This window comes from Crotalus tigris, unplaced genomic scaffold (genome assembly GCF_016545835.1).
Source record: "Crotalus tigris isolate CLP2741 ecotype Arizona unplaced genomic scaffold, ASM1654583v1 scf7180000018504.2861643, whole genome shotgun sequence".
Lineage (NCBI taxonomy): Eukaryota > Metazoa > Chordata > Lepidosauria > Squamata > Viperidae > Crotalus > Crotalus tigris.
In genome coordinates this window covers 2637129-2861643 of record NW_024097043.1, presented here as the reverse complement: position 1 = coordinate 2861643, position 224515 = coordinate 2637129, and the positions used below count along the sequence as shown (strand labels likewise).

Genomic DNA, 224515 nt, shown 5'->3' with positions numbered 1-224515 from the left:
CGTCAGACCAGCAAGCATGGGGAAGTTGAGCTGCATGCATGTGAACACCAGCCTGCCACTTGTCTGAATTGAGCTGCATGCATGTGCATTCACGCCAGCCCGCAACTCACACAGCCGGTTGAGATAAGCTATGGCCCAGTAATGGGCTGCGGCCCAGAGGTTGGGAACCCCTGTTCTAGAACACAAATGTAGATGAACATGGAAAAGTTCAAATTTTCAATTAAAGCTCCATATGGATAGGCTATCAGTTAATTTTCACCCATATTCCTTATTGTAAAAACCAAGTTCCATCCAACTGCTTAATGAAGAAATGTAAACATTTTAGATAAGTTTTTTTATTTCAAAACTGTCATCTATCCCTAACACCCATCTCCTCCCCTTCATGGAAATACTGCTGCCTCTTCTCCTTTCTCTTCTCTGCCAGACTTTCCCCACATAAGGAAAATTGTTTGAGAAGAACAACGGACACCCAAGTCAGGTTAGATCAGATTATTCTTTAAACATTTTCAAAAGAACTTCACAAAAACATTACCACTTCACTATCAACACTGAAAGTGATACTTGTTCTTAGCAAGATTAGCGCTTCACTGCTTTTGACAGTTTGCAGGGAATATAATGTCATTTATGCTCATAACTAGGTGTCCCTGAATATCTCTGCCTTAGCTTTCCTATTTAATATAAAATGCCTACTTAACATAAAAATTAAGTACTAGGCTATTATAGCCTGAATTGCTAAACCACACATGGCATTACTACTCCCTCATAAAATAAATATCATCCTACAATGACCTTTGTTATATCAGTGAATTGCTTTAATTCACAAATTGTATGTCTCCCTAGACTGTGATATTCTCAAGGAGAGCAGTAAGAGGTGTGTTTACAATTCTTCCTGTTCAAAGTGGAATCTGAGGTCAAACCTTTGGAGAAATAATCAGTTTGATTGGCATTTATACTTCTCACAGGCTAAACACTCTGCCTGGCAAAGTGTTTTCTTACTAGACACAGGACATTAAGATTCCCAAGCAACCCTATCAGTGCTTCTTATCAGTTGTACAATAAAATGATACTTGGGCAATGGCCCAATCTCTGTAATAATATACAAAAACTTGGTTGACTAGTCTCTAAGGCTATTAGTTCTTGACACAGGATATCAGTGATTCACTGTAATTTGCTGCTTTTAATAAAATGATTGTTGTACCCTCTCCAACTGTTGGCATGTTCTTAGGTGAGTTTTTCCACCACAGCAGTCAAATTACATAATGGAACTATTTTTCCATTTATGTTTTCTGGCTAATAAAACAAGAGAACAATCTCAAGAGATGATGTAATGCAGCAAGGAATGTTTTCTAAGTTCCTTTTGCTTATCAAAGAAATTATATCTTGAAATGAAAGACAAACAGAAAGTTCTTTTAGTTGCCTGTGTGTCTACTTACAGTTGAAATTTGCATTTCAAATTGTTGGATGTGTTAAAAGCTTTACCAAATGCCTTGCAATGTGACTAAATAGGACTAAAAGTATAATTTCATAGGCACTAGTAATTAGTACTAGTTTTTGAGAGGCCATTTATTAGCTTGACAGAATTGCAGCTTTTTGGCCCCCTTCCCATCACTCTCAAACACTTAGCAGTTTATATAAGATTTGTATATATAAATCAGGCATTGCCAACCTGAATTTCTTAGATTGAATGTGGACCATGTGTAACTATCATAAACAGGGGATGACAGAGAATGAGGTGGCTGGATGGAGTCACTGAAGCAGTAGGAGTGAACTTAAATGGACTCCAGAAGATGGTAGAGGACAGGAAGACCTGGAGGAACGTTGTCTATGGGGTCGCGATGGGTCAGACACGACTTCGCAACTAACAACAACAAACTTTCAACTAAGGTATGAAAGCCAGTTTGGTGTAGTGGTTAAAGCATCCGGCTAGAAATTGGGAGGTCATGAGTTCTAGTCCTGCTTTAGGCACAAACCTAGCTTGGTGGCTCATCAACACTGTCTTGAAGACACCAATAAACAAATAAGATACAATAACTCGTATCTTATTTAACTTGTAAAGAAAAAGTCAATAACTACTTACAAGTGAAAATAATTCATTGTACATATATAAAGAACTAAGAATGGGTGATAGATAGCATATTTATAATTAAACAAAGTTACTTCAAAATGTATTAGACTTTAGATGTGAACTGTACAGTCACCAATATTTATGGATCTATATATTTCTTGTTTTTATACATTATATATATTTTATCCATTTGAAATTAGTGTTGTACTTTCTCCTTTGATTAGATGATACATTTCTGAAAGATCATATTATATCCAACAAATATATATAGATATGTCAACTTCTGGAGACTGTCACTAAGTGCTCCGAGGTGTGAACGTATGAATCACTGTGAGGATGTGGAAGCAAGGATGGTTTGCCAGATTAGAAAGTTATGAAGAGGAATAATAAATGATTTAGTAAAAGTTCCTTTTTATCTCCTTCCATTAATTTCTCCTGCTTATTATTTTTTACTCCTTTTCTGCTTTTTGCATAAAGATGGTTCCCCCAAAATGGAATAGTATGTACGTAAGTATGAATCATGTATTAGTTTCTGCCTACAAGATTTATGTATTTGCTGACATGAAAGTGACTTCAACACACACATTCAGATTTAAAGTAATTTTATTTCATATACTAAATGAAGATTGTGTATGCCAGCACTTTCTGACTTATGAAGCCTCCTGATTTAGCAACACCACCTGGTGGAGTACAGTGTTATAGAAATACCCACCAATTCTTTTGCAGATCAGTAAGAATTGCTCAGAATAGCCTGGGCCATTTGTTAGCACCTTAAAATATTGGGGAGGGGATTTATTACTAGATTGAAAGTCTCTGTTTCTTAGCAATTTTACTGTAATTTGTGCATTAAAAGTACCATACAATAGATGCTATCTGAGCATGGTGGGGTGATTAACTGGAAATGGGGAGTCTTCCAGCCATGGAAGCTCAGTGGGTGTCTATGGGCCACTTTCTCACTCACCAAATCTACTTCACAGATTTTTTACTGGGGGGGGGGCAAGGGGGAAAGGAATGCAGTGTATAATCAGCCCTTCAAGGTAAGCCAGGTAAAGACAGGCATTGCAGGGATTGTTGTTGTTGTTGTTAATTGCGAAGTTGTGTCCGACCCATCGCGACCCCATGGACAACGTTCCTCCAGGTCTTCCTGTCCTCTACCATCTTCTGGAGTCCATTTAAGTTCACACCTACTGCTTCAGTGACTTCATCCAGCCACCTCATTCTCTGTCGTCCCCTTCTTCTATTGCCCTCAATCTTTCCAGCATTAGGCCCTTCTCCAGTGAGTCCTCCCTTCTCATTAGGTGGCCAGGGATTACAGAAATGCTACTTTATTATTGTAGGTTATATTATCAGGATCTTGAGAATCTGTTCATAGCCTTCACTGCCCCCTTTTAAAGAAAACACATTCAAGGCGGGTCTGATCTGAGCCTCCTTCCCTCGCTTTTTACTTTGTCAGGTTAAGAAACCATTTCACCTCTCTCTTCCTCTTCAGGGCTCCAGCTAAATTTCTCTACACCTTAAGTTTCTCCTGGAAAGGCAAGATACAAATTGTACAATCATAAATAGTAACATTTACAGAACATGCAGAATTTGATTGGTGCCGGTATGGCAAAGAGATTACTGTGACCTGTAACAGATCTGGCAACCAGAATTGGCATTATTGGGCAAAGACTGAGGCCCACCCCCCACAGGTTCCTCTGCCTAGCTCCGGACTCCCTGGTTCTGCTCCTTCTCCATACCTGCCCTATCCAGCAAGTAAGAAGAAGTAGATATTCTATCACTTTCTATTGATATGGATCGCTTCCTCATTGGACAGCTGTGTAAAGAGGAAGCTCTGGATAGCTTTGCAAAGATACACGATTAGTACTGGAAATAGTGCCAATGGAGAATTGGTTGCACTGAAGGTTTCTTAAACTCTCCTATTGATTGAGAAATGGTATCCGTAAAAATGGAAGACAGTGCATTGGCATCTCTTTAGTCCAGACATGTCAAACTCAAGGCCTGCGGGACAGATCTGCCCCATGATGTGTTTAGACCTGGCTCGCAGGATTGTCCTGGAGATGGCAAGGCCCCTGCTGCCTTGGCCCTGCCCACCCCAGCCCAGCTGGGTGCTCCCCCTGGGCACATGCACAGGAGGCGGTGGAGCATGCAGGGGCTGGCAGTGCCCAGCAGCAACTGCAGCTTGCTGGCCCTTTGGCCGCTCATTGGCCAGCAGAAACAGCCAGCTTGATGTGAGCCTGGATGTCCAATAAGCTGTGCTTGGCCCTGCACCACCTGCACCACACTTGCCCACCTCAGGGACCCGTAGCCAGGCCACCCCCACCCTACCCCACCCTGCCACCTGTCTCACCTCACTTTGCCTTGCCTCACCCCTGTGGCGGTGGCACCGGCAGCAGCAGCAGCCCCATCCAACAGGAGCCCCACCACCCCTCCGCTCTTTTCTAGCCCGGGAAGCTCACAAGCCCACTGGACGAAGCAGCTACCTCAGAGCGGTGCCCATGAGCTTCAGCCCCCCGCTGCTCTCCCACACCCACCATGAGTAACCTGGTCAAGGAGAGTGAGCACAGCAGCAGCAGCCTCAAGGAGGAGATAAGCATTGCTGGGCATCCCCTCACAGAAGCGGGATTGGGCTATCTGGAGCTACCCAGCCATGCTCACCAAGTCACAGCAACCCAGCCACGCCCATCCAGCCACACCTATCTAGTCACAGTGAACCAACTGTGACCACCTAGCCACGCCTGCCCAGCCACACCCATCTGGCCCTTTGAGGGCAACCATAATGTTGATGGGGCCCTCAATAAAATTGAATTTGACACCTCTGCTTTATTTAGTAACCTGCCAAATTAGAGAGGGATACAGTTGAGTTTCTTGGGTTAAACTCCCTTGAAATCTGTTCCTTGTACCATTCTTTAAAAGGGCACAATTAAAACATCTGTAGGCAAGGAATTCAATACCTCTTGTTAGAGATGCTCAGATGCTAGGTCAGTTTTAACCTCTGACTGCATATGTACCACAGAACCAGTGCTTTCTGGGTTAAACAGATATTTGTGCATTTCTACCTAAATCAAAAATACAGTATCTACCGTGTTAAACCACACACTTAGGTCACATGCTGGCTAGGTTTGCAAAACATACTTTGGCTTAGAGAATCTTGATTAATTTGTGGCACAATACATTGTGGTTGATGTGTAATTTAGTGTCCTGGATTAATTCAATAAAGCACTGTTCAACTAACTGTAGTTTTGGTCACTAAGATGTATCAACTCATCCAAAGGGCATAAGTTTCCACATTTCAAACAGAAGTTTCTTTTTTCTTAATGTTCTAAGTGCAGATTCATTTGTCCTCCCTGTATCTATTATTTGTAAACATTCCAAGATTGCAGGGAATGGAAAAGCAGCCCAGAATTTAGAAAGAAAGACTTACAAGTAAAAACTTACTGTAGTATCACTGTAAATAAGCATGTGCATTCTCTTACTTCCCTAGTGGCAACCTTGTTGTGATTCCGTGCCAGCCTCTGCTCCCAACAGCTGAGTCTGAAGAATCTGAGGAGGAGGTGGAGGAGGTATTTGAAGGGCCATCAGGGGCAGAGGGAGGCTCTGATGAATTACAGGACTCACGGTTTGATGCAGAGCCTGGGCCCTCCAGTTGTGTTCCTGATGAAGCTCAGCTATGTGAGGAGAATGAGTCAGACTCGGAGGACTCACACCTGATGGACTTGCTAATTGATGCTTGCACATTTCATCAATTAGCGAGAGTAAATCAGCAGCAGTCAATACCGTAACTCCAGGGTAAAAGGAGAAGGCAATGAGAGGCAACGCCTTGGGACTGCTGTATAAAAAGAGGAGGTGTGGGCGGTGCTGGTTGCTGAAGGCAACCGTTTGCAAAGTGCTTCTTGGAATACTGGTCTGTTCGTCTTGCTTGTGACTACTCTTCTGTTTGCATTGTGTTTCCTGTGGACTATTTCCTTCCTTTGGACTTGAATTTTGCTGTTTGTGTTTTGGACTATTTGACAGGTTTGTCACCCATATTAAAAGGGGCTTGCTTTATTTTAAAGTCTCCAGCCTATTGTATCAGCAGTGGTTTGGTCCTTGTGCCTTTAACAAGGACGGCAATAGGCTGGGATAGAACAAACCTCTACCCTTAAATTGATAGTGAAACACATATTTGAATGCCAAGCAGAGTAAGTAATCCTTAAGATGTCCACGTGCACACCCACCTACCCACTCACACACTGAGTACAATATTAAAATAATTAAATCATACATCTTATCAATCAGAAATGGCAGTGTTTGGTTTTTGTTAAATGAACTTGGATTCATCTGGCACCATGTATGGATGCAGTCTGTGTTGGTGGCATGAGGCTTGTCAATGCATGCAAAGAGTAGCATTTTTGTGTTACTTCCTACTGATAGCTGTTGCTCTTGGACTCAGCAATTCCAGTTCATCACTGGACTCTGTCCTGGCTTAAATTCGATATGATTTTAATGTCACAGCTAAATTACAACATTTTAGCTACATAATTTTAATAATGTAACTTGAGAATTTAAGTCATGACCTTCATTTTGATGTCTGAGTCGAATACTTCAGCTGGGAAGTACCGTATAATTTTCCTTGTAATGATGAATTGTTGACAACAGTTTTTGTGAATTACTCCATTTCACTCAAAAGATAGAGAATATTTATTGTATACTCTCTTGCTAGCCCTCTTGAAAAGACCTGATCGGTGATGGTGAGAGAAGGTGCCTCAGCTGTAAGGCTCAAAGAAAAGGAGATAATTCAGTTAAATTATCTGTACAGTCTTTAACTCTCTCTATGAACACAACTGCTTTTGTATCAGTTGATTTGGGGGCAACTTAAAATAACACATTATACATTATGACATATATACTATATAGTATATGTATGTGTATAATAATAATAATAATAACAGCTGGAAGGGACCTTGGAGGTCATCTAGTCCAACCCCCTGCTCAGGCAGAAAACCCTATACCATTTCAGACAAATAGCTGTCCAGTGTTGGAGCATTCACAACTTCTGGAGGCAGGTTGTTCCACTGGTTAATTGTTCTGTCAAGAAATTTCTCCTTAATTCTAGGTTGCTTCTCTCTTTATGTATATTGATTGATTATATGTACATACGCATGTACACGCAACACACACACATATACACACACAAAGAGTATTTGCTGTAAAGAGCTTGTTTCTATGGGGGGGGGGTTACTACTGTGATTTTCAGCTTACTGATACACATTCAATAAGATATGAGCTTCAGAAACTTCTTTTCCTCTCTGAACATCCCACACATCTCACATCCCAGTTCACGTTCGCCCGGCTGCTGTGTCTGGCATCAAGGGAAGCGTTTGGGTGGGAAAGGCAGATAGGAATTGCAACCCCCTCTGCAAGTGATTCACCAAAGAGTGGGAGGAGACCATCAGCTCACCCCACCAAGTGCTTCCTGCAAAGCTAAACCCCAGCTGCTTCTTTCTCTCTCTAGCCCCCAGAAATGATCCTATCACAGCATTTTGTTTTTCAACATATTTTTTCCAGGAACCTTTAAAAAAGGCACAAGTTAGGAATGTGTGTGTGAGTGTGCATACGAGATGTAAATATAAATTCAGATGAGCGCTAAGGGGCAAGCACCTTGAGTTTTCTGTATCTCTTTGCTGCTCTGTACAGGGAAACTGGGTTTGCAAACTAGATCTGTAGCACTGGGCATCTTAGCTTAGGAATAAGGAGATGCCTAGGATGAGATGCAGGTTTATAAAATTGTACAAGTTAGACAACTGTTTCTCCCTTCTAGGGACAGTTACTGAAATTGATAAGCAATATAAGTAACAATTAATTCTCTCACCTCTGCCTTTGCCTCTTTGCCCCTTCCTTCCATCATCTCCTATAATAGCCATAGCCCTTAGACTTATATACCGCTTCACAGTGCTTTACAGCCCTCTCTAAGCAGTTTACAGAGTCGGCATATTGACCCCAACAATCTGGGTCCTCATTTTATCAACTTCGAAAGGATGGAAGGCTGAGTCAACCTTAAGGCTGGTGAGACTCAAACTGCCAAACTGCTGGCAGCCAAGAGTCAGCAGAAGTAGCCTGCAGTACTGCATAACACTGAGCCACCAGGGTTTTAATATATATTAAAATATCTTCTTTAATGAGTTGCAAATCTCTGTTGGTTTTCTTCCACATAATTTGAGATGCATGAATACCTCAAAGCATTTGATCCTTTCATTTTTTTTTTCTCCATTGGGGGCATATATCAGACATCCAAAAAGAAAAAAAACAATCCTATACTGTACCATTTCTTCTTTTCCAGATGGGACAAAAGCCTTAGCAGGGTGCCAGGACCTGGTGTTTGGGATACAAACCCAAGGACGCCATGTTCGATTCTAATTTTCTTAAGAGGAACTGATTAGCTGTGCTCTTTTAATACTTGTCTTCAGCTTCTCAAAGAATCTTTATGTGCACAACAGGTTTTTTTTTTTTTTAAATGGAATGCATTACACAAGAAGTAACTATGGTTGCAGCCTAAGATGATTCTTAAACAGGACCAGGCAGATAAATCTTTGAAGGGCTGACCTATCAATTATTTACTGTGACAGTTAAATGAGACTTCTGGTTCAAAGGTGTTATTCCTTTGAAGGAATGTTGCTGGATGTTGCCAGATGACTCATGGAAGAAAAGACCACTGCACACATACAGGTTAGTTGAAGAGAGACAGGCCGCTGGACTGGATGTCCTGACTCCTGAGGAGGCGTCTTGTGTGGTAAGTTTTTATGGTCCATTAGGAAACCTAGAACAATGGAGATGGGGCCCAGGATTAAATGGACAAGTTCCTAGGATGGACCTATTTGGAAAATCAATTCTTCTTTTAAATTGCCTGGTGCAAAGTAATTTATTTATACCCTACCTTTATTATTTTTGCAAATAATTCAGGGCAGCAAACATATCCAACACACGTTCCTCTTCCTATTGTCCTCTCAAACAGCAACCCTCTGAGATGGGTTGGGCTGAGAGAGAATGACTGGCCCAAAGTCACCCAGCTGACTTTCGTGGCTAAGGTAGGACCTGAACGCAAGGTCTCCCGTTTTCTAGCCTGGTGCCTTAACCACTAGACCAAACTGGTTAAAAACATGTCTGGATTTCTAAAATGCTTTATTGATCATGCAAGATTTTTTTCTTTACATATCAACATAACTTCAACCAGCACCTTCTTCAACTGAAATTGCATCCCTTTTGGATGGTGAATTACCAACTTCTTATTGACAGTTTGTATCTGAAAACAAATCTCAAAGCTGAGAAGGTCTATCCTTTAGATCAGGGGTGTCAAACTGCTGGCCCGTGGGCTGGACGCATCACATGGAAGCTGCGCCCATCCCATTGCTGGCAATGGCAAAACTGGCCCGATACGTTGTGCGATGTCACGTGACATTGCGAGTTTGACATGCCTGTTTTAGATGTACTTGGACAACAACTTCTAGAACTTGTAGCACAACTGGAGAAAATTTCAAATGTGTTAGAATAGCTACAATCAGTGATATCACTTCAATGCTCTGAACAGTTAAGTTTTCTAGTCTAGGGCCATACCAAGAATTATGTATGAATATATTATATGCAAGAATATGTAGGACACCAGAAGTCACCAAGGTACAGATCTAATTTAGTAGCCCTGTTTTGACGTTGCCTAGCAACCTGGAGAAGACAGGGGAGTTTGTGTTTGGACTTGAATATCTTAAAAACTTATATTCTTGTTCTCAAGTGTACCCTGGTCGCTTTTGCACATCAATCCCAAGGATGTGGAAAGCTACCCTGTTGCTTTGAATTTGCTTCTTTGTTGAATTGTTGCTCTCTTACATTTCTACAGCTTACTTTGTTTCTAAAAATTCTTTACTTAAGTTATTTATAGTTTACTTGCTTCTAAGTAAAATTTGCCAGACTCTTGGTTTACTAGATTTAATCTGTTTACTCGTAAGCTATTAACAAGATATATTCATCCCGTGGTGAGATGGGCAGCAAATAATTAAATCAAAAATATTTTGATTTAAATTATGTAAATCGGAAAGGCCAACATTAGGAGCTGTGAAACTGTGAGAAAGATCCTATAATATATAAAGTATCTGAAGAAATGTAGGAAATACATAAAATCTTCAAACTTTGTTTGAAAAACTCTTGCATGTTAAATAGCAAGCCTTTGGGCATCAATGTCTCAGCTTTGTCCCTCTGGAACAGCCAAAGAGAACCTGTTGCCAGGTTACGTCTGTTGCTCTCCTTGGGAAATGTCCAGAGACCTGCCTCATCGATTTGGCATTTTCGCCTTTGCTGAATATTTCTTCTGTGCTTTTCCTTGGGGATCTTCTGCTTTCAGAGAGATGTGAAAGAACTGGGGAGCAGGCAAGGTGTAGGTTATATCGCTGATAACTCAGTAGACCAGATTTATTAACATTTTACTCTTCACATCTACAGTATACAGTGTGCAATAATGAAAAATTATTGTTCCATTCCTTAGGCTGAGTTGACCTTTCACATGAAACAGGTAATCCCTGGATAAAGAATGAGTTTTGTTCCCTAATTCTGTCTTTAACCTAAACTGTATTTAATTTGGAAGAGGTTAGTGTACCTGCATGTCCACATATCATGGATGAACAACAACAAAGTTGTTTATAAACTTTTTGTAAAGTTTAAACTTTTAATTTTAGGTTTTATACATTAAAACCAAGTTATAGGGGACATAGACTTTTCAGCAAGGAGAGCCCAATTTAAGGAGAATCCATTGGAATTTAAACCCTCACCATCCTGAAGGCAAAGTGTTCCAACTCTGGATGGCAGATGGCATTCTCCTTCCTTGAGCGTATGAATTACTGAAACCATGCAATGCTTTCATGATTCAACTGTTGAATACAAACAGCATACTCTATTTAAAAATGCGAATGGTACTTTGTGACACTCATGAAAGTATTGCGTTGCTTCAGTGGATTGTCGACTCAAGAAGAATGTTGACCATCATTTTGAGTTGGATCAATCATCATATTAAGTGAGCCAATCACCATATTAAGCACTGTAACAGGTCGGCTGTCCCCCATTTTGTAATAGGCTGCCATGTTTGTATTTAGGGGTTGTCTTTAAGTTGGATGTTCTAAACCCCAGAACTACCTGTAGGCCACCTTATGCTTGAAGCTAACCACTCCAGTTTATTTACTATGAATCATGACTTAATGTTTTCTGTGAAGCAAGTTGTTGTTTGCTTTACAGGTCACAGTTTAAAAAAAATCATGGCATTGTATGATAGGTGAATTTAGTATATCAGTGTTTCTCAATGTCAGTAACTTTAAGATGCTGGCTGGAGAATTCTGGGAGTTGAAGTCCACACATCTTAAAGTTGTCAAGATTGAGAAACACTTCAGTTCATGGAAGCCAATTCCTATGATATAGGCCACAGGTCGGCAACCTGCGGCTCCGGAGCCGCATGTGGCTCTTTGAGCCTTCCCCTGCGGCTCCCAGCCTCCTCTGCCTTTGCAGAGAGAGACAGAGACAGAGAGAGGAATTGCGCTTCCCTGCTTCTCTCTCTCTCTCTCTCTCTCTCTCTCTCTCTCTCTCTCTCTCTGTGTGTGTGTGTGTGTGTGTGTGTGTGTGTGTGTGTGTGTGTGGTTTTGTGTAAAAGAGAGTGCACTCACAGTATTCTCCGAGGAGCTGAAAAGCTTATTGGGCGGAGCTCCTCCCTTTGCTGCGTCTCTGCAGGAAGCAGGAAGGGCAGGAGGGAGCTAGCTAGCCCAGCTAGGCTGACTCAGGAATTCTGGGAGTTGAAGTCCATGAGTCATAAAAGAGACGAGGTTGACTACCCCTGATCTTGTTGGACAACAGCCTGAAGCTTGTCAGGTGAGCAGCAGATAGGAGGGGGGGGAGAGAGAGAGAGAGAGAGAGAAAGAGAGAGAGGGAGAGAGAGAGAGAGAGGAAAGAGAGAGAGAGAAAGAAAGAGAGCGGGGAAGAGGAGTGGCAGACCAAGGGCAGATAGAGAGGGAGAGAGAGAGAGAGACCCTTTTGACATCTAAAATGAAGATAACACTGCATATATCCTTTTTTACCTGTGTGTGTGTGTATGTATATATATATATATATACATACATACATATACATATATATACACACACACACATACACACACACACACAAACACACACACACCTATAATAAAGGTAAAAAAGGATATATGCAGTGTTATCTTCATTTTAGATATCAAAATGGTTTTGCGGCTCCCAGTGTTTTGTTTTTGGTGGGAAATGGGTCCAAGTGGCTCTTTAAGTGTTTTGGGTTGCCTACCCCTGATATAGGCAAAGGCAACTTTGGCCCTCACAGGTGTTGCTGGACTGCAGTTGGCCTTAGTGACTGTGACTGTTGTGAATTATTACCAGCAACTCTAGAGTAGGTCACACAGTGTCCATTGCTGATGTAAGAATAGTTCCCAAGTTGTCCCCTTTCTTAAGGCAACCACTTGCCCTCTTCAGTATGATCTAAAAATAAGTGGTAAGAAATTGCCAACAAACCACCAGGAGTTTGTTGCAAAATCTGTATAGGCTCTGAGTTGTTGATTTTTTTTTTTTCAAATGGACAATATTGCGTACAACCACAAGGCAAGGCACAAGTAGTGCCACAGAAGAGGCTAGTGGAAGAATGCAATTGGTTTGTTACAAGCTAGTCAGACCCACAAGATATAGATTAGAACTTAAAGATATTTGGCTTCAGAGTTTCCTGTGATGGAGAGATCATAATATAAGCAGATTAGAATATTAATAGGCTGAGTAATCTTGCCAGCAAATGCTGATTGATATTTTTCAATACTGCAACTTAGCCCAAGTCAGGTTTTTTTTTTTTTTTACTAATTATAGTCAAGAACGGAACAAATAATCCTTTGACATTTGAAAGAAGCTTGAAAGTTGAACTGGCTTTTGGTTTAAAATGCAGACCACAAAGGACTGTGAAAGAAAGACAATGAACAATGATGACATTTCAGTTTCTTTTTAGAGGACTGTCACACCGCCAACTGATGCTGTGTGTTTGCACATGAGTGAACAGGTATATTGTCACAGAGTGATTGGGTTTACATACTGAACAATGAGAATTACATAAATTTTACAAATAAATACAAAATAAAGTAACCCGTGGTTTTTTTTTAATAATTTGCAATTGGCTGGGTTTTTACATAAGTCATAAACCATTGTTAATAAATCATTATGATTAGCTCCTAAGCCAGAAAAAAAATTGAACTACGTTGTAAGTTAGCAGTACATGAAGCCAGTCAGCCTGTGCATGTGTGTAGTAGAAGGTAACTTGCCTTCCATGCAAGTTTGTTTTGTTTGTTTTTAATCTTTATCTCCAGAGACATAATGGGGTCTTGAATTAGTAGCTGAATGAAGGCAAAATCTGGAGTTATATATACCCATGAATCATTTGGTCTTCTTGCAATGGCTTTGGGGAATGTACTTTTGGGAATTGGTCATGCTGGCCTGAGGAGAGATGGCTGGGCTTACACAATGTCTTTTGTCAGAGTTGAGAAGAACATAAAAAGGAAAAAGATCATCATTAACATTCCTAGCAGCAAATTCTTGTCCTTGAATTTTGAAAAACAAGGTTGTTATTCCCTAAGGAATGTATACATATGGCATAATGGTTGTCAACAACAGCAGGTTTTTTTTTTTTGCACAATCCAACTTTTGTTTCCTCTGAGGCAGAAGGTGATTACAGAAAGATAATAATAATAGTAGTAGTAAAGTTGGAAGGGACCTTGGAGGTCATCTAGTCCAACCCCCTGCTTGGGCAGGAAACCCTACACCATTTCGGACAAATGGCTGTCCAGTCTCTTCTTAAAAACTTCCAGTGTTGGAGCATTTACTGCTTCTGGAGGCAGGCTGTTCCACTGATTAATTGTTCTCACTGTCAGGAAGTTTCTCCTTAGTTCTAGGTTGCTTCTCTCTTGATTAGTTTCCACCCGTTGCTTCTTGTCCTGCCTTCAGGTGCTTTGGAAAATAGCTTAATTCCCTCTTCTTTATGGCAGCCCCTGAGATATTGGAATACTGCTATCATGTCCCCCCTTGTCCTTCTCTTCGTTAAACTAGATTAGATGACAGAAAACAAATAGAAGCTTTTCTGCCACTGTCTCCCTTCAACTTCTTCCTATAGTTGGAGTGTGGCTATAATGCCCTTCCCAAATTGACTGCTACTGAAATTATCGCTGTGATTTCACATCTTCTCAGTTGTGTGAATTGCAGTTGAATTCAGCTAATAGGAATATCATTATTCATAGCTGCCAAAATTTTATTTTTCCTATCATCTTAGCAGAGCAGTTGCTTTCTTTACTTAGGAAAAGTTCTCCTTGTAAAATGCAGTTGCTTCACAAAACATATCTTAGCATCATTCACTGCAAGCCCATAGTACTAGTCTCTGTTTATTTCAGATTGGTATTGTTTAGATTCATTAGAAGTTTAAGTACAGGAATATATTTGCATGAACTGTCAGAGCAGAATAATTGCGGAGAATGTACACATAGAATATAGTTGGATTCTTTTAGGTAATTATGGACTCAATTTAATTTTCTGTTAATTCCCCTCATCTTTTTGTAATGATACCTGATTTATATTATTTCACTTTCTTCAAAATATGATAATCCAATCCTGCTGCAATTGGGATCCCTCCTTCTACTCAGAATAGAATGGAGCTGGAAGGAACTTTGGAGGTCTTCTAGTCTAGTCTTCTACTCAGTGCGCACTTAGATAACTGTCCCAATGACAGCACATACACACATACATCTGGAGGTTTCCAATCTCTGACAAAACGACAGGTTTGGTCTTAAGGCCAAGATGGCCATTTGAGGATGTATCAACACTAAAATGAGTCAATAGCAATCAGGCAGTGTATCAAGGAATTCCCTGCATAGCTTAGCAAAAAGGAAGTCACTTGTAAACTTTCTATATTTAAAGGAGTTAAATAAATCCTAATGTCATAAAAGAGAACTTGAAAACTGTGATATTCAGCCATGTAAACAAAAGCTGCCTTTCACTAGAGATTTTTGAAGTAAAGCAACAAGCTTTTTTAGTTTGTTTGAGAGGTTGACCCATCTCTTCAGACTGTTTTGAACCTTCTCTGCATGAACTTTCAAAATTGCTTCCATAGCTCCCTGAAAAATTACTTTGGGTCCATTACATGTGAGGTCTTATTTATTTGTTTTCTATAGCTGCCCATTTCAACAAGCAACTCTGTGGGCAGCACACATCATAAATTGGTAAAAGCAAATAAAAAACCATTAATACAATTTGTGAGGAGAGCAACAATCAACTTAGTGAAATCATACCTCTTTTTATTTTCTCCCTGAATTATGCACAAGAAATAGAATGGTTCTTCAGCACTCAGTAATATCAGAATACTATGACCTACAGATGAAGTCACCAATTAATACCACCAAGAATGTGGTGATGAATACACTGCAGATGTAACAGAATTCTGGTTGTGACATGACTCATCCAGAATCTTTAAAGATTAGGGATACTAGAATCTCCAATTATGGACTTCCTAGATGGTTTTGCATCCAAGCATTTACCAGGGCCAACCTAGACAGAAGAATCATAGGGAGCCAGACAGCATACAAATTTAATAATAAAATAAACTGTAGAAGAACGCTACATTTGGTATTGCTGTAATAAGGTTGCGTGAAATTATATAGCTCTATAGTTCTTTTCCCATTGAATTAGGAGAAACAAATATTTAAAAAAACACAGAATATCAATCAAGTGTAATTATCTTTAAATATTCCCTATGCCTAGCAGATTAAAATATTTTTTTTACTGACAGCTTTCTCACGTGGAAACAATATCTAAATTCGAATACGCTTTTCAGACACTTGTCTGAGAAAGATAAAATTCCCAAACAGCAGACAGAGATATAATATTATATTGCAGAAACATCCATTTACAAGCATATATTACAAATTGGGAACATAACAACTAATGCTTCCAGACTTTAAAAAATGGAACAGTGTTTCTCTTTATTTTCTGAGACCTGCACTGATGATTCATTTGCTATTCCTCTGAATAAACATCTACAGTATTTCATATTTACATTTTCTTTGATTACTTTGGAAGAAAGGGGAGGAGGGAGCCAGACCTCTAACCCCCATCATTATTACTGAGCTAAAAACTACAGAAGATAAATACTATGTTCACTTTTACTGTTAACCTGGAGCAATAATAATAAAAGGGTTTATTTCTGTTTTATTTTACTCATTCATCCTATAAAAATAAGTGAAATAAGCACGCACATAACAGCCCATTATTAATTATTTGCATATGGGTTCAATTAAAATCAATATGAAAGATTATTAACTAGTTTTTCAGACTGATTTCAATGGGATTTAAGTGCAACTTTATTGTTTTATGACAGGTAGAAGTCACCTATTCCAGATGACTATGGGCAGCTTAGAATTTTAAAAGAAAAAAAAACAAACATGAAACACAGAAAAAGAACCTTGTGTGTATAAAGGGGGAAAAAATCAATATAAAGAAAAACAACCAATAGGCTCAACACCCACCCTTCCCCAAGGCTTGGCAGATTTTCACAGACATTTGAAATACCATCACAATGGAGCCATAGGCACCCTTAGAATAGTGGTGTTCCATAACAGGGGTCTGCAACCTCGACAACTTGAAGACTTGTGTACTTCAGCTCCCAGAATTCCTCAGCCAGCATAGCTGGCTGAGGAATTCTGGGAGCTGAAGTACACAAGTCTTCAAGTTGTCATGGTTGCAGACCCCTGTTCCAGAGGACCACCATTGCAATAGAGAAGGGCCACTTCTCGGATCCAGTCAAATGACACTGTTTAACAAAGGGAGCTTTGTTGAGCTTTTAAATCAAATTACTAATTGACAGCTCCCAGATATGATAACAAAAGCATCAATTCTTTTCCTTATTTATGCCACCAGCAGGATGGGCTTGATAGCATATGAGATTTCCTTATTTCCACTGAAGCAACAAAGGATTAGTGCGAATGGCATGACTGAAATGGAAAATATCTGGATCTGGAAGATTCTTTCACTCAAAGGCTAGAAATAGTTTTTATGGGAACCATTCAAGAATCTCTGAAATGTGCAATTAAACAAAATGCATGTTATGATGCTGTACACATAATTTTTATGCTATTGTGGACAGCAGTCCATGAAATACCTCAGAATGGAGGCAGTGAAATTTTGATCATAATAAAAAGTTGTGCACATTAACTAGATGTTTTTAAGAATCTGGGTCCTAGCATAGCTATACACTCAGTAACCAGAATTCTGGCATCTAACTACTATTTGGATAAGGCTGCTTTACTTAATTTCTCATTTATTGATTTATTACATTTTCATTCTTTTTTCATGATCTCTGTAACATTCCCAAAGTGTGTATGTTAAAATACATATGCTTATTCCTTCTCCATAGATAGAGATTTTAGTTAATAGTAAGTATAATAATTCTACAAAGCAAATTGTAACCGTAAAGCCACACAGTGTCAAAGCAAATGCACACCCAAAACCTCTGTCTCCAACTTGAGAACTAGCTGGTTTAGATAAGAATCAAGAGCCAGAGAAATTAGTACAGACATATTTATTATTTTTAGAAATACAGAGCATCCCTTAGTGTGTATGTAAAATATCTGCATGTTTAAGACACAGATCTTTTTGTTTCTGTGTGCTGCATGGCAAAGAAGCCACACCAACCACTGTAAAGAAGTGAGTAGTAGGTAGTGAGCAGGCGGCTGTTTTCCAATGCAGAGAAGCCACGTAGGAGCCTTAGGGAACAAACTGAATCAACTAATCTGTCATCTCGCCCTCCAAAACAGCAGGTGCCTGGGAGTCTGAGCAATGCATCGGCCTAGTAGATGAAGCTCCCAGAGGGGAAAAAAATAGCTTGAAGAGGGACAGTAGATCTGTGGCAAATTATATATGCTTCAAGCATTTCTCCAGTTATTTTTCTTTAAATAAGGAACATGTTATTTGCCAAAGCTTCTCAAGGAACAGTGAACCTGAGATGTTAAAGAGTTCCCATCTGTCCAACTAGAAACTCATAGGCTAGAAGGACCTTCCCATGAGGCAGCTTCATATTTTCACATTTTCAAGCACAATCTGAAAAGTGGGGAGGCAGATGAACACATTCTTGGCTCCTGTTATCCACAGCACCTAAATTATCTGAATTCAAATTACTCTGGTAAAGAGTACCTGGAATTTCCTGGCAGTAGACTTAATAAGCATTTAAATACTAAGTTGTAGGATCCTGTAAACTTGCCCCGTTCTCTGAATTCACCTCTTCCCTCTGGCCACAAAGACTGATCTCACTATACCTTCTTATGCAAATAAAGCACCCTTTTTACTCAGGCCTATAGATCAAGCCAGCATTTTCAGTGGCCTAAGTATATTTGACTAAATTAAGGGTGGTTTTTACTGCATCCATCCAAAACAAATAATAACAATGGTCTTAATCAGTCTGTAAAAGATGCACATATAATATTCTTGTTGGAAAAAACAGATCAATAGTAAGAACCAGAGAGATAACAGTATATCTAAGACCTTTTCAACCCCTGTTGTAAACCACATAAAAGATAGATCAACATTTAACACGGCTCAGCGATTGTTGAATTCAGCACCTGAATTCCCATTTGCAAAGACATTTAGTTGACTGCTTTTCTTGTTGAAGGGAAAATAAAAAGGGCCCAACCCAATGGTGCTTCACAGTGCTCTTAAATCCAAATTCAAAAGACTCTACATGAGAACACGCCACAACTCACTTACTTTTAGAATTTTCTGCCATTAAGATGGCTACTGGCTTCAATTAGTTTAAAATGGAAGAAACAAATTCATAGGGGAGGATATGTGGAATAGGCCAAGTGAAATATACTGGAAACATTGGCTAAATGGAACCCCTTGGGCCAGAGATTGTAGGCTACTATTATTGACTGTGAATATTAATTGTTAGGAGACAATAACGGGGGGGGAAGAATCATTAATTTTGGGTTGGATTTTCAGAAATATGTTTTGGAAATAAAAATTCAGGTACAGATTGTCCATTGGTATCATCCAGTAAGTTATTCTGTTGCATCACATAGCCTTGTGCTATCAGCTAAGGATCAAACTCAGATACTCCAATTTTGATGGAATTTTTTTTTAAAAAAAAAAAGCTTTCCTAACAACGTGCAGGCCTCTTGCCCTTTGTGCTACGAATTCTGCAACCTCTCCCTTGTTATCTCGAACTGGCTCTGTGTACTTTGAACATCACTGTACAACAGCTTAGACAAATGTTCACTCTGGGATGTAGTCCCTGAATGAATTGAAGCTGAGACTCCTGCCTGCTGAAGTTAAACTTGAATTGGCATGAATTTTAGGAATCTTTTCCATTAATTTAGATGATGCTCGCCTCTTGAAGGACCCTGGGGAAAAGTGCCCTTGCTTCATCAGCTCACCATATAGGGTGTTGAAGACCATCACAGTCTCTTCATAACTGTCCCTGGTAGAGATCTCATAGAAAGGATGCTTCAGAGCCTTGGAGAGATTTTCTCCATCCTCAAAGGTTACCATTCGGTCAAATTGTAGGTCCTTCTTGTTTCCAACAATCACAACCGGCGGTTCTCCACTAGCACTGTTCCGCTTTGGGCTAGAATGGATATGGTTGATGAGAAAGCACAGCCTCATCACCTCATCAAAGCTACACCTGTCAGTGACAGAATAAACTACTGCAAATCCATCTCCCCACTTTATCTTTTCTTCAATTTGGAGAGAGTCTTCCTCCTAGTCCAGAAAGAGAAAATACAGATCAGTATCAAAATGGTGCTTTCTCTGATGGAAGATCAGAATTCATCTACACAACTGGTTGTAACAAATACTAGTTGTACATATGAAGTCAGACAGCTCCCAGAGGGGAAGCTGACAGGGTCAGACATTCAGCGATAATCAAAGTTGGAAAGCAGAAAAGAAGGGTATCCCTGTGAGAGAGTATCCAACCTTTCTCCCACTTATTGTGACTCTCTTGCAAACTGTCTTTCTTCACAGGTTTCTCCCCCAGCCTACATTTTCTGTGTTTGTCTATCGGGGAAAGCAGGATCGGGTACATACACAGTGCAAGAAAGAGAGTATCACCACTTCCCATTCAATGCTTCTCTAAAGCAGAATGTGTGTCCCCCCAAAATATAGTCTTCATTTAATCTACTCCATTTCATTTCCCTCCCCAGTTTGAGGCTTTTAAGAAGAGTTTGGACAACCATTTGTCTGAAATGGTATAAGGTCTTCTGCTTGAGCAGGGGGTTGGACTAGAAGACCTCCAAGGCCCCTTCCAACTCTGTTATTCTATTTTTCCTCCAACACTCAGCTTGGAGGAATTACTGAGCATATTAGATGGGCCATTTGGTAGAGGATTTTTAAAACATTTTTTTCTAAGAAGTTCTTCAGATTTTGCCATTTTTCCTAGCCTAATGATTCCTCATGGTACCATTAGAGGAGACTTTAAGTAAAGTGGATGGGTGGAAATCAACAGGGCAAGTTTGCACATTACCATCTTATCCAGCTCTCCTCCTATTATATTCAAATTATCAAAATGTACCATCACCTTCTTTTTGGTATTTGCACAATGCCATTTGGTTATCTCAAGGCTAATACTTAGAAAGTGACTTTGATTATTAATAAATCGTAGCATTTCCTAAATGCAGTCCATGGATCAAGACCAGTCTTTATTAAATAAACAGAAAAGCCCTTCAATATTTGAAAAATATTCAAATAATTATTTTCTTTATCCTTCACCACGTTGTTGTCAACATCCTAATTAGAGAGGAAACTGACCCTTTAAAAGCTTATTTGCATTTTTTATGCATAAAAAGTAATAAAAATGGGCTTCCAGATAAATAAATTAGAGAAATCCTAGTATATACTGAAGGATTCTGTTAGAATCTAACAACTGCTTAACAGTATCCTGCTACCTGAGATAGACAATAATTGAATGCATATTTAATTCAAATTACATATATTTGACCTGTTACTTTAAGGATTACAGTATTTCTGCTGCCAAAATGGTAGGGCTGGGCTTAATTTAGAATAAGAAAGAACGTTCTCTTGAAATACCATATAGCATTAAAAAATGATCACCTAGGAACTAAAGTTGCATGATTTGATTTGGTTCTTTAGAGCTAATGTCATTATAAACTGTTGTAATTAATAACCTCGGTACCTGTGCCAGAAAGCCTTTGGGGCATCTTAACAAGGAACAACCCATTGATCAAAGTGCAGAGAGGCAACCTGTGTAGCCACAACAAGCTTCACTGATGTTTACAAATTCCTATTATATTTTGCCTCTCTCTATTCCAAATTTGGACACTGCAGTAAGAACTCAATAAGGGAAGTACCCTTCATTTTTCCATTTTCCTTTTTAACTTTCAACAGACAGGCATTCTTTAGCTATTCTGCCCAAAACATCTTGGTGGGAAACCATCAGATTTTAAGCCACATTACTATTGAAATCTTCCCATCTTCTAATATTTGCAAACGTACTGCTTCTTTCTGTCACATGAAGAGTTTTATTTCTAAATCCATTCTAATTTCTTACACTCAGCCTTACACAACATCTTATGTGTTCCCATTTCTTCTTTCCCCTAAAGATGTGAATATTCTGGGATTTGTTTATCACATCTTACCTGTTATTTCTTTTCTACTTACTCCATGGTTTTATCATGGTTAAGTTTATGTCTGTGACCAAAACCATTATCTATAGCAAGGGTGTCAAACTGCAGGCCCACAGGCCAGATGCATCATAGCGAAACCATGCCCACCCCATTGCCAGCAATGGCAAAAAAGTTATGATATGTCACGACACGTCACATGACATTGCACGTTTGACACCCCTGATCTATAGGGAGAAAATTCACCTCACAGGACTGTTGTTATGGAGAAAATAGGAGGAGGAGGATATGTTGGATATGTTCACCACCTTGAGTTATTTGTAAAAAATAAAGGTGGGGGAGATATATATATATATATATATTCTGAGGTTTTCGCGGGTATTTGTATGTAGGTCTTTGGTTATTCGAGTTTTCTCCCACATAAAATTGGAAGTGTCTTGGCGACGTTTCGACGAAGTCTCATTCGTCATCTTCAGGCTGGTGCTTTCGGCTTCGTGCTTCTAGGAGCAAATGCTTCGTGCTTCTAGGAGCAAATTTGCTCCTAGAAGCACGAAGCCAAAAGCACCAGCCTGAAGATGACGAATGAGACTTCGTCGAAACGTCGCTAAGACACTTCCAATTTTACGTGGGAGAAAAACCGAATAACCAAAGACCTACATATACATACATACATACATACATACATACATACATACATACATACATACATAGTGGGATATATATATATATATATATGTTTTCTAAGGTTTTCGCGGGTATTTGTATGTAGGTCTTTGGTTGTTCGGGTTTTCTCCCACGTAAAATTGGAAGTGTCTTGGTGACGTTTCGACGAAGTCCCATTCATCTTCAGGCTGGTGCTGAACGTCGCCAAGACACTTCCAATTTTACGTGGGAGAAAACCCGAACAACCAAAGACCTACATATATATATATATATATATATATATATATATATATATATATATATATTTGTGTGTGTGTGTGTGTGTGTGTGTGTGTGTGTGTGTGTGTGTTTTCTGAAGTTTTCGCGGGTATTTGTATGTAGGTCTTTGGTTGTTCGGGTTTTCTCCCGCGTAAAATTGGAAGTGTCTTGGCAACGTTTCGACGAAGTCTCATTCGTCATCTTCAGGCTGGTGTTTTCAGCTTCGTGCTTTGAGCAGCAATGTGTGGTCTTAGCTGTTTCTTCCTTTTAACTGCCAGTGGGGGTATGAACTGATTGGGTGGGAGCTTGGCTGTGTTCTGATTGGGTGGAGGTGTGTTCTGAATGGTTAGGGGCTTGGCTGTGCTCTGATTGGCTGGGGGAGTGTTCTGTTTGATTGTGCTCAGGTTAGTCTGAGTTGCAGAGGGGTTTAAGATTTTGGGCTGCCTTGCTATTTTTTGGCTTCGCGTTCGTGGTCGTGCCTCCTCTTCATGGAGGGTGTCAGTTTGCTTCATGTATGGATTGGAGGGGTTTAAAGTGGCTAATGATGCAGCTGTGGTCTGGCTTCTGGTTTGTGGTCGTGCCTCGTCATCGGTGTGGCTTTGGGTTTGTTTTTTGCGTGGATGTGTGGTGGTGACATCCTGTGTGGTTTTTGTGAGTGTGGGTCTGGTATCATTTTTTGTGTTAGGGATCGTTTGTCAATAAGGGCGGGTTTCCAAATGGCTGGTAGGCGGGAGGTATCATCTCGCTTGTTCATGCTGTGTGGGCGTTTTTCTATCTCGATGGCTTCTCTGATTATTCTGTTATTAAAATGTTCACTTTTGGCAATGGTTCTGGTATTTTTAAAGTCAATTTCATGTCCTGTGGCTTTAAGGTGTTGGACCAGGGAAGATGTTGGTTCCTCTTTTTTGACTGAGTTCTTATGTTCTTCAATGCGTGCACTTATTCTTCTGTTGGTTTGTCCGATGTATGTGGTGGGACAAGTGGTGCATGGGATTTCGTATACTCCTTGATTTTCTAATTCAATTTTATCTTTGGGGTTTCTAAGGATGGTGGATATTTTTCTGTTTGTGCAGAATGCTGTTTTGATGTTGTGTTTATGGAGGATCTTACTGATTCTGTCTGTGGTGCCTTTTATGTATGGGAGGAGGGCTTTGCCGTTTTCTTGTTCTTTGTCTTGGATTTTAGTTGGGGTTTCTTTTTGGATTAGGTTTGTAATCTTATTTCTATGGAATCCATTGGATGTTAGTACATTGGTGAGAGTGTGTAGTTCGGGTTTTAGGTGTTGTTCGTCAGCTAAGCGTTTTGTTCTGGAGATGAGTGTCTTGGCTACAGAGTTGATCTGTGCTGGGTGGTGGTGTGAGAGAGCATGCAGATAGCGGTTTGTGTGTGTTTTCTTCTGGTAGATGGTGTGTCCTAGGGAGCCATTGGATTTCTTGTAGACTAAGACATCCAGGAAGGGAAGTTGGTTGTTAGCTTCTGTTTCCATGGTGAACTGTATTTTGGGGTGTAGGCTGTTGAGGTGTGTGAGGAAGTTGTCCAGTTTTTCTTTCCCATGTGGCCAGATTATGAAGGTGTCGTCTACGTATCTGAGCCAGAGTTTGGGTTTGTGATCCGATTTTTCTAGAGCTTGGGTTTCAAAGTGTTCCATGTAGAGGTTGGCAATGACAGGTGAGAGGGGTGATCCCATGGGTGCTCCTTCTGTTTGTTTGTATTTTTGTCCATTATAGATGAAGTATGTGTTGGATAGGCAGTGGTTGGTCAGATCTAAGATGTGTTTGGGGGGGTTATATTTGTTTTGAATAGCTGTCAAGGCTTCTTTGATAGGCACTTGGGTGAAGAGGGATATGACATCGAAGCTCACTAGTAGGTCGCTGGGCTGTAAGTTTTGTTTCTTTATGATCTCTATAAACTGGAATGAGTTTTTTTACGTGTGAGGTGATGGATTCTGCATAGGGCTGTAGTTGTTTGGCGAGATATTTGGCTAGGTTTTGTAGAGGTGAGCCTATGGAGCTGACTATAGGTCTGAGTGGGGTTCCTTTTTTGTGTATCTTGGGGAGACCATAGAGTTTGGGGCATCTGGATGATTTCTCTCTGGGAATGATTCTTTGCTGGATCACTTCGCTAATGGGGGAGGTTTTTATTTTGGATCTGGTGGTTTTTTCCAGGTAGGTGGGTGGGATCTGTATTTAGGGGTTTGTATGTGGAGTCTTGGAGTAGGTTGGTTAATTTGGTTTGGTAGTCAGATGTGCACGCATTGAAGAACATAAGAACTCAGTCAAAAAAGAGGAACCAACATCTTCCCTGGTCCAACACCTTAAAGCCACAGGACATGAAATTGACTTTAAAAATACCAGAACCATTCCAAAAGTGAACATTTTAATAACAGAATAATCGGAGAAGCCATCGAGATAGAAAAACGCCCACACAGCATGAACAAGCAAGATGATACCTCCTGCCTACCAGCCATTTGGAAACCCGCCCTTATTGACAAACGACTCCCTAACACAAAAAATGATACCAGACCCACACTCACAAAAACCACACAGGAGGTCACCACCACACATCCACGCAAAAAACAAACCCAAAGCCACACCGATGACGAGGCACGACCACAAACCAGAAGCCAGACCACAGCTGCATCATTAGCCACTTTAAACCCCTCCAATCCATACATGAAGCAAACTGACACCCTCCATGAAGAGGAGACACGACCACGAACGCGAAGCCAAAAAATAGCAAGGCAGCCCAAAATCTTAAACCCCTCTGCAACTCAGACTAACCTGAGCACAACCAAACAGAACACTCCCCCAGCCAATCAGAGCACAGCCAAGCCCCTAACCATTCAGAACACACCTCCACCCAATCAGAACACAGCCAAGCTCCCACCCAATCAGTTCATACCCCCACTGGCAGTTAAAAGGAAGAAACAGCTAAGACCACACATTGCTGCTCAAAGCACGAAGCTGAAAACACCAGCCTGAAGATGACGAATGAGACTTCGTCGAAACGTTGCCAAGACACTTCCAATTTTATGCGGGAGAAAACCCGAACAACCAAAGACCTACATATATATATATATATATGTGTGTGTGTGTGTGTGTGTGTGTGTGTGTGTGTGTGTGTGTGTGTAGGTCTTCGGTTATTCGGGTTTTCTCCCATGTAAAATTGGAAGTGTCTTGGTGACGTTTCGACGAAGTCCCATTCATCATCTTCATGCTGGTGTTTTCGGCTTCGTGCTTCTAGGAGCAATGTGTGATCGTAGCTGTCTCCTCCTTTTAACAGCCAGTGGGGGTATGAACTGATTAGGTGGGAGCTTGGCTGTGTTCTGATTGGGTGGAGGTGTGTTCTGATTGGTTAGGAGCTTGGCTGTGCTCTGATTGGATGGGGGGGTGGCTGTGCTCTGATTGGATGGGGGAGTGTTCTGTTTGGGTGGGGGCTTTGTTGTGCTCGGGTTAGTCTGAGTTGCAGGGGGATTTGAGATAGTGAGCTGCATTGCTGTTGTTTGGCTTCGCGTTCGTGGTCGTGCCTCATCTTCATGGTAGGTGTCAGTTTGCTTCATGTATGGATTGGAGGGGTTTAAAGTGGCTAATGATCCAGCTGTGGTCTGGCTTCTGGTTTGTGGTTGTGCCTCATCATCGGTGTGGGTTTGGGTTTGCTTTTTGCGTGGATGTGTGGTGGTGACATCCTGTGTGGTTTTCGTGAGTGTGGGTCTGGTGTCATTCTTTGTGTTAGTGACTCGTTTGTCAATAAGGGCGGGTTTCCAAATGGCTGGTAGGTGGAGGTATCATCTCGTTTATTCATGCTATGTGGGCATTTTTCTTTCTCGATGACTTCTCTGATTATTCTGTTATTAAAGTGTTCAGTTTTGGTGATAGTTCTGGTCTATCTATATTCCTTTAATTTGTCACATACTGTATTCATTTCTGATTCATTAATGTTCAGAGAAAGAGTGATCCATACCTCCCTCCCACATAGGCCAAAGGTGTAACTTTTCTTACAAGGGAATTGCTCCTGCCCCTTGACATTTTCAGTGCCCATTGCAGTGCTTTTCCATTTCTACAGTACCATTCCCCCCACTTTTTTTTAACAATGAAGCCACTAAAACCATACCTGCCCTGCTGTGTCAAGAATTTCAAAATGAACCATCTCTCCATCTATGACTGCTGTGTGCCTGTAAATCATCTCTGTAGAACAGAAACATTGTGTGAGAAAGCAAACTTAAAAATAACTCTTTTTTTATTCCACAAGAAGTCTTTGACAGTCTGTCTCCAGAAGTGTTGAACAACCTTTCTTTACTCCCAAGTTATCTGAGACATGATAGGCATTGTAGTCAAACACATCTGATGGGCATCAAGTGGGAGAAGGCTAATCCTAAAGATACATTTGGCCTTTAATAAGTCTTAGGATTGCATATTTCTAGACATTTCTAACACTTTGATACAATAATCTTTGGTATATTTATGGTACTATACAAAAATACAAATCATCAGATGATAAAGCTTACTGGACAAAGAAGTGGTCTTTTTTACCACAGGTTTAGCTGTATACTTAAACTAGTGAGACTTAGGAAGAGTTGCACAGACAGAACAATGTCATAATAAAAACTTCTACCTTTATATTTTTTTAAAAAATACCTGACATGGCCTCCAGATGTCCTCTAACTGTTTCCATTAAGTTATTTTAAATACATGACTCAAATCATATTAAATGTATTTAACTCATTTAGAGATTTATTTAATTTAGTATAATTTATGTTTTGTCCTGGCCAGGCTGCTATTATTAATATTAACGTACCATTCAAATGTCAAGTGTAGTCCTCAGCCTAAACGAATTATATAGCCTTATGCTGAATGAGAGAACAACATAGCATGGGAATACCATGGCTTGAGGAGGTGCTGGTGACATTCCTGAGAATTCACCCAAATGTAGGCACAAATAGTACTGGAGAAACACAACCATAGCATCATGTTTATATATTATGGAAATAAGGGTTCAGACATAATTGAAGGAAGCTAAATAGAGGGGGAAAAGAGGAATGGGTAGCCACTGTTCATAAAGGACTAGGTTTAGAGCATGAAAAGTGCAAAACTGAGTAAGGAAACATCTGGGAAATCATTCTGCAAGTGGTTTGATATGAAGACATAAGAGCAATAAAACTGCACATAAATCCCTCTGGTATTCATAAGGAGGAAAAAAAGCAAAAGGAGGCCCCATCTTGTGGATGGAAATGCAGAATATGGAGGCGATAAAGGAGACAGCAAAGTATGTTAGGTGAGGATGGAGCACCAGTTCTCATCCTACCATCACTGGTGCACCATAACAGCAGTGATGATGGGTAGAAATGTGACTGCAAAAATGTAACGAGCTACTGAGTTGTCCTTTTGCTTCAGTGAAGCAATTCTGCATTCAGCATGGAGAATCTGTGAAGGTACCAGAAATGTTTGCCATAGGCTTAAAAAGAAAGCATGTCAATAGTGCTATAAAATGAGGCCCTGTCAGAACTCAATAGGAGAAAGGCAGAAAGTTTACCTGCTTAAGAAAAAAAACATGCCTCAAAGCCATCTTTCTTTCCAATCACTTTGTTCTTTATTGAATTCTCATCTCTGCCTTCTGAATTCCACATGACCAGGCCACTACAAGTCACATTCATTCATCTTGGCCCTAAAGGCATTCTTCTTTTCCTCCAAACAAAGAGGCTGGTACTGTACTGAAGAGTGTGGATAAAGGAGGGGAACTGCCATATTCTGCCTAAGCGTAATATCCACTTTTGGCTTTATTCTTTACCTCCTAATTATTCATTACTACTAAAAAAAATGGGGAGAGATTTCAGATTACATTCCTAGCACCCTCCAAATAATTAAATGTGTGGTATGCTAAAAATATTTGATGAAAGTTTATTTAGAAATATGTCTCTATCACTTTAATATTCAGTGGGGTTCACCACTCAGGAATATGTCCTTTCAAGCTAGAAAAGATAAAAAGAAAAAAAAGTGCTTAGGGTCCCCCCAACCCCAAGGCAGGACAATTTCTTTTTAAAAAAACTAATGGAGACATGTTCAGTAATTATCTGAGAAGGCCATGGGATTTACAGTTCACAAAATGTTGCTCTCTACCTAGAAAAGATATCTATCAAAATCATCTCAAAATGTTGTAATTCCAGCCATGGATTTTGCCTTGCTACTTCCATATAGCAATGTTTCCTTCCATATAGCAATGTTTCCTTTAATTGTTAATTAAAGCACCTCTCTGAAGATGTTCCAGTTTTCACAGCAAGCTTCTTTGCTGCTAAATTTAAAATATCTGAACCCTTACTGTATTCAGCATAGTTATCTAAAGAGCAGCTTTTACTTTTCTGAGGAATGCTTTCATGATTATAACAAAGCAAGGAAGTAAAATTGAGGGAAAAGTAGGGCACAATGAATATTAGTCTAATTTTCTATGAATTACTTTCAAATTCACTGCAAAAAATGAAAAAAAAACATAGATAGGTAGAAGACTGCTAGCCTGAAAGCTAAATGAAAACATGATAATCACAGCCTAATCGTGCAAAAATCAGAGCTAAAATAAGCACCCTACAGCATTCGATTTGTTGCATCACCCTTTATTATAGAAGATGTGGACCTGACTCTACACTAATTTTTCAGGGAAGAAACTGCCAACCACCAAAGAAAGCTGAGAAAATTATAGGACATCTTGCAAGGCAATATTGTAATGAATCATTAGGTCCTGACGATATCCCCCCCAAAATAGTTGTTCTTTTAAGAATTCACATTTGAAATTGTTGACCTCACAGCAACAATACGTAAATGGCCTTTCTAGTTAGGCTTAGTGTCCAAAGGCTGGAAGGTAGCCAGAGTTACACCATTATTATTTTTTTAAAAAAAGGACCAAGTGAAGATCCAATAAATTATAGAATGACTTTTCAATAACGTCTTGACAAAGCTTCTCATCAGAGTTTTCTAACTTAGCTTATCTGTTGTGGAATAAAACAGAACCTATCCTATTATGAATTGCTAGCTGGTTAAAACACAGAAAGCAAAAGATGTGAATACACGACCAGCTTTCTAAGTGGAGGAAAGCAAGAGTGGAGGCCTTCAAAGGTCTGTATTGGGACTGATGTTTTTCAACAGTCCATAAATGATCCCTATTTAGAATAAATAGTGAGCTGGCCATGATTTTAGATGATTCAGAGCAGTGAAACCTACAAGGAACACGAAGAGCTTTAGAAGGGTCTTTTCAGCTGATGGATAATCAACCAAAACAACCAATGAAGGTTTAAATACAGTAAATATTGCACATTGGGGCAAAGAAAGATAATTGCACATATATAATGATGGATTCTAATAGCACTTAGACTTATATATCGCCTCATAGTGCTTTACAGCAAGGCTTTTCAACCAGTGGTATGGGTACCACCTGTGGTACATTGGCACCTGGCAGGTGGAACGCGACCATCCTAGAAAAATGGTAGCGGGGGAGGGGAATGAGCTGAATTGATGGCAGCACCACACAAGCCTGAGTGAGAGATGGCTGGAGCAGGGCTGTCAGGGCTCAGCAGAAGCGCCAGGATCAATGTCAGGCTCCAGCTGGAGCTCATCGTTGATCCTGGTGCTTCTGCTGAGCCCAGAAGAAGTGCCGATCAGCTGGAATGTTGCAGCATCTCCAGGGTCTTGTAATTTACATTCAGATGCTTGGCAACAGATTTATATTTATGACCCAGGGTCATGTGAAGTGACCAAAACCTGCTGCAACCACCCAGCAGACGGGGGGAATAAAAACCAAACAGCCCCTACCCCACCCCCACTGCCAATCCTCAACAGAAATGCTCACAACAATGAAAACCTCGGACAGGAGGAAGAGCGCCACTGGGTGGGCAGGCAGGTGTCTTGCTCAGCACTTTTTTCAGTGCCATTATAACTTTGAACAATCACTAGGCAAACTGTTGTAAGTCGAGAACTACCAGTACTTCATCACTTTTTTCCTTTTATTTTTGGTCATCAAGTTTTTGATACCTTGCTACGCAACTGGTGGTACTCGGGATATTGCCATATCCTAAAAGTGGTACAATGGGAGAAAAGGTTGAAAAGCACTCTCTGGGCAGTTTACAATATTGTCTCCAACAATCTGGGTCCACATTTTACTGATTTTGGAAGGATGGAAGGCTGAGTCAGCTTTGAGCCCTTCAGGATCAAACTCCAGACTATGGGCAGAATTAGCCTGCAATAATGCATTCTAATCACTGCACCACCAGGACTCTTACAGTTTAAACTGTAACTATATAGGAAAAAGAGTAGTTGGGAGTCAGGGAGTCATACATTTATATCATTATGATTAGTCCCACAGTCAGCCAGGTGTTTACACTGGATTTGACATTTTTATCAATTTCTTCCCAAGGACTGGGATAGGGAGATGTTGTTGTTTGATGTTGCAGGATGTACGCTGTTCCAAGTAAAGCTGCCTTTTGCAATTAATTCATGGTGATTTTGTCAGTCTGATGGTGTTCAAGTGGGTTCCAGTTGTTGTTGTTACTATTATAGATGGGGAGTCATAATAGATTATTCAATTAAGATGTTGACTCAGTGTGTGGCAGCTGTGAAGAAGGCACATTCCAGGCTAGGGATCATTAGGAAAAGAACTGAATATAAAACTGCCAACAGTATAATGGTTTTATAAGAGATTTATGAATATGACAATATTTGAAATACTGTGTATAATTCTCATTGTGATATTTGAAAAATATAATAGGGTGGAAAAAATGCAGAAGAGGGCAACCAAAATGATCAGATAGCTCCCTTAAAAGAAATGGCTACAATATTTGGGATTGTACACCATGGGGGAGGGGGGAGACCCACTGAAGAGAGATGTGATTAAAGCATATAAAATTATATAAGCATGCAGAAAATTGAGAAATTCCATAGTACACAATTAAACTATGGAATTCATTACCACAAGATATGGTGATAGGAACTGGGTAAATTCATGGTGGATAAGTCTGTCAAAGATTCTCAGTCTTGAAGATTTAGAATTGTCTTTGGGACACGAGTTTCCAAATACCCAAATACTACTATTAGGGGCACAATGGTAGGAGAAGAAGAATATGTCTCTTTTTGGGAGCACTCTGATTGGCCATTTAGCAAAACCAAAAGGTGAAATAAAGTAAGAGTCTCACCTGATCCAAAGAGACAAGTTTTAAATTACAGGACTGCAATTCACCTGAACTTCAATTAACTGGACCTATAAATATGTACTTTCTATAACAGCTTTCTCCAATTGGCACCTTTCAAATGAGTTGAATTCCTCCTCTCATGATCTAAGGCAAGGGTTTGATAGAGATTTATCTTTTGACCTCTCTGAAAGGCACCAAGTTTGCAGAAAGTTGTTCTAAGTTATGTAAACTTGACCAATGAAGGCAAGATGGCAGCAGAGTCAAGTATCATCACTGACCATTTGATCTGGCTAGTTAGCATTTATTTATTACTTATTTTATTACTTTATTTCTCAAGTGTATATGCCACCCCTCTCACTAGAGCAACCTTATATATGTAGTTTGATTATACTGATAATTCTATGGTGGGGTCATAAATCTGGAATGCTCTCCTAGTGAAATTTGACTGATCCTGTCTCTGCAGCTTTCGTCACCAAACACATCTCTTGCTTCAATTGGATTTCTAAAGTATACCAAGTAATTTTACTGATGATTTTTTTTGATGTTTCTAGTTTTTTTCATTAAGCTATATATCACTTTGGTATTTTTAACAGAGGAGAAATAAATAGTAACAAATAGCATCACATTTGCTATAAGATCTGTCAAATAATCCATTTTATATTATAAAAACCTAATCCTGATTAAACACATGTACTTCATCTTTAAATTAAGAATTTTGTATAATGCGTCTATCGAGCTCAGCATGATTGACAATGATTGGCAGCCAATAGCTCTTTGGGCCTTAGGCAGCAGGCTTTTCTAGATCTATTTAGAGAGGTGAGGGGTGAGATTTTGAACCAGGGCTCTGTTTTCTCACTAAATATTTTTGATCTGAGATCCAATATTAACAGTAACTGCTGTTGATCATCAAAAAGTACAAATTAATCCACTGATTTGACAGAGCAAGTAACTAAACTTACCTAGAGTAGGGTCATAATCACCAATAAATCGCTTGGTGATGAATCTTACTGTCAATGCTTCATTGGAAAAAGAAAAAAATAATAATTAGCAGAGCAAACAAATATAGATATACAATAGCTTAGCTATTAATCAACTACAGATACAGATCCATCTTATACACGAATCCACTTTGTAATAGAAAAATTATGGCAACAGTTTAAGACATTCAAATTGTCATGTACCCCCACCTAAAGATAGCAAAGTTTGAAGACCACAAGAATGACAGTGAAATGAGTGGAGGCTCATTTCTAGAATATAATGATTGTCCAAAATGCCTTTTTTTAAACAAGGTGTGGATGAAATTTGGATTAAAGTTTCCTTGTGTCAGCAATTAGCTTCACTTAATGTTTACCTAAGAATGAGAATCAGGACATACTTCCGAAGGAAACTACTGCATATCAACACTCAAAGCATTGCAACAAATACCAAACTGAAACAAAGAACACCAGGTTGAGGAAGAGGAACAAGCTGGAGCTTTCAAAATGATCGTGAGTAGAACATTTAAAAACAGGAGCCAGGTAGAGCTGGCAGCTCAGGGAAATCACTCAAAGTGCAGATCATCATTCTCTTACTCCCTCTATGAAGTAAGAAGATATCTTTGCTAGAAATATGCCAGAAGTGCTATCCACATTTATGCCTGGGAATCTGTATCTGCTGCAGATATTTTACAAAAAAGAACAACCTAGATATTTTGGGTTGACTCTTATGCTAGTCCCAAAGGGAGTTTCCCTTGCTTCCTGGTAGCAAGTTGGCAAACATAGCTAAAGGCTTTTTTTACTTTCTCTTTGTTTCATTTAAATGAAAAAAGTATGTGAAAGTCAGTCAATGGGATATGTTATCTAAGGATCAAACCTTTCTTCTGTTGAACTTCATCAGGCAAAGGCTTCTGTTGAAATCACAATTTGGACTGATAAAAGATAAGTCTTCTTCAAAGTCTGTGCAATTTTGGGGGCAATAATATGACAGTTATATGCCACTGCCTTTGTCTGGGAAGTTGTTTTTTTTTAAACTTTCCAGTCTAGTCTATAGATTTCTGAAATCCTGATGTTGTTTTTCATCTTTCTTACACAGCAGAAAAATACTGCTTTTTGTCTTTTTCCCCAGCAAACACAATTCATTTTAACCAAATTCAACTTTCACTTCCAAGGCTGACCCAGTAGCAGTTATTCACATGGGAAGGCCACTTAAGTATAACTATAATCTTTTCATAAACACAAATGAACTAGGAAAAAGGAGTTAGAATTGGTGGTCTTGGGAGGCACCAGATATAATCTCCCATTGTATATAGTCAGCATAGCTTGTAGGCCCCATTGGGTTTGAGAAGACTGACCAGGTGGCCAAAATAGCACTATCAGAAGTGTTAACGGGAATTATAAGATCCTTGGTCAATGAGCAGGAAAGCAGAATACTGTTTTCTGAAAATTATTTCCATTTTACAATAAGAGGATGGTTTGAGAATTCATGTGGATGGACTGAATCATTCAGTCTGTAGCGTTTGCACAAAGTGCTGTACTGCATGCGACAGCAAGAGGGAGAAAAGACTGAAAGAAATATAATGCACATTTGTGGGTGGCAGGAATCTGAATGCCTGATGTGAGTTTACAGATAGAATCATCTGGAAAGACACACTGTCATTCCTTGGTTCCAAGGAAGTCCAGAACCCAGGAGAAGATAGATTCTATTATGTAAAGAACCCAGAGAATATCATAATACCAAAATAGTAGCTAAGGAGATGGAAACTATACTTCTAGAATTTAAGGCAGAAAGGCACTTCTGAGCATTTACTGAATTCAACCTAGGAGTTTCTGATCAGAACCCTAACTTTTTCTATCTCACATCCCAATTTAGAGAAGAGATAACAGAGATTTATAATATCTTGCTGATATATGGCAAATTGTCTTGAGCTGAACAATCTTGTGGTTATCTGTGACGGAGAAAACTTTCGGAAAACAGTTGTTTTTAGTCTTGCCACAATTTAAGATAACTTCTGGGCATCAGTATAAATATTCTAGATTTATATCTAACAATGGCCCCCATAAATGCTAAATATTGTACACACTTTACTTTGTGCTCTGCAAAAATAAACATTAAGATTTTTCATGACGTATATTAGAATAAATGACAGAAAAAAATGAAAATTGTAGAGGAGAATGTGGTCCCTTAAGGCTATACAGAGGCAGATAATTTCATTTAATGCCCCTTTCCTCTCAGCTAAGTGGTAATTAAAATAATAGTGATCTTCTAGTTGACCTTGATTCCGGGCAATGACATAGAGGAAGCCGTGCAGTTCTCTTAAGCACAGTAGAGGAAGAGTTTGCCATTGCCTTCTTCTGATTTATTCTACCTTCATGAGATTTCCTGGTGGTCACCTTTCCAGGTTCTACTGAGGCTGACTATTTATCTTTTTGAAATCAGTCATGGCTGGCTAAATGCTGCAGATACGTTCTTCACAGCTGGCATATAGCGATCATAGTTTGTTTTGTTTATAAAAAGGGGATATCATATATGATAGAGTCATATAGGAACTATATTTTTCACATGCACATTTTTATTTGTTTGTTACTTTAATTTAGAAAGACTTCAAATAGATTATTGACAAAGATTAAACATTATAAATATAAAAGGATTATTACAAAATAAAGTAGCTTTAGACCAGTGGTTCTCAACCTGTGGGTCGGGACCCCATTTGGGGTCGAACGACCATTTCACGGGGGTCGCCAAACAAAGCTGTCCGCCATTTTTCCCCCTTTTCTTTGGCCACGCCCCTGGCACCCGGTGATGTATAAGTGGTTGGGGGTCACCACAACATGGGGAACTGTATTATGGGGTCGCGGCATTAGAAAGGTTGAGAATCACTGCTTTAGACCATCAAAAGTATTTGCATATTCTTCTTCTAAATCAGTTTTAACTATGTGTTCTGTGGATGTTTTAAAAATAGGAAGACTAAAGTTAACATAATGTCCTTTACATGGACAACTGTAGCCATCAAGTCCTTTCCCACTCATTATAACTTCTTCTTCTTCTCAACTTCCAGAGAGAACAGAAAGGACTAAGTTATTCAAGCACTGGTCACCCTTTCAAAGACACATATAGAAACATCTGTATAAAACAAACAATTGGCCAAAGCCACAAGGGACAAAAAACAAACAAACACAGGGTTCAGAGATTAAAGAATATAGGTGGTTTCTGCAGAGATTGGAAGAGAGAGATAGATGGGCTCCTTGTTGAGAAACAGAGATGTGGCTAAGAACCAGATTAAGCACAAACTCTGTGAACTCCCATTATTTAGGGAACAGCTTCCTAACAAAAGGAAGGGCTGGGGGAATCACACAGTACTGACTAATGGACACAACTCCTAGAAATTCAATCGTGGAAATATAAACATTTTAAATTCTGGCTCTGTCCTACCCAAAAGACAAAGTTTCCCTGGACAAGTTACTCAGAAATTAAAGTCTAAGCCTGTCTTGCAGAATGGGCCATGTTGATAAATTAAAAATCGTTGTGGGCTGTGAAGAAATATCTGGAGTACTGATCAGCTGTTCTGTGGCTAGCAGAGCAGCAAAATTTGGAAGTACTCAGCAGCAGTGCCTGTAAATTTACTGTTTTGCTTACTGGTTAAAAAAAAAAAAATGTGGTTGGCTGCACAAAACTGCATGTGGCCCGCAAGCCATATGTTGTGTTGGCCTGGTCTAGGTCATGCAGCAAGTTTGCACAATGACAACAGGGAGATCATTTCTTTGGTCATTGCTTCAATGTCTTTCTTTGGAATATCTAAAGTCATTTGGGCAAACAAAACATTCATTCATGGCAATAATAATTTATTAAGCCAGGAACAAGCAGTTTACAGTATCTGTAAAATGTGTTCTCTTTTCCTCTTTGTGACAGCCTTGATACTTTAATCTTACCTATTACTATTCAACATTACGAAGAGCTACTAGTCATATCAAATTGGCTCAAAATCAATAGTGAACCATAATAATTTGTTTCAAATAAAAGAGGCAGCTGGTTTTTAAAAGTCCGTAACTGCAGTGTTAAATCCAGGAGACAAAGAAAATATTTTAAAGGTCTATTCTTTTCCTGTCTTTTATACCATGAAGCCAAAACCACAGTGTCTGAAAAGGACCTATAAATCTGAGGTTATCTCATTTTTCAAATTATTACTTATGTTTTTATTGTTCTGGGTTTTTTAAAAAAACCTTTTTTTGCTTTTTTAAATGCATCCAATAAATAAATAAAACCAGTAACTTGTTCATACTTAAAATCATAGTATCTAAAGTAGCAGTCATACCAGTTAAGATTATTCTGTTTTTATTCTGTCAGATGGCTCGAGAGGTTTTGTAGCACCACAGATGGCCAAGGCAAATAAACAAATTATAACACTGACTAAGTTTTATCCAATGTGTCTAAAGGCACTTCAGAAGAAAAAATGAGAGTGGTTTTTAATAAGCTTGTATGGGCCTTTGAGGAGGTCCTTTGCTCTGACCATTCAAGCAAAGGAACTTCTTGAAGTGGGATTAAAATATGGGTCCCTGTGTGCTTTTAAAAATGAAATAATCATGTTGCTTGCCATACTAAGGACAGGTTTTCAGTGAGCTACTGTCAACATGAGGCAAGACTTTTGTGCATGGGTTGCACATGCACAGAAGTTTCTTCCAGCTTTGGAAAGTGCCAGGCAGGCTGAATAAGGGGGCAAATCACATCCCTTTTCATCTTAAATTGCTGCATCCCTGCAATTATGATATAAAGGCATGGTCATCCTGAGGCAGTAATGAACATAGTTCCCAATCTAGAAGGACCCAGAAACACCCTAAGCCCGTGGTGGCGAACCTATGGCATACGTGCCACAGGCGGCACACGGAGCCATCTCTGGTGGCATGCGAGACATTGCGTGGTTACTTTGGTGGAGGCCCCATACAAGGACTACCTTGTTCTACTTTAAGGAAGCAATCAGTACTGCCGAACATTTGCTATGTTTGATCATGGGCTGGACAAGAGTAAAAAATCTAATGTTAAATCCTGATTAAGATGGAAGTACAGTTGGTCAATAAAGGGACTGAAACTTAAATCTGTTTGGAATATGTTTGCCCTTCCTCAAAGGATTGTGTCTGCAGTCTAGTTCTCCTAGATTCTCCAATCACTGGATTCACAGAGAATGGTTATGGCAAGGAGTGCATTTACATAATTATTATTTGCATCCAGTTGAGAGCACGTATGAGCCTGTCAGATTTGGTAATGGTTAGCCACACTTTGGTTATACTACAACTTGACTACCACAATGAATTTTATGTGGTATTATCCATTAAAAATATCTGGATACTGCAATGGTGCTCTCCAAAATGTAGCAACAAGCTGTAGAGATGACTCTATTGAAAGCTCTGTACACGCTGCTAATTATGCAAAGAAAGCAGCAAAACACCGAATGTATTTTCATGGAAGCGGGCAATTGCAATTCATTCATTCATCATATTTATAGGTAACTCAAGGCAGCACACAATAAAACCATTAAAAATACCAATAAGATAAAAAATTATCAACAGTTTAAAAAAGACAAAGAGAGAATGACATATTAAGAACAGTGGAGCCACTCCCTAGGACCAAAGCTGATGACATAGCCAAATCTTGAGGGTCCTGGGAAAAGTTAACAAGGATGAGCCAGCCTCGCTTTAGGATGGGATGAGGCAATGATCTTCCATAAGGGTCAGTGTTTCTCAACCTTGACAATTTTAAGGCATGTGGACTTCAACTCCCAGAATTCCACAGCCAGTATTGCTGGCTGTGGAATTCTGGGAGTTGAAGTCCACATGCCTTAAAATTGTCAAGGTTGAGAAACACTGCATGATAAGGTAAGCACCACATGGTCCTGCTAAATTTGCTTTGGAGTAGGAAAACAACTGGGTCAATTGGCGCAGAAAAGGATCCAACAACTTTGTGTCCAGTTTTTTGGCCAAGCAGGAAGGTAAACACAGCAATTTTTGTGCCTTCTTGTCTATGCAAGTCTGCTGCCTGTGTTTACAGCATCTTGGCCAAATCCAGCTGTTTTCTTATGAGAGGTTGTGCTGACTGTAGCTCTTGGGGAAAAAATCAGAGGAACCACAGAGACAGGAGTTTTGGAGGACAAGCAGTAAAGGTTTGCCCATAAACTGTTTGGAAGGGAGACATACTGATGAAGGAATGAAGACAGATGTTACATGCAAATTCTGCCAATGGCAACAAGTCTGGGCAGTTGTCTTGTTGACAGAACTCAAAGCAACACAAATATTGTTCTAGTACAAAGCTGGTTTCCTCTGTCTGGCCACTTGTCTCTGGGTGATGACAGATGGATATGAATACCTAGTAATTGGAAGAAGGCTTTCCAGAACAGGAATGTAAATTGAGAATTATGATCCAAGATCACGGTCTGGAGAAGAAGAGTGTCTGGGGTACACCAGCTAGCTTAACAGGGACAGTGTTAGCCTAATGGACATAACATGAGGCAACAAGGTTTGACAGCCTTCTCAAGTGCACATTATTTCAATTCAGCCTAATTGAGTTCTAGCATATTTCTGACATGAATAAAATACAGGCAAGGGTCTTTTGAAAAAAAAATCAGAATGTCATCTATGTCAGGGCTTTTCAACCAGTGGTATGGGTACCACCTGTGGTACATTGGCACATACGCGACCATCTTAGAAAAGTGGTAGCGGGGGAGGGGAATGAGCTGAACCAGTGGTAGCACCGCACAAGCTTGAGCGAGAAATGGCTGGAGCTGCAGGGCTGTCAGGGCTCAGTGGAAGCACCAGGATCAGCACCAGGCTCCAGCTGGAGCTCAGCGCTGATTCTGGCACTTCTGCTGAGCCCTGAAGAAGCACCAATCAGCTGGAATGTTGCCTTATCTCCAGGATCTTGTGATTTACATTCAGATGCGTGGCAACTGATTTATATTTATGATGGTCACAGTGTCCCAGGGTCATGCAAAGTGACCAAAACCTGCTGCAACCACCCATCAGACGGGGGGGGGGAATAAAAACCAAACACCCCCACTGCCAATCCTCAACAGAAATGCTCACAACAATGTAAACCTCAGAGAGGAGGAAGAGCGCCACTAGGTGGGCAGGCAGGTGTCTTGCTCGGCTGTGGCTTGGGGGGCACTTTTTTCAGTGCCATTGTAACTTCAAACAGTCACTAAGCGAACTGTACTACCTGTACTTCATCACTTTTTTTTCCTTTTTTTTTTGTCATCAAGTTTTTGATACCTTGCTAGGCGACTGGCGGTACTCAGATATTGCCGTATCCTAAAAGTGGTACAATGGGTGAAAAGGTTGAAAAGCCCTGCTCTACGTAAGCTATAATCTGGCAAATGAATCTGGCAAAAATTGTGGCACAATTAGAAAGTCCTAAAAGCATTTTGTGTATTCAGACATCACATAATACCAAAGACTGTTAAGTGTTCATGATTCTCTTTCATCCCAATCAAGCTGCAATTTCAATAGAATGAAATGTGTCTTCTTAAAGTAACCTACCAGGTCCAAAATAAGAGGCAGTGGGTTACTAACCCTTAATGGTTCAGAAGTCTATCATGCATAACTCTCAAGGGAGCTTTACAAAAAACGTTGGCAGAGATCCAGGAGACAAAGGATGGAAAATAAATCCTTTTGCTAGAATGTCACCCAGAAATTCCAGTAAACTGCCAATTCTTTCACAGACATGGGATATTGCTGTTCAACTAGGATCTAGACTCCAGGCAGTAAGTTAATTTCACAATCAACACATTTGGTGGCGTGGCAAGGTCATCACTTCCTGCCTGTCCAAAAATCAGCAGAATCTGTATATTTTCCATCCAAGGAAGGAGGTTTGGGCTGCTGTGTGGCAAGAACAGGAGGAAAGTCCAAGGCCTGGAAATGCTGCAGCTTATAGCACTGAGAAGGAAAAGAAATTGCCCAGTGTTCCAAGTAATACCAGGATTGTGCATTTGTAGCTAGTCTATTCCCAAGATAATCAAACCGTGCAAGGAGGCGGGCAAGTATGGTTGGAAGAATTCTTTGTTGTCATTTATTTTCACTTGCATAGGAGTTCTGTGTTGTAGGATGGGACCTGATCAGAAGGGTCTGCCCTAATTCCTCACCACTTGCAGCTGTATGGGCAAGATGAACTGACTCACAATATCTTCATTAATCAAAATAGTAGCCAAACCCAAGTCCAAAAGAGCTGAGAGGCACATCCTGAGTCCCATTGCTTAAGCAGGATCATCTTGTGGAGTCTGGGAAGCGTGCTTGGCCTGCTGCTGTGCCTGCTTTCTGGGATGATATTTTTCCCCCAGAGATCCAGATGGCTCCCACCCTAATGACATTCAGAAAACCGTTAAAGATCTGGCTGTGCTCCCAGGCTCTGGGGCAAAGAGAAAGTTGAGCTCCTATTAGATGTATTTTCTTTAATTTTCTATCGTTTCTAGGGCCATTTATTTTTTTTGAGGGGGGGGGAGGTTGCAATTTCTACTTTACTTTTTATAGATAGTTTTTATTTAAAAAATTTAAACAAGAAGATAAAGGCTAACACAAACTAATAGGAAGAAAAAAAGAAAGAAATCAAAGAATAAGTCAAAGGAAAAAAGGTAAAGAAAAATAGGAGAAAGAGGCTTGTGATACTCTTCGCAGCAATTTTAACCTCTCCCTCTCTCTAAAGTCACATCATATTATTCTTTTTTCTATAATCTATTCTACTTTATTTTTATTTTTAACTGCAAACCACCCAAAATTGTTAGGAATTGGGCAATCTATAAATTATATATAAATGAAATAATAAAAACAGTACAAATATTAATGGGAATAATAAAATGCCTAGTGTTGGGGCTTCCTTATTTGTCTGAAGGCCTCCTTACAGAGGTCTTAGGTGGGGGCGGTGTGTGTGTGTGTGCTACTGCAAAGTTTCCTGGTATCAAGGCTTTGGAACAATTTGAAAACTTACTGACAAGGTGACCAAAATCTCCATATCTTCTAGCTGCCAGGTGGGCAATCCACTAAGCAGGGGTAGGCAACTTTGGCTCTTTTATGACTCATGGACCTCAACTCCCAGAATTCCTGAGCCAGCATAGCTCATAAAAGAGCCAAGGTTGCCTACCCCTGTGGTAGACCTTGAATTATAATGGCATCTGGGACGGGAATTTCTGTCGTTAAATGGCGCAGCTATAAAGCATGATGTCATGTGACCGCATTGCATAGCAACAGCAATCCCTACAATTCCTTTTGCCATCGTTAAGCGGGGAATGCGGGTCATTAAGTGAGCACCTCCTCACAATTAGCTGTTGGCTTCTGAAAAGCAAAGTAAGTGGAGAGACCAGGTAACCTTCCCTGCAAGCTACCTTGCAAGCTTCCTCACTGAGTGCTTGTGCAAAGCCAGCAGGGAAGGTTGCAAATCACGATCATGTGACTGCTGGATGTTGCAACCACCATAAATGCCAGCTGGTTGCCAAGCACCCAGCTCATGCGAGTGACTGCAGGGGTGCTGTGACAGTCGGAGTTTCTTTCTTTTTTTTTTTAAACAACTTTTATTAAATTTTTCAGTTTTTACATCCAGGTAATTAGGAAGCAGCATGGTGACAGGGTAATCAATAGTCCAATAACGAAATCATTCATATATCTGTCAGGTTACATCGTTAAAATTCCCTCTCTATTTCCCTTTATTATTATATCGTATTCAAATTAATACATTTCTAGGTAAAGCTCAATCAATCAATAGAATTGTCAATAACATTTTACTTATACATATCCAAGTCTTGTTTTTAGGTTTTACTTAATTCCATTTACCATGTTCCAATTTAGCCTTTAATAACCATAATATTTAGACTTCGAGTAACCCTAATTTTCCTTATTTCATTACAAAATAATTATCATGTGTAGAATACATATATTATTCCAAAAATTATGTTCTTACTTTCTTTCATAGATATATTCTATTTCTCATCCTGGTAGGTCCTCATTAACTAATAAAATATCTTTCATAGGTCAGTCTGAATTTCAAGGACGGTCGTAACCATCACTCATTCAGTGTTGTTGTAACTTTGAATGGACTTTTCTATCTTTTTTTCTTTTTTCCTTTTCTTATTTACTAATCACTCTTCTTTTACTTTACTTTTACTTTCCTTGTTTATAATTTGTATTGCTTTTATTTTGCAAAAAAAAATAACATTGATTTAAAAGAATGCAGCTTTATCTCTCTTTTTTTTTTTCAAATTTCCAGGAGGGTCTAAAAAAGACATGCCTATTTAGCAAGAAGTCCTTTGCTTCCATATGTTACAAAGCATTTTTTTTTTCAGATCATTTTCAGAGCATATCTAGTGTTAAAATACATCCCTCGGTAGGCAATTCGAGAAATTATAAGGTCATTGCCAAACAAAATCTTCTGCTATATTTGCTTTAATAAATCCTAAGGACTTGCAGATATGGTCTCAGTGGCTAATGCCTGATGAGTCAATAACCATTCAAACAGTTCTTGAAATATCTATTTCAAATACCTTAGGTCTTGACTAGAATCATAGAAGTTATCTGATCTCTGGGATCAAGCAAGGAGACAGAAATGAGGGCTCTAAGGCACTATAACAAGAAAGAAAATAAAGCATAATAAATAATTAAAGCTCCCCTCTCTCACACACACACATACACACACTCCATTTTTGCCAGAGCATTCCTATGAGAAACATTGAAGGACAATATAGACTTTTTCATGGTAAACAGGAAAGGCCAATTACAAACAGCTGCTTCACAAAGTCAACTCAGAAATAAAGAAGGGCATAGATATCTACCTACACACCATGATAGCAACTAAATAAGGAACAGACCCCAAATCACCATCCCACACAATTACATCAGCAGTTTACTATGGAGTTGCTGCTCTATATTAAGTCTTATAGCTTGCTGATTTAGTAGGAAGAATCAATCAAAGGTAATGAAGGTCAAAGTTAATTGAAGAAGTTTCTAGAAATAGATATCAGATGACAACACATGGTACACTGTACCAAATCTAAGTAAAACCAGAGTATTACGAATAAAGTGAAGCAGCCTGTAATTATCTCCATCTTTAAGGACTTATTGGTAAAGGGCAAGACCACAAAACAAATCAGCCTGGTGTTCTGGGAAATGCTAGGCAACCTCCCAAACTTAAAGTGCATGAGTTTCTATTAAGAAGGCAAGCCAATTAAACTTAGAAATGCCAAGAAAAAGCAACATAAGGCACCATTACAAGGAAGGAGTTGAGGCCGAGGCACAGGGTGATGCCAGAACTGAGCACAATCACCCCATTTTTGTTCTTGTTGAACTTGGAAGACCTCGCAGAGAGCAAAACATCAAATCAAACCAAAAGGATTTCCAATTAGCACAGATAAATGATGTGCATGCATCTGTCAATTACAAAATGGTTTTAGACATAGGAACCTGAGGCTCTCCAGATACTGGTCACCTACCAGAATTGCTTAACTTGTAGAATAATCCTAAAGCACTGGTATTGGGTCTGCAGTTGTGTGTGGCCTGCAAAGGCATTTTCGGCAGCCCTCAGTCCTCTTTTCAGAGTTGGATGATGATGAGTTTGGTGCATTCACCACTGGCAACTGCCTACAAAGTCCCTGCAGTTTTCTTGGCAAGATTTCAGAAGTAGTTTTCTATTATATACCTAGAACAAAGGAGAAATTTCCTGATGGAACCATAAACCAGTGGAATGGCTTGCATTCGGAAGCTGTGGGTGCTCTATCACTGGAGGCTTTTAAAAAGAGACTGGACAGCCATTTTTCTGAAATAATATAGGGTCTCTTGCTTGAGCCGGGGGTTGGACTAGACGACCCCCCCCCCAAGGTCCCTTCCAACTCTGTTATTCTGCTATTCTGTTATTTATTGCTCCCTTCCTAGAGCTAAGAGAGAGCAACTGGAACAAGTTCACCCAGATGTTTTGTGCTTAAGGCAGGACAAGAACACATGATCTCTTGGTGCTTTAACTGACACACCAAACTGACTCTCAGCTGATTTTAGTAGGTTAAAGTTAAATTGAATGATTTACAATTGGTTATGGGGGAATATATTGTTCAACTTACTAAAAATAATGGATGTTTTAAAGTACAGCCTTTACTCTAAATATGCCCATTTTCTGCTATAAAGTGATTATTTTCACAATGAAGAACCAATTTTTATTGGGAACAAACATTATTCTAAATTGACCAGCCCAAAACAAGGAGTTTTGCAGAAAGGATCATTATTCTCTATATTTTCAGCAATTCCACTGCTAATGATGTGTCATTTGGACTCTTTTCTATCCAGCTGACACAATTCAGCCAAACTGAAGGACTGGCCTTTTACTGTCCATCTCAAATATTAAACCCACAGGTCTATTTTATATAAAACACTAAAACTTTGATTGTGGCTTAATATGTTGTGCAAATCCTTACTGCAGTTTATTCAATGAATCATTATTGAAATCGTACTTGAGCAATGTGTGAACCAAATTAAAGATTAGGTAGGGTTTACTTCTAGGAATTTTGAATAGGATTAACAGAGTAAAACAAACTGAAAATACATTTTGCCCTTTTCCTCTAATGTAACATTTTAATGATCACAAATATATTTGAATACAGGCAATCCTCGACTTATGCCCACAACTGAGTCCAAAATTTCTGGTGCTAAGGGAGAGATTTGTTAAGTGAGTTTTACCCCATTTTACGACCTTTCTTGCCACAGTTGTTAAGTGACACTGCAGTTAAGTAACACTGCAGATAATAACACAGCTGTTAAGAGAATCTGGCTTCCCCATTGACTTTGCTTCTCAAAAGGTCACAAAACGGGATCACATGAACTCGGGAACATTACAACCGTCATAACTAGGAGTCAGTTGTCAAGCACCTCAATCTTGATCACATGACCACGGGGATGCTGCAAATGGTTGTAAGTGTGAAAAATGGTCATAAGTCCATTGTTCAGTGCCATTGTAACTTTGAACGCTCAGTAAATGAACTGTTTTAAGTCAAGGACTACTTGTAGAGCAAATCAATTTATTGAAAGACAAAAATAACATTAAATCATTATATATCAACATAAATAAGGTATTTTCATGAAGCACCTATAGTTTTAACAAACAAAGTAATGAGGAGTGACATTGTCTTAAATTTTTTCAAATATCTTCAAGTAGTTTTGAATTTGAAAATCCCTGAGATGATATTTAGGGACCTTCAGTGGTCCTTGGGCCACATTTTAAGAAACAGTATCTAGAACAACCTAACCTCACCCTCAGTGCACAATTCAATTCATATTTTCGAACTTAAAACAGCAAAGCCTGAAGGACTGGACTAATATACTTGCAACACCTTCTGTAAGGTACATGGCTGCCTTCTTTCACTTTTATGGAAAGACATATTTCCTCTGAGAGTTTCACAATAGATACAAATAAAGCAAAATATTTCATTTAAGGTAAGCAGTATTGTACTCAAAAAGGAAAAAGTGATGAATTACCACAAGGATTCTATCTGCATTGTTTCATAGCCATTTTCCACTTGTTCTGACATATTTCCAAGTGCTTTCCACTAATAAGGAAAAACTTCCTGATGGTAAGAGCTGTACAATAGGGGATTAAAACACAGATAGAAGCTCTGTGTTCTCCATTTCTGGAGATTTTTTAGAAAGAGACAAGACAACCATACCTCATGGATGATTTAATTGGTCCCTCCCAACTGTATATTTCTGTGATTATATAATTCTATGCCATGTGCAAATGCTAAGAGATTAAATCAGTTTTTTTTAACCTGGCATATTCCAGATAAAACATTTTTTTCCATTTTCTCTGCAAAGTTATAGTCCTGGTATAACTGCAATACATCAGGAGGGAGAAAGCAGACTGAATAAAAAAATCAGAAACGGCAGGGCTGACTACTCCCCCCACTCTTTCTAAGCCAATTGTTTTGTCAGTCAATTCTTATTTCAGCATTGACAATGGCTTAGGATGCTCTATCATACCTGAAGAATTATTTATTTATTTATGGGCTTATATAGCCACCTATCTCACATGACGACTCTAGGAGGCTCACAACAATCCATTAAAAATAGCTAAAAACAAAATTACTCTTACCCCCCCCCCAGGCACCAAGACCAATCATCTTTACGAGAGGGTTTATCATCTGACATTCAGAGGCTGCAAACCTTGGTGTCCCAAGATTTATTTTTTTTAAAGAGCAGATTCCGCAGTCTGAAAAAATTTGGGAAACCTATGTTTAAGGGGATGAAGAAACAGGCTGTGTGGTATACATAGCTCTGTCTTCCAAGAACATAATAGTTGTGTGGGGTAAAGATCATCTTGGGAACTACCATTATGTCCCCACCTCCGGTGACTATTGCCTATTTCTTACCTAATTGTAGGGTTGATTTACAAGCAGAAGCAAAAATATATGACATGATATAGGTAAACCTGCCATAAAGAACTTTTTAATAGTGTTCTTTCTCCAGGAACAAGAAGTGATTGTAGTGTTAGACTCTTCATGAACTTGCATGACTGAACTTTAAACAGACAGAGGCAAAAATGATTCCCCCCCCCCTCAGATTAAGACCATAAAAGTTCTAACGTATACTTAAAGCTGCCCCCCTTTTTTTCTGGAGAAATCAGGGTCTATGCTAGAAAAATGAATTTTTGTAAAAGGGTGGAAAAAGTGGTTAAGTGTCCTTTCAAGATACTTTTTTTTATCCTATTTCACCTCCTCCCCAGCTCTAAGCAGCACATCGGAATGCCTCTGACAGCCACCAGTGGAATACAGAACAAACATGCTTAATTGGGTGTCTTTCCTTGTTACTCACATTTCATCCATGGCAAGTCTGGCAAACTGCAAAGCCCACAATGCTGTGATGGGGGCGTAATGTGTGGGCTGAAACTGTAAAAGTTGCTTTCAGTGCAGGGGTTTTAAAAATGCATGTGCAAGACTTTATTTTGCCTTGGTTAACACGCCTACCAAGGTATGCTGTTGAGTCAAATAGGTACAGCATTGGGACTGGCACCCCTTGATTATCAGCGACCCCCCACTCACTCTTGGAGGCTTGGTCACAATCCAGTCAAAACTAGTATCATTATTATATGTCATGCATGTATATAAGAACTCAGACTGCCTGTTATCTTGCAGAGTACAAGAAGAGAGATCCCAATCCTCAGTAGATTGCAACTTAAAATCGCTCCCTAAGAAACATGCAAGTTAAAATCTGAGATGAGGAAAGAAAAACATTGGAGAGAAAAAGGAGTTGAGGCTGATATATGTAATTTTCAAAGGTATGCGCTTAGGCTGAGTTACAGGAGGACAGGAGGATATGGCGGGGAATATGTTCCCACTCAGGTCTGAGGACCATTCCTGCCAAATCAAGTTTTCTGTTGTATTGTTGAAGATACCTGTTCTTCTGTAGTAATGAAATGTAGCACCTGAGCTTTTAAATAAAATGGAGTGTTGGAGCTATTCTTAAAATAATTTGCTTCCTGAAATGTGATCACGCTGATACCAATAATCATGGTCTTCACAAAAGAATACAATTGCTTCTGAAAGGAATAGTGTTTCCTATATTTATTTAAAGAGTTTTACTGAAATGCAGCTGTAAAATATTATGCAAATCCAACTGCACTAGTAAATCATTGCTTATAGATAAATATGTTATTTGAACCCAGTCAAATATGACTTATTTTAGAAAATGTTGCTTAACTCTGGCTTATTGTATGGTATAACCCTAAAAAATGTGACTTACTCATCCAACTAGGTTGAAAACAAACTATATATTGTGTACACTTGAAAAAAAGAAAAAGAAAAAGCAGAGAGGGGGGCAGCTGTCTAGCTGGACTTACCCAAACCTTGAAGTATAATGGGATAGAAAGTAAGATGTCTACTCTTGTTTTTATAAATCTGTTGCTTATAACTTGTAGCTATGTAAAAATAAAATAGTTTGTTATCGCCGGCATGCATGTGTGGATTTATTAGATTTTAGTATTTGGGGTTTTACTTCCATAGGCTGTCTGGAGTCACTTTGAGTTGGGCAGCCATATGTATATTTTGTTAATAAATAAATAATAAATAAAACTTGTCAATACTTTTTTATTATAAGGAATTAAACAAGGCAAATTCACTTCCCATCACTCTAGGAAATGGGAACACATAAGGGTATTGTTGGCAGTAACACATTATTTCTTTTGATAGATAAGAACTGCTGAATCAAGATGGAGGGAATACTCCAAGCTGAAAGTACAGTAACCTTAAAAGTTGCTCATCAAAACAGAATAGCCATATTTGGTTCAACAGTTACAAGAAATAAAAGCTAGCTTGGAGGCAGCAGTATAAAGATTATACCAAAGTAGAAACTAAGGAGATCCATATGGTAGATGAATTGGCTTTTTTAAAACTGAGATTTATTTTTTCCTTCAGAATTCCATAGGGATGAGAAAAAGATCTAAAATAGGATCTTTCTTTTTCAAATAAAACATCATGTACACCAACGCTGTGTTATGTGTACCACCACTGGTGGTGCTTAGGATTGCCCTAGATAAGATGTAATTCTCTACTCCAAATCTGTGCTCAGGAGAGAGAAGAGAGAAAACAAAGAGCAATGGAGAAAACAATCTCCAAACCAAGCATTCTGAAGCAGTACCAATCAGGAACAATCAGAATGGCATTTCCCAAAATACTTACAGGAAAAGACTCTTGTTATTGACAGGTGTCCATGGGGTGAAGTTTTAAAAGACAAGACAGCAACAATATTGGAGCCCTCTCTTTTTTATGTGCGTCACACTTTTTGATGGTCCCTTTTCTGTGGGGCAGGCACGAGAAAGAGGTTAGGACTTGGGAACAGCTGGTGATCAGAGAGAGAAGTGGTGCCATCTATGAGTTATTGTTCAGATTTGGGTAGCTATCATATTTGAATTGTATGGAGGTTATCATTAGGCTGAGACACAGTTCTTTGCAATATGCAACTCTGTTGTAAACAGATCTTTGATTTTCTTTTAAATTAGAAGCTAGTTGGTGAAATAGAATCACAAACTTTTCCCCCATGAATTAACATCACATCCCTCTTAGTGATGAAATCATTTATTATTCCAAGTTTTAGTTACAGCAGGATTGTTAAATTATCACTGCATTTACAAATTGCAATTCATAAATATAATAACATAATGCTAGTTATCATAAAATATATATTTCTTGGAAAAAGGCAAGCTTTTTATTTCTACCCTGGTGGCATTCTTGACAGCATTATTGATGAGACCTAAGAAACAAAAGGGTCAAGAGCCACTGATGCAAATATCTGTTCTCTCACCAAAGGTGGAATGACTCTGAAACAAAGTGGACTGAGAACCCTCTGCTTTATTCCGAAATCATCGCTAGTGTAAAATATGAAGGAAAGTGGAATTAACCAGGTGGTGGTTGCAATAGAGCAGTACTGTATAATTTATCCCCCCCCCCAGTATCAAAAATCAGTGCAAGAGTAACAAAGGAAGAGAGTGGGACAATGTGTCTATGTTTCAGAAGCTTAAGGCAGGAATGCATATATACCCCAAGAAACAGATTCCATCAAAGGATCACTTTACCAAGACAATCTGAACAGAACTTTCACTGAGCTTCATAGAAATGTGCTTGACTTCTTTTGTTATTTAGTAGAAAATGCAACAGAAGTGTAGTAAATCTATGTGGTTTTCTAGATGAAGAGAAGTTCACCAAAGGAAAATATGTAGGTATAGATAGATAGGATTAAAAGATTTGATCAATTCTATACAGTAAAAGAGCTTGCGTGTCTACAAAGGAAAGAAACTTGCTTCACAAGGTACAAATAGCAAATGTTAATGATAGTGCCTGAGGTGATTTTTTTTTTCCTTCTGGAATGCAACTCCGGTACTATACCTTGAGATTCTTTGTATATTTGCCTTGCTTATGTTAACAAAATGCTATTGATTTAAAAAAACATTATTTTACTTTTTCTAAATTGTGGACTGCCCAAAGTCATGTATATGAATTGGGTAGCCTATGAATTTACTAGATAAATAAATACTCTAAGTGATGGAAGGCTAGGATTTGGATAATTGCAGTTCAAATTTTAATTTGTATTTTGACAGCAACATGAAAGAAAGTGATCCATGCAGCATTTATTTGAATTTCACCATGAGCACACTACTAAAAGAAAATTACCTTCAGTTAAACCAAAAAAAAAAAAGTACATTCCTGCTTTTGATCTTCTTGATTTTTATACGCCTGCTCTATTCCCTGTTATACAATCCTCATACTTTCTTTATATGTCCAAAGGCTGTTGGGGTATATTTTGGATGAAGAGTTGGTTAGATGCAAAGATGTACTATGGACAAGACTGGAGCCAAATGTAGACTTCTCATATTTGAGCCCTCCCCCCAAATAAGTCTTAAAAAATGGTCTTTTTCCTTCTTTTGAAGATACAGATCAACAACGTATGATTTAAATACTGTGGGGAAGAAGTTTCATGGCAAACTATATAGGTGGAGAATGCAACTATGCAACAGGTCTATCTTTTAATTCCCTCCACAGTATCAAAGAAAATTGGGAATAGAAGTCTCAATATGACAAATGTAAAACAAGAATGACCACGAGCAGCTGACACACTCTAATTTCAGCCTGGGAGATCTGGGTTGACGTTTTTTTGCCACACACGTATAGCTAAGATTCATGGGACAGCAGGATTTAAGCCCTATTAATAAAAGCAAATAAAACAGGAATGACAAAGCCACAGCTACTCAGGCAACCCATAAATCACTTGTGAACAAAACCTGTGTTTTGTTCAGGTAACTTCTTTTGATTGTGCTTCTGATCCAGAGTGCTGGAGAAAGCAATCAGTGATCTGATTCCATTGGGAACATCTTGCTTTCCCAACCAAAAGGGAAAGGTATTTTCAGAATAATTCAGCACAGATATATGGTAAACTTTGCACAAAAGCTCAGGCCTTAAATAAAACTGTTAATTTCAAAAGGCTCACAAGAATAGAACAGAATAGAACAGAACAGAATAGGAGCCAGGAGGGACCTTGGAGGTCTTCTAGTCCAGCCCCCTGCTCAAGCAGGAGAACCTAAATTTGGATTCTTTCCAAATTGCAGCACAGACATTGAATTAAAAAGTTTCTATACTAGTCAAGTGGCAATTTATTGAAGGCTTGTGCATTCTGAGAAATTGAGTAAAACTATAAGGAAAGAACAGAACAAATAGAAGTAATGCTCCCCTATCTAATTGAAAAATAGACGTATTTTTTTTTTCTGGAAGGCAGCTCCACCACTATAATTGGGAGATCTGAGTGTTCACTTTGTACAACTGCACACAGTACAGCAATGATGTTGCAGCACTACATGAGTTTCTGAGTTCGATCAAGCATGAAGGGTCCACATATTCCCCGGCTCTCCCTCGGGCAGCCAGTGGGGGTTCAGCGCTTCTCCTCCTTTTCTAACCTCCAAATCGTACCATCACCTGGGACACTAACCGATCCTCGAACGATCACGCGGTGTGGAGTTTTCGGTTTGAAAATCTCCGAATAAATTGGCGATGGGAAATTTGCCACGACAGAGAGGCTTCACTTTTGACAGGACACGCGGCTGCGATTTCTCCGGAGAGCGAGAGGAGAGGAGGCAGAACTGCAGGACTTCGGTAACTGACGCCTCGACCTGGAGGGCAGAGGCGGGTTGCCTGGCTTTTGGGGAAGGAAGTGTCGGGATTCGAATAGGGAAAGAGCACGGCGGCTCAAGACTTCCCCGCCCCCCCCCGCCCCCCGAAGAAAAGGATGGGAAGAAGCCGGTACCTGTTTTGCCCACGGCGCCCTGTCCCAGCACCACCAGCCTGAGAGTCCGTGCGGGGGTCAAGCTGACGGCTCTGCGCAGCGGCCGCGGGAAACTCATGGCCAGGGCGGCGCTCGACGGCTCGCAGGACGCGTGAGGGGATACAGCTGCTCGCTGCCACCGGGAACCCCATCCACCGCCCGGGCTCCGGAGCTCAAGCCACTCGGCACTGGGGCGTCGACGGCTGTGTGAGGAGGGGGCGTGGAGCTCCGCCCAAGAGGGGCTGAGCAGCGCCGTCGGCTCCTCCTGGGATCGCGTAACCCAGTTCTGGGGCCGCCGACCCCGCCCCTCGCACGCGAGAGAGGCTAAGGCGCACAGAAAAGCGAGGGGGGGGAGCGGGGGAGAACCACGGCGGTCGGACGAGCCCCGCTGCAGCGCCCTCAAACTAGCCCTCAAACTCATTCGCCACGGCAAGCAGGAGGGAAGCTGGCACTGGCTGCGCCCTCCTCAGTCGCCGCTTCTGGGCATTAGATTAGTGGGGGCGCGTGACCTCCGCACAAAGTGTGTGTGTGCAGGAGTGGGGGTTACTGCCGCTGTTGCTCCGCGTGGCTCCGAGGCGCTCCCGGAAACGCTCGGTTCGAGCGTCTGTGGAGATTCTCAGTCATCCAAGTCCTAATTGTCTCAACGGTGCCTTTTTTCAAAAGGCAACTGGACTGGGGTTTTTTTTCCCCCTTGAGGAAGACATTTAGCTTCTCATCCAAGAAGCTTCATCGGTTCTGGCCCGATGGATGAGAAGCAAAACATCTTCCTCACAAGGAAAAAAAAAAACAAACCCAGTCCAGTTGCCTTTTGAAAAAGCACCTTTGAAAAAGCTGGATTCGAGCGCATCCAAGAACTGGTCGAAACGCACCCTCTTGCCTTCCAGGGTCCGAGACAACAGGAACTGCAGCCACGGCTACAGAACTTATACTGTAATTGCACTTCTCTGGAGGGTGGCAGGTCAGGCAGGGGAGATGCGTTACTTCATCCTTTCTCCTATTATCCAATTTAAATGAAGGATTGGGAGTACGTACCGTGCTTTTACGGTTGGTTTAGCCATGATTTATTAAATAAACCACGGTTGGGGTGTATAAGATGCTAGCTCATCGTTTAGCGTTATGGTATCTGCTTGCCAGATCGCCCACAGTTGGTTGTTTTTGCTACGGTTACTAATAATTGCAGTTAATGACATACATCTTCTCCAGAAGACTAAATTGTTAACAGAATGTTCAACGAAGGCAACAATCTTGTGGCACCTGAACATATTATGCTGTGAGCATTTATATTGTTTAAGTTTTCATATTGTTTGCCCAGGCAGCTGGGCAAAAATCAAGGGAGCAAGCCAGCACAGTTTTCAATAAATAAGCTGGGAGAGATAAATACAGAATCTTGGAAAGTGTATCTCTTTGAATACTTTGAAAAGCTTCTTCCCAGACTTTACTCCACCTGTACCGACTTGTTGCTTATGAAATAAACTGCGAAGTGATTTGCCCACTCTCCATTTTCAACCATTGTGTTTCCGTCCTTGCTCAGCCTTCCGAAAATTTCTTGTACATATGTGGTAGTTGAATATCAGAGCCTTTGATTTATAAATACGTGTACACATATACTATTGCAACAACTCATACTTAACACTTGATAATTGTATTAGTATGATTTTCTGTGCAATGGTGGATTACCATTTTTTTCTGGGATTTTTACAATTTCCCAGTCCAGCATCCAACTTTGGAATTATTTGAAAATCGGTCATTCAGTTACTAATCAAGTCCAACTCTGCTTAGCCGAATTCAAGATCAGCCAGTAGTTACTAGGATCAGTTAGCTACTGTGACATACAAAACAGTTGCGTATTTATAAGTGAAGGAGCACTGATGTAGAGAGCTTGGGCAGATAAAATCTGGGAAATTACATTTTTCTATGTCTTTAACAGCATATTTATCAGGTGCAACTTCTGGTACACAAATACAGGGATGGATAAGATTCTTTAAAGGTTAAATTTCTATCCATCATTGACCAAAGCTAGAGAAAAAAATAGACAACCTTATCTGGTTTTGTGCTTCAACCGAATTGCCTTTATTGTAATATAAAATATTCATTTGACTAAAATCTCAGATAACTTAAAAGACATTTTGTGTGTTTCAACTAAGTAGTCTGAAACAAAAAAAAAGTTCTGCTTCTTGCTGGATGATGAATTTATCATTGAATGAATACTTTCCTTGTCATTCCAATAGTGCTGGTTCTTGCTTCCAACTATGCAAGAAATCCTTCCTTCCTTTGCATGGGACCCAGATGCTCTAAAAGATGGAAATTCACTGAACAGTAAGCAAATTGCTATGCAGTGGAAAATGTAAACTATGAGAGGAAATGCCAGGCTATTTCCCAAGGGTGTTTAAAGAAATGGCCCATCAAGAAACTCCATATTATTCAGTGGGACCACAAGCATTTTCCAACTGAAGACTGAATAGACAATTGTGGAGGAACTAATAGGACCGATTTGGACTGTTCTCCTTGTCTCAAGATAGGAGAGATTCAAGTTTCTTTCATACCTCTTTAGAAAGAGTACAATGTGATAACTGCTAATTCAAAAGATTGTGCTAGCAAATAACCAATCAGTAGCCCAGTTAATTTCAGGACAGGCTTGAAACTGTACTATTGCCAAGACACTAAGCCAGTGATACAGAGCTAAACATAGCCCACCAACATCTCTTATGTAGTACTTTTGCAAAAAGGATGAGATTGAAATGTTTAGTCTTCTTCTCTTTCTCCTTTTTTGGAGTTGGGGAGAAATGATGGGGGGGATTAAGAGACAAAATACATCTCTTAAATTTGTCTTAAAGCCTTCTTTTGATATTTTTTGAACATTTTCCCATAAAATGGATGATTTCTCCTCTGTTTTGGGAATGCAGTTTTCAGCATGCTGCACAAATCTTGGTTTGACTCACAGATTGATAGAAGGTGTATATTCCTGAGCTAGGCTAGTGAAAATTAATTAGAGTTTCAGAGTATCTCACCAAATTGTTGATGGTTTTTAATTATAAAACTTACAGCAGGTGGCATAACTTAGCTGATCTTGGATGATTTTGAAAAAGCTAGCTAGATTGGACACGTTTAGTAATGATGGGAGAACCACCAGAAAAATAGTGTAGTTAATGGGAAGTTAAGGAAAAAATCCAGAAAAAAGCCATGGAAAATAATTTTTGTACTGTTGCCATCTCTGATTTCTGGTATTCCAGCTTTTATCAGATAACTACTCTGCTTATTCATGGATTTTTGTTTGAGCGGATCCATGCACATGTGGATCACCAATCTGCGGTGACAAATTTTCCCCTTATTATTTCTCTCTGTGCAGAATAGCTGTCTTTCGATCAACTGCACTTCTGCCTTTTGCCTGCAAACCTCTTAAAAGTCACTGGTTGTAAAAAGGCCTTGCAGCTTTCATAACAGGAAGGAAAAGCTTTTATCCCACAAAGCCAGTCCTTTTTTTTTTGTCATAGAACGCACCAGAACAGTGTTCTAGCACCTTTTTTTTTGACGGATTTGCCTTAAATAGAATAAATTAAATTTATATTAAGAACTGAATATAGTTTTTTAAATAAAAAAATAACAAGATGTGAGTTCCGACACCTTTTTTCTTACAAAAATAGCACTGCACAAAGCTAATGGGGCTTCATCCCCTGATAAAAAGCAGGATTCACTGCTAAACAGAAAAATGCCTGGACAAATTTAGGTCCAGGTTTCCTACCTACTAGATCCTGTCATCCAGCTAAAATAACTAGAGACCTAGCTCAGTTTCGTAGACACTTTGGGACAAATTATATGGATTGGGAGTATGCTGCGATGAAGGAATGATCAAGAGACGAACACTATATTATAACAAATATTCTAATTTCACAAACGGAAAACTCAGTTCTTTTTCATATCAAGGCCGGAATTCTCTAACATGTTTTGATTCTGTTTCAGGAGGAAGGCAGAAAGCATATGTTCATTTTTAATTGCATTTTTTCTGCCATTCTTGAATTAATTGAGAGGAATGCCAATCTGTTCTAATAACCTTAATTTATGTGCTGATCATGTATTGGTAATACAGCATTTTTTTAAAAAAAATATTTTCTCTTTCCTTTTTCTGGCAACTTGTTAACAACTCTTCCAAGGGCCCAATGGGCAAAACCAGAAATTAATTTCTAATCAGAAAGATGACAGATGCCATCTTATCCAAAATCTGTGTGAAAAGATAACAGTATGATAAACTAAAAACAGGTTGCATTATGCCTACTGGTGAATTCTGTTTTCACTTACACAGAGGTCACTACTGTTGGGGTCATCAAAATATTTACGTGTTTGGGATTGCGGCTTATGATGTTCCATCAAAATGCATTGTAAATTGGCTGCTTTTAAAAGAAAGTATTACTGACAATCTCATCCACCTTGGGTGAAAATTACTGTAAGGATCCATTTATTTTTATATCACTAGCATATGAATCCAAGCCACATTTCCTAATACTTTTTTCTCCCTCAGATGATCTGCACTGTGAGTGCAACCCAATAGCTGTTATTATGGTTTGTTACACAGTCAGCTAGATGTTCAGACTGGATTTGGCATTTTTATCCACCTTCCTCAGGACCCGAGGTAGGCAGGTGTTGATGTTTTGTGGTGTTAGAGGCATAGTCACAGGATGTAAGCTGTTCCAAGTAAAGTTGCCTTTTGCAATTGACTGATGGTGAATTTGTCAATGCCAATGGTGTTCAAGTGATGTTCCAGTTGTTTTGGGATGGCATCCAAGGCACCTATTACAATTTAACAATGTTTATACTATTAATATTGTTATTATTGCCCTGTTCAATAATATGTTCCTCCTGATCAGGAAATCTCAGAATTAGCAAAACATTTCAGGTACCCTCCTACATCCCAGCAGTTAGAGCAGAATATGATTTCTTGCAGGCAGTTATAAAGGACACTACCAAAAATAGAATAAACACCCTGGGCTTTATGACTTTTATAAATGAAGCAAGAGTTTCATAATTCTACCTCTGAGGCATTTTCCTCTCCTTTTCTTGCAATATGGTCTTTCTCCTGTAGAACCTGACTCTAACTATATAACATAGACTGTTTACACAGCAGCATTTAGTGGCAAGATCAAACTTGCTGTAACAACTATTCTTTCCATGCGTGTAGCCTGCTATTTTTTGCAACTATTCTATAGAGGGTTTAGTCAATAGCAAGTACAAGTTTTGTTGCCCATCCTTATAACAGGCTGAAAAGGCAACTCTCAAAACCCATATGCGGTGCTCTTCATCTTCCATTCAGCTGTGAACATGCCACATTCACACATACAAATGGACCAGTCATCCAAGATTGGAATCAGACTTATTTGTGCTTTAGTCCCATTTCAAACATTAATCATACCTAGGTAAATCATGCCTAACATAAGAAGGTTGACTTCAATAGCTTTCTAATTATGCCTTCAGATTTTCAGGCACAATGGCTGAAAATTAGTGGTAGGTTTTTTCCCAATCATTTTAAAGTAAGAAACAGAGAAAAAATATGGTGTATTCTAAATAGCTTTTTTTTTAAGGGGCACTTCCCTGTTCAAATAATCTGGTAAAAAACCTTTTCAGAAAATCCTGGTCCCATTTATAAATGTAGTTAAGTTGGAAAGGTCATCAATCACCAACCTATTGCAGCCCTCATCTCCCCAATAATTATGAACCCTGAACGCTAAAATTGCTCACCTCTGGATTATGCCATGGCCACAGCATACTTGCTTAAATAAAAAATGAATATATCCTGGGAACCCAAAAGAGGTTGCCTGTCTGCTTTATGTTTCCAGTCCTGCCACCATGCAATGAACTTCTGTTGGCAGATTGGTGAGAACGTTGCTTTGCAGTAAAGGGCACGAAAGGATCACCTGAGTTCCCCAGATGCAGGAATGCAAGAGAATCAGCCATTAGGAGAAACAATGGTTCTCGCCTTGCCTTTTAGATCTTTTCTCAGGAAGCATCAGCAATTCTACCATAATGCAGGGAGGGGGATGCTAGGCTTCTCCCTAGGGCAGGGATAGGGAACTTTGGCTCATTTATGACTTGTGGCCTTCAATACTCAGAATTCCTGAACCAGCCATGCTGACTCAGGAATTCTGGGAGTTGAAGTCCACAAGTCATAAAAGAGCCAATGTTGCCTACCCCTGCCCTAGGGCAAATAGGCAGCTGGTTAGACACACTTGTAGAAAGCTCAGCAAGTTCATTCCCATTTGAAAAAGAGAGCTGCAAGATCTCTCCATCTAAGTACATTGTGTTAACTGTTCAACCTCTTCCCCGTGACCGAACAGAATCTAACCCTCTGAATAGTTGGAACATCAAGACCATATATGATTGCAGTTGCTGCTTATTTGGGGTGATTTAATTTATTCTTGTTCCACATCTTCAACATGTTGTTTATCACGTAACTTTTGCTAAGGACTTTCTTGTGATGCTTTAAGTCAAGCTAAAACAAAACCTGCTATCAATGTTCAGTCTTGTTTTACTGCTAGATAAGCTTTTGTTTTGTTTTGTCAAGCCATTTGATAAACAACTAGCATGGCAATATATTCTTACAGGTGGCATTTCTAACACACCTTCTTTTTAATTGCATCATGTGTTTATCCTGGTTTTCTGCCACTCCTTAAATCAAGTATTAAACTTGAAAAAAAAGCAAATTAGTACTGTAATATTTGATAATGAAAACTCAGTTGAACTAATAGTGCCATGTTTAACTTATGTTACAGAATTCAATGTTAAACAAACCATAATTATTTGGGTTTATACATATTAAACCATAACATCGTAATGGCTGCACTCACACAGTGTAATAAATATATTGAAACAAGCCACAATATGGTTTGGAATATCCTGGATGCTTGGTCACAAAGTAATATTTTAACTGTCCACTGTTCTACCATTTTGTTGTTCATGAAATTTTATATAAAGTATTAATAAACATGCATTTACTTCTTGGCCCATCTTTTCTCCATTTGCAACAGTTTGATGTCCCTGAGCAGAACCCAACATTTTTGGAAAGGACCTTGCTTGTCCCATGAATTTACTAACCCTCCATATTACAGTAATGTATTTTGTTCATTTTCAGTGCTTGAGAAACAAGAGCCAGAATTCCACACCCAGTTTAGCTGTAGGGTTACTGGAGGCAATTAAGGTGTTTTTGTTATTTTTTTTTAATGTTAAGTATTTTTGCTTAAATTCTGCCAGTTCCCTGCCCTTCCAACCCCTGGGCTGTATTTTAAATCATTATTATAAGTAAGGATTACCCCAACAACTACAAAGTCATTTTCAATTCCCTTGTGGTTTATATATTTCTGAGCTGATGGAACTTCTTGCCCTTTTATCATTGGGAATAAATGAAGTAGCTGTTTATCACAGTAGAGCACAATTTACTAGTTTGGATGAGTGCATGTTATATGAAACTTGCACGCAGTTAATAATGTCATTTTAGTTCTCTACTTTGGAAGAAAAAAATATTCAGAACTGCTGACATTTTTCTTCCATGTCCAGATTTATTGTCACTCACTTCATAACCTCAAGACTAGAGGTCACACAAAGCTCCCTCTGATGAATGTTTGGAGTATACTGGCATGTTTCTTGACTATGAATGGATAATCGGAAGTACAACTAGTACTCTGGGTTTGAAACTGATTTTGCCACATACAGTACTGTTGTGCTTTCCACTGCTCTATACCTTAGAGAGAGCATAGGCTTTGTGCACAGAATTGGTCATCTCTAATGCTCATTTGAAATGTTAAGGAAAGAACAGGATGAGCACTGAGATATACCTGGTTAGTACACTGCATAATATAACAACAACAATAACAATAAAGTTGGAAGGGACCTTGGAGGTCATCAAGTCCAATCCCCTGCTCAGGCAGGAAACCCTATACCATTTCAGACAAATGGCTGTCCAGTTTCTTCTTAAAAACTTCCAGTGTTGGAGCATTCACCGCTTCTGGAGGCAGGTTGTTCCACTGATTAATTGTTCTGTCAGGAAGTTTCTCCTTAGTTCTAGGTTGCTTCTCTCTTTGGTTAGTTTCCATCCATTGCTTCTTGTCCTGCCTTCGAGCGCTTTGGAGAATAGCTTGACTCCCTCTTCTTTGTGGCAGCCCCTGAGATATTGGAACACTGCTATCATGTCCCCCCTCGTCCTTCTCTTCATTAAACTAGACATACCAAATTCCAGCAACCGTTCCTTATATGTTTTAGCCTCCAGTCCCCTAATCATCTTTGTTGCTCTTCTCTGTACTCTTTCTAGAGTCTCAACATGTTTTTTACATCATGGTGACCAAAACTGGATGCAGTATTCCAAGTATGGCCTTACCAAGGCATTGTAAAGTGGTATTAATATTTCACGTGATCTTGATTCTATCCCTGTTAATGCAACCCAGCACTGTGTTGGCCTTTTTGGCAGCTGCAGCCACACTGCTAGCTCATATTTAAATGATTGTCCACTAGGACTCTGAGATCCCTCTCAGTTACTACTATTGAGCAAGGTACCTCCTATACTATACCTGTACATTTGGTTTTTCTTGCCTAAATATAGAACCTTATTTTTAAGGCAGCTTCTTACCTTGGAAGGAAAGATCCTATAGTGGTTTAGAGGAGAGACAGTAGTATATTAATAGAGCATTTGCAAAACATTCAGACATAAAAAGCTCCAGGTCCAGGATGGACTTATACAGAAGCTTTATTTTCCCAATAATATTTTGGTTTATCCTAATCAGTTTTAGATTTTTTTTTATATGTTATCTGGCTGAAATTATTGAAAGCTGGTTCAGAATTGTTACAGGAAAAAGTTGTTATGGTGTAAAGTTGGGATAGAATCTGATAGAAAGATGAATGGGGAAAAGTTTGGCAAGAGTGTCCTGGATAACATTGTCCTGGTTCCATAGTTAGGAACTGTTTTGATAACCCTGTACATGACTACATTTTTATTCAATTTAGTAAATTGAATATCAATTAGCATAAGAAACAGAAATGTTTTGTAGAGTTCAGGAAAATAAACAAAAAGGACATCTGTTCCAAAAGACTAAAATCCTGAAGTTGGAAAATGTATTCTGAAACCAGGGAACCAGAACAACTGGCAACAGGCATCTGTACAATTGTTAAAATCGTGTTATCATACTGATGAGGCACCAACCTAACCACTCCAATCTGCTACCCCCCACAATTGTAGGGTACAACACTCTTCATTTCAGCAGATGAAAAGAGAAAGGGCTTTTGAACTTTAAGAGCTGTGCTAGCACAGTGGTTAGAATGCAGTATTGCAGGATAATTCTGCCTACTGCCAGGAGTTCGATCCACACCAGTCAAGGTTGACTCAGCCTTCCATCCTTTCGAGGTTGGTAATATGAGAAGCCAGAATGTTGGGGGCAATATGCGGACATTTGTAAACTACTCAGAGAGTGCTGTGAAGCACTATAGAACTGTGTATATAGGTCTAAGAGCTATTGCTGTTGAGCTAGGAGCTTAGGGCCAATGAGTCACTCCAAAATCTAGTTGATGTCACTGCCTATTTCAGGATGGAAGATTTGATGGGTGCTGTGTTTAAGGAAAGTGAAGTTCTAGGGACAAACTGTCACCACATAATTTAATGATACACAGAAATAATAAATACCTTATTAATGCTATTATCCATTATTGTGGACCTGTACGTTGGCCATAAATCTTATAATTATTCTCAGAAAGCAGTTGTTCCTAATTTGAGCTATGATTATCTTAAGCTCCTGAGCAACCAGATATTTTCTTCACAAAAGCCTGTGTGGCAGAATAACTTTTAATTAACCCTTGCTTGCATTCATATCGATTTTAATTACCTAAAGATTTTAGTGGTGCTTTGGGTCACTGAGAAATTTATGAGATTAAACTATATGTGATTCTTTAAAAAGTGCATATATTCACATACATATAATTTGTACATTTTTACTGTATACAGGGTTTTGATAGCAAAAGCAAAAGAATCTAACACAAAAGAACATTCAATAAAAAGGAATGGAAACTATAATTTATCTAAAAATGTATATTCAAATTTGATCAATAGTTAAATAACAAAAGACAAAATATATCCATCTTGATCCAACTGAGTCAAATATTGATGACTCTTTGGCAAATTCTTAGAAAAATCCAAGGGAGCCCAAGAATTTCATCAGTCTTGCTATCTGCCAGATTTCCTTTTCATTGTCCTTTCCTCAACACATAACTTGAAATTCAGATGCAGAATGGTGTAAATAATATGGAAGATGATTTGTAGCTCTCTCTCTCTCTAGCATCATCTTTCTGCATCCTTTAATACAAATCCAAAGAATATCATAAAGTTTTGTTGCTGAGTAGAAATAAGTACATTTCCAAACACCAGAACAATGAAATAGGCACTTTGTATGCTCAGAAATCTTAACAAAAAAACAGCTGCGTTTACACGATACAATGGCATCCATAGAGAAGAGGGGAAGGGATGTCCTTGCATATATCATTGTATCATTTCTCTCATTGTGGCTTCTTATGGATACCTATGCATGAAAAATTAAGAATTAATTATGATGAAAGGACTCAGCCAACTGAATATAACCCAGGCAACATATGAAATCTTGGCTGACTTGGGGTTTAATAATCCTCCACTTTTAAAATATTATTTCAATAACCTTTGGCTAGTCAATATTTCCTGCTCAGTTTTTTTCGGTTAAATTGTAAACAACACAGAAAAATCCTGGAACGACAGGATTTCCACAAAGGACCATAGGTAAAGATAATTTACAAGAAGTAATGATTGTGTCCTGTGGTTAAATTATATCTTATTTGTTTCCCACATACAACTAGCAGGGGGGGGAGGAGAGGGGGGACAAGAAGCAGCAGAGATTAAATTAAACAGCCGCCTATCTGTGTCTAGAACCAGAAAGCAAGATTAACTTTCAGATTAACCCTTCCATTTAAGTCCAGATAAAATAAGGATTAATGTAAACAAGATCAATCAGAGTAAACCTTTTACTTACTTACCTTTTACAAACCTTGATTCCAACTATAAATAAATTATTCCATGGTAACCATTATTTGGTCTACAGTCCAGGTTCAGATGATGTGGACCTAATGAGAATTTAATTTGGGATGCCATGTGAATATAGTCATCTTGATGCTGTTTTATCCTCATGTGCTCAGTAGTACAATTTACTAAGTTTGTGGAAGTGTAGTAAAGATGGAACATGGAGAAAAAATAAGATGGTAGATAAGAGGGCTAGCACAGAACTATTAAAAGCCTGACTCATGATAGTTCAAGAAGCCCTCCTTCTTTTGTACTAATTTGTGAACTAAATAGCCTTATTACAAGAAATTCACAGAAAAGTCAGTCTTAGTGATTTAAACATAATGTTTCCTAGTAAGTGTGCAAAGCCTTAAAGTAGTCTGAGCCTTCTACTAGTAACATAAGGATACTGATTTATGTGATTATTTTTCTTAGTTAAAATGAATGAAATATTATGTATGAACACTGCATAAATATATCTTTATATAACCCTGAAATCTCTTAATTTGGGATAGATTTGGGGCAACTGGATGGAGGCAAGCATTTACTGGCTGGATGCCCTTCCTGATGCCACGCAGAGTTTGCAGCAGATATTTTGTTCTTTGCACCCTAAGAGAGAAACATCTTCGGCTACCTAAGATTCAACTCTCAACTTTCTGAGTGGGAGGTGAGTGTCTTCACTCCTTGGCTACCATGCTACTCGTATGAACACTGTATCAATATTAATATTCATATCAATTATTACCAATATTATGAGATTAGGAATGGATTGTCCTTTTTTAAAGCTATTATGGTGGCTCTTGTTAAAAGTTAAAAACTTTTTCTGACTTACAACTAAGCATCAATTATTGATCCAGCTAGTATATGATATGATGATAAATTGTTGCAGTATTTTTTTCCATCATTGTTAATCAGGATTCCAACTCTATGTGCAACTCCCCACTTGTAACTCAGTGACTGCTATTTGCAGGCTGTCAGAATCCAGATTATTAAAATGTATTTTTGTTTGCAGTTAGAATGGATCTATAATATCCTACAAAAATAAACTAAAAATAAATCAAGCCATACAAAGATATTCCCCAAAACTATTGTTGGAATAAATAGAGCATATTTATCATTGCGGTGTGAGCATATTTATCATTGCGGTGTCAAGCCTCAAATGTTTGTCTAAGTCAGTGGTTCTCAACTGTGAATGACCATTTCACGGGGGGGCCAAACCATTTCACAGGGGTCGCCAAACAACGCAGTCCGCCATTTTTTCCCCTTTTCCTTAGCTGTGCTACTCTCTTTTATTCTATTGGCTTTTGAAAGCCAATAGAATAGACTCTCTTGAATAGAGTCTAATTCTATTGGCTTTCAAAAGCCAATAGGAATTGTCCAGGCTGTCTCTGCCCTGCTGAGCCCGCCAAAAGTCCCATTCTGCAAACGGTGCTGCACCAGTTGAGTAGTCCTCAACTTACGACCGGTTGAGTAGTCCTCAATTTACGACTAGTTGGGGGTCGCGGCATTAAAAAGGCTGAGAACCACTGGTCTAAGTAGTGTTTGCCACATGGTAATATTTATTTCAGATATTTCCAAAGGCAGAAGGTGCAAATCCAATTCTACTTTTCTCCTGTTGCTCTAGGAGTGAAACAGATTCACATAGATATTTTCCAGAGTTCTGGGGCTATGATTCTCTTTGCATATGTATAACTCTTTATAAGTCTCTGAGGAATATTTATTTATTCAATTTCTATAGCATCTGTTATAGCAATGTTAACATCTAAAAGGCACCAGTGACAGCTGTTTCTGTATCTTTGATTGGCAACATAATGTGCAAACCAACTTCAATGAGAAGGCTGCATAACAAGAGAATATGAACATTTTGCCTGCAATTTAAATTAGCGATGATCCATTGATAAACCAACCATCTCCTGATGCTGCAGTCTTTGAGCAATAGGTATGAATATTTACTATGAACCAGACCTAAAATCTAAGTCAAGAGGTTCACATATTAAAAAAAACCCCATGAATTGCTTTATTAATTATATAAATTCAATGAATATAAACATTTTAAAAGAAAAAAAAAAGGCCATGGACACAGGCTGAACCTTTAAAATATCCATGGCACTTGTTTAAGTGAAAAATTAACAAGCTTTAGCAACATGATTTTCGTAATCTATTCTTTCCCTAATGACAGTGTCCCTATTGATATCACTGAAAAAAATAAACCAAATACACGACTTTGCAACTAACAACAAAAGCTTTTTCTCGGTTTTTCTGTGTAAACTTCATAAGTTCCCAGAGGTATCGGCACCACAATTTGAGCATTTAAATTGTCCCAGATACACTATGGATACAGTAGTGCAGTTTAATGGGAACAAACCAGTTCTAATAAATACTGTAAGAGCTGTAGAATTATTTTATTAAACATGAAAACTACACTTCTGAACATTGTAAAAGCACTTCTGGCAGCCAAATTTTTTTAAATACCCCTCAGTCACATGGCTGCATTTCAAGTGCTTAGCAACTGGTTCACATTTACAACTGGTTGCAGCATTCTGCAGTCATGTGATCATAATTTGCAATTTTTCCCCCCAGTTTCCAGCTAAAAATGTCTGTTTGAGAAAATGGGTTAATACATTTCAGTTAGCAATCAGTGTAAAACCAGTTGTAAAATCGGGTTTGGTCATGTGGGTGCCTTGACTTACAATTGGTGGGCCTTATGATTGAAATCCCAGTCCCAATTATGCTTGTGAGTCAAGGACTACCTGTAGAAAGTCAGTTTAAGGAGAACATAATACATATCTAAATCCAAAATTAATATATATTTAGTATCATTGACTTGCAAAGGAGCTTATAATGATGCTATGATAAATGAACAATGAATTATTATACATATATTCACCCTTTGTTTTTTAGTGTTGCTCAGCTCAATTTACCGATAGGTACCATTGCTGGAATCTTTATCAGAGCTTCCACATTCTAGAGGCATCTATGGGAAGCTTGTCTCCAAGTATATCCAAATACTATTCACATGTACTGTAATGGTGAGTCATCCTGTAGTTTACTTATTCTTTGTTTGAGTGACATATAAACCTGTTCCAAGAAACTCTCCATGATGTTTGGCCAAAACTTTCAATTTGAAATCATAGTTAAATCAGTTTGTGAATCCTGGCACATATTAACCATCACAAAGCTGTATGCAAATCCATAATCTTACCTTATTTTGGGTTTGTTATACTCTGCTCATTTCTCCTGAGTATTGACACAAGAAATGGAGAAAACAAACTAGCAATTGGCCCTGAGTACTTTCCTCCTCTTCTAAACCGTGGTCAGAATATGTCCTGGTTTATGGAATGGGACAACTCACTACAGCCAACTCACAGTAGCCAACTCATCATGGCCAACTCACCATGGCCAATTCTTCACAAGACAATTCAATTCAATTCAAATACAAAAGTTAAATTAATTTCAATGGAACAATGGCCAATAATAATAAAATAAAATCAATCCTGAAATATAAGACTTACAATAAGTCTGACAAAAACATGATCAACAATAATAAAAGTAACTGAATGAAATGATTAATACAGGGTTGAATTGTACTGCGGTGAGTTGTTCCACAGCAAATTGGCCTTGGCGAGTTGTCCTAGACCAGTGATAGCGAACCTTTTAGAGACCGAGTGCCCCCAAACCACCCCTGCTCTGCCTGCTCTGCCCTCGCCCATCCCTTCCCCCACCCCGTCCCTGCCCCCGCCTGCCTGCAGGGCCACCCACTGCCTCCACAGCCCGCCACAGCGCCATGGCAGCCTCGCCCTCCGCCCACACCCCGCATCATCTGCATGCAATGGGGAGCAAGGGCAGAGTCTTCTCCCTGCTGCCCAGCTGCCATTTTCTTGGCTGCGCTGTGTGGACCGTGCCTGGTGGTGACTCTCCTCCGGGGTGCTGCTGGTGCAGAGGGGGCCATGGGTGGACATGGGGCTGGGGCGACAGCAGGTGTACCCACAGAGAGGTCTGAGTGCCACTTCTGGCATGCGTGCCATAGGTTTGCCACCACTGTCCTAGACCCCTTAGTTTATGTGCAAATGCAGCCTTAGTGCAAGATAAGAGAGAACCTTTCTGGCTATGGAACAGCTATTAAAAATTCTCCCTGGAAATTTGGTGCTAGCATTTTCTTATCAGTTTGAAATCTTAAAATGCAAGCATTTTAATTTGGATTATCTTAATTGTACTAATATATTTGATAATCTTGTTTTTATAGCAGATTCATTGTGTTTTTGTTAAATAGTATATAACGCTGATTATACCTACATATTGTCTTGCTTTTTGTTTTTTTAATTTTAATTTTGTTTATAGTATTTTAATTTTTAAAAAAGTACGCAAGCAATGAAGATATTTGGTGATGGCAATGATATAATATTTTAAAAAAAAGTTTACTGAGAATAATCAAATGCAATATGAACATTTTCTATTTTTTTAATGCTCCCAAGATCTTACAACCAATCCATCATGACAGAACAGGGGCAATTTCAATGGAGTTTATCCGGAGAACAGTTTGCGGCTGAACGACAACTGAAAAAAAAAATGAGAAAATTCAATTCAGGACTTTGCTTTTCAAGTGAATTACTTTATAAGTTGCCAAAGAGAGCTAAATGATTCTATGACTGATCACAGAATTTATATCTTCAAGGTTGCTTGTTTGTGGTATTGAGAAATGAACCATCACTTTGGAAGAAACTGCTTTGTTAGAATAACATCAAAGTTTGTTAAAATACATTGTTTCACCATGTTAATATATATAGAATCAACATGCTATTGGAAAGGAACTGTCTTGCTTTAAAAAAATTTAAATGCAGTGAAATCTAAATCAGGTATAATTAAAGGGTACTGTTGCTAAAAATCCAATAATCTAACAGCAACTATGCAACATTGGCTGATTTCTGATATCTAAGTAGGGCTAAACTTAATTTTTGAATATGAGACTACTAGGAAATTATCTGAAGGACCATCTTTCACAGTTACATCTACTCAACTCACAAGAGTGGGGAGGCAGGGTCCCCTCCATTAAGGGCCTTCTCGGTGTTAGCTCCCTCCCAATGGAACATTGTCCCTGCAGAGATAAGATTGGCCCCTACCTTGATACTCTTTTGAAAGGCCATGAAGAGATTGGTTTACCAGCAGGCCCAGGGACCCCGGTGATATAGAGCCCATTGTTGTTGCCAGGGGATGAGGGTTTATTCCAATCTTACTTCTGTAAGCTTTCTGGAGTTATGGTGAATGGGGCAGCCTTATACATTTCCTCAATGAATACAATAAATCAAAATAAATTACAGCCTCAATGGAAAAAAAGCTGAAAGAGGGCAACAATAAGCTATATTTGCACTGTTGCTACAACAACATAGACCCAAATGACATTTTATCTTTTTAAAATGGCAAAAAAAGGAGATACTTATATTATAGTTCTTGAAACTCAAATTCATTTTTCCCCTTTATATGCATAGTTCCTTCAATTATTTGGCATAGTAGGAGTTTAGATTAAAATTTTTATGTATGTTTTTCATCTTACTTTTTCTTGTCTCATAACTCTTTCTTCGACGGAACTTCACATTAACTCTTGGCCAAGATTCAGTCTTTTCTATGACAGTGGCCTCCACGCGGACTAAGTCCTTTCTTTATAACAAATTGAGAGGTTAAAAAGAGGTTAAAAAACCCCCTGCTTACTTCCTAATAAATAGATTTTTCCTTTGAAAAAATTAAGCAATGGCAAAAGAAACATTTCTAAAGCAACTGCAATTTATTTATTTACTGCATACCCATTTTCTCAGAGAACTTTCTCAAGGTAGCTTACAAAACGAACAATAACACAAATCATATACAGAAATAATATCAAAGAAATAATACCAGAAAACAGCAAACTGCAACCCTTTTCAACAACATTTTGAAATAGGCATGTATGGTTTTAGAAGGTTTTAGAATGTAGCGGGGCAGGCTGAAAGGCTTTGCAGGAGCCTGCCTGGGGAGAGAGAAGCTCAGACAGCTGCTGCCAGTTTTGGGCGCAGCGGGCGTGGATCGGGCAGAAGGAAAGAAAAAGAAAAGGGCTGGGGGATGGTGTTGTTACTATTGTCGGAGAGAGACCAGGTGAAGTCCGAAGAGGGATTTTAGGTTTTAGCTGATCCCTTTCTGTGAAGGAGAGAGAGAGAGGGAAGGAGAGAGAGAGAGAGAGAGAGAGAGAGAAGGTGGAATTTTACTGCTTTCTTTCGCAAGGGGGATATCCCAAGTGGAGGTAAGAGAGAGTGAGGAGAGAGAAAGTTGCTGGGGTTGCTAAATTCAGATTTTTAACAATAAAGGAAAGGGGGGAGGGGTTTTGATACCGAGGAGACCTGAGACTGTGAGCGACAACAGAAGAGAAGAAGAGGCTGGTTGTTACTGCTTTGGAGACCAGCCCATCCAAACTTTGATTATTGTTACTTCTGCATGTTATAGACATTGTGGGGAGTTGCCCTTGCGGTGTGAGCTGTTGCTGCAGAATGCTGACCTTTGTTCGTATTCCTATCACTGCCTGGAGCAGGGGGTTTCCCCATCCCACTTGTTTCTAAACGGTCTCTGTGAAATCATTGACTATTGCTGCTATGACTGCCTGGGGCTGTTAAACACTGCCACGCGTTAACTATCGGGGCTAGGGGCTGGTCATCTTTGTTCCTGAAAGCCCCCCTTTGACGACGAGTTTTCGTGTGAACTTCTACTAGAAAAGACATTTCACTAACACCTTGAGAGCGCAGCTGCAGAGCGCGACGGAGGGGAGCGGGGCTGGGAGGGCCTGGGCTTTGTCAGCCTCTGAGGAGGTAACGCTACAAGAAGATTTCTCCAGGAAATTAAAACAAAGTGGACTATTGCTGGTCTATGAAGGAATGTTTCAGAACAAGGAAACATGATGAGTTAGATTGTGTTCAGTATACTAAGGCAACAGACACAGTTTTAATGAGCTTTTTAAAGCAAAATTCTAAAATGAAAATTCCTTTTTTGTTGTTTCCTACCCAGAAAACTGAAATGATGTGCATATATCAGTCCATAATGGATTTTGCTTTAAGTGATTCTTTTAACTCAGAGTTTTAACATCAAGAGTTTGAAAGGAACAGAAAAATAAGAAATGAGATTTAATTCTCCTGGTGAGAAGAATTTGTAGCCTTTTACAGACAGTTTGTTTTGATAAGAACTCCCCAGATCCTTGAATACTACTATTTCAATTTGCTTTTTAAAGGATGGTCTAAATACAATGGAGTTGCTACGGCAATTCCCTTCTTTTCTGCACACATCCTTCCTTAGCTGCTTTTGAGTGCTTGGTAGAATCCTTTCTAAAGCTTTTTGAACTCCTTTTCAGCCCAGTGCACATGACTCTGAAAAGATTCAGCACAACTGAATGACCCCAAAGTATGCCTTACCCCAGGAGAGGCTTTCCCAGCAGTGTGAAGTTATCAGCTCCCACCAACAATACCTGAGACAAAAGTAAATAGTGCACGTTAATCATCATATTACAAAATATGTCATAGCCTTACCAGGGTAATTGTGGAAGAGGCACCCTTAAATCTGCACTTTGGTTTTCTCACCTTGGTAGTTGAATGACCAGGATGAAATTGGGGATTGTCAAATAAATACCATTTGGGACAAAAATTAACACAAAAATTGTACTGTTTTCCCCACGTCTCTGGAACATCCAAGAGAAGACAATGAGTGATAGCAGACTTCACCGTTTTCATGCATGACATGACTTCTTTTAGTGCTGTAATGATAACCACACATTTTGAAAAGAAAGAAGAAAATCACCCTGTTGGATACCTGTTTGATTCTGGGGTTGACAGCTCAGAATCAATCTCAAGAAAATAATATAGAGAGCTTCCTGATGAAACCATGAATATCATGGTCTAGCAGTTAAGGCACAAGGCTAAAAATCAAGAGGCGGTGTCTTCTCGTCCTCCTTTAAATATGAAAGCTGGGTGGGTGGTTTTGGGCCAGTTACTTTCAGCCCATTATGTCAGGCTTGGGAGACAAACTGTTTGATCATTTCCTCCTGTAATTAATGGATCAATACTTGGTTGATTTGAAAAAAACTGGACCCTGCACTTGCAGGAAAATACTAGGAAGAAAAAAAATGTATTTTCCATTCTCCAGATGCACTAAGGCTTGGTGGTTCCAGAATTCCTAGCCATTTGCCATGTTGTCTGAGAATTTTGGGAATTATAATCCCAAAATACTGGAAGAGTGCCAAATTGTGAAATGTTGGTGCAGCCTTTTTGTTCATTTCACTAACAAGCCAGCAAAATTTCATTCTCCCATGTGATAGTTTTTTGCAAGATTTCCTTCTATTTCACACCTGTTATGTTACTGAGTTAAATGGTGCATAAATATCCAGGGATGTCTCTTCAAAATTAAAGGAGCAGATTAGAAGAAAAGTTCTTTCCATTGCTAAATTATTCCAAATTGTAACGTTTCATCAGAATATAAGACAACACAGTTCATCTCAGTGACATATTATTTTATGTGACTCTTCAATTATCCAGGCTGTTCGACTGTTAAGTGGATTAGTCTGAGCATTGAAGCATGCATCAGAATTATGTTTACAAATCAGAGCACATATATATGGCAATGTATAATTAAAACATGTCTGGATAGAAGCAGAATAAATCAGTTTAAAAAAGATTCCATGCTTGGATGTCCTGTCTAAAGATAACAGTGATTAGTTTGAATTAGGCAAATAATAATTGAGATTTTAGCCCCTACAAAACATGGCTGGGGTTGATGTGAGAGATTCTCCAAAGTATACAGAGGGCAATAGGTTCAACACAAATCTAAGTATGTTTTATAGTGCCACAGGGACATATGAGCCGAGGTGGCGCAGCAGTTAGGGTGCAGTACTGCAGGCCACTTTAGCTGACTGTGTTCAGCAGGTCAGCGGTTCAAATCTCACCGGCTTAAGGTTGACTCAGCCTTCCATCCTTCCGGGGTAGGTAAAATGAGGACCCAGATTGTTGGGGGCAATGTAAATATATATATACATTGCTTACTGGTGTACACCGCTTAGAGAGTGCTTGCACTTAAAGCGGTATATAAGTCTCATAAATAAATAAATAAATGGAGACATCAATTGAAATAATGAAATGCCCACATAAACTAACACAGAGAAGTAAGTAATTCAAGGTATGTTTTCCTCCAACCCCAAGAGTTTAATGGAGGAAGTCAGAATTAGTTGTGTGAATGAAGTCAGGTATTCACTTTTTAGAAAGTGCCATAGTGTTGAGAAAGTTCTCAGGCTGAAACAATGCTTTATCTACTAAGATAAAAGCTGTTACATTCTCCTTTGTGTGTTTGTGTGTGTTCAGATTGATCAGAGGAAGATGTTGGAAACTGGATAGCCTGATTTAAATTATTTATATATTAAAATTCTTGTATATCAATATGTGCTGTTCAATTGTCTAATGAGGCTATAATCTGCTTTCAACAAACCTTATTCTGGAATTCTGGAGGAAGCATCTAAAACTGAGGTCTCAACTCACAGGGTCTAAGACCTTGAAAACATCAATGGGGTTGGTGGTAGCATGAAAGGTATGACAAAAGAAGACTACCAGAGGATCTAAATAGGGATCTGTAGCACTAGAAGGAAGGCGTAGGCCAGTATCTGATACCAAAGGGTACGACTGGCTGATTGAGAGTTCAGGCAGCAGCTAAAGGAGTCTCAGGAACTTGCACTAGTAAAAAAAGGACAAAGTAAGAGAAACAAATTGGAACAATAAAGTAAGAGGCACAGAAATTCTAACTTGGGGAAACTGAGGTACTATATGCCTTATTTAACTTAAGAATAAAGAAGTGGAAGCTTAGATAAAAGCCCGGATTAATGGAAACAGGTAAGGACTATTAATGCTTCTCCACTCCTATCTTGCCTTTGAACACCCACAGGTCTATCAGCAACCTTTCTTCCACAGCTCATCACTTATCACTTTATTCTTTTTTTCCTTGCAATGCCATTTGAATCTTAAAAGGGTTCCTACGGGCTTTGTTATTTATGATCATCTTTTTCTGTCTAACCATCAGTAGAAAACCATTTTGATGTTTTCATAAATAGTTCCCAGCATTCTTTAATGTTTTCAGCTCTGTCTCCCTGTTTCTACTACAGTATTTACTCCCGTCACAGGACATGCACTCCTGTGGGATATGCTAACAGGTAGCTAATGACATGGTGAGATGGAGGCAGTGTGTTACACTGATTTAATGATACATTCATGGCAAAGTAATCTTTTGGATTAACATAAGGGAGAAAAAATGACTGCTAACATGAAGCCTACCTTTTCCATTCTGATTCTGTCTCCACATTCAGCAGGTATGTGATTTTCAATTAAAATCAAGTCTTCACTGGTTATTTTCCACTGTCTGCTGGCAAAGTGAACAACTGCAAACAGTCTTCCATATTGCCCAGTGGCAATTAACTCATTCACGTTTTGTACAATCTCTGGAAAAAAATTGGTAAATGAGTTAAATTTAATTACTGACTAATTAAACTTATTTGATTTATATTCCACATTTTGTTCAGGAGCTCAAAATGGTACTTAGATTGTTCCCTGTTTTTTTTTGTTTTTTTTTGCCCCGAAACAAGACTTGAGATAGTTTAGGCTGAGAGGGAATGATTGGTTCCCTTTTGTGGCTGAAGGTGTAGAACCTGTGTCTTCCCACTACTAGTCGGGAACATTTTAAATTACAAACCACCATGGCTCTCTAAACGAAATACATGCATTGAGATGAGTATGGGAGAATAGTTGCCTTAGATGAATATTCCTATTCACAATGCTGCTTTTCTTAGGATTTAAAAGAACTGATTCTAAAGCAACGTTAAGGTAAAGGGGAAATGCACACTGCATTGGGTCTAAAGCCAGGAAGGTTGGCTGCAGTATAGACAGGGCCACAGGGACCTCAACTTGTGAGCATCTCCTTACAAAAGCTGCACTATTTCTTGGGTTGGCATAGTCCTGAAAAATACACAGCACAAAGATGTAGCATGGTACTTTGACCATTGAACTCAAAATCTGTCATCAGTGGGATTGCATGTCAACTGTTCAAGTCTAGCAAAAGACATTGTTTCATTCACATGTTCTCAGACGGGGCACAGTTAGCACCAATCAAAGTGAGGGCTTTCTTTTTGGGATTATGAAACATAAGAGGTAGGGTTGGGTCTTTAAGGAGGCAATGCTGATTACATAACAATCTGCCAATAGTGATTGCATTGACTAAGAGGGCATACCACGTCAATATCTAGAAGACAAATCTAGCCACTCTCTAGTATGAGACTCCTGAAGACAACTTCACTAATACTAATGTTGCTTGTGTTTCTTCTGCTATTCTATGCTAATGATTACATGTCTTTATTAAATCAAAAGCAGAAACAAAAGGGAGGCAGTGACAATATCAAAATGAAACAAACAGAAGGGTAATATTTTATGTTTTTTGAGTGGGTACAGATTATTTACCTCTATGATGTTCTGCCTCTTCTGCCGGATCTGGTAGCTTGATTTCAGGCCATGGCGGTGATGACAAGGATGTTTTTGGAAGTAGCCTGTGAAATAACAAGACTCTGCTATTATAAATATTACGATCAAGGAGTCCAGTTTGTAATAAGGACTTCCATTTTTTTTAAAAAAAAACAAAACAAGCTAGAGCCAAAACTGTGGGTCCCGCTCCTGGGTGCTTGACTCTCAAGTCCCACTTTTTAAAAAATGTGTAATCCCCAAGAAAAGCCAAGAAATTTTAGAATAGAATAAAATAGAATAGAGTTGGAAGGGACCTTGGAGATCTTCTAGCCCAGCCCCCTACTCAACAAGCTTCACATATAGAAGCATGAATCATAAAACATGATGACCAGAGAAGCAGAAACAGAAGAATGAATTACTTAACCAATTCCAGAATGCAATAGGTTTTTGCACTGGCAGGGAAGTCAATCTCCAACTCCTTGATTGCACTGAGGAAGGCTCCCTACTTTGTGTGGGACAACTCACACTTTCCAAGCAGGATGTCTGTGTTTCGATATCTGGAAGCCTCGCTTAAAAGAATGTCAGCGTCTAGAGGGGGGGGGGCTTGGGGAATTGGTGAGGGAAGTTACTATGAGCTGCAGCGGGCTTTCTGCATCCTTCAGGCATAATAAAGCTTGATGGAAAACTAGTTCAAAACAAGCAATGTATTGAGCATACAGCAGTTGGGGAGGTCATTTGGAACATGTATTGACATGCTTATCAGACACCAAGTCTGTTGCTTATACACTGGTTTTTAAAAGCTCTCAATTAAAAAGCAGTATCACAAAGGGGAATTTTGGGTACCTGGCATAAACCTAACTATGAATTATGGTTTATGTTTGAGCAAGTCTATTCACCTAACCACAGTAGATGAAACTATGTTTTTTTGCCCACGGATGATCAACAGGATTTCAATGATTGAGAAAAGCCTTAAGAAAATCTTTATCATATATTTTGATTCCTCTTTCTCTTTTATATTATATAAAATTGGAGGAAGAAAAAAAGAGTGGTTGCCAGATCACAGGCTACAAATATATACCGTATATGCCGGCGTATTAGGCAACCCGGCGTATAAGATGACCCCCATCTTTGGCGCCGAGTCGCATTCCTAGAAACTACCAGTATTTCCGGCATATGACTCGGCGGATAAGATGACCCCCATCTTTGGTGCCAATTTTAATGCTTGCGGAAGTCGCCTTATATGCCGGCATATACGGTACCCCTTGTATTCAAACCCCTGTGTGTTGTGCATGTTGTCCTGTTCACATTTCATCCAACCAAGGGTTCAGCCATCTCAGGATGGTACCATTCTATTGCAGGCAGGGAGATGGTGACGATTGCTCTACCGAGCAAAATCACCACTTGAAATGGCCAGCTTTCCCTTTGACATAGCAATCAGGCTTTCAAAAAGTCCCAACCAGCATAAAGGAGCATCTATGGAGATTGTCAATCATCCAGGTCATGGTTGTTCCAAAGGTGCTTTTCCAAAAGGCAGCAGGATTTTCTTAGTTTATTCCTTGAAAACGTTTTGCTTCTTATCCAAGAATTCTTCAGTTCTGACTGAACGATGGAGAATGGAAGGATTGATAAATCCCTTTGGAACAGCAAAAAGGAAGCGTTTGAAAATTTATTTGCAGCTCAAGGAGCTAATGGCTGAAGATCTTTCTCTATGGCTTGAGGAAGAAGCTGGTAAATTGGATGGGAAACTAGCTGATTCAATTTCTTTCTCTATACCCATTGTAGAAAAACTAATACAGGTAGTCCTCGACTTGCAAGTTCATTTAGTGACCGTTTGAAGTTACAACGGCACTAAAAAAAGTGACTTATGATATTTTACACACTTATGACCGTTGCAGCATCCCCAGGGTCACATGATCAAAATTCAGACACTTGGCAACTGACTCATATTTATGACTGTTGCAGTATCCTGGGGTCATGTGATCACTTTCTGACAAGCAAAGTCAAGATTCACTTAACAACCGTGTCTCTAACTTAACACCTGCAGTGATTCATTTAACAACTGTGGCAAAAAAGGTCATAAAATGGGGCAAAGTTCACTTAACAAATGTCTCACTTGGCAACGTAAATGTTACGCTTAACCACGGTTGTAAGCCAAAGACTACCTGTATTTTGAAGTCACTTCCAGTGAGGAATGGCAAAATGACTGGGAGATATTACAGCTGAAAGGCAGCTAGATACTGGATTCAGATTGCCAAAAATTCTCTCTCCAGGTGGGGAGATCTTTGGATTACCTATGCATACTCCAGACAACTGTTTTTGGTGAGCAGATAACAGAAACTGATGTTTTACTGGTCTCTTGCAAACAGCTGGGAGTCATGGGGTTCCATTGTGCTCTGAACTATTAAGGTAGCCTCTTAGGGGATCTCAAAGTTCAACCAAACTTCATCTTTTTAATAGCTTTGGAGTTTCCCCCCCTTATTGTTTGTTAAAGATTAAAAAAAAACATCAGAACTGCAAGTTTGGCACTTGCTGAGTGTTTCTCTTCAATCCATTTAGAAAGTAAGAAAATGATATGTATACAGTTTGAAAGAGGTTTTTCTTTTTTGCAATACACAGCAAAAGGGTTATTACAGTGTTGATTTTAGAAAGTTTTCTGTAAATGGATTAAGGATTCAGATGAATTTAAATTAAAAAAGATTTTGAAGTTAATTAAAAAGACCATCTCTCATGAGATTCCGCCCCCCCCCCCTTACATTACAAACTGATTAACAAGTCTTTGAAAGTTTGGACATTAGAGGGCACCAGATGGTTACTTTAAATGTAGTGTTTCTCAACCTTGACAATTTTAAGGCATGTGGACTTCAACTCCCAGAATTCCACAGCCAGCAATGCTGGCTGTGGAATTCTGCGAGTTGAAGTCCACATGCCTTAAAATTGTGAAGGTTGAGAAACACTAGTTTAAAGGAAACATTTGATGTTTGAGTCTATTGAACTCTGTAATGCAGAGCTTTTCAACCTTTTTACCAATCGTACCACTTTTAGGATATGGCAATATTCGAGTACCACCTAGCAAGGTGTCAAAAACTTGATGACCAAAAGGAAAAAAAAACCTGTTCAAAGTTGCAATTGCACTGAAATGACTTATGACCATTTTTCACACTTATGACCATTGCAGCATGCCCAGGGTCATGTGATTTATATTTGGATGCTTGGCAACTGATTCATATTTATAATGGTCACAGTGTCCCAGGGTCATGTGATCCCCTTCTGCAACCTTTTGACAAGCAAAGTCAATGGCAGAGCTGCTGGTGGCCAAGTGCTAAGGCGGGACTTCCTTTCCTCCCTCCCTTCCCTGCCTTCCTTTTTCTCATTTCCATCTCCTTCTGAAGGAAGAATTTGAACCCCCCTCCCCCATATTTTCCCTCTTCCATATATTGATCAAACAAGGAAAGGCCTCCAGAGACAGAAAAGACAAGCTGCTGAGTGAACTAGCTTAAAAAGGCACATTCCCCTTTAAGAATTAGCTACTGGCTAGAAAGGAAAGTAAGGAACGCAGCCGGCACTTAAGGAAAAAAAAAAATCTAAGTACTGGCTGTGGGCTAAGGCAACCTCCCCAAATGGCTCCATTCATAAGTAAAGGAATGCTACAGGCAAAATCCATTCAGGAGAAAAATACTTCAAAATCCCTTGCAGCAAAACTTACAGCTAACAACAGCAGAGCAATAGAAGCTAACACGAGACATCAGCCATCAGCCAAATAGAAATTGCCAAGCACTCCTTAAGAACACAAAGCCCTCATTGCACAAATCCCAGAACTTCGAAGTCACAAAAGCACATAAGAATCCTTCCACTCTCCATCTCCTTCCATCCTCCGTGCCTCACCTCCAGCCATTGATGCCTTTTTTCATTCTTCTTGGAGGGCGACCCTTCCCCCATTGCATTTCTTGTCTGTTTTCTGCTGCCAGCACAGGTGGCTGCCACAGCAGTTGTAGATCGGCCTGCTTGATCTCCTCTCCCCCCCTCCCCCTCCTTCTTTCCCTTAGGTGCAGCTGACTCTGCCTCCTCCCAAGGCTGCTGCTTTTTTTTTCTCTGGCTCTCCTGCCCAACTGCCTCCTTTTATAGGCTCTCCTGTCTCCGCCCCCCTCCTCCTTTCTCATGGGGGAGGGTAAGCAAGAAGTGAGCCTGGGGCCTTTGCAGCTCCAGAGGACTCTCTCACTGTAAGTCCTTGCCTGTGCTGGCTCTTTCCCTCCCCCATTACACTTGGCTAGGCAGGGCTGCGTACCACCTGCCACTCATTAATGTACCACAAGTGGTACGCGGGTACCACCAGTTGAAAAGCCCTGCTGTAATGGAATCGAAAGATGTTATTGAAGAGGAACAAGCCTCATTGAATAAAATTGAAACAGAGATTAAGTTGATTTTAAAATTACAATTTACAAGAAAAAAGGGGAAACATTGGATTTACAAATAGAATTGGGTCATGACTTAAACATTTAAAAAGCTGTAGAATAAACCAAAATAGTGATGTAGATTATTCTTTTTATTTTGAATTATAAGGAATTTAATGGAGCTGCTTCACTACTAAGGGATTTTGATGTGACAAGAATTTTGAGAGAAGAGACAAAAAGATATGGAAATTTATTTGTGGGTTTCAAAGATAGTTGGCAGGAAAAAAAATACGGAAATGGTTTATTTGATTAGTTTTAAGAAAACAGTTCTTTTGGACAAAAAGAAGCCAGTTATAGTTCCATTTATGTATGCCTTCTCATCTCCCTTACATTTAAAGGTCTTTTAAAAGTAAATTTTGAACCAAAAATGTAATCCCAAATTTAATTGTTTCATGTACTCCACGTCATAACAACTCTTAGCACAAATCTAGTCAGAAATTTAACAGACATTTCTAAATATTGAAGGGCTGGCTACAGGTGAGTGGATTTCCCACTCAAAGAGATACCATTGTTTAATAATACTTGCACTTTTTTGGGGGTGGGGGGTTGTGCAAGATCACACTTTCCTTTAGAGTAGCACAGATGAGTTTGGTTAATATCTGCGCTCGAGCCCTGTTCACTGTCAGTTTTCTGAATTTTAGAAATCATATTACCTTTTATTTATCTTGTGTGCTTTAGTGAACCAGTTTCCAGTCACTGATCTATTATTATGAGTTACATTACTGTCAGGACATATACAGGGTGGAGGAGACTGAGGTAGTGAATGGTTTCTCGCCCTTGAATCTTGGGTGGCTGAATGGATTACCTGCTGGATCCCAGTGTTCTATACCTAAGAGAATTATTGGCCCAGACCACTAGTAGAAAAGTCTTGCTTCTCAGCAGCTTTGCTAATGAGGCACATACCTTTTATCCCAGTGATGGCAGCAGGTGTTGAAATGCTCACTGCCATTTACTGTAATAAAGCACGGAGAATCCCAAAGATCAACATTGCACTCATGTATGATAAATGCAAACTTTGTCTTTTCTCAAAGGGAGCAAATCTAAATTCTAACCTCCATTAGAAAAACATGTAGCTTTTTTGTTTTTTTGCATTTATCATTTGAAGTGAATAATTTTTAAATAAATCTAGCTCTGGTCCTTAGCAAACCTACAAATAGAATGCAAACTAGTGCCCTTTGACTAACTGCTGACTACCTGTGTTATTCAAAACTTTTTTTCTATAGGCCAGTGATGGCGAACCTTTTAGAGACCGAGTGCCCAAACTGCAACCCCAAACCCACTTATTTATTGCAAAGTGCCAGGGCCGCATCAGCACTGTGGCTCCCTCAGGGAGGGCGGGGGATGTGACCCACTGGGTAGGCGTGGCCAGGATGGTCACAGCAGACTGGATGGGTGTGGCCAGGTAGGTGTGGCCACCTCGATGCTCTAACACCTCTACTTGAGCTTGCTAGCCGGCTGTTTTGCCTGCTTTGTGCTGGGCGGGGCTGCTGCTCCGGGCAGCGGCCCAATGGACCTGTGCAAGCTGCTAGTGGCGGTGCACGTGCCCACAGAGAGGGCTCTGAGTGCTGCCTCTGGCACGCGTGCCATAGGTTCGCCACCACTGCTATAGGCTGTACATGCTCCCCAGCAACATTTTTTTTCTTCATTATGTCTCTGTGATATTGTCTTCAACCCATTTCCAGCTATGAGGTAGAATTAAGCCAACCTTAGCTGAATTGTTATTAAAGTGTTACTTATCCCTTATTCCCAATACTGTCCAAAGTCAACTTCAAGATGGAAACAATGTGTTAGTCTACAATGCTCATTAATCTGCAGGGAAGTCAGGCGAGGGCAGTGATGTGCAAGAGGCAGGTCAAGGATCAGCAATGGGAATGGCAATTTCCATACCAACATTTTTCTGCCAAAGGTGGAAAACCTCAGCCAAGCATTGGAAAAGGGGCTCAAGAGCTTAATAGATTCACAGTTTGAACAAAAGCCCTGCTCAGGCAGGAACCAAATGCATGTAGGGCATATGAAAAATAGGGCTGCTGTTAATGTTAAGACACACACACACACACACCCCGAACCTCCACACGAGGTAGAAATTTGAAGGAAAGCTGTACTGTATTTCTATTTGCATGAATGTGGTTACAGTTCTTTTGTGTAACTTGAGGTTTTGCTTTACTAAAATCCTCAATAAAGCTGTAGCAAAACTCCAATTCACCTCTTCATATTGTTCTCTAAATGAGGTGACAATAGTTCACAGACAATGGGGGCTTAAGATATGTACAATGTGCCTAACCCCATTCTCTGTCACTGCCTCCAAGTCAGCAGTGGTAAACCACTTCCTTATTATTGTTAAGAAAGCTACTGGATGTGTTTGGTTCTTAAAAATGGACAGACTTCACTTCAGACTGTCTGGGTTCATGCAGCAGCTAAGTTAACATGTGGTCATCTATGGCTTCAGGCATGGTATGAGTCCTTCCATAATACTGATTTATACCCCAGTGAGAAGCAATCTCAAGCAAATTGGTTAATGTGGTAAACTAGAATTCCATATACTGTTCATAGCAAGCTTTGAAAAACATGAAATGATTATTTGTAACAGAAGTATCCCCAAATGTATCTTATTTATTATTTATTCAATTTCTATGCTGCCCATCTCACCAATACAATGACTCTGAGCAGCTTACAATATAATAGAAGTTAAAAAGTGCAAAAAACCCCAATTAAAATAGAATAAAAAGTTTAAAAAAATATTAGAAATCAAGATGATGGGCAGTCTGGGGGAAGAAAATCTTCTCTATCCCATCAGCCACCACCAATGTAGCAGCAGCAGAGCCAAATTTTTAGGCTCTTCCAGAAGGTCAGGAGTATGGGGGCCGATCTCATCTCTGACAGGAGAATATTCCAGAGGGTGGGGGCCACAGCAGAAAAAAAATCTTCTCCTGGATCCTTGCCAGCCGAAATTGACAAAATCACAAGTAGCTCTTTTTGCTGGAGCAAATGGGGCAGGGTAAGGCAGTTCCTCAGATACCCTGGGACCTTGCCATAAAGGGCTTTACAGGTAATGACCAATATCTTGTGAATTGGATCCGGAGCAAACTGGCAACCAGTGCAGCTCATGTAACAGCAGTGTCCTTTGTGCCACCCAAGGAGCCTCCAGAAATGTCCGCACCATATTTTTACATATTTATCAGTAGTCAGAACCAGTACTGCACTCTGGAGACCGATGGTCCCCATGTACAGAGAAACAGAAATAAATCTAGCATGTGAAATCCTGCTACATCTTAAGATACTCTTCTTGAAAAGATATACAGGTGCTTCTTGTACTAGCTGAATAAAAAAGTATGCTTGCATCTTCATTGCTATGCTTTATAAGCGTACCATTTATATCAATGGGAACGTGTAGGATTTGGAAAAAAGAGCACGGCTCCCGCCTCAGAAAAAATTGAGCATGTGAGAACCGAACCTTATTTTTTAAGGCTTATGTGGATAATTATAAGATTTTAAGAAGTAAAATACTAGGTTAAATACCATACACACCTGTTCCAGAAACAAGCCACAAAAGGAAAGCTAGAAAAGGTTGTATTGAGATGAATATTTATGTAAAATAGGAATGCCTCAAGTATTTTAAAATAAAAGAAGAAAATCAACATGTCAGGGGACAGACTAAAATTCCTGTTTTAATATATTCTTTGCATGCCTAAGGAGCATGAAGTTATTATATAAGCTCAAACTGCACATCTGATTTTAATGGCAACTGTATCATAAAATAGCTACCTTGACTCTGAATGTATGACTATTAATACTGCTATTAACGCTAAGGCAAGACAAGTGTTTCCTATCAAAAACCTGGGGTAATGATGTGGTTGCATCTCTGTGCTTTAGCAGCCAGAAGACAAGGGTGAATATAAAGAGAAGCTAACAGGCAGGAGAACATTCTTCTTCTTCCCCTGACTTTATGATGGGAGGCGAGGAATATAAAGCTATTGGTAAGGCTAGACAGGGACATTACAGAGCCCCAGGAGTCTCATGCAAACATGAGCATGTTCTCTGCCTCCTGGAGAGAAAGCAGGCATAAAGACATTCATTCAGTTCAACCCTGGGGAGCAGATGGGCACATTGTGGCAATAGCAAAGAAGCATTCTGTCATGGCTTTCTTCCAAATTGACCTTTCAGCTTCCTAATCTAGTTTACAATCCAAATTATCTCCCAGTGATCAGATGTCCCAAATACTAACCACATCTTATCTATAGCTTCTTCAAGAGTATTCACCTGTGCTGCCACCTGCTGGGGCCAAAACAGGTATCTTCCATTTAAGTTCATGCTACTTCTTTACTATTGGAACTATCAAAGAGAAAAAGCTGTTTTGTGGTGCAGAGGTCCCCAACCCCTGGTCCGTGGACCAGTACCAAGCCGCGGCATGCCAGCAATGGGTCCGCACAAACAAGCAAAGCCCCACCCGGGAGATGCAAGCAGCACACAAAACCATGCACTCTCCCATCCACGGAAAAACCTTTCTCCATGGAACTGGTCCCTGGTGCCCCAAAAATTGGGAACCTCTGCTATAATGCATTCAAGATGCTCACATAGTACCTGTCAGGAACTCCTTAACACAGCTGTATCTTTTCCAAAAATCTTTTAGCTACCCTCTGCAGCAACATGAAAACCATCTGGTTTAATTACTGTCATCAGAAATGTTTGCTCTGTATTTTTTTTTTTTTAAAACTGGTTTTAAGGACACAGGTGTCTGGGCTTGTAATGCGAAGGTTCAGAACACATGTTATCCGCATTTTGGTACTGGTATAAGGAAGCAATAATTAAAATTTTAGTTAACAATAAACCTAAGAAACCATTTACTTCTCTGCCAAGGAACCACTCAGAATTTTTCAGCTATGCTTTCCTATGATAAATTTTACAATTCAAGAAAAAAGCCAGTAAGCAATTCTAAGGAAATAGTTAATATCTGGAAAATGATTAAAACATAATAATTATTTTTAATAAACAATCAAAAGAACTTTATTTACATAAATTAAAAACAATTGGCTACAAATACAAATTATGTGTGTGTGTATTATAAAACGTAAATATCTGAAGGTTTAAAGCTTTATTAAGCCAACATTTGTTCTGAAAATAAAGTATCAAAAGTGCACCTTCCTCTCTTAAACACATGTAACATTTATTGTTCAGCTGTATAATTTCAAGCAAGAGAATTCATGAAAAAACAGAGAACTGCAATCATAACTCCATGCTTATATAAAGCTTGTTTAATCTCATTAATTGATTTTACAAAGGTTCTATAATAAGCATGGGTATGGCTTTTCAACTCCAATGTTGATCTTTATTACATATTTTACATGACAGAACATGAAGAAGTTCAGTTAAGTAGTACTTAGCTTACATAGCCAGCAACGAAACAACTGTGGAAAGATCATTAACCAAAAAAAATTACACCTTTTTCATTGAACTTGAAACTCAGACTATGGTTCATGCTGTACTTTGTAAACATGCTACTCCATTTTTACTGATGATTGCATAGGTACCTCATGTTAACAAATAACTGAAGGTTACATATATTTAATAAATCCAATTAGTTCAGAATTACTAAAATTGTTAAATAAATCAGATTACTACAAGCCATCCACCACTTCATTACAAATATTTAACTGATCGCTTTTATGTTCAAAATCTGTTTCTTATATATTCTTATTTCTTACAGACTTGAAATGGTTATTGGCTACTATTTATGGGAAAGAGCAGCTCTTTAGGCAATTTAGTTTGTATAACTGTCCACATTAAGAATATTGCTAATCACAAAATGTTCATATGAGTTCAAATAGAGGATGTACATTCACAGTTCTTATTACCATTAAGATTCTTATGAATTCAATTAAAATGAAAATTTAGGCTACCAAAGAAAATTCATGTATACATAATATTCATGTACATAGTCTGAGATTTGAGTTGTAGATTTTATAAATCCTGCCCATTTGGGAGTTCAGCATTTTTACTTGGGCTCTATTAACACAAAAGAATTTTTCTCACTAAATAACAAGGTTTTTCCATCAAGTGAATGAGTTTTATTACTTTAATTCTAATAAGATGACCCTTGTAACAGTGCCTTACATTCTTTATCAGTTTCTACCCAATTGCATCAATATTTTTATAACTGGCCTACAATTAAGCAAAAAATAAGTTCTCTTTTACTACTATACAGGGGTTTTTTTACATAGTTTTCAGTAGGTGGGAATCTGTGATTCCCAAATAAACTGAGCTATTAATACTCCTTAAAGCAAAATTAAATTTATGTAATATAAACAAAACACAAAGCAGCCAAGTGAGAAAAATCCCTATGAATGATCACATTTAAATAATATATATATTTAACCTACATCTAGTTTAACCCAAGTTTATATGCAAAAGCTCAGGTTAGATTACCAAATGCATCCATATATTCATATATATATAGGATGATATTGTTTGTGATTGAGTTTTTTCCTACAAGCAGGACAAGAGTTAGCCCTTTTAAGAGAATTTTGGAGGCACTGACTACAAAAGATATGGCCACATTTTGTTGACATAATAAGTCGTCCACTGTGGATAATTTCTGCATAGCCATCCAGGCAAATTGGACAACTAACAGTGCCTGAAGATTTTGGACGTCCAAATCTTTCCTTTTCAAATTCTATAGGTAATTTACAGGCAGCCAATTCATCACTTTCACTACATTCATTATCATTACATACTATACAGCTGTTAAACAGCGATCGGCTTAATTCTTGGTTTTGCTGTTCTCTAGTCTCTTCTGCAAGTACAATGGAATCATTATGTGTAAGATCAACCACTGAAGAGTCACCAGTGAGATCTATTACTTCTACACCTTCATCGAGTTTGATTGGCTCTATTTTTGATACTGCTTCTGCAGCTGAAGCTGTCATTCTACTTTGGTTAGGAATTTGCAGGGGAGTCCTCTCTCCATAGTGTTCCTTCTGAACCTCTTTCTGATCCATGTCTCTGCTAACACTCAAGGGGACAACTGCATCCAGAAAACTGGGCCCAGCTTTAGGAGAAGAGCCAATAGCAGCAACTTCTACAGTGGCTATGGGAGAAAAGGATGGCAAGGAGAAGCTCTTGGTTTTAGAAGCAGCTCCTGTAACCACTTTGCCAGGGTCATTAGAAGGTGTTGCTGGGTGGAGGGGACTCTGTTTTTTGCTTTTTCTGCTCTTGGTTCCGTCAAGCTTCACACTGGCTGACTTCATGGTATGCAGCAAGAGGACCGACACAAGTTGCACAGAATATGTTTTCTCCCTTATCTCCAAATGCAGGTTAATGCTTAGCTGCCACTCAGTTCTGCAATGCCGATTATGAATATTCTGGGCTACCTTTGTACAATGGGAGAATTTTTAAGAGTACTACAACCATTAAAGTGATATCGTTAATGCCATGTATTGCAAAGCTGGGAGCAAGTTCAAACTCCTGTGTTGAAATGTTACTCTTTAGAACTGCATCAAAGTAGGGAAAAAAAAAACATGATTAGGCTCAGAAGCCAGCACGTACAATTCATTTTCTATTTTTTTCAGGCAATAATCAGCTAAAACTATTATGAGGTAATGAAGAAATTCAGACAATTTACTACAGTATACTAAGCCAAAGAAAGGCTTCTGGTTGCAGATGTTTTTTATATTTCCCTCTGCTCAAACAACTGAGCAAACCAGTTGTTCAATAATCTGTAGGTATCTATTCTATTTGAATTGAAAAACTAGTTACCAATTTTGAGTGCAATCTAGGAATATTAAACCATTAATTTAAAGTGTTGTAATTTTCTGGCTTATTCCAAAGTTGGCAGTCATATCTTAAGGTTGGACCATCTAAAACTAAGCATTTTGCAGCAAAATGATCATTTTGCTGAGATGATGATCTCAATGACTTCCTTGACTGCTACCCTTATAAAAGAAGTCAGGAAAGAGAAAACCAAAAAATGAATGCAAGAAGTGAATGCTTCTTAGGAATAAGTGGGACATAAGAATTTTGTATAGATGTTTGGAGACATTTAAAATACTACCTGTTGACTTGATTCAAGCATCAGTATGTAAATTCAGTTCTTACAGAACTACCCAGCATTGGGGTTTGTCTTACAATACTGCAAGAAAGGCAACATGGCCTGCATTAGGTAAAAAGGGATATCATTATGGGCTTTCCCACATGCTAGAATTCCTCTTTTCTTCTGTTACAAAAGCTTGTTTTGCCTAGTTGTAGGCTGTTTTGTATAAAGAGACTCTAAAGTGACTAACAATCATAAGTAAATAACTATACCAAGGGTGTCAAACTGCCAGCCTGGATGCGTCACATGGAAGCTGTGCCCACCCCAGCTCCGGCAAGGGGAAAAAAGTTGTGATACATTGCGACACGTCACATGATGTAGCGAGTTTGACACCCCTGAACTATACCATTATTTGCAATAGAGAAACAGCTACTTTTCCAAAGCCCCGACAGCATAAAAGGTGTAAAAAGCTTCCCAAAATCATGAGGAAGAAAAAAAAGAACTAGGCACCCACACAGTGCTCCAAGAGCCTCTGAAGTCCCAATAATGGAGGAAAAAGAGCCTAAAGGAAGGATTCAAGAAACTTATTCATATAATTTCTATTTAGAATAACACAATTTCAAATGAATATGATTTGAATAAATTTAACATTTTTTTCTGCCTGGGTAAAACGTTAATTAACGGTATACTGTCTTTCACACAACACTGAGGCTAAAAGATTAAATCTGTTATTTAAATCTAACCAAAACTAAATCAGAATCCCAAAGCAGAAAAGAAAACATTCTGCAATGTCCTGATCTTACCCTTGAACTTCTGAAGGGTTTTGTGCACTCAGACTTCGAACTGTAGACCTCAACAGAAATGCTGAAAGAGAACCAGGGACAAAAAGTCACTCAAATAGGATTAAGATGTTCCAATTCTAGAATGAGTAAGAATAGCTTTACAATTTTTAAGGAAGAGTAAAAATTCTACTGGAATCATTCTACTCCTCAGACACTTTACAATTCATACAAAAAGATCTTTGCAACCTTTTTAGGGTCAGAGAGGCAAGAGTTTAGCTAAAAGTAAAGAATTTCTCACTTAATTAGGCAGACTTAATCAGTTAAACCTCTGGCTTATGAGAATTATAGAGCTTCAGTTATAAAGGCAGGCCTAATGAGGTACTAGGTAGACAACCAGCATTGTTGTCAATAAGGTGGCATAGTGGAGCATAGCCAAATATTATGAAAATATGCTGCATCAGATCTTAAATCCTAAAATATGTACTCATTCTTCAGTATGAATTAGATTTCTACAAACTTATTGGATAGATTGAGTAGCAATATTCCATATGGTCAAGATTAAGTTTATGCCTTTTTAAATGCAATTTCCCTTTTCTTTCAAAATTGCTTTTATGTACAAAATAAAAAAGAACCAAAGTAAAAAAAAAATGGGAAGGATACTATAAGATGCTATAAACAGGAAACAGAGAATTAAGTGGGTAACCTCCAACATAAACAGGAAGAAGTGGTAATACAGTGAAAGAGAACTTAAAGGTCTCTGACTTTTCAGGTATAGCATACAGTCATTGTGTAAATTTGTGTAACATTAAAGGACAAAACAAACCAAATCCACAAATGTCAGCATGTGGTGTGCACCCAGCTAGTAGGCCTTTAACTGCTTTAGCTGGGAATGCTATTTGAAGCCAGGTAAAAAGACTGTAACAAGACTTTCCTCCTTCTGGCAAAGATCTTTTAAAACTATTTTTGGCTCTTTTAGAAATAATTACATAACACACATAATAGAATCTTGCAATAAAAATTACCTATTTATAAATAAATGAACAATAGCAGTTATCTGCTGGAAAATGTCAACAAAAATTGCTGACTAAAGTCCCCAGGCTTAAGTTTGCTCCAACTGATCCAATACTTTTCTGATAGACAAAACCTACACATATACTAATTGAAACAGCTCTTTCAAAGCATGTAATGACAAATATTTTACTTTCTTGGAATGCTTATTGTATGTATGTGTGTACTGTTCCAATATTAGGGTTTGAAAGAGTAAGAAGGGAATAGTAGGATCTCAATTTTGACTGCCATTGTGGGGTGCTGCTTAATACTATTCACACCTAAGTAAATATAGCCTTGAGTGAATTTATATTAAAGAGTAAAATAAAGTGACAAGTTTGGTAAATTAGTTAACTACCAGATTTTTTTAAAAAGCATGTAACTAGAATCTAGCAGAATATTCAGTTGGAATAGAGATTAAAATTAATTTTATCACACACATCTAAAAAATAAAACAATTTGGCAATGCTAAAAACATCAGTTACTAGTAGTTTAGTTATAAATTACCAAAACACCCAATACAAATGAAAAAAAGTTGAATATTTCAAGTATTTTACACTACCTATTAAATTAATAAAATTAAAACTGAAAACAGTAAAAGACACTATTAGCAATATCAGTCTTATTATTATGTTAGTTTGGTTTGAGTCAGACTTTAATTTTCAAACAATGGATAGCTTCAAAATTTCTGGACTTTTTTGTAATCATAATATGAATAAATGAAACATGGAAACATAATACAGAGGATACTGTACTGAGGATACTCAGGCCACACTGAAATTTAGGGGAAAAAATGCAAGAAACATTTGAACTTTGGTGGTTCAAAACCTGACTAAACATGCTCTGCTTCTTAAAGGCCGAGTTCCCCATAATACAGGGATTACCTGTATTATGAGGAACTCATACATACAACTTCCTAGCAGTGAAGACACAATAAGGCAAAACAAGATAGTCCTCGATGGAGCCCAAAATTTGTTGTTAAACAAGACATTTGTTAAATGAGTTTTGCTTCATTTTACAACCTTGTCACAGTTAAGTGAATCACTGCAGCTCATAAGTTGGTAACCCGGTTGTTAAGTGAATCTGGTATCTCCATTGACTCTGCTTGTCAGGAGATCACAAAATATGATCACAAGACTTTGGGACACAGCAACGGTCATAAACCAGTTGCCAAACATCTTAATTTGGACCACATGATTATGCAAAGTTCATAACTGTGAAAGACTGCCACAAGTCACTTTTTTCAGCGCCATTGTAACTTTGAACGGTCATTAAATAAACGTTTGTAAGTCGAGGTCTACCTGTATATTATCCATGACTTGAAGCACCCTTCCTCACCTAGTACTCACCACATGCTCCGGGTTACAAATCGGAGCATTCTCAATGATTCGACCAGGGGTGAAGTGCAACGTAATTGGGGAAAGTATGGGGTCGGGGGAAAGGGAACGATGTCTGACGAAAAACGCCAGAATAAACAAGGGCTCAATGCAGGAGAAGGGAAGGATTTTCATTTAAAACCAGCAGAGAACACTGACGATAATTATGATGCAGGTAGAAAGTACAGAATAAAACAGCCGAGCCACCTTAACAGAAAAATACCAGAAGGTAACCAACCTGAATGAGAGCTTAACTGAGGAAAATCACCCCCTCACCTGTTCGAGAAAGAAGCCGCCCGTAACCAAAGGCAGACGCCACTATAGCCATTACAAGCCGGCCAGGTTTTCTCCCGCTTGCGCGCCCAACGGAACCGGAAGTTCAGCCCTGGAACAGCTGGCTCGCCGTTTATAGGGGCCGTCGGACAATGAGAGCCAGGTTTTAAAGGGCCGTGGTCGGCACATCGTTGCCTGCTTCTCGAGGCGTCCGCTCAAGCCGGCAGCAATGGCGACGTTGGTGGAAGAGTTTGTGTCCCGGCAAATGGAGTTGCTAAAGGAGGAAAGAGAGGCCGAAATTTCGGAAGCAAGGTATCCTTCGGCTAGGGGCAGCTGGTTTCTCAGCATTCCCCATGGCAAAAATATGAATGTATTAATTTAAACAATGGCTTAAATTATATATTTTGACCTTTGTAAACAAGCTCATTCAAATATCTGCTTCCTAAGTCTAAATTGCTGCTAGCCAGTACTGGTTAACAACCTGGCTTAAAGACATTTATTAGGGCAAGAATAGGTAAGGACAGCAGGTTGACCTAGCTTTGCTAGAGTATCTGCATCACCTGCCTTATAATTGGAGACTTGAAACCGTTAAGCAAATCTGCCATTGGAGAATTGAGTCTATTAGAAATATTTGTGTAAATACACAGTGTTCGTATATTTAATAGTAGTTAACACCATAGTAAATGTAGCTACTTATATGAGGGCTAACTTCTTTAAATCTGTGTGATATTTACTTCACAATAACTATAGGGTATTGCTGATCAGTTGACCAGAATAACAGAGCAGAAATAGTGATAAACTATAAAAAAAATTAGCCATAATGACTGATTTACAAAGTATGGTAATCCAGACAATTGTATGGATTTTTGTGATGTGTGAACCCAGTATCTTTATAGCTCAATAGATAGCAGAGTTGAAAGCACTTATGAATAAACTAATAATTTAAAAGTACTCATTAAGACATAAAATCCAGATACTTGAAGAACTTAAATATAATTTTGGTGTCACATATGGGCTGCTTGGAAGTTGCTGATTAATGTGTTCTCTAAATCATAACAGCTGCAGGTAATTAGAATAACATTAGCTAAGAGGTAAGAGGAAAAGTCCTGTACCTATATTAATGCACTGAAAACAGTGTCACTTTCTTTTGATTGAATGTTTTTTTTTCTAAGAGCCCAAAGAATAAATAAAACAGGCTTCACCTCACTTTTTGATTTCAACTTTTTCTGTTCTTCATCCATCACATTACTGAAATCAGGCAATGTTCAAGGTCACTGATTTCTGTCTTGCAGCAACATTGCTAGGGAGCAATAAAGCAGGTGTTATCAGCATACTAATGAATTCTACTCTGAAGTTCTGAAGGACTTCCAGCATTTTCATGTATGTGTTTAACAGCAGAGGAAAGGTAGAATGCTATGGATTTCTGTAGGTCAACAATTTATGTATCAAATAGTCTCCCAACACTACTTATCTGGAAACATCATCAGAGGAAGGGTCAGGATCACTGCAACGCCTACCCAGGTAGCCAAGAAGGTTATTACAGTCAGGGGTATTAAAAAATAGTGAGAGGTCCAGAAAAACTGGAATAATTGTACTTGCCCCCATCTACCTTCCAGCATAAATCATCCACCAAAATGATCAAAGCAATCTCAACACCTGGACAAAATCCTATTTAAATTGACCCAGGTAATCTTTAAGGGATTGTAATTGAGGCAATACTTAATTTGTTGCTTAGTGTAGGCCCTGAAGTGAACTTTTAGAAAGCAAATGGCTCTGAGATATGATTAAGATTTCTTCCCATCCTCAACATGATAATATCTCAATGTTTATAGCTAGTAATTGAGTATTTTTTTAGTTATACCAGTATATTTGATCCACACTTTATAAAAATCTGTAGTCTGTTTAATTATGAATAAATTACTGCTGTTTGGGTTTGCACAATATGTTAACAAGAATCAATAGATTGTGATAGAATATAACTTCAATAAATAAATGAAATGTTAAGATAACATTGAGTAGAGGGGGTGACTTTGAGCAATTGCCATTGCATTATCAGACAAGGTATAAGAATGCAAGAATATCTAGTAATTGATTTCTGGAAAAATGCAATAAGTACATGTTTTATTATATCCAAATTAAATATATACAGTACATATACATTAAAAACTGTTGAAGACTAAAAATTATCTGTTCCTTAAATTTGTGACCTTTTTTGAACTATTGTTCATTTTCTGATATTAAGAAATATGTAATTTGTTCCTAGTGTGAAATATTCAGCTGAAAAACAAAAATGGGGGAATATGTGACAAAGTGGCAACTCTTTTGACAGGCTGCTTAGATGGGCAGTGGGAATGCATAATGCCAGGTCCTTCAGCCATTCAGGGTCCACAGAAGCCTTGAGTGGAATCTCTGGAGACTTCCATGTATTACCAAATTATAGTTCATAATTTGACAGAAAGGGAAATTAAATTTATGGCTAGAGAGCAATCCTATTAGCTATGTTACTTTACATTAAGAGGAAATGAAAAAAAAAATCCTATCCACATCTATTATTTTGGGGAGGGTAGCTGCAAGCATACCATTCAAAACATATATATGGTTTTCCCCAGTGCTTTTTTTGTAAAAAAAAAAAAAAAAAAAAAAGGTGCCGGAACTCATACACTTCATACAACCCGCCTTTTCTACCCTACAAGGTTCCATCCAAAAAAGGTGCCGGAACTCTGTTCTGGGCGTTCTATGAGAAAAAAAACCCTGGTTTTCCCCACCCCAATTTCAAGCAGTTTTGAAATTGCCAAATGCTAAATGGGTCATCAAAAATGCACAAATATGAATATTGTGGAGATATTGCAAGGTTTTATCTAATCTGATGTCCTTCAAATGGAAATTATGTGTGTTCTAGTTCAACATATTTGGAGATTTGAGAAGGCTTGTTACAATGTTGCAAGTCACCCAGAATTGTTTAAGATGAGTACCTATATACATCTTTAAAATAAATAACATTATTATGTATATGGAGATGTTCTTTGTTGTCCACCAACGTTCTGTCTGGATGGAGGCAAAGAGGGCAACAAATATGATTTAGCTCCTCAGGTGGCATCTAATTAACAAGGGCATGATTTTTCTCTTTGCATGATCTTTTTTCAGAGCATGGCAAGAAGGAATCTCCCTGAAAGAGCTGCAACGTAGAGGAGTTTGCTTACTGAAACTCGAACTACACTGTCAAAAAACTGGGCTATATGGCCATCTGCTTGTAACTTTACAGTCTCAAAAACATGGCTCAGACACAGAGCTACCTTCCAATAGTTTTGGGCCTGGTAAGTAAACAGTGTTAATTTTGAAAGTTTATTGTAAAATGCTTTACAGTAGCTTTAGATATTGGAAGATAGACCTTCATGATGTGATGGGTTATTTCTGAATCTGTAATGATCTCAAAGTCTTCGAATTACAGCTGTCACATCAAACAATGATAAAACCAGACTTTTTTTTATTCACACATGGAGTTATTAGCAGCATAAATTTTGAATTATTTTAAAAATATAATCACCCAAGTAAAGCGGTTTATTATCAAAAATATAATATGTATGTGGACAGAGACAAGGACTTTGAAGTATTCAAGTCAATTTTGACAATTTACAGTAGAAGAATGAGCAATAAATCTTTTTCCTGCAACATTCACATAATTAAAATTAAAATTTGAGGGAGGGAACCTTTACTGCAACTTGCCAACTTTTATCTTGATTATAATGTTTGTTTCATTGTTGTAAACCACCCAGAGCTGTTGTGGATTGAGTGGTAAAGGAGTTTAATAAATCCTTACTATTACAAAAGGTAAAGTAAATGAAAACTCAGTTCTGGGAAAAGAGAAAGCAGGAGAAAGAAATTCAAAATAACCAGGCCTTAATTCTGTATGGTAAAAAAAGAGGAAGAAAGCCACCTCTAGCTAGCTTTCAAGATTCTGCTATTTTGCTATACAACAATAGAGTCCCAATGGTCCTTGTTGTGTTTGCTTCCTGACCTGCCCTTTTCTGGAGTGCTGACAAACCTGATTGTTTCATATTGAACTTGTCAGGTTGTTGTCTTTTGTCATGATGACTTTTGTGAATACAAAGACAGAGTAAATTGGAGAGTCTCTCAAGGTTGTCAATGGCAGTAGTAAAGTTTCTGGTTTCATTTAATCTGAGATATACCGTGTTTTCCTGAAGGTAAGACCTACCCCGAAAATAAGCCCTAGCTTGATTTTTGGAGGTGGGCCTAATATCAGCCCTACCCTGAAAATAAGCCCTAGTTTTGAGGTAAGGTGCATGCCTAAAAATCAAGCTAGGGTGGGTGTAGGGGGGTGGAGCTGCCTCAGGCACCCCACAACTGCTTACCTTACCAGTAGGACCACAACAAGCAGGTGTCCTCCGCCCTGACACATGTTGCGCTGCATGGCTCGTTGTACTGTTGCCACTCCTCACTGCAGGAGGCTGCATGGTGCTTGTCACACTGTTGCCACAGAAGCGCCATGCAGCCTCCTGTAAATGGCCAAAGCACCGCACAGTGCCTTGACCCGATTGGCGGCAATGGCCCAAAGCGCCGTGTGGCATCTTGCCACGACCAGCAGCAACAGTCTGAAGCACCATGCAACCTTCTGCAAACGGCCTGAAGCACTGCGCGGCGTCCTGCCGCGACCAGTAGCACAGGTGTGAAGCACCATGCAGCGTCCTTCCGCAACCGGTGGCACTGGCACAGTGTTCCACATGGCATCTGGCTGCAAGTGCTGGCAAGTGGCCGTTGAAGAAGTCAAGCAGTGGCATGACAAATGTTGGGGCATGCGAGGCCTGGCTGCAGCGGTCCTAAGGTAAGACATCCTCCGAAAATAAGACCTAGTGCCTCTTTCTGAGGTAAGAAAAATATAAGACCTAGTGCCTCTTTCTGAGGTAAAAAAAATATAATTTTGGGGGAAACACAGTTCTCACCCTCCCATTAATGTGGTAGTATTGCCATCTCAAAAGTTAGATGCTCTTCTATGAGGCCAACTAAGATATGTGTCTCAGCCAATAGCTCATGAAAGAATACAGTGTGATTATCCCTGAACATATGTACTTCTGCTCACTCCATATTCACTTTATTTCTTAGAAGGGAATCTTGCAATGAGCAATCAGTTTAAAATCTATTTGCAAATACTACAAATGTAATCTTATAGAGGCCTGGATTTCTCAGCAGGCATTTCAAGCTCAGCTACAAAGACTTTTTAAGTTTTTTTTTATATTGCTATAACTCATAATTCCAAGTGGGAGCATTTAGACAATGTTGGCTGATTTCAGAACCCTCCTGGTTAGTATTTACATAGAAGACTAACAAAACATTCCTAGACAGAAGTACTTCTTTTCTTTAATGAATTCTTTCTATTGTTTTCCATTTTATTTGTAACATTCTGATATTTGGTTTTTTTTAAAGTAAAATCTTCCAAGGTTTTTTAAAAAATTTTTTAAAATGAAAACTATGTTGAGGAAGACCTCCAGAATGCTGGTTAATTTAGATAACTGGGTTTTTTGCTAGGAAACCAAAAAAGTATGATTGTTACAAGTAAATTACAAAAATACAGTAGCAAACAGTCTATGCTGACTATGCTGAGACTTTTTCTTTAGCTTACACTACTGTACTGAGAAAATAAATGAGCTATGGCCTTACCTTCTAATCTAGGTTTTTATTTTGTATGGGCAGCTGTTCTTGTTAGAAACTCAATATTTCATTATGAAACAATGTACAATGTTAATAGAGGCTCATTCCTGGAATCTGATTTTCACATATTTGTAAAGTAATTTTGTCATAGTTCTGCATCCACTCACTTAAGAAAAAGGCTTATAAATTCAATAAGATTAATTTCTGAGTAAATATTTGAATCATACCCTTTCTCTGACTTGTTTTTAAAAAAGAGTCTTTATCCTCCTTCTTGCTTGGCTGGTCTCACATCATCTTAAGACATGGTTTGTATTAACTGCCTAGTTCAAACATAATTTTAATAACATTTTAAGCCAGAAATCATGGTTTACCAACCACAGTGACTGGTTCAGAAGCTAAAACCCAAACATTATAAGTTTTATTGCATTTTATGAATCAAATGACTGTAGCCTAAAAAGTGCCATTCTCCAAGAGCTTTATTAAACGTTTTTTCCATTATGTAGCAGTCACTAAGAATGCTACTTAGTATGTACTCCCTTCTTCTCCCCCTTCTCCCTCTGTCTCTCTCTCACACACACATACACACACACTCCCTTGAGCAGCCTGTAAAACAATGGGTTCTAACCATATTTTTCAATTTAGGTCTGTATTGAATCTCAAGGGTATTTTGTACTTTTTGTTTAAAAAGGAGATTTAAGACCCTCCTGGCATTGTTTTCCCTTGCCACAGACAGTTGGACTATTGATTAATTCTATACTTGAATTAATGCCTCAGCATTGATACACACTGTACTGTGTTTCATAGTAGTAATCATGAGGATAATGTTTGTCTTTTTTAAAAATGCTATTTAGAATAGATATGGGCAGAATTAGACAAAGATATGCTTTGAAAAGAGCTCCAGTGACTTTGAAAACCACATCCGCTCAAGAGAGGCTGTTTCTGAGGGGCAAATTTTCTAAGATGAAAATATATGCTAAGGGCACATATTCTGTTAGATTCAGAATTGCTGGGTGTGTGTGTGTGTGTGAACCTCCAACTTTGGGTTCAATCATGCAGAATTGCATTGTTTTCTTGTCATGAATAAATCAGATACATGTGGAGGGTAATGTTGTGTGAACTTGCAATGGCATTTCTTATGGCTTAAAAGAGAATAGATTCATTGAATCATGACATCGTACTTTAAAATTGTTACGATGAAAGATGCCCCACAGCTTATAGTTAACAATGGAGCTAATCAGTTTCATTGACATTCAGTTACTTTTCAGAACAGAATGCATTCTCACTGGTGAACACAGTAGATACTGGTGGGTTGGGTTTTTTTTTTTAACCTAAATGGGAATGGCATGTAAGAATGTATATGTTTCTTACATTTCGTAGATTTACATATAAGTATAATGTCTGTATCAGTGTCTGAAAATATTTATGATATCTAGCATCATTCCAGGGCTTTCTGGAAAGCTTTCCTTTTTCTGGATGATGTTAGTCAGAGAGCCTAAAGCAGGGGTAGGCAACCTTGGCTCTTTTATGACTCGTGGACTTCAACTCCCAGAATTCCTGAGCCAGCCATGGGAATGGGAATTCTGGGAGTTGAAGTCCACGAGTCATAAAAGAGCCGAGATTGCCTACCCCTGGCCTAAAGTAATTGATTCTGAATGATCTCCTAAAGCTTTGGGTTTCAATTCTGGGGCTGGAGTTTTCCTTCTGCTTTTACTTCTTTGAATTAAAAAAAAAAAAGAGGGGGATTGGAACTTATATCAAGCTTTGTTTATCCAAAGAGTTCTATCATCTGTTCAGGTTTTGACCATAGATAAAGGGCTCCCAATGGCAAAATGTCTTCTGTGGATTTGCCATCCCACTTCTGGAGCTCTTCTGAGCTTTGGGCTGGAATATTAGCGCCCACTGGGATTTAAAACGAGAAACCTTGGAAAGAGTTAAAAGGACTATAAGGTGTCCTAGTTAATTTTAGTGGATTGTCCTGAGACGGATAGCAATATCACTTGGTGTGATTGACAGTTTTGCCTCCTTTGTGTCTTGTGGTGTTTAATAAGTTATTATTGTTTTTACATGTAGTTTATTTTCTTATGAAAGCCTGGATTCTCTTGATGCATAATTGATGAATCCATTGGACCTGACCTACTTTCAGTCTCATCAGTACAGATTGCAATCTGCATGAGGGCTTTTGAAAAATCTTATCTGGGTTTTTTGGGGGGAGTACATTAGAACATTATGAAAGATAGCAAAAGGATGGTCAGGCAAATATAGAGTATGATACTTGCCTATTTTTCTGTACAATTCAGTCATTTTGAAACCTTATCTTAATCACTATTGCATTTTGATTGGCACTGCACCAGTTTAGTATCAAAAGTTTGTAGTCTCTTTACACATTATGATAATTTCCACATGTCCTGTGTGTTGATATCCTTTATAAAACAAATACTGTACAGTCTCTCTGGATCCTGTCAAATGATGGTTCACTATGCCAGGGCTTTTCAACCAATGATACGGGTATCACCTGTGGTACATTGGCACCTGGCAGGTGGAGGATAGCAGGGGAGGGGAATGAGCTGAACCGGTGGCAGCACTGCACAAGCCTGAGTGAGAGATGGCTGGAGCTGCAGGGCTGGCAGGGCTGAGCGGAAGCGCCAGGATCAGTACCACTTTCCAGATGATTGGCGTTTGCATCAAGGACACAGGCACCCTTGATGCAAACGATGTAGAGCTGGCCATGCCACCCAGTAGGACACACCCACTCCATCCACGCCCACCCAGTAGGCTGCACCCACCCTGGCCCCCAAGGGCAACCACAATGCTGATGCGGCCCTCAATGAAATTGAGTTTGACACCCATTTTAGAGAGTTGTTGAGGCCACCTGGAGGTTTATCTGTGTCATCAGGGTCACTTGAGTAGTGCAAATAGAACTGCTGAAAAGACTGTGTTGTAGACTGGAGATAGATGATGTTATATCCTTTACCCTCTGTTGAGAGAGGGCTGTTCAGTTTTGACATAGATGGCCTCTTTGACCTTTCTTTCAAACCAGTGGTCCTCTCTGTCCAAATGTAGACTTTGCTGTCTTCAAAAGAGTGGCCTTTGTCTTTTAAATGCAGATGGACTGCTGACTCTTGTCCCGATGGGTTTGTTCTCCTATGTTGTGCCATTGTTTATGAAGTGATTGTTTTTTTCCCCAATGTACAGATCTGCACATGGCTCACTACATTGTACTGCATATACCACTTTGCTCAATTTGTGTCTAGATGTTTTATTCTCGGAGTGGACAAGCTTCTGTCTTAATGTATTTTTGGGTTTAAAGTGTGCACATACGTTGTGTTGGCTGAAGATCTTCCTCAGCTTTTCCAACATTCCTGCAACGTATGGAATGACAACATTGCTTTGTTTGTTGTTCTTTTTTTGTCTGTTATGGAGGAGCTCCTGCTGGGTCTTTTTAGGGATTTGCTGAAGGTCCACTTGGGTTAGCCACAAGTTCTGAGGGCTTCCTTGATGTGTTTTAGTTCTTTTTCTTTCCCATCTTTGCTTGGTAGGCAGACCTTCTGCTCAGTGGTGTTGGGTTCTGATAACTCCCATTTTTTCTGCTCCAGTGGGTCTTGCCTTGGCTCCCCCCTTCTCCCCCCATCTGTCTATCTATCTATAATTTCATAGATAGAAAGTTAAAATACAAAATTGCAGCAAAAAAGGAAACATAGGGGTTTCATTTCCTGAAAAATAGAAATATTAAAAAAAGGAAATAATTTGAACAATTTAAATAATTAATTTGAAAGGAACCCTTCACTTATTTCTTATTTAGTTGCTTGGAACTGTTTCCTTTTCTGTAGCTTAGCCTGGTGATATTTTGAAATAACATCACATTTCTTTCAAATAAGTTTGTCTCTTGTGCATGCAGTGAGAAATGTTGATACAATGTCTCTCACAGTCTTTGTATCTTCATGAAGTAAACCCTCTATTTGCATAGTCAATATTCTTATCCATAGGTTTTAGATCTGGAAACAATTCATTAAATTTTGTCACCAAGTAATCAATTACAGTATATCAGCATTCTCAGCAGTTTCTCTAAAATCTCTGATCCTTAAGGTTATTTCTTTTGCAAGATCAGTATTCTGATCTTATAATTTTGCCAAATTTATCTTGTTATTTGAAATATCTTTTTGCTTTTTCTAACTTAGATAATATTCTGTATGCTAGAATCATATTATAGGCTACCTACTTAGGCTATATTAGACATTTGCTTTGACATTACCCTAAATTGTGTATTAATTTATTATGCCTGCTAAGTTTTCTCTTATCAGCATTATAGTCTCCTCCCATTTCAGTTTTATGTCTTGCTTGAGTTGTCTGATCAATATTTGACTGAATGAGAATCAATGTATTGTTTACCACAATGACTTAACTCAGATGGTTCACCTCTAGTTGTCTCTATTGTTGATTTATTCCTCTTGGTTGCTGGAGGAATGATGAGCTTCATATAGTTGTGGTTTCTTCAGATATAATTCAGATGTAATTCCTTTGCTTTTATGTGAGGTATCTTTTCTGTATTCTAATTTTATTCTTGTCATCATTTATCTTCTGCAGGTGACATAGTGGGACTTTATGAAGCAGCTGGACAAAATAATCAGATCTGCACAGGAATTGTCACCCGAACGGCCTCCAATTCAATTACAATCGCAGTTGATGAGCCTCAGAGTAACCTTGTAAATTTAGATCAGGAGAATTTGTACTGTCTGTTGAAACTTGCCAATGATGTTACATACAATAGACTCAAAAGGTAAACTACTATAAAAGGATGATTATGGAACTTTTATGTCTTAAGAAATAAAAAAAATCTTTATTTAATAACCAGAATTCTGAAAGGAAGTAAGGAAAACAGTTATGTGAGGTACAGCTGGGAGATATCTTTCCATTTGCTCCATTGTGTTGGGATTTTGGATGATAGCCTCATCTTCCTAGGTTCATGAACGTTTCTCTGTTTTTTTGCTCAGTAGTTTATTGGCTGCTGCGTTTTTGTCATACAGAGCACTTTATAATGCTTATGTTGGCAACATATGTTCATAACCTGGGCCTTTTACTTGTGAAAATGATAAAACAAGAAGGCTCCAGATGGCATGTGCCTATTGGATTAAATTGGCATGTGGTTGGAAGTTTTTTTCAGCCCTGGCTGAAGGAATTAGTGGAAGAGAAGTTAATTTAACTTTACAGACTGATAATACTAAGTTCCTGTGAAGTTTTATTATGGTTTTGAGACTACGATATGTCATTTCAAGCTGATCACACAACATTTGTAATTATTTAAGATATTGCTTGGTATTGTTTCATAAGTTTTGAAGGGGTTGTCTTTAAGATTCAGTTCCTTTATTGTCTTCTCTTTGACAGGGCTTTAAATACACTTAATCACTATGGGTCTGGTCCAGCATCTGATCTTATTGATGTGCTATTTTGTTCTTCTGAACCTAGTGGTGCCAGTGATACAAGTAAGAATTCTTTCTTTTTTTAATGAATGATGAAAAATCCATCAGAAGTTTAGTATATGTCTGATTTAATTCACAACTGGTGTCCCTAAAAAGTCTTCCTCTCTTGCCCTCTGTGTTGCCTTTTGAAGAAAAGATATAAATGAATCTTGTTTTCTTTGTTCAGTCCTTTTTGCACTGACCTGGCATACATTACACAAATATAAATATTTATGTCATAGAGGGCAAGCATTTATATCTGGGCAAGTATTGTTGTGTATTGTCTTTATAGATCTTTACAGCAAAAGTAGAAATGTTTATTCATTTATCAAAATGATAAAATCAGTTGTTGACTAGGTTCTCACATCCTGCAAGGCACAATGTGGGATCCTAAGCACAGTGGTTCTGAATAGATATGCTTTTCCACCTTCAGCAAACATTCTAGCAAGAAACATAAGTTTGTCCATTTGTTTTGCTTTTCACCATTTAGGTGTAACTTTTAATTGTTTCCTGCATTTTCCTAGTTGAACACAATTACCTTAGGCTTTGCTCCTGTTCAGTATTGTATTGTTCCTGAAACATTTCATTTATTTTCATTTGTGCCTTAGTCTCAGTATATACAGTACATTGCTTTTATTGCATTCAGCAGCAAATCTTCAACTCCATATTCACAAAAAGCATTCCATAATTCAAACTTATTTATAATCTACTTACTTTAAATCAAGTGTCTAAACTTGCTTTTTCACATTTATACATTTCTCAATCCGATCTGCTTGTGTGTGCCTCTGCTGCTTTGGTATACAGTCATACCGCATTTTCCAATTTTGCTTATTATCACCTCTCTCATACTCATAATCCAAACCCCAGATTATGACCATCCATCACTCATCCCCTATATTCTCAATTTGTCTTTATAATTATAAAGACAAATTATAAATTATAATAATGTTCAACATTTCATAAACCGACTCTTGATTTTTCTGTTTCCATTTCTACCCAGTTGTGCTGGTAGACACAATTCCTAAAGTTAGAAAACATAATAATATACTTAATTATAATATATTAAGTTACAATGAAATATATGAGCGAAACAACTTATCTGTCCTCAAAAATTATAGATGGCTATAAAAGTCATTTTAAATAAATAATTAAGCAAACCTGTTTGTGAGAAAAAAATCACAGCATATAATGTCTCCTTTCTGGTACATAATAATGGAACACAGTGGTTTGTTTAGTGTTGTGTGAACCTACTAAACTCTGTTAAGCTACAAACCATGGTTATATTGTGTGAGTCAAAGTTCTTTAGCTTATACATCAGTACAAATTAAAATGAATACTATATATATAATATTTAAAGGCCAGTTATATAAAGGCTAGTCAATATATCAGAAAAACAGACAGAGTGATTTGGGACTTGGGTTATTCTATTCTGAATAGAAGAGAGAGAATACTTTTAGAAACTCACCTACATTTAAAAACAAGCACCCAGAAATCTCAAAATAGAGAAACCTAGAATTTGGGAATCATACGTATAAAGACAGTTGGTAACCACCAGAGGTCAGCATTTTCCTTTGAGCAGCATAGCCATATCAGTGCTATTGCCACTTTTCCCAAAATGTTCTGCTTCTGCAGGAAAAAAAAAAACTTAGGCATCCCTGTAAAGTCAGAAAAATTCTGATAATTTTTGTGCTGCTCGTCTCTGTTTTTGTCAGATTCTCTTTTTGTAGTGAGATGTCTTTTTGTCCCACCTATTCAACTCTCAGAGGAGAAGCGAGAGAGTGCTGGCTTTAGGAATCAAGGACAGCAGGTGATTCTAGAAGGCCTCTTTTCTCTCCACCATGTCCTGCAGTCATTTGGTCACACTGAATTCCAACCAACTAGAACATCAGATCAATTTTATATGGGTTTTCCCCTGTGGTAAAGGCTAGTGTAAGCAATCAAATACTTACTGGTGCTCCTGGACTACTTTTAGTGGTTGAGTGGTTTTTCTTCTATGTTTTAAATAGTTCCAGTTAGATTTGGGGAATCGCTCTATCCTGATGTGTTAAAGTTTAAAATGTGATGCTTTTGATTGTGTTTATTGGGAAACAGAAACAAAAGTATGCCGTTGTACTCCTGCCCTGCTTTAGCCTTGCATCAGGTCACCATAATAGGAGCAGATGCTGGACCGAACAGCCCTTTAAGTCCTATATAGCAGTTCTGGCATTCTTAGAAGGGATGGATCCTAAAAGAAACAGCAAATTTTGTGAACTGCTGCCTGAAGACAGTTTCCTGAAGCTTATGCACAAATAAATGTACATACGTGACTTTCTTCAGCATTATGTTTTTTTGATAGCTGTGTGCAGATGCCCTTGGTGTCACTCAGAAGTAACTGAATTTTAGCCCCATAGCTGAAATCGAGTCTACTTTCTTAAATATTAGTAGCATCCAAGTAGTAAAATCCAACAGAAGGTGCGCAGAAAAAGCCCAAACTAATTTACCATAAATCATGATGTACTTTGAGGTTGACAGTAAATACTGCATTTTTGTTTCTGTTTTCCCTAACACTTGCAGTCTTTGCTTGAGAGAACATAAAAGTGGCAGTTTATAAATTGCTTATATACCTTTAGCGAATTGTGAAAAATAAGAAGTCTAAATACTGGGGCAGAATCATTGCTGTGAATGAATGCGGAATTTGCCCCATGAATTAACCTTTCAGTTAATTTAACATGGTAAAAAAGCTTCTGTCTTTATACCAAAACTGGCTCCTATCTCTCATGTGCACCATAGATCCGCTGTCCTGTCCTTGAATCTGTTCTGCAGAAAAATACCAAATGCATTATAATTTTCTCTAGCGATTGGTTTTGCACTCATACATCTTGGCAAATAGGCTTTCCTGACATGCCTTCTCTCATTCTGCATTTGTCAACTGATAAATGAATCTGATCTTGTGAATAACTTAGAATGCAGTATAAAATGGCAAGTGGAGCCAAAAGCTTCTTTTGCATTCATGACATATAGGACTTTTGGCTTTTGAAGGGTAGCTTAGTCATGACTAACAAACCAGAGCTCCTTCATGCTGCCACAAGAGTTGGAATCTTTCATTTGTACTGTTTTGCTAAGGGCTGCAGTATTGCCTTGTTGATCAGCAAGAAGTGGAACATAAGCATGGTAAATGGAAAATGCATTAAAAGTATGCTTTCTTACAAGAAAAGTCCCTATAGCTCATGTTAAAATAAGGGAAATGTTCAAGTGTTCACAACAATTTTTAAAGGTTGATTTTATATATGGAAAGAGGACTTATTTAAACATTCTTATTTTTAGGTATTAAAAGAAATGTTGATTTTGCATCTAACGTTTTTAACCATAAAAAACATTATAAAACAGCAAAAAAAAGTTAAAACAAAATGTTGCTCGGATCAGCAGTCACCAACATTTCCAGCTCCACAGACTGGCAGCGGTGGTGGTGATGGGGAAGGGATAGTTTTGCACGCTTGCCTGCCTCTTGTGCAACCCAGTTCCCAATGGGCCACAGACCGGTCCCGGTCCATGGACTCGGGATTGGGGACCCTTGGCTTGGATAATCTATAAAAATAAGTTGAAATATAGGATGATAACTTTCTAACATATTCTTTACCATTCATTATAAAGCCTGCTGTTACTATGATTTTACAAACATCTGTCATTTGCTTTTTGTGTTTTAAATAAATCTGCTATTTGCATTGGTTTAATAAAATCTGCCTGAGAAACAGTTTTATGGTAAAACTGTAATGCTAGCATCTCTCTACTTCTTGCAGAAGAGCTATTCCAATAGGGCATCTTAGCAGCAGAAAATTTGGAGGGAGAATTCTTTTCTTGCCATTCAGAATGCAAAACCTTTTGGCATCCTGATGCCGCAAAGTGGCATTGTTGCCCCTTTTGATGTGCCAGCTCCAATAGCTAGAGAGGAATTAAATTGTCCACTTGGCGTCTTTTGCCAGTCTGAAATTAAAAATGCCCGTTCCAATAGCATTTGCCAAACTTACGATGACAAGAACTCCTACTTACCAACTGCTCCCCTATATATAAAACTGCTGTTTATATTTTAATTGATGTCTTCTGGATTTTGGTGAATAAATGTTCTTCTGCTTCTTCCTGCAGTACTGGGATCAAATAAGCTAAAAGCTTCTTTTGTAATTGTAATTGAAAAGCTGGTGGGATGTGGAGGAGGACGGGGTGATCAATAATAATAATAGTATAATAATGATAATAGCAGCAATAATATCAACACTAGCATAATATCAATTCCTGAGATCCACCCAAAGCTAAAATGACATATAACATTTTTTAAAAAGTGAAAGTCTTCTGAAAGTTCCCTTTTCCCATTCCAGTTGGGGTTGCATACTAGAAGGAGAAGTGAAATGTTATACATGATGTTAATTAGCAGTTTCACTCCCTCCCCTGCAACTATCATCAAGAAAAAAATGGTGGACCTGAATTAAGAAATAAAGGTATAGATATTTATGTAGTTATTTTAAAGTTTGCACAGAGCACTCAAAACATGAGGTTTGAGGAAAATAAGAAATAAGGTATGATATCCATACCTGTCAGCTCCATTGTTCTAGCTGGGACCCCCCCCCCACACACACACAGTGGAACATTTTCCAACTGACTAAAGAGTACTTTCCTTGCATCCTTCCAGCAGCCAGTATTGTCGGCTGGCCATTTCAAGGTAGCGCTTCTTGCTCTTTTTACTTCTCTGCCTAATGAATTGTTAGCAGTTGTTCTATGAAGCTCTGTTGCTCATCTAATTACACATTGGTGTACAAAGCTATAATTAAGGTTTTGGCTCAGCATATTGTACTTTTAGGAAAGAAAGGTGTCTGTGTTTTTTCAGGGAATTTCCTAGTAAGAATGTATTCTGTATGGTGGAACCGTGAAAGGCAATGGGCTGTTAAAGCACATTAATCTTCTGTTATTCTTTCAAAGACTGAAAATATTTGCAATAAAACAGAAACTTTCTTGAGAGATGCCAGGCCTCAGTGGGGGCTTAGAATTGGTCTTAGTAATTATCAGGATGCTTCCTTTGCTGAGAAATCTGGTCAGTGTCCAAAAACAGCCTCTTCTTATTTGTATTGTACTTGCTTTCTCACAAATGTTCTTGGTGAGACTGAAATCTGAACAAATGCTCCTGCTGCTTCCAGGGCTTTTGAAGTTCTACAATGAATCCCTGGATGCCTCCCAGAAGGAAGCTGTTTGCTTTTCATTGGCACAGAAGGAACTTGCTATCATCCATGGACCACCTGGAACTGGCAAGACAACAACTGTGGTGGAGATAATACTCCAAGCTGTGGAGCAAGGCTTGAAAGTGAGTGAGTGAAAACATTTTCTGAAGAGATGCCTATTTAGGCCGGAAACCTAGGTCCCTGTGGCCATTGTACTATTCTGAGGCAAGAATGGAAGGCGAACCTTGCCATTCAGAATGAGGCGCATTTCAGCTTTGGTTAAAGCATGAGATGGGAAGTAGCTGGCTGAGTAAGGGGTATTGCCTACAGTTCTTAATAGACCTGTAGCCTCTTTCATGCTTATAGCACCTTCTCAGTGTTTTAAGTCCAGTATGGCAGGTGAATTGGGAAGTGTCACAATACATACAGATGCTTTTCTCAGCGTATTAGAAATGCATATGTGTAAAAATTGCAGAGTGGGTGTGAGGGGAGGGGGAGAAATGAAAAGGGCTTTGGGACCATGAACTGCTGGCAAGATGCCTCATATTTGGGTGTAGACAATACTTAATTGCATTGCCCATTACTAATTGCTCTAATGTTTGGGGGAAAACAGTGTTGGAACTGATGAAAAGCTTGCACATAGGTTTGTGTGGAATTGTATGCGAATGTTTGAAAGAATGCTATGTGCAAGAATGATGTATTTGTTACTGTATAAAAATATGGGGATGCTTGATAATTCCATCCTTCATTTTAAAAGGGATGTATGTTAAAGAACAATAGGTTGATAGTCTAATATAATTTAAGTCAAAAGTTAACTGGTCTATTTTTAACAAAATGTCCAAAAGGTTTTGGGATGAGGGGAGAGGGAACGATTAATTTTCAAAGAGAGAAAATAAAAGAAAAGGAATTGAACTTTAAATATAAATATAAACAAATAATAATTGGTAGCCCTTGTGGAAAAATAAACTACAGTATGGTAATATTATTATGCTCAGAGGAAGAGTTTTGTGTTTGTTTAACTACAATTCCCAAAGCTCTCTGTTCATAAAATATTATTGTTAAATAAAGTTTTAATTGTTTATAATAAACTGGATCTCTGGGTAAATAACCTGAATAAAGTAATCCCCTCTCCCATATCTATGATACTAAACTACTAGGAAAAGAAATAGTAGAAGGTAGGATAATAGTATAAAATAAAACCTTAACACAGAAACGAATAATTTTGGGTTGGTAACAGTGATATTTTAAAATCTATACATTTGTCCTCAGAATACATTTAGAAAAACATTAGGTCATGAGTATGGGAATTTTAGTTATAATATAAACCTTAGAAGATTCTAGAGAATGGCCATTTGGCAGTATAAAAAATTGGATATGGGGGGTCATACGAGGTCTATGTTCCATTTTTGGAGATGTAGGTAGTCAAAATCTCAGCAGAAAGATGCATAATTTTATTTCACGAATACACATTTTTAAGAGTCACCATGTTTATCTTACAATTTGGGTTCTTTGCGATGGATAATATTCTTATTTCCACTTAGAAGTAAAGGAAAAACTTTGGAAGCATTACAGATTCATCCAGGTTACCTGTATTTCTAGAAAAATCTTCATTTTCCCTGCTAATCTCTCTATATTAATGTTCTTGGCTGAAGCACAACTGTTTCTGCTCAGAGATGTTCCTGGATCTTCTGAGGTTCAGTGAGATGTAGAAGTAAAGCTTTGGAATTAAAGGGTATCATCAGGCACACAAAGGAAAAAAAGAAAAAGCTGAAAGATCCTTGGCAGGTTAGAACTTAAATTTGGCTGGGACTAGTATCTTCAAAGTAACTTTTGTCCTTGATCTTGGTTTAATCCTTTGAATTTGTACGGTTCTTTTTAGCTCAGAGGTCTAACATATAATAAAGTCCTTCAAACTCCAGGTCAAATCCTGATCCAGCTTTGACTTGAGAATAATCTCTTTTCCTGGCACTTATAAAATAACCTCCTTCCTTTTCCTTTTGCCCTTGATGCTTGTAGTGTTTCTGTAAACTATAGATATGAATCTGTGTAGGACTGTAGCTATTTCAGTGAAGTGAATTAATACTGTTTAAAGAGATATTTTTCTTCCTAGGTTCTCTGTTGTGCTCCCTCTAATATTGCAGTTGATAACTTGGTGGAAAGGATCTCTGTTCATAAGGTGCGAATCCTGCGTCTTGGTCGCCCAGCTCGTCTTCTAGAGTCCATACAGCACCATTCGCTGGATGCTGTCCTATTGCGTGGAGATAATGCCCAGATTGTAGCAGACATCCGGAAGGACATTGATCAAGCTTTTGTAAGTCTTGTATTACATTTTTACAGCAGTTTTCAAAAATAATCTATAGAATAAATCTGTAGCGTTCTTTGTGACATTGTATTCTTGGAATAAGTACAGTGCTATTGCAGAAGTGATTGAATATGTGTCTTATCTTGAAATTGAACCAAAACTCCTCAGATATATAAGCAGTGTTGGGTGGAATGGCTATAACTAAAAATATCTGCAGCTTTGTAACTGACTCTGACATAATGGGATATTCTGTAGAATATTCAGTCAGTCAGTCAGTCTTTAGGGATCCAGTCTTTTCTTTCCATTTTCTTTTTCCCAAGTTTTGTAGCATTGTTAAGAGCAAATTGAGATTCTTCACTCAGTTTTTCTCCGCCCTTCTTTCCTGTGTACTTTCGATTTTGCTTTGTTTTCCCTCCCTGTTATTATTACCTGTATGTGGAAATAACAGAAGGAGCCATACTTGGTCAATCAGTCCAGAATTAAAATACAGTCAGGATTGACAATGCAGTGCTCTCAAACAGCTCTTAGCACACCCATGTGACTTTAAATGTTTATTTAACTTAATTTTAATACATTGGCTGGTGGGAAAGCCACTTTTCAAACTCTTCCCATTTCTGAGGATGCCCTGTGGACTTCATTAGAATATTCTTCAGAAAGAGGAGGAGATGGGCTGTTAGGGGAGAGTTGTCTACTGTCTAATAATTTTAACTTGCTAGTTAACTTTTTTAAAGACAAGAAAGAATGAACAGATACTGTTTAATAAATGTTAAGGATTGTGAAGGGAGCAGCTTCAAGGGCTTGGAAGGAGCAGGAAGGAATTGACATTATAGGTATTTTCTGAACTTTATGGAATTCCTAAGAACCAAGGAGGGAACAGCACACTGGAACTTTGTGTGATCTGTGGCAATACTGCCTTTTCAGTTTGCTTCTACGATTAAGGCCAGGTCAAGGCTGAATCATTTAGCTGGGTTTAGAATAAATCATTTAGAATAATTTAGAATAAATAAGAGGTCTGCTTCACGAAAGGCCCTTTCTCTATTTCTTTGAGACTCTCCAAACAGAGACTGCAATTTTAAATTACATTGATAACATTACAACTGATAACTGATAGGAAAAAAGGCCAGAAAGTAAGATGTCTCTACATTTTCCTCTCTTTCCACCCCGCTTGCCTTGTAAAATTATTGGTGAACAGAATCTTAGGGCTATATCACATCTTCTTTATTTAATTTTCTATTTTACATTTATTTTAAATATGGCATTGTTTGAAGTATATTACAATTCAAATTATTGTCTGTTGTGCCTGACCACCTTGCAGAAATTAGCAATAACTCCATTTTAATCTCTGTGCTAGGAGGTTATCACTACCAGTTACACACATACACACACACACACACACACACACACACACACACACTCAGCAATCTCTGGAGACCACGTTTCCAAAAGGCTAGAGGTTTTGTACACTCTAACGAAAAGGCAGGGCTATAATCCATCACAGATGTACATGCTTGCATATGAAGTCCTGATGGCTTCTTCTGCCTGTTTGTGTAGGCGCCTGGGATATGTGTATTTACTATATGATGGAACGAGGAGGAAAGTAGAGGCCAGCATGTATTTCAGGGGTTTGCCTATTCAACACACACTTTTGATTGACTGAGGTTTCTGATGACTCATTTTTGTGCATATTCAAGATACAGATAGTCCTCAACTTACGGCTTCAGTCAGGACCAGAATTTATGTTGCTAAGCATTAACATTTAAATGAGTTGCACCTGATTTTACAATCTTTATATGCCATAGTTGTTAAGTGAATCACTGTGATTGTTGAACAAATCATCTTGTTAAGCAAATTCAGCTTTCCCCATTGACTTTGGCTGTTGGAAGCCCCCTGGGAAGGTCATAAATGGCGACCCCATGGCCCCAGGACACTGCAGCTATCACAAATACATGCTAGGTGCTAAGAGCCCAAATTTTGATCATATGATTAGAGGAACAGTGTGATTGTCATAAGTGTGATGGACAGTTAATCACTTTTTTTAGTACTGTCGTAACTTCAGATGGTTGTTAAATGTATAACCATAAGTTGAGGACTACCTGCAGAACACACGGAAAAAAAGAGGCATTTATGTGAGGGTTGAAAGAAGAAAATAATAAGTGGCTTGCTTATTTGCTATCTTTTAAATTCTGCTGTGCTCAGCACTGTGACTGTTTTCAGTGGCACTTTTTAATACTGTTCAACTTAAGATTTTTTGTAAATTTAATGTTATTTTTATTGTTTGCTTTGTCCTTTTCAGGGGTAGAAAATTGATTTTAATAAAAGATGAGGTTTGGGGAATTTTGAGAGTAATCTCTTCACCAAGAATAGCTCAGCTGCAAACTTCTGTAGAGACATGCAATATATTATAGCTGTGCTACATCCCTAGAGAACTTGTAAGGATGAAGAATGAAAGGTATAAGTCAAGGATTGATTGGCTCTTGCTAAGTCAGCTGCATTTGCATCACACTCACCATTGCTAGGATCCTTGAAGTCATTTTCAATCATTTTCTTGATTGGGCCAAAAGTAATTATTCAGAGGTTATAAGGGATTTATAATTTATACACAGAGACTATAAAGAGTTCTCTTTGGAGAACAAGTACAAGGGCAGTAATCTCCAGTCCTCCCTTAGTTCTCCTGGTAATGATGATACCTCATAGTGTAGCAAGTTTCATTTGCGCTCTTTTGTAAGAAACCAGAAGATCACTTGAAACTAAAAAGAATTGGAGCAAATGACTAGCACTTTGGCAACTTCTTTTTAAATAACTCCTTTGTATTCTAAAATCTATCCCTTTCATTTTTCACCCTGCCTCTGAGAACCTTATTTTTTTTTTCCTCCAACCCTTTTTGATTTGCCTTATCTTTAAAATGTTCAGAAAAGAAGCTGGTGCAAAGTATAGGATCACCGTGTAGGAAAAAAAAAAATCTGTATTGGTTGCCAGTTGCCTATTGGACATAATTTAAGATGACGTGAAACTTTGAATCCCTCTATATTACCATGGGTTTTTTTTAAATAATTTTTTATTTTTCCAAACTCTCCCCCATACATATACCGTGATATTTATCAGATGTTAACATACATTCTTTTTACAATCATATATAAGATACTTTTAATAAAATGAAATAAATACATACACATGACTTTTGGTGTTGCTCGCCTATTTCCCCTTTCACTGTATCCACACTCCTTCTTCTCTACTTTTCTCCCTTTCTTCTCTTCCCTACTTCCCTCTTCTTCCTCTCCTCTTCTCTTTCCTTCACCACTCTCCTCCCCTTTCTCCCCACTTCTCCTCTTCTCCTCCAACCTTCCTACTTCCTTCTCCCCTCTACTCTTTTCTCCTCTCCTCTCCTACCATGGTTTTGATTACTTGAGAGACGATACCACTATGAACGTGCCCACATGGCAAAAGAGCCTCTTTTGAAGGAGTTCCCATTGCCACAGGCAAGCCAGTTCTGTTTTCAGGAATGGGCCTTTTGTGGGCTCCAGACTATAGAATGTTTATTCCATTGCAGTGCAGGTAGTCCTTGCTTAATGACCAGTTGCTTAACGATAGGTCGAAATGACAAAGGCCTCGAAAAAGTAAAGCATTTCCAGCTACCACAGAATGTCACATCCCTGCCAAGGTGATATGATCCCTCCCTCACGTGATTGTCACTTGCCATCTTCCCTACCAGCTTCACCAGAGAGTCGATGGGGCAGCCAGCAGGAAAGATTGAAAACTGCTGCTGACTCCCTCTCATCTCTGGAGGTTGGATGAAAGAGCTCCTTGGTGATCCGTGCCTGCTTGAACCTTGGCAACTGAAATTCAGTCACACATGGACCCCAAAATACCTCTATCTCAGTGGTTCTCAACCTGTGGGTCGGGACCCCATTTGGGGTCGAACGACCATTTCACGGGGGTCGCCAAACAACGCAGTCCGCCATTTTTTCCCCCTTTTCCTTAGCTGTGCTACTCCCTTTTATTCTATTGGCTTTTGAAAGCCAATAGAATAGACTCTCTTGAATAGAGTCTAATTCTATTGGCTTTCAAAAGCCAATAGGAATTGTCCAGGCTGTCTCTGCCCTGCTGAGCCCGCCAAAAGTCCCATTCTGCAAATGGTGCCGCACCAGTGGAGTAGTCCTCGACTTAGCAGCATTAAAAAGGTTGAGAACCACTGCTCTATCTCAAGAAGAATGGCCAACTATGTGCCTGCTTGAAGTTTGACAGCCAAAATCCAAGCAAGCACGGAGCCCAAAATCCCTTCACAGGTATTGTGAGGAACTCCATTTGCTTCATCTGTAAGATGATTTAATGACTGCGACAGGAGTGCTGGGATCACTGTTATTGAGTGAAGGACCCAGGTGGGTTTCTCCCTTAATGTCCACTTTGCTCAATAACCAAGATTCCAGTCTCAATTGTGGTTGTTAAATGAGTACTACCTGAATGTTTTTAATTCCAGCAACTTTAAAATATGTGGACTTCAATTCACCAGCATGCTGCCTAGAAAAGGCTACACATTTTAAAGCTGCTGTGATTGAAAAGCACCGCTCCAATATTTAGCTCCTGTTCTTCCATTATTTAGGAAAATGGCAAATCCCACTTTCAGTTTTGACTTTTGACTGTTAATTGCTTTAAGCGATACTGATTTTCATTTTGAGTTTTACTATGCAGAATTAATTAAACAGTAGTGTTTTTTTATTACTGTAAGCTGCTTTGAATATTTATATAAGCAGAAAAACAGGTATACATTTAAAAATATCAAGAATTTAATGAATACTATTATCAACCGCTTCCCTGGTCATATGTTCATACTAAACTACAACTCGCATTGTCCCCAGCCAGTTGATAGGGTCAGATTGGAGAAGATCCACCCAAAAAGCATTTGTGGTGTTCTAATGGCATTTTATCAGAGAAATTCTGCTGTTTTACAATTTCCTTGACTACTAAATATGAGCTGTGCTGCGATCACTGTCTCTCTTATGCAGATGAAAACCAGGAAGACCCAAGACAAAGGAGAGAGAAAACATTTTTTAAATGAAATTAAGATACTGAGAAAGGAACTGAAGGAACGAGAAGAAATGGCTATGTCTGAAACCTTGCAAAAAGCTCATGTTATTCTTGCAACGAACACAGGTTAGGAGAATTTTTCTAGATTTTGCCTGTAAGGTTTAATCAAATGATTACCTATTACTGATAGAACTGTTCTATTTTTAACTCTAATCTACTTAAACTGAATCTCCCAAACTGCATAGTATATCTTTGAACTGTTTTTTACTCCAGTATCTATAAAGATAAATAGTAAATAGTGCATTATATTATTCATTTATTTGTATCCCTCTTTATTATTTTTGCCTGTAGCTCAAATACCCAACACATCTTCCTCCTCCTATTTTTTCCACAAGAACCCTGTGAGGTGGGTTGGGCTGAGAGAGCGAGAGAGAGAGGGGGGGGGGAGAGAAAGAGAGAGAGAGAGAGAGAGAGAGAGAGAGAGAGAGAGAGAGAGAGAGAGAGAGAGAGAGAGACACTGACCTAAAGTCACCCAGCTGGTTCACCGTTTCCTGCTTTCTAGCCTAAAGTCTTAAACCACTTAGATCAGTGGTTCTCAACCTTTCTAATGCCACGACCCCATAATACAGTTCCCCATGTTGTGGTGACCCCCAACCACTTATACATCACCGGGTGCCAGGGGCATGGCCAAAGAAAAGGGGGAAAAAATGGCGGACAGCCTTGCTTGGCGACCCCTGTGAAATGGTCGTTCGACCCCAAATGGGGTCCCGACCCACAGGTTGAGAACCACTGACTTAGACCAAATTGGGTCTCCAGTCTTGCTGCCCAATTTACCTTTTTCTTTTGATCATCAAGTTTTATTCTGTGACTGGACGATTTGGTAACTAATCAATACTATGAGAATTTGAACAGGAGACAAATTCTGCTGCTCACATTTTACAAAGCATTGCTTGCAGCTTTCTTGTTCCGTTTAATGAAGGAAAGGAATTTATGCATTATTTATAGGAATAATTAAGCCCTTGAACCAGCAAAGGCGGGAATTTATTTTTGTTTCCGAGTGCATACACAGCCTCTTGGAGAGGACTCTCAACCAGACTGCAATTATTTATGTTTGGGGAACTGCTTCTGATCCCATAAGGATAATTTTCAGGAAACCTTGCAGATAATTTTGTGTAAACAATATACATTAAAATATCTAACGTACAAAGTTGATTTATGAACCTAATATCAATTCCAATTTCTTACTGAAAATTATATTCCCCTTCTGCTCTGAAATTTCTCATATCAGAGAATTCTGGGCAAGCTCTGGATGTTATTTAAAAGAAATACTTTAGTCAACAATCTAATAGAAGGCATAAAATCATACTCACTCCTTTGTTGATTTAATTTACTTCTCCTGGGAAGGTTCCAAGGCCTGAGGATGACGTTGCTCAGTCCTATTCTGTTCATCCTACTTTAAGTGATGTCCTTAAAAAAAGACCATGTTCATTTGCAGAGGGACAGGCTACTTCATACAAAGTGGTGTTCGCTTCTTTAGAGGCAGACACCATCTCTGCAATTAGTGTGGTAAATGTCTACATGTATTGTCCACACCATTACAGCCAGCCCTGGAAATGGAATTATCCACAAGTGGCAGGTCTCCAACCATGTCCAAAATTTTGTGTGGATTTTAATTGCTGTGAATACTCAGTCAAATGACTTGCGAATAATCTTTTCTCCCAACCTCTGTTGAAACTTTAACTTTAAGAAAACACCTGTCTGACCTTGATGAATATAAATTACGGGGACCTGATGGATTACATCCCAGAGTTGTGAAGGAGCTGGCAGATGTTATCTCAGAACAATTGTATCATATCTTTAAAAAATCTTGGAGCACTGGGGAACTACGAGAAGATTGGAAAAGAGCTGATGTGGTTCACATTTTCAAAAAAGGGGAAAAAAACAGACCCAGGAAACTACAGACCAATCAGCCTGACATCAATACCTGGGAAGATACTGGAAAAAATAATCAAAAAACAGATCTGTGAATATCTAGAAACAAAGTTATAACTACTGTAGTAGCCAGCATGGGTTTGTTAGAAACAGATCATGCCAAACCAATCTTATTTTATTCTTTGACAAAGTGACTAAATTAGTAGACCAGTGAAATGCTGTGGATATTTAGACTTCAGCAAGGCATTTGACAAAGTAGACCACAACCTACTTCTTGGTAAGCTAGAAAAATGTGGCATAGACAGCATCACCACCAGATGGATTTGTAACTGGCTGACAAACCGTACTCAATGAGTAGTCCTTAATGGTACTACATCTACATGGAGGGAAGTAAACAGTGGGATACCACAAGGTTCTGTATTAGGCCCAGTACTCTTCAATATCTTCATAAATGACTTAGATGAGGGAATACAAGGGGATCTAATTAAATTTGCAGATGATACTAAGCTGCCAGGAATAGCCAGCACCCCAGAAGACAAGCTCAGAATCCAAAAAGATCTTGATAGACTTGAACACTGGGCCCTATCCAACAAAATGATATTAAATGTGGAGAAAAGCAAGGTTTTACACCTGGGCAGGAAAAACCAAAGTTGCAAGTACAAATTAGGCAAAACCTGGCTCAAAAACAGTAACTGTGAGAGGGACCTTGGAGTCCTAATGGACGATCACTTAAAAATGAGTCAGTAGTGTGCAGCAGCAGCCAAAAAAGCTAATACAATCCTTGATTGTATAAATAGAGGCATAGAATCAAGATCACGTGAAGTATTAATACCATTTTATAAAGCCTTCGTAAGGCCACATCTGGAATACTGCATCTAGTTTTGGTCACCACATTACAAAAAAGATGTTGAGATTTTGGGAAAAAATGTAGAGAAGAGCAACTAAGATGACTAAAGGCCCGGAGACTAAAACATATGAAGAATGGTTGCAGGATTTGGGAATGGCCAGTCTAGAGAAAAGGACTAGGGGGGACATGATAGCAGTATTCCAGTATTTGACAGGCTGCCACAAGGAGGAGAGAAGCAATCTGGAATTAAGGAGAAACTCCCTAACTGAGGATAATTAACCAGTGGGACAGCTTGCCTTCAGACGTTGTGGGTACTTCATCACTTGAGATTTTTAAGAAGAGACTGGACAGCCACTTGTCTGAAATGATATAGGACTCCTGCTTGAGCAGGTGGCTGGACTAGAAGACTTCCAAGGTCCCTTCCAGCTCTATTTTGATTCTAACTTTTTGATAGTTGTCTTGATCTAGATTGTTTTGAGGTGCTTAGTCTAATAACTAGATCCGCCATCCAGGTTTTTAAATAATAGTATGTTTTCCAAAAATGTGGGGCTATTATGACGAGCAAAGGAATCCTTTTCCACTTTAGTTTTTTTCATAGAAACCTGCGGGGGTGGGATTCAAATATGTGAACAACCAGTTCTGTGTGGATGCCGCTTCCGGAAGTCCATTCTGGGCCTGGGCAAAAAAAAAATTAGCTACCAGTTCTGCCAAAGTGGTGCAAAATGGCTGAATCCCACCACTGGAAACCTGGTTTGCACTGGTTGTCAGAAGCAAAATGTCAAACATTGTGGTTTTAGAGGCAAAATGCAAAATTGTTTTATTTGTTAAAAGGCAATTGGGAATAGATGACTCGGCACTTTTCTATTTGCTTATGTATGGATGCTTGTATGTGTGTGTGTGTGTATTTATGCATGGATGTGTATACATAAATATACAATCAGCTTTTTATTCCCTTTATAAGCATAAACTGCGTATGTGTTCAGGCTACATATAGTTATATATTTTCTGCGAATGAATTGGTTTGAAATCAGTGGCATAGACATCGGTCAAGAATGAAGATTTACAGTGTTGAAACATCAATTTCTCTGCAGTAGATTCTTTCTCCACCCCCCCCCCTTTTTTTTCAGAAGCATGTTCCCCTTGGAGCAATTACCCAGTTTTTATAACTGAAGGTAGAAATCATTGTTGCCTTCTCTCTTCTGCAAGGTTATTTGGTGCAACCCAATCTTGTCACTTTATTGCTATGCTCAGCAGGTAAACTTAATTGCTTTTATCCAAGGAACGGCACTGGCTTTTAATTAACTGAGCTCAATACACTAGGATTTTCCCAGAATGGTTAAAGTGGAATAAACCAGGACTTGCGTAATTCTACATGCAACTCAAAGACAGATCAAATAGTATGTGATTGGTAATCATAAGTCCAGCTAACCTGTACAACTGACTATTCTTTAAATATTTTTCTTATGTTTTAAACTGTTGTGTGTGTACAACCCCAGAAGGCTATAAAGAGAATGTTATGACATCTCCAGTACTACTTGTCCTTCGTCCAAAAACTCGGACACATAGACACAAATGCAGACTTGCAACTTTTACTGTTTACCTTCTGAATTAAAAGCTGCACTCATTCACACATCCTTCACACATCCTGCTTAGCTAGTAAGGCTAAGAGAAGAAACAAGAGAGGGCACCTCTGTAACCAAGGCTTGATCAGTCCCAGATCTACCTTGACATTGTTACCTTACTCCTGCCATTTTTCCACTAGATTGCCACTGGCTCATTCATTTGGAAATAATCTACTGTTTTGAGAACTATAATTTTTATTTTATTCAAAGTCTTCATTTTTGTAATTTTCTATGTGCTACATAAGTTGAAATCATTTTGAGCATCCCTTTCTGAGGCTGTATTGTGATTGCCACTCTAGGAGGAAGCAAAAGTCTAAGAATAAAGATGTTATTTCCAATAATTCAGTACTTCATTTTCTCTGCTTGTAAATTATGTTTTGGCTATTACATGGCCATGTGGCCCTATGATGTATGGTAATTTTATTGTTAGGCGACTTATTAATAGCATCCTTGTTGTTTAAATGGGCAGATTCCTTCCATACCATTGCTAAGAAAACTATACAAAAGTAGTGTATTTCTGGAGATTAGTTGGTGGGGAAAAGAACGGGAGGATGCTATTGCATTCAAGTCCTCCTTGTGGGCTTCCCATTGGTATCTATTTTCCTATTGTGGAAATGGAAGATTCAGGTAGATGGACCTGCTGTTGGGTCCAGAGAATGTTCTGCCAAGCTAAACAAAAGGGTAGAGGTTACGGGCACACTGTAGCCCAAAGTCCTTCCATAGATATAAACTCAGCAGCTCTTTCATTATAGGCTTGAAAATCAGTTTCTTTTCATTCCACACACAAATCTGCTAGCTGTTTCTTCTGCCCCTTTTTCTGACAGATGGATTTCTTATAGCAAATAAACAGTTGTGAATAAAAAGGTAGAATTTACAAGGAGGGTACAACTGCTGGTTAGGCATGACCATGTGTATGTTGTTTTCTGAGTATAAAAGAGGTTTGTCACAGCTATCTTCTGGGATTTTTATGACTTCCTAGTCTAAGTCTGCAGCTCTGGGATTTGCTGGTGGTCTTTTATCCAGCTGTTAACTAGACCCAATCCTGCTTAGCTTGCTAAAACCTGTTGATTTCATCCACTCTAATTTAGTTATGTCTATTATTGTTCAGTAGAAGAATGTTTTGATGGAAAGGAAAATTGACGACATCATTGGAAACTTCATTTGTGGCAGCATGTAACTGAAGATCATACAGCCAGAAAAGTGGCAATAACCACACAATCCAATACAGGAGGAATATATCTATCTATCTATTTATCTATCTATTTATCTATCTATCAATCTATTTTATCTATCTATCTCAGGGTTGAATTGTGGAGTCCTTGCTACTCTCCCAGCTTTGCTGATTGTTTACAAATGTTTCATTACCTGTCTAGATAAAGTTACCTAGTCAGGTAATGAAACATCTACAAGCAAGCAGCCACACTCAGAAAGCCCCAAGGGATCAGAAGACACAATCTTTTAAGACAACTAGTCCTTTTCCATTTGTGCAATGCTGAAAGGCTTCAGTGTAGTTTTTAATCTTGTTTTTAATTAGGTGCTTCTTCTGATGGTCCATTGAAGCTTCTTCCTGAGAACCACTTTGATCTTGTGGTGATTGATGAATGTTCTCAAGCTCTTGAAGCAAGCTGTTGGATCCCACTGCTGAAAGTTAGGAAGTGTATCCTGGCTGGTGATCACAAACAGCTGCCTCCCACAATCATCTCTCACAAGTAAGAAAATGTCCCGATTAACAATTAATTATTTTAAAGGTGCTGGGGAAAAGCCTGTCTGGAAAATGGCATGTCAATTAGAATAGCCATCTTTGTATTTAATTGCACAGCAGGTAGAGATAACCTTCCTTGTTTTTTAATGAATTTTGGCTATATATGTCAGCTGCTTATTATAAAGTAGAAAACTTAAAGCAGCTAACTTAAATTAATAGAGAAGCAATTATTATTTGAGCTATAAATTATTAACAGAGCACACTCTTGAACTGAAGAATACACCTTGTGAAAGAATAAGAAATAAGACTTGAATGTATTTTTAGATTAGAAGAAAGCAAATATTTGCCATGGTTAATCTTATATTACAGTCTAATCATTTGAGATGTCCACACTTCAGAGGTCTTCTGTTGAGGGGATGGTTGAACTGAATTTATTTTTCTTTGTGCACAATTTGGGAATTTCTCTTACAACAAGAACAGTGATGAAAAATGAAAAGACATTATGGATATTTTTTTTTTGCTACACCCATACACTTAAGTGGGCCCAGTATAATCTCCATAACTGGTTTGCAGCTGTATGTAAGAGCTTGTAGGCTTCCAGAAACTGAGGAACTATAACTCTGAACATTCCTTTTCATTCAGTACTGTATGCTGGATAGCACTGCAGCAGACACTTTTGAAATGCTACAGATCTCCTAGCCTTGACCTATTTAAAGAAGCCCATTATTCATATTGTCTGTTATAGCAAAGTAGTTGCTACCTTGCTCCCTAGCGATAGATTTTTGACTTTTTCCATTCTTAAACTATATACTGTGCTTCAATTAATTACTTCCACTTTCAATGAAACTATAGCTTTCAATTATATCCCAAGCCAGTTAATTATATTTTATTGGATATGGATTAATCCTGGTTTTGAAGGATCTCTGTGTGTTATGTATTATTGGTTAACATGTAACAAAGATTTCTGCCAAAAGTGAAACAATTTATTAAAGAGAACCACCCCACAGAGTTCATTTGTTATCAAACAATATATGTTAACCAAGTCTAAATTTGACTTTAAAATATATTGTAACAGTCAAATTGAAATGATTGATTTAATTATAGAACTGCTGTAGAAGAAAGGGCCAAGCCCATGAAGCAATGAGGAGGATAAATTTGACAGTACAAGAGAATTTGGCTCAAGTGCTAGAAATAAAAAAGCATCACTCATAGAAGGAATAAAGGGAAATTATCACAATGGAACAAACTCCTATGCAAAGAGCTTTGCAATTCTATACAATTAACTGCAGAATTTTTCTTGTATAATAAATCATGTAAGGAATCATGTAACCATTTGCATGGTTCAGTCAATTAAAAAAAATACTTTGAGAGAGAATATCTGAACTGGACAATCAACTGTTGGAAAGGGTAGTTGCAGTAGTTAAAAATTCATTATGATGTACTCAGAAGAATTCATTCTGTACTTTATCACAGAACATATGATCTAGATGCACTGTTGCTGAAATACAACCTGCCTAAAACCTGCGTACATTAACTCATACTAATAACAGTAGGTGAAAAGAAATCAGTATGGAAATGGCAATAGCAGTCTACCCTTTCAAAAGTTTTTATTGGAAGCTACTTGCAACCCGTGGTGTTGCAATATCTTGACCAAGAGTCCAAATGAAACTTGGACTTCAAATCCTAGATCTTCAAACGTCCACGTTCTGTGAAACTTTTGTTAAACTTTTCCTGTCAACATAGACTTATTGAGATCCTATTCATATTTTAATTGTTAATGATTTATATTTTGTAAATTTTCCCATGGGTGTGTGTGTGTACGCACATGTGTAGATAGCTTGAATTTTTCTGTTTGCTGTGCTAGAATAAATTGCATGCAATTTATTAAACTGCACCCTGGAAGATGCTAAACCAGAAGCAGGAATGTAATTCTCTACTTTCCCAGCAGAAAATTAGCAGGCAAGAAACTATAAATCGTGCATTGTTGTATATGCTGCTCTTGCTATGAAACTCTTCGGTTATTATTGTTTATGCACGTATGTTTTATGGATTTCTCATATATTTTAAGCATGAGAGAGATCCATAAAACATACGTGCATAAACTTGCCAGGAATAAGTTTAGTTCAGGAAACCTGCACATAATTGCTAATGTAAAGCATTCTTTGTGCTGTTGGCAGATAAAATAGCAAATAGAAGTTTCAACTGAAAATTGCATTGCTTCCTTGAAGACCAGCCACCCCAAAATAGCTCTCTAGTACAAATTTATGCTCTGACAGATTATATACAGTATTGTTGCTTTATAGATAAGATAATCCCAGTGCCAATAAACTTATACTAAAGGCACAGACCGGTAAAATAGTTTCTGCCAGGACATAACCTTAAGTCCTTTTTAAAGTTTCCCCATAATACTTCTACCTTTATGCCATTGTAGATACAATTTTGGATTAATAATAGATGTAATATTGACCAAGATAGTCTTTTCAAATGTAAAGAAATGTTTAGAGAGATGAATAGTAGTAGTGATAGGGCAGTTTAACTTATTATAACCACAAAATCATGTTTAAGAAGGCAGATTGTGAACTGCAAGAAAATAATTATATATGGAGCAAAAGCCAACTTGTCAGTTGTGGAAATGGTGGGTTCTTGCTATACAAATTATCACTATCATTGCAGTCCAGCTCTGAGGCTTTTATAGGAGGACAATAATAATGCAGCATCAGTTGATGATTTTCTTCTTTCCTCAGCACTCCCAGAATTGCCGGGGTTATCTCCAGATGATTGCTTCCTTGTCCTGTTTCTCATCTTTTTAGCAATGCTTAATTTGTTCTATGAAGATGTATTCAAAGGAGAATATACCAGCACAAGATATAATAACATAGTTTATAGGCAGTAGGCTGATCATGATAGCAAGAAATGTTCAACTAAGAGAACACAAAGTTGGAAGGGGCCACTTAGGCATTTATATTTAACTCCCTGCTAAGTACAAAAATCAAAATTCTTGCTTGTGTCAACAGTGGTCTGATTCCTTTAACCAAACATTTAAACTATCCAAGATCTTTCTCCTTAATTAAATATTAGTGAGAACGGTTTAAAGAGGAAAATGCTGACGTTTGAGGCTGATGTGCAGCATCTGGTATTTCAGCTTTGTACTAGAAATCTGGAGACCAGGCATTCTAGTCCCATCTTAGGCACAGCTGGCTGATGCTAGGCCAGTCACTTTTTTGAGCCCTAGGAAGCAGGCAACGGCAAACCACTTCTGAAAAATGTTGGCAACTTCAGGGATTTGTCCTGGGAGTCCCCAAGAATCAGGACTGATTCAAAGGAACCAAAAAAGAGAAATATCTTTAGCTCTTTGGTATGGCAAGGAATGATATGCCCTTAATTGAATGAGATCTGTTATTTTAGGATCAATATAAGGCATCAACATTTCTTTGAAATAGGCACTGCTGGGTATTTTGCTGCTGCTGCTTGAATCTTGACTTATTTGCTCTAATTGTGATTTTTCTGGCAGCAACTGGTTGTGATTGTGAATTGTTGAATTAAGAGAACCTTTGATCATATCTACCAGGGTTAAAATCCTCTTCTCTTTCTCTTCTAATTAGAGAATTCTTAATTACAGTTAGGATTAGTATCACATAGAAATTGTTAACAGCAGGTTTTGCTTCCAGAGCAACTATCACATGTTTGCAAAGAAGAAACTTATAAATGAAATTGCTCCCAAGACTACTACTAAACATAGCTGTAACATATTGGTAGAATATATTGGATTTTACAGACTTTCCTTACCTATAATGCTTATCCATGTGTTTTTCTTATCTCTGCCTTTCTTTGCCCCTTTTAAACTGAGTGTTCTGATAGAACCGAGTTCAGAATCTTAAGGAGACCACTCCCCTTTTTTCACCCCTTAAAGTTCACCATTTACATAGGGGGCACAGACAGTGATGGGATTCAGATATGTGAACAACTGGTTATCTGTGTGGATGCCACTTCCAGAAGTCCATTCTGGGCCTGGACAACAAAAAATTACCTACCAGTTCTGCCGAAGTGGTGTGAACCGGCTGAATCCCACCACTGGGCACAGAATTTAAACAGAGATTCCCAGAAAGTTTCTTCTGGGATGAAAAAATATATATAAGTCCTCTTCTATAGCAAATACTGCTTCTTCTCAAATCACAAAAAGCAATTGCTGCATAGAAGTAAGACTCAACTTTGCTCAATTTAGAGACCTTTAACATGCCAACTACTTTTTCATAATGTCATCCTAGCACACTGAATCTTAATGCCATACGCAACTCCATGGTTATTATTCTAGAAAGAATATTGCTACAAAATCCTAGTTCAGTCTTCCACTGCAGATCTTTTTTTTTTTAAATGCTCTCCGCATCCTAAGAGACCTGTGAGTTCCAGTACACTTTTAAAATAGAACTAGGCTTCTCTTAGAACTAGGGAAAATCTACTTTTGGTTTGTCTTTATGTTACGGTATAAACTGCTGAGTTGGAGAATTATTATGCCGCGCTATTCCCAATATCTAACTTTGTGGTTGCTAGGAGTTAAAAATGACTTTGATGGCACATAATCACTATTTGTGACTTCTCTCAAATTTGTCTAACAATCTACCTGTTGAAGTCTTGTGAAAAACTGGCATTGTACTGGGTTTTAAGAAAAAAATATAGTATTGGATGTCCTGTAAGTTTTATACTATGGATTCAAATTTTATTTATAAATATTTGAATGGGCAAACATTTGCCTGTTTATTACACTTAGCTTGATTGCTCAGAAGAACATTTTAGGGTAAAGTAGACTGGTCTTGTTGGTCCAGACTTGTCCAATGAATCTTTAATTCATTGTTCAAATGCACAAAGTACATACTCGTAACCTATCGTTAAGAATACTTCCCTGGAAAAGGTGAGATGTTGGAGTTTTTGTGAAATTATCCTGGTCTGTACTGATTCATAACCATGCTTAATAAGAAAAGAAGTCTCATTGTGGGGGAAAAAAGAACAGTAACTTCAACCAGTATGCTGTGATATAGGTCCATGCACCCATTTTGACCTTCAAGTTCAAAATGAGAGAGGTCATGCTCACTATTTCAAATTCAGAAAGGTTTTCAATTATCGAATGTACTCCTACACCTGTCCAATACTGAGTTTGCAATAGGTATTGGCCACTCTGTTATCAGAACAGTTGTTAGGTATATGCAAACTTAGAGTGGATGTTTCTGTGTAAAGGGATGGGTAACAAAGCAGGAGTGTGTCTATGTACATCTGCACATAAGAAATCATGGAGTTTCTATTACACTCTTGAATTTCTTGAGGGCTATCTTCTTTTTCCAAGTGATCCTCAAAGGAATATTTTATGATAATAAAATATTACATGATAATTCCTTCAGGTAAATCCAAGTGTTAAGGACTCTTTTCCCAAGCTATCCAGTCAGCTTCATGATTGAGCCAAACTTTCAATTTTTCAAATCCAACATGGCATTCAGGAGCCTGTTGAATCCTAATTTACTTCTGATGTTGATCTTGAGTTGACCCACACCTGTATCAGTTTGAATACAGATGTAAATGCAGAATGTATATTGCATGCAAATGCAAATATATAATTACCTACAGTGTCATTTTTCATCTAGGCGCTTGGAGATCTATATGAAAATAAAGCTATAGGCATAATAAATTATAAAAACAAATTGCCCAAAAGGCAATACGCTTCACATTTTTCTGTATTGTTCTTGGTACCTTATTAAAATTACAAATTGTATTAAAAGTACAAATAAGAAAGAATAACATTAATTTGGATCTTTATAAATATATAGATGGAGTACATTGGCTAGATTTTGATGATAATACAGCAGTGGGAGATAAAAGATATTTAAGAAGTATGCTTGTTGGTAAATTAAGTCTGTTCTTTAAACGAAGATGATTTATCAAAGGAGAAAATTTATTTGATGTACAAGAAAGGAGCCCAGCTTCTAAGAAGGAAAATTCATTATCTATAATCTCATTTAAAGTTATGGCAACAAAAATAAAAGCAGTTATTAAAAGCTTGGTGGAAAACCTCAGTAATAGAAATGACAATATTAGACACAGTTAAATTTTGTAACAAATTTATGAACTTAAGATAAACAAAGTCATTAGTAAAAAGAAAGTTACCTTTTGTTCAGTTACTGAATGATGGTGTATGATAAAGATTAACTAAGCAAGATAGCAGAAGAAAAATTGGAATACAAATTAAAAATAGAACAGAAGTACAGCAATGAGATTAAAGTCTTGAACATAGATTTTTTCTCAGTATGCTCTTTGTTGAGCCAGTATGGTATAGTGGTTAAAGCATCAGGCTCGAAATTAGGAGACTGTGAGTTCTAGTCCCACCTTCACATACAAGGCCAGCTGGATTACCTTGGGCCCTTCTCCCTTTTAGCCCTATTAATCTTGCCAAGAAAACTGCAGGAACGTGTCCAAGGAGTTGCCAGGAGTCAATACTGGCTCAAATTGTCATATTTTGAGTGCATTATAGAAAGACCTAGTTCTCTTGAAAAGTCCGTAGTGCTGGGAAAAATAGAAGGAAAGAGAAAAAGAAGATGACCAGCAACAAGGTGGATGACTTAAGATACACCAACAATTAGTACCCTGTTGGAAGACCTGAAGGACCAACTTGGAGACAGATTGTCCTGGAAAAAAATCTATGTGGTTGCCAAAAGTCTACCCGAACTTGACAGCATTTATTCAGTTCATAGAGAAATCTCAGGGAGTATCTTAAAATTATAATAACAATTAAGCTATGTATTGCTATAAAGCACAAGTTCAAGTTCCAATATGATGCTCAGATACAATCTTTAAAAATATCTAATTGATACCATCCCTATAATCTAGATTTTGAGAAATGTCTTGCAGAAAAACAACTTTTCTTAAATATTCTTTGCTTGGAAGTTGGTATAAATAAAACTGAAAGTGATGTAATTTAATACACTGAACTATTGACTGAAAAGTCTTCTATCTCAGAAGATTGGATAGAAGAGATCTATTCTGCTTAAGTTGAACTAGTATAGTTAATTGGAGAATGATACACTAGCCTTAGGGCCCTGCCCATGGCAAAGTCAAACTAAAGCAAAAAATAATATAAAAACATACGAAACTCAAACTTTTATGTCCCTCTAGAGCAGTGGTTCTCAACCTGTGGGTCGGGACCCCATTTGGGGTCGAACGACCATTTCATGGGGGTCGCCAAACCATGTTGTCCGCCATTTTTTTCCCTTTTCCCTAGCTGACCTACTCCCTCTTGGTGGCCACACCCACTTGGGGGTCACCACAACACGGGGAACTGTATTATGGGGTCACGGCATTAGAAAGGTTGAGAACCACTGCTCTAGAGGTCTAGTTAGGTGCTCAGCTCTTCAGTTTTAGTCAGCCAAATATTGAAGACAGCTTGAAATGTATAAATATAGATTGCTATGATGCTATGATTGCTATGATTTAGTGTTTTACCAATTGCTGTCTTGAAAGACAAGTGTAGGATATTTTTTTATAATGAACAGTTTTTGCCTGCATAGAACAGGAAATATATAAACCAGGGTTCATTTTTTTCTGTACACCCCATTTATAGGGATGTTAGGGGCTTATCCTGTAGGTACTTCAACTCCAAGATTGCTGCATTAGCCTTACAAGACCAAACTATCAAAATTTCTATTTGGGTGACAGGACTATAAGACCCTTTCAGCTGAACTGGACTCATTTCATTGCAGCAACAATGGAGACAAGATGTTTTTGGTGGGGACAATATTTCTGTTTGTTGTGGTATATTGTATCAGGTTTTGCAGTGACTTGAAATGCTGATTCACAGTGTGTTCCTAATGTGTTAAAATTGTTAACTTGTGTTAGATTTTCTTCACCAAAAGCACTTTAACACCCATAAAATGTGCTTATCAAATAATTTGAAGCATATAATGTTATTTTAATATGATTTTTTTTTTTGCAATCTGTACTTCAATTGTAATGGTAATTGTGTACTGTATTTATCTAAAAAAAAGATGCCCTGAATTTAAGAGAATTTTCTCCCAAGGGAAGATGGTCAGGAAAAAACCTGATAGCAGCAAAATCTATATGAGAACCAACTTCCTTATCTTATTCATTTTGACAGCTCTAGCTGAAAACAGCTCTGGGGATTCCTCTTAATATCCTTCTGATTCTGTGCATATCACAGACTGGTATGTGTGTGCAGGTTTACATATACTTACTAGAAAAAAAATAGAAATACATTAATTGAATTCATAATGAACAACTAAAATGAATTGCCTATAAAATAAGATACCTTGTTTGTAAAATGATCTTGAGCTTCACATATCCGTATTCTGGTGTTAGAAATCTGACAACAAGGGAAAGGGGATCAATCTATTCTCCAAAACACCTGGAGGCAGGACAAGAAGCAATGGATAGAAACTAATCAAGGAGAGAACCAAACTAGAACTGAGGAGAAATTTAATCAGTGGAACGACTTGCCTTCAGAGCTTGCGGGTGCTCCAACACTGGAGATTTTTAAGAAGAGATTGGACAACCATTGGGTCTAAAATGTTATAGGGTTCCTGCTTAAGCAGGGGGTTGGACCAGAAAACTTCCAAGGTCCCTTCCAACTCTGTTATTCTATTATTCTGGGAATAAAGAATGAGGCAGTTGTTGACTCAGAGATGAAGTTTCTAGAGCAGAACATTCTGAGTCAGTTGTTGGAAGCGGCTACACCAAATCCTTTATATAGAAAAACCTTGCCTTTGTTACTTGAAAGTACACCAAATTACGCCCATCCTCTAGGAATTCCAAGAAAGTACATTTAGCTGGATTTCCTTGAGGGAACACTCTGGAATTAGGCACCCTGCTGTGTTGTGGTTTCCACATACATTGTGCACCATACTCCCTTCCAGGAGAAAAAGCCAACCCTCCCCCCCCCAAGAAAAATCCACAATGAAGATGGATTGAGAGGTGAACCTCACTGGGAAGGAAAAAAAAGAGACAAACCCCATTTTGGCAGAACAAGGATGAAGTTTTCCAGAGGTCTAATTTTTAAGCTAACTGCAGAGATTGCTGCTATCTTCCTATCTCTCGCCTATTCTGGTGTAAGTCCAATCCCCCTTCTTACTTCCAAGTAAGTATAGTTGTTTAATGGAGTTGACACTTGTATGAAACCTTTTGCAAGTATAAAATTGGAAAGGAATATTTTGGATAAACTGGGAAGTTATTTCAGTGAGATAGAAGGAAGCATTGATGCAAAATATACTAATAATGAAGTATGTTTGTAATTAGTTACGTTACATCATATGCTAACAAGTAATATTCTGAAATGCTTATTGTCACCAATTACTCTGGTACACTATAAACATTGGGACCCTTCCCCTCCCCCTTCCCCCATCTAATTGTGATGATTTGAAATTAGTAGTAATTAGCAAGGGCTCTTTAGTATCTTTGGGTTGATAATAGTTTCTGAATCCAGTGGGGTTTATTACCCAATTAATTAATTGAGCAACAAATTATAAGGTTAGAGGACATAAATATATGTTTATTTGCATGACAGAGTGACACTATACAAAATAAACTTGCATAGTGTGATCAGCCTAATGCTTATCCAGCATCAATCTTCCAGTATGATCCCAGCACAAAGGATGTCTTACATCCTTTTATCTTTTAAAAACCTCTAAATGATCAAGACTGATTCTTTAGCTAGGAAAAGCGAGGAAGAAGTATGAAATGCCCTATTTTTACCTTATTCTTTAGTTTTCTGGGGACTTCAGGGCAGAGGAGAAGGCAGGCCAAGGAATTTCCTTTCTGAACATCTGTGCACTTGTAAAGTTAGGACTCAGGGCTCAGGGGAGAGAAGATATAATGTTGTGAGTCAGGCTACTGACTGTATTTGGCAGAAGAAAAGAAATGGCTGATTTATATATCATGCAGTGAAAATTATTCAGAGCGTTTCATTATAGCCAATTAGAAATATGCTAGGATGTGTAAGCTTTTGCAATAAAACACATGTTGTTTCAAAGAGGGAAGATGTGTGGAATTCCAAGCCTGCTGATAGGAAAGCTAAATTTGGGAAGGGTTATATAAGCCTCCCCTTCCCCAAGCTTTGCATCAAATGTTTCTGTTTCATCAGTCCCAACTTTTCCATTTTGAGTGAGAAAACCTGAGGGAAGTTTCTCTTGTTTTCATCTGAACATCACATGCTCCCCCTCTCTCAAAGCAACCAATCTGTTTTTTTTTCTGCATATGTTCCTAGCTGAACTCAGGAGTTCTGGGAGTTGAAGTTCACAGGTCATAATGGGGTCATAATTGCCCACCACTGGTATATGGTATATCAACTCCACCTCCCTACAGCGCCTTATCACTATAAATCAAAAGAAAGAGCAAGGTTTTTAATTCAATGCTATGTATCCATAAGTTTCTTTCTTATCCATTTTCTCTCATGCTTTTTTGTCTCGTTTAGCTGATCTAACCCCAATCTATTAAGTCTAGTTCAAGGGGAAAAGTGATCCTTCACAGTTAATTCCATGCTCTTTATGTGTGAAATGTTAATATGAACATATTATGATCATCAGCAACAATGTTATGATCATGAAGTTTTCAAGCAAGCTGCAAAATAATATTTGGAGGGGGGGGGCAGATTAGCAAAGCTCTGATGGGGTAGAAGTTTAGTATTCGAATCATGACATACCAGCGAGGAAGTTTTCTCATCATAATGCCATTGAAATGGTGCCTCTTCTGGGCTTTTGTTCTTAGCTGCAGCATTACAGTACTTGGAAGCCAAGAGACACTTTTGTTTCCAAAGCATTTGTACATCCATTGCTTCAGTGGTGCTGAAAATTGGGAATTGATTTTACCCATTGGACTTGCTAATTAATATTGAAGGACATCTGTCTTACCCTTTTATTCCTCTTCCGTGCCCCAATTCCTTACATGTGGTTTCAGCATTAATAACACTTAGTGCTAATGCTTATCAATAATTCAAAACCAGCTCTACAGAAACGTCAAAGTAACTTCAATTATTCCTCTCTTTCCTCCCTCTACTTTTGTGGTACTTTTGGCAGTATTTTTTTTTTTTTTGTTGTTGTTGTTGTTCCAATCTTATTATTTTCAAAAGCTGCGGGCACTTTTGAATTAAAGGATAGTAGAGAAATATGCGAAAAGTAGAATATCAAGTATTGTACATAACAAAATCCAAGAGAGTTTTTAGATGCTACTCCTGGGACAATAGTTATCAGTAAGATTGTACAATGCTCCATGTTCTCATAAAAGACTTCAAATTTCTGTTACCTGTTAGTGAGATTGAGAATATCTCGATCTGTTTAGTTACCTTCTGTTTAGAGTATCTGAAAGTAATTATTGATTGGACTGAAGGAAAAAAAAAACTTGAGGCTTAAAGGTTAAATCCTAACCTAACCTAAATAACACATTTTAGGTTAAACCATCAATGCCTACTATTATAATTTAATTTTGGCCCAGTGTGTCATGCAAACTCTGTCATTGTAATCCATGTTTTTTTTAATTTATTTGTCTATTTATTTTTCATTATTTATTTATAAAATTTATCGGCAGCTCATCTTACCTCAAGGTAATTCTTTTAAAGCTTAGTGCTTAACTCTGTGCCTTCTGTTTCGTTAAGTTTGACTCCAGGCTTTTTAAAGCTGATTAAAAATGGACTTATTGGAAAAATACGACTCACAAGGAATGGAGAGGCAATTGCCTGTGTGGCTTGCTCCAGATTTGTTTATTTTTACATGTTTAATCAATAACTAATGCTATCTTTTTATCATCTAAAGGCAGTGGGGCAGTTTAACAGAAAACGTAGCTAACTGCTCGTGAACAGTGCTTTGTATAAAATTTGGAAATAATTTTAAAAAGCTTTGAAAAACTCCCACAAATGAGGTCTACTTGACATCAAACATTCTGAATTCAAAATCCATATTATTACACAACCATCCCTAAGAAATGGATCTCTTTGTACATATATGTGATTCTTCCCATGAGTTCATATTCTTTTAAATGCTGGACATTCCAAGAGAACAAAGAATAAATCAAAGTAATAATTTCTTCTCTCCAGTTTTTTAATATGAACAGGTCTTGACTAGGACCAAGGGTAAATTATTTAAAAGGGGGAAAATCTCTTTGTAATGAATTCACCTTACAAAGTGTTATATGTCCCCACAGTGTATTGCTCAATGCCTTGGGCACAGTTGGACAGTCTTATTGTATATAAAAGTTATATTTCAGACACATGGTGAGCTTTATTGGTTCTTCACTTTTATGAGGTTCCATTAAAATGAATACTTTAGATCATTTATTACCTGGCATTAAAGCAAAAAGGCTTTAACTGTGAGACAGCCCTGGACTTGCTTCGTATTTCATCTAACAGTTTTGTGAGCAGTGTTGAACATACTGGAATGGGACAGGTATCAGCAGTTTTCCTTTCTCTTTCGCATCCTTTCTCCTCTGTATCATTATAGACTCTCGTTTAGCACTTTTTGGACTGAAAACTTAGCGGTGCTGAGAAGGGTTTGCTGTGCTTAAAAAATAACCAGCTCATTTCATGGTGGTTTGATTGTACTTGCAGAGGGCTTGGAGGAAAACATTTTTGAAGATTGTAATGATCACACTTGAGAGAGGCAGAGACAGAGTGGGACAGATGCCCCATTCTGGTCCTTTGTGGTCTCTCGGAAAATTTGTCTGGTCTGATTGCAGAATATGGGAGACATGGTATTACAGTAGTTCTCTATTCTCTGTTGGTCCTAGCCCTTCTTGGACTAGGAAGAATGGTTGCGTCCAATGCTCCTAAGCACCAGTGCCCTTTGGGGTGTCAGTGCTCTATTCCCTCCCCCCCCATTTAATATATACATGAAACTGCTGAATCAAATCATCCATCAGTGTGCTGATAATATTTAATTACGTATCTTAGGCCAGGCCAGCATGAAGCAATGCCATTAAAGTCATGTCCCAGTAGCTCAGTGGTTCTCAACCTTTTTAATGCTGCGACCCCCAACCGGTCGTAAGTCGAGGACTACTCAACCGGTCGTAAGTCGAGGACTACTCAACTGGTGCAGCACCGTTTGCAGAATGGGACTTTTGGCGGGCTCAGCAGGGCAGAGACAGCCTGGACAATTCCTATTGGCTTTTGAAAGCCAATAGAATTAGACTCTATTCAAGAGAGTCTATTCTATTGGCTTTCAAAAGCCAATAGAATAAAAGGGAGTAGCACAGCTAAGGAAAAGGGGAAAAAAATGGCGGACTGCGTTGTTTGGCGACCCCCGTGAAATGGTCGTTCGACCCCAAATGGGGTCCCGACCCACAGGTTGAGAACCACTGCAGTAGCTAAAGGCTATGAAGGTTTGAATAGGGAAGGATAAGCTCAGATTCAACTCTAGGAAGACAGAGTGACTTTGGGTGTTTGAACCTCTTTGGCCACAAAAAGGGTTACACTACTTGGTTTGGATCTAGTGTGCAATCTGGGAGTCCTTTTGGATTTACAGCTGCTGCTGAAACATGAAGAGGCACCTTTGGTAAGGCAGGCTTTGAACAAGTTCATTCTATGCACCAGTTGTGCCCTTTGATGGACTTTGAAATCATTCACATGGTCTCTCGTTCCCTGATCACTTTGCAAATGAACTGTTTCAATACACTGTACATGGAGTTGCCTTTAAAATCCACAAGCTGCTTAGTAGCAAATGCAGTATAGGTAGTCCTTGACTTACAACTGTTCATTTAGTGATTGTTCAAAGTTACAGCAGCATTGAAAAAACTGACACATGATCATTGTTCACACTTATGACTATTGCAGCATCCTCATGGTTGCATAATCAAAATTCATGTGCTTGGCAGCTGGTTCACATTTTTTGAGAGCTGCAATGTCCCAGGGTCTTGTGATCAGAAGGTTGCAAAAGGTGATCACAAGACCCTGGGACATTGCAGCTCTCAATGGGGAAGCCAGATTCATTTAACAGCTGATTCACTTAATAACTGTGGCGAGAAATGGGGCACTTAATAACTGTCTTGCTCAGCAACAGAAATTTTGGGCTCAATTGTGGTCACAGTTTGAGTGTTACCTATAATGTGGTCATCAATAAAGGACTATGCCATGTCTATATAAATACCCAGGCTCTGTAAGCTGGAGTGGTTGCCATTTGGCTTCTAGGCACAATTCAAAGTGCTGATGGTCACTTTTAAAGCCTTTTACATGGCCAATAACCCTAAAAGGTTATTTGGGAATGACCTATGTCTCCTGATTTCTCTTTATCTGGGTAAGAGTCGGCAGAATTGTCTCTCTCGTTGTCCAGCTGTATAATCTAATAGGACTCAGGAGGCAGCCCTTCAATGTCCTAGCACTTGCCCTCTGGAACAACATCACCCCCCCCCCAAAAAATTTGTATGCTCTCTCTCTCCCCCCCCCCCCATACTGCCTTTTAAAAAAAGCAGTAAAACCACGGGTCCTTCTCCAGGTCTTGAGTTAGGTGACTGAGGGACCCTGTTGTCTATTTCCTCTGTGTGGGTATAGGAGAGTTGGTTGTTGTTCCCTCCACATGACACTACTGCTGGGGTTTTATTTTGATTTTTACTGTTTTATATGTGAAGCGATCCAGAATAATTAGAGTTGAGCTGCTTGAAAAATAAGTGAATGAATAAATTCTACACAGCGATGGAATTTTTCTTTAGGGGGCAGTCTGACATCTCTAGCTAACCAGAAGTCCACCTAGGAATTCCAGAGCCTCTTGGCTTTGACTGAAACATTGAAATATCCTTGCAGAAGAAAATGACAGCAAACTATTTCCATAATATGGATGGATGCATTCATCAGGAGTCAAGCTCTGCTTCTCATTGAACCTGCTACAAGCCCATGGAATTTGGGCTTATATCATGAAGCCATTGTATGTGAGCACTATAATCTGTTGTTCTTTTATCACTAACAGTTGGCTGACATTTTCTACATCCAGGTGCCATTTGGGGCAGGACTGCTGTAAAAATGAAACTTTTCTTGACACTTTCCAATCATTTATCAGGTTTTCTGTTCCAAGGTTTATACGTTGCCAAGAATGCAGTTGCTGTGTGATACAGTCTCTATCTGGAAGTCTGTGATATTAAGTAACATTTGAGGCATTTCGCTTCCATTGCCATAGCCTTTGGTGAATTATGCCGTTGGATCCCTTGTACATTATGGAAGGAGAAAAATGCAAGTGAATATTCAGACATTCTCTACGTGTAGATCAGGATGTGAATCAGATATTCAGTTACACGTTGCAATCATTCCTTTTTTTTAAAAAAAACCCCTCTAAATATGACAGGCAGAGATGGAAGTAAAGCAACCAGTGTGGCCTTTGTTGCAGTCTTTGAATGCCTTTTTCTTTTCACTTTGTTTTAATTGCTCCCTTGGTGCAGGGCTGCCGCACAAGGCCTTTCTCTTAGCTTAATGGAACGGCTGACTCAGAAATACGGGGACCGTGTTGTGAAGATGCTCACTGTGCAGTATCGAATGCACCAAGCCATAATGCAATGGGCTTCCACTGAGATGTACGATGGTCGCCTCTCAGCTCACTGTTCTGTCGCACAACATTTACTGAAGTAAGTGACCTATAGCTTGTTTACTTGCTTTTTTTCTGCCCAAATGTTATATCGATGCTGCCTTTTAATATTTAAAGCTAATGCAGACTTCTCCTGACTGCACTAAATCTTTTCCTCTAGCACTGTTCTAGCAAGCAGCCTTTTGCCCCATTTTCAGCTGGCAAAGAGCTGATTTCTGCACTGAAGGTTACAACATGCAAGTTTTGTTCAGCAGCTGAAGGCATGTTGTAGGCTTGAAATCGTTGTCACTGTTGGCCCACCAGCTGTCATGCTGTTAGACTTGCTGACAACCTTCCCAGCAAATTCCAATTTTTATTGAAACTTAGAAGAGAATGTTAGCTCCCTGTTTCTCTTCTCTTCCTTCTTTCCTTCTCTGGGGATCCATGTGGGATATCCTAAAATAAACAAAACTTCTACCTAGAAAGGGAAGGGAGTGACATATCACCCTGTTTAAAAGAGAAGTAGTTTTAACTCTGACACTGTCTGGCTGTTGGTTGACAGGGGAGTTTGCCTGTTCATTACAGTAATATTCCTGACTCATTCCTTTATTCATTTGAGTCAAATCATCGCTTAAAGTACAACAAGAAAAACAACAGAGATGCCAGGGTTCATGTCTATACGGGGTTTGGGCCCTAGGCATGCCTTGAAGGAGAGGTCCCCACTTTGGGACCTCACTTAACTTCTAAAATTTAAGCATTCGAAGTTTATTTATAGTCCAAGAGCAAACACAAGAAAAAAACAACATATTATAAAAGAATTTTAAAAATTGCAAGAAAATCCTGAGACAATACCCAGTAATTAATAACATGATGGAGGAACCAGATGGTTTCTAAGAGTTATAGCTTTCGAAAGAAATTTTGAAACTTTCTTATAGATTTCTGAAGAGGGGTCACCAAAAGAAGGTTCATGGTCTCCTGATCACAGTGGCAAAGCAACCAGGAAATATTAAGTTCTATCATCATTGGGGATACAGCCGACATTTTACTAGAAAATGTGAAACAGATTCTACCCCCATGTCTGAAAATAATTATGGCTTTCATGTGGAAAACGTATATATCTGCCAGGTTTTGGTCTAATAAATAATGCCCAGGCTGTTGTAATAGTCTCCTATGAGGGACATATATAATATTGAAGAAATATCTAGGGCAGTGATGGCGAACCTTTTAGAGACCGAGTGCCCAAAAACTGGCCCCGTCCCCACTCCATTTCCCTGCTCCGCCCCCACTCTGCCCTGCTCACAGGACCACTCACCACCTCTAGGGCCCGTCGCAGATCGCCAAGGGAGCCCAGCAGCGCTATGGCAGCCACACCCTCTGCCCGTGTCCTGCAGCATCAACTGCATGATGGGGTCCTATTTGAGTCTTGTCTACGCTGCCTGGCTGCATGTCTTTGGCTGCACTGCTCCATGTGGGCTACGCTTGAGGGTGACTTTTCTTCAGGGGGGCTGCTGGAGAGGAAGGGGTCACGAGGGGAGGCAAGGCTGGGGCAATGGCACGTGTACCCACCCGTGCCATAGGTTCGCCACCACTGATCTAGGGTTAGTCCAGAGAAGAGAAACAATTGTGTTATCACTAATATGCCTTTTTAGGGTAGCAGAGAACCTATCTAGCATGGTGAGATGGACAAAGCAATTTCCTTCCTAGGATTCCTTCAGCCAGATCCTAGGACAACAAAATTGAGCCCCAAGAGAAATGCAGCTAACGTTCCAGTCAGATTGTAGCATAAGAAATTGAACAAGGGACTTGTAATAAGATTTTTTAAAAATTTTGACTTAAATTGCTTTTAAGCTAGAGGACTCCTTATAGATACTGAGCACCATATAACATCATGCCCAGAACTTTAATTTAAAATAGTTTAATAGCTTCGGAAAGATCATTATTTCCAGATCTGCAAATTTAGTGATCGCAAGAGATGCTTCTTGGATTCTTGCTAGTAGCTTTCTTGCGTGAATAGACTTGCAAGTAGACGATTGAAAATAGATATCTAGATACTTAAAGGATTTAACCTGCTTGTTAAGTTTGCTGCTAATCATCCAATTAGAGCTTTAAAGTGTTTCCCGGAGGATACCAATACCTTTGTTTTAGAATAATTTATTTTGAGGCATTTTCTGGAGCAGTAAAGCAATAGAGCTTTAAGATGTCTTTGAGAGTCTGGTTTAGAGAGTAGGACTTCATCTTCACCATAAAGAAGAATAGAGATGGGGTAGTGGGCAAGACAGGGTGGATGTAATTCTAACTTAGCAAACTCTTAGCACTATTGTTAATGTAAAAATTGAACAGTAGTGAGGAAGAATATTGTCTTGTTTAACACTTTGCAAGTAGAGACACATTTAATTAAGTCATCAGCAATATTGCCCTTAACTTGAATAGTAATACCATGACGCAATAGCATTATTAGTTTAAAAGAGGATGTTGTGGTATCTAATTTCTTCAGAGTTTTTATCATGGTATAGAACAGTGATGGTGAACCTTTTAGAGACCGAGTGCCCAAAAACTGGCCTCGCCCCCACCCTGCCCCCGCTCTGCCCCACCCCGCTTGCCTGCAGGGCCACTCACTGCCTGCAGGGCCCGCCGCAGATCGCCCAGGCAGCCCAGTAGTGCCATAGCGGCCATCCTCTCCCCACGCCTTGCAGCATCAACTGTGCGCGATGGGGTGTGAGGGCAGAGTCTTCACTACGCTGCCTGGCTGCCATGTCCTTGGCTTTGCTGCTCCACATGGGCCACGCTTGGGGGCGACTCTCCTCCAGGGGGGCTGCTGGTGAGGAGGGGTTACGGGGGGAGGCAAGGCTGGGGCAACGGCACATATGCCCACAGAGAGGGCTCCAAGTGCCGCCTCTGGCACCCATACCATAGGTTCGCCACCACTGGTATAGAGTCAAAGGCTTCCCTCTAACCTATGAGGGCTACATAGAGGGCATCCTTAGATTGATTACAGTATTTCTCAGCTAAATGAAGTAAAATGATACATTGGTTCATGGATGTGTGATCAAAGATTTTCAGAGGACATCCAATCCTAGAGTTTTTAAAATTTAAAAATGGAAACTGAATAAGAGAATAGAAGAGCTAGGAAACAAAAATAAACTGTGAAGCTATATTTGCATTTTTTTTTAGTGACGAATTTAGCTATAATCCAAAGCTTGTGTATGTGTCTATTTGTTAAGAAAATAATAAATTACACCAATATTTAGAAAGACCAAGATTGAAGAAGTTTTGGAATATGGCACTTCATTGTATGTTGTAACAATCCATTTCCTCATTTGTTAGAAAAAGTGATTTTTTTCTGCCATGAACCAATGTATCATTTACAGTTGTATTAATAGGGATCGGCATATGTATTTCACTTTATAGCTCCTAAAATATAAAACTAGGTCACACAAGGAAAGGTTTGGTTTTTTAAAACAAAAATAGATACAATTCAGGGAACATTTTCATCCAGATAGTGTGGAAAGGAAATTACCGTATTTTCCAGCGTATAAGGCGACCCGGCATATAAGATGACCCCCGACTTCGGCGCCGATTTCCATGCCTAGAAAGTCATCTTATGTGCCAGAAACTACTATAATTTCCAGTGTATAAGACGACTCAGCATATAAGACGACCCCCGACTTCAGTGCCGATTTCCACGCTTTAGAAAGTCGTCTTATACGCCGGAAAATACGATATATCAGGGATTTAAATCACTAAGAAAATAATTTCAGGACATAATATTGATGGCCAATGAAGTGAAATATTTTTTAAAGTCTGTGAAAAAAATTGTCAACTATAAAAATGAGTTGCTGCTTTGAGAGAAGGAAGATGTTTGTGTCACAAGTAGGGGCCATAAATTTTTGCTGCCTTTGCTAAGCTCTATGAAAGTCTCTTGGCCTGAAATTTTCTGATCCCCTCTTTCTAATCACCAGGTTATAAGAAAATACAAGATGGGAGATAAAAAGACTTTGGCAAAACTACTCAAATTTTACAAGCTGTACAGAGGGGGTTACACGCAGTGTTATTAAATCACACTCTGCCCCCCCCCCCAACAATGTGCTTGGTTTTTACCTTACTGTGTTCAAAGAAGCATGCACAATTGCAGTTTTAACAGCCATTTCAGTATTAAGGAAAAGTATAAATCAGTGGTGGCGAACCTATGGCACAGGTGCCAGAGGCAGCACTCAGAGCCCTCTCTGTGGGCACGCGTGCCATTGCCCCAGTCCTAGGCTTTCAGCTGGGTTTTATAAAACCTTTTTGCTTTAGGCCAGTGTACAAAAAAAAAAAGGTTCAATCAGTCAATTTCAACTTCTTGCGGGGGGAAAAAAAAGATCTTGCAAAGTTGGAATTGATTGATTTAACTTTTTAGTCCCACCCAGTCTGCTATTACCACCGCAGCCACGCCCATCCAATGGGCCACACCCACCCAATGGGCTACACCCACCCAGCACTCGATGATGCATAAGTGGGTTTTGTGTTGCAGTTTGGGCACTCGGTCTCTAAAAGATTCGCCATCACTGGTATAAATAATTCCAACTGGACTCGGCAGAATGTTAGGTACATTATTCTGAAATGTGTACCATCATATTCCATAAGCGTTTTCTCAGCAGAATTTTGCAGAACACGTAACACTGGCTCAATTGCATCTTTGTTTTCAGCTTTTCAAACACATGGGGAAGTCCATTATTTGCTTTTCTTAATCATTTTAGTCTATTGGTACTCTTGTGAAAAATGAAAGGGTCTAATCTTGTTGCAAAGATTTTTACAATTGTTGCATTCCTTTCATGCTGCTTTTTGTGAGCTGCCATACCTGCTTGTAATAAATCCATTTACACAGCAATAATATTAAAATGCTATCCATTATTAAAAAGGATCTCAGCCATGATAACTGTTGGCTTAATGTCCACATTTAATTTGTATTTTGGGTTGTAAAGAATACATTTTGCGGTGTAAACAGTGCAAAGAAGCCTTAGATAGTGACAGAGAGGCCAATATTTATTTACATTCTCCACAGATTAAATTTGAAAACTTGTCCCTATGAATACTCCAAAAGCCTGCAAGTCACATACTAACCAAATAGATCATGAATGTTGGAATTCTAAATGTTTCCCGCCGAAGCGCTGAATGTCGATTCAGAGCTTTGGTGGATAAATATATTCCAGTTCAAAATCCTGACTCAAAATTAGATTAGTAGATTAAAAACACCCCACAAGATGCCTTTTTTTCTGGAAAGCTGTTTCCTATAACCTCCAGTTTTGTGGTACTATTTTTATTACTTTAAAAAAAATGAAAAGTGGAGCTACTTAGTAGAATACGTATAAATTTAGATCAGATTTTGTGCCTTAGGACAAATCGTGCACCAGTTAATTGCAATAGCTTAACTTGAGGTGCTAACATAAATTCTGATTTATATTTAATCTGCTATTAATACAAAGAAAAAATGTTGTTGTGGAAGGCTAATAAAATGAGCTTCCTTTTCTGGGAAGCTAGTGTGAGTTTCTGAAAGTAATTTGCCATTAGCTAGCCCAGGGTAGGCAACCTTGGCTCTTTGCTGGCTCAGGAATTCTGGGAGTTGAAGTCCACGAGTCATAAAAGAGCCAAGGTTGCCTACCCCTGAGCTAGCCCAACTTTGGAATATTTTAAGGCTTTGTTTGGGTGATTGCTGTCTCTGACCACCAAGACGTGAAAGCTCAGATTACTTTAAAAAGTTCAAGTCTCAGTAAATTGGAGATGTGCTGAGAATTCAGTTTTTGCTACAGACATACAGAAATACCATATATTATTCTTAACATGGACAATTAATGATTCCACACTGTCAGGAACTGCTAGTTTATGTTACTCTGGCGCGAAGGGAACTTGGTTATAAAAAAATATTAAGTTGTTTCTTTGGGAATGTCGAACCCCAGAATCAAGAGAAGGCAAAAAGAAAAACTGCTCTTATTGATGATACATTCATCTTAACTTTTCTCACAACCCAGCACTGTTTTCATAAATAGACAAAACCCTGATCGGGCAATGTGTATCTTTCTTTTTAAATTAGCGTTTTTAACCAATTCTCCTTTGCATTCCTTAATAACTGCTGATGGTAAAGTGAGAATTGGTTTGCTGTCCCAGTAGCTTTAATCTCATAAAGATTGCATCTAAATGTTGAAGGGAGAGTTATTTGATATAAGAATCTTTTGGCATGATTTTCTCTGCAGATGGAATTATTTTAAAAGAACAAAAATGGGGTTGAAAAAAGAGTATAAGTAGAGAAGAACAAAAGCTTCAGTAACCTCGCTGGCATTGTCTCTGTATATTGACCAATGTGTGAGAGACCAGCTCTGTATCTGAGACCTTGCAATAGGATAATGCAGAAATACTTGTTTTTTTGTTGTTGTTTTTTAAAAATCAGTACAGTAATTGCTTACTTCTCCATCCAGAACAAAGAATTGGTCTTTGGAGAAAATGCTATTAGGAACAACTTGCAAATGCAGTTTTGAACAAATTATGTCCATTAAACTTAACATTCTAGTCAGAGATCTTCAACAAGACTGCTTCAGTGCATATTCATGCTGAGAAACCTCCATCCTTTTCGGTGGGTGGGAAGTTTGTTGTCATTTCCACTTTTAGCTTACAACTTTTTCTCTTATTATGTAGACCAGCAGACTGTACTGAATAGTAACTGGAGTTTAAAATATGTTGACTTTAAGCTATGATTTCTGAAACCACTTTGTTTGAACCAATACAATTAATATTCATCACAGTTCCTGGGCAATCCAAAATTGTAACTTGGTTATTTAATACTTAAAAACATAATACTTTTAATACTTAATAACAGGAGCAACAACTTCTTCATTTGGAGAAGGGGTTTGATACAACTCTAGTCCTTCATGTACCTATAGAGAATTTCTTCATAGCTATGACAGGGCAAGCCATATTTGTATTACTCCTGTTTATCTATATACTGGTAAGTATCAATATACTTCCAAGTGTCAGTTGCTTTGACATTATTGTACAAACGAAATATAATGCCAAGGGGCAGAAGGAGCTGGGCTATGTAGCTTGCAGGTTTGATGGGAACTGGGTCCCCTGGAGTCACTGGGAGGTGGGAGGTGAGGTAAACCTCTCTTTTACATCTTTGTATTCTCATTTGCACTCCTCACAATTATATCTGATCATCTAGTATTATGATCTTATATTCTGAGTCCTTTCTTATCAATAGCTTCTGTACATAACCAAATTTTTAAAAAATGAATTACATTCTCATACTTCAAATCATATTCATCCTTGCATCCCTTAAAATTATTTCCATGTGTTTATTCAGAAATTAGGTATACAAGGAACAACTGTAGTTCTGTAACATTGATGATTAATACGGCTCTTTTAAGTACAAACAACATCTTTTTACGGTTATTAGACTCACAGAGTGTATCTTTTTCTAATATCACAGCTGTCACGTTACTGTCTCCAGCAATAAATCAAAGCACACTTCTTTTGCTTCTGAGCAAAGGAAGCAGTTGTATTCTGTGAAAGCTTTCGTCTATAATTTTATTCTTTGCTTTCATTAAAAATAATTTTAACTGCCCTATTCTGTAATTTGCTTGATGTATGCGTTACTAGAAGCAATGCTGCTGTTAAACAGGAACACCATATGTGCTAATTTATGTTCCCATCAGGCTGCATGTATTGTTTGTTTCCACATAATAACTAAGAATAGGTTCCAAGGTCTCATAGTTGCAGAGAGAAAATAAAATGAGCTTACAGCTTCTTGCAAAAATAATTTGTGTAATTCGTTTTAATAACTTGACAGAGACTTGCCAGGAGTGTCCCCCACAGAAGAGACCAGTATCCCATTGCTGCTTATAGATACGGCTGATTGTGGCTTATTTGAACTTGAAGTAGAAGAAGAACAGTCTAGAGGAAACCCAGGTACCATCATTTACTCTGCTTCATGATTTTTGTTTCCTATGTGGCACCTTTTTTTCAAAAACTGCCCCTTCAGTTTATATTACCTGTGTAGTGGTTTTGCAATACCAGCTGATGCTAGGTAAAAAAGTTTCCTTCTACCAGAAAAGTATTATAAAATTTGAGCTATTGACTGAAATACTATATGCACAATCACAGGTACAAGTGGAAATAGTTGAATATATCAGGAAATTTCTTGCATGTCATGCTTGAATTACATATATTAAATCCTTAGGCAGATGAATAACTTATTTAAATTAGCCATGGCTTCCAAGACTGTTTTCAGACTATAGTTTCTGGGTGGGTTGTTTCTTTTTTGGGAGGGGTCCAAATGCAAGTAGTAACTGCAAGAGAAATAGATTCATCAGATTCTTTTCACATACCAAAAATTCCATCCATATTACATTGTACTATAGTATGACTAATGAGTCAATATAAAATATAAAATGGAGCAAGAAAGAGACAGAAGGTAGTACAATTTTGGTTGTGACTAGAAGCAGCAAAATTCTAACTATTACTTAGTTTCATAAATTTGAACTTTGTACCCCCTTAGTTAAAAGTGACAGAATTTTAAATTGGGCTTCATGAGTAGTCTGAAAAAATAGAAACCAATGTTGCAATGAAATGGCTGGGCATGCACATGGGATTGAAGCAGCTTGCAAAGCTGCTATGAGGTTTTTAAAAAGAAGGAGCTGCTTTATCAGATCAGAAGGAGGACTTTCCTGTACATTTCCATGAATTAAGTGAATGAAATCTAGCCTTGGTGGAACAAAAGACTACCAAACTGGTAGAAAACATGCTCATAGGTTTTAGGTAGAAATCAATTGTGGTGGATTATAATTAACTTAGCTTTGAAATTTTATGAGTACAAAGAATGGAGGCCAAAATTGAAGGCAAATAACACACATTTTAGAAGCTGTTCATACTCATGTTTTCTCTGACATGATGCCCACTGTTTTCCCTGGCATCTGTTTTTTAACATATGTCCATAGGGTTGCAGCCCTAAATAGTCTCATGTGAGCATTGATGCATAAGTGAATGTCAAGTAGTCTGCAGTATTATTTCATTCCCACTTTTTAAACAAAAAAAAATATAGTAATCTAGTCCATATCTGTCTCATTAGACACAGTCATTTATATTTTTTATATGCAGGAACATTTGATTCTCTGGACTTGAATAAGGCTGCTTATGTAAATTTGAAATAATGTCAGGTTTTTGAGCAATTCTTTAAAAATAGCTCAATCTGCTAGGAGAATCTTTATAAAGTATTGGTTTCTTGCCTACTTCAACATAAAAGGAATCAGATCTTTTTTAGGAAAATAAGTCTTGATCCCAAACTTTGTGCAAAGGGCAATAGATCATGAATAATAAACATGAAGAATGTAGAAAAGTGTTTATTGTTCTTCTAACTAGAGGAAAAAATAGCTGGTGATGGGGGTGGGATTCCATGATTAGTCTTGTTATAGAAAAGAACTGGGACGTGTGAGGGAGGGGCAGGGATGGAGAATTTTAAATTCTCCAGATACTGTTAAATTCCATTTTGCTTTAACAGGGATCAGAGATGGTGGGAGTTGTAGTCTGTTACCTTCTGAATCACCATAATAACAATTACAATAATAATAACAATAGCAATAAAAACCACCTTCTGGATAAGCACAAATTTCTTACCTGTACCCTAGGCTTAAATACAAAGTTGTGATGGCATTCTAAATAATAGGTAGGAGTAGAGTTCCCATGGCCAAGCTGAAAGCCCAGACCAGGGGTAGGCAACCTTGGCTCTTTTATGACTCGTGGACTTCAACTCCCAGAATTCCTGAGCCAGCCATGCTGAGGGGAAAGGGAGAGGTTTCCAAGCTGAGCCATGCTGGCTCAGGAATTCTGGGAGTTGAAGTCCACGAGTCATAAGAGAGCCAAGATTGCCTACCCCTGGCCCAGACCAATCTACTGGTCTCCAGTAATACAACTTACATCTTGGTAACAGCTGGACAAGTTGTATGGACAGGTACCAGTGATGCTTTTTTTCTGGCACACATCTATTTTACTTGCCTTTATGAAGTTTCCTTACTATAATTTCAATTTGGTTTTCTAGGTAGGAAATACTCATTCGATATTAGTTTGCTAAGGTGCACTTCCCAGAGTCACGTAAACTGGGGCAGTTTGTAAACAGTGCAAATAAATAAAGTAGCTTTTAAAAATGTTTTTTTGTTTACTATGTACAGCATATGACACATGTGAATGAGGACCATTTTATGTTTTGGTATGTACATGTACCCTTGCTAAATTTGCCAAGGAACAGTTGTGGACAGCTCTTTTTTCATGTGATGAGATGTGGACCAGCAAGTGCCTGGTGAATGAATAAATTGAACAAAAGAATGCTACTTGGTTTGCCATATGCCCAACCACAGATCATCATCTAAATCAAGGACATGAATCCTTAGCAAGGGGACCTATGGCATAGCAGTGGGAAACCCATATAATGAGAAAACCTTTATTTTCTTTTGGCTTCCTATAACCTTTGAATTCCTAGCAAATAAACCTGTGCTTATATACTCAGTCAGTGGTGTCAAACTGCCGGCCCGCGGGTTGGACGTGTCATTCGGAAGCCGCGCCCACCCCATTGCCAGCAATGGCAAAACCATCCCGATACGTTGCGCAACGTCACGTGACGTCGTGAGTTTGGCATGTCTGTACTAGGTGATTATACACACGCTGCTGGTTTTTCTATTATTTAGAATGTGGAATGAAGTTTAAAGCTCTATTCGGTTTTCTAATTGAACCTGCGTGCCCGCTTCTTCAACCTTAAAGGTGCTTGTTCCTTGTTCCCAGGTGAGATACAGCTTAGCGGTTTGCATATAGATGCTTTGATAGAAGCTGGTGTGAAAGCCAAAGATATAGCTGTCATTGCTCCTTACAATCTTCAGGTTAGTGCATCCATTGCCATATATTAAGAAACATGTCATATTGAATAAAAATTGAAAGCCCGCAAAACAATAGAAGGAAACATGCTAGCATTGATGATGCTATCTAGTTTGGTAATGAAATGTCTGAAAGAAAATCACCAAGCTAAAAAGAGCACCAGTGACCCCACAATAAGCACAAACGAAAATGAAACTGACTTGGATCTTCAGGGACCAAAATTACTTTCATTAACATTAAATAAATTCAGTGAGGTAGAGGCAGAACTTTATTCTATTTTCTTGATCTCTATGGACTTACATGTTCTGTGAGCTGCTTGGTGTAGACCTAGCAATTGCTTCCAATCATCTACTGGTCTACAGTAAATTAGGACGATCCCCATTCCACGCTCTGGGCTGTAGATCATATAGAAATAATGTGTTAGACAAGAATGAACATCGGATGTAGCTTTTTGTTCCTTTTTGTAGCAGTCTGCCTTCCCATATATTAGATGCTTAAGTTCTAATTGTTTACTTTTGGAAAGAGAGGACTTTTTCAGTAAAACGGCATTCATTTCCTATGCCAATAAGTGCTTTGTTTTTCAGGTGGACATGCTAAGAAAACATCTGTGTCATAAATTTCCAGAGCTGGAGATTAAATCCGTGGATGGCTTCCAAGGAAGAGAAAAGGAGGCAGTTGTCCTTTCTTTTGTAAGATCCAATAGAAAAGGTAAATTGTCATAACCTGGAGCAATGCGAAATGAAAGCAAGGAATTTACAAGAAGCACTGATGCTACTGCATATTGCTGTGGTTGTGACTGATTCATGATTCTGGCTGGGGAATTAAAAAGAACATTATGATTTCCTGTAATTCTTTTTAAAAAGAGATCAGAATGGTGAATAGTAAGAAAATGATAAAATAATTGAGTCAACGGTTTGGTAATTACGGTGACTGTTGTTCAGTTTAAAATTCTATCATGCAGTCATATGAATCATAACTATTCAGGTGACTGTGAATGTAACTCAAAAGATGTTTCTAAAGTTTGTAAATATTTTCTTCTTTCCCATTGTAAGAGGTGGGGCATGATATGGAGAGGGATTTCTTCTCTGCTTCATATGGTTGCTGGAGAGAAAAATTGCCTTCCTGTTTATGGATTAAAATAGATAAGCAAGTTATGGTTCATTGTTGTCTATGTATTATATCTTCTAATATGGTTTTGACACTTGGTAATTACTTCCCAGGTTAGGCTCCTCAAGCACAAATTGGTGACTCACATATTTTAATGTGCCCTTTAATGTTTATTTTTCCATTTGTCTTCTGCCTTGCTCCTTATACAGGATTCAACCCCATCGGTTAAGTAGCTGAGCTGACTCATCTTGGCATTTGCTATATGTTATTATAAAGTCTAAAAAAAACTAGAGATCAGAAATAATTTCTAGAAAAGGCTTTGTCATTTCTAACTACTTATTCAATCTTGGATGCGGCTTTTTTTTAAAGATTATGCTAAATATTTTTCTGACCTTTACCAGTCTAGTTAATAATTAGAAATGAGCAAAATGCATTTGCAATACTTCAAGAAAGCTTCCTCGTGTTAATTATATCTGCTTGTCAGCTATAGCTCCAGTCTCAGAGCAGTTCTGTTGTGGACAAAAACTTTATAAAGCTTATTTAATCAACATGGACAGTCCATATGCTTTTCCTCCCAGTTGTGAAACAAAATGAGCACTTGAACATCTTTCTGAAGTCATATCAAGTGCTAAAAATTCTTATTTTTCTAGTTCCTGGCTGTTTATTGAATTTTGCTTTCCTTATTTAAAAGTAAAATGGATTGAAACTGGATTTCTCAGCAACATATATTGAAATAATATTGCAACCTATCCAAAGCTTTAGTGTTCCTTGGGCCTTCCACACTAGATTATTGACTAAAAATCTGCCTTTCTGAAAATTAATGACTTTATAAGTAAATTTGAAGCAGATTGATAAACTGTGTTCACCTTGAAATGAAAACAAGCCTGAATTTAAGCATTTCTCTTCCCCCTTACTTTTACTTTTCAAAAAAACTAGGGAGGGCCTTCTGAGATCCTTTGAACACCCCTTTTCCTTCTGTGGGCTGAGATACCTGAAGCATGATGGTTGTCTAGACTAGGCTTTTCCTTCTGTCCCTAAGGTCATTTCCAGATATCATTGTTCTACAAGCCAAGTTGTCACTCCGTCAAAATGATGTCCATAAATACTGTCAAATGTATCTGATCTTTATCGTACACTGGACTAGGTATGTTTTTGTATGATTATGAGGCTTGGCTACATATGTTTTGTAGTCTGTCACCATGATCATTCAGTTTGAAATTAGGCCCAGGAAAAATGATATTGCCATCTCAGATCTCATAGTTTTATGATAATGATAACAAAGAAGTTATACAGTATGACTGTTGAAATCTTCATGGGATCTGCTTGTGCAGGTTCTTTTTACTGAAAATGTGTTTGGATTTGTTTGTAAGTAACTTGTGCCTGCACTCTGTTCATGTGTTGAATCCATTTTGGAAACGTCATTCTTGGGTAATAGTTTAGATAATTATAGAAAGAAGTAATCTACTTAACTGAATCCCATGGAGTTCAGTCTAACTTGCTTCTGAGGAAATATGCTTGCAATAAAATGGCCTCTATTATCATTACTTTACGTGGTCTGTCAAAGCTCTGCATCCTGACTTCCTGTTTTTATGATGTGTAGGTGAAGTGGGATTCCTCGCTGAAGACAGGAGAATAAATGTTGCAATTACTCGTGCCCGGCGTCATGTGGCTGTAATCTGTGACTCTCGCACTGTTAGCAACCACAGTTTTCTTAAACGGCTGGTAGAGTATATGAGCACCCACGGTGAAGTGCGCACAGCCTTTGAATACCTGGATGACATTGTACCTGGAAACTACGCTTCCAAAAGTTCTATGGGTCTCCGTGACCAGGAAAAAAGACTTAAATGCAGCACTTCCCCAGTCCCAAAGGCTCTTGGAGAGAAAGCAAAAGGAAGACCTGTCCAAAAACCTAGAGAGAGGCTAACAGAACGTTCTTTGGAAAGCACGAGCAAAGTCACACCATCAGAAACCAAAGAGAATGAAAGCTCATTTAAACATAAAGCAAGAATATTGGAGTTTCTGGATAGCGAGGAAGTCCAACTGGATTTCCCTTCGTCTTTAAATGCTCACGATAGAATGCTTATTCATCAGTTGGCTGAAGAATACGGGCTGCAGCACATGAGCACAGGAGAAGGCAGCACACGATACATAAGCATTTGTAAGAAAGATCCTCCTACAGAATTCTCTGTAGGAGATACTCTGGTTTGTCAGCATGAATTAATTCAGAGCTGTCCAAAAGAAATTGATGCAGGCAATGAGGAAAGGGAAAGCGGTGCTGGCCCAGGGGCCACAGATCTGAAAACGTTGCATGTGGAACGGATGCAAAGGAGGAGAGCCAAGAAAGAAGAGAGAGTGAAACAAAACCGAGAATCGAATGTAAATCTTCAGGAAATAATTGGGAAGAAAGAAAAAAATGGAGGTAAAGAAGCCCCTTTCTTCCATTTGCAGTTTAAAATACACCCCTTGCATTCTTCTTTAATCTGCTGTTTATTCTGTTTTTCTTTGTAATCCCTACATGGATTCTCTCCTGATAAAGGGAGCGTGTCCTTTGAGGAGCTTCGGGGAAATTTTAACCAAAACGCAGCCAAATATCAAGCGTCCTGTTTTTATACTGTGCTTACAGAAGGAGTTGCTAGAAGCAGGCTTACTTCTAAAACACAACTACTTTTGAGAGCAACCAATAATTTCAGATCTAGGAAGCCCATGTTCCACAAATAGTTTTTTTTGGGGGGGGGGGAATGTCAGCCAAATATTTGTCCTGGCTTTTGGAAATATACGGATTTTATCCCCAAATCAGTATCTCTGAAATTATCAGAATAGACGACCTAGGGCACAACATGGGCTTGCTTTTGTGCAGTTGGATTATTGCTTAGAACATTTTGAGGAGACAAAGTGCAGCTCCTTAGATGACCACTAGCTGAGCCAGAGTACATTAATATCTTTTAACATATCCTAGTTCAGTGTTTCTCAACCTTGACAATTTTAAGGCATGTGGACTTCAACTCCCAGAATTCCACAGCCAGCATTGCTGGCTGTGGAATTCTGGGAGTTGAAGTCCACATGCCTTAAAATTGTCAAGGTTGAGAAACACTGCCCTAGTTCTCTTTCTCGGACCTTTATGTTCACATAGAGGCTATACATGAGCTTATCAATACAAATGAAAAAATGGTATCAATAGACAACAAAAACTCCCTTTGCCTTGCTAGGAGAGTGGGTGCATGCAAGCACCTGAATATTTGCCCATACTCTACATGTACCCATTTTCTATGACTGATAATTGGGGGGGGGGGAATGAAACCACTGAATATGTGCATAGATACCTTCTGAAATTCACATCTTCCCAGATTTCTAACGAGGAAGAAAATCCCCTCAGGTGCATTGATAAGACTGCTATAAAATACAGAGGCAATAGGATTTCTTGGGCATGGGAATAAACCTATGTCCAGGCAGTGCCTTTGATTTTGATGTAAAATCAAGAGCGCCACCCCTCATTTTTGAATCAGTAAAATTTTCCGGAGCAGACTTCTCAAACTATGACACCCTCCAGATGTATGGCTTTCTACTCTCAGCAGCCCTAATCCCTCTTCCTCCTCCTTTAAAGTGTTCTCTAAAAGAGTTTCTAATTTAGTTGGGCAGCTTCAAAGATAGTTCAGCTAGTCTCAGGCAGTTTGTCTTCATATACGTAAGCTAATGTCTAAGAACACCAGACATTGCCCAGATCAGATTGAGCTATGAGGATGGTCTGGCCCAGGGCTCTTTTATGACTTGTGGACTTCAACTCCCAGAATTCCTGAGCCAGCATGGCTCAGCTTGGAAACTCTCCCTTTCCCCTCAGCATGGCTTGCTCAGGAATTCTGGGACTTGAAGTCCACAAGTCATAAAAGAGCCAAGGTTGCCTACCCCTGGTTTGGCCCCTGAGGAGCAAAAGGGTATCTTTGTTTTTAACTGTATTTTATGGATTGCTGTGAGCCACAGAGAGACATTGTCTGAAATAGGAGCCATATAAGTCCTATAAACAAACAAATAAATAAATCTCATTATCGCTACTCCATTATCATACTTTGCCTACTCTTATTTGCCCACTTTATCTTACTGTTTCCTTTTGAAGGAGAAGTTAGTGCTATATGTTGGCCATCTGTTTGCCTATTGCCAGTGACCTGCCTGTTTGATACATTGCTGATCCTAAACTCTTGATCAACACAGCTGTGCCTCTTTATGTCTACAATAAAGTTGTTGTGTGCAAACTTTTTGTACCTGCTCTCTTAATTATTTTATGCCCTTATATTTATTTAGGAAAAACATCTAGTAAACCCCAAAAGGAAATTGCAGCCGAGGAAGATTTTGATGCTATGATCTCTGCAGCAATTAAAGCTGACAACACATGTGGTTTCTCCAAATGCAAAGCCAGCGTAACAACTCTGGGACAACTCTGCCAGCATTGCAACAGACGTTACTGTCTCAGCCATCATATCCCAGAGGTATGCTTTGGTCTCCTCTCAGGCAGACAAAGCACATCCATTTTCTCCCTTCTCCACCCCCGGTTTTCAGAGCCAACATAATTTTCAGGAGAAATTGAGATGTTATTTTAAAGTATTCAGTGTAGTTGACTTTTCAAGGAAGCTCATAGTAATAAAGGCTGTTCAGTATTGGCAAATCCAGTGAAGGATAACTTTCCCCCATTTATCTTAGCTTGCCATTTAATATATACATGTGCATGTACACGCAGACAAATATATACTTGCGAAAAAATCTATCTTTAGAAAGGTGGAGATGGGAGTTCTGCCTTATGAAAGTAATGTAGCATAATAAATAGAGAGGGTATAATTCACAAAAGAATTGAAGCTATAGTTGCCTCCAGTTTAATTTCCCAATGACTGGAAATGCATCCCCTGCTGTGCAATAAGGAGGAAAAATGTTGATTTGCAGGGCTGTTTTTGCTCATAGTCTTTAGGTTTTAAAATGTAGTGGGTTTTTTTTTCCTCTTGGTATTTTAATGGAGTTATTTTTTATGGCGATCCGTACTCTTGAAACATCATTTTATCTCTTTTTAATATAAAGGATGGTTTTATTTCCTGTTAAAATACACATTCTTTTTCACTCTCGTTCATTCTTTAAATTTATATATACACACATATACATACTACCCTCTCTCTTGATTCTTCGAAATGAATTGGGTGAGGATAATGTTTATCCTTTAATGGAATGACCATTCTAAACCATTAAAAGGCACTTAACCTTGTGGAGCAAGATATCTGTTTTTAATGCTGAAATAATGGGATGTTTCTATGTTCTTTCCATCAAGCTTGTGAGTCATTCTCTCTTTTACTCAAAGCACTTCTTTATTTTAAACTCCCATTCACATTCATTCCCAATACCCAAGTACTTGAAGGAGTCTTGTGCTCTATAGATGCTTTGCATCTCCTCAAAAGTAGATCTTAATGTTCTTTGTATCCATTCAAGGGGTAGCCATGAGTATTATATAATGTGGAAATCTTTACTTCTCCAACTCTGTCAGGTCTGTGCACATGTTCTATCAATGCAGCATTTTAAATCCTATCTGACAGGAATAATTACATTGATTACTAATAAGGAATGTTTTTAGATATCTTCCATTGGGCCTGATTTATTTGAAATAAATGATCATAGGTTCTCATGGGGAAAATGTTATATTGAGTTAATAGACCATTTTGATCCAAAAGACAAGTATATATAGAAAAAGGTCTGCATATTTTGGGTCCTTACCAAAACTGAAAAGCAAGCTAAAAAGAGTGATTTTTATGTACTAACTATATTTATTATAGAACAACTATGAATCTTAAAGGAAGCATCAGTCAAGAACAAACTGAATTGTGCAATTCATGGATAAAAATATTGGTCTGTGGAGAAACATCCTAAAAGTTTGGATGGGTAGAAATTTGGATTAAAAGATGCACTGTTTATTGAATGCTTTGTTGACAGGCAATTAAATGAAAGACATTGCTATAAGCTAAAATAACAGCAGCAGCAACCCCTGAATAATAGATAGCTCACCCCCTTTCTTCATGTGAATAGTTTCGTTGCTTTCCTTCATCCCCGATAGTCACATCAAGACACAGAATTAGATAAAATAGCTTTCCCTATTTGGTTCCCTCCAGATATGCTGGACCAAGTTCACAGTCATCTCATGTCTTAAATGTTACTGTTTTAGCATGGTGTGTATGTGGGTGGATATTTCAAGATTTTGTTAACTGCCTCACATATTCAACTGATTAGAAAGATGAAATAGAACTCATACTACTCAATCCATTTGGCACCATGGAGATAACAGGCGTAGTATTTCTGTCTCTTCAATGATACTCCCACTGCTATTCTCATAGTTCCAGTGACTAGAAAAAACCCACATTCCTATGCAGGAAAAAGATATAAAATCTTTCTTATTTCAATCAGTGTGGTACCTGCTTTCATTTAAAGAAGTGTGAACGGTCAATAAAATGAGATTCACAATGTTGCTGAATGTTACATAGATCAGACTTTTTAAAAAATCTAACGTTCTGTAAAATTTAATAACAAAAATAATATGTTTTGATTGGCATTTTACCAGTATCAGGCACAAAAAATCAGGAGCCAAAATAGCATTCAAAATCATTACAAGTTTATTTCATGCTACCTATACATAAAAATCTGATCTACTAATGGTCAGCACAAATTGGTGCCAGATAAGACTTCAAAGGGGGTGGAGTTAGATCTTTTTCTGGGGTGTAGAAACTCCAGATTGATGATATGTTTGACACATAAACCCCTCGGGCTCAGCCTGCTCATCTGCAACCAATTTAGTATCAACATTTTCTAGTCTCAGTACAGATCATATTATACTTTCCATATATCTTGTAGTTGACAGAAGACTTAGTATCACTTATGAAACAAATATAATTCTTCCAGATTCTGAAGAATGATGTTTACTATCATATCTCATATGAACTTTATCTTATAGCTAAGCTTACAGCTCAGTGTTACTGACCAGGTCTGACTTGAAGAAGAAAGCTCTTTGAAATATCTAGCCACAAAAGAGTAATTCCTTTTTTTAAATTATAAAATCATTAGTAATTTTAAAAGCATTAGAACAGAACTCTTGATGAAAACTAGTTTTTTTTAAAAAAAAAAACATATTCATATTATTTAGTTCAATAATTTTTGTCACACACCCTGAATTTGAATAGGTTTCGTTTGAAGAAAAAGGGAAGATTTAATCTTTTTAGAATTTAAGTCATGGAAAAATTCATATGGGCCAGCCTAAATGCTTGATCAATTAAGACAGAACTAATAAATGTGAACATTTTAGGTATATGCTTGGGTTTGATCCAGGGCAATCCCCATTTAATTTCTGCATTTGCTTCAAATCTTTCACCAGAGTGTTTTATACTTTCTTGTTGCCTTGGATAAAATCCGGAGGTGATATGCTTATTAAAATAAAGCTTTCTGACATAATATAATTACCTGAGTTGATCCACCTTATAATCTTATATTCCAGAAATTCTGCCTGATTCCATCATCACTTACTAGTAATAAAACAGACTTCTATAAAAGCCATTGTCAGTCTTTATTATAACTTTTATTTTATTAAAGTATTTAACTTTTCCCTCTAGGTATTTTCTGCTCATATTTTCTCATAATTTAAGAATTGCTATGCTCAGTCTGCCCCTGGATATACATTATTATTTCTGGCACTTTGCTTCAAACATACTTTTATTTATTCATTCAATTCATGCAATGTATATTGGCTGCCCAATTCTCGAATTGTGATTCTGGATGGCTAACATAAAATGAAAGGAGACAAACAACAGCAACCAATATTAAAACAGCAAAGAATGTAATGCAACTGAAGCCTCACATAGTTATTATCTTAACCATTATGAGACAACCTCAACCAATACATTAACTAGGTTTTCAAGGCCTTACCAAATTGGGCCGTCTGAATCTCAGGGGGTTGCTGTTCCAGAGGTCAGGCCCTGCTCACTGGGTTTTGCCAATGGTATCTAAAAATATCTGTTGTGTTTATACAGTTGTGTTGCTACTGACTTTCTTCCAATACTCTTCTTTCTATATAATGTTGAAGTTTACAGAATCGTGATAACAATTTTATTTTTTCAGACCAAGAAACAAAGTTGCCCAGAAAATGGAATAGAGATATCCTGTCCACTTGTAGAGTGTAAAAAGAAAATACTTCAGCTGTCTGAAAAGATGATTTAATTTTACTTTAGCTTCTACTGGGGGGGGGGAATTATCACTTTTTTTTTTTTTTTGCTTTTGGAATTAAAAGAACTGTCAATAAACAAGTGAACTACTTGTATAGTTCTGTAAAGTTTAGGGCAGATATAGGAAGTAGTTCTTTTACTAATATTTTTTTCTACTGGGTTATCTTGATCTTCTGTCTTTATTTCCCACAGGTTCACGGATGTGGGGAGAAAGCCAAAGCAAATGCCCGGCAGAGAATCAGCAAGGAAGGGATCCTCTATCCTGGGAGTGGGATGAAGGACAAGTCCTTGGATCCCACCAAGAGGGCTCACCTCCAGAGATGCTTGGACCAGAAACTCAACGAACTGTCCAACCAGCGAAAGAGTAGAAGGAAAGATCGGGAGAAATAAGAGGATTTGTCGCTTTGGAAAGGAATTAAACCTAACAAGCTGTCCTTTAAAGCTTGTTCAAATTTGCAGGGAAAAAAGCTAATAAAAATTTCGAACATTTGGGCTCATTTTTTTCTTTATAACCAGAACATGCCTTTGAATAGTTCTCAGAGGTCATAGTACTGCTTAAAGTTTCACCCTGAAAACCGTACCTGCAGATTTTGTAAAAGCTGTACCTTATGCTATAAAATATGTTTCTACCTCTCACATCAACGTTATAAAACCCTGTTGATTAGGGGAGAAAAGCAGTCTGCTTTGGCTTTCAATAATTACTTTTGCTGGCAGCGTTTTAAAATATACAGTGAACAGTTAAATAGATAGCTACACAATGAAGAGGGATGTTTGTTTAAGAGCATGAGTCAATGATTGAAAGTAACATAGGTATGCAATGTGTTTATGAAAGTGACAGGAAGGTAAAGGATGTGGTAGACCTGGATGAAGGTGACCTGATTGTGGAGTAGAGGTCATGAATATATCTGAGAAAATGAAGATGTAGATTTAATTATGAAAACTAATATATGAGTTGGCATGATCTAGAATATTGGTGTATATGCAAGAGAAATTAATAGTTTGATCATAATTTCTTGATATGCTCCATCAATGCTTATATTGGAAGAGCCAAGGATGAACCTGGGGGAAAACTGTGCGTGGCCCGAATCCATCTGAGAAAGTGCAGAAAAAATTAGCCTGCTAGTCGATGGGAATGGATGGGAAAAAGAGGAAAGACTGCAATAAAAGTTAAATGGGCTACTTGGAGACCCAACAATGAATGGGAACTGTTCAGTGACCATTTACTTAGAGGAACTTGTGCTTTAAGTAGTATGTATTTTAATGTGTATTTTTCTGTAGACATCAAAAAACAGTCCTTTTGGATGATGGTTTTGATTATTTAGGATCAAAGATTGTGAAGCATACAAAGATAATAGAAGCTTCTGACTACGAGAGAGACTATAATAATGTCACAAGTGGTTCTTGGAGGTAAAGGAAAATCCAGTTGGAGAAAAGGAAAATAAATGAGTGGAAGCAGAATGAGTAAGGGAAAAGTACAAATCCTGAATGAAGAATCATTTGTACATTAATTACTCTCTCCAGAGAATTAATAAAAAGTAGACATAAGCAAGGGGATATGGACATTGTTTGGAAAAGAATAACCAGTATAGAGTTATAAATGCTATAGAAATATATGCAGTTACACTAATGAGTATTAAAAAGAATGTTTGAATGATAGTGAATGGGGTGAACAAAAAATTGCATATAAGAGCATGATTGCTGCAAAAATTCAGATGAACAAAGTATATCTTATGATGTGTATAGACTGAAGAATGTAATACCAAAGAATATGAAACAAAAAGATGAATTGAGGTAGAGGGATTTTCACTGAAGTAAAACATTGTTTTAGAAGTAGGTGAAAAACACTAAAGAAGCAGCATCCAGCAGTGAATGAATTAACCAATAGAAGAGAATATATGTAGCTGCAGGTTGAACTGTGGAGTCCTTGGTGCATTCCAAGGTTAGTTGTTTTCTTGCAGACATTTTAGTTATCAAACTGAATGAATTAAAAGTGAAAGTGAGGAACTGAATTGGAATAAACCTAAAGTGAGGAAATATTGAAGTAGGGTTATGGAGATTGTGTGTGTGTGCGTGCACGTGCGTGTGTATGAATGGAATTAAAATGAATGTTAGTGGGAAAGGAAGGGAAAAAGAGAAATGGGCTATAAATGCAGGTGGAATTACTGGAGAGTTTAAAATATGGATGTAGTTTTATTATGGAGTGTCTGTGACTTCTTTAATATGATTCTCTGAAAAGAATGGGACAAAAGTTTTAGTTTGTAAAGTGTAAAGTGTCAGTAAAAAGTATTTGGCAGATTATTGACTGAAAATGTACTGAGGTGATGATGAGCAAAATTAGAGAAGAGTCATGCAGTTTTATGCCATTGAGGTTTAGACCAGATATTTGCTCCTCAGCAATTAACTGATAAATGTATGAATGTGAGGTAGAAAGTTTATTAAATATTAGTTGATTTAGAGAAACCATATGATGATGTGAATAAGCTTGAATTATGAAGTGTTTTGTATAAAATTACGAAGTTGGTTACTGAATGCCATAAAAGCAGTGTATAATGAAACTGAAATACATGTGGAAATAAATGGTTCAATACTGAGCAAGGGAGTAAGACAAGGATTGTGATGTCCACTGTTTATTTAATGTATTTATGGATACATGTATAAGGAAGACCTGTGATACTATTAGAGGCATATTACTGGGGAATTTAAATGTGCATATATATTTTTTTGCCAAAGGCTAAGAACTAGAATGATGTAGGGTTAATATCGGATATATGATGCAGGAAGAAGTATGAAAATCAATGTAATGAAGAATACAGTAGTATTCATTTTTAAAAAGGTATGAACAATTGCAAGTTAAGTATAAATGATAAAAATCCAGATGAATGGATTTGTATGCCCTCATAATTTTCTACAGATAGAAAAATGGCTGCAGAAATGTTAAGATGAGCAAATGTTAATAGGAGAGAAGTGTTGGGAGGAATGAATGTTTTTGAAAGAAATAAAAATGGCTGTGACTAAGAAGCTATTTCTGCCTGCATTGTTATATGGAAGCAGAGTTGTGTATGTCAGGCAAAGCAGAATGCAGTAAGCTGAATGCAGTTGGAATAGGATAGGGGTAGGCAATCTTGGCTCTTTTAGGACTCGTGGACTTAAACTCCCAGAATTCCTGAGCCAGCATGGCTCAGCTTGGAAACCTCTCCCTTTCCCCTCAGCATGGTTGGCTCAGGAATTCTGGGAGTTGAAGTCCATGAGTCATAAAAGAGCCAAGGTTGCCTACCCCTGGAATAGGGTATAGTAAAACCAGAACCAGAACTCAATCCTGAGAGAGGGATAAATGAATGTAGATTGAATGCAAAAGTGAGTGACCAATATGAAATAATTAGATTGAAAGTGATTGGATATGTGAATAAATGAATGAAATTAAATGAGGGATTGAGGATTGAATCACAAATCAAACATATGAAGGAAAATTAATCAGTTAATGTAGAAGGGAGTGACTGAAAATGTGGAATGAAATTAATGAGAACCTGAAAAAACAGGTGAAAATTTTAAAGAACAATAGACACTGCGTTAATTAATGTGTGTGTGTGATAAAAGCAAGGATGGCTTCAAACATTGAAAAGTATAGAGAAGCATTTTTAATAGTTTTGGTGTAAACCCATTTAAAGTTATATATATAAAATTTCTTATATCTTCCCAGCTTGCCTTGAAGAATACTGCAGTTTGCTTTGAAGATATATAAAGAAGACAAATAGCTTTTCTTTCAAACTGCATAGCTCTTTCTTCTCAGCAGTCATTAAATAAAATCTCTGAAGCAACATATTTTAGTTCACTATTAGAACCCAACTATAAAAGTCCAAATGGGCATTGCTTCTTTGAAGTAGGGGGACTTCGGCAAAACATGCCACATGTAGAGAATATTATTGTGCTTCTTTGATCATTAATAAGTTGTAAAACAAAATTGCACATACTGTAAACATCTACACCCCATTATAATAACAGCATGTTCTTTTGAGCTTGATGGAGGGAAGAGTGACTGTTCAACATTCCCACATCTGTTACCATTGCTGTCTGGGTTTGATAAAAGTTGGAATTTAGTAATATCTGAATTCATCACAGTTTGTCTTGAAGTTGTTACCCATTTATTGTATTTGTCAAGGCCACCCAACTCCAGAAAGTTTGGGCAGCGGTCAATGGAATTTGGAGCAGATCCAGACACACAATAGCTTCTCAGTGCACCAGGAAGAGAAATAAATTGGTGCAGTGAAAGGAAGAATTTGGATCCAGAACTCCAAGATCTTTTTAGAAAATTACTGCAGCATTAGGATAGAGGTGTGATTCTAGCATCTTCCACTACATATATATCCAGCTGCCTCCTATTGTCAGATACAGTTGTTTGTTTAGCATAGGAGAGGGCAAATTGCAGGTGATAACCTCTTAGCATCCCAGGATCACACTGCTAAAATTCAGCAGCAAAATGTAGACCTCGTTCTTTTAGGCTCATCCTTGTGGCGCCTGCAACCTGCTGTAAAACCAAATGTTTGAGTTATTCATCTTTGATCTAATATACAGGTATTTTTTTGACTGGCTGCAGTTCTCAAGGTCTCAAGAAGAAAACTATCCTAGCCTTGCAATTTAATTGAAAATTAGTTGGAATTTAACCATTCTTCTGCAGACATGTGCTAGCCCTTAACTTGGGGCTAGAGAATCTATAGACTAGATTTTATTTTTCTCAGAGTCCAGTAACATTTGATGCTTTTTGAGGTGCTTTGAATGAAAATTGTTAATTTACAGAACCAAGTGAGTATGAAAATAGTTGCCTTTATTTCATTCTGCAAAACTAAACATGAATTGGGCAAGAGAAAGCTGTCCGTTTTCAAGAGGGCTTGCAACAATATTGCCTTTGTTTATATATTTGCTCAAATATAAAGGAAGAAACTGCACTACTTACTTACTTACTTATGGAACTGTGATTGTGATTTTTACTTCATTATGTGAAGTAAAATACACTGCCAAAATATACAGAAGGTTATTAACAATTTTTTGTGGCTCTTACATTTCTGTGACACAGATGTTCTTAGTTCTAAAATAGCTGTAGCAGAAATTGCACAGCTTTGGATTTGGCCATCCTTTCTTGCCAGGCAATGTGTCCTTGAGGATCCACAAAACCCTGTGGTTTTTACCATCAGTTGGTATATTAACCTTGAGTCAGTTAACCTTTCTGAACTCAGAGAATTATTGGCTTTTCTTTTTAGTCGTTGCCATGAAATTAAAATGCTGTTGATGTTTTGTCAACCAGATAAACTGGCTTCATAACATTTCTATGATACTAATCACAATGTGGCTTCAACCTTGACTGCACTTTAGTGTATGTGACTTATGAACAATGTGAGACTGAAATAATAAAACTAAATGGATTTCTTTTTTAAAAAATGACCATAATTATGGTTTATGATTTACATAAAATAAATGTACACAGTTTAGAAAATCACGGTATGACACATTTTAGAGCAAATGGAGCATACAAAGTCAAAGGCAAGATTTAAAAGAGATCCAAATTGGCTCTAACGAGGGTAGCTTGATTAACTGTTGAAATAAATTTAACTTTTAGAAGATCCAGAACACAGTATACTTGATATACAGTGGAGGATTTAGAAAGTTTTTGAAGGGCCTATATTTATATTGCATCCTATACCTACTGGATAGTGCTTACAATTTCTTTTTGAGTCGATACAGATGTAGCTAGGTCATGTTACTTGGTTTCAAGTTGTACATCTCACTCTTTCTAGTATATTTGTCAATATGTAGAGAAGAGATTGTGGTTTGTTATTATTAATGATAATATTATTAATGATAATGGTAGCAGTCATAAAGGACCTAAAATTTTCCAAGTGCTAGACTGATATATTCCTATAGGATTATAGGTATAATATGGAAGAAGAAAACAGGAAGAAATCTATTTGGCTGGGTTGATCCCAAAAGGTTGAGCATCATCATTCTAGAGCAGTGGTTCTTAACCTTTTTAATGCTGCGACCCCCAACCGGTCTTAAGTCGAGGACTACTCAACCAGTCATAAGTCAAGGACTACTCAACTGGTGCAGCACCATTTGCAGAATGGGACTTTTGGCGGGCTCAGCAGGGCAGAGACAGCCTGGACAATTCCTATTGGCTTTTGAAAGCCAATAGAATTAGACTCTGTTCAAGAGAGTCTATTCTATTTGCTTTCAAAAGCCAATAGAATAAAAGGGAGTAGCACAGCTAAGGAAAAGGGGAAAAAAAGTGGCGGACTGCGTTGTTTGGCGACCCCCGTGAAATGGTCATTCGACCCCAAATGGGGTCCTGACCCACAGGTTGAGAACCACTAGAGAGGAAAGCCAAAATGGAGATTTGGGCTTTGCTTTCTTTCTTCCCCACTACATGCTGATAGAACTAGGACAACAAACCAATAAAAAATTGGCTAACATTCATTTGTTCATTCGTTCATGCAAAGTAACAGACCAGCAATCTTATTCAGATTCAGGTGCAAGCAGGTACAATCTTTGTCTGGCAACCTACAGAAAAATTTAACCGTTGCATTCTGTGTCACATTAATGTTTTGATGATATAATGACTTTAAACACACACAGAGATACATACACACAGACACATACATACGCACCTAAAGCAAAACATGTCCTTGGTCTGTAGTCTGCCTTGATCTGCCAACAAGATACTGCTGAACAAGTCCCTCATCTATGGAACAATCCGTATTAAGCATCATTATGCTTGTTTTTGTATACATCCGTGGATTTAGCTATCAGCCTATATCCTAAGGCAGTGGTTCTCAACCTTTCTAATGCCACGACCCCATAATACAGTTCCCCATGTTGTGGTGACCCCCAACCACTTGTACATCACCGGGTGCCAGGGGCATGGCCAAAGAAAAGGGGGAAAAAATGGCGGACAGCCTTGTTTGGCGACCCCCGTGAAACGGTCGTTCGACCCCAAATGGGGTCCCGACCCACAGGTTGAGAACCACTGTCCTAAGGCAATTGGAAAATGTTTTAACAAATACAAAAATGCAAAAAGATGAAAATATGTGTTAATAATTTTCCTTACCCTGATACTATCCAAATGAGTTGGTAGGTGAGTTCAATTAACCTCAAGCAACATGGATTTTCTAATGGGAAAAATGCAAGTGAAAAGGAAGGGAAGAAGCATCATTGTTTTTCCTCCAATTATATTTAGGAATATATTTTGTTAGAGTAGATCTTGCCTTATCCTGGCATTCTGCATTGCTGCAATGCTGTCTTTGCTACTTTGGAAACATCTAGTTTGCAATGAATCCTCATTTGAAGTCAGTTGATTAATAGTTAACATTCTAATGTGTTTAAAAGTATTTCAAAGATGAAATATAATGAAATATTAACAATCCCATAGTCACAAAAGTAAGTTATCAGATGTAATGACAATACATTGAAAGAGAACAATAATTCTCTTGATGTTTAGTTTATTTGTGCTAATAAGAATAAAGAAAAACAGTCCTTATCAGATCTGGACAGCAAAATTCAGGGCTGCTATAAGGAGTTAGTTTTTTTGCATCTTTTTGTTGTTTTTAGTGATTTTGGCAAGCTGAATATAGGCCTGTAGCACCCTTGAAGCCATGCCAGATTTTGCTGAACCTGTCCCCCAAATGCACGTTCAGCTTTTATCTGATTAAATTGTCTTGACAACACTTAGCAATCAACATCAGGCAAATCACCAGCTGATATGATGATGTTCAATTACATAAAATCCCAGCTGATTACAATGAATTACTATTCAATTCCATCCCCAGCCCATCCTCCCTCCCTGCTTATATACTGATTTCCAATAGCTACTAAGCCAGTGGTTCTCAACCTGTGGGTCGGGACCCCATTTGGGGTCGAACGACCATTTCACGGGGGTCGCCAAACAACGCAGTCCGCCATTTCACCCCCCCCTTTTCCTTAGCTGTGCTACTCCCTTTTATTCTATTGGCTTTTGAAAGCCAATAGAATAGACTCTCTTGAATAGAGTCTAATTCTATTGGCTTTCAAAGCCAATAGGAATTGTCCAGGCTGTGCACCAGTTGAGTAGTCCTCGACTTACGACCGGTTGGGGGTTGCAGCATTAAAAAAGTTGAGAACCACTGTACCAGCAGTGTTTCTCAACCTTGACAATTTTAAGGCATGTGGACTTCAACTCCCAGAATTCCACAGCCAGCAATGCTGGCTGTGGAATTCTGGGAGTTGAAGTCCACTTGCCTTAAAATTGTCAAGGTTGAGAAACACTGTACTAGGGTTTTGTTTTCTCCATAGTGTATCCAGTTTCATTCTACCTTTATCTTAGATGATACCTGCAGTCAATCCAGAATAAGATGAGTCTTCATTACACAAGGGCATCGTGGACCATATTGAGTTTCTTTTGCTAAGTCCCACAGCAATCCATTCTCACAAAGAATTAGAGAGGCTGAGTTCTCAGTCAGATTTCTATTAAGAGGGCACTGATGGATGTGAACAGACAAGATTGCAGAGAAATTATTCTCTGGCCACTGCTTTGTGATCCTCTTCCAAGCAAGATTGATTTTACTGTTCAGCAAGTCATTCCCACAATTCCCATTAGTCCCGGTCCCATGGTCTAAAATGGTCAGAAGTCATCTCTGTAATATCTGGGCTGCAAAATTCTGCATGGCCATGATGGGGCAGCAAAGAGACGCAGAACTCTGTCTTTGCTGTCTTCTCATGGTCAGCCAGAGTGTTGCAACCCTGGAGATCTGCAGCGGGGAACTTTGGAGTTGTGAGGCAAACTTCAAGTTTGAGAGAGGCTGTTATAGGCATATTTAAACATCTCCTCTGAGCAAAATAAACTGGAACCTGCCATAATTTCCTGAAAGTAGTCATACTCCAGTTGGCAGACCAAGCATTTAAAGATACTCTCACTTGCAGTCTCGCTCCTTGTCTCACTTTTCTTATAGTGTTTTCATCTTTAGCATTGGCTCATTACCCTCCTATTGCACCCTCCGTCTGCTCCATTGTTGGCAGCTGTGTAGTGCAATCAACATCTTAATTTATATTCCAGTGATAAATCTTTCTCTTTTTTCCAGGGTGCAGAGGGAAAAAAAGGTTCAAATGATGCCATGGAATGAAATCCTACCACTATGCCAAGAAAAGGAGGGCTGGGTCTGCAGAAAATGCAAGCTCGGTGTTCCATGTTGATTGAGTGGAAAATAACTAAGCACTTAAAGATAATGACTGTCCATAGAGAAAAAGCAGATTTGCTGAGGATGATTTGCTCACGCTGGAAGTTTTTGCAGTCAGAGCCAGGGAGTGTAGCGGAGGGGAGGCATTCCTCCTTTCCTCTCAAGGAAGCATGGTGAAGGTGGGGTATTTGCAGGGATGCTCCTGTGTTTCTGAACTTATTCACTGTAGGTTTTATTAATACCTGCTTTTGTATCCACTGTATGTAAACAGCCAGGAGTGTTCTCACCCTACCAGGCAATCTACAAATAAATTCATAGATTAAATGAAAGAACTAGCTCAGGTTGGAGTTCTTAAGCAGCTCTGGCTGATCAGGAAAAAAGATAACTAGGGTTAGACCAGGGGTCTTCAAACTTGGCCCTTTTATGACTTGTGGACTTCAACTCCCAGAATTCCTCAGCCAGCGTGCCTGGCTGAGAAATTCTGGGAGTTGAAGTCCACAAGAAAATTAAAACCAATGCCATATAGCAGTGGTGGCGAACCTATGGCACAGGTGCCAGAGGCAGCACTCAGAGCCCTCTCTGTGGGCATGGGCGTCATCACCCCAGTTCTAGGCCTTCAGCTGGGTTTTATAAAACCTTTTCGCTTTAGGCCTCTGCCGCCATGTGCAAAAAAAAAAAGTTCAATTAGTCAATTTCAACTTCTCGCGGGGAAAAAAAAGTTCTTGCAAAGTTGGAATTGATTGATTGAACTTTTTAATCCTACCCAGTCTGCTGTTACCACTGCAGCCATGCCCACCCAATGGGCCACACCCAGCCAATGGGTCACACCCACCCGGCACTCGGCGATGCATAAGTGGGTTTTGGGTTGCAGTTTGGGCACTCAGTCTCTAAAACAGTGATTCTCAACCTTTCTAATGCCGTGACCCCGTAATACAGTTCCCCATGTTGTGGTGACCCCCAAGTGGGTGTGGCCACCAGTAAGAGGGAGTAGGACAGCTAGGGAAAAGGGAAAAAAATGGCGGACAGCATGGTTTGGCGACCCCCGTGAAATGGTCATTTGACCCCAAATGGGGTCCCGACCCACAGGTTAAGAACCACTGCTCTAAAAGGTTCGCCATCACTGCCCTATAGGTTAGGGCTCCTTTTATTGGAATAGCTACAGTAATGGGTTCTTGAAAGTCTGGATGTACTTCTCCCCTCCCTCATTTTTATCTTTGTGGGAATTAAGGAGGAGCCTGTCTAAAAGGTTTTCTCAAGTTAGTTTCTTGAAATGGGCCTAAGTCATTTGATCCTTACCTTGGTAGAGGCTCTCCCTTCTGTTCCCCAAGACCCCTCATTTTGCCCTTTGCAGGTTAGTATAGATAGTCCTCAACTTACAACCATATTGGAGATGAAATTTCTGTCATAAGTCATGATGGTTGTAAGTCAAGGCATCTGTGTGACCCACTTTTTTGCAGTGACTGAAAAGCAAACTCCACAGGTCAATACATTCCTATGGGTGTTTTTTGCCCAGAAACTACTCCAAAAAGACAGTTTCTGGCAAAAAGCAGCATGTAAATTGTTGTGTAGTGGGCTTCAGTAGGCAAGGAGCAGACCAGCATAGTTACAATGTTATTTACTGACTCAAACTAGAACTGGAGAACTACAGGCAATTGCCTGTAATTTATACTCTGAGCCTACAGGGCCTTAACCAATCACAATACTTGAAAAACCCACCCAAATATGAGAGTTCAAAGTTTCCCTCCAAAACAATTGGAGTTAACAGTCAGGGTCATCTTAAGGTTAGTTTCATTTTAGCTTCACAAGCAGCTGGAGTTAGGTTAGTTTCACTTTAGCAGGGATTTTAACACCACTTCATATACATTTATTTTCAATACATAACATAAATAGTGTCACATGACTGTGAAACAGTGCATCTAGCAGTAAATACAAGCCAGTTTCCAAGAACCTAGAAGGTCAAGTGATTGCAGAGGGAGGTGAACTAGGTATTTGGGGGGGTGTCCGTCATAACACTAAGCAACTGGTCATTAAGTGAGGACTATATCTGTATTTGAATGGGAGGCTACCAAGGATTGGCAGAATATCTTGGGGAAAAGATCCCAGAAAAAGATAATAGCAAACCATTTCCACAGTTTTACCTAAAAACATTATATGGCCGCCTAGACGTTGTACACCATGATATTGTACACAAGGACATAAAGAACAGAGTTGGCATTATGATGTCACAATGCACATTTTGTCATTTGCCCCCCCCCTTCAACATCTATATGCTCAAATATGTTCTTGTAATCCAAGACTGAGCACAATTCTTAGATATCTTCATCATACAAAAATTAAATTTGAGTTGAGTCTTAGGATTATTAAAAATATTAAAAACTAACAAATAATAAAAAATAATATTAAAAATAAGATGTGTGGATGTGTTTGTGTGTGTTTGATTCACAAATAAAATTACTGCTGCCTCTGGACAAGAGATACTGTGTGCATGTACACACATGCCTTGGATGCTATCTGTTCTTGTCCAAATACTTGAGAGACGTATGAATATTGTGATTCCACAGAACAGGGGCAATGGGTTGAATATATGAATATTAATAACTTAAAATGTTCCTAGCTCTCTGTAATCCCATTTACCAACTCTTTGAAGTTGCCTGTGACTAATGCTGGCCTAAAAATGCCTGAAGAAACCATCATTACCCACTAATTGTGCCTATCTGGGTTTTTAATTCCTTCCTTCCCATGGCACAATTAGTAAAGCTTCTTATGACATAGAAATTTTTAGTCTAACCTGAGAAGACAGAAATGCTGGCTGGGAATTTAAAGTTGAAATCCTTACATCTCAAAGTTGCCAAAGTTGAGAAATGCTGATCTAGATCGAAAGATAGCCAAGCTTATTCAGACCAGTTCACTTCATTGACAGAAATCGTGTTATAATTGCACTTTTATAGTCCAAGTGTTTTACGAATGCAGGAGTTAGATACAAACTGCTATTAAATAAATGGTTTGGCTATTAAATACTACATAAAGTTGTCCATATCTCACTTTAAGCACATTTTAAAAATGTATTTCCATCTTGAATCTCTAGGACAGTGGTGGCGAACCTATGGCATGGGTGCCAGAAGCAGCACTCGGAGCCCTCTCTGTGGGCCCACATGCCAGTGCCCCAGCCTTGCCTCTCCCATGACCCCCTCCTCACCAGCAGCCCCCCTGGAGGAGAGTCACCCCCGAGCGTGGCCTACACGGAGCAGCGCAGCCAAGGACATGGCAGCCAGGCAACGTAAACAAGACTTTGCCTTCACACCCCATCATGCACAGTTGATGCTGAGGGGTGCAGGCAGAGGGCTTGACTGCCATGGGCTGCCTGGGTGGTCTGCGGCGGGCCCTGGAGGCGGTGAGTGACCCTGCAGGCAGGAGGGATGGGGGTGGAGTGGGGGCGGAGCAGGGGATGGAGCAGGGGCGGGGTCAGTTTTGGGGCACTTGGTCTCTAAAAGATTCGCCATCACTGCTCTGATAAAGAATCAGAATCAGAATAACAGAGTTGGAAGGGATCTTGTAGGTCATCTAGTCTAGTCCAACCCCCCCCCCACCCTACATCAATTCTGACAGATGGCAGTCCAGTCTCTTCTTGAAAGGAGGATCAGATTCACCATTTCTGATTTTCAGGAACATTTTTTATCCCTACCCCAGCTCTGTCAGGCAATGTGAGCTGAGAGAGTGAGCCAAAGTCATTCAATGGGTGTTCATGGTTGAGTGGGATTGAACATGGCCCTCCCTAAGTCCTTAATTACTATCTGTCATTGACTGTGACATCCAGTCACAAACTGATCCTCTGCTAGCTGTTCTGTGGACCTAAAATTGTGCAATGGTTTTTTACTTCTTTCTGCTAGCTCCCTAGCAGAAGATGTGTGCATTTGTATACATAAACCATTGAGATATTCTGATCTGGAAATATTTTTTTCTGTCTTATCCTGCCTCCAATCACTGCATATATGTCATGCAGGATATGATGATGTTGTGAGGAGGAGAAGCAGCTGAAATGAGGTTTTCTGTGTTAGCAAACCCATAGCTCCAATTCATTCTGCTGCTTTTCTGTGGGACTACCCTCTTCCAGTCCCTGATCTCCCTCAGCCCTCTTTCAGTTCTGAGGGAAACCAGATCCTTCTGAGCTCCCCCAATGGGTCTTCCTGTCACTTGGTTGATCTACAGAGTGCAAAGCTTGGTTCTCTGGGCTTAAAGAAAATATAACAGAATAACAGAATTGGAAGGGACTTTGGAGGTCTTCTAGTCCAACTCTGCTCAATCTGGAAACCCTATACCAGGGGTAGGCAACCTTGGCTCTTTTATGACTCGTGGACTTCAACTCCCAGAATTCCCACTCCCATGGCTGGCTCAGGAATTCTGGGAGTTGAAGTCCACGAGTCATAAAAGAGCCAAGGTTGCTTACCCCTGCCCTATACCATTTCAGACAAACGGTTGCCCAATCTCTTGTTAAAAAACTCCAGGTTTGAGGCATCCACAACTTCTGGAGGCAAGTCATTTCACTGATTAATAGTTCTAACTGTCAGGAAATTTCTCCTTAGTTCTAGGTTGCTTTTCTCCTTGATTAGTTTCCATCCATTGCTTCTTGTTCTGCCTTCAGGTGCTTTGGAGAATAAGTTAACCCTCTCTTCTTTGTGGCAGCCCCTCAAAGTAATTAGACATATAACTGAAAAGACTTTGCCCTTGTGCTTTGAAAGCATGCCACACAGGAATTCCCGTCCCAGCAGTTGGGGTTTTCAAGAGCCCTGACTCTTCCTTTCTTCTCATCTAATTTCATAGGATTGTTAAATAACTTTGCAGGCTCCCACAGAGCTCACCTTCTTTTACAAACTTCTCTTCAACAGCGCTTATCCAGCAACTGCAGATATCCAGGCGGCCACTAGATGGCAGCCAGAAAATACAAAACTGTCTTTCTTAACTGCAGCCTAGAAGATAATAGATCAGTGTGGCGAACCTATGGCATGGATGCCAGAGGCGGCACTCAGAGCCCTCTCTGTGGGCACGCATGCCGTCGCCCCAGTCCTAGGCCTTCAGCTGGGTTTTATAAAACCTTTTTGCTTTAGGCCTCTGCCGCAGTGTGCAAAAAAAAAAGAAAGGTTCAGTCAGTCAATTTCAACTTCTTGCAGGGAAAAAAAAGATCTCGCAAAATTGGAATTGATTGATTGAACTTTTTAGTCCCACCCAGTCTGCCATTACTACTGCAGCCACGCCCACCCAATGGGCCATGCCCACCCAATGGGCCACACCCACCCGGCACTGGACAATGCATAAGTGGGTTTTGGGTTGCAGTTTGGGCACTCTGTCTGTAAAAGGTTTGCCATCACTGTAATAGATCAACAGTTGACCAGCCAATCAATAGTTTCAAGAAATAATGAAAAAGTTAAATCAGACAAAGATATGAAAGGAAAGAAAGGGAAAAATGTAATGCATGGGTAAGCAGATGGCTGTGCATGCCGGCTTTTCACTTGGTTAGACAATGCTGGAATTTCATCTGAGGGAATCATTACCTCACCCTAGACTAGAACACGTGATTCTCTGTATGAACAGCCTCTCAGACACATTTTGGGATATGCATTAAGGGTGCACTATGTGCCTAGTAAAATTTAGGGCAGTGTGATTTTTTTGCCAGCTCTGGGGCAGGAGGCCCCATGTGTGCACATGACCTGAATCAATTGTATTTCTCAGTCAGCCTGGATATGCTAAGCTTCAAACTCTACAGGAAAGATAGCAGTCATCATATGAACTCATTGCTCTGCCCAAAGAAGCCCCAGGCACAACACAAAGGTATGTGCAATAAAACCGATGAAAGACATTGAACTGTCTGCTCTAACTAAACAAACATCGCAATACAAAAAATAAGTGCCCCCCCTCTGTTTGCCAATAACTCAGCCTATTTATGAGTTTCATATATCTGTTCTCTCACCATCATGTCATACTTGGTGTGCTTATTTTCAAGTATTCTAATTTGCTATCATACTTGCTAGCAGGCAAGTCCAAATGTAACCAATGGGACTTTTATCCAAGTGAACATATTTAAGTCTGAATTGTAAAGCATGCACGTAGGGAACATTTATGCAAACTAAGCAGTTCAGCATTTACTGAAGCAATTTAATTCCTTCTAGGGCAGAAAAAAATAGATTTGCTTGGTAGAGCAATTTTCTGAGTTTCCTTCATGCAGAATTTTATTCAGGAGCTTCCTTGGTGTTCTAGTTTAGAAACAGATATTTGTGACATTTAATAGTAAGATAAAAATATTGTTTTATGGATCTTGATTGCAAAATAAATCTACTCAACGTACAGAATGAGAAATACAATGCATCTTTCCTCTTCACATTTAGTGTTCAAAGATTCAAATTCTCTTCAAAAATATTCCAATTGAAAAAAGAGTTTTTGGGTGCTTCATAAAATTGGGATAAACTGTGACATAAGATGGCACAATAATGTCTAATTATAAGATCATAATGCTCAGATGACATTGCTTTGGCTCACTCTTTCTTTATAATAATCTGAGTTATAGCCTTCCTTCCTTCCTTCCTCCCTCTCTCCTCCCTCCCTCACTCCTTTCCCAGTACGGGGTGAGATATCATCAGTACGCAGATGATACCCAATTATATATCTCCACCCCGTGTCCTTTCAGTGAAGCAGTCGACGTGATGTGCCGGTGCCTGGGAGATGTGAGGGTCTGGATGGGGGTGAACAGGCTTAGACTCAACCCTGACAAGACCGAGTGGCTCTGGGTCTTGCCTCCCAAAGGTCAACTGGATGGTCCATCATTAGTCCTGGGGGGGGGTAAATTTACCTCCCTCAGTGCAGGCACGCAACTTGGGTGTCCTCCTGGACTCACAGCTAAATTTGGAACAACATCTATCGGCTGTGGCCAGGGGGACCTTTGCCCAGGTTCGCCTGGTGCACCAGTTGCGGCCTTATTTGGACCGGGAGGCTTTACTCATGGTCACTCATGCCCTTGTCACCTCAAGACTGGATTACTGTAACGCGCGCTACATGGGGCTACCCTTGAAGAGCATTCGGAGGCTGCAGTTGGTTCAGAATGCAGCCGCGAGAGCGATTGTGGGCGCGCCAAGGTATGCCCACATGTCACCTATCCTCCGCAGGCTGCACTGGCTTCCTGTGGGTCTCTGGACGCAATTCAAGGTGTTGGTTATCACCTTTAAAGCCCTTCATGGCATAGGACCAGGTTACTTACAGGACCACATACTGCCGCACAGTTCCCAGAGACCGGTGAGGTCCCACAGATTGGGCCTCCTTCAGGTCCTGTCGGCCAGACAATGTCAGCTGGCGGGCCCTTGGGGAAGGGCCTTTTCTGTGGTGGCTCCGACCTGGTGGAATCAACTTCCCCCCGAGGTTCGAACTACTCCCACCCTGCCGGCCTTTAAGAAAGCCATTAAAACTCTCCTGTTCCGGCAGGCCTGGGGCTGATGTCCCCGAGGGGGGGGGCGGGATATGATCGGACACGCTGTATGAATGTATTTATTTTATTGTTTTATTGTCATATTATTGTTTTAATTTTGTATGCCGCCCTGAGTCCCTTGGGATTGGGCGGCATATAAATTTTAGAAATAAATAAATAAATGCCTCCCTAATTTTATCTTCACAACTCCATGGACAGTTAGAGATGTGTTTTGATACAACAATCAATACATAAACACTAATTGAGCTGGAGAGAATTTGACCTATGAGAACCTTTCCATGCCTGTTTTTTCCAGGTTTCCAAATTGTTAGAAAACTCCTAGCTAGCACTTGCACCTTGGCAACTGGAAGAGGCCTGTGAGTTGGATGCAGTTCCCTTCTACATATAAATAGACATATTTGACTCAACAGAGGCATTTGTATTTCATATTTTTCTGTAAGAATGAGAGGGAGTCCCATGACTGATAACCGGCAACATCTCTCAGGAAACTCACTTATTATTCATGACCATCTGTTCAGATGCAAGAAGAGAAAATGTCCTTGTATTTTTGGAAAGAGGGGGATGGACTGGCTACTGATACCATTGCAGTTGAGCATCAGGCACAGGTGGGAGATTCATGGCAGGGGGTTATCCAAATGGTTATACAGGCAGATGGGTGGCACATAAAGACAACATACTGACAGCACGTATCTACCATCACTGAGGGGGCAAGCAGACGTTAGCACCTGGGATTTAGTATAATTTTAGTATAATTCTGAGGAGCACCAACCAGAACCAGATCAACATAGCAGCTTATGTGTAGTGTAGTGTAGACACTAAGCACATGCTCAACTTAGAAACTTGTCATAAGAAATCCAGGACTTAAACTAACAAGTTCTTTCACAGAAAAATCTATTCCCTGTTTTATCTTTGGTATTTTTATTCAGCACTTAATTTAGGAGCAAAAAAAGTATTTTTATAGTCATTGCTGTTGTTAGATATCTGGGAGTCAGATATGTGACCACTTGCTGATATGTTGAAGGTTTATTAAGGTCATCCAGTAGATGCTGATCTACCCTAAATAAGCAATGAAGCAAAAGGAGTTTGTGGGTTAACTACATATATCCAGAGTTGATACTAATAAATAAAGAGATTTATGGGAAGTATTAGCAGATGCAATCAGTAGGTTACAAGCAGAAGCGACTTCAGTATTACGAATTGTCATCCAAAATCGTATAATTCTGGATTTCCTTTTCGCTAGCCAAGGAGATGTTTATGTTCTCATTAATTCTAGCAGTTGCACTTTTATTGATCAACAGGATAAGGTTCTTGCTGATGTCTAGGTAATCTTAAACCAGTCTGCCAATTTTCATACTATTGCACAAACTGATGCTTGCTTACCATCCTTTTTCAATATCTGGCACTCTCTCCCCAATTGGCTACCCAGTTTTGGGTGGTTAAAATTGCTAATTGTTATGATCATATTTTTTGGGAGTGATTGGACTCACGGTGTGGTGCTATATGCAGTGTTTTCCTTAGTGCTCCTCTGTTCTTAAAGGATTTGTTTCCCAAAAGGGATGATGCATTGCACACTCATGGTTCTAAACTTCTACACTCCAATTATTACTAATGCTTCCAACACCCCAAAAAAGCGACACATCAAACCTTCACTATGGGTTGGTACAGAGCAGAAGTCTTCAAACTTGGCCCTTTTATGACTTGTGAACTTCAACTCCCAGAATTCCTCAGCCAGGCATGTTGGCTGAGGAATTCTGAGAGTTGAAGTTCACAAGTCATAAAAGGGCCACGATTGAAGACCCCTGGTACAGAGTGTTAAAGGGGGAAATGATGGGAGTAGCTTAAAGCCATTTGGGAAAGTTTATTCTTCTATTAGGCAGACAGTTAAAATTGCAAGTAGTTGCCTCGGGCTATGGGGGTCATGAAAGTTCATCATCAGTATAGTCAAAATCATGCCCAGAGGCAGGCAGCTTAGATAATGAAGCACGCTCCCCAATGAAAATATAATTGCCTAGTGATGTTATGCAGGGAGTTGTTTATTTGCATTGACTGATAATAATTAAAGCTGTATAACTTCCCTGCCTGAAACTGTCTAAATATGCTTAAAATTGCAAACTTGTGCAACTGATTAGTGGCATCTGCCCCAAGTTTATCTCTTTGGAATAAAAGGGCTTCTGGCTTCCACTATTTGTGTGTGTTTCATTGGCTAATCACACCAGGTGAACAAAGCAAGTGTTGTTTGGGCCAACAAAGAGAATGGAAATCCTACTTTTCTTTTAGAAATAGACCACCAAAAGTGGTGGGTAAACTTAATCCATTTCTTTTTTTTCCTCCAAAGCTGACAAGTATTTTTTCTTTATTAAATTTAAAGTCCTATCCTGGATGCAGATTTTATATCATAGACCTACATCAGGGATAGGCAACCTTGGCTCTTTTATGACTCATGGACTTCAACACCCAGAATTCCTGAGCCAGCATGGCTCAGCTTGGAAACCTGTCCATTTCTCCTCAGCATGGCTGGCTCAGGAATTCTGGGAGTTGAAGTCCACGCGTCATAAAAGAGCCAAGGTTGCCTACCCTTGACCTACATCATCATCTCTGCTATTTTACTATTGTTATATGAATGAGTCCAAAACTCAAACCATTCCAAGAACTCTACTGATTGTGTCATCAAGTTTTTGTATTTCTGCCTTTGTACTACAAAAAGAAAGAGGTGCACTAAATTGGGTAGGCTGTAGTACAGTGGGAACAGAGGGAGATAATCCTTCAACCTTTGATAGAGGACTTCTTCCTGAGAGGAGCACCATTCAAGGAAGGTCTCTCTGCCAACTGACTGATTATGTTGACCTTGAGCAACCACATAGATTTTCTCCATGAAAATTTTCTTCATCAAGATTATCCCAGTTGGCTTATTTCATTGTAGGGCATTTGGAAGGAAGATGAGTGCCTATGAAAAGCTACTAACCCTATATTAATGTTCTCACTGTGAGAATGTAGCATACAACATCTATGCACTCATTGATTTATTACAAGCTCAGGAGAAGCACGTGTTAGCTATTACCCCCACCCTCCACAGCACATGAGTGCTTCAGAGCACAGGCCTTAGCAACATATCAGTAAAAGCTTTGACATGTCAAATAAAGTTCCCTCATGCCCATAAACAATACTAGAATCAGCGAGGGAAGAGGTCATTTAGGCCATCAAATCAGACTTCCTATTAAGTGCAGGAATCCAAATGGAAACCTCTCAGACAGTCTGATTATTAACAATAAAACAAACAGAAGGGTAGGATTTTGCTCACACAGACCTCCTTGTTCTCTAAGCCCCAAGAATGAATGGATGGATTACAAAACAGGACACAGCCTCCCTTTTCAGGGCTTAATACTTAGAATGAGAGTTCTGTGGGATTTGTATCCCAGACATCTGAAATAGAAGAACTTGTTTTTTTTAAAGCATCTGTTCCTAGTTTTAACAGGTTCTATTTCCTATCTAGCTTTATTTCAGAAAATGTTTTCCTGCTACATGAAATCCATTTCCTAAGAAGATCCATTGTCTGTATAATCTAATCCTTGAAAAGATCTTTAAGCTGTCAGCGGCTTCTTCTCTGTGCTAAAACAGTCTGTTCCCTAGACACTATTCACAGGAGATGTTTAAATTACCTTTATTGAATGCCATGTTTTTTCTTAGTGGCATAGCTTCTGCTTTGGTAAAGGGCTAGACTGGGCTGCAAGAGAGCGCAACTTTTCTAGAATTTACACCTTGTGGGGATCCTCACCATTATTTGGTAGCATGGGAAGAGATGTATTTTCTGGAGAAATCAGATACAGGTCTGTGTGTGCTATAAAAACACATGGCATATCCACCCAAAAGCAAGCTATTTGTCACATGCAAGAATTAAAAGTTTGCCCTTAGGGAAATCTTGCTTTCAAAATGTTGATCAGTAAGTATTAAGAGCTGGAGGAAGCTTAAATATATATTTAAGCTGTAGGTAATGCATTCTGCCACACCACCATTCGTTGCATTTTTCAAACCATTCCCAATGCCTTTCCAATCCCTCATGGGATTCCCCCATTTCGTCCTCTCCATTCCTGAATTCTGAACATATTTTGCAAGGCTTTGCTCTGGAGTTCACAGGGATATCCTTAGCAAATACCAGGCAGATACGGCAGTCCATGCTCTGCCTCCACAACATGCCAATTGTGAAGTTATCCCACCCTGGACTGAGCTTCCAGAGGTCCATGAATTAAAAAAAGACCTTCTGTTCCATCACAAGGAGACAAAGTTTGAATTCATCCGGAGCAAGTGTAGGAAGCTTCATGTGGTATCCCAGCAAATCCTGATTCAAAGCTGGCTATTTCTTGAGCTGGACTAAATGAAATAGAGGTAGGAAGGCAGACAGTCCAGTCTTGTCCAGTCAAAGTGAATTACCACACAGACAGGCTGACCTCAGTGAAACTCATGTTTTCTAATGCAAGGGAAGAAGGAAAAATGGTTTTTCCAAGGGTGTCAAGGAAACAGTCTTGGGGATTTTGCAGTGTGTTGCCGCTGGCGTGCTCTTGATATCTTGGTATGATGGATGGGGGTGCAAACATGTGATATTGATATAGATATAGGAATATTACTTTCTGTCTTGCATGTGCCACTGCTGAGATTTTAAATCGATTGCAAATTAGAAAGTCAGCCAACTAATCAGACGTTCACAAAATTACTACATGAGGATCAAAAAGACGACAGATTGCCTAGAAATCATATCAGAACAGTGCTTAGTTATTTGTGAGGTTAAGATTTTTTTTATCCTGTTGGTGTTCCTACATTCTTTTTACAAATTTTAAAATTAATAACAGAAAAATATATTTTTATTTACTTTTATTTACTTATCAAATTTATATAGCAACCAAAAGTGACTTATTGGGTGCAAATACATCACCCACAATGTTTTCAGTAACCATGAAATATTTTGCCATATAATTTCCCTTTGTTTTGCTCAATTTCATTTTTATTTTTCAAGCTGCCATTCTTTATTTCTCAAAATACAAATATTTAGTGTCTTATGACTGATGTAACCTTGAATTACAAATCACCCAGTCAAATTTACTATTCTAAGGATGGATCTGTCATGCATGATACATCTGTATCCACTCCATCTCCTCTCTTCTTCTGCCCCTGTATGAGGTCAACTGCTTCTTGAGGTCAAGCACACACAGACTGAATAAATAAAGCATTCACACTTTATAAACAGGCTGGTCTCCATTTGCTGATAAATGGTGAAAAGGGGAAGGAAAAGTCCATTGGCTATTGAATTCTATACCATATATATAAAATAAGGCCCAGTGAATTTACATCTCAGTAGATAAGCACAATATTGCATCCTCTGTGATGATAATGTTCCTATTGGACTTTGAAATTAAACAGGACCACACCAGAGCCCAGGTAGCTATTGCATGAGCAGAGGTCATCTCTGTGATGGTGCTGTGCTCTATGTGAGATTACATTTTTACCATAAATTCAAAGAGAGGAGGAAGATTAATGAATCTTCAAAGCAAATTGGTTGAGCATTTACAGCAAACAGTAGTCCACATATCTAATGATGCACATCTTTGTTTGTAAAAGTTCACTCTGTCAAATATTTATTCACATATGAGCCTTTTAGTTTTCTTCTCCAAAACAGGCAAACAGGGCAACAGTACTTGAATCTCAACCATAAGATACCCGTGACAATGATTGCAAAAAATGTGACTTAAGCAACTTTAGTTGGAAGTAATTTTGCCCAAATTTATCCAAAGTAATCAAGACTTGATTCCCAACAAACGAGAGAAGGAATGAAGTAAAAAAAATGTGATTCAAATATATATTTATATCAAAGCAGGACCCATTCGCTCCCAAGAATTTGACTTCCAAGTCAACATGTCTGAAACATAGGTGAAGCATAAAATATTATAAGCTTTCCTTTTCAGCCTTCAATAGAGGAAAATAATGTGGAACCACAAGACTCAGTGTAAAAGAACTTCAAAAATAACTGGCTCTCCAAGTTGGTGATTTAGAATGTTGGAATCAAAAGACTATTTGTCCACCAGCTAATAGGAAGCCATCTGTATTTATATATCTTCTTCTCTCACTGTTTTAGGTATGATTCTTTTCCAAGGCTTGGGTAGTCTCATTTGGCAATCCATCATCACATAATCATCTGTCACTGCTATTATGGTTTGTGAGGAATATTTAGATTTTTTAAAACTCTTATAGTCTCACAAATTCATTGTTCCAACAGCATTGGCCTCCTGGAGTTATTTAAGCACCGTGTTGGATTATTTTCAATGAAGTGGAGGTATGCCCTTAGCTTTGTCGAAGTGGGTGCCACATGGATATAGGTTTCCTCAAAGTAGCCAACATTTGATTCCAGTGAGTGATGCCCATGCCTCCTGCAGCTGGGCCTATGACAACATGGCCAATATTTTCAGCCCTCCCATCTTCACAGCATTCTGCGACCGTCACCCGAAGAGAGAGTTCCTGTAAAGTCATAAATTAGGGTTAGAATCTTTGATGGCATACAGTGCATTGGAAATGTGCTACCTTCAATCGACAAACTACACCTAGTTATGCATTTTAGTTTAAATAAAGCAATGCAATTAGAAGGTTGAAAGTTGGGGAATTTGCCCAGAGTCACAAAGCTTGCCCATCTTACCTTTTTCAACAGCTCTGCAATGCTGCCGGGTGTCCTCATTCCTGTGCTCCATCATCTCTTTGAGCCTTCAATGGGATTTCATTCTGGTGCTCCGTTATTTCATTGGTACAAAAACTGGCAGCCAACAGACACCCCACATTTGTGATGAGAGAGAAAAAAGCTAAAAATCCCCAGATGGCCACTGTGCTGGGAGAGTGGCAAGGCCATACCACAGAGCAACAGGAGAGGGTGGAGAAGGGCACTGCAAGATACCACTGTGTTCTGGTAGCAGATGGTAGGGAGTTGGTGCTGAAATTATCCACCAGTGTGACTTGAACTGGTCCACAGCTCTAAAGGAAATGCTGCAAAACCATATTTGCAGTGTTTCTTTTGGAACAAATCATCACTTCAGCTTCTCAAGAGCCGTGAAAAGCCCCACAACATCATGGGAAAATGTGTTTCTGTGTACATCAGTATAATCTTCCATTTTGTCCTAAGCTACTCTGAAAAGCCAGCAAACATGCAATGGAACATGAACCATGAGACTATGATCTTGTACCTATAGAGCTCCATCAAGACCAAAGTATCTTCTCAGAAGCCACTTCTGTAGTACTGGCTTATATTTTTTAAAAAGTAATCAGACTAACTGGTTTTAGTTTAATTAAAATATTTAATGTAGTTTAATATTTTTTTGGGGCTTTATATTATGAATCTGATCACTCCATTCCAAAACCAACATCAGTTTTTATCTCTCCAGAAGATAGGTCACCTGTGATTTAAATAAGCCACTCAATCTACATTCCTGATTTCTGGGGTTTGGAGATAGTTAAAGACATAGCAGGAACAAGAAGGATGGAAAGGAAAGGAAAGGAAAGGAAAGGAAAGGAAAGAAAAGGAAGTGGAAAAAGTCATTTAAAACTTTTCAAGCGAGGCTTGAAAAACTGCATGAGAGAAGTAAAAGAAATTCATCCAAGATGAAGCTTTTAAAATTTGACTTGTTCAGTTGTCTGAACAAGTCAAATTTTAAAAGCCTCATCTTGGATGAATTTCTTAAACCACTCCAAAATGTGTCTTCAAATGCAAATTCTATTATTTAGGAACAGTTTTTGCTGCTCTAATGTAGACTGAAGTGTATGACTTCAACCTTTCAACAGCAATTAGCAACTGGATCTTTATTCTAAGTTAATCGTTGCTCTGTTTGCAAATGAAACATTAATAAGTCTTCAGGCAATCTGCAGATTTATGTATAATATTTTTTTATCATAGTTCCTATTCTGCTTATTTTTGTGAACGCTTGTTCCAGAAGCTTTGTCCTATCTCTTCTGATCATCTCATCTTCAAGAAAAAGAGGGAAAAACAAGAAAAGTAAGCCTTTCCTTGGTTATTGTAATATCCCATCCTTTTACTTGTCTCCATGCTGCTGCCGAATAAAGCTTCCTGATACATATGAGGAAGTACATACATACTTCTCATTTGAAGATTATTCTTTTAGATAGGGTTCATTAGATTTCAGCACAAGAGCTTTTGAATGACTGGAAAGCAAAAGGAGTTATATATTCAGCCTACCGAGTGACATGGTGGTTCAGTTTGCATCTTCCATGTCAGCTTTCCCCCCCCCCCCCGCAGAATTTAATTTGAAAGCCTCTGCTTTTATGCCAAATCCCTGTGGACAGAATCTATTTTCCATCAAGAAAAGCTTGTGAAATCACCAAGACTAAGACAGGCAGAATGGAATGTTATAAGCCTATTCTGTTTCAGTTTATTGACTTTTCCTGGTCTGAATTTATCAGAGTGCCCTAATCTGGGGCACCCTGCAACAGGCTGCCTTTAATTTCAATCTGTGATGCACGTAAAACCTTTAGTACACACGATCACTGATATAAACAGTTTAGCGTAAGGTACAGCATAAACCGCCCTGTATTTATATCTGCCATAATCCCTAAAAGGTCTATGTTTGTTGACAAAACTACTTCTCAATTATTTACAGACTGTCAAAAGTAAGGTTTTTTTTTAAAAAAAAAAAATCAGTATATGGCCGCCCACCTCACCCACAGTGACTCTGGGCAGCATACAGCAATAAAAAAACCACAATTTAACACACACCCTCATTCACCAAAGTAGTTTTTTTAACATTTCTGCTTCATTTTGTAGTTGAGCATTTTGTTCCAATGATCTGGCTTTAATTGCTATGAAAGCACAGAGATGTACCATAAACCCTGCAGATGGAACAGACCTATTTAATTCTACTCTTGTCCCTCAAACTCTGAAGGACACACAGGGGGAGTCACTATTCCAAGTTCAGAGGCCAATGACAATGGTTCTGTTTAAGCAGTCGATGACTGATGTAAGTCTAGCAGGATATGCTTACATGTAAAATAGTTATATATCGACATGCCAGAAGTTAACTTATGATCATACACCATTCTCCTGACTCAGCATAAGCTGAAATGAGAAAATGCACAGCTGCCTAGCTGAGCACATTAGAGTGTGTACAAGATCCCAGATTCAATCCCTGGCATCTCTAGCTGAAAGCATCTCAAGCAGTAGGGTTGTGGAAAAAATAACTACTTGAGTCATTGCTGACAATCCTGACTGGAATGATTCAGGACCAGCTCATCTGTAGTATCACATGCAAATGTGAACCACTAAATATTAATCCAACTAGACTCTAGTAAAGTTATAGATCAGGCCCTGAACAGAATATGTGTCCTTCAACACCACTTGCACAATAGCACCTAATGTCTCAGGAATGCTTGGGCTAGGGATGGATGCCAAAACCACTAGCATGTTGCTGCAGTGTACATGTTTTAATGCCCGTGCCCATAGCAGGGGGTGGTGGGGGTTCACATCATTTGAATCAGAGAGCTCTTACCTGCAGGACAATTGCTGGCACTGAAAAAATCATGGCCTCATTAAACACTGGATTTGTCTCATCTCTCTTTACTGCAGTTTTTTTCTTGCTGATCTTCCTCCCATCTTGCAGCAAGTACACTTTGACGAAAGGATCTGAAGGAAGAATAAGATGATCCATATTCCAAAGAAATGGTTTTCGCACCATGCTTGTTTTATCTTTGAAACTCTGTCATCGTTTCAGGGGCTGCAATTTCTGCTTACTGTATACCACCTCTGGTTTATTATTATTATTATTATTATTATTATTATTATTATTGAGATCAAGGATGAATAGAAAATACACTGCCACATGACCAAAAAAAAATATCACATCATAGACTGATTTTAAAGCATTATAATCAGACTCTTTAGGGTAAAATAGGTTAACTTCTACAAACACACTTGCTGACAAGAACCAGGAGAAATCCAATTAATTAAAATTGGAAATTAACCGGTCATTTCCTAATTTCTTCAAAGACAGTAACCTCCTACAGATTTTCAATTTCTGCTAACAGCTATTTAAGTAGGTTGATGTTTAGAGAGACATTTCAAAATATACAATGGCTGTCCTGCTATGATCACTTTCTGGAAAAGATCATAGAAACTTGGCAGCACATTGTGAGTGTCTCCACCCTTCAACCAATCCCTCTCCATATTTTCTGCCTTGAATCTTATATGATTGGAAAAATGAATTGTCTATCACTTAGATTTAGCAAATGTTAAAAGTTAAGGTCACAGAGAGGGGAGATGATGATGATGATAATGATGAAGATGATGACGATGATTATTATTCTACTTGATGACCGATGTGGGAGGAATGAGATTTTCAGCCACTGTGTTTGTTTCCCTTTGGCCCTACAAACCCGCTTTAGAGAACTAGGGCACAGGGATCACTACACTCCATCCTTTCTATTTTTCAAAGCTTTTACTGAGTGATTGGAATGAATTTCAGTCTCAGAATCTGGGTTGCAAATGTGAATTATTCACTGCGTTTAGAAATAAAGTCATTTGCTACCAGCATGCAGAAATCAGAATTCTTCCACATCCTAAGGATTTTGTGACATAACAATTTAGTAGAGCTCATCATAGTTTTACACTGATCAATACTTCTATAATACAGAGAATACATTACAGACATTAGTATGTATATCACTTTTTCCTCTCCCTGGATTTGTAGCAGAACTAAATTAATCCTTAAAGAAAATATGACAAAATAGATCGCAGTACATTATTATTCCAACTCTTCTACTCAACTTGCAAGAGAACCAGATTGCACTCTCAACCATTGCTGACCCATTCACTGAATGCTCTGGCATCATATTTATAATTTATCCAGCACTGGGGAAGGGGGTGGATGAAGGGACAAAAGGGATCCTACTGACCTGCAGTCATTTTCCCATTAGTCCACACAAGATTCTTGGCTTTAACCACAACTACAGTCAATCGCTCTGCTGTGGGTAAATAGCTAAGACACAGCAGGATTTCACCCACCGAATCAGTTGCCTATAAATAAAAAAGAGAGGAACATTCATCATTCAATATTCTACAAGCCTTGCATAGGAACTAATGTCATAATCTATTTTCTTCTCTCCCGAGTGCGAGCAAGGGGAATACATTATAATGCCACTAGGAAAGGTGCCCTAAAAACTGGAGTTTGGTATTCGGATAACCTAGAGCAGGGGTCCCCATCCTATGGACCATGGCTTATTATCAGTTCATGGTCTATTCGTAACCGGACCATGTGAGTGGCTGGCTGGTGGGCATGCACAGCTCATTCGTACGCCATGGGTGCATGGGAGCTCTTGCGCAAGCGTCACTGGGGCTTGTGGCCTCACTCACGTATCACAGGCTCGTGGCCTCACTCATGCGAGTGTCACGGGGGCTCATGGCCCCACTTGCACAAGCTTTTGGGGCCTCATTTGCACAAGCCTCATGGATGCTCTTGACCCCACTTGCATGAACAATGGATGCTCCTGCATCCCCTCCGACTAAACCATCCCCTCTTTCTCCCTCCCACCACTCCGGGCCACCAACCTGGGAAGATTGTGGAGAGTTACCAAGAGGCTGAAGAAGCTCCCCTAAATACTTTAGTTTCATTTAGTCCTTAGAAATCTTTTTTGCCCAATCCTGCTGCAATTACAGCCTCTACCAAGGAGGTCACAAGTGAGAAGAATAGCTTTTGCTGACTAACAGCACGGAGATTTTCCTCCATTGCTCTTGGGACCACTGACTCGTTTTTTAGAGAGCAATAATGACAGAACTGGAGGCTTGGAGATTCTTGCCTGAAGGAAGGCATGACATATTGAGATACAGCCAATTTATTTTGGCTCCTGAGATAGGAAAATCTTGCAAGGGCCTTTTCCCTTTCATGACAGTACAATAGTAACAAAACCAGCAAGTGATAGGCCTTCCTTTCTGGACTCCAAATCTGTGTGCAGTAATAGGATGAACCTTATTCATGTCCTGCAGATAAAGCCAGGCGTTGAAAGGCCGGACAAAGATACCCAAATCGGACAACTTCAGCTCAGCCACACCAGTGCTGATGTTTCTCTCATCCTCATCAATGCCAAAAACAGAGAATCTCAAGCTGTTTTCCTCCAACATAGAAGGATCCAAGGGAATGGAAAACTTCTCATCAAAGAAGACGGAGTAAGCACTTCTTTGGATCTGTATAAAGAAAGAGGGTGCAGTAGAAGAGGTTTAAAAATATTCAAGTTAAAAAAAGCCATCCCTGGCAAGGGAGATGAAGCTGTCATTCTTTTTAAAGAGAAGATTATAGTTTTTAGTAGCAATAGCGCTTAGACTTTTATACCACTTCACAATGCTTTATAGCCCTCTCTAAGCAATTTGCAGCGTCAGCCTATGGCCTCCAGCAATCTGGGTCCTCATTTTACCAACCTCAGAAGGATGGAAGGCTGAGTCAACCTTGAGCCGGTGAGATTTAAACTGCCGAATTACAGTCAGCTGGCAGTCAGCAGAAGTAGCCTGCAGTACTGCATTCAAACCACCGAGTCACCACGAATATTATTAGTAGCCACTTAATAGATCAGAAAACCTAAATAAATTTGAGCTACCCAAAACCATAACTGACAATATGTAAAGGATGTTTTCTCTTATTATGCTTCTTTTTCCCTGACCTGAAGAATCCCCCAAAGAGACCTTTAATAACAAAAGTCACAAATGGCACTAGCTAAAATCTATAGAGACACGAGAGATTAGCCATTATTTTGCAGGGACTCTTCCTTATCCCAACAAAGAGCAATGATACAATTATTAAAACAAGTCAACAAATCTGGACAGTGTAAGGATCCCCTGATTCTAAATTGCAAGTTTTCCACAGCGCACTGCTCTATAGCAGAGGTCCCTATTTTGGCACCAGGGACCGGTTCCGTGGAGAAAAGTTTTTCCGTGGACTGGAGGGGGCCTGGTTTTGGGTGCTGCCTGCATCCCGCAGATGGGGCTTTGCTTGTTCGTGCGGACCGGTTGCTGGCATGCTGTGACCTGGTACAGGTCCACAGACTAGGGGTTGGAGACCCTGCTCTATAGGACAGTTAAATCCTGATCTAATGAGAAACATGCTATTGCAGAATGAGAGGAGAGAGGGAAGTCACAGTCCATTTTGCAGCAACAGCAAATTTTGACTGCTCTTCAAATATAGCACAGCCTGCGAAAAGTCCCAAGGAGTGCTTAAAGAGAAAACAAGGCAAAAGACACTGAATCAGGACTCCTGAAGTGGGGTAAAACGAAAGATCTATACACAGCTACATATAATATATGTAGCAATGTGAATGCTACAGAGATCGCAATTGCCAGAGGCCAGCAAAAGAGATTCCTCAGAAACCTCAGCTCTCAGAAATGCTAATGTCCAGGATTGGGAAAGGTTCAGTGGGGATTTACAGTTGCAAGGCCTTCAAACAGCTTGAGGCCAGGTTATTTGAAGGACCATCTTTTCCCAATTATATCTACTCAACTACCAGATCAGGGAGGCAGGGTTAGGAGGTCCATCCAGTGCGACCTAGAAAAAGGGTCTTCCCCATGGTGGCTCACCCCGGGGAACATCATCCCTGCAAAGATAAGATTGGCTCCACCTTGATACTCCTTTGAAAAGCCCTAAAGACATGGGTTTGCCGACAGACCTGGGACCCCAAGGTGATATGGAGCCCATCAAATGGTTTGATTATTGGCACTTGGAGGACAGGGGTTAATGATGATGATGATGATTATAATAATAATACACAATCTTGCTAGCACATGTCAAAGCCTAATACTCTGATTCTCCTAAAGATGGCCGTTGTGTTCTTCCTTGTTCCTATTTTACCCCTGTAATTATCCAGAGAAGCTGAAAGCTTGGCTAAGGTGAAGAGGTGAGTTTTGGGACCTGAACCACATTTCCTTAGTCTGTTCTATCTACCACATCACAATGGCTCTTATTGTGCTTTGTCTATTCAGATTGAAGTATTTGGATGATATTTTTGGCTCTACTTTACATGTTACCCCGCATTATAGGATGAACCTCAGAATTTAAGCAAGAAAAAAGTGATTTTTATGAAAGATTTAAAACTATCGGTTCAGCCTCAGCCACCTTCAGTCATTTTCCTCTATGTCTCTGTTTCCATCTGCCAGAAACCCTGCTTAGGTATTGTGATCCATGCTAATTACTTTTGTAACTGCTTGCTACTTCTCTAACATCTGGTCCCATACTGACAGATGTTGATTTATAGCTGCTACCTGTTGCCAGCAATACCCCTTTCTATTAATCCAAAAGCATTTTCCAGTCCTGGGTCAGAGGGTTAAGGAAAATTCCCTACTTTTGGCTTAGGCATTGTGCAAAATCCACAGCACTGACTCCTGTCTATGTTTCCTCTGTGAATAATGTGCTGTGTACTTTTTGCCAGTTATAGCATTTTCCTTACACTCCCTTTCCAAACTGTTTGCATTAAATCAGTCACGATTCCACTATTTAAACAGTAATAGCTCCCCAAATTAAAAGTTTTATATCAGTGAATGACTACAGGACGCACAGCTCAACATTATCTTCAGGGAAATACTACACAAAAGGTCATTAGAGCTATCATAATGCAGTCAACAGTCTGGAGCAGTTCATAAGATTAATTTCCTTCAAGGATGGCCACCTAGGATCTCTCCTGATATAACCTGGAAGAGCCTATGTAGATATGACACAAAGCCTGGCTTTGCACAGTTTAAAAATAGCAAGAAGAAATTGTTGTATGCACATGCACAGGTGCGATTGGTATCAGGGTTCTAAGTAATTACGGTCTGTTACCTAAAAATGGAACTCTTCCCTTCCCTCTTGACAACCCTGCTATGTAGACTTTGAAATGTTCACAGTTCTAGATTTCAAAAATGCTTGAATCCCTTTTGAAATAGAAACATAGAAAACTCACAGCAGAAAAAGACCTAGTGGTCCATCAAGTCTGCTGTTTGTCACTGTAGGAAATTGGTTCCAAGCTTCCAATATTCTTTCTGTAAAGTAATACTTTCTAACATTACTTTTGAACATCCCTCCTGTCAGTTTGAACCATGGTAGTATGGTGGTCAGAATGCAGTATTGCAGGCTAATTCTGCTGACTGCCGGCTGACTGCAGTTCGATCCTGACTGGCTCAAGGTTGACTCAGTCTTCCATCCTTCTGAAGTTGGTAAAGTGAGGACCCTGATTGTTGGGGCAATATGCTGAGTCTGTAAATAGCTTAGAGAGGGCTGTAAGGCATATAAGTCTAAGTGCTATTGTTATTGTGGTCATGCCCCCGTTTTCTTGATTTTTGCTTAATATTGAAAATACTGCCTTCGAGAATCTTATATTCACACTCTTAATATTTAAGGTTTCAATCATGTTCCCCCTTTACCTTCAAAGTCCTTCAAGCTATACATGTTCGGTTCCTGCAATCTCTCCTAATATGTTTTGTCTCTCAAAACTTGCACCATTTTTGTTGCCTGTCTTTGGACTCGCTCAATCTTATCAATCTTATTTTTTTAGGGATGACCCATAGAGTAGAGAAGAGTAGAGTAGAGTAGAGTAGAGTAGAGTAGAATAGAGTAGAATAGAATAGAATAGAATAGAATAGAGCTGGAAGGGACCTTGGAGGTCTTCTAGTCCAGCCCCCTGCTCAAGTAGGAGAACCTAATCTCTCCAGGTATCTTTTTTCTTTGCACAAGGAAAAAGGACCCGTGATGAGTAGTTCCTCTCTGCATTATTTCCCCAAATTAAATCACCTTCAATCTTTGTATTAACTACAGAGGAGGAAAATGTCAGGCATAACATAACAGGGACATATACAACCAATTAAATATAATGAGCAAGTGCAGTCATTGGTATTTCGCTAGCCCCAGAGGGCTCTGCTGCTGTTTCTCAAAAAAAAATCAGGGAATATTGCAGAGGTATCCTTCTTATTTAGTTTCTCCTACTCTAAGGAAAAGGGCCTGTATACATGGATGGGGAACTTTGTTGTTCTTTCTGCTACATTCTTGGATCCTAGCTCAGGAACTGCCTGGGATAGCAATTAATGCTTGACCGTGGAGACCCAGGTTTAAATCCCTGTGTCAGCATGAAATCCACTAGGTGTTATCTGCCCTTGTAGGGAACATGGGCTGAATAAAAGATGGAGAGTCCTGAATGGAAGTAGGGCTGTTTGGAAGAAAAGATGGGACTAAATGTTACAAATAGAACACAATACATTTCAACAAAATCAGAACCACATATTATTAGAAACTGTAAGCACGTCTCAGACAAAGAGGCAGCTCTCTTTTACTCTCATCCAAAAGATAGGAACACTTCATTTCTATTTATTTGCTGCAATTAACTTCAGTCACAACACTCTAAGGGAATTTAGATTAAAATGAGGTGCTTCTTTTGGCCTGTGCCTGAAACCCATGGGCAAAATGAAATTTCCTCCTGCTCCCCTGGCTGGTCCTCTCCCTCCCCAGTCCTGGGTGTGTGGGAGGTTTCTGAGCAGAATGATTAAGTGTGCAGTGTTCGGCTGAGGAGGTAGATCTTTTTATCTTTGTAAGAAAGTACAGTAAACAAGGTCCATTCACAAGATGACTTCCTGCCCCACAAATTCTTTCACCATCTCCTTCAGCAGCTGCAATCAACTCTCTCCCTCCCTCCCTCTCCCATACACCACCCTGTGTAGATCTTTGCCACTGAGTTTGTTAATAACCTCATACTCCTTGCAACTGCCTCTCCTATATGATGCTCAAATGGAGCATTTGTCTATTGAAGACTCTAGGGCCCAGTGTACTGTGTGATACAAGATTACACTGCTTCCATTCTGTTTCCTCTAGTGTCTCCAACTGCTTGACAATAGCTTGGTGCTTACAAAATACAGAATTAGCCCAGGGAACCCAGCGAATGTTTACCATGAAGCAAAGATTAAATGGGCATAATTTCTCAATAGCAGGTCCCATTGCAATGAGAAATATCTTATATATATATATATATATATATATATATAATCAATAGCAGGTCCCATTGCAATGAGAAATATCTTATATATATATATATATATATATATATATATATATATATATATATATATATATATATATATATATCCACAAGATGACAGTGCAGGATTCATGAGTACAGAGATTCCAAAATTGTTTATTGACATCCAAGTTACAACTGCACTGAAAAAGTAACTTTACAACTGTTGCAGCATCCCCACGATCACATGATGCTCATTTGCAACTTTCACACCTGGATTCCAATGAACAGTGTCCATGGAGGAGTTGACAATAAAACTGCAGTCATGTGATATTTTGTTTAAGGACTGAGGTGATTTGATTAATGACTGCAATGGAAATGAGTTTGTAAATCCACTGCAGCCATGTGATTTCTTGCTTAACAACTGCATCACTCAGTGACAGATTGTTGGTCCCAATTCTGGTCTTTAAGCAAGGTTTACCTGTACTAGTGTGTATATATAAATCTACTGAAACATGATACACAATGGAAAACCAATTTTAAAAATTGCATGATAAAATGGATGAATTCAAAGAGATAACCACGGAAGAAGAATGGGAACTTGTATGGAAGAACTCATTAAAATTCACTCCACACTATAATATCATAAAATGTTTCATAAAATTTAGCATATTTCAATTCCCTGGGAATCATAGGTCCCAAAACTTAAGCATATTGTGTAAATTAGCTCATCTGAAGTACCTGGGTTCAAAAACTGTTGCCCTATGATGCATCGTTTTGCCCAGTTAAAGGTTTTAGTAGTATACAGACAAATAGCATTAGGGTTCATGGTTTTGGTATCTTGTCTGGCCTACCTCAAAGGGCTGATAATATTAAAGGAAAACTGGCTTCTATTTGGGTGGCTTTGCTTCTTGTGATGAGAATGGTAGTACTCTCTCTACCTGCCTATTCATTCTATCTACTGTCACACTTTGATTCCTCAACATTCCACAATAAATTCAGTGATTTACACACATTCATATCACTTCTATTGTGCATTACAGGGAAGAACTATTGCCATATGGAGTTTTAGCCAAGAATGTCCTGCTTCAGTGGGAATACTATGGCTCATTTGTCAAAAATACAGCTCTGGAATAGGGTGATTTGTGGTCTGCAAAATATGATCATTGGGGAAACATGGGACTCTATGCCAATCTAAGTGAATTAAATAAGATACAATGCAAATGAATGTTTCAATTTATCAGATAATCTGAGGATTTCCCCATTAAAGGGACTAACGTCTTTCAAAACTTTATTTATTTCTGGACTCTCAAACACACATCCTTCAGGAACTTTAAACTTTTCGTTTCCCCAGCAACCAAGTATGTGTAAACTGTCAAAGGATTGCATTATATAACCCAGCAGGAATTGAGTCTTTTCTCTCTGGATCAATGGGAGCATTTCTCAGCTGTGGTGAAAAATAAATGTGCTAAAAATCAAATGGCTTCTATCTCTTCTGAAGTCCTTGACAGATTCTCCAAATTTCATGTCTTCTGGAAGCTGTCAAAGAGAGCCGCACTGCAGCAGGGGTCTTGGATGCACAACCAGAAGTATGCAAAGTGACAGAAGCAATGTGGTGTGGAATTAAGATATGCAGGGTGCCAGGAAATGTGACGGCATACAGATACCAAGGCATTCGATTAGATCTCACCCTTGTGGTACTGCACAATGCTTTTTCCTGAGTGTATCACAATAATTAATCCAGATGGAATCAAACCATCTGTAATAATCACTCTAGCTCTTAAAACCTTCTGATCTGATATTTTACCATAATGTAGACAGGAACAAACAAAGAGACTGGACCAGGAACTGTAGCTATAGCACTAGCACTTAGACTTATATACTGCTTCACAGTGCTTTACAACCCTGTCTAAGCAGTTTACAGAGTCAGCATATTTCCCCAACAATCTGGGTCCTCATTTTACTGACCTCAGAAGGATGATAGGCTGTGTCAACCTTAAGCTGATCAGGACTGAACTCCCGGCTGTGGGCAGAATTAGCCTGCAATACTGCATTCTAACCACTGTGCCACCAGGGCTCTGTAACATGGTTATTCATAGCAGAGTTTCGCAGAGGAACCTTCGAAGTCTAACTTTAGTAAGTTGTCTACCAAAATCCCATCAAAGAGAGTAAAGTATGGAATTGCAAAGCACTTTGCCCTTTTATTCAGAAATTAACCCCACTACATTCAGTTTAACTTTATCTCAGGTAGAGTATACTAGAATAACCTTTTATCATTTTATTATTTTATTCTTGGTTAGAGAAAAGAATGAAGGATTAGGAAGTGAACATGTATTAGCTTAGCAAATACCAGACAACTTGTTGATTGGAAAAATTAACATATGTTGATGGAAAAAATAATAATAAAAAAGATTGTTAAAAAAAAACTTCATCCTCTTCTGCAGGTCGCCATTAAATAAGGATACAGACTTGCTGAAAAGATGTGCAGTAAAGTGGAGTGATGATACAGAGATGGGACCAATATGCCAGTAGGTCGGGTCAGGGGTTTTTTTTCTCCTGGCTTGGGGAATTTAACTTTCTTGAGTGTCCTCAATTCAGAAAGGTGGAATACAAACCAAAATGTCAGTGATAGCAAAGAGAGTCTGCAGCCACAATTGCAATTTAGTTTGCCAATTTGGATTAATTTGGCTACCTTAGCAAGCACCAATACAAGTATAAGATTTTGCTATGTTGAATTAATACTGACATGGAAAGATAGAGTAGAATTCATGAAGCACAAAAGTGGTCAAGAACTGATAAACATTTTTAACTGGTTTACAAGACCAGAAGTATAATGACTTAACAAGAAATGTAGACAGCCAAGCAAAGTGAATTACAAAGTTAGACTGTTATTATGCGAGGATGTGTTCTTTATCAGAGAGGCTGGCATAACATACTATAAATAGGATGTGCTTACTGCTTAGGATCTTTACCAATAATGAAGAGGTGTAATGTCTGCATAATATTGGATTGTCTTTAGATGGGGAATGGTGTGCCTTATTTTCTTAAAAGTCCAGTGTTTTAAATAATAGCAGCTAATGAGTCTTTATTAGTAGTCAGAGGAGACCGAGGAGACAGTAAGTAGTGGCAGTGAATTATGAACACAGTAATAGGTTAGTGTCGAACATAAAATAGAAATTTTCTGGTAACTAAAGCAACTATGACATATTTATCAAATCACTTTGTATTTTATGGGCTTTTGGAACCTTCAATCCCATTATTTAGTAAATAACTTATTTGGGGGGGGGGAACCCTCCTTCACAAAACCAATTCCCAGGAGAAACTGTACTTACATATGAATTGTACACACATGAGAAATAGGAGGCTTGCCAAATACCCAAATTACTGCTGCTACCGTAGAATCTTTTCTATTGGATGGGCTAAAAATGCTGGGAACTCTGATTTAACATTGTTCCGGGGGCAAAAAGTTTCTCTATCTCCTATCCTTTTTTGCAGCAAGTTATATTGTCTTGGGTGATTAGCAAAAATTAGTATCAGCACCAGTCTAGTTTCCATGTTTGTTGATGATATAATAAAAAGCTCCCTTGAAAAGATCTCAAGACTTCCCTACCAATCAGTTAGAACTGGAGAAGCTTCTTGAATGAGAAACAAAATGTTGTCAAAGAAATAAAAAAACAAGGAAGTCCAGTTGCCTTTTGGAACAAGCACCTTTGGGACACCATGACCTGGATGGTTGAGAATATCCATAGATGTCTAAAACCTTGTTTTTCAAACTTGGTAACTTTAAGCTGTATGGACTTCAACTCCAAGAATTCCCTAGCTAGCAGTACTAAACCATTCCAATCTGAACCCAGATGGCGTGTGCACCAATCAGCTTAAAATATGTTCTTTAACGTTGGAAATTGCTCATGGTTCTTTAACGTTGGAAATTCTTTAACGTTGGAAATTCCAATGAGCAACATTGAAAACTTGGGATAAGGAAATAATGAAGAAAAGGGGGGGCAAAGATGGACTAAATTTTTGTTTTTTTAGTAAGTCAAAATGGATATTGTGTAACAGGAAAGTTTAAAGCTGAAATTTTAAATTTCAATTTAGTTGCAATTGTGTGAGACGCAAATAACTGGGATTATAGAATGGTCTCCAGAACTGACTTTGTAAATCTCATCAAAGCAAAGCATCTGCTATAGTACATACTAATGATTAAAAAGACTTAGTCATCAGAGACTGTTAAGTCTCTTTTCTTACCCTAAAGGGCCTTCTCTTCTGCTGAATAATTTTAACAAGATTTTATGTCCACTTGTTCAACTGAACATGACACGAATGTGCAGAAAATGAGATTTGTTTTGAGAACAGCAAGTTTCTATGGCAAAATCAGACTTTTTCAGGTAGCTTTCAGGAACGTCTGGCTTCTCGCTCAATGAATTGACACCAGCAACTTCCTATGCCTATTTAGTTTAGTTTAGTTTACGTCTTACTGTGTTCAATGACACCCACTCCCTAGAAGCCTGAATTTTTCTTCAATTCAAAGAGTTATTTTCACTTGTTTACCCATTCATCTGGAACTAAGTTTATTTGTTTGTTGCAAAAGCCAAATAAAACAATAAAATATCAGGCTCATCGCCTGGAACTAGAAGCAAGTGGGAAATAACGTTTTGCAATACAGTATATTGATCAAAATCTGGATTTTTCTGTATCTAAACTAACTCGCCCCATCTCCTGCTGGCCAAAAGGCATCTGCCTAGTCATGTTCTGGTCTAAGATAACATTCAGCTAATCTAACACTTACATGTATTCCTATGTTCTTATATCAATATGAAATAAGAAGCTGAATTATGTTTTTTAAATAATCTTGAAACACAGACTTAAATTCATGAAAAGGGTAAAAGTATAAAATAATCAGAACCACAATATAGCCTATATTATTATGTCTTTAACAGCCAACCCATTGCAGAAATGATATTATGAAAAAGAGAGTATTTTTACAACACGGTGGCACCACTAGCTACTAAGTGCTGCAGATTAGCACCGATTCATAAGTGCTGGTTCAGATGTTGTCAACCCTACTATTTGCTTCTTCTTACATTGGAGTTTTGGTTTTTAACTTTGGAACTCTCTGCTATAATCCATTTGGACATAAATAGCCTCTCAGCAGTGGCAATCTAACTAGATAAATTATTTAAGAAGCTGGTTCCCAAATTTACCCTCCCCGGTGCGCTCTGTATTCCTGCCATACCAATGTCACTTTGATAAGACTGAGCATGAATGTGGGCCACGATGAAGCTATCGCACATGCAGCGGTGTAAGCATTGGTTTCCACCCTGAACCCTCTAATATTAACTCCAAGTCTTGAGAACAGCTAAATACTTTTGCTGTAGGCATTCAGGCCAAATGCAAAAGTGTCTCTTCAGATTCCAGGCGAAGAATACCCGAGTTACAGGTAAAGTCTGGGTGAAAAATATTATAGGTCCTAATCTCAGAAAGTTAAAGACTGATGTCCTAGAAACATTTTTCTTACAGTGCCCTCAATCAGTCAGACACACTGCTAGTGAAGCAGACATGTAGTGACAGCAATGCAGCGTAGAGAAGGTGAGGCAGCAGGAGAAAAAAGCCACTGCAAAGGTGTTTGTTTAAAGGAATCTCATTATTCAGCTGAGGACAAAGAGAAGGCTTAGGTTCACAATCAATATGTGTCATTATCCTTCCGCTCCTAAGAAAACCCTTTCCTGAAGAATCAATTAGGATAGGGATAGAAGAAATAGAACATATAAAAAGCCAATGTTTCATTTCCCAATGTTGTTGAGGAGTCCCCCTATCAATTTTCTAATTTTCACGGGAACAATCTGCATATTATGATGAAATCTAACATGGCTTTTAAGAGATAGGCATGTGCATCTTGAAGCTCCATGTAGATAAAGGCCAAGGGTAATTCCTGATTCAGAAATATCTACATCACTCTGCTAAGTCATAAATTAGTGCTTATGAATTACAGTGCTATACATATGCGAACCTGCTTCACATACTGTATATTCCGGCGTATAGGGTGACCTGGCGTATAAGACGACCCCCGAGTTCGACGCCGAGTCGCAAGACAATCGATGCCAAGTCGCATGCCTAGAAAGTCGTCTTATATGCCGGAAACTACCGGTATTTCCAGCGTATAAGACGATTGATGCCGAATCGCATGCCTAGAATGTCGTCTTATATGCCAGAAACTACCTTATTTCCGGCATATAAGACGACTCGGCGTATAAGACGACCCCTGAGTTCGGCGCCTGTTTCCACGCTCTCAAAAGTCATCTTATACGCCGGAATATACGGTATTTATTTAGCTTAACATGGTAAGAGCTATCATAAATGATTAACTGATTATCTGTCATTCGGTGTATTCACTTAACACATTTGCTAGGATAAGAGCTGTGGTGGTGCAGTGGTTAGAATGCAGTACAGCAGGCTACTTCTGTTGACTCCTGGCTGCCAGCAGTTCGGTAGTTCAATTCTCAGCGGCTCAAAGTTGACTCAGCTTTCCATCCTTCAGAAGTCGGTAAAATGAGGACCCAGATTGTTGGGAGCAATATGCTTGTTAACTTCTTAGAAAGGGCTGTAAAGCACTGTGAAGCGGTGTATAGGTCTAAGTGCTACTGCTAATGCTATTTATTACTGCTTATCATAAATTAATCCAAAACTCCCATCTGGTTTCTTCCTGATAATGGCTTTTTTAAAGTTTTGCATGCAGTCTGACTTCCACTTCAGAGAAACACAGAAGCCATGGTTTCATTTAGGCTTGTTAGCAACAATGTAGTGGTAGCCAGAAAAAGTCAATACTGTAATTAATCAATAAGCTGCAACAAATAGCGGGGTGAACTTTCAGCCATTGGTAAACCATGGTAAATGAAATAAAATGAAGTAAATGAGATCTGTAACCAAGGATTTGTAAGTGTCTGTAGGGTTCCTACCATGCTGGCCCAGAGAATACCTGAATGCTGGAGAACATTAGATTTTTTAAAATGAAGCTCTGAATATCATAGCCCCCCCCCTCCACATATAATTACTTGGAACACTATGCATGTAGCCCAAGTCAGCCATGAAAAGGAAAGTGGTGAAATCCATTTCAACTGTCAATCTGAGTTTCTTAACATTTATATTTGGGGAAACTGTTTAGTCTATGTTTTTGGAACTACTGAAGCATCTACTTTGTAAGTCACAATACCATTTCTTATGCCTCAACAGACCTGGTTGAAAATTGTTACAATAATTTAGTTTTAACATGAATTTTGAAGTAGAAACGTGAAAAGATTAAAGAATTTTAATCTAGAATGTTACAAAAGTCTGATGTATTCTTGGTTAAATTTGTTCAACCTGATTGTTTTTACATCTATAAAATTATTACCTAAAAAACAGCATTATCAACTTACTACCTAGCTCCAAATAAACAAAAAGGCTGTATTTTTTATTTGTTCTAAGCAGATTCTGACAAAATTGGCAGGCAAAATAGAATGGAAAGGAACTTGCCAAATTTAATCAAATCAGCTCAGGACTTTAAAAGCAATGGTCCTTTAAACTCTGGATTAGAAAAGACTGTAGACGAAAACAGAATAAAACACACTTATTAAGTGAAACACTATGTTAAATGAGATATATCAGGCAAAAAATAAACCCTGTTTAATGCAGCAAGCTAAAATCACTAACAGCCAGCCTAGTATAGGAAGAAGTGCTAGAGTTTGCCAACCAAAACAGGAAGAACCCTTTGACCAAAATCCTATTTAAAACAGTGTTGTCCCGTCTTGTGACAATATTGAGAGTTGGGTGGGCTGTTTTTGTTCACCTGATTATTAAATGGACTCATATTTGAAGACCCAAAATTCAATCACTGAAATTTAATCACTTCTTTAGGTTCAAAACCAAATGCTGATTGCACAGAATGATGAAATGGTAGGTAGACAACAAGGAATGTAAAAAGGTCTCTGATGATCAATTGCTTCAATCGTATGCTGAGGCCTGGCAATCACAGCTTCTAATGGAAACTCCCCAGATATCTTATCCCTGCAAGGGAATTCTGGGATGTTCTGGATCACATTGCAGGCTCCTCTAAAAAGCACAGTGACTATGAAGTAAACAGTTACAGTATTAACATACTGAAAAGAACAATCAATGCCAGGCATGGCAGAATAGATCAAAAAGGCTGCATTAACTTTTGCAGATGAATACAAGCCACCTGGAGAAGACATTTCCCATTTACTGTATTCCTTCATGTCCGAGAAAAGCATTTTTTGTTCATAGCCCCATTCTTGTGCCCTAAAGCAGTGGAGCCCTAAATGGGACCAGAACTTTGTGGAGATCTAGATCATGGGTGTCAAACTCGGCACGTCACGTGATGTATCGCAATGTATCGTGACTCTTTTTGCACTGCTGGCAAAGGGGTGGGCACGGCTTCGAGGTGATGAAATCGGCCCATGGACCAGCAGTTTGACAACCCCGATCTGGATCCAAATGAAGATCAAAGTGGATTGATTCCATTTTATATCAGACATCCCCAAATTATTCCTCTTTGCCTCTGGTTTCAAGGATTGTTTGAATGTAATGTATCTCTCTAACATCTGAATGTCACTGAAACCAACAGGTTGGATCAATATCCAAGAGGATGGATTCTGCCAAGGAACTGGGTAAAGGAAAAATTGGCCAGCTGAACTTCAGATCATTTTATCTGCTGTATCATTTGATGACTCTGAGACACTCTACAACTAGCGGTACAAGCCTAGTTAGCAAATGTAGCATGTTAATATGGCTTTTATAATCTCTTGAACTATGGCAATACATGAAAAAAAATAAATTATTGGTTCTCTCTCTCTCTCTCTCTCTCTCTCTCTCTCTCTCTCTCTGTGTGTGTGTGTGTGTGTGTCTATGAAGGGGCTGTAACTTTTAGTTCCTTCAATAATTTTGGGAAAATTAATTCATGGGAAAATCTTGATCTTTCCAAACAAAAACTGAGAATTCAATGAAACTGCATCAGCCAAGTGTGAGAAAACCATGAACATATTTGCTTAACATTATCTGTTTTGTTTAGGGATGAAACTCCTCAGTGAACATATATAATCCTCATTTTCCTATCTGTTTCAATGCATTCTGATTTATAGTCTATGATTCTATACGCCACCCTAGATAAACAACATGTAAGCTTTGAAGTAGTTACGGGCAGCTAATATTAAAAACTAACTTTAATATGGGATAGCAAAATAATCATAGCTCATTATACCAGTTGTAATTATATATTATTTAAAAAAATATGCAAAGCATTTGCAATTAAAAAAACAAACAAAAGTTTATTGAATAAAGTAACATCAAATTAATCAAAATCAAGCCTGAGCCATTTGAACTTGCACTGACCATGTGTAACATGGAGTGACTCCTTTAGAAATCATTTATGCATTTCACCATAGGTGGAAAAACAGCAAAAAAGGACTTGGTCCTCTCCAAAAGTGCTCTGGCAACTCCTGGAATTCCCAAGTAGCTTAACTTTCATTATGTTGTAATCCCAATGCAGTTGGGGGGAGTCAGATTGAGAAAAGGCTACGCAATCATTCACATCTGAGCCTTTAGCTACAACACATTTGATTCTTTTTCAGATTAGTAAACAGATAAGATTTACTGCCAACAGTGAAGACATTCTGATGCTATTAAAACAGGAGACCAAATTTGGGATTAAAGGTGGTCGTCCTTTAACAATCCTAATTGGGATCGGAATTTCCATCACTAAGCAATGCAGTCATTAGGCAAAATATCACATGGCTGCAACATTTACTAATGGCACTTTCAGTAGTCCTGGCTGTGGTAGTTATCTTAGGACATATCATTGCTAGGTGAGAATGAGACCTCACACTTGAACAACTTGCCTCCAGAAGTTGTGAATGCTCCAACACTGGATGTTTTTAAGAAGGGATTGGAAAACCATTTGTCTGAAATGGTATAGGGCAGGGGTTCTCAACCTTGGCAACTTTAAGACTTGTGGACTTCAACTCTTTGCTGGCTGAGGAATTCTGGGAGTTGAAGTCCACAGGTCTTAAAGTTGCCAAGGTTGAGAACCCCTGGTAGAGGGTTTCCTGCCTGAGCAGGAGGTTGGACTAGAAGACCTCCAAGGTCCCTTCCAACTCTGTTGTTCTGTTATTCTTGCTTACTAAATTCTTCCCTGCCATGCTCACTTCCTCACCTGCCTATCTCCCCTCAACTTTCTCTTTTTTAACATATAGCGTGTTTGTTTCCTGAGGTGGTAGAATACAGGGCAACAGGTGTGGCAGAGTGCAGGGCAGCCAAAACAGCAGAGATGAGGGGGATTTTTAAAAATTATAACTATAAATGCAGGGAGCGCTGTCAAGTGCCTGAATTTTGGTCATGTGATCATGGGGGCACTGAAAACCATAACTTCAAGGACCAGCCATAAGTACCATTAGTTCCAAGTTATAACTTTGAATGGTTGTTAAACAAATTATCATTAAGCTACATAAAGGATTTAATGCTTTATTTATTTATTTATTTATTTTCAGTGTTTATATGCCGCCCAATCCCAAAGGACTCAGGGCGGCGTACAAAGTTAAAACAATGATAAAACAATAAAATAAAGCAGTCATACCGCGAGTCCGATCATATCCCGCCCCCCCGGGGACATCAGCCCCAGGCCTGCCGGAACAGGAGGGTTTTAACGGCCTTCTTAAAGGCCGGCAGGGTGGGAGTAGTTCGAACCTCGGGGTGAAGTTGATTCCACCAGGTCGGAGCCACCACAGAAAAGGCCCTTCCCCGAGGGCCCGCCAGCCGACATTGTCTGGCTGACGGGACCTGAAAGAGGCCCAATCTATGGGACCTCACCGGTCTCTGGGAGCTGTGCGGCAGAATGCGGTCCTGTAAGTAACCTGGCCCTATGCCATGAAGGGCTTTAAAGGTGATAACCAACACCTTGAATTGCGTCCAGAGACCCACAAGAAGCCAGTGCAGCTCGCGGAGGATAGGTGACACGTGGGCGTACCTTGGCGCGCCCACAATCGCTCTCGCGGCTGCGTTCTGAACCAACTGCAGCCTCCGAACGCTCTTCAAGGGTAGCCCCATGTAGAGCGCGTTACAGTAATCCAGTCTTGAAGTGACAAGGGCATGAGTGACTGTGAGTAAAGCCTCCCGGTCCAAATAAGGCCGCAACTGGTGCACTAGGCGAACCTGTGCAAAGGTCCCCCTGGCCACAGCCGATAGATGTTGTTCCAGATTTAACTGTGAGTCCAGGAGGACACCCAAGTTGCTGGCCTGCACTGAGGGAGGTAAATTTGCCCCCCCCCAGGACTAAAGATGGACCATCCAGTTGTCAGGGTTGAGTCTAAGCCTGTTCACCCCCATCCAGACCCTCACATCTTCCAGGCACCGGCACATCACGTCGACTGCTTCACTGAAAGGACACGGGGTGGAGATATATAATTGGGTATCATCCGCGTACTGATGATACCTCACCCCGTGTTGCCAAATGATCTCACCCAGCGGTTTCATGTAGATGTTAAAAAGGAGGGGGGACAGGACCGAGCCCTGAGGCACACCATGATCGAGGCGCCTAGGGGTCGATCTCTGTCCACCCCTATCCCGGGCTCGCCAGAGGTCATCGGTCAGTGCAACCAAAGCAGTCTCAGTGCTGTAGCCGGGCCTGAAACCAGATTGAAAAGGGTCCAGATAATTGGTTTCATCCAAGGATCGCAAGAGTTGAGATGCCACCACCTTCTCTACAACCTTCCCCACAAAGGGGAGGTTGGAGACGGGACGAAAGTTCTTCAAAACAGCTGGGTCCAGGGAAGGCTTCTTGAGGAGGGGCCTCACCACCGCTTCCTTTAAAGGTTGCGGGAAAGACCCCTCCATCAAGGAAGCATTGATTATCGCCTGGAGCCAGCCTCATGTCACCTCCCTACTGGCAGAAACCAGCCAGGAGGGGCACGGGTCCAATAAACAGGTGGCGGCATTCATTGCCCTCACAGCCTTGTCCACTTCATCAGGGGTCACAGGCTCAAACTCGCTCCAGATAATATGACTAAGACCAGCCCCTGGCAACTCGGCTGGCACTGCCCAGTCAGAGTCCAGGTCCCTCTGAATCTGAGCGATTTTGTCCGAAAGAAACTGAACAAACTCTTCAGCTCTCCCCTGCAAGGGTTCCTCCGCCTCCTCCCTTTAAGAAGGGAGCGGGTCACCCTAAACAAGGCGGCCGGGCGAGATTCTGCGGACGCAATAAGTGCGGAAAAGTGATATGATATACTTCCTGAAATGTTTCAGTAGGTGCAGTATGCAGCTAACTTTGTTTGGGGCTGGAAACTAAGCAGGGTCAGGACTAATTATAATAATAATTTGGAACTCCAACAAGGAGTTTGCTGAATTTGTAGTTGGATGGGAAACCACCAGGAACAGCGATTACAATGAACATATAAGAAGGCAGTGGCAATGTAAACTGCAGGAGTTGTGTTCAACAGACAAATAATAAAGAGAAATTATCTGCTTTAAAGAAAGTCAGATCAATTCAACACTGAGGATCTGCCCAGATTCTGGAATTAAATGTAACTTGGGGCAAAAATCTATCTTAAGATGAAATTATTTATCCAGCTAAATATACTTATATCATACAGCATCTTCAAGATTAAGCACTTGTACGCATGACTGAAAAAAGCCTTGCGTAATGCAGTCTGAGGAACTGTTAGCCACCAAGTATGAGTGGGTGGAGAAACTTACCCTAGAAATGCCAACAATCTGCTCATCTGGAAGTAAACTGATGCGCACAAAACAGGATTCAAAATTAACATCTTCCTTCTCCATCAGATCTTTTCCCTGCAGCAAGGTGATATGCAGGGTATTCGAATTCACATTGTATTCCATGTTAACTTCGATTTGTCCCACCGTGAATTCCTGGCCAAAGTTATTTCCAATGGAGGAGACAGAAGTTAGAGAGTCAGTGGAGATTGATTTTTTCAATGGCCCGTAAGGAGTCAGCTCGAGGTCTTTGTTCATCAGCTCCAAGGTGCCTAACTCGTTAATATTTTCAAAGGCATCATCCATTTTCAAGCTTTGCTTGCAGACAGGAGATATTCTTTCTCCTGGCTTTCGAAAGTTGCTTGTTGCCCTCTGCAAACAATAAGAAAAAACAGGCAGCTAGTCAGAGATCAGGGTTAACTTGCACTTCAGAGTGCTGAATGTAGAACATACGATTTTAATTATTTATAAAAATAGGCTGGCAGAAAGAAAATGTTAAGAACAAAATGGAAAAAAATATTCCATGTATCGTGAAAATAAGTTTTCACACTGTGAAAAACTGACATCCCCATCCAGAACATTCCCTTAGTTAAAATGAGATATTTTTAAAGAAAATTACAGCTGAATTAAAAGTTGGGTCTTCCAGGTGTTCATTGCATAATTGTTTGCCACTTCAAGCATTATGACTGATTTTTTAGGAAGTGCTACTAGCATTACTACAATATCATCACAAACAGCAATGGTAAGAGATTATCTACATTGTTGATACTGGGAGTGCTGCCCATTTCATTAATAATTCTGGTCCTGTGGAAGGGTCAGATGACTGGTGGTGGTTCTCTTAAGTCTAATTTATTTTTAAAACTGTATAAACAAGTTGGGCTTTTCTTTTTGGGGTAGGTATAAAAGTATGGTAAAGTTAGCTTCACAGGAGCTCTGAATTCAGAAAAGAACAAAGACCAAGATGGTGTCTTAAATAATGAATATATACTAATATTAGTCTTTGCAGGTATGACAGTTGCATTTTCTCTATTGTTGCCTGCATTTTTTGTCTGAATTTTCAGGCCACACACATTTGTTTTCTCAAAGGTGCAAAGAAGCTTCTTGGATGAGAACTTAAACGTCTTCAAAGAAAAACAAGCAAGTCCAGTTGCCTCTTGAAAAACCACCTTTGGGACAACTGTGACCTGGTTGACTGAGAATCTCCATAGACATATTTCTTTTCTGTTGCCAGTTTTATTGCTTCCATTTCTTTTTCGTGCACATTACCTTTATGGACTACATTTAATCCTATCAATATTTATGTAGAGATCTATACACTCTTTTGAAAAAAAAATTTAAGTTCCAGAGGGGAACACAAGTGAGAGTCTCCAGAAAATGTACCTAGAAGAGAAACTCATTGTTTAAACTGTGTCTGAAACTTGTAGTCTGTAGATAATGCCTTACTGAGAGTCAGATTAGTGCAAATAGCTTAGTTCTGTCTACATTAAATAGCAGCAGCTCATCGGAGATTTAGGTTAGGATCTTCCCAGCTCTATCCTGACAAGAACTAAAATGGAGATATTCCATATGCCAAACTCACATTCCCTACTAGACTACAACTGTTTCTAGTGCTTGTTAATTTAATTAAAAAATCACTAATATCAGCAATTCCCCCAGCAACTTTTGCACGATGCAAAAAATCAGATTCTGAAATAAAAACTCCTCTCTTGCCTTCAGACATCTGCACACATATAGACTCTGCTACATAAGGTAAAATTAGAATTATGGCTTCACCTTTTTAAACTCTCATCTGTGAGGCCCTATATTAATTCTGACTGAAGATCAATAATCCAACATACAGAGCCTCAGGTTTTCATTTGTTTGCCAATGTTAACAACTTTACTAAAGGCTTCAAAACTGCATCTAACCTCTGCTTCCTGCTTTGCCATGTTCCTACCTCTCTGCTTGCCTAGGCTTTGGATATCAAAATAAAAACGTTTGTTATACCCATTCATCAGCCAAACAACTAAGGAGAAAAAAAAAGGCAAAACTGTATTTTGGAAGGAAATGTGTTATCTTATAACATTCCCACAAACCAATTTCCAGAGGACTGTCTAAGCTATTTTATTTATGTACTCCCAAAGAAAATATAGGCCAAAATATTCTCACTCAAGCAAACAGGAATATTTAATATTAACATTTAGAGAGTCTTTCAGATCTTAGTTCTTTGACTTGATTTTACAAAAAGATTCCTTCCCAGAACAAGTTGCATTTTAAGATGGACTCTGAATTGTTGACTTCTTTGCTGAAATTTGGGACTTTCTGACTTCTTCTCCATCCCTTGTTTTTCTAATATCCTGCCTGAATGAAAATTCCAACGCTTCTCCAATTGTTTAAGGCATTTTGGTTCACTCTAGTAAAAACAAAAATATTCAGCTATGAATTTTGGGGCATGGGGGGGTGTTTCATGGAGTAACATAGCTGTATTATTTGTGAGACATTTATAAGAAAACATCCAAGACAAATCTGACCATGGTCATTGTTTCACTGAATTCAAGCCTACATTCTGTAGCGTTGGTTTTAGAGATTTGGAAAGGAGGTTGTTGAATAGCCAGAAAAAAACAGTTAGAATTTATCAAATCTATTTGTCTACTCTCGGTTGATCATCACCAGGGAGATTTAAATTGTGGCCTCTATTTAAGATCATATTGAATTACTTTAATTTATTTTTATTTTTTATGTAAAAAGTTTGGAGAATTTTTTTTTACATATTTGGGGGGTTTTTTTGGGGGGGGGAATACAGGTTAACATTTACAAAAGAACAGGATCTTTTCTACCATGGGACTTCTGCTAGCAAGAAACCAGTTGTAAGTATAATTGCAAATTTACAGTACTTCCTTCTCTAAAGTTAAATCACGTCTCTCTTCTTTCTATAATATATCCTACCTAATTGTCAAAATCTCAGATCTGAAGCTCATTTTTTTTTTTGCACAAAAAGTCCATAAGAGGTTTCCAGTCAGCAGTAAACACAGATATTATCATTTCTGTAATCAAACAGGTCAGTTTGGGAATTAATGTTGAATTTTCTTTAAGTCTTTCACCAATTCAAACGTGCATTCTTTTATTCTGCATTAGAATAGGTGTTTGCGTTTTATTGGATTACTCATACTATTGTGTTCCATTAATAACAAATCTTGAGTTTGTCCTTGACATGAATCTTGCCAAGATTCAATATATCAGGGGATGGTGAGTGAGATATAAAATATAAAACCAAGCTGAATGTTAAGTCCTCTCCTTGCTCAGGCCGTCTCCTTAAAAAAAAAAAAATTGTTTCCTGCCACCTATTTTTTTTATGGTACAATTATTTGTTTTGAGTGGTCCCATCAAAGGCAAATGATTTGGGGGGGGTGGATTTAAGAAAAGCAAAGAGGAAAAAGAAAGTTTAATAATCCATCTCACCCATTGTTTCAGTACGTTTAAGTTTCCCTCAGGATCACCATCACTATTGCAGATTTTACCTTTTTAATTTAGTAGAAGAATGTTTTAACCAATTCAGTATTATCGCAAAATTTTTATTTAAGATAACTGAGCATTTATAAGCAATTAAACAATTCAGCAAATGAAAAGGGCTGTGGCTGAAGGGCTAAAGTTCTTGTGAGTCTTTTCTGTCTGTAATTGTCTCTTTAGGTAACAGCTGAGTTTTAAAGCCTCTACATTTTCTATTGATTTCTTACATTTATATATTGCCAACCTAGCCAGTGCACACAGCAGTTCACAGGCAAAAACCACGGATTCATAATGTAATAGCTACAATATAAAAAAGGAGGGGGGAGAGAGAAGGGAGAAAAACTAATTAATTCAGGAACCATGTGAGAGATGGGGAAGAGGACGTGCAAAATGGCAGATGGTTTCAGCCTTTGCCACCAGTGCAAGACCCTGTGTCCTTCCACCACCATAGCTGTGATGGTGCAGTGGTTAGAATGCAGTATTGCAGGCTGACTCTACCCACAGCCAAGAGTTCAATCCTGACAGGTTAAAAGGTTGACTCAGCCTTCTATCTTTCCGAGGTCAGTAAAATGAGGACCCAGATTGTTGGCAGCAATATGTTGACATTGTAAACCAATCAGAGAGTATAGCAAAGCATTGTAGAGCGGTATATAAGTCTAAAGGCTATTACTATATTTTATGCCTAGCTGAAATAATTGCTCAATGTTCTTTTCGTAAACCTACCCCAGTCTTTTCAAAATATATACAGTTCTGTTATTATAATCATCATTATCTTAACTTGCAATATACAAGACAAAATTAAGAGTTGGGTGTTCATAAAATGATGTTAAATGATGTTTGATGACATGCAAAGAGGATGAATGGATGTTGCAACTGATGGGCTTCTTCACACTGTTGTCACAATTAACTGCTCCTTACCTTTTGTCTGATTTGAGAATAAGTGGACCCATACTTTTGTTCTAGGTATCTGTAGTCATAGTTTGGAAATGGAGAAGGTGCAGGATAGCCACCCGATTTCCATAACTTCCATAGGTTTACTCCAGCTATTCCCAGAAGAGCAAGTGCACCAGTAATATAGAGACCTATTTCCCACCCAGATGGATTTCTTATGACTGGAAGAAAACAAAGTTCTTATCAGAAGAAAGCAGCCACCAGAGCCTTTCCATCCTGCAGAAATATTTTATGTCAACAGTAAAAATATGCTTTTTATGTGATTAATGCTGTTGGAAAAAGAGGGAAATTGATATGCCAAAGGAGAGAGTTTTTTTCTTGAAAACTGTTGTAAAATAGCATGAATATATGGCAAAGCACAAATACGTTTTTATTTTTAAAACTGAATGACAGCATCATTATGTAGGCATATACTGTATTCAGCAAAAATGTAAATGCCTTAATAATCTCTATAAAGAACCCCTGTAACACATTCTAAAATATATTTGCTTTTTTAATCTTTGCAAATCCTTTATCAGGCTGAGTATCAATTTTTAAAATAAACCAATGTCTTCTTGTAGTGATTAGTTTCTTTTCTACAAGATTTTGAATTTTTTTTTGTTCTGTTTCCCTATTTGTCTAGACCTGCACATGAACAACATTTTTTTTTCAGCACAGAATGTATGACCAAGACTTTATGCTTTAGGTTTCATACTGCTTTCATATTCTTCCCTTAATTATGAAATCTCTGAACAAGTAAATTCTCAATCAGTGATATGGTAAAGGCTAATAGCATAACTATAATAACACACAACTCCTCTGCATATCTAAATTGGGGGTGGGCAACTATGGCCCTTTATGACCTGAGCCAGCATGTCTGGATGAGGAATTCTAGAAGTTGAAGACCACAAGTTGTAAAGGGGCCATAGTTGCCCATCCCGATCTAAATCTTTTTGTTTGTTTTTGATTTTTTTCCCCATTCCCCACAACCTTCCTGAAAATGAGACCTGGAAGTTCTTATGACTGCAATCCAACAAAATGCTTATGGGTGTGTGGGTGAGGAAAAGAGGAGGTGAAATAAATGTCTAAAATGTCTAAAAAAGAGTCAAGAAATAAATGTCTAAAATCATTTCAAAAGCTCTGGAAGAATGACAGGCTTATGATTTCTTTCAAAAATGGAATCTAATATGCCCTCGTATTCTCCCCACACAGGTAGTCCCCACTTAATATCCAGTCAATGACCATTTGAGGTTACAATGGTCTCAGAAAGGGTGCCTTATGGCCAGTTTGTTAAGAATTCGTAATACTCACCACTGAGATGCTGGTCAGCAATGTCACGATCCATGGTGACTATTTTAAATTACACCAGTTACCTGCAAAAACATATAAACAGAAGCCAAGACAAAGAGATTATGTTACAGTCACCATGCAGGATTGTCTAAAAGCACAGAAGTCTTTGCCCTCTATATAGGGTCACTTAAGGCTCTAATCTTTTTTCTGGTTGGCCCGTACTTCTTCTCATAGTTATTATCACAACAACAAAAATGTCATTCCACCACAATTTGTCACACATCTATGTGAAAGCATCCCTTTGTAAATTTGAATTCCTTTCCCCCCCCCTGGGAAACATAACCCTCTAATGCTACTTTGTATACAGCAGTGCCAACAAAGGCTTTTGCTCTTACCTTTAATGTATGCATCATCCCATAAAGGCGATGGGAAGATGTGAAGGTGAACAGTGACAGTCATATAGTACTATTTCTTCATCCCGTTATGCTTCTAACACAGTTTCATAGCAGCTCTGTACAGAAGCTTATCTTCATTACTATAAAGACTACTTATGTGAAACAATCCTTTGATATGAGGATTGTTTCAACACCACTACCACTACCACATCCCTATTATTGTTAAGCTGCCATAAAGCCAAAAAGGGCCTCACTTCTCCAGTTCAAGGTTTCTTGGGTTGATTTATTTATTGGGTTGATTCAAACTCAACTGGTAACACTTCCAACTCTTAAAACTAATGGGTTAAGTTAGTCATGAGTTAACATAGAATTGATTTAGCATCTACTAAATTTCAATGGAATTCAATGTAAGCAAAATATTATTAGCTTTCAATCTATCAGAAATAGAAGGGGCCTTCATGAAATAAACATGTATAGCATTGCAGCTTTAATCAATCCAATCCACTATGTTTACAGAAACATGCGACAGTTAAAAAGGCTGCTACCTTGTTTCCAGACAAGTTACTGGCCCTTTAATAGATGGATGAAGGTCAACAATTCAAAGATTGCAGCTTTCCCAAACATGAGCTGGAAGAAAATTGATTTTTATCAACTATGCAGGTATTATAAATCTGTGTCAGAAAAAAAGAATGTACAGGGAACCCTACTGGTTAATAGTTAGGTTGATTAATCTGCATCTTGAGAGCATTTTAAAATTCTGCTGTAGACAAGACTATTATGGATCAGTTGCTGCTGAGAATTCAGGCTACAGAGATTTCATTTCACACAGTCAGCCTTATGTTAAACACTTCAAGCTGACTGTAATCAAACAGTGAAAGCCATTGGGGAATAAGGAAAGATCCAATGCCATAGTTAAAATCTGTAGGATGATTCCCTTTGGGAGGGTTCTAGATCTTTAAAAAAAACAAGCTTGCAAATAAAGAAAATCTTTGAGGAAGAGTAAAAAATGTGTGTTTTATATTAAGTTTCTAATTTTTTAATGCTCAAAGTTTCTTTAATTTATAAAGATCATCACCGGGGTTCCTTCCTTTGCATTAATATGGTACGAGTTATACTGGCAACTGTAGCAATCATATTAATTAAATCTTGAAACCTATATTATAAAGCTCTTCCAAGCAGCAGTAGTGTCCTGAAATGCTGATAGACAAAATATGTTTAAAATCTCAATTTCTGTTCTGGGGATTTATGTGTGATAAGATTCTAAAGTGTCTTTGGTTTTCCATGAATCATTGATATATGATTTTTTGTGGCAATATTTCATTAAGATTTGATTTTCAAATAGGGCAACTGGGATTAGAGGTCAAAGATTGCTGAAAGTTTGCAAAAGCATTTTAAGTATTTTAAGCCAATGGGGGAGGTCTGTTTTATTTTACATTCCTGAAGATTTTTTGTTTACTGGTAAAGAATCAATACATTATTCCATTTCACGTTCAGCTAATGAACTGTTGGATTTTGCCTGAGATCATCCTGTTTAGCTGATAAACTTTTGAGCAGTTCCCAGTGTTTAACACCAATAATTTCCATGAAGATGTTTTTAAATCAAAATGTTAAATGGCCAACTCATATCTTGGGAAAAAATGTCCAAAAATATCTGATTCTCAATATGCTGTGATGTTTGTATGTACTGTATGTGTATAGTATATATATATACACACCCACAAATATATATACTTTCTTTTTCTCTATGTCTTTCCCTCATAACTTCTGGCAAACCACAGTCTAATTGGATCCCAGGCTGCTTCACACATGCTTATCATGGAACAGCAGAGACTTCACAGCAGTGAATGACTATCATAATACAATCTTGAATGTGAGATTCCATACATAGGAACTCTCATGGAAGACAATAGGCCAAGCCATGATCAGCCAATCAGTCAAGTGGATTTTCAGGATGGTGGACAGCTCTAAATAACAACTTGCTCTATCAAATCCTGGCATTCAACTGAGCCTATCCCTTTCTGATGGGAGCCAAGCATTGTCTTCGAGCCTCCTGTCAGTTCCCAGCTGCTTGAATATCAAAGCATATTGGCAAGAAGACATTCAGATGAATCTTGATTAGGAGGCTCAATATGGTTTTTCTCTCTCAAGAAGTAGTTCAATTTTGGTGTTATAAAGTTTTGGTTTGGATCCACCACCTTGATAGTCTGCACTTCTAAGTCATATCCTCTGTCTTGCTCCTCTACTTTGGAATTAAAATTATGGTCATTTTTAAGGTTAGACTTAAGCCATCAGTGTGCCCATTTCCCCCTTCCAAAAAGAACAATTTCAAATAAAGGACATTTTAAGTACAAATCTATGTTTCAGTTTATACAATTTTTTTATATAACAGTCTATTGTGTGTTAACCATGAGTAATATAATATTAAAAGTAGTAGGAGACTTAGTGGCATGTTCTTGTACATTTATATTACAAAATCTCCAAAATTGTACGAGAACATGTCACTAAGTCTCCTACTACTTTTAATATTACAATACTCATGATTAACACAAAATAGACTGTTATATAAAAAGAAGATTGTCTACATAGATACAAAGGAAATATGTGCTGTTTGGATTTATATATGTTTCCACATATTAATCATTATATATATCATATAGTCGTGTATTGAAAGGGCAGTTTATTTATTCATGTATTAAATGTATAAAGCTGACCAACTCCATTGCCACTTTGGGAAGTATATAATAATATACATAAAAAACACAAATAAAAGAACATTGGGGTGGAAGAGGAGCATGGGGGTGGGGGCAGCCTGGGGATGGCCTGCACTTCCCAGGGCCTTCCCTGGGGCCTTGAGGCACTCCATGATCTGCTTTGACTCACACATTTCTTTAATGATCTATTGGTGAGAGCAGGCTGGGGGAGGGTTGTGAGGCAATCACAGGAGTGCTTCACATAATAGCCATCACCACTTCCAACCATAATGGGCAGGCTTGATTACAGTCATGAATTGAGGACTACCTGTACATAAGAGGCCTAGTATACCTATACCTACTACAGCCCAGAGCCTAGGGAAAGAACTAGATTCTGAAAGCTGTTGTAAACAACTTCAGGATGAAACCAAACATATTTCTGGAAGGAAGCTGTTCTACAGGGCAGGAACTTTGACACAGAAAGTATGTTTCTTAGGTACCATCAGATGACATTATTTAATAGATGGGAACTAGAGCATACCAACTGCTTGATTATACACAATGGGTAGAAATCATGGAAGATAGATAGTCCTCATATAACTAAGCCATATGTCATGAAGGGCTTTATTTCCAGGATCAGGAGCCGACTGGTAACTATTTTAGCCTATGAAGCAGAGATATTACATCAGCATATCATGGCACCCCTATAGCCACCCATGCCACTGCAGTGTGGGCCAGATGCAGCTTCCAGATGGTCTTCAAGGGTAGTCCCATGCAGAGTAAATTGTAATCACCTAAAATACAAGGAGTCCAAGGATTTAAAGGCTTCCTTGCCCATCACAATACATGGATCTGTATGAAAGCCTTCCTTGCTACAGCTGCCACTTACTCCTAGAGCAAGATCTATGAGTCCAAGAAGACCCCCAAATTGTGTCTATGGTTTTTCAAGGCAAAAACCCAAAACATCCAATTGCCTTTGGGATCCCCAAATTGTGCGCCCCTTCCAAAGGGGCAAGTGCAACCCTGTTGAGAGCTAAAGAAGGGAGACTCTCAGTTCCAGCTATTCTAAATTTCTAAGATTTCCTAAGTCCAAATGAAAGTTCCTATTAACTGGGCCATATAGATTTGTCTTTGTGTGATGTTAACAAAAGCTGCAGAGAGATCATGTTTCATTTTTTTGAAAAAGAAATATGGTTTGGAGAGAAAAAAATCCATTTTATTTAACCCTATGATTTAGTTAATGTTTATTGCCTGAATATTTTTATGTAATTGATTCCATGAGATTCGTCTGAAATCTCACCCCCTAAAAACATTTTAAATAAACAAACATAATTATATAAAGCCATAAAGTATCTTTTGGGAGCACCTATATTCCCCACCAACTGAAAATAGTGGGGATTTCCATCAGAAGACCTGTCAATCTGCATGACAAGACATAGAAGAGTCAAGCCGTGTTGCCCCTATCATTCATATTATATGGTTTATTTCCTGGGCTCCTGAGTCCCTGTGGCAGCATTTGAGATTCAGGTCAAGAAGTTTTGATGGCATTATTCCACTGTCAACTCACCTGAAATTTTCTCAATCCAGGAATCAGCTTCTGCTCAAGGCTGCATAAATTTATTTTTTAAAAATATTATATAGGGAAGCTGAATGTTGTAAAAGTGCCATTTAGGAGCATCTATATTTCCAGGAGTTCCTCTGGATTCCACTAGAACCTCAGAGGTATTCTTACATAATAAAAATGGTGGATTTCTTATTTGGAAAAATTCTTAGGACAGGAACATTTCCACACGTGTGCATCCGCAACATATTGTTAGTGTTCTAAATATTCCCCACCCACCGTAAACAGTGGGGATTTCCATCAGAAGACATGGAAGATTCAAGCCGTGTTGCCCGTATCATTCATACATGGCTCATTTCCTGGGCTCCTGAATCTCTGTGGCAACCTTTAGCTTTGAGAGTCAGGTCAAGAAGTCTTAGGAGCCAAGTGTCTTAGGAGCTAGATGGCTAGCTAACTTCTTTCACATCAGCTATGTTTAAAGACCTTCTGCTGACATAGTATAGCTTCTCTATCTGGTGTAGCTCCTTTATCAGGATATGTCCTGATAAAGAAGTACATATAAAAGCAGTACTCTGAAGATTATGGGGTATCTTCCTATAAACAGACTCACCTAGTATACATTACCAAGGAAAAGTTATCTTATTTACCAGACAATGTTACTGAGCTTTTATTTGTTAACTGGCTGCGTGCTATTGTGAATTTCAAAAAAAAAAAAATCTATATTTTAAACAAGACAAGGAATAATCTTAGGTCTTGAAATCTGTATTCGGAATAGCACAGGATGAAAACAACAGAAAAACAGAAATGTTAGAACGAAAACAAACTTCCAGTGCATTTCTGTATTTCATTTCCCCCTCCTCTCCATTAAACAATTTCAATTATTTCAAAATGTCCCTTCCTGCTTTCTACTTTAACAGAACTGCTGTATTTACACACCTACACTTAATTCATTAAGTATGTAGTGATTTTTCAGCTTACTGGCTGAAGTGCTGCTTTGGCATGCAGAAGGCCACCATTTCAATCACTGGTGTTGCAAGGCAAAAGGGTCATTAAGATTTCTTAATGATCATTAAGGGACCCCCCAAGGCTGCTTCCAACCCTATTACTTTATGTTCTATGTTCTTTCATTTTAGCTCTTGGTTTCAGACCCTGGAGAGCTGCCAGCCAGAGGAGGCATTCCAGAGCTACATGAAAAAATGATTGGAACCATTATAAGGTAGTTTCATATGCTCATGCAACATTTTATTTTCCCTTAACAATGTTACTGTTCTAAGGCTTCATATAAATATCCTAGCTGGTTTTCCAACAGAAACTATGGATTGTTGTTGAAGTTCTGTTTTCATATCCTGGAGCAACGTTATTTAATAGAGTACTGACAATTTGTCACTAGTAGTTTCGTTAAAGCACGGACGGAGCCAGTGGTGGGTGATGAAAATCTAATGAAGACAAAGGTGATTGTAGACAGATTCTCATTAGTTTCCTTTATGAGCTGCTGTAGCCAAGAGAGTGATGACAGGAATGGCTACACGAAGCTGAGGAAAGCACGCACCATTTGCCGGAAAGAAATAATAACATTTTGAAATGGGTGACGAGGAAAAAAAATATACACAAAGAACAAAGACTTCCTGAATCAAAGGCACACTTAGTTTATCTCAAAATAGAAAGCACAGGCTTGATTAAAATTAATATCTCTTCTGGATTTGCCCAGATAGCATCAAGCTGAATGAATGTAGGCAACTGTATACTTCAGATGACTAGAAAACGCTTCATAATGGCTCTCAGATGGTCCTCTTGCCTATCTCTGCCCATTAGGGTTTGGTTCACTTTAAAAAGGGTTGTCAGATGGCAGTCTGTGGACTCGTTCGAGTGGAAAAATATTGACGTTTCACCAGTCTTATTGTCATAGAATAAGCCTGCATATAGGCTCTTACCCATATGCAGTCAGATTATAGCAGCAATGGAGTTCTTGTGAGGACAACCTATAGAAAATGGGAGAAAATCATACACCAAAAGGGCATTCACATATTAAATGCAGTTTCTACTAAGTTCCCTCTAGTTTAGCCTTATCGAATGTGATGCCCTCTGACTGTACTGGGACTACAATTTTGAGAATTCCTAGTTATGGTGCATAATTTATAATATAGGTTACACTATTAGAACTTATTCTCCTTTCTCATAACACAAAATTCCTAAATATCTTTTTATTAATTATTATTCCTCCTATTTCCCAATTTTATGTGTGAAATCAAAGCAACCCTACCCTACTCACAAACGGGATGCAGCAAAATGTAGCAAAAGGGATGCAGCAAAAGTATCCGCCCATCCAAAAGGAGCGGGAAAAAAAAACCCAGTAATCAGATCTCTAATTAAAACAAATATATCAAGACTCAATCTAAGCAGAAGGTCCTTCAGCCTTTAAGTAATATTTTTTAAAAAAACAAGCTGACAAGCAAAGTGATAGGGAGAGCAAGTGGATATTGTGAAGGGAAGCTGAGAGGAAAGAAAGGAGAAAGGCACAGAATGGTGGAGACAGCATAGGATGGGAAATAGATGCTGAACTGAATTGCCAGGTGAAGAGAAAAGGAGGGAATAGGGGCCAGACAGGAAGAGATAACTCAGTGTGATGATGGTGACCGTCACGTGACCACTGGCTCCAGAGAAATGAGCATTTTTGACTGGGGTGTGTGTGCAGCAATGGCTTCCTTCAAGCAAAACAGAGAGACTGAAGACTGCATTCAGACACACATTTTCCCATTTGTCCCACTTTAACTCCAGCTGTGTGAAAGAGGATGAACAATGGGAAGGTCTTAACAGCTGTGGCAAAAAGAAGGGAAATTTTGCCCTCAGTTGTGGTCGTAAGTCAAGGACTACCTATACTTGTATCCCAGCTTTTCTTGCTTTAATAAAACAGCAAATCTAAAAGGATATGAGTATCATGCATCAGTATGAGAAAATCCAAATTCCAATGGTAGAACATTTTATCTCACAAACATACACTTCCATGGAAAATGTTACCTTCTATTAGCAGATTTATGAGCCTGACATTACAAAATCTTCCCTCAAATTCCCCAGCACTAAAGCTAATGAAAAAGTTTAGATTGAATATTCTTGAAAGAGCCTAAAGCTAAATGAAATTTTCTCAATTAATGTCCCAGAACAGTGAGATCCTACAAACATATGTACATAAATAACCACCATATCATTCCCTTTGGGTTAAGCAACCATGCAAAGCACAGAAAAGAAGTAAGAATCAGCAAGTAGAAGAAATAAAAGGCATGGATATAATACCTCACTTTATTTCTCTAATTTTTTTTTATCACAACCACATACGATTTAAACACTGCCTTTTATTCTTTAAAATCCTTGTCCTTCCCTTTTTAAGGATCTCTTCATCCAACAAGGACTTTCTTGGTCTTCCCTTCCTCTTAACTAGTTCATTTTTCCTTCAAATATTTGTTTTGCAATGTGACCCTCATTCATTTTTTCTATGCGACCAAAACCACCTTAATGCTCAATGTTCTTCTTTTATCCTGGTCACACATTCTTGTGTTTGGTCCACATTCTTTCAGCACCCCTTAAAATTAGGTTCTAACTCATCACTATTGTTTTTTTGTGTTTTCCCTGACATGCCAAACTTTCATTTTCATGATTAAAGAGAGCGCTCTTCAATGTTAATTCCCATATACATCTCTAAAATATTCACTTCAGCATTCCCTTACCTCAGCTTTATCCCAAATAACTTTTATTTTTTAAATTCCATTTCATGGCAATTAAGGAGATAACTGGACACAATCGTGGCATTTTTACTATAACATAAGCAGAAATTCATCTTGATTAAACATCATATAGCATAATGTATAGATAGACTGTGTTGCAGTAGCATGTTGCATTGAATTAAATGATCTGGAGAATTTTTAAACCTCCGTTAAAATACGCAGCCACCTTTTTCAAATGTAACTATTTGCAGCAGTTTGTTGTTCATGTAGTATTAAAATAATTCCAAAATAAGGCGTGTGTAACATGAATCTTGCTTTAGCCTGTCTTTGGATTCTGATACCATAAGAATTGGTATAATTTTGATCAAAATGATCATTACACAAAGGAAGTAAAAAAAAAAGCTATAGGAAATGGCTAGCAAGGATACTTTCAAGTCATTTATGACAGGTGACATGAATTTCTCATAAAACTTTGTAGGAAGGAGAAATAAATTATTTTTATCTCCAAGGCCACAATTTCCAAAGCTGAGATCCCTAGAGAAATGCAGAAAGGTACTATGACTTATGTCTAATCTTTCTTTGCTTGGGTCCATTACAGTATGGAAATTGTAGATATGGAAATGGTCCCATCTGAGGGAGATGGGTGGTTAAGATGTATGAAATATGAATACATCTATACATAAAGTGTGATTGTAAATAACCACTTCCTGACTGTGGCAGATACAATTCTTCAGTCTGTTATTTCGGCAAAACAAAAAAAAACCCCTTATTTTAATGTATTCTAGTATGCCAGCTTAGTAAAAGGTTGTGCAATAGAAACTTTAATGGAATATTTTTAAGGATCCTGTCAGTAAGGTGGTAGATAGTACATTATTTTGCTTTGGAAGAAAGAGCTAGTTAACTTTGATGAATATATTCCTTAAAGTTAATTTCTACTGTCTTCACAAATCTCAGCAGCTAATCTAGTTCAGAAGCTAAGTAGGACTGGCCCTGGTTAACATTTGGGGACTGTAAGGGCATTCCAAGGCCTTAGGTTAAGAGCAGAATTGAAAAAAATAGTCTAGAAGAAAGCAACAGCAAAGATTTCTATGCAGCTATCAGAAAGATACATGGATCTAACTACGAAGTCAACAGAAAATGAGCTGAACTTGAGGATCTTTTACTTAAATCTTGCTCTGTTAGTATATTGTCTTTCTCCCAGACAAATGAGCCTAAAATTATATACTCTTAAAGGGATGGCTTCACTAGGGAATGTATCCCAATCAAACATTAACACTGCGATACAATTTTATCTGGTTTTGGCAGAATTTCTGAAGATTTAGCACAAGCTACTTCACTGATGCTGTTTCTGAATATATTATATTTTACTGAATATTAATGCACTTGTCATAAAATTGATATGGAACAGGGAATAGAGTTTGGAATATGACTAGAAGAAATCTTTCAAAATCCATGTCCAGCCAGTTTTAGTTTTCAGCCTCGAAGAGCTACATTTTGGGGAAGAGAAAATGGGTAAAATATAGGCTTTTCAACCTTTTCACCCATTGTACCACTTTTAGGATATGGCAACATCCAAGTACCACCAGTTGCCTAGCAAAGTGTCAAAAACTTGATGACCCCCCCCAAAAAGGGAAAAAGTGATAAAGTACAGGTAGACCTCGACTTACAACAGTCTGCTTAGTGACTGTTCGAAGTTACAATGGCACTGAAAAAAGTGCCCCCCAAGCCACAGCTGAGGAAGACACCTGCCTGCCCACCTGGCACTCTTCCTTCTGTCCGAGGTTTTCATTGTTGTGAGTGTTTCTGTTGAGCATAGGCAGTGGGGGGTGGGGTGGGGGTGTTTGTTTTTTATTCCCCCCATCTGCTGGGTGGTTGCAGCAGGTTTTGGTCACTTCACACGACCCTGGGACACTGTGACCATCATAAATATGAATCAGTTCCCAAGCATCTGAATGTAAATCACAAGACCTTAGAGATGCTGCAACATTCCAGCTGATGGGCACTTCTTCTGGGCTCAGCAGAAGTGCCAGGATCAGTGCTGTTTTCCAGCTGATTAGTGCTTCTTCAGGGCTCAGCAGAAGCACCAGGATCAGCGCCAAGCTCCAGCTGGAACCTGGCACTGATCCTGGCACTTCCACTCACAGCCCCGAAGCGCTGATCAGCTGGAAAGCGGCACTGATCCTGGCGCTTCCGCTGAGCCCTGACAGCCCTGCAGCTCCAGTCATCTCTCGCTCAGGCTTATGGGGTGCTGCCACCGGTTCAGCTCATTCCCCCACCACCACTTTTCTAGGATGGTCGCGTACCACCTTCCAGGTGCCAATGTACCACAGGTGGTACCCGTACCACTGGTTGAAAAGCCCTAGCCTAACAGAAAGGCTAGGTGCTAAAAAAGAAAAATAAGTATTGTTAATGAAGGCACTTTCAGAAGAAGGGAGTACTGCAAGCAAATTAGTGGAATAAATTCTGTTCCACTTTGAGAATTCCAAATGGATTTTGCATTTCCCCATGCAAATTGTTAGTCTTCCTCAGAGATCCCCAACCTTTTGGGCACCAGGGATCGGTTCCGTGGAGAGAGGTTTTTCCCCCGGACTGGAGGGTGCTGCCTGCATCCCATGGATGGGGCTTTGCTTATTTGTGCGGACTGGTTGCTGGCATGCCGCAGACTGATACTGGGCCACAGACAGAGGGGGGGGGGTTGGGGACCCCTGGTCTTCCTCACATTCTGCCTAATAGCTCTTTTGAAGCTTTTGCCAACCAATAGCATGACTTATAAGCGCAAAATATATTCCTTCATTATTCACATGTATTACAAATCCTCTTTTCTAAAAAGCCAAGGAAGGAAGGGAGGAAGGAAATGAAATAATCAAGATGCCTTTAGAGGAAAAATAAACCCGGGGTTTTTTAACTGAGCCTGCTGAGTCCTACTCTAACGTTATTCGGCTCAGCAAAAGATACTTTATCTGTACCCAGAAACTCGAAGGGGAAACATGCCCAAAGCAGCTCTGAAGCGAAGCTGCTGCAAAAGCCAAGTGACAGGAGCAGCCATCTCTTCTGCCCTTCATCCTTTTTTTTTAGCGTCCATCTGCAGCCCCCCTTCCCGCCCCCGCCGTTTCCCCCTCCTCGCAATGGCTGGGAGAGAGTCACTCCGAATCCTTTGCTCCTGCTACGAACCGACCACACTACCACCAAATGCCCCAGTGCGCTGAGTTACCCGCTGGGGGAAGAAGTCCCACTTTAATCCCCAGCGAGTCTCCCTCCCTGACCCAGATATGAAACCAGTGAAGGAGAAGATTTGTAGCGCAGGGTTGAAATGGAAGATACGAAAGCTCGCGCGCATTCCCTGGCCGTCCTTCTGGGAGAGAAGAGAACTTCTAAGTTAGGATCTGCGCTGCGACCGTTCCTGTACACAAAGCGGGTGTAAAAGGAACCTTCGTGCTTCTGAGCGCCTTGGACAAGCTAAAGCATCCTGCGGGGCAGACGAAGCTGTCGGTCCGAGTCCGACCCCAGTCGCTCAAAGGAGAAAATCACTGGGGAGGAAACTACTGCCGACTTAAGGAGCCGTGCAAACAACATATACACGCTGAGGCTTTGCATTGCAAAAACCCGCAACTTTTTAAAGGGTACATCTTATACCCCTTTGAGGCACGAATGGCCCTGTCCCCAAGATTTAACCCAGTGCGGGATTGCAAAGGTCACTTCTCCGAGTCTCCGTCCTTGGCGTAGCCTTGTACCTGTTCCCTCTCGTCCCGAATCCTCTCCTAGCTTTCTTACTCACGCTCAATGGCCGTCTGACAACGCACTGCTAGGCCAGCTGGACTTCTCCGGACAGTTCCGCCCCTCAAGGAAGGTCAGCTCGATCCGGCAGTCAGGCATCCTCGGTAAACCCTCTCCCTTGCACAGGTGCACGGGACCGAGGCGCGCATTTTGCAGTGTCCTTATCTTCCGCTTCCTTCAGAACCCGGCTAGTCTGTGACTCGGACTCCGTCGAGGAGAAAGCAGCCTGCAGCACAGCGGCGCCGATCGCACGGAGCGGGGAAACCTTCCCGGGGAGCGAAACTAAAGCGCTGCTAAGTGCCACGGAGCAGCGCGCGTGCCAAACGGATCGCGTTACAAAGCAGCCGTTCTTCTCCCAGAAAAACGGCTCTGCCGGCGGGGTTTGGCTACTCCAGCTCGACCGCCGGTTCCCACCTGAGCGTAGGTCCCAAACGCCTTTATAAGCAGCGGCAGCCACCGCCGCGCCACTTACCTCGCCTGGAGTTTGGTGCAGAACTGATGACCTGCAAAGTCTGCTGCAGCTCCGCTAGGCTCGGGCTCTCAGCGGCCCCTCATCGACACGCCGCCTTTGCTCCGGCAACGGCCTGAGAAGAGGCAGCGGCACAATTCTTCTGACGGGGCTCCTCCCATGGAGGAGCGGCGGCGGCGGCGGCGGCGGCGGCGGCAGCAGCTTGAATTACCCCGCCCCCGTCTTGCCCAGCTGGGAAGGAAGCCGTAAGGCTCCCTTCCAAGAGAGCGAGTCTAGGGCTGGCGATTCGCGGGGAGAACGCGTTGGCGTTGACTTCTTCTTGCCTCGCCGAGCAGTTTAGTTAATCCCGCGCTGGCCGGCGGGCTTTGGTGAATTAATCTGCCTAACTGCGGGAGCGCCACCGCGTCCCCCTGCAATGACTGGAGAGGCCGCTCAGCGCGCCAGTGGAACACCTCCGCTCTGCTCGGTGGAGGAGATTCCCTGAGGAGACAGAAGCACGAGGTCAAAGGGGGAGGCCTGCGAAACACGGGCGCTGGGTGCTTCGTCCCTGCACCAAAAATGCCCTTGGGGAAAGTCCTCGCCACCACCGGAGTCCCGGCCAATAAAAAAAAGCACCCTGTGCCTTTAGGCCCCGGCGCTCAGCCTCCTGACCTCGCTGCGGAGGCTGCCAAGGCGAGGAGTGAGGGAAAGGCGAGCGGCGAGCTTTACTCTGTCTCTCTCCGGGCGAATCCGTTCCCAACTGGAAAGAGCTCGCCTGCAAGGTCATTTCTGACAGCTGGTTTAGGCCGAGTACAAGAAGGGTGGGGGAAAATGTGGAATTAAGAGATGGGGGTGAGAAGGTGAACTTAACCAGGGTTCACTCTTCATCAGCCCTTAGGACTTAGGTGGATGGAAGCCCTGCCTTTGGATGCTTCTGTTACTTTGCTGGCTCAAGTTATTGGAAAAAATATAGATGGAAACAATGGAGTCAAAATGACTTATCCTTCTATGGGCCATTAGTATAGATTGTGAATGGTCAGCCATCTCCTGCCTCAATGACAGGCAAACCTGGGGTTGCAACTTGCATGTGAGAAAGGTGGTGAAGGAGGGGACAGGAAGGGAAGAGGCTCAACTCTTGCTGGTTTTTTCTTTTCTTACTGGGTTTTCAAGAAGAGTTGAATATCAGTGGCCCTGTTGTTGGAGGCACTTGTCCAAGCAGTCTCCCACAATAGCATCACAATGTTTTTTTCTGCTCATATTAAACTTGGGGGATTTCCAGATCAGACCTGGTATTGTGAACCTGGGATATTCCCAGATCCAATCTTAACTGAACCCTGGATTCTTTAAGCAATTTCTGTGGTGTGGCATATTATGCAGTTTTCTTAAAGGTGCATGGATGCAGAGCAGGATTAGTATTGATTGTGGATATTGTGATTCTTATGGCTGAATCCAATCCAGATGCAATTTCTAGTTGGAATGAAAGCCTCAAAAAACAAAACAAAACCCTAATAAATGGCCTGCTTCCAGCAGTTTAGCATTGTTCTCCTGCAGCTGGGTGCCATATTCTGGCTTGGATAGATGGCTTTTAGCAAACCGTAGGAAAAAAAATATTTGTTGGCATCTTTCTCCTGTAAGATATAGGGTAAAAATGTTAGCTAATGATGGTTGGCAAAATAGGGAAAGAGGGACCAGGAGTCAGGCCAGACCTGCCAGCAATTATTTCAATTTGATTTTGGCCTTGTATAGTATAAATATCACAGCAAATATTATGTATCGCCTAAATATAAATAAATATAAATAATCTAAAATTAATGTCTGCTACAGTCTCCAGTCTCTTAAGAAAGCAGGGCTCATTTTTTAAGGAGACTACATTTGACAACAAGCCCTGCACCAGAGGGAACACAGTACTTCCCAAATTTGTCTGAAGCAATGGGGCCCCATGAAAGGGAAGACTGTGAGTGACACCTGCTGGTGAGTTAGGAAAAGGCAGGCATCTGCTAGCCAGGATTCCTCAGTTTCTTAAGTCATCATCTGCATTTGAGACTCACCCACAGCCATCTTCTTCAGAGAAGAAAGAAGAATCATTTTTTATCCCCTTTTGTAAAATTCCTCCTTGTTATACTTCAGGTCTAGCAGACCTTTGTGCTTTTCCCTCAGGCAATCTCATTATTTCACCTGGAATAGTCTTGCTACAATATGAAACCTGCAGCTGGTTTGGGATGAGCACCGTGTGTTTGTGTCGGAGGGGTTTGCAACCACTCCACAGCTTAATTAACAATTTCTATGCTAAGAGTATTTGAATATACCATCCTTCCTCAGCTTTCTGCCTCCCCTCCCCCCCTGTACTTGCAGGCTACTACTTCTATAATATTCATCCACTCTTAGAAGTGCAAAGTGTAGTCCAACACAATAGTAAAATACACCAGGCTGGAGAAGACTGTTATATAGTAATGCAAACACCATAGGAAAATATATTGTCAGGAGGCAATCCCTTTCTCAAAAAGGGCCAGGAGTGGGTAAATGCCAGTCCTGGTTTCCATGGAAACATAGCTGCTGTCCCCAATAAGAATAGAATAGAATAGAGCTGGAGGGGACCTTGAAGGCTTTCTAGTCCAGCCCCCTGGTCAAGCAGGAGAACCTATACCATCTCAGGCAAGTGATTGTCTAGCCTCTTTTTAAAAATCTCCAGTGATGGAACACCCACTATTTCTGGGGGCAAGCTTCTCTCTTTGATCAGTTTCCAACCATTGTTTCTCGTCCTGCCCTCTGGTGCTTTGTTGAATAACGTGACCCCCTCTTCTTTGTGGCAGCCTCTCAAATACTGGAATACTGCTATCATGTCACCCCTGTTTCTTCTTTTCTTTAGAATAGCCAAACCCAAGTCCTGCAGCAGTTCTTCCTATGTTTTAGTCTCCAAGCCTTTGATCATCTTAGTTGCTCTTCTCTGAATTTTTTCCAAACTCTCAACATCTTTTTTTTACAATCTTTAATTAATTTTTTTAAAATCACAAATCCTTAATATTTTATAAGCAACATGTTTTCTGAGTTCCAATATTTAGTTTACTAATACATGTAAAATTCCTTTCTCTCTACCTCGTTTTTCTAGCCATTGATAAAATGTATCCCATGTTCTGAAGTATTCTGAATCTTCTTTCTCTTTCATTTTCAATGTAAATCTGTCCATTTCTGCACAGTCCAAAATGTTCTTGATTATCTCTTCCTCCACTGGTAATTCTTCATC

General features: G+C 39.0%; 4 protein-coding genes and 2 long non-coding RNA genes across 12 annotated transcripts; 2 read left to right on the top strand and 4 right to left on the bottom strand.

Moving 5' to 3' along the window:
• The first annotated feature begins 15464 nt into the window (after positions 1-15464).
• Positions 15465-18781, top strand: LOC120312489. Its single transcript, XR_005557909.1, has 2 exons — positions 15465-16732; positions 16871-18781. It is a non-coding gene; the product is annotated as an uncharacterized LOC120312489 (long non-coding RNA).
• LOC120312488 (ras-related and estrogen-regulated growth inhibitor-like) lies at positions 17675-53242 on the bottom strand. Of its 2 annotated transcripts, XM_039353263.1 has the most exons (5): positions 52593-53242; positions 44258-44463; positions 32787-32843; positions 26772-26845; positions 17675-19863 (listed from the first exon to the last, which is right to left on the bottom strand). In XM_039353263.1, the coding sequence occupies exons 2-5, from the start codon at positions 44331-44333 to the stop codon at positions 19378-19380; spliced, it is 693 nt and encodes a 230-aa protein (XP_039209197.1). In that variant the 5' UTR covers positions 44334-44463; positions 52593-53242; the 3' UTR covers positions 17675-19377. The 2 variants fall into 2 exon arrangements, with proteins under 2 accessions (XP_039209197.1, XP_039209195.1); XM_039353261.1 differs by lacking the exon at positions 44258-44463 and having other exon boundaries at positions 52593-53237.
• Positions 53243-61314: 8072 nt separating this feature from the next.
• LOC120312487 lies at positions 61315-63767 on the bottom strand. The gene is made up of 2 exons (XR_005557908.1): positions 63636-63767; positions 61315-63151 (listed from the first exon to the last, which is right to left on the bottom strand). It is a non-coding gene; the product is annotated as an uncharacterized LOC120312487 (long non-coding RNA).
• Positions 63768-68063: 4296 nt separating this feature from the next.
• Positions 68064-91249, bottom strand: MRPL21 (mitochondrial ribosomal protein L21). 4 transcript variants are annotated; one of them, XM_039353260.1, is made up of 7 exons: positions 91102-91249; positions 88424-88484; positions 75150-75235; positions 73974-74137; positions 71079-71131; positions 69206-69309; positions 68064-68211 (listed from the first exon to the last, which is right to left on the bottom strand). In XM_039353260.1, the coding sequence occupies exons 1-7, from the start codon at positions 91151-91153 to the stop codon at positions 68147-68149; spliced, it is 585 nt and encodes a 194-aa protein (XP_039209194.1). In that variant the 5' UTR covers positions 91154-91249; the 3' UTR covers positions 68064-68146. The 4 variants fall into 4 exon arrangements, with proteins under 4 accessions (XP_039209194.1, XP_039209192.1, XP_039209191.1 ...); XM_039353258.1 differs by lacking the exons at positions 68064-68211; positions 69206-69309; positions 71079-71131; positions 73974-74137; positions 75150-75235 and adding an exon at positions 84574-87081 and having other exon boundaries at positions 91064-91200; XM_039353257.1 differs by lacking the exons at positions 68064-68211; positions 69206-69309; positions 71079-71131; positions 73974-74137; positions 75150-75235 and adding an exon at positions 84574-87081 and having other exon boundaries at positions 91102-91191.
• Positions 91214-159589, top strand: IGHMBP2 (immunoglobulin mu DNA binding protein 2). The gene is made up of 15 exons (XM_039353256.1): positions 91214-91410; positions 94243-94412; positions 101344-101536; positions 102142-102239; positions 107378-107541; positions 109509-109709; positions 114701-114848; positions 120658-120832; positions 136225-136407; positions 144166-144284; positions 147147-147241; positions 147821-147944; positions 149944-150762; positions 152637-152821; positions 156767-159589. The coding sequence occupies exons 1-15, from the start codon at positions 91328-91330 to the stop codon at positions 156962-156964; spliced, it is 2955 nt and encodes a 984-aa protein (XP_039209190.1). The 5' UTR covers positions 91214-91327; the 3' UTR covers positions 156965-159589.
• An 18496-nt stretch (positions 159590-178085) lies between these two features.
• Positions 178086-221958, bottom strand: SYT12 (synaptotagmin 12). 3 transcript variants are annotated; one of them, XM_039353254.1, is made up of 9 exons: positions 221299-221958; positions 209631-209712; positions 208712-208773; positions 207389-207582; positions 202967-203356; positions 185238-185453; positions 184169-184289; positions 182767-182900; positions 178086-179740 (listed from the first exon to the last, which is right to left on the bottom strand). In XM_039353254.1, the coding sequence occupies exons 3-9, from the start codon at positions 208743-208745 to the stop codon at positions 179567-179569; spliced, it is 1263 nt and encodes a 420-aa protein (XP_039209188.1). In that variant the 5' UTR covers positions 208746-208773; positions 209631-209712; positions 221299-221958; the 3' UTR covers positions 178086-179566. The 3 variants fall into 3 exon arrangements, with proteins under 3 accessions (XP_039209188.1, XP_039209187.1, XP_039209189.1); XM_039353253.1 differs by lacking the exon at positions 209631-209712 and having other exon boundaries at positions 221299-221956; XM_039353255.1 differs by lacking the exons at positions 209631-209712; positions 221299-221958 and adding an exon at positions 220828-221265.
• Positions 221959-224515: the final 2557 nt, after the last annotated feature.

Coding starts and splice junctions, on each gene's coding strand:
- LOC120312488 (XM_039353261.1), bottom strand. CDS start 53,031: ATGAGTTTGAGGGCTAGTTTGAGGGCGCTGCAGCGGGGCTCGTCCGAC. Junction 32,844..52,592: donor GGGCGCCGTGGGCAAAACAG/GTACCGGCTTCT, acceptor TTTCCAATGAAG/CATTGACAGTAAGATTCATC. Junction 26,846..32,786: donor TGATTATGACCCTACTCTAG/GTAAGTTTAGTT, acceptor TCTGTTCTACAG/AGATGATTTACAGGCACACA.
- MRPL21 (XM_039353258.1), bottom strand. CDS start 86,838: ATGAAGTCAGCCAGTGTGAAGCTTGACGGAACCAAGAGCAGAAAAAGC.
- IGHMBP2 (XM_039353256.1), top strand. CDS start 91,328: ATGGCGACGTTGGTGGAAGAGTTTGTGTCCCGGCAAATGGAGTTGCTA. Junction 94,413..101,343: donor TTCCAATAGTTTTGGGCCTG/GTAAGTAAACAG, acceptor TATCTTCTGCAG/GTGACATAGTGGGACTTTAT. Junction 144,285..147,146: donor ACAGTCTAGAGGAAACCCAG/GTACCATCATTT, acceptor CCTTGTTCCCAG/GTGAGATACAGCTTAGCGGT.
- SYT12 (XM_039353254.1), bottom strand. CDS start 208,745: ATGGATCGTGACATTGCTGACCAGCATCTCAGTG. Junction 185,454..202,966: donor AGATTGTTGGCATTTCTAGG/GTAAGTTTCTCC, acceptor TTCTTTATACAG/ATCCAAAGAAGTGCTTACTC. Junction 184,290..185,237: donor ATCTGCAGGACATGAATAAG/GTTCATCCTATT, acceptor TTTTATTTATAG/GCAACTGATTCGGTGGGTGA.